The sequence below is a fragment of the Lepisma saccharinum genome, chromosome 6, assembly GCF_977018435.1.
Source record: "Lepisma saccharinum chromosome 6, izLepSacc3.1, whole genome shotgun sequence".
NCBI classification, from domain to species: domain Eukaryota; kingdom Metazoa; phylum Arthropoda; class Insecta; order Zygentoma; family Lepismatidae; genus Lepisma; species Lepisma saccharinum.
In genome coordinates, this window is record NC_139234.1 from 21,499,422 (window position 1) to 21,787,779 (window position 288,358).

The 288,358-nt window shown below is 38.9% G+C and overlaps 3 protein-coding genes across 4 annotated transcripts in view; 1 reads left to right on the forward strand and 2 right to left on the reverse strand.

Annotated features, from left to right (window-relative positions):
- Positions 1 to 20,811: 20,811 nt before the first annotated feature.
- Ndf (Nucleosome-destabilizing factor) lies at positions 20,812 to 206,667 on the reverse strand. Its single transcript, XM_083123641.1, has 13 exons — positions 206,586 to 206,667; positions 206,444 to 206,480; positions 184,663 to 184,748; positions 143,928 to 144,057; positions 142,167 to 142,262; positions 135,726 to 135,815; positions 112,571 to 112,774; positions 98,209 to 98,382; positions 36,671 to 36,781; positions 33,723 to 33,824; positions 30,267 to 30,429; positions 26,970 to 27,149; positions 20,812 to 22,236 (listed from the first exon to the last, which is right to left on the reverse strand). The coding sequence occupies exons 1-13, from the start codon at positions 206,615 to 206,617 to the stop codon at positions 22,037 to 22,039; spliced, it is 1,605 nt and encodes a 534-aa protein (XP_082979767.1). The 5' UTR covers positions 206,618 to 206,667; the 3' UTR covers positions 20,812 to 22,036.
- Positions 89,496 to 98,145, forward strand: LOC145988618 (uncharacterized). Its single transcript, XM_083123639.1, has 5 exons — positions 89,496 to 89,647; positions 92,025 to 93,971; positions 94,487 to 94,619; positions 95,573 to 95,713; positions 96,375 to 98,145. The coding sequence occupies exons 2-5, from the start codon at positions 92,071 to 92,073 to the stop codon at positions 97,176 to 97,178; spliced, it is 2,979 nt and encodes a 992-aa protein (XP_082979765.1). The 5' UTR covers positions 89,496 to 89,647; positions 92,025 to 92,070; the 3' UTR covers positions 97,179 to 98,145.
- A 69,376-nt stretch (positions 206,668 to 276,043) lies between the features above and the next one.
- The window catches only part of POSH (SH3 domain containing ring finger posh), a 162,631-nt gene continuing 150,316 nt past the window's right edge, over positions 276,044 to 288,358 (reverse strand). For both annotated transcript variants that reach the window (XM_083123643.1, XM_083123642.1), the window contains 2 exons: positions 282,030 to 282,182; positions 276,044 to 280,983 (listed from right to left, as the gene is read on the reverse strand). In XM_083123643.1, coding sequence (XP_082979769.1) covers positions 280,815 to 280,983; positions 282,030 to 282,182 — 322 coding nt within the window. In that variant the 3' untranslated portion in view covers positions 276,044 to 280,814. The remainder of the gene's footprint in view (positions 280,984 to 282,029; positions 282,183 to 288,358) is intronic.

The following is a 288,358-nucleotide window of genomic DNA, read 5'->3' on the forward strand; positions in this document are numbered from 1 at the left end:
GAGCTCCTACCCTGATCGTCTTCGTGCTGTGAGGGAAGCAAGCGGCGGACATACTAACTTTCAATTTTGTTTTTGTAACCACATTTGTCGTAGTAAATATTTTGTATTACCATAATTTCTTAATTGTTGTTAGATTTTACTGTGGACCCCTAGCAAAAGGTTATTTCCCACCCTGTATTATGTATTTCTATTAGTATTTTGTATTTTGAAGGTTGTAATGTTGTCTCACTCTCCTTAAGCTTATATGTAATATTTCTGTACATTTACTATGCTATTATATAAACAGAAAAGATGCTGGTCCAGTTGAATTATAATTAGAAAACTCTGTAATAATACTTCACATGAAACGCCAATGTTCCCAATTGGGAACACTCCAGTTTACAAATAGAGAAAATAAAAAATAACAATTTTTTTGAATAATTCTCTTTAATGTACACCAAAGAGACAAACATTACTGAAAAACTGATTTATTTCAAATCCAAAGACAATTCGGCGTGTAAAAGGTTAATATGTAAATATTATACATTGAGTGCATGCTTTGTACCTCTCTATGCATGTTTGTTGAGCGAAAAAACAACATGTTAATAGTAAGCTAAGCATGACTTGTACGTCAAGTTCTAAAAATATGAAGGTATGTGTAAAAATAATTTTAAAATTTACTGTAATATTTCTCCGAGAAGATCATTCAACAATAAAGCACGAATTGAAGGCAACACACTTAAATAATTGACAAGGGAAAAAAATCCGTGACCAGGACTCGAACTTGTATTACAAAACACACCGAAAGGTGGTGCCGCTAACCACTGCAGGAAATTGCCGTCTGAAGATTGTCCCGCCTGGTAGATCGGAAATCCTGGTCACAAATTCTCCAACAACCTCACCAAGCAACTACGATGCTTAATTTCCATATTTGCATAGAGATTGGTAAGCTCTGCCAAACAAAGCAAGTCTCCTTCTGTACCAATTTAACATTTTTATGAATCATATCTTGTATAATCTGACAGTGAAGTTGCGAGTGTGGAACTTCGATAGCTGATGAGGCAGCCATGTTGCTTCGCAACTTCCAGTTAGGCTGGTAACTGCAAGAAGGACTAGCAGTAAAGATAATCGCCACCCTGTATATTGAAAAACCGAAATTTTCACACACTTCCAGTTACGTGCTAACATGAACCTCAACTGAACATTGAAAAACCGGCCCTTAACATGACTGCTTAACCAACGTTTATGTATATAATAATAATAATAATTATTATTATTATTACAAAAAAAACAACATGGACAGTGTGTTTGGACTTGGTGCCATCTGAACGTTTTCATAATAATTGTATTCGCTTCATCATGAAGCCTGAAAAAGATTAACTTGATAGAAACGTGTTAAATATTATAATTTGTGTGTTGCTGGTAATAAGACATATATGATAGAAGATGGCCGGGGCAAGCAATCTTCCATCAAAGAGGCTCCGAGTGGAGACCATGACCCACGTTTTCACCATTGATATGGACTAGTGGAGAACTTTGCTGAGAGCAGTCAAAATTCGTAAACACACCACTTTTGAAACTTGGAAAATGTATCCTAAATGAACACATTTCGGCAATCCAGTACCACTGAAAGTGTTGTAGTATATTTACCATGGACAAACTTATCTTGTCTATTCTTGCAAAAGAGCAGTCCAGTTTCAGTGATCCACAGCCTGATAAGAGTGTCGAGAAACAGAGGCGAGGTGTCCGGTCATCGGGAGATGCGGTGATGACAAAGCAAAATATTAAAAATATTGCTTTTTAAATATTTTAGGGAAGGAGAAAAAATAAATCAGAATATTCGCATATTTGAGCGAAATTAGTCAAGTAACACCATTAAACAGCTAGAAATTCGCAAGATATTCGCTAAGTTTAGAGCATCGAAAGGAGAGCCCAGTTCTACACCCCCCCCCCCAGGCCCGTAGCTAGAGGGGCGCAACTGCCCGCCCGCCCCTCCTGAGAGCTTGCTTTGCCCCCCGCGTGAAAAATACAGAACATATTAATACCTGGAATTCTCACTAATCTTTACAATTATATCATGTGTTAGCAACAGAACAAAGACACTTATTGATTTTGTGATTTATTAAGGTGTATGGGATTCCTTACAATGTCGTATCAGGATTGGGGGGGGGGGGATTCCCTTCCAGATTCAGACTTCGGGAAATGATTTCGCAATTTTCAGTATCTAGAACAGTTGCCATATTTTGAGTAGTCTTGTATTAAAGGTGCCTAATGTGTTCCGATGTTTTCTTGGGTGTGTTGCTATGAACTTGAAACTGCTTAAATTTTTGTTTCCCAAGCCTACCTTTTGGTAATAGTGATTCATGAGGTAGAGAGATGGAGTGGATATTTGATTTTTGTTACTTACCGTTGCTTTTCTGCCACTTTTAGCTAATCGCAACAATGAGTGATGACGTGAAATTGATGAAGAGACAATCATAAACAGTGCCGCAACCACAGTGGGTATTGCCCCCCCCCCCCCCCGACCTTGGACGGAAGTCCATTCTAGGGGAAGCAAACACTGAAATACAAAAACAAGACTTGGAGAATCTAAGAATAGCAGGACAATTGGATACTCATGATGGAATTAGTTTTTACGTGTTCGTTGCATTTTATTTCCAGACGGCCAAAGGCAGTTGAAGGGGCACATACGTAGGCAATTGCCACCCCCTCGATTTCAAATTTTGTATAAATAAAAATACATTTTGTAAAATTTTCTTGCTCGCACTTGTCACGGACGCAATGGCAGGTGCCACTTGCCAAGGACGACGTGACTTCCGATCGGACGTAAGTTTGAAGTTTGTATACCCAAATATACTGTAGACAAATGAGGCACAGGCGAAGAAAAACGCACAACCACTGATCGGTCGCACGGCAGCTGCTTAACTGGACGCGACGAACGTCTCGACGCTACTGTCAACTCAACCTCTTTCACAGCGGGCGCGGCTCTGCTCGTCTTACCTACCTGCGAGACTTACTATGGCCGTTACGCGCGCTTATTCACGCATGAGGGTTGACCTTAGCTTTATGTAAGACGCAATTCATCTGCGTAATATATATATGTATGTTCATATAACTATAACTGTGTGTTATTTCACTCTCCACTATAGATATCCTTTCAGTAACACACACACAGAGAGCTGCAAATTATGGTAATCCTAGCCTGCCTCAATCTTCCAAATACCTTATGTTCTAATTTCACCTCGGCTAAAACTCAGACGGCTAAATGGGATACTCTGACCCCTCTCAGGTACGGGCTTGGTGAATAAAGCATTGAGAACTTAAGGGTGTTGTTGGTGAATCATAAAATAAATGAACGACTCTTCTCAAATTTTAAGATTGGCAACTGCATCTTCTGGGAGGTTACTTTGACCTTTCTTTTCATTCATTTTTATCCAGGAGATGGTTTATTTCCAATACATACGAAAGCTTACATTACACTCAAGTTACAATTTACAGTCCATGAATATCCTTAAATTTAAAAGAAATACAGAATCCCCTGTTCGTTAATATTCGATTCGATGAATCCAGAATTCTAATTTGCTGCATGTCTTCACGGGGAAAAAAATCCAAATATGTATATGTGCAGGGAATAGTTACGTGTGTATGTGTGTCGCTAGGAGGAAGCCGTACCAGGGAAGAGAACCCTGTCGTTTTTGCAACCGTAGACGAAGCTTACGGCCTACCATTCAGTAGCAGACAAAAACTTTCGTACGTGCCCCTTCCTACAGTATTGCGACCAAAATGTGTCACGAGTATCGATGTTAATACGGGCAGGATTTAAGCAGAATAGAATCTACGTGCTCCACTGAGTACTTGGGATCGAGAAACGTTAATAGGCAGAGCTTGCATCAAGATACACGCCAATGATGACATGTCCATTGAAAAACGAGACTTATTGCATTCCATGTCTAGTTTTGCTTCCTTGCCCAAATAAGTCTACGATGAATAAATTTTGAAGAAGGCCAAAATAAAGTTCGAAGATCTGAAATTCTATCATTTATCCGTAAGAATGAGAATATATGGGTCAACAGTGACAAATACATGTCCAATAGGCAGGCGTCATTAACCTCAAAGGATTTCGGCCGATCCTAACCTGTCGTCCCATAACATTATAAATTTCGAAGTATAAATTGTGCTTGGCGAAATACAGGTATCTTTATTCCCAAGTGTCATTAGATGTTCATATCGTAGAGCCGACGCTGATGGAATGCGTGCAAACTAAGCTCCGCATTTACTTATATACCTTTCCAATCGATGCTCACTTGTTAAGCATTACGTAATTTGCACAGCGCGACTTGCGACATTTCCAAAAACTAAATACTCATCAATGTCTATATTCACAATCTCAATATCCAAGTTGAATTAATTTCCACGTTGCAGCAAAACCAAATAAAATTGTATAAGGGGAATGATTCATCTCTGTTAATAAGGACTAAACTCTAATCATTCCCCGTTGCAATTTGAACCTTATTGAATACATTAAACTTAAAAGAATAGATTCGATCTTCCCATTGTTGTTAAACGAAATCTATGTCAATCTAAATCATAAACATTTTTCTGCCGTGAAAGAACACAGATTTACATATCCAATATTAAAGATTCGGTCAGAAAATTAACATATATATTATTACATTAGGCTGCGTTTACACTTATTGTTACAATAAAGAAAATATTAGTGGATTATATAAGTCTAGTAATAATCTTTCTATTTATCAAAAATTATGAAATGTGAAATATTAATAATCAAATAATAAGAACCAACTAATATAAAATATCCAAGAATAATTAACGGCACATGGATATGAGCCGTGAGGTTCATATCACACTCTCTTCTAAGTTCAGAGCCATAGCTATGAGGTGGCGGGAGTCGGCCCTGGGAGCCAAATGATCTATATGGAGAAAAAAAAGTGTAGATAATATGTAACCATTATTATTTAAAATTTTCTTGCATAACACAACACAATGGTGTTGTTGGATTCTCTTTAGATTCCTTTGTGCATAAAAATCTTACATACTGGAAATTAGAGGGAATCATTATGAAGCGTGATTTATAAATGGCTCCCTTAATCAGTTCTGCAGAGAGGCCCAAAGCTGTTGGTACATATTAATCGTCTATTAACATTATCGACCTGTAATTATCAAGTAGATAAAGTCCCTATTAGTCTATTTATGTTAAAATTTATATTCTTTGGCAATCTGGAAAGGTCATTATCGAAATACTGCTATTTGATTGCAGATTTCTTTTTTTTTTTTTTTTTGTTTGTTGCAATTTCTGTTACTTATCTCTTTGGGGGAAGGGGGCAAGTGCCTCTGTGTACCCTGCTATATCTGACAATGCGACACAATATATTAAAAATTTGCCCCCTCTAGGATTGACTTCGCCCCCCCCCCCCTACAAAGAATTCCTGGCTACGGGCCTGCCCTCTCCCCCCCTGCCCACGCGTCCCACTGCGTACAATGGTGTCAGGCGGGCCAGCTCATTGCAGCAGGTCTGCGAATCCAAGGTTCTTAGACTGCTTTTCCCCACTTTTGAAGATCTGGTCATGAGAGACCTTTTTTTTCAGCCTCCTTGTTTACAAACACGGCAGGGTTTCTGTGACATCAAGATGAAACTTCTCTTCTCAGAATGTCCAGCACTGTAAAGCATGCAACGCTCTTGTTTTTTTAAGAGAAAAAAACATATTGAAGAGCATCGCAACGCAACTTACACAGAATACATGATGAAAGTAATGGTGCATAGAAAAAAATATAAGTAAGCAAAAGCATAAATTTCCCTAAGGTTAGAGCTAGAAAGAACTGAAAAAAGGCAGTTCTGGATCCATTCTATTTTCTTCATAGTATTTCTTCTTTTAATTTTTTTGGATCCTGCGGTTCAAATATCGATTCTTTTGGGGAAAAAATGTTCTCGGTTTACAAAACACGAAGTACTTCCTGCTGTTTTGTGTTTACTATGCTTACAAAAAACAAGATTGATCAAGATTTTTGTTCTCGAGGTGATAGACATACTTACTCAAACAGAACTTTTTCCCTAACATATCTTACTTTCACACCAGGGATGGCCAAAAATATCAGGATTCCGTAAAATCTAAAAATCCCGATTCAAAAATTCTACTACCTACCCGGATTTCGGAAGCAATCCGAATTTCGGTGAGAGAAGATTAACATTTAAAAATAATAAAAAAAAAAAGAATAGATTTAGCCATCTCCACTTCACACCTCATGTACGAACACTATTATCATCATTATCAATGTAGGAATGCCCCATCCCCTTCCCGGGTTCAAAGATTGACCGTGACGTTTGGTAAGTCTTGCGATGACTACGTAAAAACCTCACGCTTCGCCACTGTCGAGAAATCAGTTTTACAATATCCATGTGGTTCCCAGGCTTATGACTCAGAGTGCATATTTTGACAGAAAAGTACACCAAGTGACAGAACACAAGGAAAGTTTTAATACAGTTTCAGGAATTGTATGCTGGTGTGAAGATAAGGAGTGCAGTTTCTCGTAAATGGGAAGAGGAGCCCATCAACATATGGAATGTCCTACTTAGAAATGATGGGAGATCTTGCTAAGATTGATCTGAGAATTTAGAGAGGGAGTTAGGATGCCAAATTTATCATCCATTTGAGCAATGATACCATGCTGCTTTGCATATGACAAACTGAATTATATGACGCTGCCTACTATACCCGCGAGGCCGAAACACACCCTCTCAATAAAGACGATATTATTATTATTACTACTACAGTTGGGAGCTGAGAAGACTGGGAGGCTGAGGAATGCGAAACTGACCTGCCTGTTGTCGCCGTGTGCAGCCAGCTTGTCTTCCTTTCAGGGTGACAGCGGCATAAATAAAAAAGGCATGATAGTTAAAACGCATTGCAAATGAATGGAACATATTACATAGTAACATGTGAAAGCAATACTAATAATGTAATAAAACTTCACAAATCAAATCAATCTGCTTCCAACATGACTAAGAAAGTAAGGGTGTGTGTGTGTGCTTTTTGCATATTTCCTAGCTTCTTGTTAATGCTTCTTTCCTGGACATGGATCAATTAATTTTAACTTATGCAGGGTAGTACATTTTCTCCCTCGTTTGTATTTACATTTTGGCAAGTAGCATCGCTTTTTTGCAACTTTCGGATTATGGAACATGAAGTTGAAGTTGTATTGTCTCGGCCCCAGTGATTCATCCACCAACTATGCCCTAACACCCCACACAATTTTTATAGGACAAATTTATGGTCATTTTGGCTCTAAGTATACCTTTTCACACCCATAAACACAAACTTACACCCCTCAAATAAAAAAAATCTGAATAAACCTTTGCTCAACCCCCGAGCTGGCTTTCCCGCTTTTCGTTGCATGTTAATTCTATTGATAGTTAACCTTCAACGACCCTGTTTATTAGATATAGTCTGCTCTATACATATACATTTACTTATACACACACGCCAGAACATTCATTTGATTTTTAAAACAAATTTATTTCAGAAAACACGGAAGAAGTGTGAATTCGTATGCCGTTGCTGGTCTTTGAGATGTCCCGTGGCTGACATCATCCATGGAGGTTCACGAATGGTTCCGAACGCCAGACTGCACCTCACACTGTAAGTCCCGATTCCATTATCAGATTCTCACCCTTTCCTACAGGGACTTCTGCATGTCTGGCAACACTGAAAAATTGAACACCAAGTCGAAGCTTCCCTCCCCACACTTCCTCCCAGTTCACCCCGCACTCGCAGTCTTCTCAGCTCCCAACTGTACACACCTAGATGATTCAAACTGAATTAATGCAAGGTTTTTCAGTTGAACTCAGCTCCACCAACACTTTAGACCGAATTCCTGTTGACCAAACAACTGAAGAAAGTATGAACAAAGATACCGAGACACCAGGAGGGGCAAAGGGGTTTAGTTTGAATGAAGGTCCAGTGACCAAGTACTACCTTCCAGCTGAGTACATAAGCATGTATCTGAAGCAGCTGAGACACATGTTAGGTTGAAACAGATGTGAAGTCCATCGATCTCATGGAGGCTGGCTGAATCCTATGTCTCCTGATGAAGCTAACTTGGTTAGTCTGTCCACTGGCAGCATGTGGATCCATGAGATGTAGCCAAGGATCATCTGAGGCCTCGAAGTCAGAGAGGAAGCTTACCAGACATTTAAGTGAATGCCAAAAACGTGAAGACCTTCTGCAATGTCTGCACAAAGAAAATACAAAGGTCAAATGCAGAAGAAGTGGTTCTAAAGGCAGACTCCTAGTCATAGAATACTAGTAACTGAACATGAAAGAGGCCTTCTATAGATCGACCACAAGGAAAAAAACCTTGGGACGAAAAGTCCCCATGCAGCTTTCCCTTCTTCCCTCCACCTCGGGCCATAAGGAAGCACATGGTCCACTCTTCCCCTCCCCTTCTCGCGGGAGTATGGTGCACAGGAGTCGCAGGTCTGCGTAGGTTGTGGTTCCACTATACCACCACTGTCATGGGCTCTGGCCAGTGGCAGCGATTAGGGAGAGGGGACGATTGTCCCCCCCCCCCTATTCCTCCTGCACTATGCTAAATCTTATCAAAAAGGGAAATATACTGTCTTTGCACCCCCAGTTTTGGCACCTTGTCCCCCCCTCTGGTTTTGGAACCCAATCACCACCACTGGCTCTGGCAAATGTTGATGGTTCACTTAGCAAGACAAACAAGGCTGCATTTTCAAGAGAGCTCAAAGAGAATGTTGCCTTAGTTGAATCTATTCCAGCATCTTCAACTTTCATCACTGATGGGATGAAGCTTGTGCAAAAAATGAAGCGAAACAACAAAACTTTTGCACAGCTTTGTTGGCTTTGAACAGGACCCTCCTACAGAGTGAAAGGTAGATGTCTTCGATGTCTACTGCCAGCCTTCAATCAAAGGTGTTGAAAGATTGAAGAGGGGCGCAGGAACAATGCCCAATTATAGCAGAAATGCAGGAGGACACCCACCACATCCAGCAGTGGAAAAAAATAAATATTGTACAGTTCTCTCAATAAGATCAGCCTCATTAAGTTCCTAGAAGAAGAGTGGAAATCCCTGTGATGGAGAAAGATGCTGAATACCCAGGATCTGTACGTGATCTTTGAGGTCCACACAAGAGGAGCTGACACTAGACTGTTCCTACATGCCTTCCATGCTGCAAATTCTGGGTCATACGCAATCGTGATTGCACCTGAAGATATCGATGTCATGGTTCTTTGTCTAGGGTTCCAAAAGAAGATCCCCTGTCCTATTTACTAGATGTTTGAGTCTCAGAATTGAACACATTTTGTTGACATCAACAAGCTAGCAATTCAATCGGACAAACCATGTGCGACAGTTTAATTGGCTTATATGCCTTCAAAGAGTGTGGCACTGTCTTTTCTGGTTGTGGGAAGCTCATAGCTCTGAGATTTCCTACTAGGAAATCTTTAGTCAGCTTGGCCAGTCATGAGAGGTCAGTGAAGAAGTCTCTCAGAAGATTGAGCAGTTTACCTCCTGCATGTACGCAACATACAACACTGGCGAGGTAAATGAACTGTGCTATCACCTACTCTGTACCAACATGGAAGAGGTTGAATCCAGCAACTGCCACCATGCAGAGACTGTCATTTCATACATGTTCTATGAGCTAACTACCAGGCAGGAATATGGATGGATGAATGGTGAAGATGAAAACCTTATCATTAAGTGGATGCTTTCCCCATCTGCACCTGGGGGGTTTTGAAACTGTTAGCAATTATCATGCAATTGTGTGTGTTCCTGCCTGTTCAATGGACTGAAGTGCACATAAAAAGGCAAGTTACAAACATGCAATAACCAGAAACAGCAGGAAGATGAAGGATCTGATTTTCAAATCGAGAACTCGGACGATGAGGTATCAGAGCAGAATGATGGTTGATTGTAACGATCCTGAGAGATCATTCTCATTAGTAACGTTAATGTTTATTTACTTGGTGTATATGTAACCATTGTTATTATGTTCAAAGTTATTTACTTGTTCAATGTTACATGTGTTAATACCTGCTTTGATAATTGTGTTTATCAGCAGTAATTTATCATTATTATTCTGTTAATAAGACCCTGCGTGGTTGCAAAGAATATGTATCATTTATCTTATAATTAACGTTTAGCACACGTTTAATATTATAATATGTATTTATCGTTTGTGGCTTGAGCACGTAGTTCAATAGTCTGCTGTAGAGATTGCCTTGCCTGCTCTAGCACGGTTGCAAGTAGTTGGCGTGAACGGCGCTACTTGAACCGAGGCTATATAACCAGCCGCGGAGCAGATTTTCTTCAGTTGGCTTTCAGGTCGGCTCACGATAAGAACACTCTTACCAACTGACCTGGAAGAAAGGTGCACTCCGCTCTTGCGAGAGGCCAAGCACCCTAGAGAAGTTGCCCTCTGCCTGCGGGCGAGAGAAACCACACTCTGCCTTCCAGCGAGAGAGGTTGAACTCTGCCTTTGGCAAGAGAACCCACTCCACTTTCGAGTGAGAGGAGCTGCTCCACTTGCTGCGAGAGGTTTCCTCTCCCTATGAACCTGCGGCACCCCGCCAGGGTAGTGTGGCGTTGGGTTTCTAGGCAACCGCCCAGAAGGTAAAATTACAGGTCAGGTGAAATACTACGGTTATCGTGAGGGTGACCCTAATAGATGCCCCTTTGTTCCCCGAAAGCCAACAGTTCCCTGTAAAACCCTGCAGCTATAGAAGTCGGCGCTAGTAAAGGACTGCACTTCCTGAAGTTTGTTGGAGCTAAGGATACGACCCCAGAGAGCAGCAGCAGCATTGTATCTGTTCCCAGTTTACGGCAGTTTGCAGAAGCCATCCCCCCCCCCCCATTGTGTGGCAATATATTGGCCAGTGAGTGTAATATCCTACATGGGCGTGTGCTAAACTTACAACATTTACAGTTGCCTAAGTGTATCCAGCTACATTCATTAAACTTTCTCTAACGTTGGACAGTGTACTTATTCCTGAACCCTGAGTGAAATAGTCTCATACCACCGCTGGAGAAAAGGTTAGCATAATGGGTAAAACTCTGCAGAGCGTGTGGTGCTACTGATTGGTCGTGGCCAAGTTAGTAGACTCGCACCCCGCTGACGTGCTCATGTAGGTGTAGTAGGCACCCTTTCCTGAGCAGGACGTTGCATGATTTTTATAACGTTTTGCTGCAGTGCTTGTTCTAATTTGATTTTTAATAATAAGCATCTGAACTTACAATACTGTCAAGGCTAACCATTAACAATTTAATGTTTTGTACCTTTCATGTTGATCATCATTTCCTTATTGAACCCCAACGTGTTTTCAGGAAGTCTACTAGGCCCAAAACTAATGACTGTAACGATTTAGTTGCAACTATTGCATTCCACATTACAATATGCAATCAACTTTTGCTAAACGAAGGTAATGTAGAATATTTTTATTGCTTACGTTGCTTTGGTACTTTCTAAAATGTAGCCATTGTAATCAGTCCAAGAGGTTATCATATCAGAAAATTTCTCTCATTCCTAGAACTTGCCACCTCAGGTGGTACCAATAAGTTAAATTTTGAACCCAAGCTCATGGACTAGTTCAGAAATTGTATCATTAACAATCTTAACTTGGTACGAGCCAAATGGTATTAAGTTTCTATACAAACGCACTACTTGGCTCGTCTCGATCTAAAAATAATCCTTGGGCGCACACATGATATTCGTTTCATCAAAGGTGCTAATCACGAAATGCTACAAATTTGACAGCTTGAATGGACGAGGAAATCCTACACTGTGTGAAAATGCAGTCTTAATGGCAGAACAGACAAACATTTCTTCTGGAACAGGTTTGACACTCAAACTACGGTCTGCAGGTACTTTATGTGGTTCACTTTTATGGGCAGATTAAAGGGGGTGGAGGGGGTATCTGCCCCCACAGAGACCATTGAGGGGACCTTGCCAAGAACCTATTTTATTCTTTTCATATATTTATAAATAATTTACACCAGGGTGCGAAATCGCTGAAGACTGGTGGAGGAAGGAAAAATCTTAACTTGCATGCAAGCACACACAAATGTGGCTATAAAACCCCACAGACAACTGGGAGAAGGAAGTATTTGTTCTTATTCTTGAAAAGTAATTTCCCATGGCACTAAAAACACCTTGTACATCAAAACTTTTATCCTAGTCCTTGTCATACTCTTCTGCATGTCCTAAATGGGAAACATCATGAGATCAACAGGGACTAGATCTGGGAAATAAGGGGCATCAGTATTTTCAACAATCTCTTTTGTAGCCTGAATCTGCTTAACAATGACTGCCTTGCGACATGTGGTATTGCTGTTGCCCACCTCTCTCTACTGGAGTCTAACCCTTCCTAAATCTTCAAGTAGCATGCATCTAGTTGATTCCCTTCTGTAATCATCTTTACTGTCACATGTCTGTCAGTTTCGACAAGTATTTTCTCTTTGTGGTGATTTTCATCATTCATTTGAGGTTGATAGACATCTTGTTCTTAGATTGTCAGAAACATCTTTACGATCATCCTGGAAGCATGAACACTATTAAAAAATACTAGATCTTGACATGGTGTCATTCCCCTACACAGTTTTTAACGTATCATTTCTGTTGCCATTTTCCCTTTTTTGACTTTACAGCAAAACTTTATGTTCACATGTTGTTCCATTTAAACAAACAAAAACAAGTTGGATTAGGAAAAAAAACAGCTCTGATGTCACCAAACAATGCTACTATTCCCCTAAGTATTTCAGGTACTCAATGTGTTGCACAACCAATGTTACTCTGTCAACCTCAAAACTTGGTAAATAACCTAAATTCGGACACTTTATTGTTACACCTTGTATATTCACAGCTGACGTTCCACATCAATAGTTGGTATGGAAGGGCAGACACAGATCCTTCTCTAACAATGTCTCTGAAATTATCATCATTGTCCACTAGACCAGAAAGAGTAAAGCTAGAAAACTGTGTGAAACACAGAAGTCGCTACAATCAAAGTCATTATGGCAAATATAACCTTTTCACTCTTCTAATCTGTACCAACAGAAATGAACCTATGAATGTTTTAATCAGATGGTCCCACTCGCAAAAATATTAAGTTTTTACTCTTTTACTTCCATATATTCATAGCACAACTGTAAATCTAAAGTCTGGTTTATAAAAAGCAGAAAAGGTGTTGTATGGAAGAATGTGTTATCGAAACCGAAAATAAACATCCAATTAATGTAAAGATTATATATTGTTAAACAAGCAAGTGAAGAAGAAAATGAACAACATTAAAGTAATACCCAGTGAGAACTTAGTGAACACAGGCTACTAGTAGGAGAAGTGAGTAGATGCATGGCCGTATTTAGAGGGGGGGTTTCTAGGGTTCAAACCCCCCCCGAAACTTCTGACATGTTGGATTAATGGATGTTGAGAAACCAAAATCTGTAACAAATTTTCAATTTTTTTTCGAAGCATCACAAAAATACAAGGAGACAATGTTGAAACGATCGAGCTAGAATTTTCATACATTTGGAAGTCTGAAAGTTGAGTGAAACAGGATTTGTTCTCGGAATTGCAGCCCACCGGCAATCCCTCCATTATCACTTCTGCAGTCATCTTTCCAGTATTGTTCCTGCGTCACAAGGAATATACACTGAAGATTCCTTTATGATTGTCCCAAAATTCCCTTTCCAGCTTTTAAATTCCCCGTCCGATAAAGTCGAAAATAAATCCCCCTTGATAGGAGTTCAAACCTAGTACCTCCAGATTCGTAGCACATTACGTTCGCTATTGAGGTTACAATCCATGCACTAGGCTAAGCTTTTAAAGAGAATAACTGCTTCCACACTTTTCAAAATTCCAAAAAATTAATTTTAAAGTCAAACAACAAAAACTTTATGACTAAAATTTCCATCTAACTTTTTAAAGTTTTTTCTTGAAGGTATCTAAAGTTTAATGACGAAGTAAAATAATTGTGCATTTCAGTACACACTGTATGAAACGTAAAAAAAACAAAAAGAAACTTATGATGGATATTCACTCATCTGCTGGATTGAGTAAGCCCCCTCAAGGATATAACTATAATATAATAGTAATTATTATTAGTATTATTATTATGAAATTTTAATTATTATTGTACAATTATGATTATTATTTCTATTATTCAAATTTCTGGCGACGCCCTGGGAACAATTATGAATGAACCCCCCCGAAAATTTTTCATGCCTACGGCCATGAGTAGATGGAAAATAAAAGATAGAACGGAGGAACAATAGAGAAGGATAAGAGTGTGGAAATTGAAGGATAAGATGATAGAAGAGAAATATCAAGAAATATTGAGAACAAAAGTGCCAAGAAATGAAACCAAAGGAGTAGAAACAGAATGGACAAGATTTAAAACATAATTGGTAGAGGCTGCCGAAAAGGGAAGGTCAAGCAAGAAAAGAAAGAAGAAAGAAATACCATGGTGGAATGAAAGAACTAGCGAGGCAGTGTAAAACAAAAATGAGCATTTAGAAAATGGTTTAAATGTAAATCACAAAATGTACGAAAAGAGTACTTAGAAAAGAAGAAAAAGGCAAGAACAGTAGTAAAGGAGGAAAGAAGAAAGTGGATGGAAGAATGGGCCAAACTGCTAGAAGAAGATGTAGATGGGAACAAGAAAGTATTGTATGGATTAGTGAGAGAAAGGAGAAGAGAAAGAGGAGACAGCTGTAAGCTAAGGGATAACAGGGGAAACATTGTAGAAGAGGATGAAGAAATAAGGAGAATGTGGAGAAAACATTTGAGCCACTGCTGAAATGAACATGAAGTGAAGGAAAAAATGAATCTCGCATGGAAATAAGTGGATGAAGAGAGGTAGAGCACCTGGAGTAGACGAAGTGCCAGTGGAAATGATACTAGGAGCAGGAGTGATTGGTGTGCAGTGGCTGTACAGTGTTGAAAACAGTGCCAAGAGATTGGACAAAGGGACTTATAGCTCCCATGTTCAAGAAGGGTGACAGAAAGGAATGTAAAAACTACAGAGGAATAACACTAATGTGCCACTCTGCATAGGTGTATCAGAAAATATTAGAGAAGGGAAGTGACAGAGCTGAAAATGATAAAGGAACAGTATGGATTTAGAAAAAGCAGATAGATCAACACTAGATCTGATATTCACCGTAAGGCAAATGCAGGAAAAGCACTATGAGCAGTGCTCGAAAAATGTTTTCAAAGCGGTGCCAATTCTGAAAATCAGGCACCAGGAAACCACCGACTAGCAATAGTGCACACTACAGATGTTTCAAAAGTCACGCAACCCAAACTTTGAAAAGTATATCATGAAAACTTAAGAGATATTTACACCTGGTTCTCTGCACTAAACTGATCGTGTAGGCTATCACTGGGTTAATAAATTTATTTTAGCATTTATCCAAATAAAAGCAATTACATTATTTGAAAAAAACAAACAAAAAACTGTTAATTTGAAGAGAACATCTGAGAATTAATTTTCAACAATAAATACCAACTCTTAACAATTTGTGGGATCATTTGTTGATGTTTGACTTGTCGTAATACAGTTGTTTTGTGAGGTACAGCAGAAGCAGGGTACTTTTCTATGAAAACTTCTTGTACCTGAGTAAGAATTAGTAGTAAAATATTCTTCAGCAAAGCATACACGCTGCTCCAATGTATACGCTATGCTGAATCAATTAAAAAAAAAAAAAAAAACATTCACAGTAGCGGCGAAAGTGAGCTAAAGAGAATTCAGGATAACCAGGGGCAGTCTAGAATTCTCTCAAGGGTTCAATTTCGACACAAAATCTTGATTGATGATTTTTCATGTAAATGCATGGCCAATACTTAGGCACATGTTACTTGCCATCTACGGAGATATGTCCCAAAAATGTCACTTTTTCACTCAAACCATAAATTCGTCAGTCAAAAATCCATCAAATATTGCACATGACCAATATTGGTCGTAAATGCTAGATTGGCATGGTATCAGTCATCAGACATCTAATTATGACCCTTTGATAATTTCTTAGATATTTTTCTGTCAAAAGTTCATTTCTGGAAAAATTTTAACCCTGCCTTCCGCCAGTTATTAATTTATCTAATTTTTTGTATGGCGTAAACTGATAAATTTATGCAATGAAAAATATCTCAATGGATGAGGCTTTATAATGCAGAAAACCCGGTGTAAATATCTCTTACGGTTTTCAAGACATACATTTTCAAAGTTTGGGTTGTGCGACTTTTGAGACATTCTTTATAAGAAGGTGAGCATCAAGGTATTCAAAACACCGCTAAATCATTTGAGAAAGCAGGAAATGGGGGACAAAGAGTAAGAAATTGTTACTGAATCTATGGAATGTTCACAACATTGATAAAAAAAAAATTGCTAACTTACGCTGCACTGCAATTTGAACTTAGAATCTTCAAAATTTCGTACATAATACAGCAAAAGATCACAGTCGCCAGGCTGAAATTTTTAGTCGCCATGGCAACCTGGCGACCGGGATTTTTCGAGCCCTGACTATGAGTATGGAAATGATTTGATTATGGCATTCCTAGATATAGAAAAGGCATATGATAGCATGGACAGAACAACAATTTGGAAGGCTCCGAGAGAGAAAGGGTTCGAGGAAGAAACAGTGTGTAGAGTGCAGAGCACATACAAGGTGAACCAGAGCTGTGTGAAGACATCAGTGGGAAGAACAGTGGTTCAGTATATGTAATGGACTAAAACAGGGAAGTACTCTTTCCCCACTGCTCATCATAATTACAATGGATGCAATTAACGAAGAGGTGGGGAAGAGATGAAGGCCCTGTTGCTCACTGATGATTTAGTAATATGGGCAAACAGGGAATAAGAAGTACAGAGAGAGCTTGATAGCTGGTGTTACCCTGCCCCCGTGTATTTATTCCTTATTCAAATATTTATTAATATGTTAATTAATTAGGTAATTACGTGTATAAAAATACCCATATGTGACCTCGCGCCTCTTAAGATGTTTCTTGGAGTAACGCGAGTCTACCTTGTGACAAGCGTACTCCCGATGTAATCCATGAAATGTAAAGCATTCAGTTACAAACAATAGAGATTTCCAATATCAAAGTTAGAGTTTTGGCCCGATAATTAGAGAAATGAACGTTCGGATACGACTTGTATATATTTAAACTTATGTAAATTAAACTTTAGAAAATATCCTAAAATTTCTATTTTTAATTTCACAGTTACTGGATAAGGTAATTTATTCCCCTGATCAAAAAGGTTTCATAAAGGTTATCCGTTGTCTATTGTAGTTAAATATAATTATGTTGGCTTGTTGTAACCCACGTGCATTGTCGTACAAACAAAGATACCCCTAGACAAATCAGAACCGAGTACAAAGTGCACCGAACCTCGAGTGCGGAGGTAAAGTGTGGGGGCCAGAAGAGTAACATTGGAATGAGGAAATCAGAAGAGCAGGAATGAAATTCAGTGCAGAAAAGAGTGAGGTGCTAATAACCAGAAACGGAGCCAGAAATGAACCAAAAATAAAGATGGGCATGGATTAGTTGAGTGTAGTGGAGAGCTTCAAATATCTAGGAAGCATAATTGAGAGAAGTGGAAGAATAGATGAGGAGGTAAACAGAAGAGGACAAATTGGCGGTGTACTATATCAAAGTGTTCGAATATTAATATGGAACAGGGATGTACCTATGAAATGCAAGAAGGTAATATATAACGCATACTATGTGCCAATAATTACGTACGGAGCAGAGACTTGGACAATATCAGAGAGACAAAAGAAAGATGCAGGCAGTGGAGATGAAATTTTTAAGGAGTATATTGGGGAAGACTAGAATGGATAGAATAAGGAATGAGGAGATCCAACAGATAGTGGGTGTGGTGAAACTTCAGGACAGAATACATCAGGCACAGATGAGATGGTTCGGATGCACAAAGACTACCAGTAAGAGCTTACAATGCACAAGGAGTGGGAATAGGGCCAAGGGGGAGACCAAGATGTCGGTGGAAAGAGCAGATAGCAGAGTGTGTTAGAAGAGAAAAATGAAGAAAGAACCAGTGAACCCCCCTACAAGGCAAGAATTTGAAAAAGTCTTAAAAGTCCAAAGAAACAATGAAGCTCCAGGAATAGATGACATACCAGCAAAGCTATGGAAAGATGGAGGGATCAAACTCAGAGACACACTATTTCAATTGATAACAGAAGTATGGAATCAAGAGGAAATGCTTGATTGGCAGAGAAGCATAATTTGTCCAATATACAAAAAGGGGGACAAATTGGAATGTAGGAACTATAGGGGTATTTCACTCTCATGCAATCATATAAAATATTCACATCAATAATAAAAAGCAGATTGGAACCATATGCAGAAACAATCATAGGCTGGTTTTAGGAAAGGTCGCTCCACCGTTGACCAGATATTTACAGTAAAACAAATATTGGAGAAGTGTTGAGAAGGAAACACAGATGTTTTTCAAATCTTCATTGATAGAACTGACAATGAAGAGTACCTTTGCCTCTGTATCCATCCAAGCAGAATTGAGAGACTTCTTTGAAGTAAAGGAAGGACTGAAGCAAGGAGATGGACTGGCCCTACTCATTTTCAACCTGGTGTTGGAATACGTTATCAGGCAGCTATGAATTGATACCAGAGGCACTCTATAATACAAATCTACACAAATAGTTGGATATGCAGATGATATTAACATCATGGGTAGATTACTATGAGTAAAGGAAGTCTTTAAGGACCTGAATGAGGAAGGCAAGAAAGTTGGACTAAAAATAAACAAGAACAAGAAAGATATTAACCCAGTCAAGGAAAACAAGAAACTGTAAACAGAACATGGTAATAGAAAACTTTAACATCGAAATGACCAACAACTTCTCATACCTAGGTACACACCTGAATGAAAAAATGAAGAAATAGCAGAAATACATTCATATTCAAACAGCAATTAAGGCCTATTTCTCGATATTACCTTTAATCAGATATAGAGATGTCAATTGGAGAGCTCATTCATAGTATTGTAGTATATGGATGTGAAGAATGGACTCTTATTGAACAAGCTGCTAACAAACTTGACTCATTTCAGCATAAAATCCTCAGAAGGATCTTTGGCCCTATTCAATCACAAGGAGTGTGGAGAATTAGATATAACGACAAAATTTACAAACTTTATATACGAAAGAATAAAAAGACTAAACTGGGCTAGCCATGTAGCTAGAATGGATGAGCACCGGATCCCGAAGAAGATGTTAGGAGTAAACATGGGAGGAAGACCTGCAGGAAGACCAAGGATCAGGTGGGAGGATAGTATCCAGGATGCAGACTCCATTCTTCACATCAGAAACTAGAGAAGAGTAGCCCAACACAGGACATTCTGGAGGAAGAAAGTTGGGGAGGCCTTGACCAGAAAATGAGCCGAAGCACCATAGGTAACAGGTTGGAGAAGAGGACAAGATTGGAATACCGTGGAAAGACAGGAGTGGTGGAAGATCAGGCAAAAAATGGAGAGGCTTGACTTCTATGCCGACCCAGCTAGAGTCAGAAAACGGCAAAAGATGATGATGATAATGTAAAGATAAGTGTTAAATCATTTATGGATGTTATATTCAGTTTCATTCAAATTATACTGTTCCAAATGTGACGTAAGTGAAAACTATCACCAAATCTTTGGTCACACAATTAAAACTGACATATTCAACTTGGGTGAAAGATGCTTGTGATAATTCATTGAAACATTGAGCACATTAATGATTACGAGTCAATAAAGAGAAACAAAAGTGCTCATAAATAATAATATTTGTAAGGTGACTGTCTGCACAGACCATTTGCAAAGATTCCATTCAAATAATTATAACCTTACTTGCATGAAATGTAAACTTATTATAGGCTAATTTCGACTTCACCTACAGTTTAAAGGGGGATCCGAACATCTGTGCAATGTGCCACCATTGGGTTTCAAATCCAGAACAACCCGATTACAATGTGACAATGTTATCACAACCATCAAAGTATATTACAGTCCGGCAGAATTGGGCCTCCCCCATGGCGCAGTGGTAGCGTCATTGCCTTGTAATCAAGGGGTCCCGGGTTCGATACCCGGTGGAGGTCCAGTCCCGATTAGCCTTACTGTGCATAAAGTGGACTTAAAACAGCAACTCAAACCAAACCAGTACGGCAGAATTAACTTGAGAGAAATGGCTGCTCTGTGAGTGATGCAACTGCGCTTGAATTGGCTAGAGCGGGGGACTTCCGCTGTAACAGGCCAACGGAAACACTAATGTTCGGGCGTGCGAAATGTTACCAACTGTTGAAAGGACTCACGTGCAGTGACTGGTGACACAAACGTGTTTTCAAATTACGGATAAAAGGTAAAGAATAAACTGTTTATCCATTGATTGTGGAAGAGAATACTTATAATGCTTATAATTTTCTTAGCATGTCCTCTTAATACAGTGATATTTCCATTACACAATGTAATTATTTTTCAAATCTCCCGTTGTCAGCTGATTGCCCGTGATTCGCGTGGGAGTCAAGCATTCGCTGTAGGTTGGTACTCCAGCAGCGGCACCGGCAGCCATTTGTCTCAAGTTAATTCTGCTGGACTGTATGTACCAATCAGATTTAAATGACATACACCAGCAGAAATTACTTGTAATACATGTCAGAAACTAAGAAGCTCAAAATGAAATATTAAATACCATGTTTACACTTGTATTCTTCAGTGGAATGTCACTTCCAAATTTTAAAAATAAATTCAATTGAAACACATATACAGAGTAAAATAAAGTACCAACACCCAAAAGTTGTTTAATGTGCTTGTATTTTATTTTCTTTCAACAATTATAATTTTCTTGTTTCTTTTCTTTTTAAAAAAGTAAGATACTACAGGAAAGTTTTGAACATTAAAAAGTTAAATCCAAAAGTAAGCCAATATAATTGATACTTAAGAAAACATAATTTTTCTTACAGAATAGATTGTAAGCATCTCTCTTCTTTTTTTTTTATTACAGATGGATGATAAACTCATGCTATAAACTGCAAGGTTGAAATTTCACCACATAATGTCACACACACATACAAGCAAAGTAAAAAAAAGTCAAAAAGTAATGACACTGCTGTTGGCTAATGAATATTAGCAAAAAATATACTCAATTGTAAACCAATTACTGTTAGATGAAGACTAACAGTGTTCCCAGCAGGAAAAGTAACAAATTTTGATGGTCCCTTATATCTAGATACCTAGCATTAAGAAGCAGCCTGAAATACTTCTTGCATTTACTGATTCAACACTAACATGTAAAGATAGCTATTTACTGTTTTCAACATATGAATAGAAGAACTGGAGTTAGAAGTTATGGCCAGAAAACTTTTTTTTAAAGAAAAGAAGGTCACATTCTATTTTTTTGTTCAGACATGGATAAACAAATCAAATAATCATGACTAAAAAAAACCTTGACTCTTACACTAACAAGCACATGCTAATGAAATGTACTAACTGCTATTGTTTAATTAAAATACAAAGAAAGATAATCACATTGTCTCAAGAATTGAAGCAATGTTAGTGCTTATTCCTTCTGCTGGTTTTGTAAGTATGAATCAAATATACTTGAACAAGATTATTCATTCAACAATAAAAACAAAGGTCTGGTATTACAGTCTGACCTGCTTGCTTCCTATAAAATATTTTTTCTTTACACATTCTTCATCAACATACACTTCACAAAAAAGGGAAACTTAAGTTGACTGTGTGTGTGTTTCTACAAGAATCAGATTGATAATTAAAAAAAAGGGGGGGAAAAGGTTGTGCTACAACAAAACATGTTCCTTCTCACATGTTTTAGTAACTTTTCTCGGATGTTCAATTTATCTTTGCATAACCACACACGTTCTTTGATATTAAGTCACTTATTCGTTTATCTTTGCACTGTTGATTTCTTATTTTCTTTTAAAATTTTCACTTGTACACCAATCAGGTACATTAAAAAAAAAGCAGCACAGCAATCGTCTTAGCACTTATCAAAATCTGGCACGAATGTACACTGCAGACACGTCGTGTTCTCCGTAGCCTAACCTCTTCGCATGCTTGAACACTTCATTTGCTGAAGCTGTCAATGGTAGGGGCTGCTCTAACTGCTCACCCATTCCTAGTGACAACTTGAGGTCCTTTTGCATGTGTTGTAAAGGTAAGTGTGTTGGGAAATTACCTTCAATGATTGCTGGAAAAAAATAAACAAGCCATTCAAATAAATAATACAAATTGCTTTGACACATGCAAACCTGCAACAATGTAAAAAAAAAAGTACCCGAGGTGGATTAAAAAATATGTTTATTATATTTGTTTATGATATTTTATTAAAGGTGAAAACCTGATTGATAGAGACCTGGGTTTGAATCCCAGGGTTGGCAATTTCAGGTGAAAATTTCACCAACAATGTCCCAGCAGACTGCTTGAGGTGGTGGTGGGATTGGGCAAAGACAGCTTGAACATGGTGCTGATCACGTTGAGATCAAAAATGTGTGGGGCCATACCACCATACCCACTAGGCTTCATGCCACAGTTCAAGGCAAAGGGGATAGTTTTTTTTTTTTTTTTGCTCCATGTTACCCATAGTTTGTTAACTTGGTGGGAACCTATTACTTGCTATGGTCCACTGTCTTCATTATTTGATGCAGGTTGTCTTGCATGAATGATTTCTTTGCAATTGTCTGATAGGAGTTTATTTCTCTTTCATTGATTGGTTATAACTCCTGTCAAGACGATCGGCAAGGAAGGTTTGATGCAATACAATATAGGCTCAAGGCACCTCAGGCAATAAAGGTAGAGGACATTTGAAATTACCAAGTTCCAACCAAGTGGAACCAGCAACGTGGTACAGTGGTTTTCATGTAATTTGTAACTGTGTGTTTTGCACAACACAATTTTATTTGTACAAGGATCCTACACAAACACTGCATGTACTTTCCATGCACTTTCCAGAACCCTCAATACACAGTACATCACTATCTTCAATTTATTTTACAATGGCCTCCTTCCTCTCATATGCATATCAGCATATTGGTAATATTACTGATAATTTTACCAATCTGATATGTAAATAGCCTGCAACTTGTGCAAAATTCACGCCCTTGTGGTCCCCCAATAGACCAAAGGGAATGAAAAAATGGCATGCAAACTTTAGTTTGAAAACACACACACTCTTGGCTAAAAAATAATAATGTATAAGAGCAACAGTGTTGGCAGCTTACGGAACAATATCTGGAATTTTGATTTAAGCATTGGCCCTATGGATGCTGGATGGATCCAACTTGGAGGAAAGCATGACAAAATACCACTCTTCTGTCCCAAGACCATGACCAAACTTTGAGAAAAAAATGGAACTTACAAAGTTTTCGCATGATTTCCAAAAAATTCAAACTCTGTGTCCTTACCTTTGCATCCCCCCTGAACTATTAATTGTCGCACGTTACTCTTTACTCATTATTACATGTGAAATTTAAATTTTAAAAATGCAGTGGTTGAGAAGCTACAGCCCTTTTCTAATATTTATCCCATGGTAAAAAAAAAGGGGTAGAAAAGACTTTTTCAAATGCCCCTTGTTAACTATTATAATAGTAACAACGGATATCTTGTTTTGTAATTCGAGTATGTAATACCTTTAGAGGTATACTAATGAACAAAAAAGACAAATGAAATATCGTGTGTAGTCGTCAAGAATATAAGAGGCAAACAGGAAAGAGAGGACAATCAAAGAGAGAGGCATCAGGTAACTAAGGTGGGTGTGGAACAAGTTCAAAGCCACACTCCTGCATGGCAATAGAGGAGACATGAGCTGGGGCATTATCAGTATAGAGCAATACAGTAATCCCCACTAAAGCTACAGCTTCACAGTCAATCAATCCAAAAAATGGCTGCCATCACCTTCCCAGCAGATGCTACTACCTTCGCCTTCTTTGGTGTGTGACAACTGTAGTGTTTCCATTGCTTGCTTTTTCTTTGTACTTGGGCTGAAAGTGGTGAGCCCATGTCTCATCCACGGCTACCAATCGTGATAAAAAGCCATTGGGATCAGCCTCAAATATCTGTAAATTTTGTTTGGATATTTTTACTACAGTGCCTTGAATACATAGTGTGGAAAACGACCAAAGAAACTGGTTCCCGAGATGGATGACAACATAGCTTAGTTAGTTTTTGGAATATATTGTGTACATTTGTTTGTCTTGAAAACCAGTAAGTGAATTGATGGAAACAGTTATATTTGTGGAGTGATTTGCAGTCACGAAATGGCATTAATTTGGTAAGTAAAATAAAATAAATAAATAGCATGCATAACACAAGAAGCAACATCGCAATGTGATTCCGGATTGTGTACTAGAGTTTATTTTTCTATGTTATTAGAATATAAATAGTATTCTGAGATATATTTCATACAGAGTGAGGCGACAAACCACAAGTGTCGCTTGGAAGCCAGCAGGCGGTAATCAATGTTGCCTTTCGAACTGTAGGAACACAGGCTCTGACTGCACAGTTTCCTCAAGGAGATTTTAGACCAAAGCAGTACACGACAAATGATACGGGGATTTCACACCAAAGCGACATGGGTCCTTCGGTCCAAGGCACCTTTCAGACCGAAGCAACATGCGACACATGTTGCTTGGAAACGAGCCAATCAAGAGCAATATTTCACACCGTAGCAGCATAATGGGCAGCACACGCCAGCGTTCTGTTGGAGAAATCCACAAGCTACAAATGTCGCATGCCGCTTATCTCTTAGGTGCGCAATCTCCCTAAAGCAAGACACTCATCGCATCACGCATGCACGAACAACAGACCACAGCAACATGTTGCAAGCCATTGAGGTATTGCTCAGTTTGAGTGACACATGCAGCTTATCGTCTTACCTAGATCTCTTGTTCGCACAATTAGCAGCAAACGCCTGCAGACTGAAGGCACCATGTCGCTTGTCACTTCATTGGGAACTCCCCTGTGGCGCATTACTTTGGTCTGAGTACCCTTCCTTTAATGAGCTTTCCGACCGAAGTAACAAGCAGCACGCGAATACGACACATGAACGTGTCGCTTGCTGAACGGTTTGCTGTTTGCTAAATCCTCATGCGTAATGAATGCTATTTTACTGTCTGGAAGTGTCTGTGTCATTAGATATTACACACATCAGTGTGAACATCCCATGTTGCTTGTCCCATTGGTCTGAAAGTTTCCTTACACTCATGTCGATGGTACTAAGGGAGTTAGTGAGTTTCCCATTGTCAATTCATGCAATCATCATCGCAACGATTAGTTTGAAGCGGAAGTAAATACCAAAAATACAAATGCTTCAGTGTGTAATTCTTTAAAAGAAATGATGATGATAATAATAATGAACCTAATACACACACAAAAATTTAGTTACCAAGAGCATTCCACGAATATATTTTCTCCCGTATTATTAATGAAAGTCAGGATAACATGAGGTTGTCGACTGTCTAGAACGTCCGTTAGTATCTCCATGACCACTGTACCAAATACCATAGCAATTATCACATTCATAGAAATGCTTCATGTAAAAGAATCAGATGTTGCAACGAAAACTCCATTTACTTCCATTATAAGAAGAATACCACGTTCCGTTGAAGACATAAGCGCCTCTAGCAGATCATAATGCAGAGGAACCGTGCAGTTTTTCACACAACGTATTCAAAGCGCTGTAGTTTTACTCTTTGTCGGTTTTACATAACTATTGACAATCTGGAGCCACAACATGATGAGACCTTTTATATGTCAAGAACCTTATTGAGAATGTACTCAACATGTTTTGGAAGATCTTCAGTTTCAGCACTTGATGTGGTAGTGAGACGCCATTGTGAATTTTATGCTGGATGCTAAAGTGACAGGTTACCTGGCACAGGAGTCATCTTCAAGCTTGTTCATGCTAAGTTTAAATTCAGCTACCAGTGCTTATCTGTTGTCTATGAAGGAGCACCCCAGTGTAGCCAGCATGCCTTAATTTCATTTGTTGTTATCCTATTTTAGTTTTGTGAAGGTATTGCATCGTAGCTCGGTTGGCAATTCTCTCCACTTTCATAAACAGGTTGCACTTGAACCTATTTGATTACTTGGAAAACAAAAAGTCAACTGATTGGAGATGTAGCTGATGGTACATTCATATAAAGAATGAACGATAAGATGTTAAAATGTAATTTGATCTGTATTTAAATTTTCACTTAATGTGCTCCATTCTGGGCTGTACGTTACTAAAGTCCTTCATATTTGGAAAGTAATAATCAGTGAACGGATTTATATGTAAATACATATTTATGTATGAAGCTGAAATCAGTTATATTTTGTATTACCTTTGCGCATCATGGCACGTAGACTAAATTCATTCCATATTTCATTTTCCATATTTGTACATATATTAGATATTGCCTCATATGTATTTCACATATTTTAGTTATTTTTACATATTATTCCCATATTTGAGAACATTTGTCAACATATACTCCATGTACCTTCCAACTGTTTGTTTTTCCTATTGTAAAACTTTTGAAATTCCTGTTTATTTACTACTGTTGTCAACAATAGAGGGTGAGGGCTCCAGCATCAGCTCGTGGTTGTTACAAATGTAAATTTGGCAACATTGGAAGAGCGTCTCAAGTCGAGAAGCCCACTGCTAACCCCACCCTTGCTATGAGTTGCATGCCCAACAGCAGTGCCAGAAGCAATGATTCTGTGGCATATGTATGGGATTCCCTTGTGGTTTCTCCTCAAGACAGTGATGATAATTGTTTCAATGCAGAGACTGCATTTAATCAATTTTAAGTTCATAACTCCAAATTTTGGTGAAAATAACTAAATATTTTTACTACATATAAATTCAATCCCGGGTAATGATACTTTCTCTCTATGGCTACATTCATAAAACTTAACCAATAATAAATACCACAAACATACCTTGTCCTTTTTCTAATATGGTTGGGCAGGCAAGAGAAGTTAATTCCAAGATCTCCAAGACATCTTTTTGTTGAAGGCCAGCACGATCAGCAAGAGCCATCCCTTCAGCCAAACCAGCCAGCATCACTCCAGCCATTAACTGAAGAACCAAGTTCATCTTTGAACCACTGCCTACTTCACCTGAAATATGAAGGTTTGACACTTAAGAAGTCATCATAAATACTCAGTGATATGGAGAAATGCAGGCAAGATAGAAAAACACTGACAGGGGATTTCTTTTATTGGTAGCGATATTCTGAGTGTACTGATCTGAAATAAAATATCATAAATTTATGTGAGCAGAAATATATACTGGTTGTTTTTTCTTTTGTAACTAATATTTTGCAATAATGTATTCCTCTTCCAATAACTGCTATGAACTTTATTTTTCTTGTAGACTGTACAGACACATTCATAGTCTTGTACATACATAGTACAAATTACCAACAGCTTAGAAGAGTTTTTCTCTTTTTGGCACAACAGTAAACTCTCAGGTTCATTGTATTTAACAATCTCTTAACATATCATGGATTCAGATTCAACTGAAAGTACTCGTATCTTACAGCTTGTGCTAGGAAATACATTTTATTCACTATTAATATTAAGTTTAACAAGCTTCTTGTTCATGTCACAAACCAAATGGTGTTGAAAAAGAAACCAAATCCAGGATACATGAAACATACTGATTACATAAACACAATATGCAATTAGCTATATTGGTTTCTTTCAATCAACTCCATTGGGGCCTGTAACATGAACCAGAAATCTATTAAGATCTAAAGTGTTGTTTTTAATATTTAAGAAGGATAAAATGATAATTAACTTTTAAAATAAAATATAATTAATATTAATTAAGACTTCTTTGCTTCTTCAATGGCTGAAATTATTTCCTCTTATTTTTAAAAAATGTTTATAATTATAATCAATGACCTTTGTTTGCTCACTTACAAGAAGGACACTAGGAAAGTTTTGAGACAGACTGTGTTATGGTTCATTGAAGAGAGCACTTTCGTATACGACAAAATGGGTTAAATGAGACCCAGAGCACTAATTGATTGCAAAAGACTTTTGGGGACCTTGCTCCTGATAATTTTTCAGTGGTTTTGAGGATTTAAAAGAAGTTGAAACTCACTGGAAGACGAGGAGAGTAGTAGACATCCGGCGACCGCAGTGACTGTGCAAAACATTGCACTGTGGAAAAAAGGGTTTGCGCAAAAAAAACATGGTCCACCCACATAGCCAACATAACTTTAAGTTCCTGGTACGCACAGAGGTTAAAGTTATGATTCATCCACCTTACAGTCCTAACCTGATCCCATGTGATTCTTTTCTGTTACCTACAGTAAAAAATTGCATGCGCGGAAGATTGTTCTGCAGCCCTGAAGAAGCTGTTCAGAATGTGAACTTACATCACTCGTTGAAAATAAGTGGAAATCCTGTTTTCAAAAATGATTTACAAGAATGTAAAAGTGCATAGAATGTCGTGGCAAGTACTTTAAGAAAATACAGTAATGAAAATTAGTTTAACTAACTAACTAATTCTCTAGCCTTCTTAGACCCGAAGGTTCATGGCTGCAGCAACACAGGCCTTCCATCTGTCCCTATCTTGAGCAAGATCTATATACTCTTTTCCATCAATACAGATTTCCTTTAGGTCCATCTCAACATTATCCCTCCATCTTCGTCTTGGCCTTCCTACAGGTCCCTTACCATCAGGTTTCCCAACAAGAATCCTGTGAACTCCTCTTTCCTCTCCCATTCGTGCCACATGGCCTGCCCACCTAAGTCTTCTTGATTTAATTATTCTAATAATATCTGGACATGAATATAAATTATGTAGTACTAAATTATGTAACCTTCTCCACTCACCTGTCTCCTCATCCCTTTTAGGTCCAAAGATTTTCGTAAGGATCTTATTTTCAAATACTCTCAATTTATGTTCCTCTTTCAATGTAAGGGACCAAGTTTCGCATCCATATAATAATACAAGAAAATTTCTATTTTGTATATTTTAACTTTAGTTTCTTAGATATTAAACGAGAAGACAAAAGTTTATGAAGAGAAAAGTAACATGCATTTCCTGAATTAAGCCTGCTTTTTATTTCCTCTTTAATATAATTTTCATTTATTAGTATTATTCATAAGTACTTGAATTTGGAAACTGGTGCAAACGAGTTGTTATCAATAATTAATTTTGATTATTATCTAACACTTGGTTTCGGCCTGTAAGCATATATTTACTTTTCTCTTTGCTAACTTCCAAACATCTCTCTTTAGCTGCTTTGAAAAATATTTTAGCATTATTCTTAATTGTATTTATATCATCCCTCAATAAGTCTACATCATCTGCATATGCTAACAACTGAGTCACACAGTATAATTTTAGCCCTTCGTTAGTTTCTTTTACCTTCCTAACAGCATATTCTAAGGCAAAATTAAAGAGCAATGGAGATAATGCATCTTCTTGTTTTAATCCATCATGAATTAATTGTAAATTTGTCACACACATTAATAGTCACATGAATTTTACTTTCTCCTTCACTGGTGCATACTTTTATCATATTAACAAGCTTCTTGGAGAAAAACGAAATATGCTAGAAGGTTGAAACGTTACGTTTAGTTTATGTTTTTAATAAAACAAATTACTGCCTTGGTCAGCATATTTAGTTTTTCATAATCATGGAAACAAGGCTTAATGGTGTTATAAGCTTCTTAGGTATTCCAAACTCGACTAATATATTATATAATTTCTCTCTTCTGACCGCATCATATGCTTTTTTGAAATCAATGAATATATGGACACTGATTATATTCCCCCTTTTTCTCAAGTGTCTGTCCGATGTGAAAAATTTGATCTGTTATGTTTAAATCCACATTGATAATCACCTATAATTTCATTAGCATATGGGGTTAGTCTTGTTAAAAGAATGTTAGATAATATTTTATATGTTGTTGAGAGAAGAGAAATTCCACGGTAATTATTGCAGTTCACTTTATCACCTTTTTTAAATGTACTGTAATGAATTAATTATTATGTGTCTCAAAACTTTCGTAGTGACCCTTGTACCAGTTCTTGATCTATATTTCAGATATCATCTATGTGCTCCTTCAATTTCTTCCAAATCGATCCTTTGGCTACCTTAAGATGAATGTGGCTACATGGGACATTTATAAAGTTTTAAAATTTTGATACTACACCACTGACTTAATTGAATTACTATGCAAGTTTAATGATCAAAGACCAAAAAACAAACTTACCTAAATAAAATGAATTCTTCCCCATTGCCTGGAAGCAAGTTTGACATTCATCAAACAACGTCCGGTCACCAGCAGCTAGAATAACTAAAGTACCCTCTTCAGCCTGAGTTTTGCTTCCTTGCACCTGCGCTTCCAGATATCTTCCTCCTTTTGTGATTATAGCCTGGTGGGGAAAACAGTTTCTAATTATTTCTTTCATATTACAGAATGGGTCACGAAAAAGTAGCCCCAGACTGAAACAACATGCATTACAACAGTTAATAATAGCTTTTTTTTAAAGGTTTGGTAACACACTTGCCAAAAGAAGTGCTGAAAATGGTTCCCATCTAAATGAACAATAAACTTTGGCATGGGCTACTGCGGAGCCAGGCTGCTTATACAATGCCTACCCTGTGACCCTGTGCATATGTATATATATTAACAACTGCTTTCCTTACATTGCATACAACACATTTTAATGTGGGTCACTACTTGATGAACTGCTCTCCTACCTTTGTTACTCCTATGGCTGGTTTCATCACTGGTAGATACCTATTGTCAAATACAGTGAATGCTCTACACAGTCACTAAATTTTATGAAGATATTGTGCACTGAAATTTACTTACTTTACATTTCACAGCAAACATACTGTTAAGTATGAATACATACTATTCATAATCACTGTTCTTACATCCTACATCAGACTTCTGAAGTGATTTTTAAGCTGGAAGCTATGGCAAGTGGAAGAATAACCCGAGTAATTTGGACAAAATTTTTCTTGTTCCTGCCATTCCTGAAGCACATGCATTTTCCACATTAAGTGGCTAACAATCTCTAGCATTTTACCAAACAGAAGAATATGATGCAAGTGATTATTTTGGGATTTACAATGTGTAGAATTGAATGAAGAAGAAATGCACTGAAGTCATGTTACACAGAAAATCTACATTGTAACAATACAAAATGGGTATTTTGTAACAATGTGACACTACTATATTAGTCCAACAGCTACATTTCAACCAACTGCCCCCAGGTTCGATACCCGGTGGAGGCACTTAGTGGTTCGGATCCCACTTTAAACTGTAGGTCCAGTCCCGATTAGCCTTACTGTGCATAAAGTGGACTTACAAAACACCAATTCAATCAACCAACTACCAAAACAGTCAGTGTGAAAACAAAATGAAACAGAATGCTATGTGAGGAGTGGCACGATGGGTGGAAAAGACCCAACAAGAAATCAAAGTGGCACAAAATTCTTATACCAGTGGTTCAAGAATTAGAACGTGTGTCAGAATGTGGTGATAAGGGAGACACACCTGCACAAAGACTTCATTTTGTTTTGGCATTGGTCCAACCTACCAACTTTCGAGGCTTAAGCCTTAATGATATCAAACCACTTTATTCCCTTCGTCGATTTGGAAGGTTGTTTTTAAGACCATGTTTAGAACCTGTTACTTAAAAATTCCACCTTTCTCTTCAGACATCATGGGGTAATTGTTTTTTACTGGCACATAATTAGTGAATATGTTAATGTGTGTGTGACACGTACAATTGCTGGTTTTGAAAGGGTCAAGTGCATGTATAATGAAATTGAATGTGGAAAGCAATCAATACCCTATGCATGTTCCTTACAAACACAATGGTTATTTATGGAGTACTTATATTTTTTATAGTTTTATGTATGCACCAGTGGCGTAGCATGGACATTTCGTGTGGGAACGCCAAGTCCGAAGGAAGAGTCGGCCCTTTCTTGCTTAATAATTTACTTATGGTATTAGTCGCCACAGGTATTATTTGCCGGAAGTAAGCTGGGCTTTCAATAAAACATCATCATTGCATGTTTTAGCTAGAAAATTAGATGCCTCACTATGCCACAGATGTTTTGAACTCTGGTGTTCTATACCTTTTTTATATCTTTCTGCATGACGCGTCATTAAAAAAATACCTGAATCACAAGCGCCTCTGCACAACAGTAGATGTCATTGTTGTGGGCGATCCAACTACTGATTGATTTGGTTTATTTTACTTCGCTTTTCTACCACTTTTGGTTAATTGCGAATATGAATATGAGTGATGATATTGATGAAGGGACACTCACAAAGAACACCCGTGCTCACGCCGGGATTCGAACCAGGGACCTCTGTCGTCTCGGCGCACTGTGAAAAGCAGAGTGGATGATCCAAATATCGTACACTCTACTGACGTAACAGTGCCGATTAGTAATTCAGACCACTGTTTATTACATCTTGAGAATGCTGATAAACATTTTAAAATAATTTTCTCCAGAGACCATTCGATGTTAAGAGTTTTCAAATGAATGCTAAACATTTCCATTCACGCAATATTAAGTAGTTAGATAATAACGAAAAAATACAATTAAAAAATAATATTTTTGCAGGTTAAGTGGAGAGCAGCAACAGGCTGAATATCTATCACGATGACTTCACCCACTTATTTGACAAAAACTGTGTTGATCTTTTAGTTTCTAATGCACATCGCTGTTCGTGCGATAAATTATACAATGCAGTGGCCATTAAGAAGCAGTATATTTGAGATTGGTAAAGTTACGTCAGTCAATATTGCGTATTGTAGCATCACACAACACGAGTTGCATGAGAGCGAAGAACCAGGTAGGAATGCTACCGCTGTCGTCTGCTTCAGAAGGCAGGAAGGGTCGCATGAACCAATCACGGTAGACCTCTCGTACGCCAGCGTAAGAGAGCCCATTTACGCGCGTGCTGTAGAAATGGAAGCTTTCCCTCCATAAAGGCAGCAAGGAATATAGGAGTCCCGTATGCCAAACCTGCTCGGCGTCCGGCCGGGAAAGGCATTGAAAAGAAATGCTAGAACGAGTGTTGAGAGTGGAGCGTTGCAAGCGGATCGCGAAAAATAGCCATTATAATGCCATGAAGATCAAACATATATGAAATTAGTCACGTTTTACTTTATAATCACAGCATTTAAGCATTTTTGAAATTTTAAATCTGGGAACGCCGGGCGTACTATAACGCTACGCCACTGGTATGCACAAGAAAGTCGGGTCACTGATGGAGGTTAAATACTAAAATAAACAAATACATGGACAATGCTAAAAATATACAATTGACTGGTAAATGGAAAGAAAAAAAATCCTGGAACACCATCACTGTATTAAAAATTAATTGTTCTTTTACTGCATGTTCAAGCAAGTTTTTCATGAAAACAAAAGAAAAATTTCAAAATTATGTAACATTTTCTTTATACCACAAAGTTTTGGTATCAAAGCAAGTTTCTTGACTGATCAACATGACATGTTTCTTCATATCTTTATACTCTTTTCTGCTTTTATAGGCAAAACATGAATAATTTGTTCCATTCCAAACACATATACATTCAAAATACACACACTGTGAAAGGGCCTGCATTATACATGGAGTAGGATATATCCTACATATACATTATCAGAAATTGTGAACTTTTAAATAGCCCATACATACCTCAGCTATATCCTGAGATGTCTCTGCATCTACACCAGTCATTTCCACATAGCCTTTTCCTGACATGGCTTCTTGAAGAACACCACAATTGCCATAAACAAGCTGAAACCAATTAAATACATGAATTCATCCGATTGCACAAGCACATATATCCATTTTAAAAATTGATACAGATTGGAAAATGGTCATACCAAAAAATAAAAAGTCTACATATATTGTTTCCAATTATAGCAGAATGTATTTCCAATTTCACAAACAATACAACTTTCTAGATGAAAAATTGTATATAGGTACATTTATATACAGAAAAAAATGGACACACATTTCACGGACAATTCATACCACCCAGAAGCAGAAACATATACAGGGTGTCATTTTAATGGTGCCCACGGACCACAGAAACGTACAGAGGACATTCAGACAAACACCTTTTCTCACTAAGATTTTCCTCGTTGGTGCATAGTTTCGGCATTACAGTCGTTCAAAAAAGCCCGTTTTGCCACCTGAATGCTGGCAACCACACACAACATTTCATAGCATCTGTGACATCATATCCTGCGACGACACAGTGCACGGCAGTGTTCCAAGGAACACACAAATTTTGGAGAAAATGACATAAGATCTGTAAAACAGGATCGCGTCCAGTAGACCGAACATCTAGCCTACCAACCAGAAGACTAGTAGTCATCCCAGGGGAAGGGGGAAGTGAACCAAGGATACAAAAAATGGTATAAAAACAACGTATTCAAAATGAAATGGCAATATCGGATTTTGTCACTTAGCCTACATGTCAAATATAATCATCAACAATACATTTTATTGACTTACAGTTTACATCTGGCTGTTTACGCCCAGCTACATGTCAAATATTTGTTGCAAGTTTGATGTATATCCATTTGTCCTGATATATGCGTTGCAGTATTGTGGCGCTGATAGCGGAAGTATCCGAGGTTTATGTTGTTACATTATGGCTAAAACACACACAACCTAATCATGAATCAGCAGGGAATATACTGCCATATTCACAGTAATGTTGCAAACTATTACATGTGTATCCGGTGCGTAGATAAACACAGTCGTTGGAGAGCTTGTTTTACTACTCCTTATATTACTTTATTTTCAACCATTTTTGCCCCTTGCCACATATTGCCATGAATATGCATTACATTACGTGTTACTTACCTTTGGAATTTTGAGTTCTTTCATTTCTATTTTGTCAACTGTTCAGTGTGTCACAGACAACGAGTATCAGAAGGACCAAGTGGATAGACTAAATTGTAGATGCCAACTTGGCAACATGTAAGCTGAGACAAAATTTCGATATTATCGTTTCCATTTAAATTACTTTTTTCTACTATTTTTCGTATAGTTTGTTCACTCCCTGTTGGGTCACAGAACGTGTTTTATCGCTTTGTTTTACGGTACATAATGTGGCTGATTGTAGCCATGTCGTTTTTTCACAGAATATGCATGTTCCTGGCAACCCTGGAACGCATCCCTTCACGACAGGAAATTACATCTCAAATGCAATCAAATGTTGGGTTGGGTTGGAAGCATTCAGGCAGCAAAACGGGCTTCTCTGAACGACTGTTAGAGCCGAAACTACGCACTAATGAGAAAAGGTGTTTGTCTGGATGTCCTATGTACGTTTCCGTTGTCCGTGGGTGCGATTAAAATGACACCCTGTATATACTTTAAATATGGCACTTAGAAAAACATGAAGAAATAAATACATGTACTTTAGGGCATTATTTGGGTTACAATCTTTGCAATAAGACATTTGAAGTATAGTGATTGTTTAGGAGGAGAGTTGAAAAGGGGGAGGTCACCAAATTTGTAATATGGTAAGTGTCAAAGTTCAGTGAAAGGTCTTAGATGGTATTGCATTTCAGCAAATTTGATCAACATTGGAGATGTAGTCTTAATACCTAGCTTCGAAAACTGTGGAATATATACTTGGCGTGGCTGATTGAGTAGTGGAGATTTTCTACTTCTCTATGTTAAATTAATGACTTTGATTAAAAAAACAAACTCTGTGTGCCTTAATTGGGAACTCAACTCAGGACCTCTGCTATTTGCAGTGGGATATGCAAATTACTGCTAAAAAAAGACTAGCTTTTTTGTGTAGACAACTACAGAGCATTCCCTGACATTCGCTAAGAGACTCTGCGGCAAGCGGCCCGGCGTCAGCGATTGTCTTTCCCGGTGAACGGGGTCCGCGATAGTTGCACACTACAGTCTGTTTTTCTTGCTCTCCCTGCTTTCGCTCTCTTTCCCTTTCTGTTGACGTTGCAGACTGACGCCAGTATAATCCTCCCTCAGAAGTTGTGTCGTGTCGGTGTGTTGAAGATTGTGGCTTAATATGACACCAAAAAAGTTTACATTACAACAAAGGATTTATCTTGTCGAGTGTTACTTCGGAAAGAGGAATTGTGGAGAAGGGCGACGATGTTTTGCAATGAAATTTCCTGGTGCTCCTGTTCCACATAGGACCACTATATTAAACCTCGTAAAAAAGTTTAGAGTAACAGGGTCAGTTCTGAATAAAAGTGGAAAAAGTATACAAAGACAAGTTTGACAAGTTAAAAGAGAGTATTGTACAAGCAATCGGGAGAATTACAGTAGACAAACTTGCACGTGTAAATACCAATTTCCTTCAAAGATGCCAGGAATGTGTTGCAGCAGAGGGACATCATTTTCAACACCTTCTGTAGTCAAGGTTAATACACAATATGAAAACTGTAATTTTAATAGCAGACTCTAGCGACTGTCGCAGACCCGTTCACCAGGAAAGACAAGGGCTGATGCCAGGCCGCTTGCTGCCGAGTCTTGAAGCGAATGTCAGGGAATGCTCTGTAGATAGATACCGATATGAATTTTAAATATGAAATTTACTTTTATATCCCACTAAATACAGTACACTACAACATGCATGTTGCACTACTTACATCTTTGGCTGCTTTTGGGTCTGCTACACATGAGAATGTTATGTCTGCTGCTTGAACGACATCAGATGGAGTCATCCCTTGCTCTGCCCCTGCTCTTACAAAATCTCTGCACTGAAATAAAAAAAAGTTGCTCATTAGCAATTAAAATATTAGCAAATTATACCGACATTAAATTTACACAGACAATACCTTGTACATGCTTCTATAGTAGCTGATGTCACCTTGTAATCAAGGGTTTCCAAGTTCACTGGCGTACATAGGGAGGGGTTGATGGAGAATAACCAATGCCAACATTTTGAGAAAATAAGAATTTTCAAATCAAAACTGTAAAGTACTCTCGAAAAACGAAAGTGGTAAATGCAAATGCCCCTCAAAATTACCTCAGATTACCTCATCTACATAAGGGTCTTTGAACCACTTTAAAAACGAAGCTTAAAAATGATACTTATGAAACATTATGGCATTTTAAGCCATGCATTGTATGAGGCCACAGTCAGAAATCATAAAACACTTATATAAACAAAGTTGAATACAGATGGTATAGCAAAGAAATTTACGCCCTTTTAATGAAAGGGTTTGAAGGTGATGTAGATACTTATGATCTTTTATTTAGAGTTTTCATTGCTTTTCTTCTGAACTATGTTGCCTTCTGCCTATTTAGGCTAATCATGATTATGAGGAGGAAGGGTTTTACCCAGAATTTTCATTCTAGAGGGATGGAAGATCAATTTTGGGGAAATGTACTTCTTGATCAAAGTTTATGTTTTTGATCACTGTAAGTAAAGTCGGAGCTTGATCTAAAGTTTAAAGTGAGATATAAATAGAGTTGGAAGTGGTCGAAAAAAAAAACAGGAATTTTTTTCCCCAGCCTTTTTTTGGGCTTTTTTCACAAAAGTGTTTCAAATCAATGAAAATACAGGAGTTGGCAGTATTTTTGCTGTTCCATGTAAAATAGACACTCATTTCTAAACATAAAATACAATTTACAATATGAAATTTGTAGCTAGACATAAACAGTGTTTTGAAAAAGCTGGCTTTTTTTGAATGGGCTGTTCTTTCCGAGTGTTATCTTCATATTTTGGTGGGCTTATTAAATATATCAATGTAGAATAAACATATTCACATAACTAGAGTAGTTTAGTATGTATTTTTAATAGAAGCTGATAGTATATATATATATATATATATATATATATATATATATATATATATATATATATATATATATATATATATATATATATATATATATATATATATGAATGATATGATTTTCAATGATTGAATTTGTTATACAAACATGTCCATGAAGCAAAAAATAAAATACTGCTTTACCTTTTAAAAATCTAACATCAAATCTCCCTACATTAAATTTTGTGTTCAGTAAAATATATTTATATTCTGGCTTTCCAGTACATCACGTAAAATTTGGTTAAATGGCCACTAAACCTGGTCATGGAGCAACTATAATTCGGCCGCCGTACAAACCGGTGTGCAATCACAGCACAGAACGGTTACTTTGACAAAATCCTGTTTCCCTAATGGCTGCTTTGTGGAGGGGAATTTTAACATTGTCGGCTCTTGCAAAAGCAGTGGGCCTAATTGGCTGTTTGACGGGGAGTTTCTTTGCAGTTAAACGGGGCAACACAGGGTCACTGGCATAAAGGTGGTCTCCGTGCCGGTTCCTGGCCCGGCGGAACTATAGTGCTTGCTGCTTGTTGCAGTGGTTCTCAAAGAGACCACAGCCCAGTAAATTTATTTCTTATAAGTCAATGCCCTGAACCCAACAATTTCACTCATAAACACATTTCTGATCTTTAAAGTTTATGTGGACATTAATATGCAACCTTAATTAATATTAATATATCACCTATGGCACAATCATAGTTCAATGTATAGACTTGCTGTCAACCCCTGGGTGCAACGAACCTTTTGCAACCTGACGGTTAAAAAACACTGGCACTACAACTGAAGCAGAAACAAATAAGACTGAGCTCAAATGAAAAAAAATATCTATTTAAGAAATCTGGACTGGACCTACAGTTTGAAATGAGATTCGAGCTCTCTGCCTCCACTAAGGATTGTACCTCAGGCCCCTTCTTGTTACAAGGCAACAGCATTACTTTTTTCCACTCCAGATGCCCATTAATTTCTTAAAAGGAACCTTCTAACAAAAAGCTGGCCTCTTTTCAACAACAGTACTTGCAATTGTTCTCTGCGATTTACAGGCTAATGATATCTTAATGTCTGATGAAGTAGCTAACAATCTTGTTAAGTTTAGAGAACATTCAGACTGAAGCAGCACATGACAGTGGGGAGGTGTCACATTGAAGTAACAAGTGACATGGGCCTCTTCAGTCTCTAAGCAAGTATCCACCACACAGGCACAAACAAGACCGAGGTGATATGATGCATGTCACTGAAGGAGCTTATTATTTATAAATTACAATCATTACAAATATTACTATTGTTGATAAAAAAAATAATAACCAATTACTGCATGAGTGTCTCATATATTTTACCATTCACTAAAACTCACAAAATCCATCATATTTTTCTATTAATGCTTTTCTGTTTGTAGAAGTGCAGTTGTTTACTAATACAATAATTACCATCATTACCAACCAATTGTACACTGGCGCTGGCATAAGTGTCTCGAATGAGACGCATTCAAAGATGACACCTGTTATGTCCACCAAGTGCATTTTGCCTTCTACTTACATTACATTTATGTTTTTATGAGCAAAAGTAATACAGAAATATTGGGAACATTCTAGGAAACAATGAACTTTATTTTCAAACTTGAAAAATCTAAAAAATAGAGGTGGTGAACCTCTAACCTCCCCCCAACCTTCCCTGCCTCAGTAAGCTAGGGTTAAAATTGGTTTGAGTTGGTGTTTTAAGTCCACTTTATGCACAGTAAGGCTAATTGGGACTGAACCTACAGTTTTAAAGTGGGATCCGAACCACCACTTGTACCTCCACCGGGGATCGAACCCGGGACCCCTTCATTGCAAGGCAATGATGCTACCACTGCACCATGGGGGAGGCCCTAAAAAAAGCTAGGGTTAAAATTGTATCTGAACCACTATGCAATGTGTGTCCACTGGGATTAGCCAATATCTGTCTCTTGGCTGCTACATCATGTACATTTTTTTACCTAGTTGTAAAATATGTCATTACAAACCTGTAAACTCATAACAGTAACTTCAAGTGAAAAGGTTAGCTGCAATTGGTAAAAAGCCAAAATTTCAGTTTTTTTTAAAAAAGCGGGGTTTATCGAAAAAAAAAACCAACAAAAAAACGTCCATTCAAAAAAGCCGGCTTTCTTCCAACTCTAGATATAAATAACCTATGGTGCAACAGCCTGAGAGGGTCTGGGCCTACCTACCAAATATCTGCCTCACTCCCATCTGTTGAGATGGAAGATCAGCCACAACCAGTTACAGGGTGATGTGTGGTCAACATGATGAACCACCAATCGTTCTTGTAAGTTTCCTCGACCAGGTTATCTTACTCATACATAGCTCCCCAATTTCCTCATGATGGTGGGTGGTAACCGGTCCCATATACAGGCAAAAATTTCTCAGAAAAATTGTTACACTTCACCCAGGAGACTCGAACCTGCACGCGTCTCATAGCCCGGGTCCAACCCCTGATGCCTTAGACCACATGGCCACATTGTAGGACTTAAAAGTGAGTTATAAACCACTGTACATGTACTGGGAGCAGGATATGCAAATGATTATTGTAGTCTTAATTTAAAAGTAGTTCAAAGGAGAAAATTGCAGCCGCGGGGACACTTTGTCCCCCCCCCCCCCCCCGAGTTCTTTACTGCTTTAATTTGAAAATTTGATTTCCTCAAAATTTCAGAATGGCTGTAGCCCCATCAGCTCCCCCACTGCATATGCCAGTGTCCACAGGGTATCCAACCAAAGGGCCCCTTTTTTACAAGATGACTGGGTAACCACTTCACTACTGTGGAGGTCTGGGATGTATGAATGATGAATAGGCCTAGATGAAACCTTTTGAAGGAAAAAGTAAACACACCCAAAAGAAATACCAAACCCATGTCAGGACTCGAACCCAGGAACTTGAGTGGAAAGTAGACCACTCAATGTACCAAGGCAGCTTCTAATATAGCATTTCTGTTCTGAGTTACCAGGAATTAACCGGTTTTATTAGAATCTCCCCTTACTTAGTCACAACATGAAGGGTCTCCCCCTACCACATGTTATGATTCTACATCTGTGGTTAATCTTAGCACATGTGAGAGAATTTAATTACATTGCTACAATATTAATTTTAGCATGGTAGTCAGACGCGTTACCGACTGAGCCACCGGTTCAAATCTGGGAACTTTTCTAACGTTGGAAGTGGCCCCGGCGTCCACCCAGCGTCGAATAACATGGGTACCTGGGGGAAACCCTGGGTGGTAAAGGCGGTCAGGGGCGTGATGCTGATCACATCACCCCCACTCACGACCCGATCAAGAAAGTATGGGGCATTACCCCCACACCCCCTATACGCCTTCATGGCGTTGTGCTAAGAACAGGGGAGCACTTTACCTTTACCTTTTTACAATATTCATTTTAACACATACAGCTTATAATTAATTAGTGTATGAAATATTTTGCATTAATTGCATAATCAAGTCAACAATTAATCTTTCATTATATTACTTGGAAGGATTTTGAAAATGAAATATTTATGGTTTATTTATAATAGATGGTCACATATAATCGAATTACAGTTATTTTCTTCGCAACCTAAGAACTTCTCAGAATTTATGCAACAAAATATACTGGAATTGGCAATAATTAATTGTGTGTAGTCTCAAAAAGTGAAAATTCAGACTTATTTTGATAATTTTTCAAAAGATGAAAATACCCATAACGAAGAACAATTATGTTAATAGCTGCACATTGATATATAGCCTACAATGAGAATGTTTAAAATGGTAATAAAAATAATAATTATTAATCCGTTTATAAATATAATCATTAACATATGAAAGAGTTAGTACTATCATTAACGGTCTATAGCTATTAAAATTTTACTATCCTTGGGCTGCTGAAAGTTGAACCCTTCCCTATTATTTCTTTGTATACGGCCATGTTTGCATGAATAATAATAATACTATCGTCTTTATTAGAGCAGGCGTGTTTCGGCCTCGAAGGCTGCTCTTACTACAATATGAATACACACTCCCTGACCTTCCCCAAATACAAACAAATAGAGCCCCTTAGCGAATTGTTTAAATGTGTTTTCTGTTCTGTTAAATAATTTTAAACTCTGTATGCGTGTGTGTATATTATATTATTTATGTGAATATCATATTTTCCAACTCCACTGAAATCGATATATTACTACACATTTAGATACAGTTTAAATTATTTTTACAAAATACGGCTTTGCTAAGTTGGTTTTGTGTGGAAGTTTCATTCAACGATACTCGGCCAGAAAACGCAGAGATAGCCTAGAAGGTTCAGAGAAAACGTCAATACCGGAGTCCCGGCTCTGTTCAACTCTGCCATCTGGTGGCAGTGTCACATATTAAACCCAAGGTTATATTGCGGTTCTGACGAGTTTGGCACGACGCCAATGCATTTCCCCTACTCTTCAGCTACTTCAGCTGATCCACGAAGTCCAATGAAGGAAACGACTTCACCCGCTTTACCTTCTCCCCATTCCCTCCCCCTAGCACGTTTGAAGCAAAACAAGAAAACGTGATACAGGACATTAAAACTAGCTAAAATGCCGCCTGGGTCAAGAGCACTAGGAACTCAAAAAATTCTGGGGGATTGCATACCCATATATTTCACATACAAATTCTTCACTATGTATACAGAAAACGCGAAGCACAAAGGCAGTGTTGCCAAGTTGGCCCTTTTGGGGCCAGAACTGGCCCTTTTGAGTACGTACTCAGCCCCAAAATTCTGCAAAAGCCCCAAGGGGCTTTTTAGCCCTACAGAGAGAAATCTTGCTACAAATCTAGCCCTTTCAGTAATGAAATGTTTTTTGGTATTTCAGTAAACTGTAAAGAAGAATTCACTTAACCGACCCTCCTCTGCATCTGCAAGCTCGTCCTGCGACCCCTCCTGGGGAGCAGGTAGCAAGTGCACATTGTCACTTTATCCCCTTGTTTCTGGTTTTGGTATGCTGTGTAGCCCGAGGCGAATTACGGATAACGTCTATTCCAGAAAATGCGAATCTTTGTTCAGTTGCATTGCATCTGGTCCTTGAAAGTTCACAGAAGTGCGGTGCGGAATCGTCGAATCTTTCGTAACAGTAGGCTCGCCCAGAGACTAGTTCATGCGTGCGGCCGTGTGTGTGTGTGTGCGTGAGTGTACGTGTGCATATATATGAAGGAGGAATATGCCGAAAATGTGTAATGCTTTTGTGTAATCTACTGCACCACAATTTACGGGGGAAATAAATTATTTAAGTTAACAAAATTTAATTTACTTGAGCGTATGCCCTTCATCTTGACAGTTGATTAGTTGTGGTTCTTGAGTTTCAGAAATTTTGCACCAAAACACCCAAAAATTAAGAACCAGATTTTTTTTTTCAGTGCGCAGCCGCACCTTTGTAAATCTAGCCCCTTTGATGTGAATTTTAGCTCCATTTTGGGTGCGATTTAGCCCGTTTTTCTCTCATGCTGTTGGCAACACTGCAGGCAGTTTGCTTAGAAAGCGTGACAGCTTTACGACATTTCCGAGAAATCGCAGCTCGCATCGAAACCAAGCCACGCGAAATGCCCCTGAGCTAGCAATGACCTAGGACCAAGAAGTACTGTGTGCATTTGGGTGCTTAAAATAGAAAAAATCGGAATAAAGAAAATCGAATATGCGAAACTGTCAGTTCTAGTGACTATGTAAATTATGTACACCGATTCAGTGTAACCCCCTTCCACGTAACATTCTAAGCAATAAGGAATGAGGTTCGCACACGAAACAGGTAGGAATATTCAAATCAATCACTCATAAAGTCTACCCAGAGTTATGCTTGTGTAACACACTGTGAAAACGCATTGCGCTTAATTTCATATTTCTGCTTTTTGTATGTAAATGACACCAGAGGCGGTAATTCGCGGGAGACACTTTTGCCCCCGCAGTATGGCCTCTTAATGCTAATCCTTGTCTACCAAAAGAAAGTATACAACCCAGAAGTGTCCGTGACTGTACAACGATAAAATTGCCGCAGTTATGGAATCATTGAAACACATGTGATAATTCTTATGATATATGATATGCCTTTTGGAAGGCAAGCCAGGGGATGGTTCGTCAAGGGTCGCTAACGAAAATATGTTCCTGACTGTACAGAAATAAAACATTTTTAGTTTATTTCCCAGGCTGGGAACGAATTTAGAAATGTAGCATTTCTGATAACTATCACTGATAAAAAAATAAATAAATAAATAAAACATCATTTGTAAGCACGGTTTTAATTACACTGACAGAAGAAACCCCGAATTTGTGTGCACGCCTACGGCCATGACCTTGAACACTTCCGCCAGAGTAGAAGTTGAGGTTACAGCGCTGTAGTTGAGGCGAACTCTTGCATACCTACCCCACCCATATTTAGACTGACAGATGGGCCAGTGCTGCTCAGATCAGAAGTAAGAACGGAAAAGGTTTAAATCTAAACGACAAAATTTGCCTGTTTAAATAACATACGCGCACCTAGGAGAGGTAATTGTGGGGATCATATCCAGTGGCGTGCCCAGGGTTTTTGGAGGCGGTGTTACGTGTACTTTTCTTAGTAATACTGCGCCAAAAGGGGGGATTATGCCTCCACCCCCCTTTGGAAACGTCACTGTAGGAAGGTGGGGTGAAGGGCAAAGGTGAGAAGGCAGAGATAAGATTGGGAGGTCATAAAACCTCAGATAACGCCACTTCTTGGTTTTAACAAAACCCCATCGACTTCCAATGGGATAGTTGCAACGCGACCGTACGTCCTTGCAAAGCTGTTTTGTTTTTACGTTATGCATGTAGGTTACTACCACGAGTCGACATTATCACAAGCGAAGCTGGCACGTATCGCGGGTCGAGCCTTGTGTCATGTATGCGACACTGAAAGTTGTTTGTTGTCCTTTATGAAAAACAAAGCTGGTGTCGCGCGTTTATACTCGAGGTGGCGTTCAAATCGGGAGTTTGGGTGCACACAAGGGAAGACGAGATATTTATTTCTCGAGGTGCTTCACTTTGTCCAAAGTGCTAAAATTGATAGTGTGACTGAAGGTCGTGCACTATCCTGCAGAAATACGCAGTTTCTTTCGGCAGATCAAGGTTCTATCTGCGGCAATGTACATGTTATCATCCTACGAATTTCGTTCCACAGCATTTAGAGGTTATTACGGCAAACAATTTTTCTTAACGTTTTCTACGCTGAGAACCTCAAAAAAAGGCATTTTACATTGAATGTCCGCAATAATACTGTACAAGATCACAGTTGCCCCTAGGTGATTTAACTTTGCGACATCAATATAAACAGGCAACCACGCTACTGATTTCACCAAGTCGCATGATAAAGAAGAGTCTGAAAGAAAACAACAGTCTCATCGCGGGATGTAAGAGGTGATCGATCATCTTGAACCTGTCAAATGTCAACCTGTCTTCCACATAGTACACCTTGGACTGTATTATGTAGACTTACGAGGCTATGGCGTCTGGAATCACATCCAGCATAATCTTCTGTGGGTCTCGTATTGTGCGTGTGATCGTCTTTTCATCAATTTCATCTAATCACGTTTCATCCTCATAGTTGCGAGTAGCCAAAAAGTGGCAGAAAAGCGAAGAAAATCATTCACGTCTGTCTCGGTATAGTGAAGTTCAAAGGTACGTGAGCACATTCATTTTAACTTTACATTCTATATACTTACATAGGGTATTGGTAATGTTAGGGAGGGTGGATTCGGCCTTGTACACGGGTTTGTTTCATTTCTAGAACCCTATATCACACACAAGTCGATGAATATGGTTATGAACAATTCGAGCATACCTATCATTTAATGAGTGCACATATCGAGATAAAAGTACGGTGGGAAGATCTTACACTTCAGATCTTGGCGTTGCGTATGCATTGAAAACATCAACGGTTTGGAGATCCTAGTACATAGGTAGAAACTTGATACTTTCGGAAGCGTAAGAAGAAAAACACATACACTAGTTACGTGTGGTTACGCAAGATGAAACTTTCTCAGATACAAGAACATTGTTGTAACAGGTCAGGCCCCTGCCCAACTTACCTTTATTTTTACGCTACGTGGGTGCATACGTCGAGTGCCCATGGGGAACAGTCTAACAAGCACGGTTTCCCGGGTCGTTAACCTCTCTCATAAGGAGCTGTAACTTTTTCATCATTTTAAAGGTGCACATACACGGTGGCGAGGGAATGTTCTGCCGTTGGAAAGAGGTTTGTTCACATGTTACTACGAACACAGAGTGATGTTTTTGAAGACATAAATAAAACTTGCGACATACACATGACGGTACAGCCAAACTCAAAGATGATGTGAAATTGTCCATTTACTCTCTTTTTCCTAACAGCTCTAAGAAATGTAATACAAAAACTCCAATAACCAGAAGACAACCTTTGTTCCAACCAGGGTTGTTAAAGAGCCAGGAATTTGAGGAGGTGCTCTGATCACAATCACGCTCACGCAGGTTACCATTTATTAGAGGCTGGGCAAACTCCAGAGTCGCTCCTTGCAGACACATTGATGGAGAAATTCCCAACCACCCACCCAGAGAATCGAACCTGGGTCTCCCGCATGACGGTCAAACGGCCCTACCGATTTGACCAACGCGGACGCACAAACAATTGTGTGTAAAGAATGCAGAAGCAAAGATAACAAAACAGACTTGAACAATTTGCCATTTTGTTCACCGTCGATTATACTTAGTGTCGGTTTCGTATAAATTGAAACATCACCAAAAAGAACTCTTCACGAAAATAGTTTGCGCATTAAATCATATGTGGAATGTACGGGTGCAATTCGTAGATTTTGTATTTGAATTTTTGTTATATCGCTTTCCCGCCGCTCTTGGCTAATAGCGACGCTGAGGATGAGTGGAAAAGTAGTTGAACTTCATGAAGGAACACTCCTCAAGACACACGCATGCACAGGCCGGGACTCGATCATGAATAAATACATCACTCACAATGCTAGACCACCGAAACGGCGTTTCGTATATTCTTCAGAACCCCCAAAGTATCACCCTCAGTAGAGCTTATGCAATCCATAAAAATAAGGGAGTAAAAAAATAATGAAAGATTGGCGAAGAAAGAATTTGAAGTTCCTCAATGTTACCTGCAGCAGGTACCGAACAAATCCAATTGAAATTAAACTTTGGAACTTTAAGCGAGCCCCCCCCCCCCCCAAGAGAAGCCGTAAAATACATCTTCAACGTACAGTCACCGGCAATAAGAACAGGGCACCTACATCCTGAAATACTCGCTTCACTGCATGACATGTGTGTTGCGTAACTCTACTGAACTTGCCACTGAAAATTTGCTATTCAAATCCGGTCATCGCTGTAGAGTTTGACAACATGCATAACGCTTTGCAAGGAAGAGAGAATTTCAGGATCTGTGATCCATCTTTATTGTCGGTCACTACATTGTAGGACATACGTAAAAAGATAGGAATCTATTCCAAAACTCAAAGAGAAGATTGTTAATCCGCTACTGCCTTAACAGAAAAAAAAAGCGTTCTCCCACAATGTATACCCCTACAAAAATGCTTGGGGAAAACCTATGCTATAATAAATGTTCTTATTACCAATAGTCCCACTTCCCGTTCAAGTAGGCGGGGGAAAAAAACAAAACATCCTTTGTTCCGTACGATTCATGCTAAGGAGATACTGTGGTACTTAGGCGGATACCACTTTAAACTGCAGGTTCAGTCCCGATTAGGCTGTGTGCAAAAATTTGACTTAAAAACCTCGTCTCACTATTACAATCACAATTAAAATCCGGTAACATAACTGCCTTAGTGGTAGAGTGCCTTGAACGATCGTTTCACTATCTTGCAACCCAAGGTTCCGGGACCGAATCCTGACCTCGGCGTTCCTTTGCGAGCGTCCCTTCAGCAAATCCACCTAACCAGTCATATTTTGTCGCGATTAGACTTAGGAGGAAGAAAAGTTACGTACAAGATGATAAGGTAAATACAATACAAATCTGGCAATGGAGCCTTTTACCCCGCGACGGGAACTTGGGCTGGGTTCCAAACAATTAAATTCGTACTGAATTGGTTACGAAGGCGGCATTCGGAAGGACGATCTCTGACGTCAACAAAGACGGAAAACAACACCACGTGCCAACTTTTAGAATGCGACAAAGTCTGTGCGGAAGGCGCAGAGAGATATTTTCATCTCATCGCCCACTAACATGCTTCACAATGAAAGGACCAAGGGAAAGACGCCGAAGATGCGTCAAACGTAATTAATACAGTTACTAATGTGGGAAAAGAGTAGTTCCTGTGTGGACAAAAACGGCGTCACAAATATTTCCCCTTCCCGTTGAAGGTTCGGGCTGCTGTATCTTCGAATTCAAGCTGAAAGGATTTATAAATGCAATGCAGAATGTGGCTGGAGTTAATATACCTCGTTTGGGTTTAATTTCATGTCTAACCATATATGTTTCAGCACGATGCGATGGCATCTATAGTAGGGATGGCCAAACGGATCCGGATCCAAAAGTTACGGATCAGGATCCGGATCCGAATCCGAGAGTTTCGTATCTCAATTCCGATTATAATATTACCACACCTTAAAAGGTATTATGGTCTTAGATTACAAATAATTTTTTCATTAGTTAGTCCTTCAAGATTTTTTTCGAGTGTTGTTCCTAAAAGACTTTGCTACGCATCTGCTAACACACTCGTGCACAAAAATGTCAGAGGTGATTTTGTAAATGCCATTGAAACGAATATGTATTCATTCGAATGTATTGGAAATGGAAACACACATAAATGTGAGACATTCCATTCAGGATGAAACCTTTAACACATTTAGAAAGATAGAAATGTTATACAAAAATTATACAATTGTTCTACAGTTACAGTTTTACAAATTAAAATAAAACATTATAATATATACAGTGTTATATAATTACAAAGTGTAAGACTAACAAGGGAGGTTATCTAAGTGTCCCCCTTCGATTTCCATAACTTGGCAGGTGTATAAAGGGACCCAAAGGAAGAAATATGTGTTTTTTTGCCGAAGCAAAAAAAAAACTTTTAGGGGCAAACCCTCTCAAATATCAAAATGAGGACAAATTTAAGTGGGCATTTGACCCCTGTGTCCCCCTCCGATTTTCATGAAACTTCACAGGTGTATAGAGAGGTCCAAAGGAAGAAATGCGTGTTTATTTGTTTCGGCTAAAAAACTGTTTTTGGGGGCAAAACCCGCCTCAAATGTCAAGATGAGGACAAATTGACGTGGGGATTTGCCCCCTGTGTCCCGCTCCGATTTCCATGAAATTTGGCAGGTGTATAGAGGGGCCCCATTCCCCCTGTTTCTTCCTATGCCATATTTACGTGTTTTTGGGGTCAGATCACAACTTCAATTTCTCCTCATTTTGACATTTGAGGGTGAGGTGGTTTGCCCCCCCCCCAAACAGTTTTTTTTTTTTTTTTTTTTTAGCTGAAACACAAAAACACGTACTTCTTCCTTTGGACCGTCCATACACCTGCCAAATTTCATGGAAATCGGAGCGGCACACAGGGGTCAGATCCCCGCGTCAATTTGTCTTCATCTTGACATTTGAGAGGGGTTTTGCCCCTAAAACAGTTTTTTAGGCGAAACAAAATATACGTATTTCTTCCTTTGGGCCCCTCTATACACCTACCAAGTTTCATGGAAATCAGAGGGGGAGACTTAGACCTCCTTGTAAGTGTATTAATTACAAATCGCGGACGCGCGCACACACACTATATACGAGTATATATATATATATATATATCGTGTGTGTGTATATATTAGCAGGTAACAATATGTTATAAACACATTCTTACTTTCCAAAGAAGCGCTCATGAGGGATGCCAAAACTGATCCGGATTCGAAAAATTTTAGGATCCGGAACCAACCGGACCCGGATTTCGGATCCGCGAGGATCCGGATCTGGCTATCCCTAATCTATAGTCCGTGAAAGTTAGCAGATACTATCGACGCAAGTGCGCATGCGCTAAATGGACGAGTCCAATGTCAAATTAGAGGTGACGGCTGAAGGAACGGATACGGGAACCAGGTTCCATGAAAATCTTTTCTGCTGAAACAACATTGAAGTTTCACTCAGAGTAACATTGCAGGCAAAATACGCTAAGAGGAGATGTTACGAGTTGCAACGGCAATCACAAACACAACACAGCAAGCGATAACAAACAAAATAAACTAAAACATATGAACGAAATATTGATCCAAAACCTAGTGTTCTTTCGCGCATGCCTCCTCTTTCACTTGTAGATTCGTCTTCTCGAACTGGTCTCGTCTTTCGGCGGTCGGATATTATGTGAGGTGCTGCGATTGAACCTGGCTCGGATTTAGGGGATGGCGGATAAAATTTTATTCGCATATATTCTCAGAGGGAAGAAGTTTTCTTTCCCTGGTTAGGAACTAAACTAATTTGGAAAACAGAGAACGGGCACGGGCCAACTTCCCCCTTTCAATTAAAAGACCTTTGAACTAAGCAAACTCTCCACAATCCATTTGTAATGATCTGAGTACAGCCTTCCTAATCTTTGTTGCTGGAAAGCAGCCACGGACTTGTCCAAGAGACTGCAAACATGAAACATTTGTAGCAACTGTTTAAGAATTCCTGATGCCCTTCTAATGTTCCGCAGGGGCACTTTTAGAACCATGCAAATCTCTCGAAATGCTTGCCAAGGTATAAAGTTCAAGGTTTCTGCATGTTCATTCTTAAGGGGGAGCGAGCCGCACGCAAACTCAAAACCCAAAAAAAACATATGAACATACTGACGCAAGGGAACATTAGATAATGAACAGACCGCCACCTCTGACGTGTTGCAAGGTTAAATTTATCTCCTCTTTGCTTGCAAGGCACACAACTGAAGGACAAAATGAAAGCAATTCTTGAAAAGTTTCTTTCTTCAAGATGTGCAGCTAATGTTGTTTTGAATGAAGTTCCTTACATTCAAACTTACTCACACCGTGCCTCATCTACCTCATTGCCTCCTTCATATAACGTAGTTGCAAAAATGTTTATTTTCTTCTATTTCTTATATTTTTCAATTATATAAATTTATAATATTTCATTTTATGCACTTGTAAACAAATAGCATTAACTGTATATTAATTCATGTAGGGCAAAAAACTGTTTTTATACTTACATAAAGTAAAGTAAATTGTAAGTGTAACCCTACGTTAATAATAATAATAATATACTAATAAAAACACAGGAACAATTATGCATACAATCTCCCCAGCATTTAGGATAGGAATTTGCCAATATTTCCGCTTCAGGTGCTGTCAGGTATGGGAAGGGCCCTGGGCATATCTTTATATTATATCATAAATAGGGGGTGATCATTCGCAATTAACACGGATAGGACCAAAATTAAGAAGTAATTGTAAAATAATCCACCCACTCATCCCTGTGAGTAAAGGCGACGGAACGTGAAGCTGATTTGATTACACTACTTGCACTCTAACTGAGATCGTGAATGTGCGGAACTGAATGAATGCACATCTTACTTCCTCCCCAAATTTTGAAAAGTACTTTTTGAAACCAAGTTAAAATTACGACTTCTGCCATATCAACGTCACGGAAAGTAACTTAGATTTTACCAAATTTCTCACACTGAATGAATAAATGATTTATTTTACTTCGCGTTTCTGCCACTTTTGGTTAATTGCAAAGATGAGGATGAATGGTGATAAAGATGAAGAGAAAATTACGAAACACATATGGACATAACTCATAACATATGGTTATACTGGCTGAGAGTCCAGACGCCAGAGCCTCGTTCGAGACTGCAAAATGCAGTCCAGCGTGTACTACGTGCGTGAAGGAATGGCATTGGGGTGTCTTCAAAAATGGAATCGCATTAATTAGTATAGACTGAGACACACTGATCATAACGGTAAATTCCAGTTCATACATTTGACAAGAAAGGTCGAATCTAATGTGAAATTACTTCGTTCCTTGCTCCATTATCTTCGAATAGCAAACTGATATTTCAATGTTGGATCAGAGATATCTGTTCGTTTGCTACAGAGGGGAGGGGAAGCGTGTTTCAAGAACACAGACCACACGAAGCAAACATGCGGAACATGGAAACGTGCAGCTTCTTAGAATGAAGCCTCGGTACAGCTGGACTTTTCACGTCGTGAACTAAATTCTTGCAGATTCCATGTTTGATTCCCACTACCAATATTTCCTTCATAATTCCCAGAATTCTCAGTAGAGCCAACCAGGTTTTACTTATTTGACTGAAACAAATTAGTAGGTGAAATGGGCGACTCTGGGCCTGTCCTTTGACCTACTTTTGAAATGACTTACGACATTTTACTATAAGGCTGTCTCCCCTTATGATGTTTTTCTGTAAGGCGTATGTTCTAGCAACGCCCATTGACCTACTTTTGAAATGACTTACGACATTTTACTATAAGGCTGTCTCCCCTTATGATGTTTTTCTGTAAGGCGTATGTTCTAGCAACGCCCATTGACCTACTTTTGAAATGACTTACGATATTTTACTATAAGGCTGTCTCCCCTTATGATGTTTTTCTGTAAGGCGTATGTTCTAGCAACGCCCATTGACCTACTTTTGAAATGACTTACGACATTTTACTATAAGGCTGTCTCCCCTTATGATGTTTTTCTGTAAGGCGTATGTTCTAGCAACGCCCATTGACCTACTTTTTATTTTACGACGTTTTACGCACTAAACTAACCTACAATGAGAGAAAAAATGGAGAGAAGAAGCTCTGGCATCACTTTTTAAGCTATTTTTTATCCTATTTCAAATGTAGCTCTTATGCTACCTCACTTTTTGACCTACATTTGAAATGACTTACGACATTTTCCTATAAGGCTGCCTCCCTCTTACTGTAAGGCTGCCCTCAGTGTAATCTACTACAACCTGCTAATAGGCTTTTGCTCTCAGCGTAATCTGTTTTACGCACTAAACTAACCTACAATGAGAGAAAATTAGACAGAAGAAAAGCTCTGGCATCAGTTTTTAAGCTATTTTTTACCTTCTGCAAATGTAGCTCTTATGCTACCTCGCCTTTTGACCTACATTTGAAATGACTTACGACATTTTCCTATAAGGCTGCCTCCCTCTTACTGTAAGGCTGCCCTCAGTGTAATCTACTACAACCTACTAATAGGCTTTTGCTCTCAGCGTAATCTGTTTTACGCACTAAACTAACCTACAATGAGAGAAAATTAGACAGAAGAAAAGCTCTGGCATCAGTTTTTAAGCTATTTTTTTACCTCCTAGTCTTATGTTAACATCGTCCTTTGACCTATATTTGATATGACTTACGACATTTTCCTATAAGGCTGCCTCCCTCTTACTGTAAGGCAGCCCTCAGTGTAATCTACTACAACCTGCTAATAGGCTTCTGCTCTCAGCGTAATCTGTTTTACGGGCTAAACTAACCTACAATGAGAGAAAATTAGACAGAAGAAAAGCTCTGGCATCAGTTTTTAAGCTATTTTTTAGCTTCTGCAAATTTTGCTTTTATGCTACCTCGCTTTTTTGAGCTACATTTGAAATGACTTACGAAATTAAACAAAAATATGTTCACTCGAATATGGAGTAGGTTGCGAGAATGAACAGGAAATTACATTGTGTTGGTTTCGAAATACCGTCCTCTTATCTCTAATGAAATTCTAAAGCCTTTTTATTACATTGAAATACCTGTAATGCGAAAGGAATTTCCCCGTGCTATCAACATTGATGCAATAACAAAAATTCAACAATATGTAGACCTTGGGATGACGGAAATATATATAGTAATGTCAGTTAGCAGCATAGATACCAGTAATGCAAGTCCTCTTATCTCTAATGAAATTCTAAAGCTTTTTTATTACATTGAAATACCTGTAATGCGAAAGGGGATTTCGCGTGCTATCAACGTAGGCCTTGGGATGACGGAAGTATATATAGTGACGTCAGTTAGCAGCATAGATACCAGTGATACAATACGATACATTATTCAAAATGATGTGGCTGAAATGTAGGGGAAGAATCTTCTAGAACATTTCTGCAGTATTTTCCAAAAGTAAGTAACTTTGTTTCTTAGCTTGCATGAGTTGGCTTTGATTTATAAGTATGGCTTTGCTTTTGTGAGTTGATTTTTGAAACTAGCCAAACAGATATAAGAGATTGTAGAAGGAAGGTATAACTTCTTGAAAACCAAATAGCTCTTATGTATTGTGGAAGAAAATATACTCACAAAACATGCAAAAAGAGAGAGAATATAGAAGATGTTTCATGTCTCTCTCTGCTTTTATATATTTGAAGCATGCATCTTGGTAGCTGGAATATCTTTTTTTGTTCCGTGTGCCGTTGTTGGTAGGTAGGAAATATGTGTGGGGGGCATATTTAAAAAAAAATAAATGTGTTAAATTGTTAGAGGAAAGCAAGAAAAAAAATAGAGGAGAGTTGCATGTTTTTGATATCTAGTGGAAGTACTGATTGATTTGATGTTTTAAGTCCACTTTATGCACAGTAAGACTAATCGGGACTGGACCTACAGTTTTAAGAACTACTTGTGTGGGTATCGAACCCTTGATTACAAGGCAACGACGCTACCGCTGCGCCATCGCAAAGGCTAGTGGAAGTACATAGTTATTCGAATCTTATTTATTTAAAATATTTAGTTTTTATGCACGCTTATTGATATTAAACCTCAAATTAAATAAAATCTGACAACTATATCCAATTATACTTATGGCTACAGAACGAGCATTCGCAAAAAAGTGGCTTGAGATTTTTTTTACCACGTAAACAAAATGGCCGACATGCCGAATATGAACAGGCTATATAGATTTGAGAGAGAGATGGATAGGAAAAAAAAGTTAATTAAAATTTAATTTCATGATTGCAACACACGGAACTTAATGATTGATTTATTGATTTAGTTTATTTTACTTCGCGTTTTGTATCTTTTGGCTAATTTGCGAAGATTGGGGGTGAGTGATGAAATGGATGAATAGACATTCACAAACAACCAAGCCCGACCGGGATTTGAACCCGGGACCCTTGGCGTCGCAGTGCGATGTGCTAACCACTCGGCCACAGGGTTGGGCAAACACGGACATACATAAAAATTAAATGTTTGGTGCTGATCACATCACATATTACCAACTATGTATTGGACTTCCCATATGCACAGATATGAATTTATTTTTGCTTGTTGTAGTGCAAATATGTCGTCTGGGGCCTCCTCCATGGTGCTGTGGTAGGTAGGTTTGTATTCAAGGGTTCGATACTCGCTGGAGGCACAAGTGGTTCTTGAAACTGTAGGTCTAACCCCGATTAGCCTTACTGCACATAAAGTGGACTTAAAAAAATACCAACTCAAATGTTGTCCGGTTTGGATGACCTAGACCTACAGTCTAAAATATCATGGTATTATTATTCCTGCAATTATTTGCAATCTTGGCCAGAGAGAAAGGAGGAGGAGAAAAAATAATATTTTGTTTCAATATCGAGCTTATATTTAAATTTATACATGTGCGCATGCGCGCAGGGGGTAAATTTTATTTTTTGATCGGGGTGGGTTGTAAGGTGAGTGAACATGTAGGAAAAGTACTGGTATATTAATTGATTCATTGATTTAGTTTATTTTACTTCGCGTTTTGTACTTTTTGGCTAATTTGCGAAGATTGGGGATGAGTGATGAAATGGATGAATAGATATTCACAAACAACCATGCTCGACCGGGATTCGAACCCGGGGACTTTTGGCGTCGCAGCGCGATGTGCTAACCACTCGGCCACAGGGTTGGGCAAGTACTGATATATACATAGATCAAAGTTACATGGTTCTAGGTCCCATAGGAGCCAAGAAAATCAACGTCTTGGAAAACGTCTTAAGACAAATATCTTAATCTTTAAGAAAGTCGACTTCCGGTCTGTCAAGATGTTACTTCCGGTCTGTCAAGAAAATTTTCTTAAGACAATTATCTTAAGACGTTTTCTAAGACATTGATTTTCTCGGCTCCTAATTGAGCTAGGATGATGATTGTGGGTTTGTTGGATAGGTTTTGATGATAACTACTCAACTACAAGCAAGCGCTCCCCCCTTTTTTTTTCCTCTCCCCCCCTCAATTTGTTTAAAAAATTCGATTTGATCCTAAAAAACACTCTACATCCTATTAGAGTGCTTTGGATGTGTTTTAGATTAAAAAAAATTGTAATAAGTTTTAGAAAAACTATTTTTGCTCGATGAAGGCAATATATTTTAAAACTGCTCTGTGACCCTCTCGTTCTTCACGTCGTGGATGAAGGACTTCTCTGCGACCAGGATGACGCTGCACAGAGTATCGGCAGGCAGCGCGTCGTGGAACTCGCAGACGACCTTGATGTTGGTGCGATCGTTGACTACCACCTGCTTCCTTTTTGTGGTGTTGATGACGAACATCGGCCTGCGGATTTTGAATTCGCTGGGGGTGTAGTACATGTCGACGTTTCCCTCGGTCACGCGTTTGTAAGCCGTGTAAGCTTCGTAAAGTTTGAGGTAATCGTCTTTGGTTATGTCCAGGTTGTAATTTTCGCGCGGGAACACTTCGTTCCTGCCATTCTTCAGATAAACGTTCTTGATCTTGCAGTCGTCGAATTTACTGGAATCTTTTTCCTGATTGTTATCGCGCCCGGTCTGAAAGAGCACCACGACGAAATCTGGCATGTCGAACTGTATGTTGTTGAACTGAGTCGTCACGTCGAATTCCATGTGACTTCCCGACGCCATCTTCTGCACGCACTGGTAACCGTGAAAGTGAATCGGCACCTGCGGACTTTTCAAGATCTCCGCTTTGTACTTGAGGGCGTAGTTCGTTTCGTATTCCACGATCGGCATTCTCAATTCCATGCTCCGGATGACGCACTTGGCTGCTTCGGGTAATGTGTTGGCTATTGGCGTACCGTCGGCGTTCAAGTTGGTGTATCGCATCAGTGCGTCGTTGTCGTTGGCCGCCCTTCGAAAGGTGACGCGCAGTCCTCCCTTCCACATGATCTGCTTGTAGTCGGAGAAGAATCCCGGCAGCAGACGCATGGGAAAGAGCACCGTGTGACTTCTCGTCGATATTTTGGTCCCCGCTTCGAATCCTCCCGCTTGATAGTATGCCGCGTCCGTTTTGGATAATTTCAATGTTCCCACTGCCGTCGACGTGATGCCTGGATAATCTATTCTGTCGATGACGGTGTTGTGTTTCCTCACCTCCACCTGCGAGAACAGGTGAGGCACGAAGTTGTCCACGAGTTTCAAATTCGCATTGGGCGGAAACGCTTCTCCCCTTTCCTTCTTCACCACGTCGAATTGAAGGTAGAGGTCTGCTCTGTGAGGATGAACGAACCCATCCCCTACGTCCACGTCGTATTCGATCTCCCTGTTCGCTTCGTTGAGATTGGCAAACGTGCGACGGTTGGGAGGGAAAGATTGCAATTCGTAACTTTCGATTTGCTCCATTTTTTTTTTCACTATGTGTGTTATTTATTATATGTTGATCTCCACGATGGCAGTGGTCGTTGCACCTGCGAAATCCACCACCTCTCCTTTCTCGTTCGTCACCACCAACTCTATGTCGTCTATGCGGTTGCGACATACTGGAAAATAGATCGGCGAAGAAGGTGTGTAGATGATCGGTTCCATGAACTCGGAACTGGGTTTGAACGTGGCGATGATTCCCGTCTGCTTGTGACTTCCTAACAATCCGTCCGAGGATTTCGTGATCATGCCTTCCGCCACGTTGCAGTGAACGTTCAGAGTTTCGATGGCTAGAAATTTAGGAATATTGACTGCCGTGTGCTTGATGCCAGCTTCGAGTTTGGTGTTGTTCTCGAAACCTAGAAGTTCTCCTATGGTGCCCAGGTCCACGGTCTCCGTCGCGGATAGGATTTCCACTCTGTGCGTGACCGAATTTTGAGAAAGGTACGTGCCTTTGGGTAACTGAGCTTGCAAAGTGGAAAGATTGTATTGACCTGGCGTGACGACGATGTGTTCGCTTCCGACGCTAATTTTGTTGTTGTGCTGCGTGACGTTAGGTATGAGGTACATGCTGTAGAATGCACGCAGAGCCACGGATTTAGGATAGACGATGTCGTCGTGCAGCGTGAGTTTCAAGATTGAAGATTCGCTCGTGAGATGGAACACGCCCATCGTGTTTAAGGTTCCACAATGCTTTCTGAAAATGTTCCACCGACGGGTTATTTATTTTAGACATGTATGCGAGAACGGAAAGGCATAGGTGGCCGCAGTTAACATCGGTGAAACCCTGGATGCGTTTGTCATTGTAGTAGAGGTTGGCAACACTGAGATACTTCACCAACCTGGCAGGTGGTGTGCCACCGAACGAATCGAAAACAAATGCATTGTTATCGTCAATTTTGAGGTAGCATATCCAATGTGTACCAGGATTTTTGTAACTGTCCAGGTTGACCACGCCATACTCCTTTTTCTTCACAGCAGAGGGTAGAGAATCGGACATGAAAACACCCCTGAAGTTTTTTATTCCCAACAGTTCGATCAGAGATTCAATATCGAAGTTGGACAGGGCTTCTTCTTTTTTTTATATTTCTTCAAAGCATCGAGGTTGCTTTTTTGTTTTTTGGTTATACCTTTCCCCTTCTTCTCCATAGCCAGGTTGTGACGTTTCTGTTCTTCCAACTCGGCCTTGTTCTTCTTTGAGTCGATGACGGTTTTCGCGATGGCGGCACTTCCGCCGGCCAAACTTCCAACGGCCCCCAATGCTGCCAGGATGGCTGGGATGCTGAATATGAAACCTCCGATTTTTTGCTGTTTCCGCGAACGCTGCAACCGTCTCAATTGAGGTGTGCTGAGAAGTAATTTCATTCCGTGTCCTTTCGTCAAGCAAGAACGTTTCCTCTCGCGTTGTTTCTTGGTGAGTAACCCATCGAGGGCACCTAGATTTTTTAGATTGGAGTATGGTATCTGGTACACGACACCCTTGGGCTTCATGTTTTTTTTTTCACGGTATGTTATTTATATATAAATGTTCTGAGATTTTTTTGTGTAATTTTTTTTACGGTATGTTATTTATATATATGTATGTTCCGAGATTTTTTTTTGTTTCGTGCAATTTTTTTTTCAAGGATATACTCCGCGCAGCGTTGTTAAACAAATTCTATTACGTGCTTTGTTTTTTTACCAAGAAGTTCCTTTGTCCCCTTGTACACGATTCGAGTTTTGTTCTCGATTAAAATAGATAGCTTCTCGTCGGATAACATGTTAGCGTATCGATCCGGTAAAAATAGACTATTGTGCGTTGAGCAACAGACGCACCCTGGGACCATACTGGGTAGAAACAATTGAACCGGAAGTTATCGTGTAAGGTTTGTCGACTTCCAATTCCTGAATTTTTACATACTCTACTGACAAATTTAGCATTTGTTTTAATGCTTGGAGGTCACTCATTTTTTCAGTCGTTATATTGAAGAGAAATTTTCAGTGTTAGAGAAATTTAATTTTTTTTCACAATGTGTGTTATTTATATATACACCGAAGATTATTTTTTTTTCGCGATGTGTGTTATTTTATATATATTTTTTTTTCACGAGATTTTTGTATCGAAGATTTTTTTTTGTCTGTGTTAGAGGAAGAAAGTTTGTGCTTCGGAAAACGCGATGATGTGCGTGATGATATCTTCCGTCTCTTGTTTCGACTTATGCCAATCATCTGAGAAACGTCTTCTCCCCTGCCTCGCCTCGTGCAGTTCATCTAACCTATTGTTTAATTTTTCCCCTGCGACCGAAAAAAGAGTGTCGAGATCGCCGCACCTCATGCCGCTAATTTCCCGAAGATAATCCTTGACAACCATTTCACAAGGGGTGCGAAATTCCGGCGTTGATCTGGCTATGATCAAAAGTTTTCTTATATCCTCACAATCTCCGTTTACTGCATGTTTGAATATTTTACACAGCAGTTCGTGTGGCAAGTCGGTTATACCAGACATGATGTTTTTTTTTTACTGTATGTTATTTATATACCCCACCCAAGTTTTTGTTTTGTGTTCATGGCTATGGTGGTGCCCAGTGCCGCAACTCTTTCTCCCAGCGATGCGTCTCTGCTAACGAATCTTTCGAAAGCTGCGTGCTCTAACTTTCTGTCTGCTTCGTGACGTGCATCCAGATCGGTGCGAGTGGTGTTGTAAGCGATGTCGTGATCTTTGCACGCGGCATCCAACGGATTCACACCCTTGTCTCCTCTCTCCAATCTTTTTTCGAGTTTGGTACCCGGTCCACAGTACTGGTAGCCAGGTAAATGCATCTCGAAAGGTAACTTGTTGATGATGTCGTTTACGAGTCCCTTTCCTTCGGCCACGTTCCAGAATCTCGGAGGCAGCGTGTTGATAATTTTGATGAGGTAACCTATGCCCTTGTCGTCGTTCACGATGAAGTTGGAAAGTTTGGCGCTGATCATGTCCACGATGCCAACCTTCTCGTTGTAGAAATTACGATTGCCTGCATTCTCCTCTCCTGCAATAACCAACAATCGGTCTATGAGCTTGCGCACGTCGTCCACCCACACAAACTCTTTGGGCAGGGTGTTGTAGAGTTTGACGCCGCTGCCTGTTTTGACCTGGTTCCAAATCGGTTTGATGAGATTTCTGTACTTCTCACCGCTGCTCGATTTCACCCTATTCTGCGAGGCGTCGTTGTTCTGGTACAAGGCATCCGTCATAATCAAAATTTCCTTGTAACTTTGGTAATCTTCGTCGGTGTAATCTTTCGGCTGCTTTTTGGCAACGAGTTCCCACAGTCCCACCGTACCCGGATACCTATTCCAACTATCCTTCTCGCCTAAATTAACCTTAATGTCGTTGCCTTCGAAGGTCACCTTCGATTTTCCAATCTTCCAAACCACACCGCCGCCTTCGTTGCTCTCCATGCTCGGATACAATCCGAACACTTCATCCTTGTCGAATTTCCCCGTGCTCAGGTAGTCTCGTGCCAAAGGTCCCAACTCAATCTTATCCAAAGACGAGGACGTGCTACCTATGGCTCGATGTCGTGCCGGTACGTCCTTCAGTTCGAACGGCGTCGAAGGAATGCTCGAAATAGGCGTGGGTACGGTGTAACTTTTAGCTGCAAGTGGTACGAGTTCGTTGATCAAATTTTTATTTTGTTCCGTGACGCCTTTAATTTCTTTACCTAGATCGCTGATGGCGTCGATCACAGGTTGATCTTGACGTTTCTTCTCTTCGTAGAATCCGCGATTCTCGGATTTCCAACCTTTGAAGCGTTTCGCGAGGTAATCGCGAAGCTTGAGATTTTCGTCTTCGATTTTTCGTTTCGTCATAACGTTATTTATACACGTCGTTTCTTACAACGTTGCAACGTTTAGAAAGTCGTTGATTTTGTTTCTGTATTTTCCCTCGTTGGGTTTCCTCGTCATGTCGATCGTCGCGAATCCGAAATCGTCACTGTTCCAACAGTGGGAGCAGCAGCGTTCCGAAAATTGATTGTAGTTCATGTCTCCGCCTACGTAGTCATCGTACGCGTGCTTGAGGTTGGTGTGATCTTGACGAAACAAACATATGAAATTAGCATTGTCGCGTACTAACTGTTTTGGAATTTTGGAAAACGTTTGAGCTAGAAAGAAGCAATCCATTCCTTTGTGACGACCTTGCGTGAAAAAGTTGCGAATTTCATTTTGATTTTCCAGGATGACATCGTCTAACACAACTGAATTTTCACGACAATCATCGAGAGGTTTTATTTCCGAAGAGAACATTGCAATGTCCAGACCATCGTACAGTTTCATCAGTTGCTGGTATTTGGATTGCTCCAAACTTTTCGAGAACACGTACAGGTTCCTGTTCTTCCAATCTAACCAATTCGGTGCGAGGAGAAAATTGTCCACGAGCAGTGTCGTTTTCCCACACCCCGAAGGACCTACGATCAGGCAGCGGATGCTGTCGGGGAGCAACTCGCCGTTCCTTTTCTTCTTTCGATTTTCCGAATCAGGTAGACGTTTCACGACATTCCACGCACTCATAGAATCACTTCGTTTGAATCGATCCAACTCGTGTCCGGAAGTCCCAGCCATTTCACCAAAAGTTTGTCGCCTCTCTTACGCAAAACTTTTTCGATAAGGTACGTGTCGGGGTATTTTGTTTTAGAGAGTTCCTCCTCGTAGAAGCGCCCCAATAAAATTTCACCACCACCGTCCTTTATTATATACGTGTGACGGTTTCCGGGTAGAACTCGAACCACGGTAAAAAGTTCCGTGCTCCAGTTTCGTGTGAAACCCCTGTCGAACGTTCGCTTCAATTTACTGACCCTCACCTGGTCTCCAATTTTGTATTTAGGTTTTTTTGTCGTGGGAGTGTACTTTGGACAGTAAACTGTAGAAATTAATCGCTGCTCATCGGACTTGGTAACGTCAGCTGGCTTCATGCCTATCGTTCTGTGTACCGTATCATTATAGGTATCGACGAGTTCCGGCAGAATGTCGACCCATTTGTAATTTCCCCGAAGCGTGAATCGTTTCCACATGTGTGTTTTCAAGGTTCGATTAAATCTTTCCACGATGCTGGCTTTGATGTGACTGAAGGTCGAATAATGTCGAATGTCATGTTTTTGAATAAACTTTTGGAATACGGCATTGTAAAATTCTTTACCGTTGTCTGTTTGCAAAAACCGTGGTAGTCTGCCGCTTTTGCGAAAAATTGTCTTGAATGCTTCCGTGACGCACGTTCCCGTTTTCGCCTTCAAAGGTAGAGCCCATGCGAATTTCGAAAATGTGTCTATGACTGTGAGGAGGTACTTGTTGCCCTTGTTCAATTTATGTACGTTTTTTAGATTGCCGCTGCTCATCTCCACGAGGTCACTTTGCCAGAGGTCATCGATGCTCTTGGTTACCACCGCCAAACGTTGGTAGTTGCGGCGTGCAGGTTTATGCAATTCTTCGACGATGGCTTGCCTAGACATTTTTTAGAGATTACGTTTGAAGAGAAGCACAAGCGTGATGGGATTCAAAGAGGGTGGCACTTCGCTCGTGTTTTGAATGATCAGCTTATCGCCGGCACTCACGTCAAAAACGGTGAGATCTTCGTCTTCGTGTATTTCATATATGTTGCGCGTTTCGTTCCAACGTGCCAGAGGAATGTTTCCTGCTTTCTGGACACCACGATTCGATATCAAGGTCATGGTAGGAACGCTAGCTTTTCTGCCGTGAGACCAGTACGAAAATTCATTTATCTGAATTGTGCCATCGAGGAGAAACTTGTAGTACGGATGATAAGGATGTAACATGTACAGTTTGTTACCTTCGACGAACGTGGTGATTCTTTGTTGATTGGGTACGCTGTTGATTTCGATGGCTTGCAGAGAATGCAGTTTAGCGAATTTAGTATCGACGCTAACGAGGTTGCTGTGAAGCTGTCCCAGTGTATTTTGTACGGGCAACAAATGTTCGACGATGGTATCCGTTACTGTAGAAAATGACGGTTTGATTTTCACTTCCACGTTCAACTGCTTGAAGTTTTCGTTGAGTTCTTGCAACTTGGCACCGAAAGAGGCCAGCGTCGATTCCTGCGTGGATTCCAGCACTCCAACTTGATCTCTGATGTTGACGACAATACTCTGAAGGTTCTCGACTTGATTCAATTTCGAACTTTTCTCGGTAAGATCGTTCACGATGCTTCGCATCTCGGTAAACTGCGTGTGAAGGTCGGCGACGCTCTGCGAAGTGGGCAGCGTCGACACCAGCGAAGCAAGTTCGTCTCGAATCTGTTCCACGTTCGCCGTTTCCGTTTCCAGTCGTTTCAGCATACGTGATATGTTCCTTTTCAAAGCATGTAATTCTTTGGAGGTGGGGAGATTGGCCACCCTACTCTCGAGATCGCTCAACGAACTTTTGATGTCGCTCGATTCGGATAGTGCCGTCACCGCCGTTTTCAATTTTTCCAAATCTTCGCTCGAAGGTACGCTCGTCCGTAACGATTCCAAATCACCCTGTATGTTGTCGAGTACGTGATGAAAATGAGCAAGATTGGATTCGACGTTCAAATTTTCTAAATATTCGATCTTCTGCTGAACCGTGATTAACGTGTCCTGAATGCTCGTCAACGCGCTCGCTTCAGCGTGAATATTTTTAATTTCTTCGTTGATCAACTCCAGAGACGCCTGAAGCGTAGCGATGGTGGTTTGAATGTGTTCGAAATCTTGATAAGCCTCCAATTGAATTTTTATGTTCGCAACGCTTTTGCCGATGACCTGCAGTTCGTCTGACGATGGTAGGTTCGTCATTGTATCTTCCAAAGTCTGTAACTTGGATTTAATTTCTTCCAACGTGCTGGCAAATTCTTCTTGTAATTTGGAAACGACGACGTGCAAGCGTTCTACATCAATATCCTTCACGACGGTTTGAAGTTCAGAGAAATTCTTTTCGATTGCAGAAGTTCGTTCTTCGATTTCGAGTTTCAATTTTTCCAAATCTTCATTTTTCGATTGAAATTGCTGTAATTTGGCCAAATCATTTTGAAGCGAATCCACGCTCAACTGTATATTTTGAACGCTGTCGTAAGAAGGTACGTCGACATAATTTTTTATGAGCGTTTTCAGTTCGGAATCGATTTTCAGAATGGGGTCGAGACATTGCGTTTGGAGCGTAGCGATTTCCGACTCTAAACTTTTGTTTAAGGTCTCCTGCAAAGCGATCAAATCGCTCCTCAACTTTTTAATTCGGACGTCCAACATGAGAATCTCTTCTGCGTGGTCTACACGCTTAGTGTGGCCGAAAATGTCGTTAGGCATTTTTGGTTAATGGTTATTTATAATAGGATAGACAATACGTAATTCTACGAAGAGAGGAATGAGTTTATCGTAATCTCCTAGGAGTTGAACGTAAAGATAATCTCCTGCAGAAACATCGTACGTAATGTTAGAAAGCATCTTGTCGTGCTTGATTCGAAAAATGTTCTTGCCGGTAGATATTTTGATTTCGCCTACGTTTTCCGGATTCACGGTGATTTGAAGTTTCCCACCGATCGGAATTTCGTAAAAATGTAAATTGTTGTTGAAGACGTAAAACATCTTGCCCACATCATCATCCAATTTCGTCCAAATACTGTTGAGATGAACAATCAGTAGACCATTGAGTTTAGTTAACATGGAAGGTAGATCTGTCGTTGTGAGGTGTAGTCTCCATGTTGGTTTGTTTTCGAAAAACAAAGAGATTCATGCTGGTTATTTAAGAAAAAAATTGAGAACATATCTAATATAAACAACACCACAAATAGTAACTTCATCTATGGTAGATCATTTATGGTTTTGGGGGCTAATATAAATAACACCACAAATAGTAACTTCATCCATGGTAGATTATTTATGCTTGGGGGTCTAATATAAATAACACCACAAGTAGTAACTTCATCTATGGTAGATCATTTATGGTTTTGGGGTCTAATATAAATAATACCACAAAAAAAATGAGTGCAATTTAGTAACTTCATCTTTTTTTTCTTAGCAAAAAAAATGGAGAAGAAGGAAGCGAAACGTGCATGTGACTACTGTGGGAAATATATATCTATTTCAAACTTGAGTAGACATCTAAAGAATGTGCATGGGGAAGGATCAAGTAAGAGAGAGCTCGATGTTGACGATCAAGCGCCACGAAAAAAGCAGAAGAGTGCCGGCGAAAATATTAGAAATATTTTAACCAAGGAGACTTTCCAATCTAAAGAAACATCTGATCTAAACAACTTTTTTTATTCGGTCAAAAGCAAGTTAAGTTCGTCTATCACCAAAGCTTTGTTGCAATGCTCGTTGAAAATCCACCTCATCGTTTCCGTCATTTACGAAAACGTAAAAAAAGAGCGAGAAACTTTCCATCATTACACTGGTGTAAAGAGCCTCCACGCCGCCGATGTCGATGAGCTGGATGCTATTTGCAACCAGATGTTTGACGCTTTGTTGAACAAGCACGAGACTTTCCAACAACGTGGATCGGGTTGGACACTTTGTGGTTCGCCTCACACTTTAACTTTGAAGGTGGCACGATACAACCCGATGGGAGTATCCAGCTACATCGATTTGCCTCTGGAAATAGCTGGTAAGAAAGCTATTATCAACATTCAAAATGAGGATAATAGATGTTTTTTGTGGTGCATCATTGCCGATCATCACCTAGTCAATGATCACAAATATCGTTTATACCACTACAACAAGCCAGAATATCTCTCAGAATTTGAAAAACCTATGGCCGGTATTAATTACCCTGTAAATCTACGAGACATTAGTAAATTTGAGGCACAGTACAAGACAGATAAAAACGAAAGTATAGCAGTACATATCTTCGGATTAGACAAAAACAACACTATCTACGTTCTCAGACATAGCAACATTAAAAGTAATCGTGTCATCAGATTACTTCTGATCGAAGATGATGATAATTATCATTATTGTCTAATTCAGAATCTTCCAAAATTAATAAGAAGTCAAATTACCACACATCAACATAAAATTCAAGTATGCGACAGATGCTTGAGTATATTCTACGGTCGAGGAAAAAAGAATGCTGATGAAGAACTCCAAGATCATCATGAAATGTGTAGTAAATATCCGGCTGCGGCTATCGAAATGCCTTCTCGAGACATGAAATTTTCCAACTACAAGGCGCTACTTTGGCATCCCGTGGTGATATGCGCCGACTTTGAAAGTTTCCAACTTCCACTCGCCATCTGCGAACCGAATCCCAGCATATCGAGCACCACCGAAATTCTACATCACGAAGCCTGCGCTTTTGGATTGATGGTCAACAACACAGGCAATGTTATTTTACATCGTGGCAATGATGCTCCACAAAAATTCGTTCAAACCTTGAAACAGATGGCCATACAATTCGCTCCTCTACTAAGAGAAGACAAACCAATGGAGCCTCTTACCCAGGAAGAGATGGAAGCATACAACCTTGCCTCTCAGTGTGATGTGTGCGAATGTAACTTCACCCTCGAAAATGTCAAAGTTCGCCACCACAATCATCACACGGGAAAATATGTGGCCCCCTTGTGTAACGACTGTAATATACAAATCAAGAAACCGACTTTTATTCCTGTATTCATTCACAATTTGGAGGGCTACGACGCCAAAATCTTCATAAAGGAGATGGGATGCGACGCTCAACCCATTAGCGTCATAGCTCGCACCAACGAGAAATTCATTTCATTCAGCAAGATGGTGGACGTTGGAAATGGCAATCACATAGAAATTCGCTTCTTGGACTCCTACAACTTTCTGTCTTCGAGTTTGGCGACACTTGTGTCTCAACTCACCGACAATGATTTGGTTGCCACCAGGAAATGTTTTGGCGACCAACATTTAGCACTGTTGAGACGCAAGGGTGTTTACCCCTACGAATACATGACAGATGCTTCCAAATTCTCAGAAACATCGTTACCACCGAGAGAAGCATTCTACAGTCGTCTTAGCGACACCTGTTGCACTGAAGAGGACTACCATCATGCTCAGCTTGTCTGGTCTACATTCTCTTGTCAAACTATGGCCGACTATCACGATCTGTATCTGAAACTGGATGTTACGCTATTGAGCGACCGTTTTCATCTCCATCGCTCGAGAGGAATGGCAGCATATGGTTTGGACCCCGTTTTCAGCTACACCACACCGGGTTATTCTTGGCAGGCGATGTTAAAATCCACAAAGGTGAAGATAGAACTCATCAAGGACGTCAATCAACTTTTGTTTGTCGAAGAGGCAAAACGTGGTGGAATCGTCCAGTGTCCCCTTCGATACGTCAAGGCCAACAATCCATATGTTGCCGATTTCGATGCAGGGAAACCGACAAACTTCTTGGCATACTGGGACATGAACAACCTGTATGGTTATGCCATGTCCGAGTCTCTGCCCATCGGAGAATACAAATGGATGAAGGAGCAGGAACTTCAAGATTGTTTGGAATGGAGCGAAGATCATGAAAATGGATGTTTTCTGAAAGTAGATTTGGAATATCCTGCATCGCTTCATCGAGAACACCATGGATTTGCGATGGCACCTGTGATTGAATCGGCTCCGGAGAAGAAGCTGATGCTCACCTTCAAGAGCAAAAAGAATTACGTGGTGCATTATCGTCTCCTACAATTCTACCTCCAGCATGGATTGATTTTGAAGCATGTGCACTCGGGATTGAAGTTTAAACAGACCAGGTGGCTAGCACCCTATATCGACGGCAACACTCAACATCGAGCATCAGCTTCTTCTTCCGCAGACAAAGACCTATACAAATTGATGAACAACAGCATCTACGGCAAGAGCATGGAAGATGCCAGGAAAAGAAGAAATATCAACTTGGTCTCCGACCCGAAGAAAATAAACAAGCTCGTCGCTCAGCCCACGTACAAGAACTTCACGATACTGAGCGACACATTGGTATTGATCGAACGTGCTCTCAGGAACATAACATTCGACAAACCAATCGCCGTGGGAGTCGCGATCCTCGAGTTGTCGAAGCTGGCCATGTACAAGTTTCACTACGATATCATGAAACCACGCTATGGAGAGGCGATCGAGGTGGCATACACAGACACGGACAGCTTCGTGTACAACATCCGCACCGATGATTTATACAATGATCTCAAAAGCATGAGCCAACATTTCGATTTCTCCAATTATCCGAAAGATCACGCTCTCTTCGACGACAGCCAGAAAATGACGATCGGGAAGATGAAGGATGAAGTCAACGGCCACATCATCACAGAGTTTGCTGGTCTTCGAGCGAAAATGTACGCCATCAAAGTTCAGGATGAGACCGAAATAAAAAAGGCAAAGGGGGTGGGGCGCTCAAGCACAAACAAACTAACCGTAGAAGATTACAAGTCGTGCTTGTTCGACAAAAAAATCAAACGCGTGACCGAACATCGGATCACGAGCACCATCGACCAGTTGCGTACATCCGCGATCAACAAAGTGGCGCTTGATCCCCACGACACCAAATTAAGGCTACTGGACTGCAACATCCACACCCGAGAATGGGGATACCATGACGAGGAAGAAACCTGCTCGCACCATTAGACTTCTTCATCAAAAAAGTACGTATTATTTCTTGCACCACTTTTTTTTTTAAAAAAAAAAACAATCATTCACACTTATTTTTGCATTCACACTTTTTTTTATATTTTTCTATTATTTTTTTAAAAAAAAAACAATCATTCACACTAATTTTTGCATTCTCACTTTTTTATATTTTTCTATCATATTATGTTCACTATTTTGAGGATATTTTTTTATTTCTTTCAGATGCTGCACCCCCTACGGAAACTTTTTTAGTTCTTACACTTTCCATTCTTAACCAAAAATTTTTCTTCTCTTCAATCATAAAACACACACATTACACACGGAGGTCCTCTGTAGGGAGTCATGGGGGAGTTCAAAAAAAAAAAAAACCCATGAAACTCTACAAAGGCATGGCTTTGTTAGCCGTGGCCATTAGAACTGTGTTGGGCACCACGCACCCCTGGCGGGATATTTTCTTTTTTTGGGGGCCAGGGATTTCCTTAACAAAAATAAATTTTGATTATCACACACACACACACATTGTAGAAGATCACACCTGAGAGTTTTAAAAACAAAACATCGTGGCAGATTACGCTGAGAGTGCAAGGTCGTGGTAGATTACACTGAGGAACCTTACAGTAAGAGGAGGCAGCCTTATAGGAAAATGTCGTAAGTCATTTCAAATGTAGGTCAAAGGACGATGTTAACATAAGAGTAGGAGGTAAAAAAATAGCTTAAAAACTGATGCCAGAGCTTTTCTTCTGTCTAATTTTCTCTCATTGTAGGTTAGTTTAGTGCGTAAAACAGATTACGCTGAGAGCAGAAGTTTATTAGCAGGTTGTAGTAGATTACACTGAGGACAGCCTTACAGTAAAAGGGAGACAGCCTTATAGGAAAATGTCGTAAGTCATTTCAAATGTAGGTCAAAAGGCGAGGTAGCATAAAAACAAAATTTACAGAAGGTAAAAAATAGCTTAAAAACTGATGCCAGAGCTTTTCTTCTGTCTAATTTTCTCTCATTGTAGGTTAGTTTAGTGCGTAAAACAGATTACGCTGAGAGCAAAAGCCTATTAGCAGGTTGTAGTAGATTACACTGAGGGGGGCCTTACAATAAAAAAAGGCAGCCTTATAGGAAAATGTCGTAAGTCATTTCAAATGTAGGTCAAAAGGCGAGGTAACATAAGAGCAAAATTTGCAGAAGGTAAAAAATAGCTTAAAAACTGATGGCAGAGCTTTTCTTCTGTCTAATTTTTTCTCATTGTAGGTTAGTTTAGTGCGTAAAACAGATTACGCTGAGAGCAAAAGCCTATTAGTAGGTTGTAGTAGATTACACTGAGGGCAGCCTTACAATAAAAAAGAGGCAGCCTTATAGGAAAATATCGTAAGTCATTTCAAATGTAGGTCAAAAAGCGAGGTAGCATAAGAGCAAAATTTGCAGAAGGTAAAAAATAGCTTAAAAACTGATGCCAGAGCTTTTCTTCTGTCTAATTTTTTCTCATTGTAGGTTAGTTTAGTGCGTAAAACAGATTACGCTGAGAGCAAAAGCCTATTAGTAGGTTGTAGTAGATTACACTGAGGGCAGCCTTACAATAAAAAAGAGGCAGCCTTATAGGAAAATATCGTAAGTCATTTCAAATGTAGGTCAAAAAGCGAGGTAGCATAAGAGCAAAATTTGCAGAAGGTAAAAAATAGCTTAAAAACTGATGCCAGAGCTTTTCTTCTGTCTAATTTTCTCTCATTGTAGGTTAGTTTAGTGCGTAAAACAGATTACGCTGAGAGCAAAAGCCTATTAGCAGGTTGTAGTAGATTACACTGAGGGCAGCCTTACAGTAAGAGGGAGGCAGCCTTATAGGAAAATGTCGTAAGTCATTTCAAATGTAGGTCAAAAGGCGAGGTAGCATAAGAGCTACATTTGCAGAAGGTAAAAAATAGCTTAAAAACTGATGCCAGAGCTTTTCTTCTGTCTAATTTTCTCTCATTGTAGGTTAGTTTAGTGCGTAAAACAGATTACGCTGAGAGCAAAAGCCTATTAGTAGGTTGTAGTAGATTACACTGAGGGCAGCCTTACAGTAAGAGGGAGGCAGCCTTATAGGAAAATGTCGTAAGTCATTTCAAATGTAGGTCAAAAAGTGAGGTAGCATAAGAGCTACATTTGAAATAGGATAAAAAATAGCTTAAAAAGTGATGCCAGAGCTTCTTCTCTCCATTTTTTCTCTCATTGTAGGTTAGTTTAGTGCGTAAAACGTCGTAAAATAAAAAGTAGGTCAATGGGCGTTGCTAGAACATACGCCTTACAGAAAAACATCATAAGGGGAGACAGCCTTATAGTAAAATGTCGTAAGTCATTTCAAAAGTAGGTCAATGGGCGTTGCTAGAACATACGCCTTACAGAAAAACATCATAAGGGGAGACAGCCTTATAGTAAAATATCGTAAGTCATTTCAAAAGTAGGTCAATGGGCGTTGCTAGAACATACGCCTTACAGAAAAACATCATAAGGGGAGACAGCCTTATAGTAAAATGTCGTAAGTCATTTCAAAAGTAGGTCAATGGGCGTTGCTAGAACATACGCCTTACAGAAAAACATCATAAGGGGAGACAGCCTTATAGTAAAATGTCGTAAGTCATTTCAAAAGTAGGTCAAAGGACAGGCCCAGAGTCGCCCATTTCACCTACTCAAATTCTCTGCCGTTCCTGGTATATATAGAATAAATTTCGGACCTCTCTGTAATGCTTGAACATACTAATGAATATATTTTTAATGCAAGTACACCATATGAACAAAAATAAAACATTTTCCAAAGAATCATCTCCAACGTGGAAATTAATTGGAGAAAAAAGAGAATGAGTTTTCATTCTCTAATCACGTAATAATTACAATAATAATAAATTGAATTTTTCCCAGTGTTCTAAGTTTTTGAATGTGTTGATAAAATTTCCTGACATTTTCTCTAAAACAATTTTCCAGGATCTCCCAAGTCAGTGGGAACCCAGCTAGAATAATATCACTGCTGTTTGTATTGCTAAACTTGTTACATAATCACAGTCGATTGCGGGTTGTTAATGGAAATAGCAACGAAAATTCTATGCTTTCAGCTTGTGCGTGCGTGCGTGACAGCCTGACATGCAATTGTACATTTAGTTGCATTGTATTATCAATAAACGAACATGGCTGGTATTTCTAGGAACCGAAACTTGTCGTCCTGAAGGTTTGTTTATACTTTGGTAATTGTTTCCTCTTCCGGGAAAACTTTCTTCTTTATCAAGGTGCCCTTGAATCATTAACACCTTCCTGCTAATACAGTCCTCATTGTCCATGCTCCGTCGCTTCACAATGCCTCCAAATGACTCCTTTAGTAGGCTACTGGTTGTGGCAGGGAAGGAAATCTATATCCACAATGGAACCAAACGAACAGAACATTTTCACATCAATTCGATTCCAATCTGTATTTTATCCAACAGCTAGCGCAAGATATACCAATACTGTAGACGTGCTCAAGTTCGTCACCGTAGTTCCCGCGCTCTAGCCCCGTCCTGGGCGTTCTTTGCTATTCGCGATTACAATTACCACCTGAGCCTGAGGATAGTACGTAATAGCAGCGTGTTGTCATGGTTCGTATGGAAGAAACGTTTAAATTACGCGACATTTTTAAATATTACGCATCTGCACCTCAGGTTGTAACTGGGACTTTCGGAAATAATTTGAAAATAACGCAATTGAAACTGGCATGCACTTGAAAAGCTGTGACAGGAGAAAATTGCGAACATGTTGCAATCTTCCTCCAAAGAGGCGGGCAAGTTCAATAATAATATAATGACCAGGCTATCCTCACCGAAAAAGGATTTCGTATTGAATAAAACAGCAACATTAGCATGTCCATCTTATTTTTCTGGTTACATTTAAGACTCAAACTATTTTCATCATCTCACTTAACCGACTTGCACCTCTTTCAAATTTCAAACATATATAATACATGGATGTATTGGGCAAAAGGCTTCATGACATATAAGTTCTATTTATAAAGTTTTTACAAATTTCATTTTCTTCATTCCACGGGGTGGAAACACATGAAAACCTTTCATTTGTTCTGACCCATAAAATGATTTAGAGCGAAAAAACAACTGAACAGTAGACCTTACTCTTTCGCACATTCCCCATGCTTTAAACGACTTCAACACAACGTATCCCACATAGAGTAGTTCCTAAAAATCCCACCAGATGGCATATCGGTCAATTTTAATCGCGAATAGTGGAACCACAGGCAAAAATACTGTGCAGACCCGCGACTCCTGTGCCCCTATTTCCGCGAGGCGGGGAGGGGCAAGGTGAACCACGCTTCCTTATGGTTCGAACGGATCTGAGGGAAAGGTGCACGAAGGATTTTAGCCAAAGGTTCTTTTGTTTGTGGTCGCTCTACGTCTACAGTGTCTCCTCATCAATTTCATCTAATCATCCTCATCGTCGCAATTAGCCCAAAGTGGGAAAAGCGACGCTAAATAACAACTTACAAGTAACGCAACACGAACCAGATAATCCTAGATTCTAATCCTGCGTAAGGCATTAATTCATCCCTATCGTTGCAATTACAATCATGCATAATAACAAACACAATTAAGCAAGTGCATAAACTGCAGATCACCTTGGTATTGACATAATGGTATGGATATAAAACACGGAACATTAAAACTTTCTACACTGCAGGGGCTCCCTGATGGCGTAATGGAAACGCCGTCGCCTTATAATCAAAGGATCCCGGGTTCGATACCCGGTGGAGGCACAGTGGTTCAGATCCCACTTTAGACTGTAGGTTCGTTCTCGATTAGCCTATCTGTCCACAAGTTGGACTTTAAAACTGCAACTCCCAGACACTCACTCGTATCACGTTCCATATTTCATAAGCTACCGAATCAGTTTAATATCTGAAACCCTAAGTGTATCTTGAGCTCCTAGTCATATCATCAACACACAAAAATTGCATACAAGTAATGTTATTGTCAAACTGATATATTTTTATTCTTACTGCTTTGTTTTGTATAACGCTATTTAGTATATAGTTTTAGCGGCGTTTCTTTCTAGTTTAAAATGACTACTACTGTACTGGATATTCCAAGAAATGGCGATAAGGCGTCAGGGTAGGAGGAGCCTTATCGCCATGGCAAACATGCAAGGAGGCATAACAAAGGCAGCCTCTGGTCTATGAACTGCTGTGCAGTGGGGCACAATCTCCTTGGCTCGGACAAACAGATACGCTTGCGCGTGCAGCTGAAGGTTAGTTCAAGGATTCAGATAGACCAGAACGTGACTGCATTTGGATCTTTCACCTTGGTATTTCCTAAGGCCCTATTTCTAGGTGGTAAGGCGTTGCAAAAACAGAACCACGTTGCGTAGCTCCCATCTCAATACGAAAGGATATTGTTAATGACTCTTAATAAGGATGAACTGATGGTCAGTGGTAGACGTGAGCTGGTGTCAAATATCCCTTAAATAAACACTTGATAACCAAGTGGCGCTGACGACTGAATACTTTCAACGCTGAATGGTACGCGTTTTCACTGTGAGGTTCTGTGCAGTTTGCATTACGGTGCGTAATATGATGTAAGGAACATATTTGACGACGGTTAATGATGTTCTAGTTCTCCAACAGGTGAAAGGAATATCGGCAAAGCACTGAACTTGATTTCCTGAAGTCAAAGTCGCGCGGTAGTTGATACAAACCCAGTTTCCTTACTTCAAGATCGGACGAGACCTTTTCTCTCGGTCTTAATTCCGTCCTGACGAAGTAGAAACCGCCCTTAAAACCTATACTGAATTTCATGAAACAATCAATCAGAATTGAGGAGCGTTCTACACGTTCAACTGTTTATTTTTAATATTACTTTCACACACAAAGTTTTTACTGAGAGGAGTTTGCTGAATTTTCTGTTGACGCCGGTGTAGATACCAAATTGTTTCTAGCGCAATAGTTTTTGCGTGTGTAATTCACTTATTTACACAGCATATTGGTACAAACGATGCAATTCAACAGTTGGCCTGCGAATCACAGCAAGTTATTTCTACCTTGTTACATATATCAGTGGGCAGAATGGCTCTACTGTAGGAAATTTGGTTTGAACTTGGCAAGTTGTCAGTAAGCTGTTGCCAAATATGTTCTTGAGGAGCCAGACCTAGTTCTTTTCAACTCGCACTAGCTCCAAAATTCAAGAACTACTACAAAGATGTCGCTGTAACTCCGCAAGAGGTCAACTTACAGCCCCTAGTTTATCTGTCGGGTTATCGACCAGGTGAGTTCAAGTCTTACTTCCTAGTTTATCTGTTTTAATGTAAACACATCACATTTCAATATCAATAGATTAACGGCAGAGAACTAAACGAGCCACAAATCTTCGTATGAGAATCAGAGGAACGTAACTCCAAAAACTGCGCTTCTTCTTTTTGTTTTGTTTAAATGAACTCCTCTGAAGAGCAGTGTTGCCAAGTTGGCCCTTTTGGGGCCAGAACTGGCCCTTTTGAGTACGTACTCAGCCCCAAAATTCAGCAAAAGCCCCAAGGGGCTTTTTAGCCCTACAGAGAGAAATCTTGCTACAAATCTAGCCCTTTCAGTAATGAAATGTTTTTTGGTATTTTCAGTAAACTCATATTTTCAGCCTAATAAGAAACATTGCAACACTGCAAAGAAGAATTCACTTAACCGACCCTCCTCTGTACCTGCAAGCTCGTCCTGCGACCCCTCCTGGGGAGCAGCAAGTGCACATTGTCACTTTATCCCCTTGTGTCTGGTTTTGGTATGCTGTGTAGTGCGATACGGATAGCGTCGATTCCAGGAAATTCTGTTCAGTTGCCTTGAAAGTTCACAGAAATGCGGTGCGGAATCGACGAATCGTTCGTAACAGTGAGGTTCGACCAGAGTCTATACTGCAGGAGGCCTTAGAAAGAGCTCTTCGCGGGCTAACAGCAGACGTCGCTCGCACACTGTTGCCGATATTCTTGTGCCGTCTGCTCCTCAGCAGAACAAACAGGCCGAGGTAGCAAGAGACAGAGGTCATTCACCCTTCCAGAAGGGTGGAGCGAGCTAGCTATGGCAACCGGGCTCGCTCATTCGCGGATGTGATTGGTTCTCGCAGACACACCTCATATTGTCGTCTGCTGCAAGCCAGCGAAGCGATCTTTTTAAGGCCTCATGGAGTATAGTTCGTGCGTGCTTGAGTTTCAGAAATTTTGCACCAAAACACCCAAGAATTAAGAACCAGATTTTTTTTCAGTACGCAGCCGCACCTTTGTAAATCTAGCCCCTTCGATGTGAATTTTAGCTCCATTTTGGGTGCGATTTAGCCCGTTTGTCTCTCGTGCTGTTGGCAACACTGCTGAAGAGTTCTTCCTTTGGAGTCAGATCGACGTATCTCCACTTGAAATCCTTAGAAGTCAAGTGGAGTCACGTTTCTCCAATTTACTGACTCCTTTTAACACATTGAATGAATCCCAGGGTATTTAAATTGGCAATAACTCAGAAACCCGGGCATTTTGTGGTGATTTTTAACAATGTGAAACAATTTATTTTTTGGTCTTACTATACATGTGTTATACATCAAAATAAAGGCAATCTCTTTGCCTACACGATAAAAAAGAAACAATTAGAATCTGTGTATTCTTGCGTGTGCTAGAGATGTTCAACATAGTCCTTGTTTTTCATAATGAAAAAAATCTGTACTTCTAATACTAACAGTGGCGGGGATTGGGTTCCAAAACTAGGGGGAGCAAGAGCAATTTACTTTTCTTTGGTACATAAGGTATAGCATAGAACGGGGACAAAGTGGCAAAAAAGGGGGGGTCACCCTCGCCCCCCCATAATCGCCGCCACTAACCCTTAGTATGAAACACAGGCGGTGTGCAAGTACAAGTAAATAACTCATTACAAGTAAATAAATAAGTGTTTCATTTCCTTCGATATTTCAAGTAAACTCATTGGTTTAGTGCATGGGTGCCTATAGGAGTTTTCTCACGGGGGAGGGGGGCTCTTCGTAACTCCAAACATTCAAGTGATATTGCCCGTACTATGCACGTGCATGGGACACTCGGCATATTCAGGATGCTCGTGCATAGCACGAGCATGGGATTCAATGTGTTAAGGACTAAACATATTCCTAAGAATACATTTCTTCCTGTCCAGTAAATTTGATAAATTGGGGTTACATCCTTCTGGTTCTCACGCGACGACATATAAATTTTCATGCATTAGGATGCTCACACACTGGAAACGCTAATAGAGTGAAAATGCGAACTTTCTTTGGCACATGTACTTGCATAAATTAAAAAAAGGGGGAGGTGTGATGCTCATTCGAAGAATATCTTAATACTTAATAAATGTAGCTGGCTGGGTCTTTATGCCGTGTTCGCCCTAATTTAAGATTGTGATTCCATGTAGAGCACAGAAGCAAGTTACTACAACGCTGCAAACCTAGCTCCTTGAAGCTCTTTTAGGCGTGGTTTAGCTATTTTTAATGCTCCTGATTGGCAACATAGAACGGCAATAGCAGTTCATGCTATCCCACTGCCGCTTTGTGCCACATATCGTCGATGTAGTCCGTTGGCTGTGGGATGTGGAAGGTGCAAATGTAAGTTAACGACGTGTTGTTCTTTTTTTTAAAAATAAGAAAAACTAACATCTCATTTAGAGTCACGTGGCTCACTTTCTATTTCGCAAACTACATGCTTATTTTCAACTACCTGTTCGCCAGGTTTTGCTGGAACCTGCCGAGCCAGGCTTAATTTACCGAATATTGCACCATGAGGAGGAAAAGAGTATTCACTTTATGCACTTTCGCAAGATACCAAGGCCACACAGTGTGACGGACTACATCATTATCCTTGAATTTTGATTATCGGTTTCACTGTCAAGCAATATTCGTTACGAACATTGTACTTCTTACAGTGGCTTTGTGCAGCACACGAAATAAATAGAAAATACGAGTTAGGTAAATTACTGCACTGGCCACTCGGGTGAATGGTTGATCTCTGACGAAAACTAAAATCCAATACACAGAGAATCACAAGTACTAGGTTGGCGTAAACACATTATGCCACTTGGTACACAAGCATGTAGGTGAAAATGAATAAATTGTATTATCGACATTACCAGTTGAGAGATTCATGAAAACGAACGCTGAAGGTCTCAAAGTAAAACCTAATGCCCCTAAAATGATGAAATAAACTAAATTGCAGAGTGCATGGAACATGAGTCTTTTTATTTGATTTGATTTATTTAATAGTATTTTCTGCCACATTAAGATGAGGATGATTGATGACATGATGAAATTGATGATATTCGCAAAGAACACCCATGCCCAGGCCGGGATTCGAACCCGGGACCCCTGGCGGCGTAGCGCGCGGTGATAACCACTCCGCCACGGAGGTCGACCTTTTCTGTTCAAGAGCTGTATGTTCTACAGATTAAACATATTAGGCAAAGGCTGATCGTGACTTACATTTATGTCACTGTCCCTTTTAACGTAGACTGTGCGACCGATGTACGCCATCATACTTGCATTTTCAGAATCGTCTACGTATTTCGATGAGTCTGTTTCTCAAGCTCGACAGGTACAATTTAAAAACATCACCGTTATATTAACTCTTACGTTAACTGACAATTTACTTTTCTGTGTAAATTATTTACTTCTCTCGTGTGTTTGAAATCGGCACTATCTCTCTCCAAATTACCGTCATCTCAACAGACATTACGAGGAAATCCAAATCGCATAAATGGAAAAAAACAAGTCGTCAATTTGCCAGCATTTCATAATCAAAACAAAAGAATGATGAGATCAAAGGCCACTATCTAATCACAATCTCTTAGATCCAGAGCAGTAAACAGAGGATAAAAAAGAACTTAAGTGCAACTCGACGAGATAAAGCCAAACCTATATGGCAATGTGACCTTTGTTACGAACGCGTTTTACAGATAAGCTTCTAACTCTTGTTTACTTTTTCTTGGGCACAAGTCTGTAATTGTTTAAGCGCAGGCAATATCCACAAATCAAATAACAAAAGTACAATTCAGAATCAAAATTGAACTACATTGTATACGTATTAATGTGAATTACAAACACTTTTCATGCTCTTTCGATCATTAAAATCCGACATTTCGACATCATTATCATCAGAACTGCATGGCAACACCCTATTCCTAGCGTAGGAAGGAGAACGTTATCGCAGGATGTACATGGACATCTGTGGGTTGTTGATATTACTGCGGAAGGCGCGCATAGCTTGCTAGGAAGATTCCTAACTCGAAAAGCCGACCTTCGTGGCGGATTGGTTAGCTCAGCTACGCCAGGGATCCTGCATTCCAATCCCGGCCTGGGGATGGTTGTTCCTTGCGAGTGTACCTTCATCATGTCACTGATCCTCATCGTTGCGATTAGTCAAAAATGGCAGAAAGCGACTCTGAACAACAAAATCAAAAAGCAAACAAAAAAAAAAAAAAAGGAAGTAGGCAGAAACATGTACAAAATTACTTGTAGGTTTCGGTTCAGTTTTTCTCTAGGCGTTCGGTTGTTTATTGTCGCTCGCTTTTTTCCTCCACGTTACTCGTGGAACAATGTTCTTTTACCAACAGGTGATTACTACTTAACTCCTTTCTCAGTATGCGTTCCACTTGCAGCCGTCACCCCTATTATGCCAGAGGACTAGTCCAGTTAGCGCATGCGCACTTGCATCAATGGTTGCCATTAAGGAAGAACCTGCTTCTCCGTCTGCGTTCCACTTACAGGCGTCATCCCTATTTTGCCAGTGGATTCGTCCAGTTAGCGCATGCGTACATGAGTCTAGTCATGACTCGTGACTAGCGCATAGTAAGTGTAAATGCATTCCCTACAAATTCATGTAAAGTGTGTGTCTTCATCTAGAATGGTTCGGTTTAATAAAAGGTTGGACGTATCCGTTCATTTGTAATAACCCGGTGAAATAACCATTTCCCTAGTCCTGAATCTCATTTACATAGGTGCACCTGCGTATATTCCCGCAATATGTTGCTCCGAAGCATATTTTCATGTAGGAAACAGATGCATCTCTAAATCTGAATCATGAGATGAAGACTGAATGAAACTATGAGAATGTATAGAACGTGATACACAATCTGAATGAAGACAGACACACCACTTGCGTAACGTACTAAATAACAAATGGGCTACAATCCGAGCCTCACATAGCCTTGAAAAGGGGGTCTGGAAAGTAGCCAGGCCGGCGCTGCACATTGGCTGCCCAGGCTTCAAGTCTTAGCGGCTGCAACTTCGAGATTAAAACGAAGTTAAGCTACGGGTTCAGTGATTTCTTAAAAACAAATCGCGGATACAAGAAAAAAAAAATAAAGTTGCAAGTAGCTATTCCATTCCAGTAGCCATCGACCTTGAAACTATAACATACCTAATTTTTTTAGCGAGCGCCGTTACGGTCTTGCATTAATTTATTTTTACGCAGTTTAGATATTTTCATTAAAACCTCCCAATAAAAGTTCAATCACAAACTGTCATTAAAACAAATGACTAAGGTGTGTGAGATTTCTGACTAAAGCGACAAACTAAAAGTGTCACTTGGAAACGAACCTTAAGACAGAAATGCAAACCTTCGCATAGAAGCGACACGACAAACTACACGTGTTGTTTGCCCGTCGCTCGGACTGGGCAGTTTTCTCAATAGCGGGCATCGTGTCGTTTCGGTGTGAAAGCTAGCTATAAGGCGAAGAGGTACAGTTTCCTTAACTGACCGCGAGGAGTTAACCAAGAGGGAGATGAAGCCTGGAAGCTAGAATTTTACACGGGTACTTGTGAAAGGAAACTTTTTTAAGGTACTCTGTGAACATAAAATAGAACAGGCTGTTACAAAAAATGTAAAAACATTGTTATGAGTAGAGACACAGTTGAAAAGCGAACGCTTCCATTCTCCGTAACGAATACATGGAAGTCGAAACACATTCATTCACGACATTTTTAGTAACTGTCCGATTTAATAATCTACCCACAATTTCTATTACAAGTGGAACATGAGGGGAAATGTATACCCTAGAACCCACTATTCCAATTTTTCTAATACTTGCGAGAAATAAATGTGCACCTCATGCAAAACTGAACCTCTTCCACCGTATTCTATTAAAAATCGTAGTCCATTTTTATTAAAATGGAAATCTTTCCATTATTTCACGAAAACTGATATTTCTGAGCCCATCTTAATATTAGGCTTCAATACCGAAAATGATTAACGTTCCATGGCAACTTGCTCCTCACAGAGATTAATTTTTTTGCGCCTGAAGAAAAGTTTCACGTAATTCTTTTTAGAACTTCACGATGTTAGCGTTATGTAGCTACTTGTCTTCACTCGATTGATTGATTTGTTGTTTTAAGCCCACTTTATGCACAGTAAGGCTAATCGAGACTGGACCTACAGTTTAAAGTGGAATCCGAACCACTATGTGCCTCCACCGGGAACTGATCCCGGGATCCCTGGATTACAATGCGACGACGCTACCACTGCGTCATCTGGGAGGCCATTTGTCTTCACTCGAGTGAACAGTTTTAAAAAGGGCAATTTCACCGCATAACCATAGGATTAAGTAAGCAGTACATTTTTAAAAGCCCAACTACAAATAAAAATAACATTTCTGCTCCTAGTGTAATGCCTATGGCTCGTAGCCATAAATTAACGTTTTAGAAAACGTACAAGTATTTCAAGAGGAAAACTGTTGAACTTTCTGTTCCGGTTATCACAATGATTCTCGGCAAGGAAAACATGTAACAAGTGCCCAACGACAACCCCCCCCCATTCTTTCCTCCATAGCAAATCGATTAGTTTCCTGCTTTCCATGTTCTGTCAATCGCACAATGGCCGAAGGCACGGAATTTTCACATTGAGTAACAAAGTTCAGATTTCCGCTATTCTCTGCATTCAGGTCAGTTAGCGCTTCCTCAATATGATATTACGGTGAAGTTACACATATTACCTTGAAGTGTTATTAGTTCTTTGTGAGGTTAGTTAACGTACAACTGATATTCTTCCAAATGTTAGGTCATGAACGCCTACACACTGTCATTTGTCATCGAAATCATTGATATAAATATATATACACACAAGTGCACGCGAGTAGGTGCATATAAATACCGCCCGGTCATAGAAATGTTCATATATCTATGAGACGTTGCTACGTTCGAAACTATGGAACAGAGGTCACACGAAAATGAACACTGCATTAATATTTCAGGGTCATTCGGTGTAATTTCACTTGAAACCCACATCACAGTCGGAAGTTGTTACGATAATTCATGCGTTTCTGTGTATCTAAGGACAGTGGAAACTTATCGGACTGTAATTTACTGCGCTAACTCTGTAATTTGATCAACCACCGAAGTGAGAATGAAAGAACTCTTGATTTCTCCACTCACCGCAGTGGTTAGTTTACAGCTGACTCGGCATGCATTTAACTCTTTCAGCATTCCACGAAATAAGAGAGGCGTGTGGAATATTTGAGCACGCAATTTCCGCTCATTGATCACTTATCTGAAACATTAACTCCACTCGCTGATGGTAACTTTGAAAGTAGCAAAAAGTTAGTACCTAACTGATCTGAATCAGACACTTGGCTTTAATTATTTTCTTCAAACAGTTGACAAACCAGTGCACTCGCTAATACGGATGACACAAAGACAAGTTGAGGCAAGAATGAGATCAGATCTCTTAAAATCGAGTCGAGACTTACTATAGAGGTTTCGGCAAACTATGTTATTTACCGAGGCGGAGTGGTTAGCACAGCGCGCTATGATGCTAGGGGTCCTGGGCTCGAATCCCGCTCTTGATATGGGTGTCCTTTGCGAGTGTCCCTTCAATTTCATATCCTCACAGTCGCGATTAGCCAAAAGTGGAAGAAGAGCGACGTAAAATAACGTAATTCAATTAATCAAAACCGAAATTACTTGTTTACACAACTTATTCAGCCACACCAAGCGATTTTCTAGATTATTTTATTTACAGGTATATCATACACTTTGTTTATTGCAATTGCAAAGTTAATCCCCTGATGATAACAGGGAAACTGAAGTTTGAAGAAGAAAAAGAAACATTATAAAGACAAGATGTTTTAAATGACCTCGCACGAACACAAGTGTCTATAAATCGAGACAGGATCGAGGCTATGACAAGTCTCGTCCGGACTCTATACTATCCCCCAATTAAAACTGAAGAACTTTCGTTTTAAGGGTTGTAGACACAACCCTTCCTAGGAGAGGGATATGTAATCGAATAGTATGCCAATTAACGAAGGTTACTTGCCAAGTACACCCTTCACACGCCCACAATAAAAACACCTCTTTCGTCACTCCCCTACCCACGTAGCTTTCGCTCGCCCTCAACGTAACTACTTGCTCCGCCTCAATGAGAAAGTTTTTAATAATTCGGTTAGTTTAAACTCACTTCAACGAGCACTCCTCTACGCTACGAGGACCGCCAACGCTTCACTGAAGACTCGCACAGTGGGAAAAACTTTCGAGATTAAGTCGGCGGTTATTGGAGCAGGTGAACATCTTCACCATCACGAGGTTTACACAATTCTCACGCTCCATTGTTCTGACCTGAATGGAAGAAAGCCATTTCCCGGATTTGCACCGCAAGCAACTGTCGCACAAGCACATTCAGCGGTTAGTTGGGAGTTTTTCACTACTCCTCCTTTTGGATTGCGATGGACTTTAGCTTTCAACGATATCATGTAACAACCAGGAATTTAATGTCTCGCAAAGACAATGGCATTCAGAAGAAAGTAACAAGTGTGAAAAAGGAAGAAAGTCTCCCATGAATATGGTAAATTACTAGTTACTGTGGGCAAGGATCTACTACGGCTATAGTTTGAGATTCTTTTTTATTTATTTATTTAAGACCACTTCATGCACAGACAGGCTAATCGGGACTGAATCCGAACCCGGGAACCTTCAATAAAAAGATGACACTTCCACTACACCATCGGGGAGGCCTACCACGACTATAGTTGGCGACTGAAAAAAACTGTACAGCTGCATGACCGGCAAGAATAGTTGGAACTGTCCATCGTCACTTCCCTCCGAACATTTTACGCTAGTCCAGGGAAGAGGACCTTTTTCTAAAGGCCCCCAAATATCAATCTTCCTTCCATGTAGTTCACCCTGGACTGACTTTTGCAAAGAAGCGAGGTTTTGGCGCCTGGACCTACAACCAGGATAATTCTCCGTATGAGGATTGTGTTGTGTCATCCATGTGTGTTTGTGACTGTCCATTCATCCATCTCATCGTATCAAGATTCATCTCCATCGTCGCGACTAGCCAAAACGGGAAGAAAAGCGACGTGAAATTCAGCAAACCAATCAATCGATGGTTAGTTCGGATCATTCCAGCATTCCGTTGATCAGAAAGATCAGCGTCGTCTGTTGATTTAGTGCAAAGTTAATGACGAACAAACGATGCTCAATAAAATTTAAGAAATATTTAAAATACCCCCCCTTCTCAAAGAATACCCAAATCGAAGGAAAATATAACTAACAGCAATATAATTGTACGGCTTTGAGATCAAGTGGGGAGTGGAGATGTATCAACATTGTAGGCCAAATTGAGTGTGAGTATAGCGGAACGAGACTCCAATAATTCTAAGATGAGAACGAATCAATGCTTAAGATATCCTCTGCGAGAGCACCAGTGCAATTGCAAAAAAGACAAGTGAATGTATATCGCGAATGGCAATTTACTGATGACTGTACAACAGAAAGGAACGTAAGATCAACATAGCAACACTGTTGCAATCATTTCACTATGGGAAATCGACAATATTATGGGGAGCAATAAACCGAAACGGAACACAAAGAGCAACATTTCTCATCATTAACAAACTCCTTTCGCGAAAGGCCATAAATCATTCACTTGCACAGTTTAAAGAGGAATTTACAAGAAAAGATCGTTTCTTGGTAACAGGGTGACCCATTGAATATCTCAACCAATCGAAGGAACGGAAAATACAGGATTGTCACAAAATGTTTGGCAGTAATTCAATCATGTACAATACAGGTGATTGATTCCTGAAGTATTCATCAAATCATGACAAAGAGAATTTTCTTTAACATGTAACAAAAATTGTCTGGCATTCCTAAACCTTAAAATCCGACCATATCACCCACCCGACAAGTCACACGCTCTACCGACTAGACCACCGCGACTTCATAAGCTTCTTGGCTCTCCGACTATTCAATATTGAAATATATCAATAATTCGTAAGTAATTGTATGTAACAGTTTATTATCGTTAATGGTAATGCGTAGCATTTTATTTGAATAGTGATCGTACACTAATATATTGTAGGTATTTAAAAGTACGACATCGTTTGATGGACTCGAAAATCTCTGCAATGTTCAAATTTATCGCTTTTCTTTCTCTTGCGCTGTGCCGATTCAGCTAGGCATCAGGTAAAGCTTGCACAAGGAATGTGTTTGGCAACAGCAAGCAGACCTCACAAGCTCACGGCGTTTCAAAGGAACTTGTCCTAGAATGCAAGTTTTACTATGTCAGGGTAGCCAGTCTAGAGACAAGAATAAATAAATAAATGCTCCTATAGCCCTAATACACATTTTTATGCATTAAAAACTCGTTTATGCGAATCTGATGGGACCCTAACTACGTTACGTTCAGTACCAGAGCCTCAGAGCCTTTACCCCCAGTTTGTTTCAGGAACATGGTATAGTGGAACCACGAGCAAAATAACTTGATCAGAACCGCGGCTCCTGGGCACCCTTCCCCGCGAGTAGGGGAGGGGGATAGTGGACAATGCTTCCTTATGGCTCGATGTGGAGGGAAGAAGGGAAAGCTGCGCGGGGACTTCTCGTCCCAAGATTTTTCCTTGTGGTCGATATATAACTGTTAACATCGTCGCCTTGTACTCAAGGGATCCCGGGTTCGATACCGGTGGAGGCACAGTGTTTCGGATCCCACTTTAAACTGTAGGCCCAGTCCCGATTAATCTATCTACATAAAGTGGACTTATAACTCACACTCAAACATGCCACCCTAATAAAAACAAACCCGCCATAACTAGATATTGTCCGATTCCAAATTAACATCAAAAGATGACTCGACTTACAGAAGGATATTTGATCGTACTACTTTGGTTTCAATCAAATTTCCGATTCGTACTTCGCAATGAGAAATGTATTCTCGAACACTGCAAGGGCTAAACGTGTGACGACACGAAGGGAACCGAACCGGACCGACCATTGACGGAAACCGGCGAATTCTGAGCATTATTGATTACTACACAACTGCAAGAGAATTTTCGCGACTTCCTACGTTTCGCCCACTCGCGTTACCCTATCCGATAAGCGCGCGCGCGCGCGCACACACACACACACACATACATGCATCAAACGACTGGCAGCTTGAAAATTAAAAAGGATTCAGCAAAATATGAACTGAAGCCAACTGTAGACGGAGTCGGCAATTTTTATGCACAACTTTGTATCATTTGCATGAAGATATGCAGTGCACAAGGTGTGTCAAATTCACGCACGTGACTCCCTTCTTCCCCTACGTTGGGATGGAAGTTCATAATGGAATAAATAAAGTGTCTTAAAAATAACAAATTCCAAAACTTTCACCAATATTGCTACGTTTAAAATCTAGAAAGGTTAGGAAGGGGAAGGGGAAGGGGGAGGTGTAATTTGTAATGATGCAATTTCTTCCTTCCGTCGCCCCAAGACGCATTTAACTTTACATTGGCCCACCTTGAGGCGCAAAATGTTTTCGGACAGTTTTTCTTCACTTTACGTTGCTTTTTACACACTTTTGGCCAATGGCGACGATGATGATGAAATGGGTGAAGAGACGCTCACACAGTAATATCCATAACTAGGACAGGATTCGAACCTGGAACGGTTGGTAGCGAGATCGTGATGCGACCGCTCAATGCGTCTAATACTACAGCAAAAAAATCTCACGGGGACTGGGAATACTGCAGTTCTGGCCAGCTGTGACAAAGGCTTCGCAGTACTTCCTAGTGGAAGCTTTTTAGCAGCCTGCACTATGGCGACTGCCAAACAGTGCAAGAACGCAAGGTGGGGGTGAAGGGGCTTCTAACTGGTCCAAATACCCTGTAAAGGAATAAATACTGAATAATGTCTATCGTGGACGCCAGAACACTGGGTAAATGCAGTGAATCGCAAGATACGAGTGTCATTTCCTCGAAAGGACGAAACACTCTCCCTACACACTTCCGAAAATGAGTAAGACCAGAGCTTTGATACATTTTGGAATCAAATGAGACCCTTGGAGATTTCACACCGAAGTGACGACACGCGACACATGCCGCTTGTCGTTTCAGTGTGTAACGTCCCATATTCTGCGCAAGAAGAATGGCGATTCAATCCATGAAGCAGTGACAGCGATAAGCGCACTCCCCGCCCCTACCGAAGGGGGGTGGGGTTGCTGGGGACTCTGTGTTAAAGGGGAACCCTCAAACGTTTTGTTCCCTTCCGCAGTCTTTGTCCTACCCATCGATAATTACATATTTAAGAGCCATTGATTTGTTAAATAATGGAGTTCTTAAGTTATTAAAATCGATTTATGTAGGTTGCGAAGAGTATGGCAGGAATGTCATACAAAATGCCAGGAAGTGTGTGCACAAATATTTTCTGCTGCATATTCATTACCGCATATGCACCATTTATGGCGCTCGTAGCCAGTGGGGCAGACTTTGTTTCTTTGTCACTTGAAATGAACGATGCTATTTTTTTTTGGGGGGGGGGGTGATCGACGAACCTGTTGGGACCCTCTTCCGACGCCCGAACTCCTTAGTTAATTCAGAACACTATAGATCGACCACAAGGAAAAAAACCTTGGGACGAAAAGTCCCGGCGCAGCTTTCCCTTCTTCCCTCCACCTCGGGCCATAAGGAAGCATTGTCAACTCTCCCCCTCCCCTACTCGCGGGGGTACGGTGCACAGGTCTGCGCAGGTTGTTTTGCTCGTGGTTCCACTATACTTGCCCACTTTTTCTAACGCCTACGCCCAAGTGAGCGGTCAAGCTGGCGAGCCCCTGCCGTTTTGGTTTACCTCACTGAGAACCAAAGGGTCGCGGCGCTTTTAATTTTCATCTAATAATTTGCTGTACAGTTGATACAACGCTGAGTAACGGATTTCTATTCGATGCAAACGTGAAAAACGTGCAGGTATAAGATTCCATGTGCGGGGCAAGCATCGGGGACTTCGCACAGCTTTCCCCAAATAAGCGTGACCTTGTGGAACGGGGCATTGCATTGCGTTCATTAAACTCCAACAGATATCAATCAACACGGTGCAGCACTTCTGAAAGAGAGAATTCGACATTCGGACAGTTTTTTAACATCGCTCTGGTGGGAATTTATATATAAAATTGAGCTGAGTCAATGCCGATGTATCGGTATCGGCCGATACCAGTGTATCTGCATGAGAAAGTATCGGTTATAACTTATTTACCGTTACCGCCGGATACTTTTCCGGTATTTTGGCCTCTCACCTGCTCCGCAAAAGCGCCTCTCTACACTTTCGGAGAGTAATTATCCTCGCAATTACGCAAATTCGAATTTTTCTTTAGGGTTCGCGTGAAAAAAATAATTTTGTTATGACAACATATAATTTAATATTCTAATGTATTTTTTGATTATTTTAAAGCAAAAATCTATCTTGGTTAATTGATACATTGGGCATTGATGGGAGGTCATAACCCTAGCCCCCCCCCCCCCGTTCCAGTAAAAAAAGAACGTCACAGGCAGGAGAAGATGGCAAAATGAGGGCTGACTACTAAAGAAAAGTATTCATAAACCCCCTTTCGAAAATCCTGGCCACGCCACTGGTATTTTGAAGTCCATATGCACATATAGGCTAATCGGGACTGGACCTACACTTTAAAGTAGGTCCAGAACCACATTTTACAATGTGTCTTCACCGGAGATCGAACCCGGGACCATTTGATTACAAGGTGTCGACGTTACCACTATGGCATCGGGGAGGCCTGCGTGATAATTCAGTTTAGGTTTCTTCTTATTGGCAAACGCAAATTTTCTATTTCCACAATATTTCCCTGAACAAATATTTCGGCTTTTAACATCAATTTCTCCCCCCGAAATACTGCTGCCATGCCGTAATCGCACCTGGCTACTCCCTTCCTATTTCCTAAAGATGTAAATGTGTACCGAACCGGGGCAGTGCATGTTTACCCGGTGAAGGTCGCCTGCCTACATATTTATTCACTTTTCTACCGTGAATTTTTTTTTCATCTTCTTCCACGTCTGTAGGAATAAAAACAGAAACATCCGAGAAGAATTCCAGTTCCGATCGTCATTGTGCGATTTCCGGTTTACACCTACCTACTAGCTCCCTTATTCCGACAAACATCAACAGCTGGGGCAGGCTCACTGCCGCCTGCCTACCTACTCTGCCGTAATGAACTTACCCAATCTGATACGCTGGCCAACAGCTGCCATTTTCCTTCAACCAGCAAGCACGGCCAACTCGACTTGGCTCGGCGCTGCAGCGAATCAGTTGCTCGGAGGCTATATTCCTTGGCTCGGAGGTGCCGATTGTGATGACGATTTTCGCTGTGTTCTTCCGAGTTTTGAATATTTCAGTTCTCACCGTAATGTTGAATGAAAGCGTACATTTTACACCTCTTCTCTGAAAGCAACGAATTAGTATATTGTGCACAGAATAGACGATGAGATCAAGGTAAGCAAAATTGCGCCGCTACGATGACGCTTATCTAGCTACAGCTGTTAATTGTTTATTATGTTCGAATGGTCTAAACTCTTATTTACAGAAATCGTACACAAAGATTTTAGCTTACTTATGCACGATTGTTGAACGTACAATAAGCCGGACGAAATTCTCGGAAACAAGTGTTACAAAAGAGGATGCTCAAGCTTTCCATTATACATATTTTAAATATTTCTTTAAGTTAGTTCAATGACTGTGATGACAGCAATCTTGTTTATATATATATCGTCCTGTGATAATCCTGAAAAACAATTAGCTTGAAGAACGGAAATATTTACCGTGTATTATTATTAAAGAAAGAGTACCTAAGATTTACTTCCTAAATAGAAGAATGTAATATGACTAAATCTAAGTACAAGGGGAACAAAGTTATCCGACAATTCTTACCCTTAACTAAATAAGATAATGTGCTGGAATGAGATTAAAAATCTGTTAATGAAAGAAAGCTACATGATCAATTCTCTCGCCTGTGATACGTGGATGTATTATTACATTTCAAGTACAGCTTGTTTTATAAACAGTGTTGTCTATATTACGTGGTTAGGTTAACTGAAATGCATGTATCAAATCGTGGATATGCATTGTAAGATTTCAGGTAAGTGTTCCTTGTTGGATACTATTATATTTTACCAATTTTCACCTTTTGGGCACTTTTTATGGAGAGGGATTAAGGTATTTCCCATACTTTCAGCAGTCTTTTATTTTGGAACTAGCTTACAAGAAATATCTTACAGAAGCAATGTGCATTCAAAGTACCATAATCTGTGTGAATCCTGCACTGATCACATCTGGACCTACAACTTTAAAGCTGATTTGAATCATTAGGCTATCAGGGAGTCACAGGAAAGTGAACAATCGTTTAAGACATTGATTGCAAAGGCTAAGCACTGTTAAAATTAAACTATTGCAGAAGTGAATAGGGGGAAAAAAATGGTTTAGGGGAAAATGTAGACAGAACCTATTGCAATCTAGTACGTAAAACGTGCGGTTTGCTAAGAATTGCAGTTATTTGCTGGAAATTAACTCACATGCACCCAAGATTACATTGCCATATTTATAGTGTTTTTTTTCTGTGTTTAACCCCCCCTGCCCAATAAAACTTCTGGCATGTCGGATTAATGGAAGTTCAGAATCCAAAATTTATAATACATTTTCAAAAATTTAGTTTCACAAAAATACAACAGGGAGACAATCCTGAAATGATCGAGCTAGAAGTTTCAAACATTTTGAATTTGAGCGAAACTGGTTTAATTCTCAGAATCGCAGCCCACCAGCGACCCCTTCATTTTCACTTCTGCTGTCCACTTTCCAGTGCTGTTCCTGGATCAGACTGAAAATACCTTGCGATTGTCCCAAAATTCCCGTTTCAACTTTTAAATTCCCTGTTTGATAAGGGTTTAAATCCCCCTTTATCAGAGTTCAAACCTAGGATATCCAGCTTTGTATCGCGTTACATTCAATATCCTTCACCCAGCGGTCGATATAGTTCATATTTAACCTATATGTGGTCCTATAAAACACATACTTGTACAGTGCATAGTGGTTGTATATAATGCTGTTTGGTAAGCATAGGAACAATATGAGTGTCGGAAAGTGAGATTGAACTGGTCCTTAGAACCCCCCGAATTGATAGTTTTTTGCAAGTTACAAAATAGCAGAACATTTGTTAGTTTTATTGTTAATAACTGAAATAAAATCCAGTTAGTTAGTATTTGAACAGAATAACCAAAGAAAAACAGCATTAGATCGAAAATTTGAGGCTACAATACAGGCACCAGGTTATGTTTAACCATTTAATCCAAAGAATAACTGGTGTCCACAGTTTTCAAAATTCCAAAAATTAAGTTTTATGAGAATGGTCAAACAAACTTTATCACTAAAATTTTATAACCGCATTCCAGTACACACGGCATGAAACGTAAAAAAAATAAACAAATAAAAACAGTTGTGCTGCATATTCACACTTGTGATGGATAGAGTAGAAAAGTCTCCTCAAGGATATAAGGACAGCAATAATAACACGTTTGGAATAAATTAGTTTATTATGAAATTTTAATCATTATTTATTATTATTTCAATTATTCAAATTTCTTGCGATGCCCATGGGAACAATTGAGTGAACCCCCGGAACAATTGAGTGAACCCCCCGAAAAATTTTCCCGTCTATGGCCATACAAGATTATGTTTTACTATGTATGAAAGACTTTTACTAGTGCAAGGCTAGCAGAAAATTTATTCAAATGAAATTTCCTCAAAGGACATCATTATTATGCGATGATCGAGACAAACCGTGTGGTGATGCTTAATCTTATTTTTCTCTCTTTTGCAGGTAACATCAGCCTTCATCTCATTCTGATAATGATCAACTACAAAAGATGAGGAAACGCCATGTGAGCAGGGATGAAAATACCTGTCTCATGACTCTCACAACTACCTCTTCATTTCCCCCCCATCTCCCATCCTTCCTTCTTTTTCTGATATTTTCAACTCAGGTAACGGCACTAGTTCCATCCACGCTAGACATGACACAAGATGCAGCTTCAAGTTTTTCACCTGCTTCCTTTTCTTCGCACCATCACACAAGGCACTCTGGATTATCTTCCCACGGTTCATGCCCACAACACTGCCAATGTTCACATCATTCTTTTCATGTAAGAATGTCATGTCGTGGCAGAACTTTGGATGGTGTTAGATTACCCACAGAAACGGAACACCTGGACTTTGAAAGTGTTCCGACAACAAATTTGGATTCTTCAGTTTTTCAAAATCTCAGTTCCCTTAAGCATTTGTCGTGGAAGAAAAGTTCAATTATTGTTATACATCCAAACACATTCAGCAGGCTGAAAAATTTGGAATATCTTGACCTAAGCAACAACCAGTTAGTAAGTCTTCATGAAACCATCTTCCACCACTTAATATCTCTGCGAGAGTTGCACTTAGCAAATAATAAATTAAGTGAGCTTCCAGAAGATATTTTCCAAGGACTTCAGAACCTTCAAGTCCTTTCTCTTCGCAATAACATCTTCCATTCACTCCCATTCCAAATATTTGGTCCATTACGATACCTTGAGTCTTTAGATTTATCACACAATCACCTGACACATATCCCACACAAGTTTTTCAAACCAAACGAGCGTTTGGTTACGTTATTTCTGCATCAAAATGCAATAGCCAATCTCACTTCACAAGTGTTTTCTGATCTGAATGACCTAGAATCACTTGATTTATCTAGTAATTTACTGTCTGAAATGCCAAGTGATGTTTTTTCCCATTTGCATAATCTTAAGTATCTCAATTTGGGGAACAATTCAATTCAAACATTTTCCAAAAGTTCATTTGTCACAATGAAAACCTTGGAGTTCCTCAATATTAGTGCAAATCCTTTGCAAAACCTGCCACGTAACTTGCTGCATCCATGCACTGAATTACAAATTCTACTTATGGACACAACAAATCTCCAGATAATAAGAGATTACGACTTACGAGGCCTGAAAAAATTGGAAACTTTTGTAGCTAGGAACAATTACTACCTCAGGCAGATTGAAAAATACGTATTTGCTCACACACCTCAATTAAAGATCATAGACATTAGCAACAATAATTTGTCCAGCCTTCCAATATCAGTTTCAGATCTTTCATTTTTACAGCAGCTTCAACTTCAAAACAACCCTTGGCTATGTGATTGCAATATGCTGTGGTTTGCTGAATGGTATAGTAAAACCAATGCTTCTTTGTCCAATAAGATAAAATGCAATTCTGATGATGGCAACAGTGGTGATATGATTCCCATGCTGCAGGGACTGAATTGTACAGAAGTTAGTTTGGTTAATCAAACACTCAATGTAACAATCAGACTTGGTTCAAGTGCCTTGTTAGAATGCAACTTTTCTGGTAACCCTTCCCCATCTTTAACATGGGTCACTCCCAGCCAGTTAACTTTTCACTGGTCTTCTGATGACAGCTCATCATCTTTATTTGCTAATCATCCAAGAGTCCATTACTCAAATCTCAGTTCCGTCTATCCAAGTTTTTCTAGAATACAGCTGCTGCAAAATGGAAACCTTTATATTGATGAAGTGCTTCGTTCAGACTGTGGGCGCTACACCTGCTTTGCTTCTAATGCTCTTTCCAACCTAACTACCCATTTGATTCTCAGTATAGATCCTATCACCATATACGAAATAAAGATTATGAGCATTGTTGTGGGAATTGCAGCATGCCTTGCCTTTATGCTAATATCAGCAGTGGCAATACTTATAGAAAAATTGTTGTACAGGTAAGATAATGATATTCAAAAACTATTTATCATTTCTTAATATATGATAATATCAACGGTCTGTGCAGACAGGTACACAGAGTAAATTCAGTTTAATTTATTTTCAACTCATCCCTTTTCGGCCATTTATGTGTAATATTCTAAAAAATATCACGTTAACAAAAATTGTGCTCAAATCCATAAACTAAGTATGAAAGTATAAATTTACAAATTCTCTTGTCATACCTACAAGTACAGTCACAGACACTTCTGCGTTATAGCAATACCATTGAAAATCAATATTGTAGTTACTTGACAGAAGTTTCGTGAGTACTAGATCAACTAATAGTTAGGACTGAAAACAAGCACAAGAGATAGACACTTCTTTAGTGGTATAGTGATTGTTCACAACACACATTTATTTTCCATGAGCTAAAATTAGATACTGATTTCTTGTTTTTTTTCTTTCAAAGATGGATAAAGGTTGTGAAATTGTACATCAACAACAAATATTTTTATTGTCATCTCTTTTACAGGTGTGGCTGGACATGTTGTTGTAGGCGAGACAAAATATCTCCTAGGGCTAAGCAGATTTACCAAATGCTTGATAACATTGAACATTATAAATCACAGCAACTTGAACGTCTACGTGAAAACTACACCCAACAGGTAACTATGAAATAACAATTCACTATGTACAGATGGCAATTATTTTCAGTTCACGTAATTTCAAATCAATTATTGCTATTTGGAAATCTAATTAGATCAGATGACATGACCTCTTAGGAGTTTGTGCAACATAAAACATTACTGCATTATCACTTAAAATTATGCAGTTTAGAAAATCCACTGTTAAAGAATTCAGATTTATCTAGGCACATGTTTTGCTTGACAATATGTCATACTCAGTGCTCGAAAAATCTTCTTCAGAGCTAGGCACCAGGAAACCACCTACTAGTAATTGTGGATACTATAAGAAGCTGAACCAGCCCCTGTGGCAGAGTGGTTAGCACATTGCGCTACAACACAAGGGGTCCCGGTTTCTTTGTGAGTGTCCATTCATCACCATCTTTGCAAATTAGCCAAAAGTGGCACAAAAAGCGAAGTAAAATAAAGCACATCAATCAGTCTACAAGCTGAGCATCACCGTATTCAAAACATCGCTAAATTATGTGAGAAAGCGGGAAATGGGGGGTTGGGGGACAAAGAGTAAGAAATAGTTACTGATTCTATAGAATGTTCACAATGTTGATAAAAAAATAATTTGCTAACTTACGCTGTACTGCAATTTGAACTTAGAATCTTGAAAGTTTCATACACAGAAACTTAAAAAACGGCAATATTACAGCAAAAGATCACAGTCTTCAAGCTGAAATTTTTAGTCGCCATTGCGACCGGGATTTTTCGAGCCCTGGTCATACTTTGTTCCTTCTTGATGACAAATTAAAAAAAAAAAAATGTCCAGAAAGGAGATTGATGTTGATATTAAACATCTTTTCTTAAAAGTGAAGGGTTCATGGAAGCCTGTTTCATTAGCATATGAAAATGCTACAGTTCTTTCAGACTTATTTCACAATGCATGCTTTTCTACTGTAATCATGATTTTTTTATTATTATTACAGGTACAGCGTATCAGGGATAACTGTACACAACAAGTTGAATGGATAAGAGATAGTTACCAAAATCAAGTGAAACACATAAAAGAAATCAGAGATTATGGAACTCAGCAAATAACACAAATAAGGGATCAATATTATGATCAGGTACAAATCACTATTCTTCATTAAATTGTTTGTTCCTTTCATTTCTCCCTAACAGAATTAAATTCATTTGTTGAAATGTCCATCGACATTTGTATGTTTTAAAATACTTCCCTTGGGAGGTAAAATTATGTAATTATCTGGTTCAGAAGGAAATAGTTTGTAAGTTTTCTTTATGTATGCAATGAAAAAATGTTTTAAATTTCAAAGACAAATACAGTATGTAACACTTAAAATCTCTGAAGATATCTTCACTGTCACACTTTCTAGTAATTTAAAATTACATTGTGCCAGCTAAACAACAATAAATAATTAATGTAGTTCTACTAGCTAGAAACTTACTGCTCCTACATTAAGACATGCACACACAAGAAAAACTGCAATGAAGATGTGTATGTCAAAATGCAGAGGAAATAAATTTCTAGCCAATAAAAATAAACTGCTACTATTTAAGACATCTAGTTTGGTCCAGTAACAATTAGCTCAAGCATTATCATTTATTCAACCACGGTACGTAACAATTATACAAAAAAAATATTCCTGCCAAACTGTGGATAATTTTTCATTTGTCCTGTTGTAATCCAGGACATAATAATAATAATTTGACAAATTTGCATTTGATCATTGATACTGATGCTTATAATTGCTATTTTTTTTTTTCCAGGTGAAGAGAGTTCGAGACTATTCAGCTAGTCAGATTAACTGGGTGAGAGAGAATTACATTTTTCAACGAAATAGGGTTAGAAAGTTTGGTGCTCATCAACTTGTGCGCTTCCGTGAAACCTACAAATATCAACAACAAACACTGAACAAAATACTGGAGAATTTGCCAAGCTTCTATCTTGAAAACTGCCGAACAGGAACATGCGGGAGAACAGATTCATTAATATTTGATGCTGACGTTATGGGAATTGAAGTATACATAAAAAAAACAATGCAGAACATTACCCGTGGTTTGGAAGACCTATCTGATGATTCACAGAGTCATATCGGTTCAGTGTATTACACACCAACAGAAACGTCTCTTGAGAGTCCACGTGTGTCACCCACCAGAAGAATTGGATTGGAAAGCCAAGTTCCAGCTATTGATAACCAATTGGAACTGTTGAAAGAGGAAGAGGAGAGTGAACCACTTAATTCTCCCTACTATTCTGCGAAGCCTTCAAAAAGCCAGGCATCCAAAAGTGCAAAATCCAAAGATGCTGTGAAGTATGTCCCTGTTACCATAAAAACTCCACTAGCAAGAAGTTCTTCAGACAGTTTACTGGCAAAGGAAAGTGGTGTACCGAAGATACATGCAAAGGATTCACACCAAAGTCATGCTAAAGTGTATGTGGTGATACCAGATCAAGAAAGTGCACCGATAGGGTTCAGTTCCTTAACAAACGTACATAGTAACAGTGATCAACATATTGTAGTTGAGATGGGCACAGTTGGTAAAGAAGAGCTATGTGAAACTGCACTCTAGTGCCAATTCCAGTTAGGCTTCATAATATGTTACAGCTGTGATAGACCTAGTGTGTTGTTTGTGCACGAATGAATGCAGTGATGGCCTGTATTGAAACGTGTGAAGTTGTGTGGTAGCCAAACTGAATTCATGTAATTATAGCTGTGATAAACTATCAGTATACTATTTGTGCTATTTACGAGTGAGACTTGATTCATATGGAAATAACTGTGCTATATTTATTTTAGCCCACTGTGGGTGTGGGCACATCATCAAGACTACTTTGTGCTGTGGATTCTAGAGGTAGATCAGGTAGGAAAATTATTTTGTGGGCATTCTGTAGAATTAGGGGAGGACACAGGTATTCTAAACAGGGCAAACAATTAGAAAGCCCTCCTAAGGTATAACTGCACACTTTTTGAAATATATTAGAAGTGCACAATAAACAAGTGCAGTACTGTAGATTATAATTCCAACAAAAATATATCTTTTTTTTTTTTGTTTTGTTTTGTTATAAAGTAAGTGTGAGTCATCGAAGTGTTATCTTCTACAAAATGACATTTGATGTTTCTAGAAGATAGTTGCATGTATACTCAATTCAAGTTCATGATCAGCAAAGTCATTCTTGTCTGCTGATCCAACTTGTAGTCCAAAAAGCTACATGTATTACCTACTGAACTGCAACTCTGGAATTTAAAGCACAGGAGCCAAAGAGGTTAAGTTTAACAATTATGATTATTGTTAAGCTTGAACAATATTGCTCATTGTGCGTGTATGAAAGAATGAGTCTGAATATTTTGATGAAAAGAATTAACTGAGTGAGATATATATTTATAGAAAACTATGTTAAATCAGTATTTTCATTGTATCGAGGGGAGTGTTAAACAAAAGAATAAAAACAGCCATGTACATATATGAAATATAATTATACACATTATTTCAACAAAACGATACTGTTGGGAAAATATACACCTACAAACTTTAACAATGTTTAATTATTTGGTAGAATAGCACAAAATTTCACATGCAAACAGAAGGGACCGGTACTTACCCTTTCCGGTGTCCTATTCCATACTATCACCGAGTGCCCCGAGTTCAAGAGATTTTTCACAATACCAGATCCCATTATTCCAAGTCCTAGGAACCCAAATTTTAAAGGTGACGGCAGAATATTTTTTTGTCGCAAGGTCTGTGAAACACTTGCCACATCTAGTGGTGGAGTATCCTGATTTGAAAGAAAGAGAAATGATAATTAGAAACTGGAAATAATTGTTATAATGGCACAAAATGTACTAGTATTATTACTATTATTATACGAACAGGCCTAAATATCCAGCGAATGGCCGATTCACATATGTACCAACACCACATGACTGTAATTAACATTATCCCTTTGAAACAACATGATTTCAGTTTGTTTTGTTCATTTATATACATGTGAAGGTATAATGTGTGACACATCACTCAAATTATGATACAACATGTGTATTGGATGTGACAAAGGCTGGTTTGATTTTTTAGTATTATTTTAATTTTTCAACAAACCCAGCTGGTTCAAATCCGGAAACTTTTCTAACGTTGGAAGCGGCCCCAGCGCCCACCCAGCATCGAATGACATGGGGTACCTGGGGGGTAAAGGCGGTCAGGGGCGTGATGCTGATCACATCACCCCCACTCGTGACCGGATCAAGAAAGTGTGGGGCGTTACCCCCACACCCCCTATACGCCTTCATGGCGTGGTGCTAAGCACAGGGGAGCACTTTACCTTTTTTCCCCTCCAAAATGCATGGAAATGCTCTTAAAAGATTGTAAAGATGCCATCATAGATTTAAAGTTTCTATTTTGTGTGGAGGTGCTAGAGGTTTCACAGGAAGTACAATGTTGACATTCCATCGCTATAGGTACAATGAGAAGACAAAAGAGTACTTGCTCCAGAAATCCCTTTTCTGGAGCTCCTGTGACCCCCACACTAAGCTAGAGTGAATGTAGCACTGCTATACTTCATACCTGTAGTAATGTTAAAGTCCCCTTGAAAAGTTTCAATTTATCATGATAAAAATAATTAAAATGGATCAGCACAAAAATATTTCTGAAAAAATTTATTTTTAAAACTTGCTTCTCCCCAATACATTTTTTATGATGAACTATCAAACCATTATCAACTTTGCATGGTTGTAGGACCCTAACCACATCTTAGATCTCTTGCATTCACTTCGGGGCTCACAAGGGCACTCCAAATAGTATTTCTATTGCAAAATTTAAATTTTCTAATTGGGATTTCCCACAAAAGTGCCATTCTTTTGGGAAAATAGCTCCAATGCCTATGGTAAATAGATTTGTTTGTGTGTGTGTGTGCAGCAATGTACATTGGAAAAGTATATGCTTGAAAACCTTCCACCTCGAGAGGCTATCATCTGCCAAAGGTTCCAAAGTAGCTGAGCGCATGTGATTAATAATATTAATTAAATTTCAAGTAACAATCATTTGTATATCTATGAGGTGCATTTCAAAAGAAAGTGCTGATTGTTTATAGAAAGTGACTTGTAACAGTGAACAGATCGCCCATGCACAACATCAACTAGTCCATTGGTGACCCAGCAATCATATTTTCGCTAATTAGCTGTCTGTTATTGTGTGTGTTAGAACGTGTTAAAATGGCTGGGTGTTTACACCCCGCCAGTTGAGAAGCACAGTCTGTGATTCAATTTCTTAACACCAAAGGTCACGATTCTGCCTAAATTCACTCCGAATTGTGTGAAGTGTATGATCAGAGTGTAATGAATGAAGGAAAAGTACAGCAATGGTGTTTTAATACACATGCACCAAAGGCGAAAAAGTTGAAACAAACTCCACCTGCAAGAAAAGTCATGCCAACTGTGTTCTGGGACCAACAAGGTGTGTTTTTGGTGGTTTTCATTGAGCTGGGGATAACAATCACATCGCAGGTGTCCTGTGAAACTATCAAAACTTGGACGTGTTATACAAAACCAGCAATGTGGAATACTGCACTCAGAAACTGTTCTTATCCATGACAATGGTAGACCACACAACGCTGCCCTCAGTCTCCAAACAATTAAGAGGTTCGAATGGAAACTTTTTGATCACTCCCCGTGTAGTCCGGACCTTGCACCTAGTGACTTATCACATCTTCCTGCACCTCAACGATAAGAAGAAACGGGTGTGTTGAAAATGGCAGTGTTGTATTGTCTGAATAACCAGGCAGTGAACTTCTACACAGAGGGTATATAAAAAAGCTTGTACTATGGAACCAATATTGCTTCGAAAATAATGGTGACTATGTTGAGAAATGAAGTGGATATGTATGCGTTTGTAAGCACTAATACAGTGTTGCTACACTTCTTTCCTTTGATATAATCGATCGGCCCTTATTTTTTAAATGCTCCTCATACTTGTTTTTTTTATAAAAAAAAACACCACCCATGTGCAATAGTTCAAAATGTAGCTCTAGTAAAGCTTAAAGGTAACAAAACATGTTGCATGTATAAATTGCGAATTTAAAGAAGGCTTTACTAAGTTGTCAGGATACTTGCACTTCGTAGAATGGTTCTGAGGGGCACAATTTGACATTGTTCTTATTTTATTTTCTGTGACTTTGGCTAATTGCAGCTATGAGGATGAATCATGATTACATTAGGTTGATCATGCACAGTCCAGGAACTGAACCTGGAACCTTTGGTAGACAATTGCTCACCATGCTCTGTAGGAAGCATGTTACTGTTGGACGATTTACCTTTCATCTTTTTTTATGTGAGATCACTTATGAGAAGTTTACAAGATTTAATGCTCTCTCATAGACATGCTGATCGAGTTTACCTTATATTGGGTTGAGTCTTTACTTGGTTTGCTTATCACTGTATTTTAGTAGACCCGATGGTGGGTGCAACCATCTTACGACTTTTTCAGTGTTGTAGTAAATGTGAAAAAGGGAAATGCAAAGACAAGTTTTTAACTTTTACATGTGGTAGATTTTCCACAGTTTGCAAGGTTCTATAACTTCCTGGAACATTAGAAAAACTTAGTTTGCAAGATTCTATAACTTCCTGAAACATTGTGAAAAACTTATGACTCTACTAAGAACCCAACCAAGTTCTGTTGGCAATATTTTTTGAGTGTACCACATTTTGGTGCACATGAGCCACATGCTGCTTTTAAAACAGCTCCGTTTGGGGGAAAAGTAAAAGAAGTCTCTTTTCAATTCCACTCTAGAATAAACAGAAATACCAAGAAATAATAGCAAGGTTGCAAATTCATAATCTCATACCTGCCACTAAAATGCTACCGTATCAGAGGGTTCAGGTGAATTAACATTCTCTATCATTGTGTTCACTCTTCAGTGTAAAGTCTAGTTACAAACAGTAAGCAGTGTTAGTACACAAGATGTTTGTTACAATGTACAATAAGCTGCTTTAAAAATTAATATGATTTTTAGTAATCTTGAATAACCAATCATATTGAATTTCTGGGCCTAGTTGTATGAAAAAATTCTCTGCATAGCCTATCTTGAATTGAACTTAAAATAATATGACAGATAAAGTAACAATGTACATTCTCAAGTTATCTAATTATATGCAAAGATGAGTCTGAACTAAATTGATTATTTGTAGTGACACAAAAAAACTCAGGTTTTATGTCATCGCTAACAATAGGCCTGGCTACTTCACTTCTGCATAATTGTAAGGTAAAGTTTCTGTGCATATTAGCACCATGCCATGAGAGCACATTTAGGGCATGTGGGGGTAGGGTCCCACACATTATCGATCTCTGCCATTTTTTTTTTTGGAGGTGATGTGATCAGCATCATGCTCTGGCTGCCTTTACCACCTAGACCACAATTTCTACCTTCTAAAATTTACCTTCATGTAAGCTGTTGCACTACAGATGCATGCTTCACCATTCTGGAATTCGACAGTTTTGCACCAGCCTGCACAACTGGTGAAGACAGTGTATTAAATGGTATTGCCAGCTTTGTAACGCATGATTGTTTATATCCATTCTGCAGGTACATGGTAAGGGATATCATGCCAATTTTCTTGACAAAGAGCAATAAGATTGATGTGGACATTTATCATCAATGTCTTAAATAGCATTCTGTACCTTCACTTGCACGTAAAATGTACCAAAATATGCTTATTAATGAAAGCATGCATCTGTATTGTTCTACCAGAGCAGGTAGAAAAGCTCTTTAATTTCATCTTCACTGTTGTTGCAAAAAAATCCAATTTATATTTGTAGCATACATGGTGGATGACTAGTTTATGCATAACTAGTTTAATCTTGGTGGACAACACTAGCAATGCAGAATCATGTCCTCAGATGTAAGCTTCATGTGCCCAATTACTGACCAGTCACATGAACCATACTTTTGCTGTGAAATTTTCCTTTCAACTATACATTTTGATGCAGGTGCTAACAGTAGTAGCATAAACTACAAATTCTTTCAGAAGTCACTTTCAGGACAAAACCATATTTATGATTTTTATTCAATTGTATAGCAGAAATTGTGCACATGTTAACTTCATCTGCAAACAAACTTCTGGGTCAAAAATGTTGCAAACCACAATCAAATGTCACTCATAGGTTATACACTTTTCACCCATAAAATCACTCATGGTTGATCCAGAAAATTTTAAGGGGAGAAGGGGGTTCAGTAACTAAAAAAAATGAATCTGGAATGAAATTTTAGGTGGCAAAATGGAGTAAAATAATTTTCTGAACTATTTTCTCCAAAGAAATGAAGTTCAACCTCCCCTTCATTTTCAGTTCACCGATGAAATTACTATTCCCAAACCCATTTTTACTTAATCCAAGGCTGAATCTTAAGGCCCTGATGGCTGCCAAAGATCCAATCGAGCCTTAATGCATTTCAGCTGTACAAACAACATAATATTGTTTCGCATCTACTTGCACCTTCAAAATCTGCTCCTACACAACCATTCACCAATAGCCCTCTCTTGGCTAATTACAACAACGAGAATGTGCGATATGTTTAAACAGATGGAAAGGATACACACAAAGCACCCATGCCAGGGTTTGAACCCGGAAACTTCAGTGGTGAGATTGAAAGTCCACCACTTAAGGTGTCGTGCTTGGACACCAACCCTGCACTTTAGTAGATGCATTTGTGTATATTTATTTCCTTTATGTTGCTGCTTCTCAAAAGAGGTTGCACAGGGACACTAGCAGATATCAACATTTCCTTCTGTGCATTAAAATATAACATTAGGCTTAAAATATGCACCCTAGTTTGAAACCGGAACATCTGATTTTTTAATAATTATATTTTAAAAAATCTAGGTTTGATTATAAGTTAGCTGCTGGTTTACTAGTGCATGTAACCAGAACTATACAACTTCATACCTTGTATGATCAAGTGATCATTGTAGCAGCAGCAATTTAGTGAAAATTTATCAAGATAAAAGGAAATTGCTCCTGTACCCTGGCTGCATAGAAAAAACAGGACATTACTCAAACACCAAGCCAAAGAAACTGTAATAGTCATACTCTGTTTTTCATATTCTTAGGGTTGCCAGACGTATATACGGGATTGTCCCCTTTTTTAAAGAAATATCCCAGAAAATGTTCTCGGGATGCCCATTTGTCCCGTATTTAGCTAAAGAAATAACAAATTCAAATTTCAAAAACCTTTTATACAACAAGAAATTAATAACAATTTATAACTAACCTAATTGGATACCAATTACCATTTACCACTCAATCCTCATATTAACATTGACGTAGAACTGCTCATTGTCAGTATGTCGAATAACAAGCATTGGAAAAAAGGTTCTAAAGGACACCAAGAGTTCTCAAATATTAATATATTTTGTCAAAATGTTAAAAATTAGGGATTAACAATGCTTTAAACAGCAATTGATTTTGTAACGTTTAAAAATGTTATAAAAAATAAATGTAACTATATCCGTGTCTATATAATCTGTATGTCCTGTTTTTTTAATTTAAAAATCTGGCAACCCTATATATTCTTGACAAGAGTATGGCCAGTCAAGACCTGCATCTTGTAAAATTATAAAGAAAATATAGTACTTGCAATTTTAAAAGTCCTGACAGTTGCAATGCGATAATATCCCCCATTTATGCATTGTATATTTAAAAAAAAAAAAACATTCCAAAAATATACATAAGTACAACATGTATTCTCCTAGGTGTTTACCAAACTACAGAATTGAAGATTTGAAGTGTCCAAAATAAAAATCAACAAGAAACCTCAAATAGTACCATCAGCAGTAAAAAGGTAACTTGAATAAGTCGAAACACTATTTTTTTGAAGAGGATTACTTTTCAACTCCAAAGATGAGCTATCTTGTTTAGGAAAGACTACACAACATTGTATCACATGACAAATTGGAACGAACCTCTTCATATATTTCTCATTTATATGGTATTTAAATAAGTTATTTGCCAACAGTCAAGAAAAACGCATTTTGGGTTTGAAACAATAGATGAAAAAGAACCAGGCTGGGACAGTTTTCTTTAGTTTTGAATTACATTTAGGACAATTATATCAACAAGGCATTAGCTATTTCCTGATATTTTTCCTACTCTACGGTAGATTAGTATTATTGGTACAGTAATGAACAGAAGTGGTTAAATACTTCAAATATAAACATTAAGAAAAGTGAATTCTCAATTTTAATCCATGCTTACAGCCAGACAAGTTTAACTCCTAAATTGGCACACTGTATATCAAGTAATGATCTTTACTGCAAGTGATAAAAACAAGGAGACACTCAAAACAAATCACAGGCAATGGATACCCCTTTCCTAACAATGATTGCTCTGTTTGATATTACATTCCTCTTTTTGTATTTTGCCCTGTTTGGCTAGCTAATTGTGATTAGGATGAGTAAATGAAATTGATGAAAAAGGGCATTCTCTGTGCAGAACGCCCTTACTTATGCTGGGATTCAAACCTGTGAACTCTGATGGCGAGATTGAAAGTTGAACACTGAATGTCAGTTAGGTACATTCCTCTATTTATATTATTCTGCCATTTACATTCATTCTTGTTGGAGTTGTTACCCTGAATGATCATTATAGTACGTTAGACTGGACTGTTTTAACAAATAGTAAAATAACTATTGTTGAACACAGAATGTCAGTTAGGTACATTCCTCTATTTAAATTATTCTGACATAAGTACTAAAAAAAAAAAGTCTGCTTGCACGCAAACCCAAATATGCCAATACTAGAATCAATGCCAGCTGGCACACAGGTTCAGTGGTGTTGGTAGTATTTCTTCCCACCGCTATTTATGCATGTCATGAGGTGATGTATTTTTCATATGTGATTTTGAGAATATTGTGTAACTCAGGTGTAGCTCTGAACATTCAAGTTTACATTGCTGCATTACATTTCAGGTGTGTCATGACTAATTGCATTGGAGATAAGGCCATATGATGTAATACAGAGTGCAGGAGTGGAAAGGTATTACACTCAATGTGGGAATTTTTTCTTTTAAAAAAATCTCAAAAAGAAAAAAAAACAAATATTTCCTCGAAAAGTGGTATACAGTGGTAGATTCATGGGCAAAAAGAGTACCTGAAGCAGCTCACTGATTTTCAACAAGACTGTGATTATAGGTGCATAACAGTACCACATCTCAAAATTTTTATGTTCACTTTGGTTCATTAGAGGGAGAGGAGTGGCATGATGGAAACAAGTTTGGAGCAAAATTTCGTTCCCATGAGTTCCTGGTCTATTTCAACTTTCTACAATAAATAGTTCTTCGATTTTTGTAGAAAATGACTGAACATCAGAAAAAGAAAGGCCTGTCTGCTAAAGATTATGGTATACTTGGTCGATACAAAGTTCACTAATTTACATCTGAGGTCCAACCCAATTTTGCCCATGACTACAATGTAGCTGCTTTTTTAAAAATTCTTCACAAATGAGTAGCTTAATGGTTCATTCTTGAAACAAATGTGCTACATCCTGATGAAGAAAGAAGGGAAATATTTAACAAATGTGTACAAAAGAAGTGATATACAAGACACTATTAACAAAACAACCTGAACTAACATAAGGAGAGAAGGTATGATTATGCAAATGGAATATTGGTTGCTGTTACACTCTTCAAAATGAAAATTCACTACTTTGCAAATTATTTCAACACAGAGCAAATAAGAAGTGTATTTTTTTAAGTGTCTGCAAAGTATTTAGTAATTATAAACTTATTTTTCTGAATAACTGATGTAACATTACAGGAGAGGTCCAAATATACAGACATATAAATGAAAACAATATTACATTTACATAAAACTTTATTAAACCTGCAAAAGTTTTACATAACTTTCTGTAAAAATGTTGGAATAGAGATGACCACTTTTTTACATGTGAAAACAAGACTTCTACAACAACCAAAATGCATCTCCAAAGTACTAGACTATCAAAGCATGGAATGTCCGACATGACGGGTTTCCTTAAATCTTGACATAAAGAATCTTGACGTTTCTACTAATTTGTGGGGTGTTTTTAAATATGGATGCTGTTTCATCGTGGAGGGCTATCCTAATTTAAGGTTTTCCTGGATAAATTTCCCAAATTTCTAGGTTACTCATTCCCATTCATTTGGAGATTTTTGCAGAAGTGATTTTAAAAGATCCCTATCATAGAAACATTTTAAAAACTTCTATTCTACTTTAGGATGTACATTTATTGATCATCACAAAAAGTAAACTGGCCTGCTCTGGAAACATACATCAATCTAGATGTGAATTTTTAAACCCAACTGAAGTCTTCCTCAGGGGTTGGAAATGACTAAGCTTTATAAATTTAGGTTAATTGGTTATAAAAATAGGTTAAAACTCTCAAATCTGACATTAGGTAGGTTACTCCTTCCCTGCTCCCTATGAAGAAGTACAAGTATTCGAAAATTCAGATTGTAGTCTAGTTATGCATCTAGACAATAGTTATTTTACTATTTGTTACAACAGACCCTTCAAACATACTACAATGATCATTCAGGGTGACTACTCTAACAAGAACGAATATTTGCAGTTATATCTACATTTACTTCTTCATATAATAATAATAATCACTCATAATACTTATTATATTACTAATAATAATTCATTCATTCATTGTTTTCTGCCTAATTGGCAGGTTTTTCCCTGCAATCTCCAGCTTTCCCTATTCTCCACCTTGTACCACTATTATTGTGAGACCGTGCAGTGTGGTCTAAGGTGCAAGCTTTGGTCTCCCTACTCTCCCCTGGAGAGAAGCGTAACAATTTTTCTCCTGAGATTTAGGCCTATGTATGGGACCAGTTGCTACCCACCATCGTAAGGAAAATGGGGAGCTACGGATAAGTAATGGAAACCTACAACAATGACTGGAGGTTCGTTGTGCTGATCACACGTCACCCTTAATTAGTTGGATAATCTTTCCACCTCGGGTGGGAATGAGGCCGGCAGTCAGTAGGTAGGCCCTGTTCCCAACGGGCTGTTGCACCATGGCTTCTTATTATTATTTTACTTGGTTGGTGTAAAAGGACCCATCCCAATTTCCAGATACAAGCCTGAAGGGATATTTTCACTGACTGACTAGTTAATTCCACAGAGTGGCATGTTTGTGGATAATTTGTCCAGTGTCTGTGGAGTGTGCGAGACTAAAAATATATGGCACTGACTGAATCCACTGCCTCATGTAAACCACCTATCTTACTACAGAATGCTCAGGAAATGTTCGACAAACACTCTACTGAGTAAACGTCACAACGAAAAATTGTTTAGCTTGTCATAACTGTAAACTCCAGGAAAATAACTCTACTGAGTAACCACATGTGAAGGGATGGTAAGATATTAATAAACCACAATATTAAACCTACAATTGAAAGTACAATGTATCCATGACAATGAAGACATATTTCTGTATTTATATTTCTACAATGGTCAGAGTTACATTGCAAAGCCTTTTGAGGAAGATATATGTATATGGAAGCCATCACAGTTGGTTGAAGAAAAAAAAAAAAAAAAAAAAAACTTTAGTAATGCTGTTGAGAGTAAGATCCCTTAGTGCGGTTGGAAACCCAAGTATTTGCAGTTATTAACAATAAGAATTTGAAGCTTTTTATCCTCAGTTCTTGCTTTTGCATTTTGGTTGCTATTACTACTAAACTCAGTTATTTACAAAATAGTAGAAAATCATGAATACATTGAATGGGAAGGCAATAAATAGAATAAGTCTACACACTGAAGATGCAGCAAATATGCAAAACAAGATATCTTGCTGGTCTCCTATTTCCTTCTCATCCTATCATGTTAGCACAAGGGTAGAAACTAGGGAGATTTCACACCAATGTGACAAGTGGCATGCAACATGTTGCCTGGCACTTGAAAGTAAACCTTAAAGCAAATGCAACATTTCATATTTGTCACTCGGATGGACCTTTAGCCACTGCCATGGCAGCTGCTTTCGGAATTTTTACTCCTTTCGAAAAACTGCTAACATTCCAAAAACTGAAAAATTACATATGCTTACAATTCCTTCTAGAGCATTCACATGAATCTTCGTGTGGCTTACTTTCGCTGGTGCTTAGATATTATCAATAGTTTAATAAGACTTAAATAGCCATGAAATTATTGAGAATATCTAGGCAACAGAGAAAGCAAACCACACAAAAATTCATGTGAATGTTCTAGAAGGAATTCTAAGCATATGTAATTTTTCAGATTTTGGAATATCATAACCATTTTTTGAAACTAGAGAAAAATTCACCTTGACATTGACCAAGGTCCAGTTGATCCTTAAAATACACTTGCTAGCTATTGAAGTAAATGGACACTGCTCGAAATTAATAAAGAAAAATTAACTATGAAAACATTTTTATCAGGTTGTCTATTAAAATAACAAATCCCAAATTCTTGACTTTTCATAACTTTTCTTGACCTTATTTTCTCTTTTTGCTAGCATTTATTTAATGGCCCCCTACTTAGGTGGTTTCAAAATAAACAAAATTTATATTTTTATGCAAGGAATTGAATTGTTGTTTTAAGTCCATTTTATGCACAGAAAGGCTAATCGAGACTGGACATACAGTTTAAAGTTAGATCCGAACCAAGGACGTATTTAGGGGGGTTCAGGGGGTCAGGCCCCCCAAAATATTTACTAATTACAAAAATTAAATAATGGACATAATGAAAATATACTTGTTCTTTAATAGTGTTGTTTATTTCCGCTAAACTTATTGCAAAGCAAGGACTATATTGTAATCAAACTACTTTGAATGACAGTGGCAAAATAGATTTATGCAAGATTTAATACTACTTACAACATAACATTCATAAAATTACACCAGGAACTTTACTTTTTGTCAACTGGATCTACAAATCTTTTTTAATATATATTTTATAAATATGCAATTCATTATCTATTTGATATTAATTTTCTTGTCAGGGCAATTTTTTTTGTACAAACTTGGTTGACCTTAACTACACGTGCTACTATATCACTATTCTTTTACCGTCCTTTTACCTATTCATGTAATAAAAATATAACATTAATTAATTTGAATATTTCAATTAATTTAATATAATAATTAATTTTGTTTATTATTATTATAATACACTATACACATGAGAAGCTTGGTACACATTTCCTGAATGTTGTTTGTAAACAATGAAGCATATCTATAGTTTATGATATCTTGTTGATAATGAATCAACAAATCTTTCCCAGTACGTAATATATCCAAGAAACAAATCTGGTCGATCTCTGAGCTCCCTAAATGGCAGCTCCCTCTAGGATTTTCTCAGGCCAAAAACACTCATTTCAATTAATTCTTACAAAAAATTGTTCCTTAATCCTTGGCGACATTTTGTACCTCATAACTATCACGCTCACACTATCAAGATACATATATGGACTAGACATGTGTATATATTTTACAAATGGACTGATGCGAAACTTTTGCCACTACCGATATACTACACATCAAATGATTGATTTATTTCAATTTGCATTTCTGCCACTTTTCTCCGCTAATCGCAAAGATGAGTGGATATAATGAAATTGATGAAGGAACACTCAGAAAGAACACACATGCCCTGGAGGCCGGCGATATTCTATATATCCTATGTGAAATTACAAATGTTGGAAGAAGTCCCTGGACATTTACTTATTTCGGGAGGGGGGGGGGGGAGAGAGATAGTGCTTGATTACATGCTCACTTTATGAAATCAGTTTATGTTCATTACACCTTAATATTTCACTTAAAAATTAATGAATTGTAAATACGAACTAACGACAAGATATTGTAGTATTGGATTGATAAAATTATTGGAAACTTTTCCAATTCCATTTCTTAACCTCTACTGGATAGAAGCCTCTCTCACCTTTAATCCTTGCAGGTTTTCATGCTTGCACTTTTCAATCAGGTACTGCACGAAATAATTTATAGAACGGAAACTATTTACCATAGATAGTTGAGGTTGATTGTTTTTCCTCAAAGGTTGTGCTCTTGTGAATAGGGAAATGGCAGTTTTCTATTCAGTTACAGAAGATAAATTCTTGTTTAAAAAACCTTTGTGGCCCCCACAATAAACCAATGTGAATAAAAAAATCAAAATGTAGTACTCTTAGGGTCCTTCAACCATGTCAAGTTTAATCAATAATAGTAGATAATAAGACTTCTCCAATGACTTAGCGGTAACGTCCTCAAATTGTAATCAAGGGGTCCTGGGTTCTATACCTGGTGGAGGCACATTGTGGTTCGGATCCAACTTTAAACTATAAGTCCAGTCCCGATTAGCCTATCTGTGCATAAAGTTAACTTAAATCAAATTAAAAATAGTAGATAAAGATAATTAATTGGAATATGCAATGCTAAAAAAGCTAAGTAACATAATCTAGAAGTTAGATAAATTTCATTTTACTGTAGGTACAGTGAATAGATTTATACATCCTAATGTCGCAAACCTTTTTCCTCAAACAGGGCAGAAGACATAAGTTTAAAGATATTTTGTGTTTTTAAACATCTTTGTGAATTAAAAAAAAAAGAATCCAGAAAATCTAGTGATGTTTTATGGTATAAAATTCAAGTCACTGCTTGAACCAATAGCCTACTTATGAATATAGCAATATTCCTTTGTTTCTATATAAATTAATTATTTTTATAATAAACTATGGAACAATTTTCAACTACACTTAGATTGTAGATACATAGTGATCCTACACTTCAGATTAGGGGATTCCCAAAGAGTAGGTCTCTCGAGTTCTTTTAATTGCCTCTATATGGATGGGAATATCAATATTCCCTAGCCTTCCCACCCAAAATTTTTACTCTCTATGACAAATACGTAGTTCTCAAGCTGGGAATATTTAAAAATATTTCTGTGCATTTGTAAATCCCATGCTTTAGAAGTCTTAAGAAAACAATAAGATCAACTTTTGACAAACTTCCAATACCCATATTGCATTAAAATTCGAGCATGTCATACCTTTGAATGCATATGAGAAAAATAAAAACCGTGAAATATAATCTCTTGTTTTCAAGAAATAACATATTAATTGTTATGTGGTGCTGGGACAGGTGTAATTCCAGTCATCCTCAAGACACTTACCGCAGCTGGGAATACTTTATTGCATATTTTTTCATATTAACCTTGAAAACGTTAACTGTTGTATTATTCTGTGGTAATATGACAAATGGCTATGTAGAGTTCCTATCTTTTAAAGAATGACAACCCCTCACAACTTTACAGATGTAAAGTGCATGTTTTTCCATCAGATCCACTGTTGCAACATATTACTGTTCAATTAGATAACAGCTGACCTCATATATGGATACAATTGAATCAGCTAATGTTATCTATCTGATATGTGAAGATAATACAAATAAAAAATGGCCATAGTACTTCCTTTTACCTTCTATTTTAATTATTTTATGTCACTTTCTACCTCTCAATTTATCGTGGCTATGAGGATGAATTAACAAATTAGATGAAGAAACACGCATGATGAAAACATCCATGCCATAATCAGGATAAGAACGGACTCCTGTCTTTGTAGCATGTTATGCTACCCATTCTGCCATGCAGGCTTTCATGACTGCTATATTTCCACGTCTCTTTTTTCTACCAGAAATATTAATAGATTGGGAAAAAAAAGTATCTTCATAGATTATATTTTCGAGTTTTGCTCTGCAAATGTACATTCAAGCTATTGATCAGATCAACGTACCTATGATTTCAAATCTTTGTTGTACAGTTGCACCTAATGTAAACAGATTACTTTCATAAATATGAAGCTTACATATCAACCATAATATGGACATAAATAATTCTAAAAATCAGGACATCGCATGCATGGACTACAAAATGACATTTTCCCTTCTTTATATTATATTTGAATAGTGATTGAAGAACTGAACTTACCGGTCTAATTATACTTGTTGGTCGATCAAGGAAATTGGACACAACATCTCCTTTACGAGGCGTGTGGTTCATTTGGTTAGGTAGTGGGGAAGGAGTTCGTATCATCTTGAACGGCTCATCAAACGAATTGTTGCGAGCTTTCTTGCTGGGAGCTGATGAAGTGCTACTGCTCTCGGAATTCCTCCTTTTGGGGGTTGTTTTCTCCTGTGCACAGAACAAGAACAACAAAATTAATAACAAATTTAAAATATACAGTGATTCTAGTGTTAATGTCATGAATAATCAAAGTTAAGAGTTGTGTAGCGTGACCAAACACACACATTCAAAAAAAGAGGACAGAGGATGGAGAAAAAGGAGGACACCGCAAAAAAAATCGCAACACATTTGCCATTATTACTCTTAACTCTAGAAAACCCGAGAGAGGTGGAAAAAAAGGGGGGGGCTGTCAGACCCACCACCTCTTCATAAAGTCGGGAAATTTTCGGGATGGGAAATGTTCAAAATTTCCCGAAACTGAAAATCTCGAATTCTACATCATTTTTAACTTAAGAAGCGATTGTTTTTGCATTTCTGGAATAAAAACAAACAATTTCCGATAAGTTCCAGACACTTGCAATGCAGAAAACGTCGAGAATTAACAACTTTTTAAAATGATCATTCGATATTTCCAAACTGCTCAGGATCCCGAAAAGTCGGGAAGTCATTTCCCGAAGTCGGGATCGGGATGGGAAATTTTCTTCCCGATCCTGGTACTGACTTTTCGGGATCCCACACACCCCTACTCATAAAGGAAATGCAGAGACTGTATAACAGTATAAATCTCTTATGATACTGATGCCATGTTTGAATAAAGTGATGGTAGATCAGCTCTCAGATGCTCAGCGAGCATTGCTTGAATATTTAACGTGCTCCAAGCGATGTAAAACATCCAAGCTTTTGATGTGAAATGACAAATGATGATCCTTATTCATGGATACATTCTCTGTGCAGCATATGCCGATGCAGTATACTTTTTCCAAAAAAGGAGGACATTTACGGATTTCTAAAAAAATACTCCTGGATGCCGGTTAAACAACTAAAAAGGAGGACACGTGCGGATAAATGAGAATGGTCACCCTAGTAGTGTGACTGGTAAACTCTGCAGAAATCCCTCCATTATAAAAACTCGCTATGAAGCATAGCACTCTTGATTTTTGTCACAAGATGCAAAATGTGTATAGTCTGGTATCCATTAGGTCTCAGACTACTATTCTTATGTACATAAACCTAATAGAATGTCTGAATTTTTATTTTGGATCCTTTACATGTATGAACAAGGAACATTCATGTTATTAGAGAATTTGACAATGGATAACTACTAGAGTTGAGCTGATACAGATGCTGTTGTGTTGGTATCGAAAGGTTGGAATTTTGTACGAATAGTGGCCAACATTTCTCCGGTCTCTTGGTCACTAAATGCTGTGTGACACTTAAGAGTCTAATTATCATTGAAATTATGCACAATCTGAAGTTTCCATCATTTACTTTGTACAAAAACTAATTTGTGATTACACAACATGTATTTTAATATTCTGTAATTCTTAAATATCCTGAAGCAAAACTCTGATAAATTGGCACTAATATCAATGAATGTCTTGCACAACTTTTAACCCTTCGACATTGGCCGTGACACCAAAAATGTCACACCCAGATATTGTCGCTAATGCCGGTTGTGACACCTGTGTCACAAGGAGTGTGACTTTGGGAAGACCCTGTGTATCAGATAATTCTCTGAGCTACATGTTTTGTGTCTCACTTGAGACTTGATGCATGTCAGTATCAATTAGTAAAGTTTAATTTCATTCTCTCTATATTTGGGGGGAGAGATGGGCAGTTTCCCACCGGAAAGAAAATAATGATTGTTACATATTTCTCTGAAAGTATCGGCTGCAAGTGCGCAATTTTTGCCACGAGAATGGAACACACATCAGGCAATACACAGGTACCTGTTGGAACAATCTCGTCCCAGTATTGCCTATGTGGGGGCAAACGGGGTTCAAATTGCATAAAAATATTTCTAAAAAAGCTTTGTCGTCTTCTTCTGCCTGATAAAATGAAAATTAGGTATCTCCGGCCAAAGGCTCATAGCCTAGTAAAGGGAGGTTATTTAAGTCTCTTACCGCAAGAGCGTCGGCCACCCCGTCATGCAACAGGTCCTTGCAAATTGACTTACAGGAAGTCCGTAACAGAAACCGCTTGTTTTGTAATGTTTCCACTTTTTACAATTACAGTTACAATTACAATTGAAATACGCACGTACCTTGTGGCAAGGATGCTGGAAAAGGTGTCTTCCCAAATACAAACATTTCTGGCACCTTATTTCTGACATCTAATCTTAGATTAGACATCGCTACTTTATCCTCAGTTGTCGCGAGAGCCGGCAGCTTATCGGGGAGAGTTTGTCAGCCGCGAGAGGTTGCTTCATACTGCACGAATGTGACACCTGTCGGCAGTGATGCCAAACGTAGGGACATGTCCCTACGCATAGGTACTTTTCACTATATTTCGCCCATGTAGGGACGTAGGGACAGATTTTGCCAAATGAGGGAAAACGTAGGGACTTTTTTCAATATTGGAAAATAACATTTTATTGTGCAAAGGTGCAAAGCCTACTCGCCAGTCAGTTGCACTTTCTTCGCACTCGGTTTGGAATGAATGGATTAGTTTATCTGGATACTTTAGCAAGGAGGACAAAAAAACAAAAAAAAAACAACTAACACATCTCCATCAGAATTTTGGAACATGTTACAGGTTACCAAGAACTTTCGACAAGTTCTTTTTTGAAAACATTTCCACTCTCGCGAAAATAGTGCTAACATTGCCACATTCTAACGTGGACACGGAAAAAATATTTTCAATGTTAAGTGATACAAAAACATTTTCAACATCTTTTATAACACAGGAGGTTAGTGAGCATCATTATTATTACTTTTAAATATCATTTTACGCTTTCGGTTTGCTTTATGTGCCGGGATGTTGTCTTCCCTTTCTGTCAACTGAGGATAAAGTAGCAATGTCTAATCTAAGATTAGATGTCACAAATAAGGTGCCAGAAATATTTGTAGGAGGACACCTTTTCCAGTATCCTTGCGACAAGGTGCGTGCTTATTTCAATTGTAACTGTAATTGTGAAATGTGGAAACATTACAAAACAAGCGGTTTCTGTTATGGACTTCCCGTAACGCAATTTGCCGGGACCTGTTGCATGACGGGGCCGCAGATGCTCTCGCAGTAAAAGATTTAAATAGCCTCCCTGTACATACTGAAGAAAACGAGGTATCATTTCTAACTGTAACGTTCATAGTATCCGAAATATTTTTAAATAAACGGATTTTTGAATTTGCCACCAAACAAATCAGCACAGATTTTTACAACAAAATATTTTATTTATCCAACACTATCAGCAGTAATTGAAGTGAGCAATTCTTAGCACAAGTATGGTACACATATCAGGTAATATTGGGGTAATGTATTGAACCCTCACCTCCTGGCATTGTCTGCATCGGGGACAGACAATTTCAAATTTCATAAAAAAAAATATGATTTTTACTTTCTTTTTCTTTTATTTGGTAAAGGAAAATTAGAATATTTTGACTATGGAGTTGTAGCATAATCCTTGCTGAACAAAACTAAGATTTTTTTCTAAGATTGAAAATATTATTCAAATTTTGGCGAATCTCAAATTTCGCGCTTGAAAAAGCTCCTGGCATTTAAGCAAAAACAGGGAAATCAGCCCTGGCATCTAAGGGTTAATTGTTACAATTTTCAAGCATTGGCATGAGCAGTAATTGGTAAGTGTCAACACTGGCTTGGCACTCTTAATTAGGTTAATATTTCCTTGGCTAATCAATTTGACTTTCACTTCACTGAGTTTTATTTATACAATTTCTAAGAGAACCACAAAGTTTATATGGGATTCTAACCCAAAGCTCAAGCTTTGTGGTGCCAGACAAATTGTTCTGGGGTCATGTTGACCAAAGAAAAACACTTTTCAGAATACACACTAAAGTAAGAGTGACAAATTGTTTTTAATAAATGGTTGCATGGTATTTTATAGGGATGGACCAATACGAAATGTTTGCTGATAAAGTACAGATACAAAAATTAAATGACACCAATAACTGGTATTCTACCGATCCAATAAAAAAATTGAATATGTTCCTTGAAGATCATGAATGGTTCATTAACATCCTCAATTAATGTATGGAACCACTTGCCTGCAAATGAGTTTTGCTTCAAAAAGAAAACTCTGGAATTTTAAATATATGTTCATATATTTTTTAGTAACAAAATGGGAACATTTTGCACATATTGCTATCAAAATTATCAGTAATTTTACAGGTATCAGTCAAGGTATGCTTGTGTTATGTGCCATATTTTGTACTTTTTTATTTCATGGTACTCTGCCTCTTTAGGCTTAACACAATGATCAGAAACTAATGAATTGACACTAGCAAAGGAACCTTGTCCATCTTAGGACTCGAACGAACCTGGAACCATGAGATCAGCCACAGGCTGAACTTCGCCATTGAATAAAGAATTTCTAATTCTAATATGAAAATCACTAGTCTCAGCCATCAATGTCCTTGAATTGATTGATTTGATTTATTTCACTTCGCCTTTCTGCTACTTTTGACTAATCATGAGGATGAGGGATGATATGATGAAATTGATGAAGGGACACTCACAAATACGCCCATGTCCAGGCTGAGATTCGAACCTGAAACCTCTGGCATCATAGCACTCCATGCTAACCACTTTGCACGGCGGCCCGAGGACCTTGAACACAGAAATGCATGTATATTTCCCACATACACTAGCTCATCTGAATTTTTGGCTTTTGCACCTCATTTTGATGATTTAATTTTTCAGCTTTTACATGTAAATGTTATGTAAAGGTAGCTACGTGGAATCTGAAGATCAGTCCAATTTGAAACCATTATCTTCGATATTTTGTTTGCTGGGACTTACTCTTGCGATTTATAAAATGAATAAGCAAAATTTTCAAGAATTTAGCCAGAGAATGACCACAAACAAAGAACCTTAGCCCAAAATCATTCACAAACCTTCCCTTTCAACCTTTCAACTCCCTGGATGGAGTGGCTCTCAGGATTCACCAGCCTTTAATAAAGAGAACCTGGGGATCAAGGTGGCTGGAGTACGGTGCTGATCACATCACCTACACAAATGGCTGACATTGGGAATGTGGGCCCTACATCAACATTGAGTTCACAGCATGATGAATGTTCAGGATGTAATTTTACATTAAGAATTCTTGCCTTCAGAGGCAAGAATGTTATTTGGCTACGCAGGAACTCTGCTCCATAATTATAGTGCTGGAAAACATGGCTGAATTAAAACAAACATTGAATGAATTTTGCAGTGTAATTACATCTGTAATGCAAGCAAGTAAGAAAGTTTGTTGTCTTCCCTATGAACTGCATTTATTGATCTCAATTTTTCAATCTATTTTAACATAGCATTGTTGTATTTGAATTTAATGGATAACTACACAACAGATGAGAGAACAAGCGAGCAAGCAAAAAAAATGCAATTTACAATTTGTATTTTGAACAGTTTTCTTATTTTACCTCACTTTTCTGCTTCTTTAGGTTTTGAGCAATGTTACTATTCTGCTTCTTTAGGTTTTGAGCAATGTTACTAAAGAGTTGAACACAACCCTTACCATCACTATATACTTAAAATGGTAACAATACTTTGTCCTGGCTAACTGTGGAGCAGGCAAACGAAAACAAGTCTCTGCGCAAGTAGTGACGCGAGACTGTAAGAGGAACGGAATTGCGTGGAGTGGGGGAAAGCGACTGCAGTTACCAGCTTTCCTAGCAGCGTGTACTGCTTCGTTCTGGTCACTCGATTTCCTTTGCTTCTCTGATGCTATGCATGGCCTTGCTCCACAGTTAGCTAGGACAGGGTATAGGTCCACACATTTATGGTTAAAAAAGGCCAATATTTTGGTAGAAAAACTGGGCACATTTTGGGACAAAAGCCATACATAAAATGAGATTTTGGGGTAAAAGTGGTGATCATTTAAAAACGACACAAGATTTCAAAAAAAAAGGTCAGATAATTTTTTACATGGGGTTGGCAACACTGATGATGTTGTGCATGCCCTAGTGTTCTGTGCTTGAAACAGAGATAGAATCGTCAGAGTGGGGTTGCGTACGTGCGAGTAGCAGTAAGATGAAATGGCTGCCGTAATACAAAATCCAGCCAAATGTGAAGTGAGATCTGTCATACAATTTCTGAACGTCAAAGGACAGAATGCAGCTGACATTCATCGGGAATTGTGTGCCACTTATGGATGAGTGAAGGGGAGGTCAGGCAATGGTGCAGAGAGTTTCCAGAAGGGGATTCAAATGTCCATGACGATGAGCGTATCGAAAGGCCTAGTGTTCAGACCGACGATCTGGTGGAACGCGTTATCGAGAAAGCGTCCCCATCGCCGGTTCACAATATCAGAAGTGTCTGCGAAAACAGTGCATCGAATTGTGACTGACAACCTGGGTATCGCAAACTGTGCATGAGGTGGGTACCAAAAATGCTGACAGACGCTCACAAAAAGCAAAGGACAGCTGAACATGATTTTCTGGCCCGCTGGGGGGAGGAGGATGGGGATGACCTCTTTTCGCACAGATACATCCACTAAGCTTTCTGAAACCTTTGAAAATATGCAAACTAACTGGCCTCCCCACCCCCTTTAGGGTGTTTTGTCGAAAGTTGTGCACAGCAGTGAGCGAAATTTGCTACTATGAATCATCGAGAAGTGTGAAGAAGAGTAAAGAGACTGGTGGAATTATCCTCGCGATCAACCCCTAAAGAGAGCAGTATATGTAACGGGACAGTCTGAGTCATTGCTTAAAGAACTGAAAGGAGAGAAAAGAGATTTACAAACCCCTGACGAGAAATTGTCAACTCCTGGTAAACTGAGATGTGCTCGACAGAACAAGATTGTCATTGACGACATGGATAAGTGTATACTGCGAAGGAAAATCCACGGACTGTATGTAGTGAAAAGAGAAGTTCCTACAATACTGAAACTTTTAGCTACTGCTAAGGAAGAAATTAATTATTGGAGCGGGCGGGGGGGGGGGGGGGGAGAGAAACATTACGGAAAATTATGAAACATATAGGCTTTAAATTTTATAAACGTAGAAACTCTCCCTTAGCTCGGGTTGAACGAAGCAACAAGATATCTTCGTGCGATCAACAGATTCCGCAATTAATATATTCCAGGCCAAAACAACTTCTGGCGATTACCATAACAAAATGAATTCCGAGAACTTTGAGAAGTGGTTGGAACAGAAACTTATTCCGAATCTCCCACCTAGATCTGTCATTGTTATGAATTGTCAATTCAAACCAATACAGCCCCAAACACAAAAAGTAAGAAACTAGAGATTCAAGAATGGTTATTAAAAAATAACTTCACTTTCGATATCGAACAAAGTCAGAATTGTTGCGGAAAGTAAAAAATAATCTTCCTGATCCAGTATATCGAGCTGATACAATTTTGAAAACCCAGGGCCACAACGTCCTTCGACTTTCACCATATCACTGTAACTTGTACCTGACCGAGTACATATGGAGCACCATAAAGCATAGAGTTGCCTCACGAAACGTAAGTTCAAATTTGAGAGAAATAAGGACTCTTACCGAAAGTGCAATTGACAAGTGTGTCAGTGCAGGAATGGGAATGTATGTGCCAACATGCCATTCGTTTGGAAAAAGAATATCAGAGAAGAATTCTCGAAGATGAAGTTCAAACTTTGATTATAAACCTGGAATCGGGTTCCGAAAGCAGCGATGTAAATAGCGACAGTGAAAGCGAAAGTTCAAATTTGGACCTCTCTGGCAAAGACACCTTATAATCTGTCTCCAGGCCAACCGGAGGCAAGAACCCAAAAGTAAGTTGCTTTTTTTTTTAAAAAAAATATATAGTTTACATAATTTAAAATATTAACCTTATGCATTTATATTATTGATATCCTTCTGAGAGACAGCTGGCGTTTTTAACTTTAGTGCCCCCCCCCCCTCCCTCTCTCTTATGCTATGTTATTTGAATTACCACATCTAGAAACGAAACTTAATATTCGGTCTGCATATTTGTTTACTTGCAAACCTTTCATGGCACACGCCCACTTCTAGATTTGGCAACACAGAGGGAAAACACTTGTTTCTGCAATCCCTTCCCTTGCCCCAGTGTTCCCGAGCTCCCCTCCTAAACATTCGACACTAGCGCCACTTGTTTCTGGCCAAGGTTTCAAATAGGTTGGTGGATCTATAGTGAAGGGGGATGAAACTTGGATATTGTATGCCACTGGGGAGTCGAAGCAGCAGTCAATGCAATGGCGGCACTCTGGTTCTCCTAAAGCGAAGAAATTCAAACAAACACCATCACTTTACAACTAACTAACTAACTAACTAACTAACTCTCTAGCCTTCTTAAACCCGAAGGTTCATGGCTGCAGCAACACAGGCCTTCCATCTGTCCCTATCTTGAGCAAGATCTATATACTCTTTTCCATCCCTACCGATTTCCCTTAGATCCATCTCGACGTTGTCCCTCCGTCTTCGTCTTGGCGTTCCTACTGGTCTCTTACCATCAGGTTTCCCAACAAGAATCCTGTAAACTCCTCTTTCCTCTCCCATTCGTGCCACATGGCCTGCCCACCTAAGTCTTCTTGATTTAATTATTCTAATAATGTCTGGACATGAATACAAATTATGTAGTTCTAAATTATGTAACCTTCTCCACTCACCTGTCTCCTCATCCCTTTTAGGTCCAAAGATTTTCCTAAGGATCCTATTTCCAAATACTCTCAACTTATGTTCCTCTTTCAATGTAAGGGACCAAGTTTCACATCCATATAATACTACAGGCAAAATTACGGTTTTGTATATTTTAACTTTTAGTTTCTTAGATATTAAACGAGAAGACAAAAGTTTATGAAGAGAGAAGTAACATGCATTTCCTGAATTAAGCCTACTTCACAAAATCATGGCAACCGTGTTTTGGGACCAAAAGGGTGTGACTTTTGTGGAATTCTTGGAACCAGGACGAACAATTACAGCAGAGGTGTATTGTGAAACACTGAATAATCTGCGACATGCCATCCAAAATCAGCGGATAGGAATGCTACTATCTGATTTTTTTTTGATCCATGACAACGCCCACCCACACACAGCTGCTCATACTGTTGAGACAATTGAAAGATTTTGATGGGAACTATTCAATCATCCCCCTTACAGCCCCGACCTTGCCCCCAGCGATTTCTTTCTTTTTCTTCACCTGAAAAAGTGGCTTGCATCGAAGCATTTTAACGACAGTGATGTTCTCAAGACATCAGTTCTGGACTGGATGCACTCTCAGGTGACAGACTTTTACGCAGAGGGTATACAGAAGCTTGTGCCACGCTATCAGAAATGTCTGCACGTTAATGGTGACTACGTCAAAAAATAGCCAAGGTATGTACTTCCTTTTTGATAGCATTGTTATATAGTTTTTCCTTCTCAAATATTTACAGCAGAACTAATCAATTTTCTGTTAATTAAATAACGGACAGGATTTTTTAGAAAGTGCCACGTCAGTAATTGAACTAAATTTTGTGTTTAAGAGCTTATTTCGCATTTTGGAGTTCATTTTTGAAATGACAAAACATGCTAGGAAAATGCACCCCATACCTTTAAGAAATATGAACATGTTATTTCACATTTATTAGAGTTTCTGTCAAAAATGAAATGTGCATGCCCCTAGTGATAACAAATAAAAGAGAACCACAAATTTGATTGCCAGGGCAGGTCACTTAAAGGGGAAATTTTTCTGACCTAGTCCCTACATAAATCAGCTTTGGGGTTTGTCCAGCCTCCAAGAAATAAGCACTGTGTGTACAGGTGGCCAGAGGGTGGTGCTGATCACATTGCATACAAAAAATGACCAAAATTGTCAATACGTTTGGCTGTCACTTCTCCCCCCCCCCCCACTAACTTATCTTCACAGGATAACTTTACCTAATTGCTGACAAACATGCAAGGATCTAACTTACATGCATTCTACTCTTTACTAGGGCTGTCGATTTAATCAGCTAATCAAACTAAGGAAAGGATTAATTTTAAATGTCAATTAGCCAATCAAATGTGTTGAATCAATTCAATTAACATGTAACGTGAGGTGGTGGGAACATAATTGTTCTGAGAGTTCTGTGCAGAGCAAAACCTGCACACCATTTGGTGAGGCACCCTTTAGCTAGTGTTTCTTGCATAACTTTACCATCCAAAGACCATGATATACAACATCAACAATTCATGAATTAATAGAAAGAATTACTGTATTATTACATCTACAAAAAATTACATTAGTTGGCTTTATACAAAGTTCTGAACACTGTTCAAAAGAGACTAAAATTAATCGACTGATTAAATGCATCCAGTTAACAGATCAAAATTGTTAGTCCATTCACAATGTGGCTTATTAAAGATGGAAGCAACAAACAAACTGCACATAATGACACATTATCTGTAAAATTACAATTTTGATATTCTTATTAATATAATGAAAAATAATTCAGCTTGTTCTTGGAATGAGGTTAAATGGAAAAATCTTTAATGTAAAATGTAATTATGTACCTTGTACAAATTACCAAATTAAATTACCTGTAACAAATAAAAAACTAAAAGAATGCTAAATGTTACATCCGAGCCACACCTTGTAGGATAAAACACTTTATAATTCATATTTTCACTACATCATCTTCAGCAATTTATTTCCAAATATAATTTTTAATACTTAAATCATAAGCATTCTCAATATGATAACATAAAAAATGATTCCAAACTCATAACTCTATTTACCAAATATTACATAGCAGTGTTTGTTCGTTTTATTAACTTGTTCAGAATGCACCAAGTTAATCACGTCCAATTACATTAAGTGTATGCTGAAGAGATCTATTATGTACAGTAAAGGCAAGTTACCTTTAGAGGTTCACGTGTTAGTTCCATCGAAAAAATGTCCTTTGGATTACATTATAAACATTCATTTACACAGTAGGGTACAATGTATACCACATTCTCATTGCAAAGCACATTTTTCACTCTTTCCATCGTGTACTTCCATTTCAGTAAAATGCCAGATGAACCAAGTTACATCACATTTGCGATGCAATAATTATAAGAAATAATAAACAAGAAATTATAATCATGCATTTCAACTTCCAGGTACTGGACCTCAAACTCAGGCTTCATGTGTGTGTTGCAGCATTATGCATTAGTTTTGAATATCCAATAAATTTTCATAATAAATCACAAATTCCTGTCTGGATATTTTCAGATTCATGCAGTTGTAACAGAAGAATTAGTTGTTTCTTTCTCCAACATGGTAGCATTCTGCATTTTCATTGAGAGTACAGCATTTATCTTCTTCGGGTCTTCATTAGTAAGCACAATCTCCATTTCATATGCATTATTATTATTTCCTCAGAATAAAAAAAAATCTTGTAAACTCCTACATGAATATATTTGTGTTAAAAACCAGAAGCCCATGTTACTACTACATTCTAAGCCATACTACTAACTAATCGAAATAAAAAAAAACAAAAACAAAGAGCCCATCCTACAAGGAAAATAAATATTAAACATTCCACAACTGAATTAAGTAGCTACCCAAGAAACAGCATTAAAATTTCCTACCTTAAACAGAATGTATTTGCTGTCAACATTGGATCTAATTTTAGTTTAAATGATTTGATCGATTTGGTTTATTTTACTTCCCTTTTCTGACACTTTTGGCTAATCACGAAGATGAGGATGAAAGATGATATGATGAAATTTGATAAATGGGCAATGGCAATGGCTGAGGTAAACCTATAGTTTGAAGTGGGATCCGAACCACCATGTGCCTCCACCGGGTATCGAACCCGGTACCCCTCGACTACAAGGCGACGACGCTACCACTGCACCATCGGGGAGGCCCACAGGGAACTTAACTTACATTATGCGCATCAATATTCTAAATTTGCAGGCCTTCCAGATGGCACAGTGGTAACGTCGTCGCCTTGCAAGAAAGCCAGGTTCGATATCTGGTGGAGGAACATAATGACTAAGTTCTAGGTCAAGTTTTATTTAACCTATTTGTGAATAGAGTAGACTTAAAAAGAATCCGAAAAAAATCCAAATTAAATTCGCAAACTGAAATGGACCCTGTACAGTGGGATGCCTAAGTATTACCAAGCAAATTGTTGTGTGTGATGAGAGAGCTTTGGGAATTGAAGCAAAACTCCTAACAAATTACCAACATACGTTAAAATTCAGTCCATAAAAAAGTGTACGATGTAAGAGAAAAAGTTCATGAAAATAGTCGAGGACAATTTGACTACCAATACTTGGGCATCCTACTGTACCTAATAAGTCCACACTGGCTTGAAACAACTTTCCATTACAGTTGTTTTATGATGCTTTTCTAAATCTTGGGTTAACCATTAGCAGACGGAGCCTCACACGTCTGTATTCCCCTTGAAGCCGACACCATTTCAAGCCCATGTTTTTCATACTTGCCCCGAAGTAAAAAACACGTAGCTCGAGAACTAATTATATCGTAGAGATGAAATTAGTATAATTTTCTTTCTCAAAGACATGGATTTTAGCGGAGGTAAAATTTATACATAACAATATTACATAATTCCAATAATTAGTGTTAAAGGAAGAAGAAAATTGAAATGTTTTCAAAAAAAAATATGTCCCCTCAATAGACTGAAGTGAATGAAAAATGTAGAATGTAGGTAGAGATGGTAAATTCCTACAACAATGCCAAGTTTCGTTGAAATCAGATACTTCTTTGAGTAAAAAAAAAAACAGTAACACTATAAAGAGCAGCAGTGTTGCCAGCTTCAGGACAATGTACAGAATTTCGCTTCTAGCATTGGCCCTATGGAAGCTACATGGACCAAATTTGGACAAAATCACGACAAAAGACCATGCTATGAGGATATGTAAAGCTTGTGCAGGCTGGAACTTTTAAAAAAAAAAACTGAAATTAAGGAGTTCGGAAATTTTGCATAATTAAGGAAAATTTCAAACTTTGGGCCTTTGCCTGTTTCCACCCTGAACCCTTAATTGTCGAATTTTACTTAAAATGTTGCTTTTTAGTCATTCTTACATTTACAAATTATTTTTTTCAAAAAGATGCAGTGGCCTTTTATCTTCAACGTATTGCATAGTAACAAATGGGAAACAAAGGGCTTTTTCAAATGGTGCTTGTTAATAATAGTGGCAATGGATATATAGTTTGAGAAGACAGAACTGAAATATAGTGTACAGTTTTCAAGAAATGGCATGTTAATAGCTGCTGTGCGCTACCACATGGTCCAGGCAAATTTAGAAAATTGAGCCTTTGCCCACACATTCCCCCTGAATCCTTAATTGTCAGATGTTGCTTAAAATGTTGCTTTTTACTCATTCTTGCTTGTATAATTTAATTCTTTCAAAAAGGCACCATAGTTATAGAATTTTTTATAAATCTATCCCATAATAATACAGGAGTAACGAAGGGAAAATCAGGACTTTTTCCAAACTTTACTTGTTAATAATAGTAACAATGTATATATTGTTTTGTAATTTAAGTATGTCATACTTTCATATGTATTTATTTATTTATTTTATTTATTTCGTCTTCTTTTACATGGCGAAGTTAAGGCTGTGGAGCCTTTTCTTCCACTTGACCATGTTTACAAAAAAAAATTGAATATGAAATAATTAAAATATTGAAAAAAAAGGAAGAAAAGAAATATATAAAAAATTACAGAGAAATAAAAAATACAAAGAGAAATTACATATAAGAAAGGTAATCTAACCTATAGATACGGGCACACACACTCACACACACACATACATATTTTTGCCCTTACACACGTACAAGCAAATACATAACACAACACTTACTTAAGCACAGTCCAATATTACACATACTTAAAACACAGTCCAAAACGGTATACTTTGACGATAATTCATCTTAACTATTACTCTAATTCATTTTAGTGCCTTACGTCCTTCTATCATTCTCTGCACCCGCCATATTATTAGGGAAATCAAACATTTAATTTTCATTGTATAATATGTGTAACTTTAACAATTTTTTGAACGTCACAATTGAGGAAGAGGCATGAATTTCAGGTGGCAACTTGTTCCAAAGGCCTGCTGAGGTAACAGTAAAAGAATTTGCATAAAAGTTGGATTTGTGGAGTGGAATGGACAGCAGAGACCTTTCGCGCGATCTGGTGTTGTGGCTGTGAAAGTCGGAAAGATGTTGAAATCGGTTATAGAGATATTGCGGGTCTTTTATTTGGAGGATTTTGTACAGTAAAATTAACTTATGAAAATTACGTTTATCGCTTAATTTAAGCCACTCGACCTTCGCAAAGTACGATGTCAAATGGTCTGAATATTTTAGGTCGAAAACGAAACGAATGCAGGCATTTTGAATTCGCTGCAGTCGTTTAGCTTGCTCGTGATTGACATCCAAGAAAGCTATGTCGCAATAGTCAACAATGGGAAATACAAGAGACTGGACCAGTTTAATTTTTATGCGTTCAGGGAGGAAGTTTTTGAGCCGATAGAGTGAATGCAATGCACCGAAAGCTCTTCTAGATACAGAGTTAACTTGCTCTGCCCAGGTGAGATGTTGGTTGAGTATCACACCCAGATTCTTAACAGTAGTGGAGAAGGGCAGATGAATGTCATTTATGTTGAGTCTAGGGAGGCTAGATTTATCTATTTTGCTCAAAATTCTAGGGGAACCTACAAGAATACACTGGGTTTTAGTCGGGTTTAGATGTAAGCCATGGTGTGCAGACCAAGTACTTATTTGTTTAAGGTCATTGTTCACAATTTCTATTGCATGCAGTATTTCTTGCGGGGGGAAAGAGAAATATAACTGAAAATCGTCGGCATAGATATGGTATTTACAGCCGTTAAGCACCGTCGGGAGGTCGTTTATATACAGGGCAAATAAGAGGGGGCCGAGTACAGTGCCTTGAGGGACACCACATGGAATGTTTTTCCACGACGATTTTCCATATAGGTCAACGACACATTGTCGACGTTCTTGTAGATAGGAGCAGAACCAATTAACCGCGGAGTCGGAAAAATTGAAAATCGATGATAATTTAGCGAGTAGAATTTCATGATCAATTGTCTGAAAAGCTTTTGTAAAGTCTAGAAGTACCAGAATCGTAAGTTGTTTATTGTCCATGGCTAGCCTCATGTCATCGGTTACATTGACAAGAGCCGTGCAAGTGCTGTGGTTACTTCGAAAGCCAGACTGAAGAGGATCTATTAAATTATTTCGCGTTAGAAAGTCCCGGGTTTGATCGCTGACGAGATGCTCTAGGGCTTTAGACAAGGCTGGGAGGATGCTGATTGGTCGGTAATCGTTGACGTTTATTATGTTGTTTGTTTTAGGTATGGGGCGTACCAGGGCGAGTTTCCAAGACGAGGGAAATGCGCCGGTAATTAAAGAAAAATTAAAAATATGAGTGATAGGAGCAAGTACGTGGTAGAGAATTTTTTTAATCATTAGGATAGAAATTTCATCTACTCCTACGGCCGATGACTTTATCTTCTGTAACGATTTCCTGACCTGTTCCGGCGAAAAATAAGAAAAACAAAATTTTGGAGCAGTTGTGGAGCGTGTTTCAATGTTACGAATCGTTTCGCGTTTCACATTATCATCGACGATCGGAAGATCACAAAAGTGATCGTTCAATACTTCCGGTGGAAATTTATTCACGGATTCGTGGTTTCTCCGTTTCCCAACTCCCAGTATTTTCAATTTTTTCCAGAGGACGTCAGGTTTGCTTTCGTATGTTAGTAGTTCAGACGCGAATCGACGCTTTGATTTTCGTACTTCCTGGGTGCAACGGTTCCTCAGAATTCTGTAATTTTCAAAGATGGATGTGTTATAATCACCGACCTTGATTGCCTTCCTATATTTGGTGTACGCTTTGTCACGCATCGCCATAAGCCGGTGCAACTCGTCCGTCAGCCAGGGAGCAGGGGGACGCGAAACACGCTTCTTCCTGACTGGAGCATGTTTATTGTACAATTGGAGGATAAAGGTATTTAACAATAAGACTTGCTCATCCACTGTAGGTAACGTACTGATTAAATGCCATGGTACACGGGCAGCGTCTTCATTTAGGCGGGCTTCGTTAATGTTTTTGAAGTCTCTATATGAAACTTGTTTTGCTTTGTATTTAGGAATGCGAAGATAATAGGACACGTAAATTAAATCGTGGTAGGAAATTCCAGGCACTGGTATTTGGCCATGGCGCGTTACACGATTTTCGTCAGAAACCAAGATGACGTCAAGCCACGAGTCGGAAGTGGCCGTGTGGTGGGTTGGATTTAAATGGCAAATGGAAAGATTTAAAGCAGAGAACGTATCACGGAATTCTATAACCTTTTCTTTTTTGCTACATAGGTCGGTATTCATATCTCCCAGAACGATCGTGTGTGAATATTTTGGTAGAAAGTTTGCAACGTCGTTCTCGAAGTTATCAAGGCGAGTGCAAGGTGGACGATAGACTACCGCCAGGAGGAGTTTTTGTTGACAGATACTGATTTCGAGGATTATATATTCCGATGAACCTTCATAGGCATCGGGCGACTTTGAGAGAATTTTGGCAGGGACGTCCTCGCGCAAATAAATTGCCACTCCCCCTCCCCTCTTTCCGATTCTGTCTTTCCTAAATAAACGAAATCCCGGAAGATGCACCAGATCGTCCGAAAGACTCTCCTTCAACCATGTTTCCGAGACCAGTAAGGCATGTACGTCTTTGTTTATTTGAATTATATTTTCTACTTCTAGGAAATGAGCGAGAATACTTTGCGCGTTGATATGAATTACGTTAAAGCTGCCGGGTGTAAGATTCAGCTGCGGCCCAGAATATGGATAAACCGTTTCCGTTTGTAGCGCTGCAGTTGAGTAGGAAAGGCCATTGTTGCTGTTTGTTGGAGAGTTACAAATGTTGCAAAGTTGGTTGAAAAAGTTTGACGTCGGCGTTGCCGAATTTACAGTACACAAATCGTCTCTATCAGCCATAATATTGCTTACGGTTTTTAGAAGTGCTGACAAATGGATGGAAAGCACTCATTTTAAACGAGATTACATATATAATTAGTTTAAAAAAGATTTGACTTACCATAAAAGTAGCGTTGATGAAAGGCAGGTGCAGTGAACACAGAAATAACACACTTCCATTAGATTTAAATTTAAAGACACTCAAATGGACGGAACGTATGCACAAGGAAGAAAAATTGATACGCAAAGAAAAAATAGTTTCACACGCTTGTACACAATAAAAACACATAACACACAACACACACACAATTGCATTATTTAAACATACACTCATGAATCCTTATTGCAAATTTACTTTTCATCCCGCATTTATTTCATGTTGTCAAGTGCCGCTAGTGTTGTGACGGATACTTTTCGGCCAGTCGGTAAGAGGATGATAATTCTTCCATCTTGAGTCCACACGTTCCGTTGGCCGTGGCGGTCTTTTGCCTTCCGCAACACATCTTGTCGCACGGACGTCAGGGATTCGGTAATAAGCAGCTTTGTCCCTTTCAGAGATTTCTTCCGCCTCCAAACTTCGTCCCTGGCGCGGTAGCTGGTCAGACGAAATATGATAGGCCTCCTTCCTTCACGGACGGCATCGGCGGCGGTTCTTCTTTGAGGGCCAAGGCGGTGAGATCTTTCGATGTGCTCCAGGGTGATGTGTTGTAGGTTTAGATTCCGGTGGAGAACGTCAAGTACCAGGGAGTCTGTATTTTCGTTTGATCTTTCAGGAATTCCATGCAGGAGGAGGCAGTTTCTCCGAGAGTACATTTCAAGGTCGTCGATTCTGATGGCATTTTCCTCCGTTTCCTTCCTTAAAATCTGCAGGTCGGACCTCACAACTTTGAATGTGTCTTCAACCTCCTCCTTGAATTTCTTGAAGGAAGCGCAGAGATCTTGCAACGGTGTAACGGCGCTGCTGTCCACGCTGTTAGGGGCTGGCTGCTGCTCGACGATCTCTTGTAGGCGGCTCTCGAAGTCCCGTAGCATCGACTCCACACCGTCTACCCGAGTTGAAACTGTATTGATAGATGGCTTCGACATTGTAATCTTTGATTATTCAATTCCTGGTATCACAACACTTCACGACGCTTATGCAAATAGTTGCAATTTGCCGGCGGGTGGAATATATAAAGTTCTAGATATAAATATCTCAATGAGCCAGGCTAAATTCGGGAGAAATTGCGGAGCTCCAACTACGCGTAGACCATACGGTCCGCCATCTTGTTCTCTTGTATACTTAAGACCATCTGGACACTAAGGGTTGTATGAATGATGAGCTGGATGATCCACACACAATGCCACTCATGACTTACCTGGAGTTTGAATCTTGAATCTTTAGCTTTGTAGCACAGAAGCACTCAATAAACCTTCTATCCAACATGAATACTACCAGCAATTCCTCCCCATATATATTACTAACAACTAGAGCTGCAATGGAAGGTAACCTAGTTGAGTTCATAATGCCAAATAATTTGCAGGGTGTAGCAGCAAAGAGACAGTTATTGGCAATTGCTTCTACGTAGTTCCTAATTTGATTTTCTCATACATGTGTATGTGCCTATCCAATGACATTGTAGTAAAACTGTTGTCTTGTAATCAAGGGATACCAGGTTTGATCCTCAGTGGAGACACATTGCATAGTGAGATCCATTCAAAACTGTAGGTCCAGTCCTGATTACCTTATCTGAGAATAAACTTCCATATGTTTGTGAATCTTGTAATTTAAAGGTTGGTGTCATGGGCTACAAAACCAATGTTAATATCGAAATGTTAGAGGTTTCAGGAACATAAAAACCTTACTATTCATAAGTGTGCAGAAGAAACCTTTACGGAATGCACATATACACCCCATTTAATACTTAACATCAGTATCCTACTACATGGGACATCAAGGTTTAATTTAGCGAACCTCCTTGAAGGCAGAAAGTGATGCTTTCACCATGTAATCACAGGGTTCCAGGTTATAAATAATGGTGGCACAGTGGTTCATATCCAACTTTAAAATGTACATCCAGTCACAATTAGCATGTGAGAGAAAGATTTTAAAAAGGGACCTTTATGCCATTTGCGGCCAGTTTATTTCAGTTTCGTGGATGTTCCAAATATGTGACACTACCAAAGGATGTTCTAACATGGAATGATAATTCAGGGCATCTCTCTTATAAATAAAGCCATGTAAACTGAACTGGGTGCACATAAAAGCTCTTTAAAATGGTCCGTGTGACAATGGTTTCATCTGTAATACACTTGTTATGCATCAAGATAAGTAACATCTTATCCCACTTTTTTATTTCTAGAGAGTGCATTTTGTTGGGATGCCCAAAATATGAATTGGTCAGAAGAGGAAGAGAGGGCATGAAAGAGATTGTGTGTTTATGACCTTCCTAATATTCCAACATTTTCTTTGAAAATTGAGACATTTACATTTTTATGGTTAAGCTGATGGATTGTGGGTTGTTAGTTATAAAGCAGAAATGGCATTTTTCACTCTTTCGTAACCAGTCAAGTTTGCAAACAACATCAGTGGTGATACATGGAGGTCATTCCTCCTTTTCATGTCATGTCAGAAGCAAGAAAATGCTTACTTAAAACATGAACTATTGTTTTGAACATTCTAGCACCAAATAAAATTAAATTCCATGGTGCAGCAGCCTTTCAGGGAAACAGACATACAGATTGCTTTTCACTGGATATTGCACCATCAGTATCAATTCCCATTCCTGGTTTTATCTGTACATAATGCTTCTGGTAGCTATGTATTGTTGACGTGAAAATTAGCGATGGACCAACTACTACCAATATAAAAATTAAAATATACGAATATTCTGATGATTGGATGTAATGTTACATATTGTAGAGATATGGAGATTACGAATACGAGAGAACCTCAAGAGAATATTTTCGCTTGTTTATTTCCTGGAATTGTCCGACCAGCGGGCGATCCCAAGAATGCGCTAACTTTGTAACTTCCGTGAAGCATCGACTGAAAGGCAAACGTGTGGATCTAAACAAGATCCATCGTGTTCGAAAGGTTTAACAACATTTCGAAGCCTAAGATTATAAAAGGGAGCTCACTCCCGGAGCTCGCTCTCATATGGATTATAACTCTCACTTGAACTACACTTATCATCGAACGCTCATTTGAATTACTTTTATCATCGATGCCATGAGTCTCTGATTACACTTTATTCTACGACGCATTACAACTACAGACTACGATGACGGAACACGAAGTTACGGGTGCCTAGCATGCAACGAGTCGCGAGGGATCGCTCGGTTTGGTGAGCCAAGGGTCGCAGGATAGAACCTTGGCACCAGTCACAATTCGGTCTGCAAGAAGCATCTGGACAAGAACATCACATACCTACCAGGTATGAACAAGCGTAAATAACCTTTACATTCAACTTTCCATATCTCTTCCGTCCTAATCGGAGCAGGTTCAGCTAACAGGTACACTTAAGCTCTACCTAAAATGTATCATTGAAACATCCCTGTGACCTCAGATCCCAGGTAAGATGGGATTACAACAATATATTCCATGCAGAATCTGAATGATATGTTCAGTTCCTTATTTAAAAAAATTAACCAGGTGACCAAAATGGGCTTTTGAAAAGGAACTGAGTATTTAGAAATTTACTTTAAAAATAGGAACATATTAATTATACCTCTGTATACATAAATATAGGGGCTCCCATGTAGCCAAGTGGTTAACACTCTTGCCTTTGGTGCGAGCGGTCCTGGGTTTGATTCCCAGTGGGAGCCTTCTACATTTCGACGTTGACCCAGCACCGTGAGGACAATTGGGAAGCAACTTGAAAAGAAGTAGCGGACTCTTGTTACGTAACCAGAAAACAGTGGTGATGGGATCTGATGCGCTGACCACATGTCACCCAATGAAAAAAGCCACTCTGGCAGGCCCTGGCCCTTCGAGGGCTGTTGCGCCACAGAGTTTTATACATAACTATAATGGTGCAACTTGAGATATATCAGATCTGCAAACTTACCAATGTGCTTAAATCAGCTGATACTGATAAGAAAACCAAACCAATTAATATAACACATCCCAGTGAACAAAAAACACTAAAATAAAAAAGATTACTTCAAGATGGTACCTTCTTGATATACGGATGATACTGCCAAGACATATGCATCAACTGCAAAAACTACTTAATTTTCAAAATAATAACTGCAGAACCAACCTTTTATATATACATTAGCAATGCAGACTGGCAAATTAAGTTAAACTAGTTCCTTACCTGGTCATCAATGTCTGGTTCCTCACATTCCTCGACATCATTATCTATTGTGTAAGTAGTAGGGGAAGAGGTAGCAGATTCTTCACTCTTTTTGTTGATGCTCAACTCTTCAAATGCCCTTGGAAGCACAGTGCTCAGCACTTCAAAAAGCATTTCTTTCGTTGATTGACGTTTTCTCCTTGGACTCTTCTGTGCTTCGGCATTTCCTTTCTTTGAAGGAGTAGCCTTTGTTTTCTTTCCTTTCTTTTCTTTATTCTGTACTTCAAAAGTAACCTGTTTGGTAACATTCCCTCCTCTTTTCTTGAGAATCTCATTATCCTTACTTTTTCCCTCACTGGTAGCCTGTTCAGAATTCGTTACTGAGGAATCAACTCTCGCTTTCTTCAACAAACTTGCTCTCGAACGCGTAAGGTAACGATATGTTGTTACTTTTGCCGTGCCCTAATAAGAAATACCCAATAAGCTATTAATAGCTTTCTTTCATTTTTTTTTTTTTTAAAGCCTTCCATATGATGGTCCTCAGATAAGATGATTGTCATGTCAAAGATGTGCAATAACATGGCTCAAGTAAGGATGTGTAATGCATCGCATTATTGTTCCTGAACCAATGGTACTGCACATGCTGAATGCAGACATAAATATTGCATAATGCTGCAATTAACAATAAATCTTTGCAGACTGTCCATGCAAACTCATGATCTTTTTTATCTATTTGTAGAATCTACTCTATACTAGAGGTGACAACAATTAATTTGAACATAATTTTCAAACTTTGATACATTATGACTGTATGGAAATAATTCCGTGTTCCCACATTGTTCATACTATTGTGACCAATTACATTCAAGCCACTTCATGAAGAATATAAAAAAAAGCACCATTCTTCACCAGAAACCATCACTAAACTTCAGACACCAGATAACACATCCCACTTGGAACTCTGTTAGTCTGAAAGATCACAGACAACAAGTGGGAATGTAGACCCACCGCAAAACTCCCAACAGGCAGGACACCACACCCTTCAGTGATAACAAAATGCCACCAGAAGAGTGTAAAGAAAGCAGCGAGACAATATCACCTGTCCCAGATACATTAACCTACTTAGTGAAGACAAGAACCAGCAAAACTAACAGATCACAATAACAAGAAACACACAGAAACACTGAACTTTTTCCATACACTTAATTTTACACGATGTAGCATTATAAATGTAAGAAGTACATTCTTTATTCAATAAAAAACATGATTCAAATTTAGGTAGGCATCCTCGACAAAGATGTTAAGATGTGCTTATTTTTGTGCACAAGAGCAGAATCAGAAAAACTTCAAGACTTTTGATAAATTCTAATATTTACAAGTTGTTTGAAAATCTTCACTCACATTTTTGAAATGTTCAATCAAGTGCATTTGAAACTTACTTTTAAAGACAAAAGTCTACAGTAATAGCAAATATTCATTAAGTGCTTGTATGTGTTAGAAAATCACTATCTGATTACTTTATTATTTGAAATTTTGTTGTATTATATGAAAAATATGAGATCCATTTCATCATATTTCAATGGGACCGGAACTTAAAGGTAACATTTTGATTTATGAAGAAAAGTTTACTTGCGTGCATAGATACTTTCAGCACAACACGTTTGATATGCTACAGATGCTAAACTTAATTTGAAATAAAATAAAACAAACTGCATACAAAAAGGAATTCAAAATCACTACTTACTTTCTTCACTCTAGGTTTGTCTTTCTTCTCACTCCCACCCTCTTTCAATTTGTTGAACTCAGCATCCTGGTCATTCATCTCGCTCAAACGCTGTTGGAAGAGGAGAGAGAAAACTTTTTCAAGTAGAGAAATATCAGGCTGCTAATATGTAATGTCTAGCATACAAAGGTTTCATACAAACATCAATTATCATCACAGTTCCCATGCATTTGGGGGGAGGGGGATCACTATATATAGTTTTATCATACTGATTAACCATGCTTGTTACTCACATGAATAAATTTAAATGAAGTTGTTGAAAATAAACAATGAAAAAAAAAATGAATAATTACAATTCTAAAATAAGATGGTTTAGTCGGTAGAGTATCTGACTACCATGCAGAAGACTCAGGTCTGATTCCCGGGATGGGTGCTTCGGGGCTCATTCAGCCTCAAATCAATGCATAACCGAGGGCAATCCTGGAGGGGGGGGGTAAAGGTGATCAGAGCATGGTGCTGATCACACCTTCAAAATGGTCGACATCAAGAATGTGTGGAGCCCTACCCCCACATTCCCCAATAGCATGGTGCTCTATGCACAATAAACTTTACCTTAACAGGATTTCCAAATCAGTGGGATCCTGATCTTTTAATTTTTTAGGACAAGAAAAAGCACTACCAAATCTAGGCATATCAGCACATCTGTAAAACTGACAATAATTTTATGGCTTCATTATTTATATGAATAGTTTAATCATGTAAGTCATGGGATTTTGAATTATTGAAGTCACGCTACATCAGTTTTATAAAATACTTCAGTTTCTTTTTTTCTAAGAGAACACCTACGAGAGTAATAACTTGATTAGGAGTGTTCTTCGTAACGAGGACGGATTTCCACCTTCAAAATTCTCTACATGTTTTGTAGAATAGAATCTCAACTTGCCCAGTAATGTGTATATGCTATTTTCCATTACTTGAATGTAAAATGTTGATAAAATTTTTGATGCAAAAGTGCAAGAATGATAGCAACATCTGCTAAAAAGGCACCACTGCCCCCAATTTTCTTCATTCAAAATCCAGGTGCCTGGCTTACATGAGGTTTCTTGAGTAAATATGGTACATTACAAAAGAAAGATGCAAAACTAAAGTGAGAATCATAGAACTTAAGACCTTCTGTAAACAAAAGCACGTGTATCATAACAGTGTTGCCAACTTATGACAATAAAATTATCTACGTAGCCTACAAGATGCAGAGACGTTTTATTTGTCAACGGACGCGTTATAGCAATGTTTCTCTTAAGGAGGCCCTATCACTTGTTGAGAGTTAATTTGATACGTAACTTAAAAAGAACAATTAAATATACAACTTGGCTGCTCGGTGGCTGAGTGCAAATAGAGACGATTACCCAAATGTGGAAGATAAAGTCTTAAATGTAAAAAATAAAGAACAAAATGTATATTTTATCATGTGCGTCCGGAAGGGGGGGCAAGGGGGCTATGGCCCCCCTGGAAAATGAAATCCAACCAAAATTATATATTTTTTACATACAATTTAGTTTCAGCCACAATAATGTGTGTTAATTATTGCCCTTGGGGAAAATGTGCCTTGTTTGCCCTCCCCCCTGGAAAAAATACCTTCCTTGCCCCTCCCTGGAAAAAATCCTACGGACGTCCATGATCTTATCCCCTACCGGATGTGACAGTTCAGTACCAAATGATTCTTCTTCTGTCGTCTTATGCTAAAATTAACCTTTGCTAGGGAATTCGATGACACATTCAGATAAATGACGTTTTTAAAACAGCTTTTTATTGATTAAATTCATTGGGGTTTGAAAGTATGATTTATTATTACTATTGCACATAAGTAAGCTGATAGATTTAATTTGATTAACTAAGTTCTTGAATCGTATTCATCGTCTCGGTAACTAATGACATAAAGTGCGTGTCACAGTGTGGGTGATCTACACCTCAATGTCACACATTACAACATGCTCCAGAGTTTTCTTCAACGTCTCTAAAGTTATGCTATCCCAAAACACTCGTATGCCCTTTTCAGCTCTATCTAAAATTCTGGGTTAAGCAGCAAAAACGCCGAGGGAGACTAAAACGGCATCTCAATGAAGCATTGTCACTGGAAAGAAAAGTGGGGGAAGAGGACGGTAAGAGGCAGTCACATTTTATTGCACCCTACATATAAAATGCATATTTGCAGGGTTTTTATTTTTTTAAAAAAAAATTACCATGTTTTTCTTCTTTCTAGAGCGAAGGTGTTCATTTTCAATCAACCTCCACCCATACTCCTCTCGCGTCTTGTCCTCATCTCAATCTCACGGTCTGCCATTGCCCTCCCTCACCCCCACAAGTCTTACAGAGTGTGAGGGTGTTTATGAGGTCTGCAGTCATGAGGGTCGCAATCGATGGTGCACACCTCTGCTATGGTCAGCGCATCTGTGTCCCTTCACCCCACAGCACCCTCACTGACATCGTGAAATCAAATTATCATGTGCCGACATTTGCCACACCACTTCAGTTTCTTCACCGACTTAGTGCGAAGATATTGGGGTTGGCAACAACCTAATAGCGGATTTCTTCCGCCGCATATAGTCCGTTTTAAAAAAGCTTGCCAATGCTAGAAAAATATGTAAATTATCCCGAAATATGAATTTTAAAATAGCTTTTCATTAAAGGTTTCTGCTTATAATAATAATACGTGATGATTGAATAAATTACAACTGATCACGTGAGCGGCAAGAAAGTAGCGCCAGTTTCAAATATGGCGACTTCCATGCGTGCAGGAAGGTCTCCGTGTTCTCCGAGTTTCTTTCAGAAACATCGGCAAGGACAGCCGTTGAAAAGTGGCGAGAAGCAGATTGTTCTGAACGTTTATGCAACATTCTGTCGGTGGCATCCTGAAAAAACAGTGAAGGAGGTGGTGAAGTTGGTGTCCGAGTGCAGTGGTGTGTCAGTGTCTTCTGTTTTCGGTGCGTTGAAAGAACGGAAAACGACCGGTGAAATTGTGACTCCCGGGAAGAAACACAACGTTGTTGCTCGTGTGAACAAGTACACAGATTTTGAAATAAGCGCAATACGGCGCAAAGTGCATTCCTATTTTTTTAATCAAGAACTACCCACCGTGCGGAAGGTATTGGCGGATGTTAATAACGATGAGGATCTCCCCAATTTTAGCGCGTCCACGTTAAAGCGCCTCTTGTTGGACGTTGGGTTCGTTTATGGGAAGCGAAGTCGGCAGACAGCACTCATCGACAGGGACGATATTGTTTTTTGGCGACGAAAATACCTCCGGTCCATAAGGGAACTGCGAAAGCAAGGTAAGGACATTTATTACTTGGATGAGACGTGGGTAAACGCAGGACACACTGTGAGCAAGGCGTGGCACGATAGCACTGTCACCTCCAGGAAGAAAGCTTTTCTCGAAGGACTGTCAACCGGAATGAAGCAACCGTCAGGAAAAGGCAAGAGGCTCATCATTGTTCATGTTGGAAGTGGAAGTGGGTTCGTGGACGGTGCACAGCTAATTTTTGTGTCAAAGACTACAGGTGACTACCACGAAGAAATGAACGGTGATGTTTTTGAGGAGTGGTTTTCATCTGTTCTGCCAAAACTTGACCCGAACAGTGTTATTGTGCTGGATAATGCTCCCTGTCACAGTGTGAAATGTGAAAAGTTGCCAACCACTGCTTGGAAGAAGGCTGACATATTAGCTTGGCTGAGCGAAAAAGGCCTTGTACTTCCAGCTGACGTGCTCAAGGCGGAACTTTTGGATCACGTTTCGCGTATGAAGCCAAGCTATGACAAATACGTTGTCGACGAAATGGCGAAGAGAGCCGGGCACACCGTGTTGCGTCTACCACCTTACCATTGCAACCTGAATCCCATTGAAATGATATGGGCTCAGGTCAAAGGGTGCGTTGCGCGCAACAACAAGACCTTCAAGTTGGACGAGGTCAAGAGACTGACTGAGATTGTCATGTCTCAGATTTCGGTGCGTAACTGGGCGGACGCAGTGCGGCATGTCATTGAAACCGAAGAGCGGAAATTGTGGGAAGTGGACAACCTGACAGACGATTTAAATTTGGAAAGATTCATTATCCAAGTTAATGACGGAGAAAGTGAATCGGAAGATAGTTGTGATGAAGATCTGACAGGCATCGAACCTCTCCCATAGGATTAAAGTAAGTAAATATTTTTCCCTTGCATAAATAATGTGAGTTCTTATTGTCGCTTTTTTTTTCAGTGCTCAAGAAAGAGAAATGAATGGAGATAAACAATCTATTTTTTATGTTTCGGCTTATCTTTGTCTAGTTTCTGCTAAAACTGGCGGGACATTGTTGGACAAAGGAGAGAAACAATTCTCTGCATGTCAACAATGTTGGGCAATAGCTTGGTGGAAGGGGTAGCAAGGAAAAGAAAAGGCTTGAATTTACTGAATCGACTCTCGCTCTCTTAGTTTTACTTTGGCCCCGTCATACTGAGAGAAAAGGGAGGGAGGAGGGACCCGTTAACCCAGTTTAAGATAAATGAATTTTTTGAAGTCGAAAATATGTTCATACCTGTACTTCAAGCTTCAACAAGAACACGTATTTAATCACACTTCGAAAATTTATTTTGCTTCAATGTGTAGGGATGTCATAAAACATAGGAATACGTTTTCTTTTCATGTAACGTATTCGGGTGAAATGCGAGTGAACAACAGCATACGATGACCGCGCCATCCATGAACAGCTGACGCGGAGTGATACGTTACTCGAAGTGAGACGGTTGTTTACAGAGGGTCGGAAGGTTCGTGATTCTCAGTATACAGAATACATTGTCGTAAGCTTCCAAACATACAGTGTGTTCCATTCAAATCTCCCTAATTTCAACTAATTACTGTGACCGAAGGACGATGAATTGTGAAATAACTAACACCAAATGAAAGGCCAGATCTTCAAGTTTTGCTTTCATGATTTTAAGTTGCCCGTTTGCTCACTACGCAGCACCAAGGTCGCATAAATAAAAATGGCGACTGTTCAACAATGCACACAGGCAGCGGTGTGGTATGGTGCGACAAAATCTGTGATTGCAACGCAACAACATTTCAGAGAGTGTATGGAGGAGTTGCACCTGATGCTAAATCAATTAGGCTGTGGTTTAGTAAGTTTCTAACAACCGGCAGTGTCCTAAAACAATCTGGTTAAGCTCACCGTCCTGTGTCAGAGGAAAAGGTGGAAGAAATTCAAGCAGGGTTTCAGAGAAGCCAGAGTAAATCCATCTGCCAGGCAATTCAATGTGCCTCAAACAACTGCATCGAGTTCTGCACAAGCGGCTTCAGTTGTATCTGTGTAAAGTGCAGATTGTGCAACAATTGAAGCCAGATGATAAGCCGCGTCGCAAAGCATTTGGTATGGAAATAATGCAGCGTATTGACATGAATCCTCACATCCTTGACAACGTCTTGTTTTCAGACGAAGCAACATTTCACGTGTCTGGGATTGTCAACCGGCATAACGTACGGATCTGGGGATCTGAAAACCCACATGTGTACAGAGAACATGTACGCGATAGCCCAAAATTGAATGTTTCGTGCGGTCTAATGAAGGACAGGATCATCGGTACGTATGTTTTCAATGAAGGTACAGTAACAGGCCCTGTGTACTTGGACATGTTGGAACAGTTTGTGTACCCCCAAGTAGTTACTCTACACCCGGACATCATCTTCCAACAAGATGGGGCTCCCCCACACTGGAGTCTGATGTTCGGAGGTCCCTCAATTCGACATTTCCTAATTGTTGGATTGGACGTGATGGACCGATACGGTGGCCGTCACGTTCACCTGACCTCTCTCCGCTGGACTTCTTCCTCTCGGTTTACATCAAGGATCGTTTGTTTGCAACTCGTGAATCACATCCCAGAGTAACGAACCTGCATACGTGATACGATTGCAATAGTAACAGGGGACATGTTGGAGAGAGCATCACAAGAAGTTGAATACAGACTGGATATTGTTCGTGCTACCAATGAGGCACATGTGGAGGTGTACTAGTGTGTGGAAAATAAAATTTATGAGTTTTTCTTAAATTCTCTGAAATTTCATTGCTCTATCACTCATACTTTCTTTTCTACGATTAATTGAAATTAGGGAGATTTGAACGAAATGCCCGGTACAACATTGTTATCAAGGTTATGGCCCTGAATGTACAGAGCCAGCTAACAGCAGTGATACTATTCTTTGTACCATCCATGCCATTTTGCAAGCTTTGGCTGTCAAAGCTGTTGCACCACAGAGCTTAGTTTTACGTTTTACACAATTAAAATTCTTATAATACAATGTGTCCAACACTCATGCAAGCATATGATTTTGAACTCATTCAATCAATAACTTCATGAATGAAATTCTATAACATGCACTTTCTTTACTTTATAAACGAGTGTGATGCGAAAAAATAATAATAATAAACCTACCTTCTTTGCTTTAGCCTGTTTTGCATCCTTGTCATTGACAACAGAATCCCTCAGTTTGTTGAATTCAGCATCTTGGTCATTATTTTCGGTAAAATTCTGTAAGGATGAAATAAACAGATTGTTTATAATAAAAAAAAACAGGAGCACTTATATATCTTTTCTGACATTTGTAACATCTCAATATAAGCATATGTTTCCACATACTTGGAGAATTACAAAATTGGATCAATCTCCCACACATATAATACATCAATTGTAAGTGAAAGAGCCCAATACATACTAAAAATTACAACTGTACGAAGACAGCTGTGAGGTCAAATATATGCAATGGTAAATTCTAATAGCCACTTACTATCCGTGACAAAAATATTGAGCCCTCTGTTTGAGTGCTTGTAAAATTGTACTCCGTGGGAGGAAAAAAAAAGTCAAATATACCTCATTGGAAAGCTACAAGTGTCTGCTTTTAGACAAAAGTAAGACAAAGTAATTTTAACTCTGTTTTCTATTGAGAAAAAAATGTTTGTAAAAGTGTAGTTTTTCCTGAATTTTTTACATAAGTCGAAGTATTAGGATGAACATACCAATAATAATAATTTGAATAATAATAATGTTAATAAAAATAATGTCACTATAACATTATTATTATTATTGATTTGCTTTATTTTACTTTCCTTCTTGTGCCACTTTTGGCTAATTTGCAAAGATGAGGATGAGTGATGAATGGATACTCGCAAACATCCATGCAAAAACCGGGATTCCAACCCAGGACCAACATTATTATTACTATTAGTAGTGGTAGTATCAAAGACGTTATTATCCTCGTAAATTACGCAAAAAGGGGGTAGATGTTTGTGCTAAAGCATTTGTGTTCAAACAAACGATTTTAATTATTTTCTTAACATGTTCAATTTCACATTAATAACGGAAAACAAGCACATAAACTATTTTTGAAAGACAGAAAATGATTGATAAATGCATTACAAGTATAATTATTTTTTACACTAACATAACTTTCATGCACGTGTATGTTTCACATATATGCAACGTGGAGCGACGTGGACACTAAATTGTGTATGTATTCAAAGTTTCTTTAATAAATATTATATACAGCATATATTATTTAAATACATTACACAAACAATTCATCCATCTCTCAATAAACCAACAATAACAATTACATAAATTGTCTCTCAAATGTGCATGATCCCTTTCCTCAAAACAATTGTTCATGCATTTAAAAGAAAATCAATTAACACAAGTCTTGTTTCTCTGTTTGGTGATTTACAATGCAGTACAGCGAACAGACACAAATTGCAAGTGAAGCGAGCAAGAAAATTTTTATTTGCATAAAATTTGAATTCTGGGCAGTAATTGCCCCCCTTGAACTCATTTCCGAGCAAGGTTGGGGGTTGCGCCACTGTGTATGGGTTGAATTTGACTGGACCTACAGCTTAAATATCCATATTCAAAAATCTAATCTGACTATTACACCACAAAATGTACTTTGTAACTTTTTCCTTGAAATTATCAGTATTACTATTGCTGTTGATGAATATTTTTCTGATGGGAAAGCTGGTGTAGGGCTTAAAGTAGCGTATATGGAAGCACTTCATTGCAATCTCCCTCTTTCCCCCTGGAGCTGCATTCAACAAATTGTTCTAATAGGTTGGCCGGATGAACAAAAAAAAAAAAAAATTACAACAGGGAAATAGGTTTCCAGACAGTACTACGAAAATACATTTAAAAACAAACATTACTTACTTCACCATTGGTTTTTATGTAATCTTCGATGGCAGTTATTGCCTCTTTGAAGGTTGAAGACTTGTTTGAATTCATGAATTCCTCTTTATGGGTCAAGTAAGGTTTCAACTTTGCCTCTTCTACCCAACCACTGCAACAGAAAGACAGATTAACTCAGTACCTCATGTGAAGAAACATTATCTACACACACAAAATAAGAAAATGGAAACATCAGAAACAATATTTTAAAAATCAGCCAAATTTGTAATTATGCATTTGCTACTTGGTCAGAATTTCCTGATATAACTGGAAATGAATGATGCTGTGTGGATTAACCTTTAAATGCTGGCTGGTCCCTTATCATTTCTACAGATGAACTATTTCATTTCGGTTTTCTTTCTTATGTGCAGTCATGGACACTTCTGGGCTGTAACGATTCCATTGGAAGTTAAATGGAATTGTTATAACCCAGAAGTGTCCGTGACTGTACACTTGTATTTCAATGCAATACGAATGTTGCAAGTTTGTCGAAAACTGTTTGTTTCATAGAAAACTATTTGAATTTAAAAGGATGGACTTTCCAAGTATGAGGTTACATGGATAGAGAAAGGGGGGGGGGGGGGTGAGGTAGCTGTCTGATTTATTCTGACCGGCTTGGCAAGGACTCTCAGAGGAACTAAAATTCTAACATCACATTTTCAAACAAATGCAATTAGATTAAGTTGGGCTTGTAGGTCGTATTGATTTGCCAAATAAGTCAGACAAAAATAATAATTTTATCTTCACCATTTAAACAAACCAAACCAACCTAAATCCTCTATTAGAAGAAACTTTCCTTCAATATTTTTTTTTTCTTCTTGCACATCATTGCACATACCTGAAAACCTCCTGTCAAGAGAGAGTTTACAGGACAAAAGTCCCATCTGCTAAGAGACAAGTCAGAAATGCTACACAAAACCAAAAATTTCTCTCTTCACTCAAGATTCCTACTCTCCCTCAATTGGTAAATTTACATATTAAAACAATTTCTTAACTTCAATTTTAAAGCAAAAATAAATGAAAAATTAAGTGGTGCTAGGAAGTGTATTACAAACCTTCCTTCAAGACAGGATTTGGAAGAAATCCCATCGAAAGCAGGTAAAAGAAGAAACTGGCCAGTTTTGGTCATGTAACGAATTTAACAATTTGTAGAGATTTAATATTTAGAATATATCTGACAGACAGTGGGGGTGGTGAAGCTTCAGGACAGGATAGATCAGGCACAGATGAGATGGTTCGGACACATGAATGGATGCAGAAAGACAACCAGTAAGAGCTTACAATGCACAAGGAGTGGGAATAAGGCCAAGGGGGAGACCAAGATGTCGGTGGAAAGGACAGATAGCGGAAAGTGTTAGAAGAGGACAAGATTGGAAAACCATGGAAAGAGAGGAGTGGTGGAAGACCAGGAAAAAAATGTAGAGGCTTGACTTCTATACCGACCCAGCCAGAGGCAGGAAATGGCAAAGGATGGTGATGAATATATCAAAAAGTTTCAGGAGTGCAAAAAACATATAACTTCAATGTCGGAGTCATGATTTACCTAAATGTCCAAAATATAGTCACTTTTCACATGTTTTCATAAATACTGTAATCATTTCCGTGTTCTCCAACACATCACAAGACATGCACATTCCTCTGCAGTTGGGAAATACAATTGAAGGAGAGTTTGTTTCAAGTCCACTTTATACACAGAAAGGCTAATCGGGACTAGACCTGAATCACTATATGCCTCCATCGGGTATCGAACCTGGGATCCATTGATGACCCTACCAATGTGCCATTGGGGAGACACAACTGAAGGAGATTGCATTTCAAAAGGCAGGAAAATCAGAAATGGGAGAGATGAGAATGTGTTAACATGGACCTCTTGTATGAGCCGATTCATAACCAAATCATAGAAATGCATTTACTTAATAACAATCAACATGAAGATAACGGTTTCCTATGTTTAATGTTTCTCCAAAAGTTTAATATGAGTGCTAGGAAGTGCAGGGTTGCTAGGATTTTTTGATAATAAAATTCCCTGACATTTCCAGTCCAAAAATGAAATTTTTCCAGACATGTTTATCATGATTTTTTATTTTGAACCTTGTGTTTTTCAATTAAATATATAATCCGTTAATTATTATGCATATTCACTTTCACAATTTCTATTTTAGCAAATTTCATTCTACACATACAAGAACACATGAAAATTTGAAGATTAAAATGTAAAAATTACAATCGGCATGAAATGCATCTATCCCTCAGGTTAAGGTAACAGAGGTACATTATTTCATCACAGATCACTACAATAAAAAAAAACAGCAAAAGTTCATAAACCATACACAATTTTTTTATTTTCTGGCAGATTTATAGTGTCGTAGAAAATGCTGTTTTCTTTGCTTACATTTATAAGTACACAGCTTCTGGAGAATTTCTTGTTCCATATAGGAATTCTATAGGAAATTCCAACAAGACCAAGATCTATATAATAATAGATGATAACCTCATCTTCACCAACCTTTCCGATAATTATGACCATATTGTCAATCTACTTTAGTTATCAATCAGATATCTGGACTACAAGTTTTACTTAGATATTCTTTCTAATATCTAGTATTATAAAAGTGAAATTTTTTTACAAGAATTCGAAGGAAAGAAACTAGTTTCTAAACTTTTTTTGGGGGGGTGGAGGGAGTGGAATCGTAAGAATCAAATCCAGAAGTGAAAGTGAACTGCTTGTTCATTTTGCAACTTTTTTTCTTGCAGACTCCAAAATGCACATAAATTCCAGACGATCTGCAAAATTCCCTGACATTTCAGTTTTCCAGATTTTCCAGACATGTAGCAACCCTGAAGTGCTTTCAAACACTGGAAACGGCTGAGGGGGTAGCTTCGAAGCTTGGAGAAACTAATTAGCACAGTTAAAGCTTCTGACTGTATTAGTTACCAGATAAATTATCAATTGAAATGTAGCCTGTGTGAGCATGCAAGACTGGAAAGGGGGTTCATGCCCGAGACAAGATGTTACATGATCAGGTGTTTAAAGCATCTGGGGGACTTAATTTTCATGCTTAAGGGGAAGAGTGACAGTTTCACACCAGATGAGCATTAATTTCAATATCGTCAGAATGGGCAATGCTATTAAAAAACATCAGCTGGACAAGAGAGTATGAATTTCTCTCCATGTTGCAAGTGGAACCGGTTTATTAAGATGATTATTAAGCTAGACACGATGTTTGAACAAGTATTAGCAGAATCTCATGTATTCCTTATGGGAAATCAATCAACTTCAAGTTATGGCTAATCAAATTAGTTTTGACTTTTCGGATGACCAAGAAATTGTTCATGGCCGTTTTTCGTCCATGTACTTTTTTACACCATTGCATTTTGACATTCTCGAGAGAACAAATAAAATAAAGCTTAATGCATATCTCCTTGGCCCCTAACAGCCATCCTGGCAGTGATGTCATACCTGATGCAGATAAAAGAGCTAAATTTCACATTAAATGGAGCTCAAGTTGTCTTTCAAGGAGCTAGATTTACGAAGGCTGGACAAAATGCCTCCTAGGGTAAATGTAGGTTTCAAAGAAGGGGGGGGGGTGCTGTTATTAGCCTTAAATTTTAAGTGATGACAATTTATTCTTAGTTTTGACAGTGTAGATATGCCGGCATCACCCATATAAATAATCCACTGATGGTTGTATGAAATCGAAATAAAGTATTCCTGGATAAAAATATCATGTCATCTTCACGTTAGCCATGGCGCTATATAAAAGTAGCTTGGGAGGTAAAGTGATGCAGCCAATGTAACAATATCACTTCAGGTACAAAATGTATACTCATGGCAAAGTTGGATTGTGCAGGCCGGAGCCAGTAATGGCATCATAGTGAGGCAAGGGGGGCAGGCACCCCAGTTCACAGCCAAACAAGTGCACGAAAGAGCCAGATCTGGCTCCGAAATAGATAAGTTGGCAAAAGTGCTCTGTAGCTGCTGCGGTGGAAAGAACCTTGCGGAAACCCATCCTACATGCCCTTAAGAGCTCCAAACCTGACCAGTCTAACAGAACAACGAAAGCATTTAGTGACGAATTACCTCTTCGCAGCCCTGCACATGAAATAGGTAGCAGCAGCAGTCTGTAAATGAATGGCTGATTGCCAAGAATCATACTGGAGTATATGGAAGGGGAAAATCATTCTCCAGAAAACTAAGTAAGTAATCACTAAGAGACTGAAGTATGTGTTAACAGACATAATAATAAATCGAACCGTGCAAAAAATGCCTGTGCACCACGATAAAATTTAACAATCGGAACTTGGCCCAACATGAAAAACTTGACACTCCCACTTACTTTAGCAAAACAAATCACGTGACTTTTCCACATTAACCCATCAGGTCCCAGTGATCTCATATGAGATCACCTAACAAAACTGACGTTTTAGTAAATATTTTGCAATATTTTTTTATAAATGCTCTTTCATATCTTTTTCAAAGGTCCATGAATTGTGTATAATGTAAATATAATTTACTAGTTTCTACTAAGACAATGATTTTTAGTGTTCAAAAATTTAATTCTATTGAGTTTCACAGAAGGGTTACCGAGAATTTTTGTTATTCATTGTTAATGTGGTATACTGACGTATTTCTGCTTTTATTTTATCATCAGTAGTTTGAAGTATATATAAAGCAATTTTGGTCATTCTATATTAAAAACATCCTAGATATTTCCTCGCCAAGAAAACGGTGATCTCATATGAGATCACTGGGACTTCGACATTTCGGAACTGGCAACAATGATGTTTGGTTTATGATACTCCGCAGTTGTTTTCGTCGAACGATTAGCAACACGTACTGCTGCGTTTATGTACACAGCCAGCTGTTGCATTTATTGTTGGTGATTGTTCGAAGAACAATGTCGTGTTTTTTGCACATACAAGCATGTACAATTGACGAAATAAGGGCTATCCTAAGTGATCTTAGTGAAAAACGAATCAGTTAGTGATACCGAAGTTGTCGTTCTTCCGCCGGACAAAGTAGATTGTCTTACTGATGAAGATGAAGGTGACGATGATGAGATTGGTGCAGCTAATGTCAGTGAGGTGCCAGGGCCACTAGAAGTGTGTTATACCCATTCTGTTAACAGAGATCATGCTGGTACGTGCAATGAAGAAGAGGAAGTCAATGAAGATGGTTCTAATGCAGTTTTAGGGGATCCAGTTCAATAATTATACCTAGATGGCTCAACTGTTGAAAATGACGCAGTGCAAGTGAAGAAGAGGAAATGCGTTGACACCCTAACCTGTGCGAAGTGGAGGAAGTGCAGCCCCAATTATAATGATTTGCCACGTAAATCTGATATTGCATCACAGAAGGAGGCTGCATTAGTATCTCAGTGTAAGAATTTGTCTCCTGTAGAAATGTTTGAACTTTTTTTTTCTCCTGACTTGTTTGATCATATCGTACGTGAGACTGTCAAATATGCAACAACGTTTAAAAATGATACCGGTTTTGAGTGTAGTGTAGAAGAAATGAATGTCTTCTTTGGCATTTTGTTATTTACAGGCTACCATAAGCTCCCAAACTTGAAACATTATTGGAGTGAGAAAGAAGACTTAGGCATTCCGTTGATTAGGGAAAGCATGACTCATAATCGTTTTCAGAAATTGAAATCTGTTGTGCACTTCAATGATAACAGCAAACTAAGTGAAGAGACAAATAAAAGAAATGATGACAGACTGACAAATCAAAAAACTGTTGACAAATCTTTTAAAATACGTCCCCTGCAAGACATACTGAACCAAAATTTCATGCAGTTCGGTGTCTTTCAGGCTAAATTGTCCATAGACGAAATGATTATAAAATATTTTGGGCACAACACGCTGAACCAATTTATAAAAGGAAAACCTGTGCGTTTTGGATACAAATTGTGGGCAATATGTGGTTCAAATGGGTACTGCTATAACTTTGAACTTTACCAAGGACGAAGAGAGAATTATGATAAAACTCCTCTTGGACCAAGTGTTGTGGAGTCACTCTTGCTTACTACCATTGATGAACCAGAAGGGTATGAAGTCTATTTTGATAATTTCTTTACAACATTTCCACTTCTGATTGAGTTAAAAGAAATAGGATTCCGAGCAAGTGGTACAGTTAGGGAGCAACAGATGCACAAGTGCCCAATTACAAATGTTAAGGATATGAAGAAGATGAAACGTGGGGATTTTGATTATCGTTTCGACAAGAACAATGACATTTTGGTTGTCAGGTGGAATGACAACAGTCCAGTTACTGTTGCCACAAACTTTGATACAGTGGAACCACTTGGTAATGTAGTTCGATATTCCAGGAAAGAGAAGCAAAGGATTACTGTGCGCCAGCCAAAACTAATCCGGAGTTACAACAAGGGAATGGGAGGGGTGGACCTCCATGACTGGTTGTGTGCAAAACATGCAGTAAGTGTTCGAGGGAAAAAAATGGTACTGGCCTCTTGTGATTAGAGCTCTGGATATGGCAGTGGTAAACAGCTGGCTTATATATAGAACTGTTAACAAAAAAGAAATTTCGCTTTTGGAATTTCGCAGGCAAGTGACATTGGCTCTTATAAAGCAACACCGCCCAATCGCTCTGTCATCAAGAGTCACTTCCAGGCTGGTTTCTCTAGCAGAAATACGCTTCGACAAGAAGGACCATTTGCTGACGAGAAGAGATCAACAACGACAATGCCAGAGGCAAGGTTGTTCTGGACGACCTCGTACTTATTGCATGAAGTGTAATGTTACCCTATGCGTGGAATGCAATGTGCCATATCATACCAAGTTGTAGACGTTTCAGTGAAGCTGGAAAATTTCTTTGATATTATTTCTAAAATGAATCTAATGTGTTAATTTACTTTGTCATAGATATACTGTATTGTATGACTTGTATTATTTTAAGACTTCAAATTACATCAAATATTGGGTAGATGAGGTATGAAAAATAACATTATAATATTCTTTTGTTACTATTTCAATTATTAATACCATAAATGTGCTACTAATTTGAATAAAATAAAAACAATAAAATTCTAAAATGCATAAAATAAAATTAATCTAAGTTGTCCTTTTGTAACAGCGCGCATACTCACACACACGCGCGAACGCACGCACACACACACCCCTACACGTGCGCACACACATACCCACACACTGTATATTATGCATAAAAATAAAATGTCAATATATATATATTGTGTTACATTTTCTATTTCTCATGTTTAACTTTAACCCCCGAAGTCCCAGTGATCTCATATGAGATCACCTACTCCCTAGGGAATAACGCATGGCAAACAAAAAATTTTGATTAGGTAGCTCATATTCCATCTTCAGAAGTATATATACGAAAATAAATTAAAATCCAAGCAAAAAAAGTTCTCTGGGACTTCATGGGTTAAATACTAATCTTAAGAGTTTTGCGTTTAGCACCATGCCCGTAGTGTCTAAGAAGTTGTGCTTTGGGCTCCGCCTAACGGACGTACACATGTTCGAGTCTCCTGGGAGGGAAGTGTAACAATTTTTCTCTTGATTTCGTCATGTGTATTGGACCGGTAGCCGTCCACCATCGTGAGGAAATTGTGGAGCTGCGAATGAATAGCGCAATCTGGCCATAGAAACCTACTACAATGACTCGGGGTTCATCGCACCGACCACACGTCATCCTTTAGATGATCTCCCACATCAGCAAGTGGGAGTGAGGCAGGCCGCCAGTCAGTAGGTAGGCCCTATCCCTCACAGGCTGTTGTACCAAGGGTTATTATTTAATATTAAAGAGTTCAGCATGGAGTACGGTAGCTCAGTTGTTAGAGCATCAGATCTGGGTTCGAGTCCCAGGACAGGTGATATGGACCAGGAAATTTTCCAGTTGTTTCCCAGCTTCTGAGTGGCTCTGAGGCCACCCAGCCTTGTATCAATCAGTACCTGGGGGCAACAGAGAAAAGGCTGCCAGGAATGATGCTGATCACACCATCCATTCCAACTATGGCCGAGAGCAAGAATATCACCCCATATGCCTTCATGGCATGTGTGCACATGCACAGATGTGCCTTTATCTAAGAGTCAGCTGCATGTGTTATTCAATGCACTGTTGAACATAAGCAATTTATATACATTATCAGGAAGCTACTTCTGACAAGTACAAATCCCCTTAATATGTAACAACTTTTTCACTCAAGCTGCTTCGTTATCCCCAGATTCAAAGGAATCTCTTGCTTTTTTTAAAATGGAGGTTCCAGGTCAGCAGGAAGCCTACATGAGTATATTCGACCTGAAATATTCTTCTGAAACTGAACAAAAATAATCAATTTTTGGAACTGATGGTGAGTAGTGACGAAAAGGTTGGAGAAAACTATCATTGGTTCAAGCAGGTGAACCACTAAAATACACTTCCAAGCTAAACATTCATTCACAGATCATGTTCTGTGTCATGTAGGATTCTCTCCGATGAGCTGCTCCCCAAAAATTAGACAATCAATTTGAACGTGTACTGTGGCCAGTTGTAGAATTGCCATCAAAACATCCAGCAGAAGAGACCAGGGCTTGTGGATAAGAAGGGTGCTGTGTTCCACTAAGACAATGCAAGACCACATGCTTCTTTGGTCACTTATAGAAAATTGAACAAGTTAAGTTGGAACATCTAATCACACTCACCATATTCACCGGATAGTGCACCATCCAACTTTAACTTGTTCCGGTCTTTACAGAACTCTTTGAATGGAAAACATTCCTTGACTCCGAACCCTGACTTCTTTGCCTCCAAGCCAGCAAAATTGTACGGTAAGGGTATTTTGAAGTTCATAAGAATGGACCGAGATCATCGAGAAGAGTGGGCAATACTTTGCGGATTATCGATTTTTATACAATATTGGTTCTCTTTTGTACTATGAAAATGCTCGCAACTTTCCAGACAACCCTACATTTGTACACTGAACCATTACCATAAAGGATGTAAACAGTCATCACGTGTGTTTACAACATGCTAGTTTGATAAAAATATGGCAATAGGCATGATCTCACATAATGAATTGTGGGGGAAGATTCAAATTGAATACCATCCAATGAAGTGTATATTATCATCAACCCACTGTGAGGCACATGGCGTGTAGGTGTCCTTCATCAATATTATATGCTTGGTGTACAGTTGTCCTCCCTCTCAACGAAATACTTAACAAGAAAAATATCAATGCATCGAAACACAGAGCACACAGCAGATGTTATGTGGAAGTGGGTTTGTGAGGAAGAGGAAGACACGTAGCTACGTATTAGTGTCGAAAGTGACCATGGAACTGCTTTGGTGTTACATATTTTGGCATGTGGAGGACAACTGTGCACCAAAGTAACGTCATTTTCAAAGAGCAGCAGAAGTTTGTAGCTGATCTGAGGAGGACTAAGAAAGAACATTTTGCATGAATGATCACTACAATTCACAGTGTATTTCATATATTATAAAGACAGTTAAACGGTTTGAGGACAGGTGTAACATGCAGAAAATGATGCATGTAATTGAGGGTTAAAAAAGTTAATAGATGGATTTTTGTGATAAGATATTTTTATATCTTTACTTTGAATGATTTGGTTCAAATTTACTTCACATTTCAGGCACTTTTGGCTAATCGCGAAGATGAGGATGAAGGATAAGATGAAACTGATGAAAGGACACTCACAAAGAACACCCACGCCCCAGGCTGGGATTTTAACCTAGGACGTTTGACATCACTGTGTGCTCTGCCATGGAGTAAAATAAAGCAATTCAATCAATCAATCAACCATCTCTTGGGGGAGTGTGATGCTTTCTGATGTCCCCAATTCTGCATGGGTGTAGTAGCTAGGTGCCTGGACGATCTGATACTACTGTTGTTCAAGATAGACTACTTTGTTGGGTTAACAGTTTCATACATCGGAGACACATTTCTTCATTTTTACAGAAGGAACTACTTACAGAAATGAGTTTCTTTAAGGTTTTCAACATTAGTCTAGGTATTTTCTTTCATCGTGGTATCTATTTGACCGGGAAATCATGTCAGTGTTTCCAAGCCCCCCCTTTTTTTAACTATGCTTGCCTAACCTAACCAAACCTAACCTTATCGGAATGGTTCGTGGCGCTATCCGTCAGCTACCCGTGCATAATGTACAATTTGCACATGTGACGAACACGATAGTAGGTATTTTTCGTTAAAGAAGGTTGGAAACACTGATATTCGAAAACAAAAGAAGCGATATCGAACCGTTACGTGTGTTCGATAGCACTTAGAAAAATGTGTTATTTTGGTAGAAAAAGTGTTTGTTTTGGTGTAAAAAGCATAATGGCACCTTGAACTATGTTCCGCAATACACAATTGGTAAGTACGAACCATGCGAAACACAAAATATCAGATTTTAATGTGTCTCCGATCTATGAAACTGGTACCCTTTGTTGATAGTGGCAAAATCAGAGAATAATATTTGTAACAGACAATATATAATCGATTATAATAATGTACTTTTTGTCTCGAATGGAAGATGTCCTTGTTCTTTTATTTACATAATTTGGCAACCCTACATATATATATATAACAAATATTTATTAATTCTTCCTTCAACAAATATTATTTCAAGTTGGCAGCACTGCTGTGGATGAATGTGTAATAATTACGTTATTTGTGTCTGTATTTAACCTCAATTACTCTTGAAATTTATTTGAAGAAGCTGTAGTTTAAAATATATTACATAAATTCATCATATCAGATTGAAATATTAATCAATCATCGAAGAAGCTGTAGTTTCAAATACATTAAATAAATTCATCATATCAGATTGAAATATTAATCAATCATCGAAGAAGCTGTAGTTTCAAATACATTAAATAAATTCATCATATCAGATTGAAATATTAATCAATCATCGAAGAAGATGTAGTTTCAAATACATTAAATAAATTCATCATATCAGATTGAAATATTAATCAATCATCAACATTGCATCAAAAACACAAATAAGATAAAATCATTCAGATTAATTCCACAAACTGATCCATATCTTGGAAATGTATTAATTTACGAGACGCAAAACCTAGTCATGTAATTCGAAACTGTCAAGCATTTCAACAACCATGTGACAAATATGGCAGGGCTTTGTTCTTGCATAACATTTAATATATTCTGCTTTTGCATTTAGTTTACTATATTTTATGTTCCGATTTCACTCTCCAGCTTGATTGCAAGGAGAATTGGTGTTGACATGTAAACATCACGTCAATTTTGCTTTCCCTACGTCCCTCGCGTTCAATCGTCATAAAACCATCTTATATTCCATTGGTCTCTCCAAATTTAGCATGCAACAAGTTATTCGATAACACTTCAAAAGTTAATGCTAATATCATTGCATGTACTTGACATTAATTTAATCAGTTTGATACAATACGTTCGACGTTAATTTAATCAGTTAATTATCCAAAAATCCAGATGCCTTCCACAAATTCTCACTACTTCGGCGACCACCAACAGACAAGCACGCGGGAATTAGGGGGACTACCACAGTTGCCAACCTCTCGATAAGAAAAGAGCTGGCTGATAGCTCTTGCATGGTGGAATAATGTGCCAGGCAGCTAGAGCGAAAGAGTCCATTATATTGCGCAAGGTGGAGGCAGTGACGCCGCCAAAAAACAATTTGTGGGGAGGTAGGCCCGTGTACCCAGAATTTTTTTTGAGGGGTGGGATCCGAAAATTGGAACAAAGAGAAGATCCGAAATACTGTTGAATTGATTGAGTTACGTTGTTTTACGTCGCTTTTGTTCCACTTTTGGCTAATCGCGACTATGAGGATAAGTAATATGATAAAACGGATGAATGAACACTCACAAGGGACATCAATGCCCAGACTGGGATTCGAATGATGGGACCCATGACGTCGTAGCGCGCTGTAATAACCACTTCGCCACGGTGATCGGTGAAATGCTGCTTGAGTATTGTGACTATCAATGTTATAGTACTTGTATTGCATTCATTTATGCAAGGACGAAATCAAAATTCTTGTACAATCAGAAAAATCGTCAATGTTATTTTCGTGGTTTCTTTTTGGTATAGTTCGAGGGGAGGCGTGCATGCTCCCTGGGCACGGGCCTGAGTGGACGGGTTTATTTTCTGGGGGGTACGCTACGAATATACGAATATTTATGTACAAATATGACCTTCCTGTCACTATACTCTGTCCCGGCTATCTCGGGAGAAAACGAACGAAAACAAGTCTGCGACGCGAGACGGCTCCACCAATGAGCACATAGGAGGGAACGGGACTGCTTGGAGAGGGGGCGACTGCAGTTACCAGCCTTCAGTGCAGCGTGTACTGCTTCCCACTCGATTTCCCCTCCTTCTTTGCCGTTATGTGTCTTGCTGCAGATATAGCCGGAACAGAGTATAATGCACAAGCTTATATGCGTAACTGGGGGGGGGGGGGTCAAGGGGGCACTCGCCAAGTCAAAACCTTCAAATTAAAATTGATTAGTACATCCCGGCAAATGGAATCTTGCAGGCCCACGAGGCTCTGGCGCCTGGACCCACGGCCAGTATAATCCTCTGTGGGGCTTACGTTGTGTGCTGTCCACATGTGTTTGTGATTAGTCCCTTCATCTATACCATCTTATCACCATTTACCCTTATTTTCGCAATTAGCCAAAAGTGAATGGTGATAAGATGAAGGGATAAACACATATGGACAGTACACAAGCCGCGTAGAGGATTATATTGGCCATGGATTCAGACGCCAGAGCCTCGCTAGTCTGCAAACATGCAGTCCAGGGCATACTACGTGGAAGTGAGGTTGACATTTGGGCGCCTGTAGAAAAGTCTACTCTTACACCCCTAATCAAATCAATCAATCATTAAGATTGTGGACATAAAAATTATTTGGCACCCAACAACCTCCTTTTAATTTTAAGCTTGCAACCGAACAAAGACGGAACACACACAGTGCTAATATTAGAACGAATAAGCAAGGGTTGGCATCGCTGATACAGTGTTGCAAGGTGGCCATGCATTCAGAAAAAATGTTTATTCATTCACTGCCTATTCAAATGAACAACATTGATGAAAGAGCTGTGTTGTCATTACTCATTCTATTCTCTTATACTGATATCAAATTCACCTTCCCTCCGCCCCCTCTGAAATAATACGTATCTTGAACTTCTGTGTTGCGCAATACGCGGGAATGCTTTGTGTAACGCTGCTGCTTGCAGGGCAACGAGTATTGCTAACTACCCTATTTTTGGCTCCAAAACTGGCTGCTTTTCCCTTACAAGTTCACAACTGGTTTATATTGAAGAGGAGCAATTACCAGTTGTTGGCTCAAAAGTGGCGGACGGGCGGACGACCCTAGGCAGCTCTCTTCTTCCTAAGAAAAATGAAAACGTGAACTTACAATTACCCCGAAATACGCGTTTTACAGGTGACGCGTCCCTCGCCCTTCCACTAACAGAAACCAATGCTCCAAATACAGAATCTTCTACCAGGCAAATTAAGTATGGTAACGTTCCATACCCTGTCCCAGCTAACTGTGGAGCAAGGCCGCGAATAGCGTCAGAGAAGCGCGGGGAATCTATAACTTCACAAGTTTAAAAACAAGACGCTGCAATCCATTGTTTGCGCACCTGAAACATTTCCCCACTCCATTGTCTGCGGCGACTTTGGTTTGCAGTGTTGCAGCCTGGAGGGAGCGGAATTGTCTGAGAATTTTCAACGAAATTTGAATGTGAAAGGCATGAATTAGTATCCCATCACCTACGTACCTATTGATTACGCTAAATTCTAAATACATTTTGATAGTTTCCCTTTAAACCTTAAATGAATTAAGTTATATTAATGATATTTCTTACCAGCATAAGAAATGTATGAAATAAAACGATAGAAAAATGAAAAATATATAAAGGATAGAACTGAGCTCATCTTCTAAATGTTTTCCAGTTCTCCTTCTTCAGTTTCACTCTCCCACTCATCCGAGTCTGTGTCTACCGATGAATCTGTGTCAGTGTCTGAATCGGCTTCACCAAGTCTAATTATCAGTTCATCTACACGCTCGTCCATAAGTGCATCTCTTTCAAAGTAAGAATCTTGCAGCCAAGAGTAAAGAGCATGAACATTTCAATGCTTTAGAAAAGAACACAGGCAAGCGTGTTATCAGATTGCCTTCTCGTAGTGATTGTTGTACGATAAACGAATGAACCACCACCCCACTCAGTCGGTTTAAAAAAACAAAACAAAAAACAGGCCACTGCTCGATGTCGCATTCAGAAAATGAAGTCATTCGCCCTGTAGTTTCTCTTCGTTATAAACCTTAACGCACGTGTGTAATACTACAGTTTACGATCGGCGCACCGCACGCATTTTTAAAGGTCGGATTAAATAAAATGAACCACTGATATAATAGGAGCCTACATGCGCCGTCACGCTAAACAGTGAAAATCGTTTGTCATATTTATTTTAGCTTAATTTTGCTGAGTTGGCACCAATGGTATTCTCAACGCCAGACCAGTGAGTAGAAGAGTGGTGGGGAGGATGACGTAATAGGAAGTGTTCGGCAGCGATCTGCGCATATCGGGACTTGACTTGTCAGGCTATAGTGGCCAGAGCTAAGCATTGCACGCTGCTCGAAAGCTGGTAACGGCAGTCGCATTCCCCCTCCACTCAGTACCGCTCCCTCTCGCTTGTTCATTGGTGGAGCCGTCTCGCGTCACTACTTGAGCTGACTTGTTTTCGTTCGCCTGCTCCAGAGATACTTTGGACAGAGTGTACTGTCTACCGGTATTTCTATCCAATCAACAGTTTCCTTCCTTCGTATATAATGAGGGCGTAGAGAGAATCCTGAGAAGGGGGAGGGGCTGAAAAAAACATTGGATTCTCAACAATTATTACTTTACAGTAACACATTTGGCACTACAGTAGTGCACATTTAGTTTTATATGTAGGTATGATGATTTCTGAAAACGCTTGGTTGGTGTGCCAAAAGTGTTGATAAGACCTTATAACCTCCCAATTGCATCAAACACAGATCGACGAGTATGCCAAAGAACGGGGAAAATAGAATACAGACAAGATAAATGGCGAGGAAGAGCGCTACCTTGGGTCAGTTATGTGTGTGTGTGTGTCAATGACAGACTATTACAGGAATGGATATATATATGGGTTATGATGAAAAGCAAGAAGAAAGCACAAAGATGATAAAAGAGAAATCGCCGCATGAACACACAAAAATGGCCAAAATATAGCACTCGTTAGTAAAACAAATCTCCCACTACGAAATTTCTGGACACACTGCAATATTTGCTTCTCAAAATAAGAATCAACGGCGTTAAGCGTTAGATCAGGAGAACATGGAGGCCGTTTCAGCATATATGTCCATGTGGAAATTTCACATTTAGAAATTCTCAAAATAATAATAATAAAGGCACGCTGCAGAACAAAATTTGGAGAACTGCGTGCGGAGATACAGATATTCGCCACAGTCTGAGTTAGTAGAGACTACTTGACACAGGTGCGCATGCGCTAGTTGGACGAGCCCAGTGGCAAAATAGGGGTGGATGGAAAGATTTGATAAAACAACATTGAAGTTTCACACATGGTAACGTCGCCAGCAAACTACATAATAGGGGTTGTTGCGAGTTATAAAAGCTATCGCAAATCGAAAAAGAATGCATACATGGCTTATTCTATAATAAATGAATTCCCTACAAGAGTAACGCTGCTCCTTTTTCTTGTATTAACTCACACTTTTTTTTAAAACTGTGTCTTCTAAGTTCTCTCTGGTGTAGGGGTAAAGGGGAAAGGCTGGTCCATTTGAGGATTTTAGGGGTAGCAGGAAGCCTTCCGCTGCGGTAAGTGTGCTTGTGGAAGTGCGTGGTTGTTGATTTGTGTCATGGCCGCGTGCACCAACGCCGATTATTTCGAAGTTCAGATGAACGAGATCAATTTTAATCCACTCTAAATGAACTTGGTTTAAAGATTTGCATTGCACCAACGAAAAACGACGTTCAGGAGATTCCGTTCAACTGATCCGAGATTAATTTGTAAGGCTATACCTGATTGGTTGGCTAAAACAAATGACAATCAAGAACCCCATAGAGTAATGTGTTATATTATAGTATCAACATGTAGGAGAAGATAATTCGGGCTGCAAACTTCTCTGAATTTGAGAGATGTACTAATCAACCTAGTCAATATTTACAAGGATGTAGTGGAGTGTAAAAAAATAATAATATTAAAAAAGAACTGACGGTACAACACAAAAGGAGGAGAAAACATGGAACCTTCTTCTATGGGACTTTAATGCCTTACGAAATGCATTCGATTTTGAGAGAACAGCGTATTTACGCTGAACCTCACCCGCTCAATATAGATATATTATTATTATTTCTATTAGGTATTACTGTACTGTGGTAAGTATTTGAATTTTTCATTTCTTAATTCTTATATATTTATATTGTCGTGTCGTGTAAATAGCCAGTAACATGTATTTTCGTAAGTTTATACAATCATATTTCCAACACCATGTAGAAATATTGTAAACATTGCTCTGTTCTAATTTACCTTGCACGTAATATATGACATTTATATATGTTTTGTGTTCTGGGATGGAAACTACAGTATTTAGAAACATTACGACTTTGCACCACAGAACCACAAATTATTATTATTATTTTGGCAGTTTTTAGTTTACATAGTTCTCGAATTATCACCATTGTACATCCAACATCTCTAGCGTTTGCACGCCCTCGATATCACTTTTCGCTCTTTTTATATTAAAAAAACTGCCTGCAGTCGAAGCGTCAGAATCGTGAACCAGGATCACACACCAAAACGGTCGCGAATGGCCGATCAGAAGATAAACTCGTTTTGATGTTCCTAGATCGCGATCAAGTGTTGAACCGTCTTCGTGCAATGGAATTTTCCAGTGATCCTTTCCCGATCCAAGTTTAAAATTTGATCTTCGTTCGTGCACACGGCCATCAGTCACACAAGCACGAAGCGTATGACTGCAGCTACAGGTTGTTCCTTTTATGCAGGGTACAGAATATTTGTGTATTGCTTATCCTGTACATATTTTAGCCTGTATTTCACAGAAGTTCAAAGAAAATATACGGCAACGACTTGCGTCGCTGCACCTGTTGTAACATCGCCAGCATGCGTTTCTGTCTCAGGGTGTACTTCCCCAACCCTAATAGTGGAGTCGCCTTTCGCTATGTCACTTCACTTCAGTCGATGATCTTCTCGTGAGTGGTCAGCTGTACCTGCCTTCCCCTTCTGCGTGTAGATTCCACTTCTCGAGCTAGCCTCGTCTTCCGCGGTCGAGGTTTTAGCGAATCGACCAACACACAGGCCCAGATTTCCCAATAGGCCCGGGCCTAGAACAGCACTTTGGTAGGGGCGGCACGATTGTTTGTTTTAAATTTATAAGGAGTACCTAATTCTCGGATTGCCTCTTTTTTTCTCCGGACACACGAATGGAATGACAATGTAGTTGTATTGTAAATTAAGTTAACGAAGAATATTTAAGAGAGAAAGGCTAGCAGGGCTCGGAACTAGTTTACTAATTTGTTGTTTTAATTACCGACGTTGTTCGTTTCGATGTACAGTATTGTGCTGAGTCGGGTCGGCGATTGCGGCAAGAACGTGGAGCCTGCCGCTTGCTTTTGAAAGACAACACCGGTTTGGATGTTCCAGGAACGCCGTTCCTTGGTACTACCGGCATTGGCCGCATATCAAAAGCATGTGATTCGCGTTGAATTGTTGAGAATTAAACTGTCGGCGCAAGCACTATTAAAGGGGTTTCGCATTGTACTATTCTGTTAGTTGCTCGAGAATATTATTCAAGAAGTAGGTGCTGTGTCGCATCTCGCGTGTGCCAAGTGTCCGACGTGCGTTTGTTGGGGTAAGTTTAAAACGTTATTACGTTTTAAAACGTCAGTAAATAAAGTATAAATAAAAGTCTTCTCTGCAAAACAAGGTAAATGTAAATGTTAAAATGTAATATATAATTTATGTCATATCGCTTTGTTATATTTTTTGTATGTAACTATCATTTAATTAGTACTGCATGCCGTTAATAGTAAAAATAGTAATACAGAAAATAATGATTTTTTTTCATTCTTGATAAACGGTATGGGGGGGCGGGAGAGCTTGTTTGGCCTAGGGGCGGCAAAGAGGTAAATCCGGCCCTGCATACGCATACCGGAACAGTTATAATTAACTGTGATTGGTTAATTGGGGTGGCTACGTATGGAAGAGAGACGAACGCTGCACACTCTGATTTTACTTTACGAAGTTCTCAACCTCAAGTCACCTTCCTATCTCCTCTCTCGCTTCCAATTTCTTCACGAATTTCACGATCGCGGCACCAGATCACGAAGCTCATCTCTCTCTATCCCCGTCCACAGATCAAACCTCTTCTCCAACTCTTTCTCCGTATCAGCTGTGGATTCAGTTACCAGAAAGCACTAGAACAGTAAGCTCCGTCGCTTCCTTTAGCAGACGGGTTCACCACTCTCTTCAGAGTAGTCGTTAGATCTTCCCCGGTCAAGCAGACTAAAGGGCATATGCAAGTGCATGGAATTCTTAAAATACCTTGTAATTACTTATATACAATTTTAAATTTTGCATCCCATATGTCTGTGTGTGTGTCGACCTATGTGAAATGACAATGTACTTTGTGTTTAATATAATAATGTATAATTTTATATGTATGGTTGAGTGGAAGAAAAGGCTTTGTACGGCCTTAACTCTGCCATTTAAAACAAGGAGTTAATAAATAAATCATTCTTCCGACACCTTAAAGCAATAGGTATAGTAGGTGGATGAAAAAATATTGTGGTTCCATCGAAAAAGAATGCATACATGGCTTATTGTACAATAAATGAATCCCCTTCAAGAGTAACGCTGCTCCTTTTTCTTGTATTAACTCCCACTTTTCTTTAAAACTGTGTCTTTTAAGTTCACCAGGAATGTAATCCAATTTTCATATGAAAATTGATGAAGCCTCATGTCGTAGTCTGAAAATTCCATAAATGTAGACGTGATTCTCAATTTCGCTTTAAAAACAATTTTGAAGTTTATATTTTGTGTATCAAAATTTGAGCTATGTTAATATATAGCTGTAAATCTAGATCATGATTCCTCTCTTTCACTTCATTTGAACACATTTCAAAACTAGACAAATTTGTGTATCAAAATTCCCCACCACTGCCTTATAAATATCATTTGGGAGTGTAATTAGGTTACACACCCCCTCTCGCATTCTAGTTACAGTTCTGGTATGAAAAAACCGTTATTGTATACATCAAGTAACCACTATTGATAAAATCTTATTTGAAAATGTCTACAGTTCACAAACTTATGTGAAAAGCTTAACTTTGTATCATAATTACAAGGGTCTCCAAGGAAAGGAAGACTATCGAGTTCGTTGGTTTTTCTGTGCAGATGAGCACTCTATATCGACATGTGTGGCATTCTCCAGCTGTACGAGGTGTGTTCAAAAAGTACCGAGACTGAATTACGTGTAAAATATTTTTATTATACGCCGCTGCAAACTTTTAATCCTCCTTAAAGTATTCTCTCCCGGTACGTATGCCAGCTGATCTTCCATTGGTTGAAACGTTTTACAATGAAATAACTTAAATATATTTTTAGGTATTCACGTCATAGAATCCCTTTCCTTCCAGAGCAAGCTTCAAATGAGAAACAAATCAAAACTTGAAGTAGGGTACGAGCCTGTTGAGTCATAAAAACATCTGGGCAGAGAGAGCTGTATGGGCTGCTTTGTTTTGGTTCTTTAGTCAGGAGGTGGGGGGAACAGACTTTCAGCAGACATGTCGCAGGTTCTAATCTTAGGTTAGTATATTTTTTGGCATAACACACGTGTCGATCGATCTCTTTAGTAACCTCACGCACTACCACCATCCACTTGCACGATACCATTGTTCCACAATATCTATTTAATCTTAGTTTCTGCTCGTTGACGGCTCCCCAGACAGTTGATCGCCGTCAACTGAGCAGTTTTACGGATTTAAGCACAATTTCATCCCTCCATTCCGACATGCTGTCGGTCCTAGTTTTGCCGTGAGGGGACATCAGAAATGGTGTCCATAATTTATGAAATTTCTTGTATTGATGCTGGGTACTGCCAAAGGACTTTGTTATTCTTGCTCTCCTCTCACTTCGTTCCTACTAGGGATGGTAAAATCCGGATAATAATTTTTCCGAATTGCGGACATTCCCATATCCGAATTGCCCGGATATCCGAATGAGTGCATTATCCGGACAGTTTTTATTGCTTATCTGTTTTTACGAACTATCAACATATTCTTTTATGCGTCATATTACGTATTTCACAGTACGGATTTTCTACAAATCCTTCATGAAATCTGTTCTATACGGATATTCAGCTTATCCGGATATACGAAATATCAGTTACATCCGAATCGGATAATTTGAAATCCGGATTCCTACAACGATGCCTTTACCTCCTCGGCAGCTAAAGAAGTGGATAGGTGGGAATTAACCGAGGGGAGTTCCCCCTCACTAAGTCAAAGTATGCCTGGTACCAAAACTAAATTTTCATTCTTGCCAGGAAAGTATGCCTCTCTCCATACTAGTTCCTTGGAACAAGTATCTGTTTATGCTGTCAATGACAGCGTTATTGTTGACAACATATTAATCTTTATGAACTTTAAAAATTTTGTTACAGTTGCTGAAACTAGTTATGTATTAAAATATGTCATTTTCATATTATATCCTTGAACAAAAAGGCGACGTTGATAAACTCTTGATTATTAAATTATGGGCATATCAGCACATTAGCTATTTGCACCAGTCACTACATACCGGAACAAGCCTCTGAACCAAAGGAAAGTCGACGACAGGGAATCACAAAAGAATAAAACTGATCCATTTTTTTAAAGCTTCTACTGCGACAAATACAATAATTATATTTTCCTACGGAGATTAAAATCTCCAAACCTTAGTTAAAAGCGCAACTTCAGTAGCTGCGGGACCAAACGCCAGAGCCTCGTTCGCCTACAAGCATATAATTACCGAGAGGGGCGACGTTAATGAACAGTCCTTAATCTAAAGAGATTCAAATAACTGTTGATTTAAACTAAATATTGGTTCTGTAAGACCAGCTAAATTGCTGTAAAATAAGAATATTAATACTAATCAAAGTCTAGCCGGCAGTAGAATGCCTGAAAAATACTTGTCGGATATGAATTATTCAACATGTAGTCGTATGTTGTGCCACTTTTCTAACTATATAATAGCAGCAACGACGGTAGTAATAGTAATAATGCGTGAATTTACCCCCCCCCCCCCTTTTCCAATTTTACATAGCATGAATCAACAGCTAATCACCTATAAGGAAGAACAGCGACAGTGTTCGAACCTGGGACTTATCCTTCTTAGCTCGTTATGCTGACCAATCCGTCATGGATGCTATCCAAGTCTCGAACTCGGAACTTCCTAAGGCAACGAGGCGCCTCTGTATGTCATTTTCAGGTCTATTACCTTTCACACGTCGCATCTCGACAGTTTCGTTAACCGCAACAACAGAGATGACCGAGATACAGTAAATAACATCTTTTGATTACGTACTTACGTCATTTCACTTGGACATATAAGCTGTGGGTTACAGATAAGACCACCTGGAGAGATAACGGATTATTTATTGATTGTAAATTTGGCCAGAAGTGTCGGTTCCTGCATACGAGAATATGGCCAATGTCATAATCAAACCAAACGATATCAGCACTTCAATCAACATTAGATTCCTTGCCTTCAAAGGGACGAAAATAGTAAGTATAGTCTAGTTTCACCAATAACGTCCCAGAGATATCGTGTTCAACTTTCAACGCGATGTAGTACGATTATTTTCGGACCACCACCAGCCAGCTGCGCCAGTCTACTTACAGCATAGAACTTGAGCAAGATAGGTGCTAAGATGACGTCAACGGTTCATTTGTTGATTGGAGGCTTCGGGAGTTACAACTCGCTCCCCAAGCTGCATATGCACAACAGCCAGGGACGTTATGAAAAGAACATCACTCTACCTCTTGGAATCTTACCCTTGAGAACGAGATAGATCTTCATGAACAACTGCTCACTTCATGCATCTAATTACAAGTCTCACACGAGTTCAGAAATTATGAAATGAAATCGAGCGACACCACCTTCTTACACGGGCTGAATTAAACAGGGTTTTTAAAGGTCCAGGAATTTTAAATAAATTCAATTCCGGTCCAGAAGAGAAAATCAGCTAGCGTAAATGGGTTCTGGACCGTAAGGAACCTTTTTATCTGTAAAGTATTTCAATTCGGTCCAGGGACCGTTTTCCCGATCAATTTAAATACGGTCCAGGAACCTTTTTTCCGAATCAGATTAAATAGGGTCCAAGTTCCGTATTGAAATGCCTGTACGCCAGAGTAAACGTTCCAACTATATTTGGGGGAGGGGCAATTTACTCACCTAAAATCAGAGATAGATTACAGTGCTTTTCATATTGTATTTTATATTTACGTTGACTTTTGCCCATTTAGGTTAATCGTAACGACGAGCATGGATGGTTAGATGAAGGGACACTCACAAAAGAAACGCCAATAACCAGTCAGTCCAAAAGGCAATGTGAACCTTCGGTGGCGAGATAACGAGTCAATTACCAAATACGCTCGGTCACCGAGGCGGCACAGTGTCTTTGCTGTGCTGTGCAACGCCAAGGAGAGTAATGCAGCATGTGTTTTTTTTTTATCATTACTACATATGAGTAGGGACGTGAAGTTTTAGTTTTATTTCCCCCTGAATTTCGATATTATTTTTTACTGCAATTCGGTGTTATTTTTACATGCATTTTTACTGTTCTTTCTATGCTTCTGGAAAATTGAGACAAATTGTAGATTTAATGTAAAAAAAAATCATTTAAGGCTTACCTTTGTGAGAAATGACCAAATTTCTTCCATTTGGAAAACTATTTCATCTCATCGGCCAGTAAATATGAAATGTTTATTGAATGATATCACCCAAATCTTTGAAAATAGTCCTACATATCACTTTCCTCAATTCCAAGAAAATCCTTCTGCAACTTCAAAATATCGTTTTGTGTCCCGAAACACAAGTACTTCTCCCTGAAAATTTTCCCGTTCCTAATAAATTTCCCTTCTGGGAAGATCCCCCGAGCGAATTTTATTTCAGGAAGAGTTTAAACACTGTCAGTCATGTCTGTGCCAAACTGCACTAAATAAAGCGTGACAATTTCTATTGAATCGAGCTTTCGCCATCTAGACTAGAAACGACAGATCAAATAGCACTTCAGGTAGTTCTTTTTGAACAAAAGAAGTGTTATCCCTAGTTTATTTTGCATATTCTGCGGCGTTTTTCGCGTTACAGTGCAAAATTCGGTGTTATTCTGAAAAATGGCACAATTCGCGTTATTTCGCGATTCCGAAACACCGAAAACTTGCCTCCTTAACTTAACCAAATAAATTTTTAGACTCTTTATTGTGCTTTTCTTAACTTTTCCGTGTTATCATCAAAACGAAAACTTTACGTCCCTACATATGAATGGTAAATTACGTGTAGCAAACATAATGGTACTTATTCATAATAGAAAATTTAGGGCGATTATTGAAACGAGGATTTCACACCTCTTTTCGCGAAATGAGGCATTCTGTTGTCACGTGTCCAGCAAGTGGGTTAACAACTTTGCGTACGATAAAACACCCATTCTGTAAATGCGATTGTGGGCACATGCTGGAAAATACGAAACACGTTTTCAGTACACAAATACTTATCACAGCCCGCAAAGCAGTCGTAGTTAAGTTAGAGAATACGTTGTTCGATAGCATAGGCGCAGACTCCATGGGGCTTGGGGGGGCTCGAGCCCCCCCATGTTAACGACTTGGGGCAGAACCCCCCCCCCAATAATTTTGCTTAAGAGGATCTAATGTATTATTTTGCTTCTCTTGTAAAGTTTACTCTGAATTGTGCCACATGAACTTAACTTTAAATACATATTTGAAATGTTCTAGACCATCAACTTTGGGGGGCTGAGACCGCTAAATCATCAACTTTGGGGGGCTATGACCTGAGACAGCAAAACACTAAGTATATAATTATTATTTACTATTATACATATATTAATCAGAGACATAATGAATTTAGCCAACGACTTGTTAAAAACTGTTTTTGATGTGAATGAGAAGGCTGGCCCTACTGGACTGCGACCACTTTGCCCTCGTCGGTGGACGTTGTGAGCCTCCAGTATGCAACAGATCTTAAGGAACTATGAAAACCTTCTCAATTTCTTGGAGAAAGTTTCTGAAGAAGATTCTACTGACGAAGCATCCAAATGTGCTGATACCTGGAGACAATGCTTCACTTCAATACAGTTTTCTTTCTCTCCCTCTACTGCCATGTGATGGGTCCAATAGAAGAGGTAAACTGTAAGATTCAGTTTCCACGCATTGGTGCTACGGAAGTGGAATCAAAACTAAAATACTTGACTGACATCTTTCAAGAAAAGCGAATGGGTTTTGAACAGATCTGGCAGAAATGCACAGAGGGCAAACCCAGCCTCGTTGATGAGCCAGAATTGCCCCGGCAAACGTCACGTCCCTAAGATACTTGAAAATCCTGATGCTGCTAAAACTCACAAGTTCTAAACTCCAAAACAGAATTAGAAATCAATATACACTGACGTCTGTGATACAGCAAAATCATGTGTTAAACAAGGACATGAATCTACAGGACTACAAAAAGTAACAGCCGTAGAGATAACAGTTGGGCTGAAAAGTTCGTAGGCTAACATAGTAAAAAATATTTTTTTGACAAACTTCGATTTTATTATTCAATATAGTTGCCTTCGAGGGCGATACAACGATTATAGCGGTCATACAATTTTTCGATGCCATTTTTATAGTACGATTTCTCTTTAGCCTCAAAATAGGCCTCAGTTTCAGCGATTACCTCTTCATCAGTGCTAAATTTCTTTCCAGCGAGCATTCTTTTAAGGTCTGCAAACAGGAAAAAGTCACTGGGGGCCAGATCTGGAGAATATGGTGGATGGGGAAGCAATTCGTAGTCTAATTCATATAATTTTGCCATAGTTTTCATTGATTTGTGACACGGTGCATTGTCGATTGTGAGCACGCGCGGCACCCATTTTGCACACAGCTTTCGCATGTTCAAATATTCATGCACAATATGTCCAACACGTTCCTTTGATATTTTTCAAGTCTCAGCTATCTCGATCAACTTCACTTTACGATCATTTAAAATCATTTTGTGGACTTTTTGATGTTTTCGTCGGTAACAGCCTCTTTGGGGCGTCCACTGCGTGCATCGTCTTCGATGCTCATTTCGCCTCGTTTAAATTTAGCAAACCACTTCTCAACGGTTGATTTTCCTGGTGCAGAGTCCGAATAATGTTTATCAAGCCAAGCCTTGGCTTCAACAGTATTTTTGTTCGCCAAAAAGCAATGCTTTATTAACACACGAAATTCTTTTTTATCCATTTTTTCACAATAACAAAAGCTGCTTCACTCACAATGCTATATCTCACGAACTAATTATCCGGCAGCTGTGAAATTTATACACGTATCTTTTGAAGGTTAGTACTAAGTAAACATCACATGGATTTAATTCTAGTAACGCCATCTATGAGTCAGCCTACGAACTTTTCAGCCCAGCTGTTAGAATGCATCTCAGCTGTGAACAGTTGCACAACAAACTTTCAGCAAACGCGAGAATTATTTCGCCAAGTTTTGGATGCCGATAGGTTCTCCTTACACATGTCCATGCTTGGTGATATCGCCAAACAGAAGAAAGTGGTTCTAACTACCATGTGTAACATAAGGAAGTTTCTTTTGGAAGACAGCACCATCCAGGAGCTTCTGCCTGAAGTTGCCAAATTCATGATGATCCTCCGCACTGTGCCAGTGACTACAGCCACAGCCGAAAGTTCATTCAGTGCTATTCGCCTACTAAAGACATGTTTGAGATCTACAATGGGACAGAAGAGACTAAGCAGCTTAGCAGTACTCCACATATATCAAACTGTGTTTGATAATTTGGACCTGAGACCGTTCGTTAATGAGTTCATAAAAAAATAACCCAGTGCGTAGAGCAACTTTTGCTTTATTTTTAAATCATGTTCATATTTTTTGTTGTGTATGTCACTTTATATATTAGTGTACATGCTATTTTTCTATTATTGCAAAATTCAATTTAAAAAGTAAAATATTGTAGCAAGACCAAACAAGTAAATCTATTTTCCTGCGATTTGTGTTACCATTTATGTAAATAATTAAATAAAACTGTTAAATATTGTAAATATTCGTTATTTATGGGTACGTCAACACTAAGGTTATTATCAACCCGTGACATGTCTGTGCGGACATTAAAACACACACATGCCCTCGCCGGGACTCGAACCTGAGACCTCTGGATCAAAGCGAGTTGAGCCGACCACAAAACACGCTCGGCTACCGAGGCATAAAACTGTTAGGTTGGTCTCGTAATGTAAATACATACTTTTCAATAAAAATGTTAATTATCTAAAAAAACAAATGAGCAGACACAAAAGACATTTGAAACATTTTCTAAACGTTTTTCATGTTACATTTCATTTGCATGAGGAATATAGCAGCTGCTTAAAAACTGTTATACGAAGACGTAATTTTTTTTAAAAAAAAATGGAGGGAGTGAGTCTGTTATTCATCCATTTATTTCAGTGATCAGAGGCCACCCCCCCCCCTCCCCAATAATTTTGACAAGTCGGCGCCCCTGTTCGATAGAACATCTGACGTGTTCGCACGTCTAATCAATATTTCCATACAGGATATTTGAATGTAAACAGATCATCCACATTTTCCTTGCGCGCATATGGAATGCATTTTGTTACCAGTGGAAGCATTGTTACATGCCTTATTGATGATCCCTGAATAAATTTCACACTTTATACACTCCTGTTCAGATAAAGTCGCACATACTGCAAATGTCCAAGCCTACAAAGTGTGTCACTTTGTGCGAACAGGAGTGTACCTTTCCCTTCTGAAAAATCACTGACACAATCGAACAGGCCAAGATGTATAAAGTGCAGATCCGGAGCTAGTAACACGTAAAACCTCACGCTACTAATAACTGTGATGTACATCATAGAACCTGTAGTTTTGCATGGATATGAAACCGGATCGCTTGCACTAAAAAGGACCGTTAAAAGTTTCGTTAAAACAAAATCTTATAAGATATTTGGACCTAAAAGCAACAATGAAACATCAAACAATAAAATCTAAATGAAACAACAGGAAAGGAGGGGGCTGCCCTTCCAACTTAAAAAAGACTAAAAAAAAAATAACACATGATTAAGTTCAGTTACTATATTTTTGTTATGAAGTCATACCGCAAATCTTGACGTTTGCCATGATGGCATGTGCGGTAGTTGTGCCGCAAAAGCGGGTCTTAGACGATTTGATTGATGTGTACACTTTGAATAAAGAAAATCGTAAAATGAGGCATCAAAAGAACTTTTAAATTTAATTTTTCTAAAATTACTGAAGCTTACTATTGTACCGTAACTTTTTTAAAAGTAATACGAGTATTGTATCAATAAAAAAATAATTAAATGCAAAATGCAATAATCGTACTGTTTTGCTTCTTTTAAAACTGACAACCAATATAAAGCGAGGAAATTTAACATTTTCAAATCTAAAAGGCCTAAAACTCAGTGTTTTTAAGTTGTTGTTTTTTTCATTTCCGGGGGAAGGCCTCCGAACCCCTTATAATCTAGGGGATATTCAATAACCCTCAGGTACATTACATGCTTCACCCAGTCTGCCCCCCCCCCCCCCCAAGCAAGAGCTCAAACTCCGCCCATGGGTCAAGAGTGGACTGATGATGTCCTGGGTAGGGAGAGGTGAACGACATATGTTGTTGGGGCAAGAGATTTTGTGTTTTAGGCATGTCAGAGTCTACTTAATGTGTGTAGTTACATTTATGTAGCGAGTAGCGAGCAAACATTTGGCAAATGTAGTTGTAGCAAAGCTACATTTTGGAAGAGTAGCTAAATGTAGCGTTGTGATCCCTGGCCAGCTACAGCTACAAATTTTGTAGTTAGCTACCACTGCATTTACAGGCTAAGTTATGTCCAGATGTTAAGTTATTTGTAATATTTTTTAACGTATTCTCTACATATATTTTACAGTATTATATATGATTTTTTGATGTTGTGGTCTTTTTCAAAAGGCTCATTTGTAAATGGGGGCCTGCAACTAACTCTCTTAAATCCATGCCTCATCTATTTAGAAGAAACAGTTAAAAACTGTTTTCAGATAAAGGAAGGGATAGCGGTAGGAGGAAGGAAAATATGTTGTATACGATGACATGGCTTGTTGGCAGAAAATGAAAGGACCATAAATGCCATGCTAACAGAAATTAATACCCACCGTGAACAGTCTGGGATGAAAATACATGTTAAGACGAAAGCAATGGTGATCAGAAGAAAACCAAAAGGCAAAAGTGAGTATCAGAGGTAAGAAAATCGAACAAGTAGACAGCCAGGATTTTTTCCATGGAGGGGCAAGGAAAGCCTTTCTTTCCAGGGGGATCAAACAAGGCACATTTTCCGCAATAGTAGTGTTGTTCCCGCAAAAAAACATTGCTTAAATTTGAATTTATCATGTTCGTGCAATAATTAATACGTATTATTGTGGCTGAAATGAAATTATGTGTGAAGTATATAATTCTTAGTAGACTTTAATTTTCCAGGGGGGAAGCCACGGCCTGCCCTCCTCCCCCTTCCGGACGCCCATGTAGACAGCTTTAAATATCTTGGATGCATCATAAGCAGTGATATGAAATGCAGTCGAGAAATAAAATCAAGAATAGTAATGACGAAGCAAGCCTTCAATAGAAAGAAAAATATTTTCTGTGGATCTATGAACAAAGAACTGAGGAAAAGACTAATGATATGCTTTGTATTGAGTGCAACTCCAATGGTGCAGAAACAAGTGATACAAAGAGACTGGATGCTCTAGAAATGTGGTTGTGGAGATAAATGGGACGGGTGAATTAACAGAAAAAGTGAGAAAGAGTGCTAGAAAGAGAGATCAATGTTGGAAATAATCATGAAGAGAAAAAGAAAATGGTTGTGGTCACTGGATGAGAAGAAACTGCATCCTAAGGGATAATATAGAAGGAATGGTCAAGGAAAAGAAAATCCAGGGAAGAAGATACCAAATGATTGATATCAAAATAAATGGGTCCTATGCTGCTACAAAGTGATGGGCTGAAGATTGAGCAGCACGGAGGTTGCAAGGAAAGACCTGCCCATGGTAGAAAACAAAGACTGAACGAAATCCATGCCTTGAACTATCCTTATTACTTCTTGTCCTTTTTATGCAACTCCCTTTCAGGAAGATCCTGGTTTTCTCGACCAACATATGTTAAACAAAAATCATCCATGCGCCACAATTTATACAAGTAGCATTAGATCCATAAAAACTGACGACTGTGAAAACATCAATATTACGTTCAATTGAGCATCCCATGAAAAGGTTCTAAAAAGGTAAAACTATTCCTTGTGCATTCATTCAGGAGATGCGGTCCACATATTTTCCCACCTTGGCCATATTGGAGGTAATATGACACACCACCACCAACACACATTGATTAGAAGCTGGGTGAGCACCAGAGCCAGTATGTGCAGGGGCATTGTCAGAAATATTCCCACCTGAGATCACCTATCTTGGGAAGTTAACCCAGGACTTCTGTGTGGCTGTAAGACACCTTACATACTGTAGCACCATGGCTGTCTCCTCCCTATGGTTTATTCACTTTGCCATATAAGGTCTCTACAATTTTAGTTTGTCACTACAACGCATGCAACAACTAGAGTATTGTGTAATACAGGGTGGCCCAAACAAAACTATACCCAACACGATACTTAGACAACAAAATAGTTGAACTGGCTGCATGAATTCTGATGCATTCAACATTTCAATTACCACTTTTACTGATCAATTAACTAGACCAGGTTTTATTTAAATTATTCCTATCATCAACTCTGTATGGTCGCTACAGATTTACCTATAATATATCCTTTTACAACATTTGAGGAACCAAGTGTCTTGTAGATGTGCAAGCAACCTCAGTCCTATATTATGATAATTTAAAAGGCTGAAATTGAGAAATATTAATTTACTGCACATTGCACAGTACTTTGAAAGGTACTGGTAAATATACTTTCCTGAACTATTTGACATTAAGCCTTTGTGTTCAGACTTGACAGTGATTTCTTCCACGTGACCCACTACCTACTTCACTTGTTTCTAATCCTACAAACGTTTCTCTGCTTCCATAACATGAAGAATCGCACATATTTTCTAACATTATTCCTCACATTTAAGTTTTCAATTTTCTTCTGTATTAATATGTTGGAATATCGTTTCCATATATAATATATAGTTTCATATTGTAAAAGAGAATGTTAATTTTTCAGAAGAGTTTCCTTTTCGTCTAAAGGGACCTGTAGTAAAGTAGACTACTCTCTGCTGGTGCTCAAGAACTATGTTGCCATATTAATAACTTCTGAACTTAGAAATGAGGTCACATAACTGTCAGAGAAGTGTACAAGATTATTATACAGAAATATTTAATTAAGTTTATGTTATTTCTAGTTTAAAGGCAAGAAGTTCATGTTGTAAGAAAATCTACACCACTGCTAGGCTGGAGGTTTCATCATCATCATCGTTAGGGCCTCCCTGAAGGCACAGTGGTAGCATCCTCTCCTTGCAATCAAGGAGCCTTGGGTTCAATACCCAGTGGAGGCACATAGTGGTTAGGATATCACACTGTAGGTCCAGTCCCAATTAGCCTTACTGTGCATAAAGTGGACTTAAAACACCAAATCAATCAATCATCATTATTCTCATATTCTTTCACAAGAAGACTAAATTAATGGACTGTTTCTGGAACATTGTAAGTAAATATCCAACAAATCCTAAAAGCAGCTAAATTTATTGCAGGAGAAAATTATAATTTTCCCCACAAAAAATTATATTCAGTTAGTGCTAATGGCAGAGCAGTGGGAAATATACCCATATGAATGAATTATTCATTATGTAACTTAATTTATATTAAGTAATAAGGACTACTTTTGGCATGTACTTACTTTGTTCTCAAGCTTTCACCACATCATGTGGTTTCCTCAGGACATAGGACAAGTATAGTAAAGATTAAGACATTGGAAGGTAAGTTTAAAGGTTAGAAAAGGTTAAACAGATAAAAAGACGATAAAAGGTAAAAGACAAAACAGTGCCCTGTCACTCCTTCCTACTCCCAACTCTGACTTGCCAGTGTTCATAGTCTTTTTATCTTTTTAACCTTTAAACTTACCTTCCAATGTCTTAATCTTTACTATACTTGTCCTATCTCCTGAGGAAGCCACATGATGTGGTGAAAGCTTGAGAACAAAGTAAGTACATGCCAAAACTGGTCTGTATTACTCAGCGAAATGATGGCATGTGGTGTAAGTTATGTCTTATTTCATTTATATTGTCTTTCTAATTTTTGTTACTGATAATAATGCTCACCTATCTCACTCCCGCCTTCCCATAAAGAGAGCAGATTTCTTTGCAAATATGTGCATTTCCTTAATCATTCAACTTTTCTGAATATGCCAAACATTGTGGTTTGTATAAACATGTTTCTGCATTAACTATAAATCTAAATGATGGAAGAACTCATCTCAGCATAAAATGGAATTCCACTTTCGAGTGCCTATGCACACATCATGTAACACAAGCTTATTTTACACAAAAGGAAACTAGACTAGAAATTCAAAAAACATCTCTCTTCTACAGACTTCCCACATAATATAATGACCTCCCACGGACTAAAAAACAGTTTGTAATTCGTGGTAACCGAAATTCGCGTTAACCGATACAAATCTCTATAAGATATAATACAATTCCTGCCAGGACCAACATTTTGTTCATGTTAACCGAGTGTTCGTCGTAAGCGAGTTTGTGTTAACGAGGGTTTACTGTACTAAAAAATCTTTTTTTCTAAAATGATCCTGCAACCAATCATTTTAAAATTGGTTCTTTGACATGGAATGACCCAGGGCGGACATTCTCCTCGAAACCGTGAGAGCTGTGATCGATGACTGCCCTCAGAGACTTAGGGCGTGTGTGAAGGCCAGAGCTGGCCATTTCGAACAGTGATTGGTGCTCTGTGTTGAAAGGCCTTTGTAACATCCAAATATTACTACATTACTTTGCTCACTGTGCCTGTAGTTCATTATTAACTTTGTAACAGAATTTATGATATGACTAGGTATAGGCTTATTTTCCTCCTCCCTTGTTGTTTCATGAATTTTAAATTTATTTGCTAGCATAACTTACATATTTAAATTTCCTGACATGGTCTTTTTTAGCAGGTTCGCCATTAATCAAAAATATGGTCAATGCAAAAGCACAATATTATTTTCAACTGAAATGTTTGGCAATGGACTATATAATTAATTTATTTGACCTCCATCAAACTTAAAATACTTTGTGTGAAGTCTATTTTAACTCTCCTTGCTGGCCACTATTATCGCTTTACCTGTGGTGTTAAGTTAAATTAGTCACAAAAAAAAAATATATATATATATAATCTGATGTACGCAAAACACAAGCCCTAAACTTGACCTGCCTCAAGTAGCAACGAAAGCATTTATAACTTCACAAGTTTAAAAACAAGATGCTGCAGCGACATTGGATCGCAGTGTTGCAACCTGGAGGGAGCGGAATGATCTGAGGATTTTCAACGAAATTTGTATTTGCTTTTTCCTGGGCTGTTTCCTACCTGTCGGAAAACAGAAATTCAGCTCACCTTTCGCCAACGACTCTTTTCCTTCTTTTAAAACTTGCCCTCCCCGATGGCGCAGTGCTAGTCTTGTCGCCTTGTTCGATTCCCGGTGGAGGCACATAGTGGTTTGGATCCCACTTTAAACTGTAGGTCCAGTCTCGATTAGACTTACTGTGCATAAAGTTGACTTAAAACAACAAATCAATCCAATCCAATTCTTTTAAAACTTGAGAAACCATCCATTTAGATACTATGGCGGCGCTTGTGGACTCGACAACATTATACTTAAGTTTATGTAACTCCTTCTGATTTCGCAAATATGTTGTAAAATTGTAAACAATTTATCTGGCCTGTCCTCTAAGGGGCTTTCCAGAGCAGATTGTGGATTTCGTTGGACCCGGCATGATTAGATTTTTGCATTTAAAAAATATGCAGTCAAGAGTAAAGAGCAAGAACATTTCAATGCTTTAGAAAAGAACACACGCAAGCATGTTATCAGCAGGTTGCCTTCTCGTAGGGATTGTTGTACGATAAACAAAAGAACCCCACCCCACTCTGCTTTAAAAAAAAAAAAAACTACAGGCCACTGCTCGGTCGCATTCAGAAAATGAAGTAATTCGCCCAGTAGTTTCTCTTCCTTATAAACCTTAACAAGCGTGCGTAATACTACAGTTTATGATCTGTGCACCCCACGCATTTTCAAAGACGGGATTAAATCAAATGAACCACTGATATGAGCCGGCATCGTCAATCTACACAGTAAAAATTGTTTGTCATATTTTTTTTAAGCTTAATTTTGCTGATGGCACCACTCGTACTCTCAAGGACAGACTAGTACACAGAAGAGTGGTGGGGAGGATGACATAATAGGAAGTGCTCCGCAGTGCTCGGCAGCGATCTGCGCATATCGGAACTTAACTTGTCAGGCTATAGTGACGTAACACCCCTTCGCACCCCACACACATGAAGTAGATGGTAGCAGTCTCTATCCAACACAAGAGTAAACAAATGACTGATCGCAAATAAAAAACAATGTGAGAGTATGGAAAGGAAAATCATTCTGCAGTCAAAATGCAGTAAGTATTCACTAAGAGCCTTAAGTATATGTTAATAGACAAAAATTGAACCATGCAAAAAATGCATCTACCATGATTAATTTAGAAGTAAACAATTAGAACTGGGGTGACTGCTCCTGCTGCCAGTCTAGTATAGCATTTGAGCAAAATCGGTCAGTGAGTTTCAAGATGTTGGACTCTAAACCTATCGAAACATATAACTGAAAATATATTTGGTATGCCTGATGAATACAAAAGAGAATTTCGAAATTAATATCTTAAAATTGGGATGAGATTAGGGGGAAGAACCTCCGAGCTATCAAGCCCACATCACTGGTGCTTGGTATCCTAGTCCCGTCCCTCCAGCCGAGAGGAAGTCATCTTAAAGAGGCTCCGAATAAGACACAGCTGTCTCACATCGCCATTTGCTGCAAGGACTGGACCCTCCATTGTTCAACATTGTTTTAAGTGTTCGGCACATTCTTCTCGAATGTACCGATTTTAAATACCTTAGACAGGGTTTTAACCTTCCCAACGATTGGGAGGAGAAGACAGTGTTTTAGCCAATGTTTTTAGCTTTTTGAGAACAGCAGGACACTTCCACTGTTTCTGAGGTATTTTTTAACTATGCTTCAGTTTTTTAATGTGTTGTGTTTGTCATATGCAGGTCCTTTTACAACCTGCATTTTTAACCTTTCCTACGGGGCTTTTTACACCACTTCTTAATTTTGAGGTATGGGTTTTAGATATCTTTCCCGCATATACTGAAGCGTGCAAAATGGTCATACGTGCCGATGTACCGAAACATTTTAGATCAATCAATCCTAAGAAACTTCTGCATAAAGTTCAGTACTTCAAGAGATCACAACTATTAAAAAATTAACTCACTTTGTAGACTCTACTTTAAGGTACAGAGTAATTAGCCAAGTTATAAGGATTTAACGGCAATCAGGGTGGCTACAAACAAGCAGAAATGAAATTCCCGGACTGTTCCAGGACAAAATTTACATTTTCCCCTGACAAATATGAACTAAATAAACTAAGTAAAATAAATTACTAGTGATATTCTTATTTTATTTATACCTAATCGGTAGGGATCTTAATTTCTAGTAATTTTATTCTAATTTGGTGCCATTCTCTCCCCCCCCCCCCATTCATATTTTCATTTTAGTGCATATCTGGGGAATATATCTAAATTTATACTTTCATGGTGTTTTTAAAGTACTGTTTCAAATTTTACGTCTCATACCTTGGAAGTTATTTTGGGAAAGTTATTTTCATACTGGCTACAAAGAAGCAGAAATAAAATTCCCCGACTTTTCCAGGTTTTCCAGAACAAAATTTACATTTTTCCCTGACAATTATAAACCAAGTCCATGTTCTTGCATATGGAAATAATAAAGTCATACAGATTCAGGTATATATTGTATTAAGTACACATATTAGCTTCCAAGAAATTTACTTCATTTCCCTATGATTTGCATTCAAACTGCAAATTGTGAATTTTGAAAATTATTACAATTCACAAGCTAGGAAGGGATTATGGGATTTTTTGATATGCAGCCAGTTTTCAGTAAAATATTTTATTATTTTTAAAATTATGACTAAATGAGATTAGAGTGAAGTGTGATTGGTGAAAAAAGACATTTTGTAATTTATCACTAATTTAGCAATCTCCTTAGCCTTTCTCGTTACTATTATGTTGATATTTCCACTGAGCTTGGAACCCTCTGCTTGCAAGAACCATGAGTGCAGACATATTTTTTGATGCATAAACATACTTTTCTTTTATCTATGAAGCAATTTATCTATGGAGCAAACAACTTAGCTCTTGCACATAAGCGAAACAATTGATTCCTACAAAACAAAGTGTCATATTTCCTTCATTATCAATGGGATGTCTCCTTCAGTACAAACATACACAGTAGATCCAAGTGAAATACTGTGAAACTGACTACACGCAGTCATACCATCATTGCTGGCAAAAAGGGTATGCAGGGATGTATTAAAAATTTAATGCAAGCAATTTATAGAAGAATCTACTTCATTGTACAGGTGCCTCATTTAGCTAATCAAATATTAAAACAGGAACATGCTATTGATAACAGCTTCCAAAAGTTTATACATAAGGGGCATCCAGAAAAAGTTCCAATGGCATCTATTCGCGACGGTAGTGGTTGGAGTGTGACACGCATATGTAGGTAGGAAAAAGTGGCTGTAATGTGGTGGAGTCGCAGTGCAACTGTTTTAGGTTAAAGATGACAACTCTCAAACAGTCTCCCAACGACTGTGAGGTACGTGTGGTAATCAGATTGTTGCACGTTCAGATTCCGGCATATAGCCACCAGCAATTGTGCGAGATGTACAGGCCGGACATTGTGAGCGATAGTATGGTCAGACGATGGTGTAGACAATTCATGGAAGGCCTTTCCAATGTGCATGACCCCATACACCTGAGAACATGTGGGCTCTTTTGCATCACATCATGAGAGATCTTGGCCCACAGTCCCGGCTTTGCATGTACAGACTTTCATCCTTTTGTTCAGCTGAAGAGGTTTCTGGCAGGACAAGGTTTTGACAGTTACACTGTAGTACATATAGTTCCAGTTTGTGCTGTGAGACATGTATGCCATGGCATACAAAATTTAGTGCCATGCTACGACAACTGCTAGAACAACGGTAGTGATTATCCGAAATTTAGGTTAGGAGTTACTCTAACTAATGCAATAAATTACTACTGACATTCTTCTTTATTTATGCCTAATCGGTAGGGACTTTCATTTTTCGTTATCTTTGACGTTTTTCTTTTTTACTATTCGATGTTGTTTTTTCCCAAAATGCAAATTTTCATTTTAGGTCATTTTCTGGAAAATATGCCTAAAATTATACCTTCATCGTATTTTTAAACTACTGTTTTCAATTGTAGGTCACATGGCCTATGCATGTTCATGAGAGTTTGACTGGAAGTTATTTTCCATACCCCATGAAAGAACTCAAAATTCCAAATTTAAGCAACAAAATTTTTGCACCCTTCAGTATATACAGAGCATAACAGAGCCTTGTATATCCAAGTTTGTCTGGTGTGGTACCACATTTCATTGAACAAACGTTTTGAGTTTGTTTGTGCATGCAATTTTTATTTCTACCATTTTTCGTATCGTTTGTTTACTTCCTGTTAGGTTACAGAACGTGTTTTCTCGTTTTGTTTTACGGTACATAATGTGACTGATTGTAGCTATATCATTTTTCACAGAATATGTGTGTTCCTGGCAACCGTGGAACGCATCGCTTCACGACGGGATATGACGTCACAAATGCAATCAAATGTTGTGTGTGGTTGCCAGCATTCAGGTGGCAAAATGGGCTTTTTTGGGCGACTGTAGTGCTGAAACTACGCACCAACGAGAAAAATGTTACTGAGAAAAGTTGTTTGTTTTGATGTCCTCTGTACGTTTCCATGGTTCGTGGGCGCCATTAAAATGACACCCTGTATAATTTCCTTTACAAAGGTAAGAACTCTTTGAGCCACAAAAATGGTCACATCAACTATATACTTCAATGAATCACTTAGGTTCTTCATGAAATACTTGCCATTTTATATCAAATACTCTGTCAGTAAATTTTATATTGGTACTAATGAATATCGGTTGAAGAAATTATAGCTACATACAGTGTCAATGCTTTTCTACTCACCACTTTCGGTTTCTTTCTGTCTGGTTTCATTTTCTCCACCTTCTTCAGCCATTTTGCAGTAAAGTTTCAGACATTGTTTCACTAAGCAGAACGACAACACACGAATTAAAATGGCACCCTGAGACTGACCTAAGGCCTAAGGCAGTTGATTGTTCTATTTTCTACCACTCCAAAATCATCCATCTTGCCCAAGTTGTTGCTAACCATTGTAACACAATTCACTACAAGGAGTCAAACCTGTAACTTTGAAATTTCTTCCCTTACTTTTATCGTACATTTTTCACATGAAAGAATTGAAAGGAAAATACAACAAAATGAAAATTTCATTGACTCAGGGGTTGAATTTAAAAATCTGTAATGTATTTAAGAAATATTTATTTAGGTATTCAAACGCTGAACTGTCAACACTGTGTACGGTATGTGCTCCCTGGAAGGAGGGCGAGAGGTCAGTTTGACATTTTCCAGATGGCAGTGTCCCTTCCCTAAAGCTGACCGAGGCCTTGTCAAGGGAGCTGGTGTTTCCAGGAAATGGCCATGCTGAACATTCCACCCTCCTTCTTTGACACTTTGGTTGCAGTTTATAGAACGGTCCATTGGACTGTTCCACTTTTCTGCTTGGGGGGTGTTCGTCAAAATTTGGGAGGGTGTTGGGGGGGATTAGGGGGTGTGGATAAATCACTGGTGCCATGCATGCGATTTTTGCTGCATGTTGTAGTGAGAAATGTCTAAGTTCAACATTAGTCGGACTGCGATATCCGACAAAAAACGTATGCATCAATGTAGCCTAAAATGCATGCTGCAACACGACATTCTACAAATTACAGGGTTGCATAGCGGCCTTATTTGTTTCCATGTTCCTTCAGAATGTCCGAAATAAAATGCTGTACTACGACAACTATCGGACGGTGTTACACTGTTATCACGCTTGCAGAAAATCAAGGTGCCTGCTGATTGGAACTTACATTCTGGATGCCCCTCGTATAAATCAGTAGATGAAATGTGAAAATTTAGCACGGCTGGCAGAGAAACCTCAATTACTGAAGAAAGTGATATGCTTTTAGGACTGAATGATTTGTGTAATTATAATATTTACATATTTATTATTAGTATTTTATTTCATACCATTGCACATGAACTTGACTCCATCTCTCACGAGTTTAAACAGACAGGACATAGGGGGGGTGTTAAATGCAATACGAATGTTGTAGAAAACTTGAGGTTGGGAGCATGCGTTTGTCAAATTTTTATAACGTTTACCAATGCAGATTTCTGTTTCACCTTTTTGTGATACTATTCAACATATATCTTAATTTGTTGGATTCTACTTGATATCGAAGAATAGTTCAATGTTGTAAACGCTTGTGCAAAACCAGTATTAAGCCAAGGGGAAGGAAAAAAACCTTTGTAGGGATTGCTACATTAAATAATGTTAAGTGAGCCAGAAGAGTAATAAAATCCCTGCAGCATATTTGCAGTGGTGCAGAAGGCACCGGTTATGCATGTGATTTCTGTTGGATGTTCCATGTGACAAATGTCGTAAACGATAACAAATGTCATACTGGAACATCCACAAAACATCTGATTCATAAGAGCGCAATGCATGCAATTTTTGTCGGATATCGCAGAATGACAAATATCGAACTGCTACATTCGACAAAAATAGCATGCTTAAACAGAGCCAAAAAGTTTGTTCAATGAAATGTGGTACCACAGCAGACAAACTCTGATCTACAATGCTCTGTATATGCATGCCATTTTCGTCAGATGTTGCAGTCCGAAGACACCCAAAAACAATCAATTCCATAAGAGTGCCATGCATGCAGGTAATTTGTGTGGTATGTTGTAGTGAGACATTTTGTTGAAGTTCAGTATTAGTCTGATGGCGATATCCGACAAAAATCATATGCATCAATTGAGCCTAAAATGTTCATCTGACAAATGATATACCATGACATTCGACAAATTACAGGGTTGCATAGTGCCCTTATTTGTTTCCACGTTCCTTCAGAATGTCAGACAAAATGGCGTACTACGACGTCTGACAACTATCAGACCCTGCCACAGTGGTATGCTCCCCCCTTCCATTTGTTGACAGTCCTGTCCTCTTACTACTACCATACAGACAAGAAAATATAATTCAATGCATATTCTACGTAATATTTACAGGCTTATCATTTTTTCTGTCCCTCTGGAAATTTCTCTCTCCCCCTCCCCACCTCCCATCGCTAGATTCTGGCACTGTAATTGTATTGTGCATAAAAGAGACCTAAAAGTTGATGCTCAGACATAGCAACAAAATTTTCTGTTCCAATGCAGTGCTTCATAATGACATCTTTCAAAGCAAACGCATAAAAAAAAGCCAATCAAGTCAAAATTCCCTGACTTTTTTTGACCTCTTAAATTCCCTGACTTTTCCTGGTTTTCCAGGTCTGTCGCCATGCTGGGCAATGTACAAGTCAAATAGGACAATGAACATCCTATGTTTGGTATCAATGATCAAATATCGTACATGGAACTAGAACCTTGTTTTGTTCATCTAGCATCAGGGGCAGCACCTTGGGTTGGCCACCCAGGCCTACTTACAGGCCCTCCCTGTCAAAATGCAATAGGCAAATTTCGTGATAAAAATAAAATGAAAGTACATAGATAAATGATGAATATGACGGGAGACGTTACAGGATTTAAACACAGGATCTCTACTTTCGGAGCACACTCTAGTAACCCTGAATCATCTGAACCTAAAATTTAAAACACTTGCAATGCAACATCTGAATTTGTATAATTTGTCTCTACTACAATTATTGGCTAATGAATCTGTTTGGATTTTAAAAAAAGATCTTATTGTTTAATGTGGCCCACTCAAACCAGAAAGAATTACACCACCACTGTCTGGCATCCTCTACAGTTGCGAAAATACAATCTCGTAATAGGAGCTGGAGAAGAATGGTTGTGTTCGCTAGAGGAACAGGAATGTGAAGTTGGTTAGACACCTTGCAAGCCAGTGTAATAGCTTTGCAGATATAGTTCGTTCACTTTGGGTCTCATGCTTCCTAATCACAGCCCTGAACATGCATACAAATTATAGAATATAATACTTACTAGTTATTGGAACCGAAGAAATATATCCAATGGCAATTCAGTTTCTTGTTAGGCTTCTTCCCCACATCCTTTTCTGGGTTGGCCACCTGTAAAAATAAAGAGGAAACTACTATGAACCACTATGAATAATTAATAACTGAATTTTTTAGCAATAGTATTAGTTGTATTGCAAAGGTCCACTGAAACTTGTGTGTGCATGTGTTTACACTCTATGATCACTTTCTTGGATTGTAAGACACAATGAATGCCTTCAACAAGCTTTGTTCATTCCAAATTTCCCCAACACACGGTATTTGTGAAAAAATTAAGCAAAAATGAAGCAAGTCACTAGAGTCATTTTCACGTTCAGAAGACACAATGGGCTCTTATGGGCAATGCTTTTCTTATGGGAAATACGAGCGCGCTGTTGTGAAATTTCTGGATTTACAAATTTAGCTTAAGTAAAATGGGTACCTGCAGTTTTGCAGGAAATTTTGTAGAGAATACGATGGTGAACACAAAAAACTGGTTAACTTGATTACATAATTTTAGATAAATTAAAAATGCAAATTTTCCGTGAAAACACAATTTTTACATTGTTTTCATTCCTAACGTTGAAACATGCCGTAAAATTGAAGCATTCATTATTAAAAAAATTGACACTGTTTTTAATTGTTATAGGTGACGGTGGTACTCAGAATTTATCAATACTTTAAAGCATATTTGCATTAAAAAATATTCAAATAAAGTATGTGGAGATTTTTTATATTCGTGCAGTAGAAAATGTCGTCGCTGGCCATTTTTTGTTCTGTAATTCCAAGTAAACACTTCCAGCCACAAAGTTGTGGAGAAAATAATGAAATTATTTTTTATAACCACTCAAAGGTTCCCAGAAATATTACTTCCATGCATTTGGAGTTTCTTTTTAACCAGAACCGCGCACGAAGTAAGGAGATGTTGTCTGGCCATCTTGAGCTGGCTCACTGCAGCATTTCGGCTAATCACCATCAAGTTTTCGAGTTGTTATTTTATTTCCATTCAGTAAAAATATGAACTTCAAGCAGTTTGTTATAATAGAATTGAAATTACTTAAATTTAATAATTGACAATTATTTCCAATGCTGCTGTTGTGAGCAACATTAGTGCTGTCGCAAATACACGTTTTTGTTTACATTACGGTCGACATTAATACTGAAATGAAGATCACCTTTCAGTTTCCAACATACACATAAATTCATAGACACCATATTAACCTTTGAAAGGCTTTCCAACACGTGACAAAATATGGGGCTTCAAGATAGAAATATGACATGCCTTGCTTGAGTCATTCACTTCTTATCAGTTCACGTGGGCCATAACTCATTTGTTTGTTTTGGTTGCAACTTGAATCTAACCCATGTGCCAGGTTCCCCTTACTTGAGTGAGAGATCTGCTTTGGTCTGTTTAGACTTTTTTCCTCTCTCGAAAAAGTGTTTTCAGTTGTGTGAGCGCTCAGTGATTTTTACTTTTTTAAGTGATTTCTGAAGTGTTGAAGTGTCATATTCGTGTGATCGCAATGGATCACAGTAAAAAGGGTAACTAACGTTCACAGTATAATATTAATATTTACATATAATTATCATTATATATACAAAATACGTAAAACCTTCATTGTGAAGGAAGGTCATTATTTCCCGGCGACATGAGCTAGCGCTGTATTGGCAACACTGTGCGGTTTCTCCATAAGCGCCGTTGTGTCTTCTGAACATGAAAACGACTCTAGTAGTCTTCAGTTTCCTTCACATACTTTCATCGATGCCTACTAAAAGTTGATTGGAATTTAATGTAGTGGCTAAAGCAAACATGCATGCTTCATGCTATGTTTGTTTTCAACATTGCACCCCCTCAGCATCCCGAAATGATTCATCCTGGCCCCCCCGCTAAATTAAACATAAGAAATACATTAATATTTAATCTGGTTTTTCACCACATTATTACTATAGCACTTAGCTTGCTTAAATCTAAGGTTGAAGTGCCATATACTCAATTTCTGATTAAGATAATTGTTGGATATTACAAATTTGACAGTTTTTATGACTTTAAGTTATGATTTTGTATTTGCTGTTATGGACTGACATGTTTTAGTGTGTGTGTAGAGAGAGGGGCAGGGGAACATCATTAAACCGGCTCATGTTTTCTGCAAAGGACAAGTGATGTTTCACCACCTCCACATGGCAGCTATTAACATGTCATTTTTTCTTCAAAACTACACATGCTATTTCACATCTGTCTTCTTCTTAATTTGTATACATATGAAGGCATGAAATCTCAATCAATATTTTACGTTTACACAGAATAATGAAAACGAAATAACATGTTTTCAACATGCGACAATTAGTGTTTCGGTGGGAAACATCCAATTTTAAAAATTTCCCAAAAATTAGTTTTCTAAAAATTCTGCATATTTGCATTATTTTAAAAAAATTGGGGTATGGACATTACATATTGTTCTTTTGTTGCGCTTCCCTACAAGTTTGGTCCATCCAGCATCCATAGGGTCAATTCTAGAAGCAATTTTTGGGAAAACTTTCTCCATAAGCTGGCCACTGGCTTTGCTTACGCATCACCATTACCCCTCCCCCTCCCCTAAACAAGCATCAGTTTATTCTCCATGCAACTTTGCATGGTTGTAGGAATGAATGTACCACTGCTACATACTACATTCACGTTGGTCTCTTCAACTTTCATTATTGGGTGGTAAATTGTATAAATTTCACTTCTGCTAAAAGCCCAGTCATTCTGAAAAAATAAATGATTTCATCGCTCTACGACAATTAGTTCTTGATGCAGGATTAATTAATTTATTTTTTGTACTTTGTGGCAAGTTTGAAAAGCTTGTGTCTGAAAAGTTCTCATCTGCTGGAGGTTAAATCCCTTTATCAAAACTTGACAAAATGTACAGCACCATACAAAAAATACAAATAACTGAGTAGATTTCAGAGTAAATCTCTCAGTCTCTATAAATAGTCTCAGATTCTGTAAACAGTTGCTTAGTCTAAGTGCCTCACACACCTGCAGCCAAACTCCTACTACACGCACAGTAACTGGAGGTAGAACTGTCAGATAGCTGCGCTGATACAACAATTTCAAAGTATGATAGTTATCTCCGATATAATATCTTAATTTGACTATTTTGAACAATTTTGTCTCATGCAGAGTCACTTGATTGCAAAAATCAAGATGAATAATTAGATCAGTTATAAGATCTTCAATCGAACATTCAAAACAAACATTTAAAGCCTCTGTGCTTTAAATTAACAGCAAATGCAGTTGTCTCCTTTAAAACACCACCCGAGAATGTGAATGTTGCTATATTTGAGGGTCAAAAATTATCTAACGTTCTTTTTTTCCTCATACAGATTGAAAAACCCTTTCCAAAAAAAAAAATGTCCAAATTGAATGATTCTTTTGTCCAAGCAGTGATTCCCCTAAGAATCTGATTTCTTGAATCTGTGTTTAACACAGCCCTCAATGTGATGTAACCTTTAAAGATAAATAGAAACCTCATCAAACAGAATTTATGAGCAAAGTTCAATATCTAAGACTATCACTAAATATCAAATATCTCTGCACTAGAAAAAAACCTGGAATATTGGTAAAATAATCAGGATACACTAAAGTACGAATCTAATTGTAATGATATCTTTCCTACCATTCTGAGAGATTTCATCCATTGAAGACCAAATAATTGAATGCAGACTTACATACTGCTTGAGTGAAATTGTGTTGGTTGGTCATTTGCAAGCAACACGTGTCTTATTGTAATTTCACTGAAACCCACTGTCATATGAGTCAACGTTAGCTGCTACTACTGTAGTAACCATGCAGAGTCACTTTGTTAGTCACCAAGTCTGACAAGCTAGCTCATATCAAACTGATGATAAAAAATACAGCAAACGACTGAAGTTATACTGGCTGTCATACGAACTCATGGGTTCAAAAAAAAAAAGTGTTCAATTGTGTTTGGCTGACATAATTAACTTTCATGTTCCAAGATGCGAAACACTGGTAACAAGTGAGAATATTACCCCATGTTGCCAACAAGGAGGAGTTGCAAGAGAGCCCTGATATAGTAGGCCTTTATGAACGCATAGGAAATTAGCAGTCGAAGGACCCTGGCTCACTGTATTTTCTTTTAAAGTACAAATACAGCAAAAAACAAAGGTAGGATAATGCTTGCCATTGCTGAAGGTAAGATTGCCACCAAATCCAGTGTGTACACCTTCGAAGATGATTGGCAGATAGAAATAGCTTTCAAGGTGTGCTGCCAGCATAAACAAATTCCAACTTTACTCACTATAGCTCTTTTCCAGTTTTACGGCAGGTACTCTATATGCTGGCAAGGGACGTGGGGAGAGGGGAAGCGACCAATCCAGCACGATAAGAAACGCAGCAGCCTGTAGAACAAGGTGCACATAGTAGTTCCTCCCCTTGTCGTAGTCGTAACACTCTGCGCCACTGCTGTTGTTTAGTTGGCCTGCTGCATATTCCCCGCTCCCCGCTTCCCTTGCCAGCATATAGAGCACCCGATGTAAGAGTAGAAAAGACCTATAGTAGTGCGACTCCTTGGCTATGTCACCCAGTTGCTCAGTGCCACATGACAATGCAAGCCAAGCAGGACTCTAAATGCACCTGAGTGGACTGGAACGGCGTGAATATCTGGAACCTTTCCATTCTGTCTTATCAGGAATGGCAACGGATCATTCCAGTTCATTTATTCTTTTCTCTTCTTAGATATTTCACTAGTTTCCTTTTCAGTGTGAACTAAATTGTTAATACTCTCTTACAGTAAATATTAAAGCATTCATATATGCTACCCCTATACATGGAAATGTGTTGACGTGAAATGGGTTTAACAGAGTATGAACGGCTATGTTGCCTAAAACCTAGACAAGCAGGAAGCGCTGGAACTGGAGCCAGCACACCATCTGAGTTATTCGAATCGTTTCGGCTAATATTAGTCAAATTAGTCGCATGACTAATTTCAGTCGAAACTGAACAAGACTCATTGAAATTCCAAATGAACCATCAACTACTGGAGTAGAGGGCTTATTGTTAAGAAGTGAAGCAGGTAAGTATTTGTTGGAAAGGTCAGTGACTAGAAAATTCCATTACATATTACGTGCCAAGAAAGGGAAGGCTGCCCCTGCTGTGGCATCAGCCCCTTTACTCTAGAGGGTGGGAGTTTCTTGGAATTCACAGGCCAGTGACCACCCCTAGGTATCATGGTTGCTGCAAGAAAGACATAGCAATATTTAAATCGGAAAACTATCCACCTCTGACCTTCAGATGTAGTAGAGATTTTATATTAAAAGCATTGTACTGTAATAAAAATATTCTTAACTTAAAAAACCTGGTCTAATATAAGAATATACACTGGTATACAAAATTAAGAGAATAAACACCTGTTTGCGAATATCTCCCAAAACTGGGAAGTCTGAAATCATCAAAGCATGCACCAGCGCTGGTATCGACTAGAGCATTGTACGCGGACTTAGAGGTGGCACTGCGACACTGGTAGGGTGGTGTTCCGCGCATACGTCATTTGGACTTTGTTCATATACATCAGCGAGAAGCAGACTGCTAGTGATCAAATTTTTGTACCAGTGGAGAAGCAGTTCAGTAGAATGAGTACCCACGAACGTTTAGAGGATGGCATGAGATGGAGAATCATTGGGCGATTAGAATCAGGGCAATCTCAAGTTCAGGTTGCACGTGAGTTAAATGTAACGCCTAATGTCGTCTGCAATTTTTGGAAACAGTTTCAGAGACAGGATCCATATCTCCACGGCCTTGTCAAGGGCCAATGAGGATCGGTATTTGGCACTGTCCACCAGGCGCCAGAGGATGGCAACAGCAACACAGCTCGCTCGTGAGCTCTGTGCTGCCACTGGGACCTCAATTTCCAAGGTTATTGCTTCCAGAAAGCTCCAAGAGCGAGAGCCGTATGCCAGACAAACCGCTGTTTGCATCCCCCTCACCCCTGCCCACAGAACAACGCATCACGCTTGGTGCAGAGAAAATCAGCCGTTGACACAACGTCAGTGGGCCCATGTCCACTTTACTGACGAGTCGCGATTCAACCTCGACACTGATTCGCCACAGACCATGATCTGGAGAGAACCTGGGATCTGATACCATGCCACCAACATCAGGGAAACGAATCACTATGGTGGCGGAGGTATGGGCCAGCATCATGTTGGATGGCCGCACACCACTCCATGTGTTTCACAGAGGCACCTTGACTGTACAGAGGTATCGAGAGGAGATCTTAGAGCCATATGTGTGACTTTTCAGGGGCGCAGTTGGCCTCAGTTAATTTTCAATGCACATCCACATAGGGCTCTCCTGGTTGGAGATTTTCTGGAAAGTGAGGATATTCGGTGGATGGATTGGCCAGCCCGATCTCTAGACCTGAACCCGATTGAACATGTCTGGGATGCACTTGAGAGGGCCATTGCAGGTTGCTGACTGCCTCCAATGACCATCCACGAGCTTCGAACTGATTTGGAGCAGGAGTGGGTGCAGCTGCCACAGGAACTTCACACCAGTCTTGTGAACAGTATGCCTACTCGCTGTGCCACCTGTGTGTCTGTTAGAGGTGACCATACCCCCTATTAGCCTCACTTTCGGTGCCATTTTGCAACGGCAGTGTTGGACATTCCTGCTCTCATGGGGATTACTCACGGTCATATGTGGGTACATTCATTGTTGTATGGTGTGTATTGCTGTAGGCCATTTCTCTGTATCCATACCAAATTGCATTACATTCTGTCCATTAGTTTTGGAGAAATTCAAAAACATGTGTTTCTTCTCTTAATTTTGTACACCATTGTAGTTTAAAAGCCACAAGCTCCTCTTGCAAGGTAAGAAAAAATTAATTTAATGAAAAATGAACACTATGTTCATGTGGCAAATACCATAATTTACCCTGTGCAGTACGATTTCAGACTTGCTGCAGTCACTATATTATGTTGATTTTCACTTTTTTTCCCCGGGGTACAAATCTACCAGCAACATCGGTGGCTGAGCATGCTGAGTGGTCCATTCACATTCTCGCCAATGACGCCTGCTGGTTTGAATCCTGGGCTGGACACTGGCATTCCTTTGTACGTTTCCACTCATCAATTTTCTGTAATCACAATTCATAAGCCCATTGTCCCGTTTAGCCTAAAGAGGCATAAAAGAGATGTAAAATATGGGAAATAATAAAGATAGAGGATATGTCACTGCAGAAACTTGTGACTAATAATTCTCAGGTATGTATTTACCACGTTGTACTAAGAGTTCAATCAAGATGAGTAACGTTGTTTCAGATTGTTCCCTTACTTGATATCGAGTGAACTCCACAAAATAACCATATTTACATTCTGACGTTTCTTGTATAGGAAGTAATCATTACTTGAAGAGGTTGTGTTGAAGCTCCCTACTCTTTCAATTTGTATTTTTGTTATATATCGTCGCTTTTCTGCTACTTTTGGGTAATCACAGTGATGAGGATGAGTGATGTTTATGAAACTGATCAATGGACACTCACAAAGAACACCCACGTCCAACCCCGTACTCAAGGGGGTGAGGAAATGGGGCCATTCCCCCCTCCAACTATGAAATGTTTCAATGTGAGGCTGTAAAAACCAACAAAAATAACATTCACGATTATTTCAGATTTTGCAAGAAATTAGATTTCCATAAATTAATGGATTGTTCATGGAGAGAGACAGGCATAGTATTTTGCATAATCATTATACCCGGTTTTTCCAGTCCAAAAAATGGTTTAGAACCTTTCATCTCTTAATCGTCACCTTGGCACGTCAGATAATGAAACCAATTATGATGATCATTGGACAGAGGGGATTAAATTTATTTAAAGTCCATATATGCAACACACTAGTAAATTTTCAGCTGCAATAGCTCAGTCGTTAGGGCATCTGACTATCATACAAGAGACCCAGGAATTGATCCCCAAGGGGGAACCGGGATTTTTTCCCACCTGTTCAAGTGGCTCCCCCACCCACCCAGCATCCTATAAAGTGATACCGGGAGGAAACTGGCAGGTACCAGGTATCAGGGGCATAGTGCTGATCGGACATGATCAAGAAAGTGTGGGGCCCTAACTCCACACCCCCTACGTTGCGTGGTGCAAAGCACAAGGGAGCACCTTACTTTTTACTTTTCTAGTAAATTTTCTCAGGTGTAATATTTAGACTATAATGCACAAATGAATAACAACTAATGTTTTACTTCTCTTTTTAATGCCAGAAAAATGTTTGCTAACTGTCACAAAGAAATGATGTGCGTCGATTTAGACTATTAAATTTTAACGTATTCATGAGTATCCTAATTTTACACCAAACGCAGTTTACATAGTAATATATAGCTTTTAAGTGGCCGGAACGATTGTTTTAAAAAAAAAGCTGCATAATAATGGCTGCACCCCAGTAAAATTTCGGCATAAAATCTGACAAATATGTGGTGAAAAACGTCGGTAGTGGCAACACTGCCATTGTTGGTTAAGAAAATTAAAGGACATTTGAAAACATTATTAATTTAATTTACGGAACACAGTACCATTATAATAGTTCTAAGAATTGAATGTAAACAATAAGCAACAAGCTGTACGACCTGCGTACGCAACTGTGTTGCTACTCTTTGTCGGGTCAGGAGTGTCTACCAGTGCAGTACTTTATAACTGTATGTCTAGTTGCAATACTACCATCAGGTTAGGCGTTACATCTGATATTCCAACAGCATCTCGTATCTTCTCTTTGTTCGACCTTTTAGGATCTAACCCCCCCCCCCAAAAAAAAACACACACACACACGTTCACAAAAATCCTGTGAACGAGCTTAAACCATCACTTTGTAATCAAAGGGTCACTGGTTCTATTCTCTACAGGCCCATATGTTTATAATATTATGTGGGAGTTTGTATCTTAGAACTACAGATTCAGTCCCATTAAGCCTGGCTCAACATAACTTACAATGACTAGTTACTCGATGAGCCCACCACTAATTTGAATCCGGGACATCATAGTGCACTGTGCTAACTAGTCTGCCACAGAAGTCGCTAAATCTATGTTTGAAAATAACACATTCTTACAAGAGACCTGCATACTTTAGAAGATATAGAGGTCTAAATGTGTCACCAAAATACCAAATATCACTCGCCAACAACATGATAGAGAATGCAGGTTTGGGTAGAACACTTTGGTGCCAGTTTTAAGTGAGAATTACAATTCACACAAGTATCAAATATTGATCCTCCTCCTTACATAGTGTTTTCATATTATGCAAATCTGTTTCACCTAAATACTAGTACGATATTTAGAGAAAAAGGTAAATAATATGAAGATGGTACACTGGAAAGTAAGCTCAGTCTCACTGAAGTATCTACATAGTGTCATAAAAAGTAGTGCAATGTATTATGTAAATTCTACTCCTGTGCAAACCTGCAATTTACACCTTGCTAAGTGATATGTGGTATTTGGTGACAACATTGATAATGTTCTAAATTTGATGAGAATGCATGAACTTCTGTATATTCTAAAGTATGGAACACTGATTTAAGTTTCGGGTATAATTCATTTTGTTCCAAATATAGATCTGAAATGTACAAATACAGCCATTCATGATTGATACATTTTGTAAGAAAAATTAAACTCTTTCTGAGGTGGCAACACTGTTAGCCATAATTTTTCGTGCCCATAAATCTGCCCCCATGGTATCATGAAGAGTACGGATCCTTCCTGAAAAACGTGAATACCAAATTTTTAAATTGGGCTTTTAGTCACTGTCGCAGTTTTGTTGCGATGTTTCAGAATCTTTTTTATGTCACAGGCATGCATTTGTTTCTTTAAAAGAAAATATCAAAGCACAATCAGTTATCCACAACGCTATTCAAAGTGCAAAGGAAAAGTTTGTTCTTTCTTTTATTCTGAATTATTCATTATACAAGGTGCATGCAATAAATAACCAGAAAAGTAGTATAAAAAATCTAAAATATGACTGATTGTTACATGTTTGTTAATTTGTGAAGGCATCTGTAAGCTATTCATTGCTGGGGCTGGAACACCTGCCTCGTGCATGGGACGCTGGGAAACAGGTTACACAAGATGGCTGCACCCTTACAGGAGTGCTCCAAGCTGGAGCAGCAAAGTGTCATGAGACTTTCGTTGACTGAAGGCGTGAAACCGATAGAATTTCATCGCCGCATGAGGGTTCAGTACGGTGACAACTGCATGAGTCGATCACAAGTGTACAAGTGGGATAAGTTCAAACAGGGAACCAGTGTTGAAGATTCTCCACATCGAGGTCGGTCTGTCAAAGTGTCATGAGACTTTCGTTGACTGAAGGCGTGAAACCGATAGAATTTCATCGCCGCATGAGGGTTCAGTACGGTGACAACTGCATGAGTCGATCACAAGTGTACAAGTGGGATAAGTTCAAACAGGGAACCAGTGTTGAAGATTCTCCACATCGAGGTCGGTCTGTCACTGCAGTCACAGAAAGCAACATTGCTCAAGTGGAGGACTTGATACGAGAGAACTGGAGGATTAGTGTCAGCGAAATTGCTTCCCAGATGGAAATAAGTGTGTGCGAGCTGGGTTCCGAAACGTTTGACACTGGAAATGAGGGAGAGACATGTTGATGTGTGCAGGGAGCTTTTGCACCATTATGAAGCTGATGGTGAGGCATTTCTTCATTGTATTGTCACTGGAGATGAAAGTTGGGTACATTTCTATGAACCAGATCTTAAGAGGACAACAATGGAATGGCGACATCCCTTGTCTCCCAGACTGAAGAAGGTGCGTGCTCAACGGAGTGTCGGAAAGGTTAACTTTATTTTGGGACCACAAGGGGGCAATTCTTGAACATTACATACCCAGAGGTCATAATGTAAACAGTACCTCCTACTAAAACCTTTTGCGTGAAAAACTGAAACCAGCCATTCTGCAGATGGTCTGGTGTCCACTGGTGTGATTTTGCTCTATGACAATGCGAAACCACACACTGCTAATGTACCATCGAGGACCTAAAGTTTGAGTGCTTACTCCACCCTCCACATTCACATGAACTTGCACCTTCCGATTGCCACCCCTTTGGCCCACTGAAAGATGCACTAAGTAGATCGAGGTTCCAGAATGACGACGAAGTCCAGTCTGTTGTGCATGAGTGTTTACACATGAGTCCAAAAGATATTTTCCTGTGGAATCAGTGCCCTTATCAAGCGCTGGAATAAGTGCATTGAACTGGGGGGGACTATGTTGAAACATAGTACTGTAGTTCTTTTGGTGCTTATAATAAATATTTGTTACAACATGTTTCCGGTTATATATTGAATGAGCCTTTTATTTAGCTTTGTCTCTCCTACAAATAATAATATTTCAGTAGAAAATTTACCTTTTGGGTTTTGACCAATAATTCAGAACCTTGCAAACAGTGGCATCGCCAGAAATTTTTTCTCAGGGTGAGCTCTGGTTTGGTCATGGCCAGGTCCCACCCAAGTAATTTTTCAAGATGGATGTTTCATATGGGTGCCCCCTTCCCCTATCAACGTTGTACTTACTGGAGCATTCTTGTTCAAATAAATTCATACTTATGATACAATTATTACACATATTTTGAATGCAATTTTTATTATTGTTAAAAAGTTCAACATACAAATTTTCTGTATTTTTTTAAAAGCATAATACAAAAATAAATCAAAATATGCTTTCATCAGTAAAGAAAAGCTTATCTATGCTTTTACAACACAGATAAAGATTTCATATTTTGGATGCGTGCAACTTACTATCATATATAAGCATAAAATCAAAATTTATTATTTACTTACGTATAGTGAGTATATACTTGTCAAAGACAATCCTTCTTCAGGTCAAGAAGTCGGCTTTACGGAAATCCACAAAGCTTTGTCATTTAGAAAGGATATGTTTCTACATGGACAGGTTGAATGCTAGGATAACAAATGACCAAAACAGGACTATTCCCACCTTTTAAAATCCCTTAAAACTCATATAAAAACTGTTAAAACCCGTGTTACTATACGATCACAATTCACATGTTGGCTGGAACTGGTATTATAAATGACGAAGCTTTGTGGATTTCCGAAAAGCCGACTTCTTGACCTGAAGAAGGGGGCAGTTGGCACCGAAACATTGTCTTTGACAAGTATATACTCACTGTACGTAAGTAAATAACAAATTTTGATTTTATGCTTATAGATGAAGACTGTAAACGAACAACGAAATGATGGGAAAGTCATTTTCAACTGATAACATTTCAAGAAGATTTAATTCACCAAAACTTATTTAGTCACAGTTACTTCTGGAATAGTAAACAGAATTCTAGAATAGCCATTTTAATCAAATTTATTCAATATTTATTTCTTATTTTTGTAGGTTCTCATTGTTTTTATATATGTTAAAAGTTTAAATTGATCATTTTGACACCCTCAGAAGACAGCTCCGAGCGCAGCTGCTCCGATTGCTCCACCCAATGGCACAGTTAAAATTTCAGACAATGTAGGCAGTGTTTTTAGGATGATGGAAATGCGAATCGAAGTTTCGGCAATATCACTGCGAAGAGTTTCAAACAGCAGAATTACTGATACGTCTCTTTGGATCGTGTCTTCTGAATCACTCTCAACTTCAACTGGTGACATACCTTCAAATTCCTCTACACTAGCATCAGAATGACTTTTATGGATGGCATTATCAAGTTAAGACTTTTTACTATCTTGTCTATACTAATCGGATATACGTACTAACTAATTTACCCAACATGTTAAGTCCTCTTTATCTTCTTGCACTATACGAGAGGTGGTCACTTAAAATAAATTTAGGGCGGAGGGGGACAAGGTTGGCATAAACAACATTTTACATATGTTAAGTATATACAGGGTGTTGAAAATACCTGTTACGATGCTTGGGGGTGATTCGACAAGTAAAAACTGCCATGTGAAAAAATGTCGAAATTGGCAACGTTTGCGAGTGACAGGCATGCGAAAATTGCCTAACACCATGTTTAAAGCACAATAATTCAAGAAGGAAGAAAGATATCAATGTCGGATTAAAATAATACAAATAAAGTTGTACCTGACGAATACAATGGTGCAGCAATTGAGGCCCAGAGTAAATTGTGCAAGGGTACTCTCAAAGAAAGTGGGGAATCCCCTGATGGAAAATACAGGAAATTTACTACTATTTTCTACATAATGTTGAGATCGGAATGTAGCCAGTAAAAAATGATGAAGTATGTCCACATGTCCCACTACTGCTGGGACAACGTCCTACACTCGGGAAATAGGAAAATAACTGCAAATCTCCTGTTGCACATGCTTCACATTGCAGTACGAAGAAGAAAATAAACCATTTGTCGCATGTCCCACTACTGCTGGGACACTATCCCAAATGGAAAAAATACGGGAAAACCAGGAGAAAAGCCTTCAAACCCTTTGTTACCACACTACTTTACAGTACAAAAAACAAGTTAAACAATGGCCACATGTCGTCAGGCTGTACATACTACAAGAGAGCTCCCCAAAGAAAGCGGGTAATCCTCGAAGGAATGAAGATTGAGAATGGCGAGAAAATGCACACAATGGCATGTAACATTTCCAGGCACAGCACATCATACACGAGCCTTTTAATTTCTCCCTACATAAAGAAATCCAGTGGTGTGAGGTCAGGGGATCGAGGTGGCCACGGTAAAGGTCCACCCCTGCCAATCCAATGATCGCCGAAAATATTGTTGAATAAGGCCTTGGCTCCCCGGTCGAAATGCACAGGGGCGCCGTCGTGTTGAAACCAGATACGTTGTCTACCTGCCAGTGGCACGTTTTCCAAAAGTTCAGGTAATACGTCACGTAGAAACACCCAATAATTCCCAACACACAAAGTAGAGGGCAAAATGTATGGGCCTATCAAGTGGTCACCTACTATGCAACACCACACATTCACTGCAAACTTATGTTGATGATGGCATGGTGCACAATGATTGCATGCGGATTGTACATATCCCAGACGTGGCTGTTGTGGATATTGAACATGCCGTCCCTGGTGAACATTGCCTCATCAGTCCATAAAACTACTGTTGGGAAATCTGGAATGGCAAGAGTTTGTTGCACGTACCATTGGCAGAAATCCATGCACAGGGGAAAGTCCGTGGGCAGTATGTGGTGCACGTTATGCAATTTGTATGGGTGCAATCCTCCTCCTGAAGAACGTGGAACACATTGCAATGGTGGGTATGTCGCATACGAGCAATGACACGTGTGCTGGTGCCAGGACGGTCTCGTATCAGGTGCAACACGTCCTCTTCAAATTGCACAGTGCGGGGTCTTCGACAATCCCAACTACGGGGTAGTAGAGATCCAGTTTCACGCAGTCGAGCATAAAGTCTTTGAAAGACTGAATGTGCTGGTAACAGTCTATCAGGAAAACATTTGTGATACGAACGCCGTGCTTCACGGCTGTTTCGGTTTGCCTCTCCATAAACGAGATGCATACCAGCAAGCTCGTGGGTAGAGTACTCTGCCATTGTCCTGTTTGAGAACTGACCTGCAACAGGGGACACTTTCCCAAGTGACAGATCACAACTACCGTGATTAGCATGCACGTAATGTCACATAGGTGTCCACGCAGTTGTTGCAAACCGAGAAAGAACACTGGAATACACACTCTACGTACAAAACTTCTTGGCGCAATTCAACCACACACACATGCCAGACTAAACTCCACACTGAGACATGCAGAACAGACAGGAAGTACAACGGTCAACTATACTCTCTACGTAGTATCCTCCAATGCTAATATGTAACAGGTAACCTACACTCCAAGTGCCTCTAGTGGGGCTTTCTGTATTACTTAGCTCAAATCAGTCTCAGCGTAATCTGACGGCATAGCATCACTTTCGGGTGAATTTCCTATTTCCTGAGTGTGGGACGGTGTCCCAGCAGTAGTGGGACATATGGACATACGTCATCATTTTTTACTGTCTACATTACGATCTCAACATTATGTAGAAAATAGTAGTAATTTCCTGTGGTTTCCATCAGGGAATTCCCCATTTTTTTTAGTCTCCTTCCGCAATTACACTGGGCCTCAATTGCTGCACCATTGAAATCGTCAGGTACGACTTTCTTTGTATTCTTTTAATCAGGCATTGACATCTTTCTTCCTTCTTGAGTTATTGTGCTTTAAACATGGTATAAGGCGATTTTCGAATGCCTGTCACTCGCAAACGGTGCAGATTTCGACATTTTTTCACATGGCATTTTTTCCTTGTTTTTACTTGTTGAATCACATACCAAGCATTGTAACAGGTATTTTGCAACACCCTGTATAATATTTGTCCCTCTGAGTAAGTTGGGGGGGGGGGCAGAAAATGCCCTGCCTCCCCGAATTTGGTGCCTATGACTATACCAGACTAATCAAAATGTCATTTTCACATAGGCACAGTCAGAAAAGAGTATTGATTTACACACAAATTTTCTCCAAATAAAAGAAAAAATAAGCAAGTGTAATACGTAAATGCACACCACCATGCAACGAACTACGGTAAGTGCTCGCGCGCACTATGAATGAAACGTTGCGAATGAACCACACAGGTGTTACAATTGATTTGTTCAATTGGAAATTATGCCCAACAAAGGAAAACAAATTATCAAAAGCACCCAATTTATCGTGTCTTTAGGTCTAATAGCCCGCTGCTCCAAGAAACACGAGAACAAAACAACAATCGTCAAGAATGAAAACCGATTGACGAAGAGCACAGCACTACGGCATCTCCTAACCAGGGAATGACGTTTTGCTTACATGTTTATATTTCACACTTTAATGAAAGGAAACCAACTGAGATGGAGAATCTAGAAAAGTTCTTAATTTTTGAAGTGAAACGGTTATGTTAGTCAATTGGTAAGCCCGCTTTGTGTGTTTTATAATTCTTTACTAGCTTGTTCCTTTGTTATCTAAATAATATATATCATGTATTTATTCTATTTGGGTGGGCTTCCAAACTTTGCTCATACCACCATGTGAAAAGTACACAGTGACATATATGGAGCTGTTCGTGTCATTTGTTTATCTTGAAAAGTGTATCATTTTCTGACCATGGAAGATAAGTTGTGGGCAGTTTTTATTAAATCCTTTGCATATGTTGCAGACTATGGAGGATACTTTTATTGATGCTGAACTGTTAATAACTCTACTGCATCATGATGCTTTAATGAGACAAAAACCTAAAATAAGTGCAGGCAATTTGTTATCTTCTTCGTAAACTGTCTTTATTCTTAAAAGCCAAATAATAAAAATCCAATAACTATTCACCATTGACGTTTGCCAGAAATATTTATATTTGGGAGGACACCTTTTCCAGCATCCTTGTGACAAGGTGCGTGCTTATTTCAATTGTAATTGTAACTGTGAAAAGTGGAAACATTACAAAACAAGCTGTTTCTGTTACGGACTTCCTGTAACACAATTTGCCGGGACCTGTTGCATGAAGGCGCAGCTAAGCGGCAGACACGCTCGCGGTAAACAACTGAAATAACCTCCCTGTACAATTTCTAGGGCATAGTTTTAAGATTTTACTGCAAATTTTGCCAGTTTCTAGTGCAAATAAATCCAACCCCTAGTGATCACCAAGACTCTGAAGCAAGTAATATCACATGTAAACCCAAATCGAACCACATAAAAAACTTATATGTACCATTATTAGTTCAGAATTATGTAATTGGAACCATATTTACTATCTCTACATAGTCAGTTTGTCTATTATAATGTTGATTCATAGTTTCTGTCATCGAGTTACATGCAATGATCTAAATTTCTCAGGAGAGCAGTTTTGACTTGTAAAGGAACCTGTCATAATGTTGGCCACCTCAGCTGAAGCTCAAGTGGTAACAATTTTGGTCATAGAAATATTTAGAACAGTCAAGTAAACTTTGGAGTAGCGTTCAGGGTGCTGTAACCATCATTAGAGCCACTGTCTAAGTAAATCTTTCACTTCATAGTTTGAAAGAACCAAATGGTGTATGAATATTTTTTGTGCCTCACTTATATACCAATTTGCATGAATTTTATAATTTTGCTTATACATGTAAATTCAATCACTGGAAATATGCGATATCAGCACACATAATTTTTGTATATTCTTCTTTCTTTTTCAAATAGAGTACATTTTGGACATTACCACAAGAAAAATACTAATAAAGATAACACTAAGACTCATCGTTATTTCTCAATGTTAGCGTGAGTGATTTCACTTATAAAACATCGACAACGTGTGAATTATAATAGCATAAGTACTTAATAAAAAAACTGCTCAGGAAAATAGCCTAATTTTCTAGTCTCAACAGCTGGTAAGATTAATTGTGCCCTTTTTGTGTGTGACAAATAGCATAAGCCACGATTTCTCAATAACATACGAACATTTTTGAACCTTTGAACTGAATGAAAGTAATTAATACAGATAGCGTTACATGTCTACAAGATGAATTGAGCCATGTCGTACTGATTAAGTTTCTACATATTGAATATTGATAGCCCCCCTGTTTCATGATGTAATATTACACACAACATAAGGCTAGTTTTGTGAAAAACAATTCCATGATACAATATATTGCAATCAGTGCCGGATCTACAAATCTTGACCCCCCCCCTGAAAAATATTACCAAAGGATAGCCAGTGTGGATCTGGAGGGTGCGGAAATTTACCCTCTACCCCAAAGGAACCTGCTACAGCTCTAACCTAATTTATATCGCTAACTCTTGTTCTTGTCACAAAGTTCTAAGTCTACTTCTGAAGATGTGACACACAGTTACGAAAATTTGAAGTTTTTCTGCATTCGGTGTGTTTCATCTCTCATCTTTCACTTATATAAATATTACACATATATAATGTCTGTGTGTCTAATTCTTGATCTCATGTTGACAAACTCACATACGAGGGCCTACAGGGTGATTCAAAAGTTTACATACATACACCTTGCAACCCTGAAATGTGGGTATCCCTAAATGCTTCTCTTATGCAAGAATATGACGATGTTCGGATATATTCTTCAACAATAAACACTCTTTCCTGTGTAGAATATGGCATTTTAAAAACACACACAGGACGTCAGCATAAGTAGACACAATCTGGAATGCCGTTCGCTGCAAACAGCAACCACCTAAGGCACAGAAAACATAACAATTGATACACGTTCTTCTGTACCCACATTTCAGGGTTGCAAGGTGTATGTAATTTATTGCATATGTTCGAGAATAACCAACTTTCTCCCTTGTCTTTAAAAGTGCCCTAGTGTGATAGCCTGAGGTGAAACACATCTGTTAGTGACACGTGACAGCAACAGTGTTGCCAGTGTCCTGCGTAATATTGTGAAAACATCGATTTTTGGAACAGCCCATTTATTCCCTTCTGCAATGTTTTTGAAACTTCGTCAAAGTTATTTTTCTGTCAAATTCATTAGATGGCCATCCAAATTGTTCGTTGGTATTGTGAAATGTTGCAATAATTTACCTCAGTGAGTTCTGTGCATCAATATACACGATTTGCAAATATTTTTTTTCCGCCTTTGGCAACACTTTGCTTATTTGTTATTAAAATATGCATGTTCTTACATATGTTTGTCTCTCTAAATTTTCCCAATATACAGGGCATTCTCTTGGCAGAAAGCGTTTCTTCTCATTCCGTTATACGGTCGTAAACACCGGGTTGCGTGACTTTTCGGACACTCTGTAGTTAAATTAATACATTTACGAACAAGGAGATTCGAATATCGTGTTCGAGCTTACGGCCGCCTCAATTCCTGCACCGCATCCCCAGCTGTTCTCTCACTTGCTCTGGGCCAGCATAGTCTGTCCTGTGCGCAGAGGCATGAAAACGTCTCCGCAGTTAATGAGCGAGGAGGTGGTAGCCATAGACAACCAGCCGTGCCCATTTTCAGCTGGCACGACACGAGAGCTTTCACATTGTGTTGACATAGTTGCAAACTGCACAGAGAAGTGGCTATTCCTGACCAATTTGTAATACTTATTGGAGAAGTAATTCGCGAGAAAGATACTTTCCTGCATACTTGGCAAGAACGAACATAATATCTTTACCAAATGTATATAACCATTTAGATAGATGCATCTAAAGAGCCATCCAGACTTTTTTGTTATAGATTTCTTCCTTAAAAGATATATCCCTTGCTCTCACGCACACAGCAACTCATGTGTTGCAACTAACGTTGACAATATTGAAGACATTTTCTGTACAAAAGAATTGCCTAAATATCAAAAGGAATTCGCATCACCAGGGGATTTTTTACTTTAATATTTGTAAAAAATCACACAGAAAATCTATCTGTATAAGAATTTCAATTGGAGATATAATTCAATTTCTTGCATTGAATTCTAAAAATTGTAGTTCATTTAGGAGATAATCAAATTTCAGTTGTTAGTAACACCGATTGTTGATGAACAGTCTGCCGTGCTGGGGTTGCAAATTATAAACAAAGCAAGAATGCCGTGATCAACTCTGTGTCTCTAATTGTTCAGTGTTTTTCTTTTTAGTGAAGTGAAAGTGACCGATGGTGGGTGAAAGGAAGGGTAGTTAGTAAAGATGAGTCAATTTAAACATCAATTCTATTTAAAAATATCAAAAAAATGGTAAAGGTGACAGGTGTCGAAATTTTAATAGTCTCATTTATTTCCTAGAAACTCTAGCCGACCTCCGCACAGCATGCTACAACGCCAGGGATTGTGGGTTCGAATCTCGGCCTGGATATCGGTGTTCTTTGCGAGTGTTTACTCATCCTTATCTTCACGATTAGCCAAAAGTACTACAAATGCAAAGTAAAATAAACCAATCTTAGGAACTCTGAATTTTTGTCTGCAATTTTAGTAAACAAAGCTCCATTAAAATTACCTCTTTCATTAGATTTCTAACACATATGCTAGCGAAAATTTTTCGATTTCTTGATCACGCTGGCACTACCCATCATACTAGCTGCCAGCCACCACTGATATGAACCGTCTACTATGTCAACGGCTGAGGGGCCCCTAAAGGCTTACTTGTCTCAGGGCCCCCCGCACTGCGGGGTTTTGCGGCTTGTAGATCCGGCATTGATTGCAATTACTTATTGACTTCAGTGATTTTGATGGGCGATTAAAACAATTATATTTATTCAAAAAAACAATATAACTTTTCAACTATGTTTATGCCATGATAGATCCAAGGCATTTGGCACAGTACACACAACTTCTCAAACTACTGGCCTTCCATCTACAAACTACATTCGTGAAACCACTAATCTTGAGAGCACAAAAAAAACCTATCAGAAAGATGTGTGGGTATCGAATTCTGAAAACATGTCCTGAATATGAAGGCAATGGACATTTTCCTCTACAAACTACATTCGTGAAAACACTAATCTTGACAGCACAAAAAAAAAACTATCAGAAAGATGTATGGGTATCAAATTCTGAAAACATGCCCTGAATATGAGGGAAATGGACATTTTCCACCCAAATTCAGCTAAAAAATATCAAAACACTGCAATCAAGAGCTGGGCATGCAAACACCATAAAACTGAGATGAATCACAAACTTCTCCTGTCTCATCACAATCTCTAATTTCAAAAAATCTCCACATGTCTATGTATAGTTTTAGAACACCTTTTGGCCAAGTTGTGGGAAAAAAAAATCTGTAAGAATTTAGAGCAGTACTGAATCAATAACACATGTCCCTCATGTCGACTCTTACTAAATTCAGTACTAAATTTCTTCCTGGCCATTGTTCGACACCGGATTCCATTCACAAAACACTTGCAAAAGTCCATCCTCCTGCATATGTTAAATATCCAAACTCCTCAAGAGAGACATAGACTGGCTGACCATATATTTCTACATAAAAATAGTGAATGGCAACATCACAAGTGACCGCCTTCTTCAGGAAATTCACTTTCGTATGCCTGCCCGCTCAACAAGAAGCACTCAACTTTTTGCTTCTCAGAAGCCGAGATTGTGCCTCATCCAGCGCCCTCTGTTCCATAGACTGTCCAGTGAATATAATAATCTAGGAAGCCAAATAGACATTTTTGAAAATCTGTACTGCTTTAGAAGAAAGTTAACTACAAGTATGTAAGTCTCTTAACCACATGTCATTATTGTAGGTTATTATTTTTGTCCCCATGTTCTATAAAATCGTTCCAATGTAAAACGGCTAACGCTGTATTTGGAATCTTCTATTAAATAAATAAATATCTGGAATATAATGCAGTCAGCTGAAGAAAAAACTGTGGAGAGTAAGACTTAAAAATCTTGATGAATGAACCGATTTCTATCTTGATAAACTAAGTGCAATAGTAATAACATGTGTATCTTTATTTTTTAAAAGCCAGGTTGATTTTCTGGGCTAAACTAGATTACATACAGACCTTGATGAAAATAAGATGGTGAGAATACCGTAACTGTGGGACAAGAATTAACTTCAAACAATATATACAAAACTTCTGATTACTTTTTAAAAAGTTATAATCTTTTACTGCATGTAGAACTAGTGACTGTAGTTTCAAACATAAAATTGCGCCAAAGGGCCAAGTGTCATACACAAAAACTTACAAGTTCAGTACACACACTCTTACGGCCAGGGAGGCATAACAACATACATGAAAAACATTTTGTTTTGTTGCATTAATAGAAACAACGTAAATACTAAGCTGATATGCATGTAATTCGAAGTAACAAATGACAGTAAGACCTCGCAACAAATTCACTTACCCGACCAGGCCATGGCGAGAAACCTCTCATTTTCGCCCTGAAAATAAAGAAAAAAGCAATGAGTACTCCTTCTCTTCTTGAGAACAAAAAATTGACTCTTACAGTAATTTCTTGGCAGGAAAAATTATATATTTACACTTACCACACAAGATCTCCGACCTTACACACGTCCATGATCTCGGTTTACTGTGGAACAGGAATCATGGGAAACGCGTCCTTTTCCTCCCATGAGGAGTATCGTAAAAGTTATGTATATTATATCATGTTAAAACTACATTGCAAAGCAGAAAAGAAAAATTAAGTGTTGTACTATTAATCATACATCTCTTTATTTTTAAAAAGACATTTTCTACAATTTTTAAAATCAACAATTGTGCGTATATAATTCAAATACAAAAACACGAAATTGCGAGTAATTTTGACGAATGGTTCGCCACATGATGTCGCCACCATCCAGTGAGAATTTAGAAACAAAGTTGCAAACTGCATGAATTTCTTTAGCATTTAGAAAAAAATGTTGACCATTTTGAAACATCCAACCTACATGCTCATGTCAACGTGAATAAAAAGATAAGAATTCATAATGAAAATTTTCTTAGTTTATGAGTAGCAAGATTGTTAAAATACGAACACGAACGGCACTCAGCGATATATATTAAGTTAGCCTGAAAGAAACCAGCCTGAACGTTCCGCGCACATGAATATAGCACCCGAAAGAGAATCCAAAATACACCAGATGGGAAGTTGACTACCGTTAAAGGTTGCCGAACGTAAGTTCCATGCATACATATATTTCGAAGAAATATCCACTGCTTAGTACCAGGAGAACAGGAGTGCAAAAGAGATGTACATTATCGAAATTACACCAGATGGCAAGTTACGTACCGTTAACGGTTGCGAAACTTCGAGGCGAAGTTTAGTATCAGGAGAACAGGAGTGCAAAAGAGATGTTCAGTACATTGCTTCCGATGTTTTTTCTCTTCCGCACTTAGAATAAAATTTCACTTTATAGATATTAAGTTTCTACGCTGATCGTGTTGACCGGGAACATTCTATTAAGGTTCAGTCCCGATTAGAAGCCCCTAGCCAGGACGTCAGTGACGTAGAAAAAAACGGTGAATGTAATCCTTTTTTGTTTCCGCCTTCCCACTATATTTCTGGACATTCACTGATTTATATTTCAGCAATCAATTAAGGTTTACGTTGAAGTTTAAGGTAATTTATTTTTAATAATAATATTATTATTAAACACATTTTGATACCATGCCAAAGAACTGGCTTCGATACTTGGTGGAGCATGCGTTATTCGTATAATCGTCTGAAATAATTGTAACGTTAATAATTTTAAATTTCGTAACTCTAACTAACTCTCTAGCCTTCTTAAACCCGAAGGTTCATGGCTGCAGCAACACAGGCCTTCCATCTGTCCCTATCTTGTGCAAGATCTATATACTCTTTTCCATCCCTACCGATTTCCCTTAGGTCCATCTCGACGTTGTCCCTCCATCTTCGTCTTGGCCTTCCTACTGGTCTCTTACCATCAGGTTAATCTTTTATATTAATATAAGATAATTCTTAATGTTTATTTTCCAGGAATATATTGTATCTTCCCCCTCCCCGTATCGGATCTACAATAACCAGAAAATCTACACACTGATATTACACTTTTCAAGAAGCAGTTTTTACAGTTTTAACATAACAAAATATAAGATGAATATTTTAAAATAAAAAAATCCACCAGTTTCCTCTGGCTATTGACCTCCCCGATGTTGCATTGGCAGCGTCGTCGCCATGTAATCAAGGGGTCCCGTGTTCGATACCCGGTGGAGGCACAAGTGGTTTGGGTAAAACTTTAAACTGTAGGTCCAGTCCCGATTAGCCTTACTGTGCATAAAGTGGACTTAAAACACACAATCAATCAATATCAATCCTCTCTGGCTATGGTCCTGTATCCTCTAATTGGTCGATATGTTCAAGTTATAGTCTATGAAATTAAATTAAGGTTTAAATATGAAATACTTCTCGAAGGAGGGGGAGCGACGACCCACTCGCACCCTCCCATGGTGCCGCACTTCACTAAAACTTGGAGTCGATTTCCACTGTTTAGTACCAGGAGAGCAGGAGTGCAAAAGAGATTTACAGGACAGTGCTTCCGAAGTAGTTTTCCATTTGCCCAGTAGAGGTCAAGTTCCCTCCCTTACACTAGCGTCACCTTTTGGCTAAGAAAGAAACTACTTTCTCAATCTCCGTCTGGTCTTGACCTGAAAATATTCTTCTCGTCTGCTATTCGAATTATGAAATCAAATTAAATGCGATATATAAAATTTCAAATGGAATATCACTGTATAGATATAAAGTTAGCGCAGATGGGATTGATAATAACATATATTATAATCCCGGTGGAGGCACACATCACACAGTGGATCGGATTCCACTTAAAACTGTAGGTACAATCCCGATTAGCTTTTTGCACATAGTGGACTTAAAACAGCCTATCTCTTCATAATGCAATGAAACTTCACTGTATTGACCTAAAGTGACTCAAGGCATATCAGACTACAACGCTTTGCCATTAAAAAATTCCTCTCATCTATCAACCCCCCCCCTCAGAGAACGCCGAACAAATGAAGAAAAGTACCGAAAATCGGATTTCAAGGCCAGCCTATTTCTAAAGTAAGCCTTCAAATTGGCTCAAATGTATTTACGGTCGTAATACTTATGTAGTACTACATTCTTGTTGCTATGAAAAACAGAGCTGCCTGAATCTACTATTTTAAATGGAATTCCAAAATCGGCACTTTGTGCATCACCTCAGGCTGAACGAACAACATTTGACGCGAAAAACCGATTTAAAAGGCCCGCCTATTTCTAAAGTAGGCCGTCGAATTCCCCGAAATGTAGTTACCGTCACTATACTTATGTAGCACAACAACCTCCTTCCTATCAAATACTTAGCTGCCTCAATTTACTCCCATAAAGTAAGTTCAAAACCCTTCAGGCTGAGCATGTACTTAGGCTGTGTTCAACACACGAGAAACGGAGACCCGATTTCAAGGCCGGCTTATCTCCTCCTGATGCAATGAAACTTCACTGTATTGGCCTAAGGTGACTCAAGGCATGTCAAACTACAACGCTTTGCAATCAAATAATTTCTCTCATCTATCAACCCCCCCTCAGAGCACGACGGACAAATGAAGAAATGTGCCGAAAATCGGATTTCAAGGCCAGCCTATTTCTAAAGTAAGCCTTCAAATTCGCTCAAATATATTTACGGTCGTAATACTTATGTAGTACAACATCCCTGTTGCTATGAAAAACAGAGCTGCCTCGATATACCATTTAAAATGGAATTCCAAAATCGGCACTTTGTGCATCTCATCAGCCCGAACGAACAACATTTGACGCGAAAACCCGATTTAAGGGCCCGCCTATTTCTAAAGTAGGCCGTCGAATTCCCCGAAATGTAGTTACCGTCACTATACTTATGTAGCACAACAACCTCCTTCCTATCAAATTCTTTGCTGCCCCAATCTACCCTCATAAAGTAATTTCAAAACCCTTCAGGCTGAGCATGTAGTCAGGCTGTGCGCAACACACAAGAAGCGGAGACCCGATTTCAAGGCCAGCTTATGTCTTCATGATGCAATGAAACTTCACTGTATTGGCCTAAGGTGACTCAAGGCATGTCAAACTACAACGCTTTGCAATCAAATAATTTCTCTCATCTATCAACCCCCCCTCAGAGCACGCCGGACAAATGAAGAAATGTGCCGAAAATCGGATTTCAAGGCCAGCCTATTTCTAAAGTAAGCCTTCAAATTCGCTCAAATATATTTACGGTCGTAATACTTATGTAGTACAACATCCCTGTTGCTATGAAAAACAGAGCTGCCTTGATATACCATTTAAAATGGAATTCCAAAATCGGCACTTTGTGCATCGCATCAGCCCGAACGAACAACATTTGACGCGAAAACCCGATTTAAGGGCCCGCCTATTTCTAAAGTAGGCCGTCGAATTCCCCGAAATGTAGTTACCGTCACTATACTTATGTAGCACAACAACTTCCTTCCTATCAAATACTTAGCTGCCTCAATTTACCCCCATAAAGTAAGTTCAAAACCCTTCAGGCTGAGCATGTACTTAGGCTGTGCTCAACACACGAGAAGCGGAGAGCCGATTTCAAGGCCAGCTTATCTCTTCATGATGCAACGAAACTTCACTGTATTGGCCTAAGGTGACTCAAGGCATGTCAAACTACAACGCTTTGCAATCAAATAATTTCTCTCATCTATCAACCCCCCTTCAGAGCACGCCGGACAAATGAAGAAATGTGCCGAAAATCGGATTTCAAGGCCAGCCTATTTCTAAAGTAAGGCTTCAAATTCGCTCAAATATATTTACGGTCGTAATACTTATGTAGTACAACATCCCTGTTGCTATGAAAAACAGAGCTGCCTCGATATACCATTTAAAATGGAATTCCAAAATCGGCACTTTGTGCATCGCATCAGCCCGTACGAACAACATTTGACGCGAAAACCCGATTTAAGGGCCCGCCTATTTCTAAAGTAGGCCGTCGAATTCCCCGAAATGTAGTTACCGTCACTATACCTATGTAGCACAACAACCTCCTTCCTATCAAATACTTAGCTGCCCCAATCTACCCTCATAAAGTAATTTCAAAACCCTTCAGGCTGAGCATGTAGTCAGGCTGTGCGCAACACACAAGAAGCGGAGACCCGATTTCAAGGCCAGCTTATCTCTTCATGATGCAACGAAACTTCACTGTATTGGCCTAAGGTGACTCAAGGCATGTCAAAGTACAACGCTTTGCAATCAAATAATTTCTCTCATCTATCAACCCCCCCTCAGAGCACGCCGGACATATGATGAAATGTGCCGAAAATCGGATTTCAAGGCCAGCCTATTTCTAAAGTAATCCTTCAAATTCGCTCAAATATATTTACGGTCGTAATACTTATGTAGTACAACATCCCTGTTGCTATGAAAAACAGAGCTGCCTCGATATACCATTTAAAATGGAATTCCAAAATCGGCACTTTGTGCATCGCATCAGCCCGAACGAACAACATTTGACGCGAAAACCCGATTTAAGGGCCCGCCTATTTCTAAAGTAGGCCGTCGAATTCCCCGAAATGTAGTTACCGTCACTATACCTATGTAGCACAACAACCTCCTTCCTATCAAATACTTAGCTGCCCCAATCTACCCTCATAAAGTAATTTCAAAACCCTTCAGGCTGAGCATGTAGTCAGGCTGTGCGCAACACACAAGAAGCGGAGACCCGATTTCAAGGCCAGCTTATGTCTTCATGATGCAACGAAACTTCACTGTATTGGCCTAAGGTGACTCAAGGCATGTCAAAGTACAACGCTTTGCAATCAAATAATTTCTCTCATCTATCAACCCCCCCTCAGAGCACGCCGGACATATGAAGAAATGTGCCGAAAATCGGATTTCAAGGCCAGCCTATTTCTAAAGTAAGCCTTCAAATTCGCTCAAATATATTTACGGTCGTAATACTTATGTAGTACAACATCCCTGTTGCTATGAAAAACAGAGCTGCCTTGATATACCATTTAAAATGGAATTCCAAAATCGGCACTTTGTGCATCGCATCAGCCCGAACGAACAACATTTGACGCGAAAACCCGATTTAAGGGCCCGCCTATTTCTAAAGTAGGCCGTCGAATTCCCCGAAATGTAGTTACCGTCACTATACTTATGTAGCACAACAACTTCCTTCCTATCAAATACTTAGCTGCCTCAATTTACCCCCATAAAGTAAGTTCAAAACCCTTCAGGCTGAGCATGTACTTAGGCTGTGCTCAACACACGAGAAGCGGAGAGCCGATTTCAAGGCCAGCTTATCTCTTCATGATGCAACGAAACTTCACTGTATTGGCCTAAGGTGACTCAAGGCATGTCAAACTACAACGCTTTGCAATCAAATAATTTCTCTCATCTATCAACCCCCCTTCAGAGCACGCCGGACAAATGAAGAAATGTGCCGAAAATCGGATTTCAAGGCCAGCCTATTTCTAAAGTAAGGCTTCAAATTCGCTCAAATATATTTACGGTCGTAATACTTATGTAGTACAACATCCCTGTTGCTATGAAAAACAGAGCTGCCTCGATATACCATTTAAAATGGAATTCCAAAATCGGCACTTTGTGCATCTCATCAGCCCGTACGAACAACATTTGACGCCAAAACCCGATTTAAGGGCCCGCCTATTTCCGACCGACCAGATGGGTTCTGGCACTTGGGTTGCTAGGGGAGGGAGTGGGGGTGTGAACCGGAAAGGTTTCCTTTGACCGCGAGAAAATATGTTGACAGGTGGCGTCAGGCAACAAGTTGTTTCATTCCTTCTCGAGTTTCTTTTTCGCTTGGACATCCATTTTGTGGAAAGGAATGACAAAAGGCGTGCTAGCAAATAACGTAGATCAGAACTTTCAAGGGTAATTAATGTCCTGCGGCAGTTATCTAATTTTTAATGGAAGGGCCAAACATATTTCTAAATAAAATAGTAAGAATCAAAATAAGCCAACACATATTATTACTTTGTTTCAACACATTGTCTTGTATCTCGCTTGTATTGATTGATTTTTATTTTACTTCTCTTTTCTGCTACTTTTTGACTTATTGCGAAGATGAGGATGAGTGACAATACGACAAAGACTAAGTATGATCGATTTCGATCGATTTTGTGTTTTAAGTCCACTTTATGCACAGTAAGGCTAATCGGGACTAGATCTACAGTTTAAGGTGGAATCCGAACCACTTGTGCCTCCACCGGGTATCGAACCCGGGACCCCCTTATTACAAGGCGACGACGCTCCCACTGCGCCATCGGGGAGACCCCAAAGACTAAGTATGCCCAGGCCATCCACAGAATACTTGTCGACGGAACAAGCAAACCTATGCTACCCTACAGACGTGTAATTGGAAATGCCAAAATGTATCTAACAATAGCTATATCAATTTTTACACATGTCACAATCAGGTCTATTTACGATTTAGGATTTCTCAACTTAGGAACTATGAAAATTCCAATGAAAACGGTGCCATCTCAGGAACTGATCTTTACCAGTTGGAATATTTAATGGAAATGTCTTCTGAACCAAAGGAAATCCTTCTAATTCCCTCGCGGTAGAACGAATTCTTCACCGTTAAATATGAAAATTAAAGCGTCATAACTCCAATATCAGTGTACTCTGAAATATTTCAAATTTGGTTTACGATTTTTTTCGAGGTTCTCTTCAAGTCATAAGCAAAAACGTGGGCGATTTTCCACAGAGTCGCTTCATGTACTAGCACATCCGAATGTCGGAATTATGCTGCGGATGCCATAAACTCTGTGGTAAAATACTTAAAATTTGGATCCTTTTTCGAAAGAAAAGGGCCTCTAGTTAGTATGGTTTCGAAGTAAAATACCGACAGACGAATACATTATTTATGTAAGGCTTAGTACAGAAGCTTAAAATATTGCATGTGTTGTTTTCTCTGTTGTTCTTCTTAATTCTAACTTATCCAATTCACTGCCTATCTAGAAAAAAATATCCTGAGCGCCTTGCACTGTTACGCGGAAAATGTGAAGATGCATGAAGGCAAATCCTTTATGAAAGCGGGAGTAGGGGATGCAGATGCAGACACGTATTTTTATCGCCTGTGTTAAAATATACCGAGTCAGTGGCCTGCTCCAGATATTCGAATATACTTTCTTTTTTTCCAGTCATCACTCATTTTGCCATCTCTTCCTGACATTCACGTTCTTGTTTTTAGAAATACTGTGCACAAGGCACGGAGTCATGAACCTCCCAATGCCCCCTTGGGCATGTCCACTATACCGAGTATTACTGTTATCTAAACTATCCCCATAATAACAATAAATAAAGCTTTTCTGCGCACGTATGTATTGGACCAACATATTTATAAAAGACAGAGCGACGTTGAAATTATCATCTCGACCCACTTGACACCCCAGCCTTTACAGGCTTTTAAGGCTGAATTCAATGAAATGCTGTTTTCTCCAAGCGGCGCGCCATATGTTCCTTCTACGAGCAAAATATCTGCAATATAATCAATATATTTTGGAACAGGCTTTTTCATAAATAATAGAATTATCTCGGCTCTTAAAACAGTAGAATTTATTAATGATAGGATATCATATGCAGTTTTACAGGGTAGGTGGTGTAAAATTATTTTAATAAACATACATGCACCAACGGAAGATAAAGATGGTAATACTAAAGATGATTTTTATGCAGAGTTAGAACAGGTCTTTGATAAATTTTCTCAGTATGATATGAAAATTCTGTTAGGTGACTGTAATGCACAGATTGGTAAAGAAGAGACATTTAAACCCACGATTGGTAAAGAAAGTCTTCATGAATTAAGTAATGATAATGGTATAAGATTGATTACTTTTGCAACCTCAAAGAATTTAATTGTGAAAAGTACCACTTTTAAACATAAAGATATCCATAAATATACCTGGTCTTCTCCAGATGGTAAAACTCATAATCAGATAGATCATATTCTCATTGATAAGAGAAGGCATACTAGTATAATTGACGTTCGTACACATAGAGGTGCTGACTGTGCCAGTGACTATTATTTAGTAATTGCTAAATTAAGAGAAAGACTCTCAGTGATAAATCATAAGCAACAAAATCTAAAAGTTATAAAATTTGAAACAGGAAAGTTTGCTGATGAAAGAATTAACAAAGATTACCAAATTAAACTGTCAAATAGATTTGATGTTTTGCAGGATTTAAATGATGATGAAAATATAAATGAAACAGACGTAAATAAGAATTGGGAGCACATACGTAATGTAATAGAATCAGCAGCTAAAGAAAGTATAGGATACCATAAACCAAGAAAAAGTAAGCCATGGTTTGATAATGAATGTCATAATCTAATAGAAATAAGAAATCAGGCTAGACTTAGGTGGTTAAATAACTCTGATGATACAAATCTAAACAATTATAATAGAATAAAGCGAGAAGTTAACCGCATGTTTAGAAGTAAAAAAAGAGATTACTTGAAAAACAAAATTAACGAAATTGAAACAAACAGCAAGAATAGAAATATCAGAGATTTATATAAAGGTGTAAATGAGTTTAGAAAGGGGTGGCAACCTAAAGTAAACTTGATAAAAGATAAAGACGGTGATTTTATAGTTGACCCAAGCGATATTCTAAATAGATGGAAGAACTACTTCAACGACCTTTTAAATGTCCATGTAGGAGATAAATCAGAAGTAAATGAAGTACACACAGCAGAACCTTTAGTTCCAGAACGTAACTTGACTGAAGTTAAAGATGCTATTAAAAGGCTAAAGAATAACAAAGCACCTGGCATTGATTTAATACCAGCTGAGTTAATTAAATATGGTGGAAATTCATTAATATGTCAAATTCATAAATTAATTTGTTTAATATGGAATAAAGAAGAAATCCCTCAACAGTGGAAAGAATCCATAATTGTTCCTGTGTTTAAAAAAGGTGATAAAATGAACTGCAGTAATTACCGTGGAATTTCTCTACTCTCAACAACATACAAAATATTGTCTAACATTCTTTTAACAAGACTAACCCCATATGCTAATGAAATTATAGGTGATTATCAATTAGGATTTAAACGTAACCGATGAACTACAGATCAAATTTTTCACATCAGACAGACACTTGAAAAAAAGTGGGAATATAATCATCAGATATTCATTGATTTCAAAAAGGCATATGATTCGGTCAAAAGAGATAAATTATATAATATATTAGTAGAGTTTGGAATACCTAAGAAGCTTGTTAGTATGATAAAACTATGCACCAGTGAAACAGAAAGTAAAATTCGTGTGGGTATTAATATGTCTGACAAATTTACAATTCATGATGGGTTAAAACAAGGAGATGCATTATCTCCATTGCTCTTTCATTTTGCCTTAGAATATGCTGTTAGGAAGGTAAAAGAAACTAAAGAAGGACTAAAATTAAATGGTGTGACTCAGTTGTTAGCATATGCAGATGATGTAGACTTACTGGGGGATGATGTGAATACAATTAAGACTAATGCTAAAATATTTTTCAAAACTGCTAAAGAGATAGGTTTGGAAGTTAACAAAGAGAAAACTAAATATATGCTTACAGGCCGAAACCAAGTGTTAGGTAATAATCAAAATCTAATTATTGATAACAACTCGTTTGAACCAGTTTCCAAATTCAAATACTTAGGAGTAATATTAACAAATGAAAATTGTATTAAAGAGAAAATGAAAAGTAGGCTTAATTCAGGAAATGCATGTTACTTCTCTCTTCATAAACTTTTGTCTTCTCGTTTAATATCTAAGAAACTAAAAGTTAAAATGTACAAAACAGTAATTTTGCCTGTAGTGTTATATGGGTGTGAAACTTGGTCCCTTACATTGAAAGAGGAACATAAATTGAGAGTATTTGAAAATAAGATCCTTAGGAAAATCTTTGGACCTAAAAGGGATGAGGAGACAGGTGAGTGGAGAAGGTTACATAATTTAGAACTACATAATTTGTACTCATGTCCAGATATTATTAGAATAATTAAATCAAGATGACTTAGGTGGGCAGGCCATGTGGCACGAATGGGAGAGGAAAGAGGAGTTTACAGGATTCTTGTTGGGAAACCAGATGGTAAGAGACCTGTAGGAAGGCCAAGACGAAGATGGAGGGACAACGTTGAGATGGACCTAAAGGAAATCGGTAGGGATGGAAAAGAGTATATAGATCTTGCTCAAGATAGGGACAGATGGAAGGCCTGTGTTGCTGCAGCCATGAACCTTCGGGTTTAGGAAGGCTAGAGAGTTAGTTAGTCATGGTTTGTATTGTTCCCCCCCAGAAAATACAGGAAATCATTGACATTAAACTGCAAATTGCGGCCAGCGAAACAAAATTAAACATTCACCTGAGGAGGGACAGCGCCAGGGTTGGGCAAGGGTGGGCACTGGGCAAGTGCCCGATTGCCCACCTAAACAAATTCAAGAAGACAGTATTTGGGAAGATACGAGAGCTTCAATAAAAAAAGTATATTTTTATCTTAACTCCGTGCATATTTTTCTTGTGAATATTGTCGATACTAGAAAGGCCCAGAGAACATTATTCTGTTAGAAATTTCATTGTCCTTGTATTTACATTAGTTTACTGGGTAAGATAACGAAAATCGTTGGAAAATATGGAAATGGATAATGCCTTAATTTATAATTAACCTTATCCCATCTTTAAAATTTGAAACATAAGACTTGTGATCCAGTTAACACTGCCATGGCTTAGCGAAAGTGAATGTTTCCGAAGTGGGAGTACAAAATCAAACATACAGGATTTGATTAAAATTACCCTAAACACAACCAAACAAACAAATAAAAAAACATCTTTGCATTATTTCCATATGCTATGAAAAGAAACTTCGATTCATGACAAAGCATCTTCAACCTAGCGTTTTAGGTAATGGGTGACTTAATTTCCCTCATTTGATAATTGTCAGGAATTGAAACATTTCCAAGACTTTCAAAGAGCTATGAACAGAAAAAACTCGGTTTCCAAGAAAGTAAGCTGTGAAAAAGGGAAGAAATGCTATGTTACATAGCTACAATGATTATTTTCTTGTCTAAATTACTTTCTATATTACAGGCCAAAAAGTATTTTTTAAAAATATATACGTAGTTTTCTCAATAGCTATATTTCAAGTAAATCATATTGAGCATCTACTTTCCTGCATCTGCCTGGTCAACATTTGCTGAAACGAGTGTTAAGTTCTCTCGTAACATTGATTTTTCGATATTCATTTTACCCAACTCCCTTTATTTTTACCATTTCTCAGTGACATTTTGTCTGAAGGTTCGCGTCTTTATGCTACAGAAGTTCAATTCACAATGAAAAAATAAATTGCACCTTCAGTGAAATGTGGTTCCCTCTGGAAATAACGTCGAAAGATCTTTAGAAGGTGGACGGATATCACACCGGAAAATGTGGTACCCCCTGCAAAACCAATTTCGAGAGAGGTTATTAAGGGTAACAAACTCCACCTATGGAAATATGGTCCCTCAAAGGAATTAAAATCGGAAGTGGACCTACAGCTTAAAGTGGGATCCGAACCACTATGTGCCTCCACTGGGTATCGAACACAGGACTCCTTGGTTGGAAGGTGACTATGCTACCACCGTGCCATCGGGGAGGGCAGGAAGACCTTAAATGGAAGAATGAATATCCCCCCTATGAAATATTGCTCCCCTAACGAAACACCGGTCATTAGCTCTACCCCTTTCCTTCCGGGCCAATCAGAAACGTTTCCTGAGTTGAGAAAAATCCACTTCAACGATTCCATCAGAAAAGAGAAGTTCTTGAGTTGGGAACTTCTGTCAGAGTTTCTCAGTCGGCACTTCTGAGTTGGGACATCACCGTCAGAGTCATGTTTGGGAAACGCGGGGCACTTATATTTGGGGGGGGGGGGGAATGAAATACATACACTTTCCACAACTCGTAAAATTCTACACTGGAACCAACATGATTATCAGCATTATTATTCGTCCCACCCCCACCCAACACTCCCGGTCATCAAAGCTAACATTGGATTTCCTTGTAACCATCGATGAAATTTTGGCATTGTTTAAAGAACATTGAGACAAAAAAATCCTTAGATATTTTTTCCACTTGACGCCATATTTCGGTTTTACTAGTCATCGTAAAACAATATTTAATCGTCTGCGTATGTATACAGATACTACAGAATAGACATTTCTTTCATAGAGCACTAAAGACGTCACTACTCTATGGAAATGGGATCATGCTAGCAGAGAAGCCGACAGGATGAAAAACTTGAAATTAACCTTTTCGCTCAATTCATGCATTGTACGTGGGTGAATCAAATATAAACGGGAATTTATTTCTTACTTGCAGGGAAAGTGTGGTGGAGTCCTGTGGCCTTGAGGTGATGATAGTGGGTGTATCTGGAGTCTGTTCCTTCCCTGCAGTCCTTGTCAACTTTTAACATCAGTCAGTAGCACGATGAGTGGGCAGGAGGTACACCCGTCCATTGCGCAACACATCATTATCAAATTTCTTACAAACGAAGGGGTAAAACCAAGTGAAATTTTGACCAGACTTCGAGCACAGTTTGGTGAGTCCACCCTTTCAAAGATCCGTATGTATGAATGGCACAACATGTTTTTGGGAGGACGGGAAACTGTGGAAAATGAAAGACATCAACGGCGGCCAAGGAAAAGCATCACTCAAGAAAACATTCAGGCTGTTCAGGACTTGATTGAAGGTGACCGTCGCTTGGCAGTCAGTGAAATTTCATCTGCAGCGGGCATAAGTTATGGTAGTGCTCACACGATCATTCATGAGAACTTGGGCTACAGAAAAATCGCTTCGAGGTGGGTCCCACGCCTCCTCACTGAGGAGCAGAAAAAGGTTCGACTGGAAATCTCTCAAAGGCTCCTGGTTCGTTATGAGAGAGAAGGGGATGAATTTTTGCACCGTCTTGTCACCTGTGATGAAACTTGGGTCCACCACTATACCGCGTTTGGTAGAACCTGCCCCGTTTCCCGCGCTAGGGAGCGCTCGACAGTTTCGGTGCCAATGAGAAACGAGGAAAAAATCGTCTGCTGGGCAGCGAGGAGCGAATGGAAGCCAGAAGAGAGGCGCTTACGTAGGCGCTGTTCCGACGTTGCGTATTTTAATTGGCTGCCTGGCTTTGACTTTCCACAGCACGGAGAAAAGCCAGCGATCGCCTAGCGCGGGAACCGGGACAAGTTGTAACAAACGCGGTATACACAACAGAGTCAAAACAGGTCAGCTAGGAGTGGCGGAAAAAAGAAGAGGCTGGGCTTGTCAATGCCAAAAGCCACGCATCAACTGGGAAGATTCTTGCCACAGTTTTTTGGGATTTCAGAGGTGTCATTTTTATTGATTATCTTAATGAAAGAAGAACAGTAAATGCTGCTTACTATTGTCAACTCCTGGAAAGTGTTAATGCTGCTTAACGGACCAAACGACGTGGTACACCCATCAGAAGTGTTCTGCTGCTTCATGACAATGCTAGACCTCACACAGCTGGTGCAACACGTGACAAACTGGACGAAATTCATTGGACACCACTTGAACATCCTCCATACAGTCCAGACGTATCCCCTTGTGATTATCACTTGTTTGGATCCCTGAAAGAAGCACTCGGAGGTAAGCGTTTTCAGGATGACGCAGAAGTGGAAGAGTTCGTGTGCAACTGGCTGCACACACGTCCGAGAACTTTCTGGGACAAAGGGATTGCCAAACTCCCTATCCGCTGTCAAAAGTGAATTTCAGTTCAAGGGAGCTATGTAGAAAAGTAATTACTTTGTTTTGTATTTGTATTTTGTTTCAATAAATTATGAAAAATAAATTCCCGTTTATATTTGATTCACCCTAGTAGTTTAACGTATTTAATACCTCTCCATCAAAGACTCGTTATATTATATTCTGAGACATTCACATTCTGACGGTGCTCCCTCGCTGTCTGTCCGTAACGTACTAAAGATTTTGTTCATCATCGTCAGAAATAATGATAGTGACAGCCATTTACGTGATGAATACCGGATAAAAATGTTTTCTGGGGATCGATCACAATGAAGATAACCTTATTCAGAAAAATTATATATCCTGTGAAAGTTTGTCAGCGATTCAGAGCGACACCCTGTGTAAGTGTGTAAGTATCCAGATGGTATGGAAAATGTGTTCATGTGTGCCCTTTAAATCTTTACACACTTGTATTATGAAAGCATGAAGATTTCAAACGGCGGTGTGATTGTAGAGGTAATTTCTATAAGGAACACAAATACAATTAAGAGAAAAGCACCCAGTTTATATTTCATATTAATCAGTGGCGTATGCTGAGTCCTAAGACCTGGGCTAGCTCACTATGACACCTGGTCCTAGGCTATGGAGGAGGGGAAAAGACTAGGCTCATTTTTTACGTCTTCAAGTAAGCCACGTTGCCATCCTACGGGCAGTCAGGTTGCAAACTTATAAAAATTCAGGTTGCCAACTTTTAAGAATTCAGGTTGCCAACTTCAAAGACTTCAGGTTGCCAATTCCTAAGAATTCAGATTGCCAACTTCAGAATCGCCATTATCTTCTTCTTCAAATCAGGTTAATTCACTGTTTCTAATCGATTTTTCTTCAGCATTTTACACTCTAGGCTTCGCAGATAGCCTAGCTAGCCTGAAATATACGCTCCTGATATTAATATATAGCTCTCGTCTTTTTGTGTAGCCAAGTTTTCAATCACGTCCTCGAATTCGAATGTTAACACCAACATCACTTTATAATCCGTCGATAATGCTGTGAGTGAAGTGGGTATTTTTTAAAACTACATTTAGTCCGGAAATATGTAAAGGCAAAGTTCGCGTGGTCATTGCACCGTGCCACCGCGAAGGTACTAGAATGATGCGGAGGGAATGTTACACAATCCACATATTCTACATATCGACCATTTCTTTGGGAACTGAGGTGATGTGATTACCACGCTTCGGTCACCTTTACTCATACGTTGTCCCCAGATGCCCATTTATTTCAGGCTGGATGAACCCATAGGCAGCTTTTTAAAGAGTGTTGCATTTCAACAACTGCAGGGTGTGAGCGACTTAACACTGTGCCTGTAAACAGACAGACGAGGATGAAGAAACAAAGTTAATTTCCCGCAGCATCACGGAAACTCCAAAGGTCCGCACTGGTACCATATCAGGTGGGCATAAAGAACTATTCGAACCGCCTGATATAGGTTTATATCAATTTATCATGGCAAGTCAATCTGCGTACATCTGGGTAGAAAATAACGCGAGACTGAGAAATCGAGTTTTTACGGATTTGAACGCGGAATTTTTTTAAATATCCGTCTGAGATCGTCCTAAAGAACTTTATACTTTAAAAAGCTGCGGGGTATCTGTCCACTCAACACTAAGTCTGTGAAAAGACTCACGCAGGCGCTGATACTAAGAATCAACTTCTTTAGCAATGCAAATTTGGCGTGTTTCTACCCAATTTATATAATCTCGAACCCCTGTCTAGCAAGTTATGAAGACAAAATCTTTCTCAGGTTACAATAAAATATACAGTTTATAAATTAGTAAGCTTTGACAAAAGTCTCTGATACACCTTTCTTAGTTAAGAAATATTTGTACATCAATAAGTATATATTAAACCTTCCGTCACCAGTTTCATACATAAAGATTAGTACGTTAACATCTTTCTAATTTTAAATCGGCGTTCATTCATTTACGTCATTATATTAAGTATATTGGAACAATCAAATCTACTCTTTTGGTCATAACATATCTTTTAGTTTACAACTTTTAAACTTTGCACCTTATATATTTTCTCTTTCTAATTGATCTATGAAATTTGTCAAATAAAGCAGGGGCGTAACAAGGGACAAACCCGGAAAACATCCGTTTAGATCAGCTAGAGTGCCACACACGTAAATTTGCCGTTGCGTAGAAACGAATTTTCGTTTCGTCTCCCTCTCTCTTAGCATCACGTGTTCTACCCTGCTCGAAAACCTTCGCTATTGTTGCCATATTGTCATTCCATTCCTGGATACACTCGCGCAAACTTCATTGAAAACAATTGAACAGTGCTCCAGCTCGCGGTTCCCACCGGTCAGCAGGGACGGCAATGTGGCAATATAGCACGGCGTAGTCGTTGCTTCTTTTATGCAGTGCATGTTCATTGGCTAGCTAGTAACTAGTGTTGCCAACTGTAATAATGAAGCACTATTTCTGTCACGGAAGGGGAAAGCAGGTAAAGTGGCGGTGAGTTTTGTTGGATTGGAAGCACCATATTTTTATTTTATACTAAGTATTTGACCGGTTTGACGTTGTGTGCGTGTATTGTGTGTGTGTATGTAAAAGTGTGTGTTTGCTAATGAACGTTAAATTCCATAATGCCTCAAGTTCTGTCGAAGTTGAAATCAAAAACCTTGCATAGCCAAGCTCGGGAAATTCTAAGCAATTCAACTCTGGCTCCGGCAGGTGTTCTTGTAGAAATTGCATAGAGGAGGCTGTCATTTTTGCTGCTTAATGCGATACATATTGTTTTCTGTGTTAAAATTGCCATGCTTTGATGGGTGACCAAGTTCATAGCAGGGCCGGCGGAAGGGGAGGGCGAACCGAGCGGCAAAATTTGAAGAGAAGAAAAAATAAGCCTATTGAAAACTGTGATCGAGCGAGATATTCTTTTGCGCTGAATAGTATTGAAATAGCATAAGAAGTCTCATTATTTATTTTATATTTGATGTTTTAGTTAGGAATATATTGATTTTCAATTTTCCGTTGCTGCGTAATGACCGGGGGGGGGGGGGGTCGAAATAGAGCGGCATCTACTGCCACCTCCCAGGGAGGCAAAATGACTAGCGCCGGCCCTGGTTCATAACAAAAGAAAAAGCCGCGCAGCTTATCATCTAGTGGCAGTATATGTACTTGTTATTGTTGTCGAAGCCGGCATCCTTTGTAAATGTACAACAAAGGCAACCGACTGTCGCAGATCTCAGAGAGGAAATAATAATACTGTTTGAGGAGGAGTGTTATGGTGCAATTGTAGCGGTTTAACACGTTGGCATGTTATTATCTGCCGTTGCAGTTCCATACCAGTGTATACGGGTTTTGGGAGTGAAAAGTTAGAACGCCACCAGTGCATTAATGCAATGAAAAATAGTATATACGTATATATATTTTTTATTTTGTTTGGAATCACTCAAATAAGGAATCGTATGAAGAAGTCTTCTTTGCAGAATTTTTGGTAATTGTACTTATGTGTTAGTTCATATTTTGCGAATTTTTAGTCCATATGTATGTAGCTACATACAAAGCCACTTGTTAGTACATATTAATCCTAGTCCTGGTATAATGCATGACGTTTAAAACTCAACGTTAGATAGACCTGAATTCTCTAATTTTATTGTTGTACGTAACAGCTGTGCATCGGCGCACCGCAGCGATTTTTCTATCTGCTCCATTAGCAACACTGCTTCTTTAGTTCTGTCGCGCATTGCACGGCAGAATTATCTGCGCTGGACTCTACTCAGTCTCTCCCGCCTGGCACTCATGCACCCAACTAACTGAACCATCGTTGATCCAGTTCTTAAATACATCTTGATTAATTTCGAACAAGATAAGTTCCTTTTCGAACCCGCGACTGTTATCGGCGCTGTTAGAGGATTCTTACGTATAGTGTGGATATGAGGCTTCGATGGAAGCCGCACGCAATAGCCTACTGTTTGAAACGACAATGAATTGACTTGAGTTGGCAAAATCTGCTAATGGAAGAGATTTGATGAAGTGAAAAGAATATTGCGGATTTGTTTCACATAAAGGAGTATGAACATAAACTTCTTTCGCTTCGATCACTGCCTCGATTCTCTCCCTGATGAAGCACGAGCAGGTCCTCTGAAACTTCCTTTGTTTCAACTCCGCGAATGCTGCCTCAATATCGGCCTGGGGTGCCCGGACTTGAAATTTTGAAATTACACCTATATTTCACACATACGTCAAAAAGGGGGACGGGTAAAAATTTAAAGCGCAAGCAAGTGGATTCCAAATCTTAAAAAAGAGAAGAAATTAGGATCGCTATTTTTGGTTGTTTTGGTTGATTTTACTTCGCTTCTTGTGCCAGTTTTGGCTAAATTGCGATGAGGACGAGTGATGATATGCTGATATTGACTGATAAATGGACACTCACAAACATCCATGCCCAGGCCAGGATTCGAACCCAGGACCCCTGGCGTCGTAGCGCGATGTGCTAACCACTCCGCCACGAGGGCCGGCGAATGTTATTTTTGCATTACGTATTTGATTTCTTATTTAAATACCCCATACGGAAGGGCGTCTGGAGGATTGGGAGTGGGACGTTCTTGTCCTTCATGAACTGGTTTGAATATTTTCTGGAACACAATAACTTCAAAATTAATCAGCGATTTGGAGAAAAAGGCATTTCTTCTACTCTGGGAAAAGTGCCTCTGTTGGAAAAAATCACGTCCACTTTCATAAGCGAAGTTGGTGGGGAAGCAGAACGAGACAAAGTGGTCATGTACTTAGATACAGAATGTATGGAAGCAGGATCGTTCAGCAAGTCATTCACATATTTTAACTATGTGCGTACAAAGCCACCTGTATATGTAGCATATACGACTGGTTAGTGCATTACAATTCATCGGTTTGTTGTGCATTGTAATAAATTTATTGAGTTTAACTAACTAACTAACTAAAAATCCATTATTGTCCTAATTATTTGTTTGTCCAAATATTTAATAAAAGATAAGATGTCCCTAATTTGCTAATGGACGTGATTATCATGGCATTTTTAAAAATCGAGTGCCGATATCTGTGGCAAAGAAGTTAGCACAGTGAGCTAGGACGCCAGGCATATCTGGTTCGATTTGTTGATTGATTGAGTTGGTGTTTTAAGTCCACTTTATGCACAGTAAGGCTAATTGGGACTGGACCTACAGTTTAAAGTGGGATCCGAACCACTATGTGCCTCCACCGAGTATCGAACCCGGGACCCCTTGATTACAAGGCGATGACGCTACCACTGCGCCATAGGGGAGGCCTATATTGGGTCCGAATCCCGGCCTGGGCTTAGGTGTTTTTGTAAGTGTCCCTTCATCAATTTCTTTGTGCACAGCACGTCCAGGTTTTAATCCCGGCCTGTTCATGGTTAATCTTTATTGTGATTGCAATTTCATCATATCGTCACTGATCCTCATCTTCGCGTTTAGCCAAAAGTGGCTGAAAAACAAGTAAAATAAACCAAATTACTCAATCATTCAATTTCATTACATCGTCGTTAGAGGGTGAATTTATATACACTAAATGAGGCCAAACCATGCATTAAAACAAGCGTATGGACTTAAAATATGCACTACAAATTATAAAAGCGTGTCCCAAGAATTGCGTATAATGGTCTGTATATATTTTATGACATTTCCAATTACTTGCTTTCATTTATTACCAGTAGAACGAGAGAAGTCGAAAATACCTCCCACCCGACCCCAACCCACCAGCTTCCCAATGGTTGTCGGCACTGTCAACGGCCAGTGTCTCCAAGGACCTACCATCCTCTCCCCTGCCCTACTTAAGTTTCCTGTCCCCCCCGTTCTTTTGTGAATGCAGAAGTGAAAGGCAATATTTTAAACTGTTACAGGGGACCCCACTAAAGAAGACGGAAGCAGCAAACAGCAGAATCGATGTGTTTTGTGATTTCTTTATATTATAAGAAAAACATGGTTTGCGAACGACCCCAATAATAGTGTAAACAAAATTTGAGAGATTGAAACATTTTTCGCAAATGCACACACGTTTTTCATACAGAGTACACACTGGCGTACGCAGAGGGGGAGCTGAATGTGCTGCAGACTCCGAAATTTTGAGAAAATGAACATTTTCTAATATAACCAGCAAAGTACTCTGAAGAAACCATCACACTATGGTCTCTTAATACTAGGTCATGTCTACCAAGACAAAGGTTCTCTTTCGCACACACGCCCCTTTATTGACACCCAATGGTCGCCACTGTCCCCGGTTACCATTTTTGAGAGTGGAAACTTCTAAATATAGGAAATATCTTATTGTGTGTGCCACCCCTATTAGAAAGTAGCTATAAACTCTCCACCTTCACACCTTCAGCCCGTCCCGAAAGAAATCCTGTGTACGCCAGTGATTACACACAACATTACATAAGCAGCGAAAATACACACATTTCGTGTAAATACACACACGCAACGCTGTACTGAAGTCAAATTGAGCGGAAACTTCAACTTGAACTTTGTGCGGATTCTGCTGAGGCTCCCTGTATAGATCTACTACCGCATTTGAAACCCTGGCATGGAAGCAAAGGAAGGGTCTATATTTTGGCAAAATAAACTTTATTGTTGTCTCTATTCTTCCATTTTGGGTAAGAGGCGGAAGAGGAGCAGATGGATCGACCCTCTAGCAACGCCACTGAGTCGATACAGAGTCGAAACAAGTCTCGTTTTCATTTGGGTCTCTCTCTCCCTTAGCCGGCCTATATGGCGGAGTGGTTAGCACGCGCTACGAAGCTTAGCCTGGGCATGGGTGTTTTTTGTGAGTGTCACTTCATCAATTTCATCATATCATCTCTAATTGTTATCTTCGTGAAGCAAGGTATAATGAATGGTAAGGGAGAAGACTTCGGTAAAAAAAAGAAGAAGAAGAAGAAGACGAGACGAGACTCAGACTTTGTGAAATTTCAGAAACATTACCTAAACGAAATTTGCTTTACTTTGCGACTTCTCCAGCGATTTAAAACGAATATCTCGTTGTTTATATGTCATATTTTATTTTAAATATTTACAATTGTAATATATTATAGTGGGAATTGTGACCCTGTGTTGCGCGATTGCATATCTTTTAAAGTTAAAATTCCTATTTTCAAGAGTTCGTAACGTCACGACGAGGCGTCAAATGAAACAAGTTTATTTAGCAGTTTGTGTTAAATGATCTCTCTCTACACGATATGTTACAACTTGGGGCATCTCGGAGGGCCGTTCGCAGTATATGTCAGACTAAATACATTTTTCGAGACGAGACAGAGGCTTGCTCTTCGATACCGAGAACGAGGTAGGTATATGCATGACTATGTATGCCGAGACTATAACCTGGATTCTGAGGAGTGCCTCTAATAAATTTTATAACAATGTCCATAATTATTGGAACTACTAAAGTATTTTCCTTGCTTAGAAAGTTTTCTTATTTTTATACTCATTTCCACACAGTCATATTTACATAATATTCCACTTCCCCAGTTGTGATTTGTTGCCAAGTTCAAAGCATACCAACAATACATCTGTGTTTCGGTTTTCAGTAGCGGTTCCTGGGCTAAATGCATATACGTCTTCAACCTGGGCTTACATGAGGCGACGCCTAAGTTATGTGGCCCTATTGACAGCAGCAGATAAAGCTCTCATACTTACCACATTAGAGTCCCATACCATAACTGGACTTCATGGCACGGTGCTGTATGCACGGGAAACTTTACTTTTTTTTTTTTTTTTTTTTTTTTTTTTTATCTTACCTCGGCTTATCGACAATTTCAGTCTGAAAATTTGGATCAACGTTCGAGAGTAGAAATACGAGGGTTGGGGCATGGCAACTTTCTTTCCCGTGAGAATGCAAGACCGGCACAACAATTCGAAATATACAAATGGAAGAGGACAGTGTATGAAACTGAACAATGTATGAAAAATGAAGTTCATGTGTACCAAGGGTTTTGGTAGGGAAGATCATTAAAACAAGTATTCTTCTATACATGCGTGTATTTGTTTGTTTGTTTGTTTGTTTGAGTTGGTGTTTTAAGTCCACTTTATGCACAGTAAGGCTAATCGGGACTGGACCTACAGTTTAAAGTGGGATCCGAACCACTTGTGCCTCCACCGGGTATCGAACCCGGGACCCCTTGATTACAAGGCAATGACGACATGCGTGTATTCGTCACAAGGCTACATTAGTTGTACAAAAAGAAATAAAAAAAAATTGGGAGACAGAGTCATAACAACTACAATATGTGTTGTGAAGCTCTGGGGTACTACTTTGAGGATTCATGGAGCACTTTGTGCACGTATTTCGTTTTATATATTTTACAGATAATGTTACACATTTACGGTTTTAACGAAGGGGAATAATAATAGTCTTAAAAATACCTAAAGTTTTACTGTTAAAGAACATTTTTATTGATATTTAATGACTAAATAATCGTATGAAAGTAACAATAATCTCAGATAAATTTCAACATGAATTAGCAACTTGCTTATTATGTTATGCAGTAGTAACTTCCATTAATTCTTGTCAACAATAAATCCGACACTTTTTTGGAAACAAACAGCCACGCATCCAGTGAAAGTACATAGTGTTTCGGATCCCTGTTTAAACTGTAAGTACAGTCCTGATTATCCTTTTTGTGATGAAAGGGACTTAAAAATAACCTCAAAGAAAGAAACAAATAGTCACGCTTGTGCAATCACAAATAAGTTTTTGGTGTTAATCAAGGGGAAGATCCGGTTTGGCACCCCGTGCAGTTGTCCAGGTCGCCAGGCCCTTTTGCCGCCCTTGAATATCTGGCTGAGTTTTGCACAAAAATTGACAGAAAATTCTGTATAGGATTTCATATGCATTAAAAATGGCAGAATATGCATTACAGCCATTCCACAGAATGTGAGCCTGGATTGTCACGACAGTAACAGCGCTTTCAAGGTTTCTCTGTTGGTCACCACTTCAAAGGGAAATTGGTAAAAACACAATCGAGACTGATGACCGTTAGTAGTACATGATTTGCTTGATTACTTTTTATCATCATCCATTTATGAAGAGAAAATTATGTTTTATACACAGTTACGGTCTTGTCATCTAGCCTTACTTTTATTTCTGTGAAATGGCACATTAACGACATTCCTGCCTTAGCCTATCTGTGATTAATAGTGGACCTAAATAAAAACGCAGACAGAAGTCGCCGGTTTTTAGCGAATAGTAGATGGAACGTTCATGGGTGAGACGGTTGTGGTACCGTTAAAGGTAACATTCCAGCACAGGGGTGCACCCTCCCACACACACACATCAAGGCCAATGGCGCGTCCCCCCCTCCCCGATCATATAATAATCCCAACAAAGTGTTCAGTTACAACAGAGTGTCTACTAACATCCTATTACTGAAAGCCGCTTTTATTTATGCTTTACTGAGCATTTGACTTGATCTGCCCCCCGTAAATCTTCCGTTTCTTCATATAACTGATTGAATGTGGTGCATCTAGTACAGCAGTTAAAGTAACTGAATTACTTAACAAATATATCCTCATTCACTCCTCCCCCAGCCACATCTCAGATATTGCAGCATGTTACCATGTGTAATCTGTTACGTGTTGAATTTTTTTAATATTAATTTATAGAAAAATCCCTCTCCCTCATTTTGATGGCACGGTAGGCGCCATTACTCCGCCCCCTCCCTCGACTTCGTGGTCAAGCTCGTGCCAGAATCAGCAGAGTAGCTGAGCGTAAAATGGGAAAACTTTGAGGAGAGCCGCCACGACTATTTGTTCTGAACAACGGATACATATTATTGCATTGCGGGTTCGAGACCTGTTGAAAACACTTTTTGGTTCCATTCCTAACTTAATTTGTAGGTCCAGTCCCGAAACCCTGTGTGCGCATAAAGTTGACTTATCAGGAAACTGAAACTCCAACATTATGTATATGGCCGGATCCTGTGTCAGAGTGGTTAGCACATCGCGCTACGACGCCAAGGATCCCGGGTTCGAATCCCAGTCAGGCTTGGTTGTTTGTGAATGTCCATTCATCAATTTCATCATTTCATCACTCATCCCCATCTTCGCAAATTAGTCAAGAGGCACAAGACGCCAAGTAAAATAAACTAAATCAATCAATCAATAAATCAATCAATTTTGTATATGAAGTCATCCATAACCATCTTATCTCTCCCTGATGGCGTAGTGATAACACTGTTGCCTTGAATCTAAGAGGTTGGTCTCGATGCTCGGTGGAAGCGCATATTTGTTCGGATCCCACTTTAAATTGTAAGGTAAGTCTCGATTAGCCTATCTGCGCATAAACGTCAGATCACATAAATTTTGAAATTCTGAACAACTTTCTTAGCTAAATGACAACAATCTTCCTGAATTCGAGACGCAAGGCTCTCAACTCTAGCGTCCTGGTGGTCGAAGAACTTCCGCAACCATGTATTGTAAGCCACTCAATGGAAAGGAGACGCACATTCCAGGAGTGTAGTCACGGCCGGGGGTAAAGAGAAGACTGTAAAGTAATTGAGAAGGCCGTAATGTCAACCTCCCATCCGAGCCCTAGACAGGTAGGGACAATGAGACGTCGATAGGTTTTGACCCTCCACGTGTGTGAAAAGTTGCAGCTATTGTGCGAAGACAAAGTTGTCCGGGGTTTAACAGGATTTATGTATTTGGAGACCCTGGGCTATAACAATACATCGAGCTTTGAAGAGGAGAGCGTCAAGGGCAAAATTAAGCGCATAAGACAGACGAAAATCACTCTTTAACAAGTGGGAGCACGATAGATCCTGCGAGGCAAGGGGTGACCTAACAAGGCACCCAAATGTAAACCTCCCTTCCACGTAGTTCACCCTGGAGTGTATTTTGCAGACTAACGAGGTTCTGGCATCCAGACTAGCCGATAGGAAAATCGTCTGTGGGGCTTGTATTTCTGATCGTCCCTTCATCCACTTCATCCTAACACCTTTCATCCTAATAATCACGATTAGCCAAAAGGGGCAGAAAGGCGATGTAAAACAAATCAATGGCAGTTACTGCATATGGATTATAATTAAAGTGACAAGAGTGAGGAGAGTCCACTCAATAGTGTACGAGGATTCACTCTTGCGTTTTAACCAGAGTCGCAGGTTCAGTCCCCAGTAGAATCATACTACATAGTATTTCCGATCCCCTTTTAAAATGTCAGATTAGTCCTGATTACCGCAGCAGAAAACGAAGTGAATGTTAAAAGAGGTATGAAAATTGTGTACGATCTCTAATGCGAATCATCTATTAATGTAGAAACTACAAGAGAAAGGAATTTTCCAAACAAATATAAGATTGATTGATTGATTTGTTGTTTTAAGTCCACTTTATGCACAGTAAGGCTAATCGGGACTGGACCTACAGTTTAAAGTGGGATCCGAACCACTTGTGCCTCCACCGGGTATCGAACCCGGGACCCCTTGATTACAAGGCGACGACGCTACCACTGCGCCATCGGGGAGGCTCAAACAAACAAATATACAAAAGTGGACAATTTGCCATTTATAACCAATGATACAAAAATATCTGGAATTTTAAAATGTTTCCCCACGAGCACCAAAAAGGAGAAAATTCCAGTTATAATTATTGGAACAGGTAAATTACGGTGCCGTGCCATGAAAACACATTTATGGGGTAGGGCCTCATACATTCTCGATGTCTATTTTGGACCTAATGTGTTCACCATCACGCTACAATCTATCCCAGACTGAGTGAACATCATGTATGCACGGACAAGGTCTGAAAAATTACGAACTTTCATCACCCACCCCGTGAATAGAACCCAGGCCTCCCACGTGGAAGTCAGACACACTACCGACTAAATGACAGTGGGTCCCATAAGTTAGAAACAGTACATAACGTTTACAAAAAAATCCAGCCACCTCAACATTTTCAACCGGAGCAAGGGTGTTTGATAAAAGAGGAGAGATTTTTTAATATATATTTTTAACGAAGTTCGAGTTTACAGTTGAAGAGTCATCTTGGAAAACATCTCCCCATCCCAAATCTTCATGCATGAATTTTGAAAAATATTTCAAATGTCATTCATAAATTTTGCTTCTGTGAAACTAGTACAATATACATTATTGGCAAACATATTTACACACTTCTTTTAATAAAGAGGGCTGACAAAGGCAAGAAAAAAAAGAGTCACAACCACACATGAGGTTCTCAAGAACTTAAGATAAGTACGTATATATGAAGGAACACTAAAACAGGGAAGATAGGTGAAACACTGAATTTCATAGCAAGGGAGTTGTTGTCCTACATAAGAGTAATTCCATGCCAAATCAACACAGATATGTGCAATTTTTAACCTGACCATCTCCGATTTTCATGAAATTTGGGGAGTTCAAACTATGCATAGAACTTAGTAACTATGAAAATTTTTAGTTTCGTGCGTCTTGTAATTGTTAAATTATTCAAGGTCAAAATTTGCAGAAATTGCCTTTTTTGAGCCCGCTTAGCTATACTAAATGTGCTGTAACTCCGCCACTATTTTGCCTAGGAAGCTCAAATAAAGCTTATTGTACAGGGAATTGAACAAGCTTTCCAGTGATATATAACAAGCCTACCTTTGGATAAAAATATAATTTTGTCACGTGACCTTCACTTTTGACCTTGAATATCTCAAAACATGTCATCATCAAAAATCGTGAAAAAAATATATTTGGTCCCTCATACCATACTCTAAAACATACCAAAAAATCATTTTGGGACAGCAATGGGATCAGAAGATACAAAATAATATGTGTAACTATGTGACTGATAAAAGCCCCATTACATGAACTATGAAGAGTCAAATGTCCCTTAACACTCCCTACAAAATGTGAATGAGTTATCCTGGGTATAATTGGTCATGAAAGAAATAGGTTAGGCACAGGGAGATCCCTAGCCGTGTGTGTCAAGCGCAGGTCCGGCATATTGTTGACCGCCATATTGAATTCAAGGCAAAAATTTCAAAGGAAAGGGGGTGATGTGATATATCAAATGAGGCTAGAATTTCATGAGAAATGAAGTGACGAAGGATTTTCCAACGTATCTTACGCCAGCAAAAAGTTATTACTGCATGCTTGTAACTATTTTCTCCTTTTCGAGTTGTTAAAAACAAAGCATTGGAATGCTCCTAACGTGTTAGGAACTCATCGAGATCACGCTGACATCTTGGGAGAGAAAGAAGTATACGCACCATTGCATATGATTTTAATCAGCGACGTTCACCAAATAGTTGAATAGTAAAGAATATTGGGAAAAGTATCTCAAACAATTATGTGGCACTTCCTTTGGAATGAAAAGTTCTTCAGTGACGAGGCTAATTTTTATGTTCACGCTGAAGTTAATAAAAATAATATGCAATACCTGTGATTTGCTCAGTCGAATGGTTGTTGCTGGTAAGCTAATTATGTGGTATAATGTATGGCGAACGGAAATGGTTGGTCCATATTCAACAATGGAACCTTAAATGGTGAGGGCTTCTTGGATTTGTTAAGTGAACATTTTTTTCACCCTTGCTTACGGGATATGGTACTTTTCGAGAGTTTTGAAACAGGACAGAGTGTGACCACACTATGTGGACATTTTTTGCAATTTCTTCATGGTAATTTTCTAGGTAGATTGATGGGCACACGGGGATCTATTAAAAGGCCTGCACATTCCCCAGATCTAACATCTTAGGAGAACATTTACCTTCAGAAACATTTGAAGAGAATGGTGCATGCACTAAAAGTCCCTGATATTGACCATCTGAGAGAAGGCATAGTTGCTGCTTGCGATGTTGTTGCACATGCTACATTGCCAAATGTTCTATGCGAGTGTGAGAGACGTCAACAAGTGTGCTCACAGGAACATTGACAACATTATAATGTGCATATATCGTAAGTGAAAGATATGTGTTTAACTTTGCTGGCGTAAGATACGTTGGAAAATCCTTCGTCACTTCATTTCTCATGAAATTCTAGCCTCATTTGATATATCACATCACCCCCTTTCCTTTGAAATTTTTGCCTTGAATTCAATATGGCGGTCAACAATATGCCGGACCTGCGCTTGACACACACGGCTAAGGATCTCCCTGTGCCTAACCTATTTCTTTCATGACCAATTATACCCAGGATAACTCATTCACATTTTGTAGGGAGTGTTAAGGGACATTTGACTCTTCATAGTTCATGTAATGGGGCTTTTATCAGTCACATAGTTACACATATTATTTTGTATCTTCTGATCCCATTGCTGTCCCAAAATGATTTTTTGGTATGTTTTAGAGTATGGTATGAGGGACCAAATATATTTTTTTCACGATTTTTGGTTATGACATGTTTTGAGATATTCAAGGTCAAAAGTGAAGGTCACGTGACAAAATTATATTTTTATCCAAAGGTAGGCTTGTTATATATCACTGGAAAGCTTGTTCAATTCCCTGTACAATAAGCTTTATTTGAGCTTCCTAGGCAAAACAGGGGCGGAGTTACAGCAGATTTAGTATAGCTAAGCGGGCTCAAAAAGGGCAATTTATGCTAACTTTGACCTTGAATAATTTAACAATTACAAGACGCACGAAACTAAAAATTTTTATACTTACTAAGTTCCATGCATAGTTTAAACTCCCCAAATTTCATGAAAATCGGAGCTGGTCAGGTCAAAGGCTGTGTTGATTTGGCATGGAATGACTCATAAGTATCTTGACCGTAAGTACATTTCACTGAATTTGAGAGCCTCGTTTAGAAATAGGCCGGTCTTTTGAATCCGTTTTTCGCTTCAAGTGTTCCTCGTTCGGGCCGACGCAACGTTCAAATTCAAGGCGCTGTAGTTCAAAGTGACGACTTTGGAGCTCGATATGAGGGGGTAGATAGGTGATTCTATAGGTTTCTCTCAGGTTGTCCTGTTGTGCGACATGCGTACATTGACGATAGGTTCATTTTAGGAAATTGTATCCCGTAATTTGAAAATAGACCGGCCTTGAATTCGGCTTTTCGGTACGTATCTTCAGGATTTCGGTTGGTCAAGAATGCCGTTCTCAAGAAGAATGGTTGTTCTGACAACTACTTCAGTGTAGGACGAGCATCAAAGTTTAATCGGAAGAGAACAGAAACACTGTGTGAGCTATACCGATTTTATAATAATTATTATCTTTTTATTTCATTTATGTTTGTGATGTATCATACATATCATACATACTTTAAAGAATATTAGTAATAGTGCTAATAATAATAATAATAATATTGACATTAATGTAATAATTAGACCTAACCGATTTTTAAGGGGGTGGTATACTGACCCTCTTCGGATGTCCCCTTTTCGGGCCAAGATGTTATCCGCACCTTAGCTACCAGGCCATGTACATCGGGTTCGAATACTGTTATTATTTGTTAGTGTCACCACCAATTTCATGAAATGACATGATCAATCATCCTCATCTACGCGATTAACCAATGGGAAGAGATAAGGAAAGGCTAATAAAACAAATTAAATCAATCATGCCCACCTAATAACTGTAGGAGTTATGGAGTTATTGTTTATTGATTTCCTTTATTTTACTTCGCTTATTGTGCCACTTTTGGCCAATTTACGAAGATGGGGATGAAAATTTGCAATTAAAATCCACTCATCGTCGTAGAGTTAGGAGACACACAAAACACCTATATGGGAGGTAGGTATGTGATACAATGGTATCCTTATGTATAGTGCTGTTGTTCGATTTATGGCCGATAATGATTTATATGAAATGTTGCGCCTCATATGTTTCCAAAAGGGCGAACTGTGATTTTCCTTGTGCCCCTGTAGGCCAGGCCACCCTACAATTCTTGGAATTCTTTTGGCAGTGGAGTACCCACCCGAGAGGTGCGATGGTATTGGTGAAGTCATAAAGCATATATAAGTCACAATACACTTTTTTGATATTTATACTGGATTGCAGTACTATTTCTCAACGCGTTTTTAAGTCAGGACCCATCTTCAAGGATATTACACTTCATGGGACCCATAAGCATAGCCGCCAGCAGAATTAGTTGTAGGATTGTGCACCCAGTTTATAAGTACATTTTTGGCAACATCGAGTACTTTAAAAAGCCTCCTTTTAAGCTTGCTTTAAAAAGCTGTAGTGCACGTAAACTAAAAAAGAGCGCCAATTCCCTATAAACTCTTGAAACACCCGCAATCTATTTGTTCATAGGCGATTAGCTCTGTAATCCAAGCAGTCCATTACCTTCTCAATCTGAAAGTCTCATGACTATGCGTCATCAACTGGAGGCGAGATAGCCGCCATGTGTGATTTGCTTCTTCGGAATCAATGTTGGACATTTTTAGTGAATATGGAATTGTAATGCAAATTTAGGAACTGTAATCGTTTACATGACGTGTAAATATGCTTAAATGTGCAAGAGGTATGGTGTATAAGTGTTGTGTGCTAAATTACAAAGGCAATTATGATGAAAAAGGTAAGAGTAACGTTAACATTTCTTCAAGATGTTGCTGAAAATGAGAAATGTTTAGGGCAATTCCATGTGATTCGGTCCCTACGAAAAGATACAAGTTAAGTAACAAAGGTTTTATACTCATAAATAAATAAGAGTAACAGTTCATGATGTAAACATTTCATGTGCACGGAATAGGCATCTAATATACTCTTAAATGTGGTCATGTTTTATCTCTTGTCAACATTTTTTTTAGAAATATCAAATAATTTACCCTGAATTACAACTATCCAAGAATATATTACTTATGTTTCAAATACAAATGTTTTCACACAGAAAGCATATTGTTACCTAGCTACGTTAATATGAACTACAAATGTATTACATTTTATAAAAGTGTTTCATATGAACTGCTTTTTATTTTTTGTCTTTGTAAAGCTTCAATGTTCGTAACTTTTATTATTAAATCAGTGATAATGTTTATTGTTTCATAATTTATTAACATTCTTCACGATGTTATTAACAGAATGTTAATCAGTGTAAGGAAATATTACAAATGTTTATATCCCAAGTGAACGCTAAGATCGAAATATTAATCTGCTTTTTTTCAATGAAACTCTTAAGTTATTGACACAGATCTTAAGCCTGCATCACACGGAACTGGATTTCCAGCAGGTTTGCCCTAGTTGGCGCTGGACTGGCTACCAATTTGCTAGTTTTCGCCTCACACGATACTTATCAGCGTACTTGTCGATAGACTTTTGTTCCCATACGAGGGAAGTTGTAATGGCGGCCGCGTGAGATGTAAACAATGTATCACTTCACATTTTTAAAAGCCGATAACTATTCAGCCGAGAGGAATAACGTTTCGTATAAAACATTATTAGGTACAAAACAATGGCGCTGCTTAAATACATACTTTACAACGTTTACTGTACACGTATAGAAAAATATTTTAGTTGTTTCAAATGTAAACACCGTGCACTCAGCATAGATGGTGTAACTCAACGCGCCTTTCATGCTGTATACGTTATGCATTGCTGGAGTAATACTCGGAAACCACAGACAAAGCGCTCCTTTGCACACTCACAGATTATCTTCACATGGTGAAACTTTGCGCTGATTGGCTGTTCCACAGATTCCAGTCGAGGAAAGCAAGTAGCAATTAGAACATGTCCTATTCCTCCAAACCAGTCAAGCAGTCAGCCAGGCGGCCATGATTGCTAGAGTTGACGAGCTGTATCTTTGCGGGTGACCTTGGCTACTCCGCGTAGTGTGTGGTGTGAGAGAGATACGTTTATGTAGTTGCCACCTACTCGCCCGTTGGGTGGTCGACAGCAAGGACACAACGCAAGGATAGCTCCTCCACTTTGCTAGTGCGCAGCCGGGCTTGGGCAGAGTTCACCCGCAAAGATACAGCTCGTCAACTCTACCTAGAAAGTTAGTTCAGCGCAAACAAGGGCATTCCAACTAGACATCCAGTTCCGTGTGATAGGGGCTTTACTAACGACAACGAAAAGATTCAATTTGTATATTATCTTTCGTTCAATAAAGTCAATAGGATTGAAATTACAATATGACAAATGAATTTGGGTTTACTCTTTATTCACAGAAATGTAACATTGCCCTTGTACTAATTTGTTTCGCTTTTGCTGCAAGGATATAGAAATTAAGCTTTTGTATTGAGATTGTATAGCTAAGCAGAATATCTGCATATTTTACATACAAAAGTTCATACAAAAGTGGTTACGAGTTTTACTGCAGCTGACAAATATTCCCGATAATATTTTTGAAAGATATACAATTTTTAAATTTTTCCGCCAGGAAGTTTCTAACGGTTATCAACTCTTTCTTTGTGCTATGGTAGAAATTTTTGTGGTGGCCTGAATGAAAATTTTGATGTAAATATTCAGTATTATACATTTTTCTTCTAAATTCGTCGGGAGGGTAAATGTCAAAATTTAACTTCATAAAAGAAATAAATATACCTTAATTATCTACTGTAAAATTACGACAAGGGGTTTACAGCGTTAAGACTATCGCCTCCAGATGATGACGTCTTGACTGAGCGCTGTGCTGCGCTGTTCTTGACTGAACCTCAAGATGGTCATCAGCAGTCTCGATAGCAATGTGAAATAAAGACAGTTGACACCTCTCGTCCAACTAATATACACATACAAACAAGCGGTCGCAAATATCAAGCAATAGCTTAGGTCGACATGAATGTGCAGTGGCGCACTATGCTAAACACTTCAACAAACGGATAGTGTCTTTGCCCCCTCCCCCCGGCCCCCTCTCAGCTCTCGCACCTTGCCCACCCAGTTTAGGAACCCAATCGCCGCTACAGTGCACGTGGCACACAGATAATTAAGAACTCATGATGCGACCGAAAAGAAAACGATGCATATTCTATTCCCTTGACTCAGCGATGCTGGTTAAAAGCAATGGTGGACTGCGAATAACAAAAACGTAGAGCTTAATTTACACGGGTTGAAATAAAATTGTTAAAACAATGTATCTGATTTATATAAATGTAATAGGTACTTCATAAGTATAATGACCGTAATAACATTTTGTGGAATTCGACGCCCTGCTTTAGAAATTAGCACAATCTCTTTTGCACTCCTGTTCTTCTGGTAGTAAACGGTGGATATCACTTCGAAATTTTAGAAGTGCGGTACAAAGGGAGGGTGCGAGTGGGTTGTCGCTCCCCTTCCTTCGAGAAGTATATTTGATATGTAAACTTTAATTTAGTTTCATAGAATATAACTTGAACATATTGATTAATAAGACTTTCTGGTTATTGTAGAGTAGATCCGAAACGAGGAGGGAGAAGATAGAATTCATTCCCGGAAAATAAATAGTAAGAGTTATCTTATTTTCATAGACAAGTTACGAAATGAAATTCTTTCAATAACAATTAAGCGTGGAAATTGTATTTTTTTTAAAAAAATATTAACTTTATAATTTTTCACAAGATTATACGAATAACGCTTGATTCACCAAGTCTTAAAGCCGGTTCTTTGGCACGGTATGAAAACGCGTTTAATAATAATAATAATTTCCGCAAAAAGATAATTTTATGTATATTTCTGTAATTTGATATTTGATTCAATGAAGAGATAAGCTGGCCTTGAAATCGGCTCTCCGCTTCTCGTGTGTTGCGCACAGCCTAAGTACATGCTTAGCCCGAAGGATTTTGAACTTTCTTTAAAGGGGTAGATTGGGGCAGCAAAGTATTTGATAGAATGAGGTTGTAGTACTATATAAGTATAATTACAGTAAGTATATTTCGGGGAATTCGAAGGCCTATTTTAGAAATAGGCGGGCCCTTTAAATCGGTTTCTCGCGTCAAATGTTGCTCGTTCGGGCTGCACAACCTATCTTGCACTCCTGTTCTCCTGGTAGTAAACTGTGGTCACTTCGAAATTTTAGAAGTGCGGTACCAAGGGAGGGTGCGAGTGGGTTGTTGCTCCCCTTCCCTCGAGAAGTATATTTGACATGTAAACTTTAATTTAGTTTCATAAAGTATAACTTGAACATATTGATTAATAAGATTTTCTCGTTAGTGTAGAGTAGATCCGAAACGAGGAGGCAGAAGATAGAATTCATTCCCGGAAAAGAAATAGTAAGAGTTACCTTATTTTCATAAACAAGTTACGAAATTAAATTCTTTCAATAACAATTAAGCGTGGAAAATGTATTTTTTTTTAAAAAAAATATTAACTTTATAATTTCTCACAAGATTATACAAATAACGCTTGATTCACCAAATCTTAAAGCCGGTTCTTTGGCACGGTATGTAAATCCGTTTAATAATAATAATAATTTCCCCCTAAAAATAATTGTATGTATATTTCTGTGATTTGGTATGTGATTCAATGAATGCAATGAAACTTCACCTTAGGCCAATACAGTGAAGTTTCGTTGCATCATGAAGACATAAGCTGGCCTTGAAATCGGGTCTCCGCTTCTTGTGTGTTGCGCACAGCCTGACTACATGCTCAGCCTGAAGGGTTTTGAAATTACTTTATGAGGGTAGATTGGGGCAGCTAAGTATTTCATAGGAAGGAGGTTGTTGTGCTACATAAGTATAGTGACGGTAACTACATTTCGGGGAATTCGACGGCCTACTTTAGAAATAGGCGGGCCCTTAAATCGGGTTTTCGCGTCAAATGTTGTTCGTTCGGGCTGATGCGATGCACAAAGTGCCGAATTTGGAATTCCATTTTAAATGGTATATCGAGGCAGCTCTGTTTTTCATAGCAACAGGGATGTTGTACTACATAAGTATTACGACCGTAAATATATTTGAGCGAATTTGAAGGCTTACTTTAGAAATAGTCTGGCCTTGAAATCCGATTTTCGGCACTTTTCTTCATTTGTCCAGCGTGCTCTGAGGGGGGGTTGATAGATGAGAGAAATTATTTGATTGCAAAGCGTTGTAGTCTGACATGCCTTGAGTCACCCTAGGCCAATACAGTGAAGTTTCATTGCATCATGAAGACATAAGCTGGCCTTGAAATCGGGTCTCCGCTTCTTGTGTGTTGCGCACAGCCTGACTACATGCTCAGCCTGAAGGGTTTTGAAATTACTTTATGAGGGTAGATTGGGGCAGCAAATAATTTGATAGGAAGGAGGTTGTTGTGCTACATAAGTATAGTGACGGTAACTACATTTCGGGGAATTCGACGGCCTACTTTAGAAATAGGCGGGCCCTTAAATCGGGTTTTGGCGTCAAATGTTGTTCGTTCGGGCTGATGCGATGCACAAAGTGCCGATTTTGGAATTCCATTTTAAATGGTATATCGAGGCAGCTCTGTTTTTCATAGCAACAGGGATGTTGTACTACATAAGTATTACGAAAGTAAATATATTTGAGCGAATTTGAAGGCTTACTTTAGAAATAGGCTGGCCTTGAAATCCGATTTTCGGCACATTTCTTCATTTGTCCGGCCTGCTCTGAGGGGGGGTTGATAGATGAGAGAAATTATTTGATTGCAAAGCGTTGTAGTTTGACATGCCTTGAGTCACCTTAGGCCAATACAGTGAAGTTTCATTGCATCATGAAGACATAAGCTGGCCTTGAAATCGGGTCTCCGCTTCTTGTGTGTTGCGCACAGCCTGACTACATGCTCAGCCTGAAGGGTTTTGAAATTACTTTATGAGGGTAGATTGGGGCAGCAAAGAATTTGATAGGAAGGAGGTTGTTGTGCTACATAAGTATAGTGACGGTAACTACATTTCGGGGAATTCGACGGCCTACTTTAGAAATAGGCGGGCCCTTAAATCGGGTTTTGGCGTCAAATGTTGTTCGTTCGGGCTGATGCGATGCACAAAGTGCCGAATTTGGAATTCTATTTTAAATGGTATATCGAGGCAGCTCTGTTTTTCATAGCAACAGGGATGTTGTACTACATAAGTATTACAACCGTAAATATATTTGAGCGAATTTGAAGGCTTACTTTAGAAATAGGCTGGCCTTGAAATCCGATTTTCGGCACATTTCTTCATTTGTCCGGCCTGCTCTGAGCGGGGGTTGATAGATGAGAGAAATTATTTGATTGCAAAGCGTTGTAGTTTGACATGCCTTGAGTCACCTTAGGCCAATAAAGTGAAGTTTCATTGCATCATGAAGACATAAGCTGGCCTTGAAATCGGGTCTCCGCTTCTTGTGTGTTGCGCACAGCCTGACTACATGCTCAGCCTGAAGGGTTTTGAAATTACTTTATGAGGGTAGATTGGGGCAGCTAAGTATTTCATAGGAAGGAGGTTGTTGTGCTACATAAGTATAGTGACGGTAACTACATTTCGGGGAATTCGCCGGCCTACTTTAGAAATAGGCGGGCCCTTAAATCGGGTTTTCGCGTCAAATGTTGTTCGTTCGGGCTGATGCGATGCACAAAGTGCCGAATTTGGAATTCCATTTTAAATGGTATATCGAGGCAGCTCTGTTTTTCATAGCAACAGGGATGTTGTACTACATAAGTATTACGACCGTAAATATATTTGAGCGAATTTGAAGGCTTACTTTAGAAATAGGCTGGCCTTGAAATCCGATTTTCGGCACTTTTCTTCATTTGTCCAGCGTGCTCTGAGGGGGGGGTTGATAGATGAGAGAAATTATTTGATTGCAAAGCGTTGTAGTCTGACATGCCTTGAGTCACCCTAGGCCAATACAGTGAAGTTTCATTGCATCATGAAGACATAAGCTGGCCTTGAAATCGGGTCTCCGCTTCTTGTGTGTTGCGCACAGCCTGACTACATGCTCAGCCTGAAGGGTTTTGAAATTACTTTATGAGGGTAGATTGGGGCAGCAAAGAATTTGATAGGAAGGAGGTTGTTGTGCTACATAAGTATAGTGACGGTAACTACATTTCGGGGAATTCGACGGCCTACTTTAGAAATAGGCGGGCCCTTAAATCGGGTTTTGGCGTCAAATGTTGTTCGTTCGGGCTGATGCGATGCACAAAGTGCCGATTTTGGAATTCCATTTTAAATGGTATATCAAGGCAGCTCTGTTTTTCATAGCAACAGGGATGTTGTACTACATAAGTATTACGACCGTAAATATATTTGAGCGAATTTGAAGGCTTACTTTAGAAATAGGCTGGCCTTGAAATCCGATTTTCGGCACATTTCTTCATTTGTCCGGCCTGCTCTGAGGGGGGGTTGATAGATGAGAGAAATTATTTGATTGCAAAGCGTTGTAGTTTGACATGCCTTGAGTCACCTTAGGCCAATAAAGTGAAGTTTCATTGCATCATGAAGACATAAGCTGGCCTTGAAATCGGGTCTCCGCTTCTTGTGTGTAGCGCACAGCCTGACTACATGCTCAGCCTGAAGGGTTTTGAAATTACTTTATGAGGGTAGATTGGGGCAGCAAAGAATTTGATAGGAAGGAGGTTGTTGTGCTACATAAGTATAGTGACGGTAACTACATTTCGGGGAATTCGACGGCCTACTTTAGAAATAGGCGGGCCCTTAAATCGGGTTTTGGCGTCAAATGTTGTTCGTTCGGGCTGATGCGATGCACAAAGTGCCGAATTTGGAATTCCATTTTAAATGGTATATCGAGGCAGCTCTGTTTTTCATAGCAACAGGGATGTTGTACTACATAAGTATTACAACCGTAAATATATTTGAGCGAATTTGAAGGCTTACTTTAGAAATAGGCTGGCCTTGAAATCCGATTTTCGGCACATTTCTTCATTTGTCCGGCCTGCTCTGAGGGGGGGTTGATAGATGAGAGAAATTATTTGATTGCAAAGCGTTGTAGTTTGACATGCCTTGAGTCACCTTAGGCCAATAAAGTGAAGTTTCATTGCATCATGAAGACATAAGCTGGCCTTGAAATCGGGTCTCCGCTTCTTGTGTGTTGCGCACAGCCTGACTACATGCTCAGCCTGAAGGGTTTTGAAATTACTTTATGAGGGTAGATTGGGGCAGCTAAGTATTTGATAGGAAGGAGGTTGTTGTGCTACATAAGGATAGTGACGGTAACTACATTTCGGGGAATTCGACGGCCTACTTTAGAAATAGGCGGGCCCTTAAATCGGGTTTTCGCGTCAAATGTTGTTCGTTCGGGCTGATGCGATGCACAAAGTGCCGAATTTGGAATTCCATTTTAAATGGTATATCGAGGCAGCTCTGTTTTTCATAGCAACAGGGATGTTGTACTACATAAGTATTACGACCGTAAATATATTTGAGCGAATTTGAAGGCTTACTTTAGAAATAGTCTGGCCTTGAAATCCGATTTTCGGCACTTTTCTTCATTTGTCCAGCGTGCTCTGAGGGGGGGTTCATAGATGAGAGAAATTATTTGATTGCAAAGCGTTGTAGTCTGACATGCCTTGAGTCACCCTAGGCCAATACAGTGAAGTTTCATTGCATCATGAAGACATAAGCTGGCCTTGAAATCGGGTCTCCGCTTCTTGTGTGTTGCGCACAGCCTGACTACATGCTCAGCCTGAAGGGTTTTGAAATTACTTTATGAGGGTAGATTGGGGCAGCTAAGTATTTGATAGGAAGGAGGTTGTTGTGCTACATAAGGATAGTGACGGTAACTACATTTCGGGGAATTCGACGGCCTACTTTAGAAATAGGCGGGCCCTTAAATCGGGTTTTCGCGTCAAATGTTGTTCGTTCGGGCTGATGCGATGCACAAAGTGCCGAATTTGGAATTCCATTTTAAATGGTATATCGAGGCAGCTCTGTTTTTCATAGCAACAGGGATGTTGTACTACATAAGTATTACAACCGTAAATATATTTGAGCGAATTTGAAGGCTTAATTTAGAAATAGGCTGGCCTTGAAATCCGATTTTCGGCACATTTCTTCATTTGTCCGGCCTGCTATGAGGGGGGGTTGATAGATGAGATAAATTATTTGATTGCAAGGCGTTGTAGATTGGGTGTCCGGTAAAAATGGCAAAGGAAAAAATGGCAACGGAAAAAATGGCCAAGTAAAAATGGCAAACGGAAAAAATGGCAAAGGTAAAAATGGCAAACGGAAAAAATGGCAAAAGTAAAAATGGCAAACGGAAAAAATGGCCAAAGTGAAAATGGCAAGTTTTCTTCTTTGGCAGTTGTCCTCTCTCAGGTGCAGAATGATCGCTTTCACTGCTTCATTTTCTTGCTGGATGCACCTGATTAGCTTCCACAATAAAGCCTACAGTCTTTACTCTGTAGGATGTTTGAATTTGAATTGCATTACTCCATATAAACCATACACATTGGTATTTGGAGGGTTCAGTACAGTTCAGATAAAAAATATAGTTACAAAATTTCTATAATTTACAATTTACTCTATAATATTCGTTATTAACTAATAGGTTTTTTTTTAAAATTTGTTTTTGAAACTTGTCATATTTCCTGCTTTAATATCATTTGGTAGGTTATTGAATATTTTAATTGCCATATGTTCGGGTTCCTCTTGAACTAATGTTAAACGTTGACTGCCAAGGCCAGATTGTCTGAATGACATAGTGGGGCCAAGTAAAAAAAATGTGAAAATGGATCAAGTTGGTGTCATTAGATCTGTGAAGCACAAGAAATTTCAAAACAATCCAAAATACCGTTGAAAATTCAATTTAAATTTGAGACCCAGTTTTGGGTATCGTGGCCTGGAGAAGAGAATTTTGATCAGAAGGCCATGAGACCCATTTCTGTGACCCACTTTTTTTTGTAAATGACTTCGTTTCTTCAAATAACGAAATTCAATCACTTGAACTATCAAGCTCGTCCAGTGTTGCACGCATATTTTCTGTTGCTTGTTCATACATCGTCAACAGAACATACTACAACAGAAGTGCTTCTTCCATAAAATATTGCACGAAATGCAATCTACACGTTCAAACACACTGAATATAGTATTAATTTCTTCTTCTTCCTTTATTTTTCTCCTTCTTTGTTTAATTCTTTCCTGAAATACAACAAATTTCAAACAACGAGGAATTTTTAATGTGGCCTGTTGTATTGAAAATCAACAAAATAAAGTCATCATAAATAATCACAGAGCACTAGGCTTATTACTACAATGTTACGGTTATTTGTACGCCATTGTTGTAATCGCCTGTTGCTATCTAGTAGTGTTGCTCACGGGACGGGACATGTCCCGTCTCGTCTCGTTTTCGAGACGAGACACGAGACGGGACAAGCCTTTTGAAATTCGAGACGGGACGAGACGGAATGCCTTTCTCGTCTCGTTTTCGAGACGAGACACGAGACGGGACGGGACGGCTTTTGAAAAGTCTCGTCTCGTCTCGAATGTCTCGAAAAAATATCGCGGCCTGAAGTAATTGCTGAGGTGAGACACACAAGTGGGTATCACGGTTTCATGAATGACGATACTTGAGACCCATTTTTGGGTCTCATGGCAGTCAACGTGTTGTGAAGTATGGCTTTAGAAGCTCATTATTTCGGGTGTTATATGTATATTCTATTGAACTTCGTAGCGCAATATTTTTTCTCGCATATAATGACATTTCATATGAAGGGAGGGTTAATATTTTGAATTTCTTAAGCCTTCACAGCATCATATTCAGAATAATGATTATGGTCATAGGAACACACAGGATTTTTTTTCAATAATTTTGTTTTTAGAATTCCTCGACACTTGAAATTGTTCCTCCACCTTATAACATTCTTCAGATCAGACTCTTGTAGAAAGAAGAGCTTATCTCCAGCTTTCCCAGATTTAACAATTTTCATTTGAAAAAAGTAAACAAGTTCGTCCCTCTTAGTGGGGGGGTAGGGTTTGATAAGGGCTGACTTGAAGTCCTACTGTGTGACTGGTCAGCAGGTGCGCGCAAAGCATAAACTTGTTTTCAGTCAAGATGAAAACCCATTCAATGCTGCACTCCTCTTAAGTTACATCAATCACACATGTTTCAAATTATTTACAAAGGTTAACTTTTATTAGTATGTGATTCTATAGCGGCAGTAACTCCTGCCAAAAGAAATAAAGAAATAAACGGCATTATTTTTGGAAACAGCAAATAAAATGTTTCCATTCAAAGACAAATTAATGTTAAAAGACGTTAAATTATATTAAATTTTAATTTCAAACTGTGAAATGCAAGACACATAATTTCTCAATTTTCACGTAAAATCGTAATAGGTAGCCTATATTGTATTTGCCATTTTTATTCTTGCCATTTCTACCGTTGCCATTATTTCCGTTGCCATTTTTTCCTTTTGCCATTTTTTCCCTTTGCCATTTTTTCCGCTTGCCATTTTCACTTTGCCATTTTTTCCGTTGCCATTTTTTCCTTTGCCATTTTTACCTAAATTCGTAGATTGACATGCCTTGAGTCACCTTAGGCCAATACAGTGAAGTTTCATTGCATCATGAAGACATAAGCTGGCCTTGAAATCGGGTCTCCGCTTCTTGTGTGTTGCGCACAGCCTGACTACATGCTCAGCCTGAAGGGTTTTGAAATTACTTTATGAGGGTAGATTGGGGCAGCAAAGAATTTGATAGGAAGGAGGTTGTTGTGCTACATAAGTATAGTGACGGTAACTACATTTCGGGGAATTCGACGGCCTACTTTAGAAATAGGCGGGCCCTTAAATCGGGTTTTGGCGTCAAATGTTGTTCGTTCGGGCTGATGCGATGCACAAAGTGCCGAATTTGGAATTCCATTTTAAATGGTATATCGAGGCAGCTCTGTTTTTCATAGCAACAGGGATGTTGTACTACATAAGTATTACAACCGTAAATATATTTGAGCGAATTTGAAGGCTTACTTTAGAAATAGGCTGGCCTTGAAATCCGATTTTCGGCACATTTCTTCATTTGTCCGGCCTGCTCTGAGGGGGGGTTGATAGATGAGAGAAATTATTTGATTGCAAAGCGTTGTAGTTTGACATGCCTTGAGTCACCTTAGGCCAATAAAGTGAAGTTTCATTGCATCATGAAGACATAAGCTGGCCTTGAAATCGGGTCTCCGCTTCTTGTGTGTTGCGCACAGCCTGACTACATGCTCAGCCTGAAGGGTTTTGAAATTACTTTATGAGGGTAGATTGGGGCAGCTAAGTATTTGATAGGAAGGAGGTTGTTGTGCTACATAAGGATAGTGACGGTAACTACATTTCGGGGAATTCGACGGCCTACTTTAGAAATAGGCGGGCCCTTAAATCGGGTTTTGGCGTCAAATGTTGTTCGTTCGGGCTGATGCGATGCACAAAGTGCCGATTTTGGAATTCCATTTTAAATGGTATATCGAGGCAGCTCTGTTTTTCATAGCAACAGGGATGTTGTACTACATAAGTATTACGAAAGTAAATATATTTGAGCGAATTTGAAGGCTTACTTTAGAAATAGGCTGGCCTTGAAATCCGATTTTCGGCACATTTCTTCATTTGTCCGGCCTGCTCTGAGGGGGGGTTGATAGATGAGAGAAATTATTTGATTGCAAAGCGTTGTAGTTTGACATGCCTTGAGTCACCTTAGGCCAATACAGTGAAGTTTCATTGCATCATGAAGACATAAGCTGGCCTTGAAATCGGGTCTCCGCTTCTTGTGTGTTGCGCACAGCCTGACTACATGCTCAGCCTGAAGGGTTTTGAAATTACTTTATGAGGGTAGATTGGGGCAGCAAAGAATTTGATAGGAAGGAGGTTGTTGTGCTACATAAGTATAGTGACGGTAACTACATTTCGGGGAATTCGACGGCCTACTTTAGAAATAGGCGGGCCCTTAAATCGGGTTTTGGCGTCAAATGTTGTTCGTTCGGGCTGATGCGATGCACAAAGTGCCGAATTTGGAATTCCATTTTAAATGGTATATCGAGGCAGCTCTGTTTTTCATAGCAACAGGGATGTTGTACTACATAAGTATTACAACCGTAAATATATTTGAGCGAATTTGAAGGCTTACTTTAGAAATAGGCTGGCCTTGAAATCCGATTTTCGGCACATTTCTTCATTTGTCCGGCCTGCTCTGAGCGGGGGTTGATAGATGAGAGAAATTATTTGATTGCAAAGCGTTGTAGTTTGACATGCCTTGAGTCACCTTAGGCCAATAAAGTGAAGTTTCATTGCATCATGAAGACATAAGCTGGCCTTGAAATCGGGTCTCCGCTTCTTGTGTGTTGCGCACAGCCTGACTACATGCTCAGCCTGAAGGGTTTTGAAATTACTTTATGAGGGTAGATTGGGGCAGCTAAGTATTTCATAGGAAGGAGGTTGTTGTGCTACATAAGTATAGTGACGGTAACTACATTTCGGGGAATTCGCCGGCCTACTTTAGAAATAGGCGGGCCCTTAAATCGGGTTTTCGCGTCAAATGTTGTTCGTTCGGGCTGATGCGATGCACAAAGTGCCGAATTTGGAATTCCATTTTAAATGGTATATCGAGGCAGCTCTGTTTTTCATAGCAACAGGGATGTTGTACTACATAAGTATTACGACCGTAAATATATTTGAGCGAATTTGAAGGCTTACTTTAGAAATAGGCTGGCCTTGAAATCCGATTTTCGGCACTTTTCTTCATTTGTCCAGCGTGCTCTGAGGGGGGGTTGATAGATGAGAGAAATTATTTGATTGCAAAGCGTTGTAGTCTGACATGCCTTGAGTCACCCTAGGCCAATACAGTGAAGTTTCATTGCATCATGAAGACATAAGCTGGCCTTGAAATCGGGTCTCCGCTTCTTGTGTGTTGCGCACAGCCTGACTACATGCTCAGCCTGAAGGGTTTTGAAATTACTTTATGAGGGTAGATTGGGGCAGCAAAGAATTTGATAGGAAGGAGGTTGTTGTGCTACATAAGTATAGTGACGGTAACTACATTTCGGGGAATTCGACGGCCTACTTTAGAAATAGGCGGGCCCTTAAATCGGGTTTTGGCGTCAAATGTTGTTCGTTCGGGCTGATGCGATGCACAAAGTGCCGATTTTGGAATTCCATTTTAAATGGTATATCAAGGCAGCTCTGTTTTTCATAGCAACAGGGATGTTGTACTACATAAGTATTACGACCGTAAATATATTTGAGCGAATTTGAAGGCTTACTTTAGAAATAGGCTGGCCTTGAAATCCGATTTTCGGCACATTTCTTCATTTGTCCGGCGTGCTCTGAGGGGGGGTTGATAGATGAGAGAAATTATTTGATTGCAAAGCGTTGTAGTTTGACATGCCTTGAGTCACCTTAGGCCAATAAAGTGAAGTTTCATTGCATCATGAAGACATAAGCTGGCCTTGAAATCGGGTCTCCGCTTCTTGTGTGTAGCGCACAGCCTGACTACATGCTCAGCCTGAAGGGTTTTGAAATTACTTTATGAGGGTAGATTGGGGCAGCAAAGAATTTGATAGGAAGGAGGTTGTTGTGCTACATAAGTATAGTGACGGTAACTACATTTCGGGGAATTCGACGGCCTACTTTAGAAATAGGCGGGCCCTTAAATCGGGTTTTGGCGTCAAATGTTGTTCGTTCGGGCTGATGCGATGCACAAAGTGCCGAATTTGGAATAACATTTTAAATGGTATATCGAGGCAGCTCTGTTTTTCATAGCAACAGGGATGTTGTACTACATAAGTATTACAACCGTAAATATATTTGAGCGAATTTGAAGGCTTACTTTAGAAATAGGCTGGCCTTGAAATCCGATTTTCGGCACATTTCTTCATTTGTCCGGCCTGCTCTGAGGGGGGGTTGATAGATGAGAGAAATTATTTGATTGCAAAGCGTTGTAGTTTGACATGCCTTGAGTCACCTTAGGCCAATAAAGTGAAGTTTCATTGCATCATGAAGACATAAGCTGGCCTTGAAATCGGGTCTCCGCTTCTTGTGTGTTGCGCACAGCCTGACTACATGCTCAGCCTGAAGGGTTTTGAAATTACTTTATGAGGGTAGATTGGGGCAGCTAAGTATTTGATAGGAAGGAGGTTGTTGTGCTACATAAGGATAGTGACGGTAACTACATTTCGGGGAATTCGACGGCCTACTTTAGAAATAGGCGGGCCCTTAAATCGGGTTTTCGCGTCAAATGTTGTTCGTTCGGGCTGATGCGATGCACAAAGTGCCGAATTTGGAATTCCATTTTAAATGGTATATCGAGGCAGCTCTGTTTTTCATAGCAACAGGGATGTTGTACTACATAAGTATTACGACCGTAAATATATTTGAGCGAATTTGAAGGCTTACTTTAGAAATAGTCTGGCCTTGAAATCCGATTTTCGGCACTTTTCTTCATTTGTCCAGCGTGCTCGGAGGGGGGGTTGATAGATGAGAGAAATTATTTGATTGCAAAGCGTTGTAGTCTGACATGCCTTGAGTCACCCTAGGCCAATACAGTGAAGTTTCATTGCATCATGAAGACATAAGCTGGCCTTGAAATCGGGTCTCCGCTTCTTGTGTGTTGCGCACAGCCTGACTACATGCTCAGCCTGAAGGGTTTTGAAATTACTTTATGAGGGTAGATTGGGGCAGCTAAGTATTTGATAGGAAGGAGGTTGTTGTGCTACATAAGGATAGTGACGGTAACTACATTTCGGGGAATTCGACGGCCTACTTTAGAAATAGGCGGGCCCTTAAATCGGGTTTTCGCGTCAAATGTTGTTCGTTCGGGCTGATGCGATGCACAAAGTGCCGAATTTGGAATTCCATTTTAAATGGTATATCGAGGCAGCTCTGTTTTTCATAGCAACAGGGATGTTGTACTACATAAGTATTACGACCGTAAATATATTTGAGCGAATTTGAAGGCTTAATTTAGAAATAGGCTGGCCTTGAAATCCGATTTTCGGCACATTTCTTCATTTGTCCGGCCTGCTATGAGGGGGGGTTGATAGATGAGATAAATTATTTGATTGCAAGGCGTTGTAGATTGACATGCCTTGAGTCACCTTAGGCCAATACAGTGAAGTTTCATTGCATCATGAAGACATAAGCTGGCCTTGAAATCGGGTCTCCGCTTCTTGTGTGTTGCGCACAGCCTGACTACATGCTCAGCCTGAAGGGTTTTGAAATTACTTTATGAGGGTAGATTGGGGCAGCAAAGAATTTGATAGGAAGGAGGTTGTTGTGCTACATAAGTATAGTGACGGTAACTACATTTCGGGGAATTCGACGGCCTACTTTAGAAATAGGCGGGCCCTTAAATCGGGTTTTGGCGTCAAATGTTGTTCGTTCGGGCTGATGCGATGCACAAAGTGCCGAATTTGGAATTCCATTTTAAATGGTATATCGAGGCAGCTCTGTTTTTCATAGCAACAGGGATGTTGTACTACATAAGTATTACAACCGTAAATATATTTGAGCGAATTTGAAGGCTTACTTTAGAAATAGGCTGGCCTTGAAATCCGATTTTCGGCACATTTCTTCATTTGTCCGGCCTGCTCTGAGGGGGGGTTGATAGATGAGAGAAATTATTTGATTGCAAAGCGTTGTAGTTTGACATGCCTTGAGTCACCTTAGGCCAATAAAGTGAAGTTTCATTGCATCATGAAGACATAAGCTGGCCTTGAAATCGGGTCTCCGCTTCTTGTGTGTTGCGCACAGCCTGACTACATGCTCAGCCTGAAGGGTTTTGAAATTACTTTATGAGGGTAGATTGGGGCAGCTAAGTATTTGATAGGAAGGAGGTTGTTGTGCTACATAAGGATAGTGACGGTTACTACATTTCGGGGAATTCGACGGCCTACTTTAGAAATAGGCGGGCCCTTAAATCGGGTTTTCGCGTCAAATGTTGTTCGTTCGGGCTGATGCGATGCACAAAGTGCCGATTTTGGAATTCCATTTTAAATGGTATATCGAGGCAGCTCTGTTTTTCATAGCAACAGGGATGTTGTACTACATAAGTATTACAACCGTAAATATATTTGAGCGAATTTGAAGGCTTACTTTAGAAATAGGCTGGCCTTGAAATCCGATTTTCGGCACATTTCTTCATTTGTCCGGCCTGCTCTGAGCGGGGGTTGATAGATGAGAGAAATTATTTGATTGCAAAGCGTTGTAGTTTGACATGCCTTGAGTCACCTTAGGCCAATAAAGTGAAGTTTCATTGCATCATGAAGACATAAGCTGGCCTTGAAATCGGGTCTCCGCTTCTTGTGTGTTGCGCACAGCCTGACTACATGCTCAGCCTGAAGGGTTTTGAAATTACTTTATGAGGGTAGATTGGGGCAGCTAAGTATTTCATAGGAAGGAGGTTGTTGTGCTACATAAGTATAGTGACGGTAACTACATTTCGGGGAATTCGCCGGCCTACTTTAGAAATAGGCGGGCCCTTAAATCGGGTTTTCGCGTCAAATGTTGTTCGTTCGGGCTGATGCGATGCACAAAGTGCCGAATTTGGAATTCCATTTTAAATGGTATATCGAGGCAGCTCTGTTTTTCATAGCAACAGGGATGTTGTACTACATAAGTATTACGACCGTAAATATATTTGAGCGAATTTGAAGGCTTACTTTAGAAATAGGCTGGCCTTGAAATCCGATTTTCGGCACTTTTCTTCATTTGTCCAGCGTGCTCTGAGGGGGGGTTGATAGATGAGAGAAATTATTTGATTGCAAAGCGTTGTAGTCTGACATGCCTTGAGTCACCCTAGGCCAATACAGTGAAGTTTCATTGCATCATGAAGACATAAGCTGGCCTTGAAATCGGGTCTCCGCTTCTTGTGTGTTGCGCACAGCCTGACTACATGCTCATCCTGAAGGGTTTTGAAATTACTTTATGAGGGTAGATTGGGGCAGCAAAGAATTTGATAGGAAGGAGGTTGTTGTGCTACATAAGTATAGTGACGGTAACTACATTTCGGGGAATTCGACGGCCTACTTTAGAAATAGGCGGGCCCTTAAATCGGGTTTTGGCGTCAAATGTTGTTCGTTCGGGCTGATGCGATGCACAAAGTGCTGATTTTGGAATTCCATTTTAAATGGTATATCAAGGCAGCTCTGTTTTTCATAGCAACAGGGATGTTGTACTACATAAGTATTACGACCGTAAATATATTTGAGCGAATTTGAAGGCTTACTTTAGAAATAGGCTGGCCTTGAAATCCGATTTTCGGCACATTTCTTCATTTGTCCGGCCTGCTCTGAGCGGGGGTTGATAGATGAGAGAAATTATTTGATTGCAAAGCGTTGTAGTTTGACATGCCTTGAGTCACCTTAGGCCAATAAAGTGAAGTTTCATTGCATCATGAAGACATAAGCTGGCCTTGAAATCGGGTCTCCGCTTCTTGTGTGTAGCGCACAGCCTGACTACATGCTCAGCCTGAAGGGTTTTGAAATTACTTTATGAGGGTAGATTGGGGCAGCAAAGAATTTGATAGGAAGGAGGTTGTTGTGCTACATAAGTATAGTGACGGTAACTACATTTCGGGGAATTCGACGGCCTACTTTAGAAATAGGCGGGCCCTTAAATCGGGTTTTGGCGTCAAATGTTGTTCGTTCGGGCTGATGCGATGCACAAAGTGCCGAATTTGGAATTCCATTTTAAATGGTATATCGAGGCAGCTCTGTTTTTCATAGCAACAGGGATGTTGTACTACATAAGTATTACAACCGTAAATATATTTGAGCGAATTTGAAGGCTTACTTTAGAAATAAGCTGGCCTTGAAATCCGATTTTCGGCACATTTCTTCATTTGTCCGGCCTGCTCTGAGGGGGGGTTGATAGATGAGAGAAATTATTTGATTGCAAAGCGTTGTAGTTTGACATGCCTTGAGTCACCTTAGGCCAATAAAGTGAAGTTTCATTGCATCATGAAGACATAAGCTGGCCTTGAAATCGGGTCTCCGCTTCTTGTGTGTTGCGCACAGCCTGACTACATGCTCAGCCTGAAGGGTTTTGAAATTACTTTATGAGGGTAGATTGGGGCAGCTAAGTATTTGATAGGAAGGAGGTTGTTGTGCTACATAAGTATAGTGACGGTAACTACATTTCGGGGAATTCGACGGCCTACTTTAGAAATAGGCGGGCCCTTAAATCGGGTTTTGGCGTCAAATGTTGTTCGTTCGGGCTGATGCGATGCACAAAGTGCCGATTTTGGAATTCCATTTTAAATGGTATATCAAGGCAGCTCTGTTTTTCATAGCAACAGGGATGTTGTACTACATAAGTATTACGACCGTAAATATATTTGAGCGAATTTGAAGGCTTACTTTAGAAATAGGCTGGCCTTGAAATCCGATTTTCGGCACATTTCTTCATTTGTCCGGCCTGCTCTGAGGGGGGGTTGATAGATGAGAGAAATTATTTGATTGCAAAGCGTTGTAGTTTGACATGCCTTGAGTCACCTTAGGCCAATAAAGTGAAGTTTCATTGCATCATGAAGACATAAGCTGGCCTTGAAATCGGGTCTCCGCTTCTTGTGTGTAGCGCACAGCCTGACTACATGCTCAGCCTGAAGGGTTTTGAAATTACTTTATGAGGGTAGATTGGGGCAGCAAAGAATTTGATAGGAAGGAGGTTGTTGTGCTACATAAGTATAGTGACGGTAACTACATTTCGGGGAATTCGACGGCCTACTTTAGAAATAGGCGGGCCCTTAAATCGGGTTTTGGCGTCAAATGTTGTTCGTTCGGGCTGATGCGATGCACAAAGTGCCGAATTTGGAATTCCATTTTAAATGGTATATCGAGGCAGCTCTGTTTTTCATAGCAACAGGGATGTTGTACTACATAAGTATTACAACCGTAAATATATTTGAGCGAATTTGAAGGCTTACTTTAGAAATAGGCTGGCCTTGAAATCCGATTTTCGGCACATTTCTTCATTTGTCCGGCCTGCTCTGAGGGGGGGTTGATAGATGAGAGAAATTATTTGATTGCAAAGCGTTGTAGTTTGACATGCCTTGAGTCACCTTAGGCCAATAAAGTGAAGTTTCATTGCATCATGAAGACATAAGCTGGCCTTGAAATCGGGTCTCCGCTTCTTGTGTGTTGCGCACAGCCTGACTACATGCTCAGCCTGAAGGGTTTTGAAATTACTTTATGAGGGTAGATTGGGGCAGCTAAGTATTTGATAGGAAGGAGGTTGTTGTGCTACATAAGGATAGTGACGGTAACTACATTTCGGGGAATTCGACGGCCTACTTTAGAAATAGGCGGGCCCTTAAATCGGGTTTTCGCGTCAAATGTTGTTCGTTCGGGCTGATGCGATGCACAAAGTGCCGAATTTGGAATTCCATTTTAAATGGTATATCGAGGCAGCTCTGTTTTTCATAGCAACAGGGATGTTGTACTACATAAGTATTACGACCGTAAATATATTTGAGCGAATTTGAAGGCTTACTTTAGAAATAGTCTGGCCTTGAAATCCGATTTTCGGCACTTTTCTTCATTTGTCCAGCGTGCTCTGAGGGGGGGTTGATAGATGAGAGAAATTATTTGATTGCAAAGCGTTGTAGTCTGACATGCCTTGAGTCACCCTAGGCCAATACAGTGAAGTTTCATTGCATCATGAAGACATAAGCTGGCCTTGAAATCGGGTCTCCGCTTCTTGTGTGTTGCGCACAGCCTGACTACATGCTCAGCCTGAAGGGTTTTGAAATTACTTTATGAGGGTAGATTGGGGCAGCTAAGTATTTGATAGGAAGGAGGTTGTTGTGCTACATAAGGATAGTGACGGTAACTACATTTCGGGGAATTCGACGGCCTACTTTAGAAATAGGCGGGCCCTTAAATCGGGTTTTCGCGTCAAATGTTGTTCGTTCGGGCTGATGCGATGCACAAAGTGCCGAATTTGGAATTCCATTTTAAATGGTATATCGAGGCAGCTCTGTTTTTCATAGCAACAGGGATGTTGTACTACATAAGTATTACAACCGTAAATATATTTGAGCGAATTTGAAGGCTTAATTTAGAAATAGGCTGGCCTTGAAATCCGATTTTCGGCACATTTCTTCATTTGTCCGGCCTGCTATGAGGGGGGGTTGATAGATGAGATAAATTATTTGATTGCAAGGCGTTGTAGATTGACATGCCTTGAGTCACCTTAGGCCAATACAGTGAAGTTTCATTGCATCATGAAGACATAAGCTGGCCTTGAAATCGGGTCTCCGCTTCTTGTGTGTTGCGCACAGCCTGACTACATGCTCAGCCTGAAGGGTTTTGAAATTACTTTATGAGGGTAGATTGGGGCAGCAAAGAATTTGATAGGAAGGAGGTTGTTGTGCTACATAAGTATAGTGACGGTAACTACATTTCGGGGAATTCGACGGCCTACTTTAGAAATAGGCGGGCCCTTAAATCGGGTTTTGGCGTCAAATGTTGTTCGTTCGGGCTGATGCGATGCACAAAGTGCCGAATTTGGAATTCCATTTTAAATGGTATATCGAGGCAGCTCTGTTTTTCATAGCAACAGGGATGTTGTACTACATAAGTATTACAACCGTAAATATATTTGAGCGAATTTGAAGGCTTACTTTAGAAATAGGCTGGCCTTGAAATCCGATTTTCGGCACATTTCTTCATTTGTCCGGCCTGCTCTGAGGGGGGGTTGATAGATGAGAGAAATTATTTGATTGCAAAGCGTTGTAGTTTGACATGCCTTGAGTCACCTTAGGCCAATAAAGTGAAGTTTCATTGCATCATGAAGACATAAGCTGGCCTTGAAATCGGGTCTCCGCTTCTTGTGTGTTGCGCACAGCCTGACTACATGCTCAGCCTGAAGGGTTTTGAAATTACTTTATGAGGGTAGATTGGGGCAGCTAAGTATTTGATAGGAAGGAGGTTGTTGTGCTACATAAGGATAGTGACGGTAACTACATTTCGGGGAATTCGACGGCCTACTTTAGAAATAGGCGGGCCCTTAAATCGGGTTTTCGCGTCAAATGTTGTTCGTTCGGGCTGATGCGATGCACAAAGTGCCGATTTTGGAATTCCATTTTAAATGGTATATCGAGGCAGCTCTGTTTTTCATAGCAACAGGGATGTTGTACTACATAAGTATTACAACCGTAAATATATTTGAGCGAATTTGAAGGCTTACTTTAGAAATAGGCTGGCCTTGAAATCCGATTTTCGGCACATTTCTTCATTTGTCCGGCCTGCTCTGAGCGGGGGTTGATAGATGAGAGAAATTATTTGATTGCAAAGCGTTGTAGTTTGACATGCCTTGAGTCACCTTAGGCCAATAAAGTGAAGTTTCATTGCATCATGAAGACATAAGCTGGCCTTGAAATCGGGTCTCCGCTTCTTGTGTGTTGCGCACAGCCTGACTACATGCTCAGCCTGAAGGGTTTTGAAATTACTTTATGAGGGTAGATTGGGGCAGCTAAGTATTTCATAGGAAGGAGGTTGTTGTGCTACATAAGTATAGTGACGGTAACTACATTTCGGGGAATTCGCCGGCCTACTTTAGAAATAGGCGGGCCCTTAAATCGGGTTTTCGCGTCAAATGTTGTTCGTTCGGGCTGATGCGATGCACAAAGTGCCGAATTTGGAATTCCATTTTAAATGGTATATCGAGGCAGCTCTGTTTTTCATAGCAACAGGGATGTTGTACTACATAAGTATTACGACCGTAAATATATTTGAGCGAATTTGAAGGCTTACTTTAGAAATAGGCTGGCCTTGAAATCCGATTTTCGGCACTTTTCTTCATTTGTCCAGCGTGCTCTGAGGGGGGGTTGATAGATGAGAGAAATTATTTGATTGCAAAGCGTTGTAGTCTGACATGCCTTGAGTCACCCTAGGCCAATACAGTGAAGTTTCATTGCATCATGAAGACATAAGCTGGCCTTGAAATCGGGTCTCCGCTTCTTGTGTGTTGCGCACAGCCTGACTACATGCTCAGCCTGAAGGGTTTTGAAATTACTTTATGAGGGTAGATTGGGGCAGCAAAGAATTTGATAGGAAGGAGGTTGTTGTGCTACATAAGTATAGTGACGGTAACTACATTTCGGGGAATTCGACGGCCTACTTTAGAAATAGGCGGGCCCTTAAATCGGGTTTTGGCGTCAAATGTTGTTCGTTCGGGCTGATGCGATGCACAAAGTGCCGATTTTGGAATTCCATTTTAAATGGTATATCAAGGCAGCTCTGTTTTTCATAGCAACAGGGATGTTGTACTACATAAGTATTACGACCGTAAATATATTTGAGCGAATTTGAAGGCTTACTTTAGAAATAGGCTGGCCTTGAAATCCGATTTTCGGCACATTTCTTCATTTGTCCGGCCTGCTCTGAGGGGGGGTTGATAGATGAGAGAAATTATTTGATTGCAAAGCGTTGTAGTTTGACATGCCTTGAGTCACCTTAGGCCAATAAAGTGAAGTTTCATTGCATCATGAAGACATAAGCTGGCCTTGAAATCGGGTCTCCGCTTCTTGTGTGTAGCGCACAGCCTGACTACATGCTCAGCCTGAAGGGTTTTGAAATTACTTTATGAGGGTAGATTGGGGCAGCAAAGAATTTGATAGGAAGGAGGTTGTTGTGCTACATAAGTATAGTGACGGTAAATACATTTCGGGGAATTCGACGGCCTACTTTAGAAATAGGCGGGCCCTTAAATCGGGTTTTGGCGTCAAATGTTGTTCGTTCGGGCTGATGCGATGCACAAAGTGCCGAATTTGGAATTCCATTTTAAATGGTATATCGAGGCAGCTCTGTTTTTCATAGCAACAGGGATGTTGTACTACATAAGTATTACAACCGTAAATATATTTGAGCGAATTTGAAGGCTTACTTTAGAAATAGGCTGGCCTTGAAATCCGATTTTCGGCACATTTCTTCATTTGTCCGGCCTGCTCTGAGGGGGGGTTGATAGATGAGAGAAATTATTTGATTGCAAAGCGTTGTAGTTTGACATGCCTTGAGTCACCTTAGGCCAATAAAGTGAAGTTTCATTGCATCATGAAGACATAAGCTGGCCTTGAAATCGGGTCTCCGCTTCTTGTGTGTTGCGCACAGCCTGACTACATGCTCAGCCTGAAGGGTTTTGAAATTACTTTATGAGGGTAGATTGGGGCAGCTAAGTATTTCATAGGAAGGAGGTTGTTGTGCTACATAAGGATAGTGACGGTAACTACATTTCGGGGAATTCGACGGCCTACTTTAGAAATAGGCGGGCCCTTAAATCGGGTTTTCGCGTCAAATGTTGTTCGTTCGGGCTGATGCGATGCACAAAGTGCCGAATTTGGAATTCCATTTTAAATGGTATATCGAGGCAGCTCTGTTTTTCATAGCAACAGGGATGTTGTACTACATAAGTATTACGACCGTAAATATATTTGAGCGAATTTGAAGGCTTACTTTAGAAATAGTCTGGCCTTGAAATCCGATTTTCGGCACTTTTCTTCATTTGTCCAGCGTGCTCTGAGGGGGGGTTGATAGATGAGAGAAATTATTTGATTGCAAAGCGTTGTAGTCTGACATGCCTTGAGTCACCCTAGGCCAATACAGTGAAGTTTCATTGCATCATGAAGACATAAGCTGGCCTTGAAATCGGGTCTCCGCTTCTTGTGTGTTGCGCACAGCCTGACTACATGCTCAGCCTGAAGGGTTTTGAAATTACTTTATGAGGGTAGATTGGGGCAGCTAAGTATTTGATAGGAAGGAGGTTGTTGTGCTACATAAGGATAGTGACGGTAACTACATTTCGGGGAATTCGACGGCCTACTTTAGAAATAGGCGGGCCCTTAAATCGGGTTTTCGCGTCAAATGTTGTTCGTTCGGGCTGATGCGATGCACAAAGTGCCGAATTTGGAATTCCATTTTAAATGGTATATCGAGGCAGCTCTGTTTTTCATAGCAACAGGGATGTTGTACTACATAAGTATTACAACCGTAAATATATTTGAGCGAATTTGAAGGCTTAATTTAGAAATAGGCTGGCCTTGAAATCCGATTTTCGGCACATTTCTTCATTTGTCCGGCCTGCTATGAGGGGGGGTTGATAGATGAGATAAATTATTTGATTGCAAGGCGTTGTAGATTGACATGCCTTGAGTCACCTTAGGCCAATACAGTGAAGTTTCATTGCATCATGAAGACATAAGCTGGCCTTGAAATCGGGTCTCCGCTTCTTGTGTGTTGCGCACAGCCTGACTACATGCTCAGCCTGAAGGGTTTTGAAATTACTTTATGAGGGTAGATTGGGGCAGCAAAGAATTTGATAGGAAGGAGGTTGTTGTGCTACATAAGTATAGTGACGGTAACTACATTTCGGGGAATTCGACGGCCTACTTTAGAAATAGGCGGGCCCTTAAATCGGGTTTTGGCGTCAAATGTTGTTCGTTCGGGCTGATGCGATGCACAAAGTGCCGAATTTGGAATTCCATTTTAAATTGTATATCGAGGCAGCTCTGTTTTTCATAGCAACAGGGATGTTGTACTACATAAGTATTACAACCGTAAATATATTTGAGCGAATTTGAAGGCTTACTTTAGAAATAGGCTGGCCTTGAAATCCGATTTTCGGCACATTTCTTCATTTGTCCGGCCTGCTCTGAGGGGGGGTTGATAGATGAGAGAAATTATTTGATTGCAAAGCGTTGTAGTTTGACATGCCTTGAGTCACCTTAGGCCAATAAAGTGAAGTTTCATTGCATCATGAAGACATAAGCTGGCCTTGAAATCGGGTCTCCGCTTCTTGTGTGTTGCGCACAGCCTGACTACATGCTCAGCCTGAAGGGTTTTGAAATTACTTTATGAGGGTAGATTGGGGCAGCTAAGTATTTGATAGGAAGGAGGTTGTTGTGCTACATAAGGATAGTGACGGTAACTACATTTCGGGGAATTCGACGGCCTACTTTAGAAATAGGCGGGCCCTTAAATCGGGTTTTCGCGTCAAATGTTGTTCGTTCGGGCTGATGCGATGCACAAAGTGCCGATTTTGGAATTCCATTTTAAATGGTATATCGAGGCAGCTCTGTTTTTCATAGCAACAGGGATGTTGTACTACATAAGTATTACGACCGTAAATATATTTGAGCGAATTTGAAGGCTTACTTTAGAAATAGTCTGGCCTTGAAATCCGATTTTCGGCACTTTTCTTCATTTGTCCAGCGTGCTCTGAGGGGGGGTTGATAGATGAGAGAAATTATTTGATTGCAAAGCGTTGTAGTCTGACATGCCTTGAGTCACCCTAGGCCAATACAGTGAAGTTTCATTGCATCATGAAGACATAAGCTGGCCTTGAAATCGGGTCTCCGCTTCTTGTGTGTTGCGCACAGCCTGACTACATGCTCAGCCTGAAGGGTTTTGAAATTACTTTATGAGGGTAGATTGGGGCAGCAAAGAATTTGATAGGAAGGAGGTTGTTGTGCTACATAAGTATAGTGACGGTAACTACATTTCGGGGAATTCGACGGCCTACTTTAGAAATAGGCGGGCCCTTAAATCGGGTTTTGGCGTCAAATGTTGTTCGTTCGGGCTGATGCGATGCACAAAGTGCCGAATTTGGAATTCCATTTTAAATGGTATATCGAGGCAGCTCTGTTTTTCATAGCAACAGGGATGTTGTACTACATAAGTATTACGACCGTAAATATATTTGAGCGAATTTGAAGGCTTACTTTAGAAATAGGCTGGCCTTGAAATCCGATTTTCGGCACATTTCTTCATTTGTCCGGCCTGCTCTGAGGGGGGGTTGATAGATGAGAGAAATTATTTGATTGCAAAGCGTTGTAGTTTGACATGCCTTGAGTCACCTTAGGCCAATACAGTGAAGTTTCATTGCATCATGAAGACATAAGCTGGCCTTGAAATCGGGTCTCCGCTTCTTGTGTGTTGCGCACAGCCTGACTACATGCTCAGCCTGAAGGGTTTTGAAATTACTTTATGAGGGTAGATTGGGGCAGCAAAGAATTTGATAGGAAGGAGGTTGTTGTGCTACATAAGTATAGTGACGGTAACTACATTTCGGGGAATTCGACGGCCTACTTTAGAAATAGGCGGGCCCTTAAATCGGGTTTTGGCGTCAAATGTTGTTCGTTCGGGCTGATGCGATGCACAAAGTGCCGAATTTGGAATTCCATTTTAAATGGTATATCGAGGCAGCTCTGTTTTTCATAGCAACAGGGATGTTGTACTACATAAGTATTACAACCGTAAATATATTTGAGCGAATTTGAAGGCTTACTTTAGAAATAGGCTGGCCTTGAAATCCGATTTTCGGCACATTTCTTCATTTGTCCGGCCTGCTCTGAGGGGGGGTTGATAGATGAGAGAAATTATTTGATTGCAAAGCGTTGTAGTTTGACATGCCTTGAGTCACCTTAGGCCAATAAAGTGAAGTTTCATTGCATCATGAAGACATAAGCTGGCCTTGAAATCGGGTCTCCGCTTCTTGTGTGTTGCGCACAGCCTGACTACATGCTCAGCCTGAAGGGTTTTGAAATTACTTTATGAGGGTAGATTGGGGCAGCTAAGTATTTCATAGGAAGGAGGTTGTTGTGCTACATAAGTATAGTGACGGTAACTACATTTCGGGGAATTCGACGGCCTACTTTAGAAATAGGCGGGCCCTTAAATCGGGTTTTGGCGTCAAATGTTGTTCGTTCGGGCTGATGCGATGCACAAAGTGCCGATTTTGGAATTCCATTTTAAATGGTATATCGAGGCAGCTCTGTTTTTCATAGCAACAGGGATGTTGTACTACATAAGTATTACGACCGTAAATATATTTGAGCGAATTTGAAGGCTTACTTTAGAAATAGGCTGGCCTTGAAATCCGATTTTCGGCACTTTTCTTCATTTGTCCGGCGTGCTCTGAGGGGGGGTTGATAGATGAGAGAAATTATTTGATTGCAAAGCGTTGTTGTTTGACATGCCTTGAGTCACCTTAGGCCAATACTGTGAAGTTTCATTGCATCATGAAGACATAAGCTGGCCTTGAAATCGGGTCTCCGCTTCTTGTGTGTTGCGCACAGCCTGACTACATGCTCAGCCTGAAGGGTTTTGAAATTACTTTATGAGGGTAGATTGGGGCAGCAAAGAATTTGATAGGAAGGAGGTTGTTGTGCTACATAAGTATAGTGACGGTAACTACATTTCGGGGAATTCGACGGCCTACTTTAGAAATAGGCGGGCCCTTAAATCGGGTTTTCGCGTCAAATGTTGTTCGTTCGGGCTGATGCGATGCACAAAGTGCCGATTTTGGAATTCCATTTTAAATGGTATATCGAGGCAGCTCTGTTTTTCATAGCAACAGGGATGTTATACTACATAAGTATTACGACCGTAAATATATTTGAGCGAATTTGAAGGCTTACTTTAGAAATAGGCTGGCCTTGAAATCCGATTTTCGGCACATTTCTTCATTTGTCCGGCGTGCTCTGAGGGGGGGTTGATAGATGAGAGAAATTATTTGATTGCAAAGCGTTGTAGTCTGACATGCCTTGAGTCACCCTAGGCCAATACAGTGAAGTTTCATTGCATCATGAAGACATAAGCTGGCCTTGAAATCGGGTCTCCTCTTCTTGTGTGTTGCGCACAGCCTGACTACATGCTCAGCCTGAAGGGTTTTGAAATTACTTTATGAGGGTAGATTGGGGCAGCAAAGAATTTGATAGGAAGGAGGTTGTTGTGCTACATAAGTATAGTGACGGTAACTACATTTCGGGGAATTCGACGGCCTACTTTAGAAATAGGCGGGCCCTTAAATTGGGTTTTCGCGTCAAATGTTGTTCGTTCGGGCTGATGCGATGCACAAAGTGCCGATTTTGGAATTCCATTTTAAATGGTATATTGAGGCAGCACTGTTTAATAGCAACAGGGATGTTGTACTACATAAGTATTACGACCGTAAATATATTTGAGCGAATTTGAAGGCTTACTTTAGAAATAGGCTGGCCTTGAAATCCGATTTTCGTCACATTTCTTCATTTATTCGGCGATCTCTGAGGGGTGGTTGATAGATGAGAGGAATTATTTGATGGCAATGCGTTGTAATCTGACATGCTTTGAGTAACCTTATGTCAATACAGTGAAGTTTCATTGCATTATGAAGAGATAGGCTGTTTTAAGTCCACTATGTGCAAAAGGCTAATCGGGATTGGACCTACAGTTTTAAGTGGAATCCGATGCACTGTGTGATATGTGCCTCCACCGGGATCATAATATATGTTCTTATCAATCCCATCTGCGGTAACTTTATATCTATACAGTAAAATCTCATTTCAAATTTTATATGTCGCATTTAATTTGATTTCATAATTCGAATAGCAGACGAGAAGAATATTTTCAGGTCAAGACCAGACGGTGATTGAGAAAGTAGTTTCTTTCGTAGTCAAAAGGTGACGCTAGTGTAAGGGAGGGAACTTGACCTCTACCGGGCAAATGGAAAACTACTACGGAAGCACTGTCCTGTAAATCTCTTTTGCCCTCCTGCTCTCCTGGTACTAAACAGTGGAAATCGACTCCAAGTTTTAGTGAAGTGCGGCACCATGGGAGGGTGCGAGTGGGTTGTCGCTCCCCCTCCTTCGAGAAGTATATTTGATATGTAAACCTTAATTTAATTTCATAGACTATAACTTGAACATATCGACTAATTAGAGGATACAGGACCATAGCCAGAGAAGATTGATTTTGTGTTTTAAGTCCCTTTTATGCACAGTAAGGTTAATCGGGACTGGACCTACAGTTTAAAGTTTGACCCGAACAACTTGTGCCTCCACCGGGTATCGAACACGGGACCCCTTGATTACATGGCAACGACGCAGCCACTGCACCATCGGGGAGGCCAATGGCAAGAGAGGAAACTCGTGGTAGTTTTTATTTTAAAATATTCATCTTATATTTTGTTATGTGAAAACTGTAAAAACTGCTTCTTGAAAAGTGTAATATGAGTGTGTAGATTTTCTTGTTATTGTAGATCCGATACGGGGAGGGGGAAGATACAATATATTCCTGGAAAATAAACACTAAGAATTATCTTATATTAATATAAAAAATTACGAAATTTAAAATTATTAACGTTACAATTATTTCAGACGATTATACGAATAACGCATGCTCCACCAAGTATCGAAGCCAGTTCTTTGGCATGGTATCAAAATGCGTTTAATAATAATATTATTATTCAAAATAATTTACCTTAAACTTCAACGTAAACCTTAATTGATGGCTGAAATATAAATCAGTGAATGTCGAGATATATAGTGGGAAGGCGGAAACATTTCATGTAAGAGCAAAACAAAAGTTTCGACACAAAAAAGGATTACATTCACCGTTTTTTTCTACTTCACTGACTTTTTCTAACATTTTGCACTTACATCCCTGGTAACCTTTATATCATACACCCTGCACCCTGATACAGCGGGAAGTTAGCTACGCTACGCTACCTTCCCGTTTTTGGTGACTAAGGAAGGACAATGTGTGGCTAGCTTCACTGAGGGATGCGCAGATCAGGCTGGCGCTTCAGGCTAACTTCACGGACATCACTCAGCGTCTATTTTAAGTGACTTGTACTAACGTGCCATGGGAAGGGTGTCATAACTCCGCTTTGGCCCAGTTCTATATATATATATATATATATATATAAACTTTAGATGAAGGAAAACAGAAGGCCGACTACTAAAAAATACCCATCTAATGAAGAAGATTTGTATCTTCGAATACACGCGACCCCCTTTACGTAATAGAACATTCGTCTGGAGTGTGGTTCTGAGAGTAAACTTTACCTGATTCCATCGTCCCACACACACTTTGAACATATCCAAGAATACAGGTCAATGTGGTATAATAGTCATGGATAATTTTCACGGTAATACTCATGGATCCCACTGTACAATGTAACCCTATAAACCCCCCCCCCTTCTTGCACCTATGGGGGCACACAGTGTTTCGGATCCCACCTTAAACTATAAGTTCAGTCCCGATTAGCCTTTTCTGTGTAACACTATTAAGCCATGCTTCCATGTTAATAAAACATTAAAATACTAGTGTGAATATTCGTCTGAAGAAGATCCTGTTAGAGGGTGGAAACGTTACTTTTTAGTGTATATATTTTCTATACAATAAATTCTGCCTTGGTCAGTATTTTTATGTTTTACTTTTCTGTGTGTGGACTTATAACCGAACTCAAACAAACTCAAGGCTCGAACCCCACGCCTCGCCCCTAAGGCGCTGGCCATAACTACTAGTAGAATACAAACCTAACTCAAGATTACAATTTTTAGCAGATTCGTTACCTTACTAAACTAAACATCTTTGCGACCTTGCGATATCTACTTCCAAGGGCCCTTAGCTTGGAACCACGGGCGTCGCCAGAAGTTTTGTAGGAGGAGGTGAATGATAAATAATAGTAGAAATAATAACAATAACTATTACAAACTAATTTTATTCCAAATCTATTCTTTTTTCCTTGAAGAGGTTTCTATACTCGTACTCGGTCGTTCAAGAAAAAAAAAACTTTAGAATTTAGGTGAGACTTTACTCATAAAATTGATGTAATGTGTCCTCTCGCACAAACTCTAATTTTTGGATTGATTTTATTTTTATAGCGTCGTTTTTTGGTTAATCGCGACGATGAGAATGAGTGATGATATGATGAAACTGATGAGGGACACTCGCAAAGAAGACCCACAACCAGGCCGGGATAGAACCCGGATCCACAGGCGTCACAATCGTAGAGAGCCTTGTGCTCCAATTTTTTAAACTTTGAAATCTGTGACACCATTTATTCCTTGCATTAAATGGTAGTTATGATATGAAAGCATAACGGTTTTTCCCCATGGTCAGCTTTTTACGAGTATTTTGGTTCTTCTGTTCGAGGTTAATTTTAACTTCGTGCGAAAATTCCTATTCCCATCTATCTTGTAATTTTAGTATTTAATGGATCGAAATTCAAAAGGCTGTGCGTGGTAAATATGTAAGCAAATGGTAAGTACTGCTGATATTGGATATGCAGATCTTGCTCATTTTCTACCAAGGGAGAATGGACATTTTCACTAAATTTTACTTGTAACAATTTTTAAAACCACACCCTAGAAAAATGACCCCTGGAAGTTATCGCGTTACTCTGCATTCAATTAATGTCTGTGTTGGCAAAACTGTTGGTTTTGATTGATTTCCCGACTTTTCGGTATTTCGGGATAGTCCAAAGTATCGTGTTTAAAAGGTTAATAGACCTTTTCAGCATTGTAAGTACCTCAAGCTTCTTGGAATGGCAGTTAAAAATAAATACATAAATAATCGAGGAGGAATTAGTTTGCAGAATTCGAGATTTTCAGTGTCTGGAAAATTTCCCGTTGGAATATTTCTCGTCAAGATAAAAAAAAGATATATCCCGTCCACAATATTTTTAACTGAGAAACATCACATTTCTTCATTTGTAGTTGGCAACAATGCAATAAATGCAGTTCAAACAGTGCCGCTCATGCGGTACTTTCTTTCAGTGAGTGTTTTGAATTTTCATGGGTATCCAATCGTAGTCGTAATATTAGCTCTAGTTTTTATATTTCATTTCTGATATTAATGAGTGAGCACTCGTTTGACGTTGGCGGAATGTGTACAGAACCACACGAGGGATGCATCGTGAAAATTCTTGTGAAAATGAAATTGACTTGATAATAAGAAATGAAATTTATGTAAGGATTGTTTTATTGCCTAACATAATTTTCTACAATAATTAAAACATTGTTGTATTGTCAATAAAAAGAAATTGCGATGACTGGTTATACGGATGGTACATATTAGGTAATAATTTATTTTAAAAAGTGCAGTCCCACTTTCACTTTTAGGATGACAATTTGCTGATATGGTGTAAATAAATGTCAGTAATTGGTCATTTTAAATTTTGACCACGACTAATTTTCACCCTTGAATGACAATTGCAAGTACAAAGTCTTAAAAATATTTCAGACAAGGCAGGCTTGCCAATTAACCCTCCCGGAAAACTTTTGTTATCGTGAGAAACGTAAACACAAAACCCTCGTAAATTTTACTACTAATTTTTTTATAAATTACTTAATTATTAACTTATAATTTTTATGTTTGGTGCTATTAGTTTATATTCTTATCATTTGGAAACATATATTTTGATATTTTTTTTATAAATAATGAGCGTAAAATAACTTTTTCGGAGCGAATTGACAATATAGAGAAAGTCTCCAATTTTGTTAATTTTCGGTATACTAACTAATTTTGGCCTCCTAATCACGAATCTGTTGTAAAAGACCGGGGGTCACGTCTGGAAATTTGAAAAAAAGCTGATTGAATTTTTTTTATATAGGTGCATATGCATAGTTTTACGAACGAAAATGTAATCTCCTGTCATTGTTTCCAACCACGCCTTTGTTTTACAAGAAAATGATTTATGATGTTCAATTTTAGTACGTGCCCAATTTTTTCGATCAATTTAGGGGTGAAATGAATGCTAATGGAACCTAACCTAACAGGTCTAACCTAACCTCGTGTGAATGGTTCGTGGGGCTACCCGTGGATGGTTTTTGGGGCTAACGTCAATGGTTTGTGGGGGTGGCCGCGGTGGCTCAGTCGGTAATGCGTCTGACTACCATGCTAAAGGTCCCGGGTTCGATCCCCGGCCGGTTCAAATCCGGGAACTTTTCTAATGGTGGAAGCGGCCCCGGCGCCTACCCAGCGTCGAATAACATGGGTACCTGGGGTAAAGGCAGTCAGGGGCGTGATGCTGATCACATCACCCCCACTCACGACCGGATCAAGAAAGTGTGGGGCGTTACCCCCACACCCCCTATACGCCTTCATGCGTGGTGCTATGCACAGGGGAACACTTTACTTTACTTTACTTTACTTTACCCATGGTAGATTCGTGATTAGGAGACCAAAATTGGTTTGTATACCGAAAATTAACAAAATTGGAGACTTTCTCTATATTGTCAATTCTTACCACTTTTTCTTATGAGTGTTGCGAAAAAATGAAAAAAATAGGGTTTTTGATTTTTTAAAAAAGAAGAAGGAACCTTTTTGTTTCATAGTTAAATGTCATAAAACGTGTTTAATATCTTGTGATACTAATCCAAAATCAATTTTACAAATAGAAATCAGTTAGATGCAAACTTGAATTACAGTTTCAAAATTTAGAATTTGGAAAATGCCATGCTTTTAGGTGGTGAAGGAACCTTCGCAGGGCTAGGATGAATATTCAGTGTGATTATGGGTATGATTCGGCTAGTCATTTTCTAATCATAACATTTTGTCATTCTTCAACTTTATCTGTCCCAGGGTCGATACTAGGTGGGAGACATAGCGGTTAGGATGTCACTTTGAACTGTAGGTCCAGTCCCGATTAGCTTTTCTGTACAAAAAGTGGACTTAAAAATCTGCCATGATTTTCTGTTCTGTTTCTGTTATTTTGATCAAATTGATTCAATTTTGTATTCACAGTAGCTAACAGGTCACAGCTGATAAGATATGTATTCCAGAACATTTTCATCTAAAAGGTTTGGAGGCTGTAAAGAAATCTCCTGGAATTTTATTCCTTAAAGTTGGCAAGCCTGTTTGTGGGACATACATACCAAATAAAACATCGAAAAACCTGAATTAGATAATTCAGGTAATTCACTGTTTTCTTACTTGGACAAGACACATCAATGGACTGTGCAGAAAAGCATTCTATATATTCATGAATTTATATAGGCCTCAAAATTATTGAGCTGAAAAGGTTAAAATCAAGCCTGATGATCTCTTATTGTGGTCACTATTTGATAACTGAGACTGTTGTTTATGGTCAGTCAGAGATATGAGGAAAATTCAGGTGATACACAATTCTTGTATTTGATTTGCACTGAACATGACAAAACATGAGCATTTCCTTTTGCATTTGAACACAAACAAAATACTAACAATGGCCAGAAGAAGACACCTACACCATATCACTTTCATACACAAAATTCTTAAAGTAAATAAACCAGATTATCTATTCAAAAACTTAAATCAGGCACTCAACTGTACTCTCACTCCACACGAGAGCACAATGAACTTTATATACATTGTTGTCATTCTCGGTACATGCAGTTTCAAGCTGAAATAAATTGCACACAACAATAACTAATCAATGAGCACCACATCATCTTAAATCTGAAACGAAATCCTTCTTCTACAACCTTAGTGACAGTGAAGTTCGACCAGTCACAAATATAGGAGTGCATTGTGAAAGAAGGAGAATACATGCATATGCTGAACATATTTTATTCAGCAGGCCACATGGAACAAAGGAAAACATAAATTTCCGTTGCAACGCAGCAATGTATGGTGTCCACACAAAATAAAACATTTTCATCCATCTACACGTGACATTGAAGTTCGACCACTGTTAGAGGGGATCCTGTTTACCATGGTGTGACGCCGCCCCGTCGGCGAATAACTGTGGCAATGCGTCGGGGCATGCTGTGGACGAGTCGTTCAAGGTATTCCACATCGATGCGGTGCCATTCCTCCTGCAGGCAGGCGATAAGAGCAGCCACTGTCGTGGGTCCCCTCTGTTGCACACGTCGCTTAAGAACATGCCACACATTCTCAATGGGCGAGAGGTCGGGACGCGATGGTGGCCATGGCAGAGTTCGCACGTGATGGCGAGTCAACCATTCTCTTGTCAGCCGCGCTGTATGAGGCCTGGCATTGTCGTGTTGAAAGATGAGATGCCGCCTGTGGAACAGGTGCCTTCGCACTGTGGGAAGATGCCGCTCCAGTATGCGTGTATAGGCGTGTGCATTCACAATGCCCTCACAGACGTGTAGTGGGCCAACCCCAGATGCCGTCATGCATCCCCATACCATCACTGACGCAGGTTTCTGTACCCGACATGCATAACATTTTGCTTCATTCTGTTCCTCCTTCTGACAAATGACTGTTTTCCGTATTTTCCCGTACACAACATTGAAAATGGATTCGTCCGTCCACAAAACCCTGTTCCACTACCGAAATGTCCATCCCCGGTACATTCGTGCCCACCGTAGTCGATTGCCTTTGTTCAACATGGAAAGGAAGGGTTTACGTTTCGCCTTGTACACTCGGTAACCGCATCGCTATGGGTAACGGCGAATGGTTCTGGTTGACACTTCAATGTGAAAGCGTTCTCGAGTCCACAGTCGTAATTCGGCCACAGAAACATGATTGTTGGTCTGGATATAGCACCTAAATATCCGTAGGTCACGCACGCTCAGCAGGCGTTTTCGACCGGGGGCCTTACCTGGCTCTGTAGTACCCGTGGTGGTGTTTGATGATGCAGTGGACGGTTGACTTGGGTAAGTTCAGTTGGCGCCCTATTTCCCGTTCACTGAGTCCATCCCGTTGCAACTCCACCACTCTTCTCCTCACGGTGTTGTCAATAGGTTTGCCCCTGGCCATGGTGATGATGCACTACGGTTCCTCGGTGCACAGCACGTGCTTATATACGGTGGACTCCCTTATCGTGTCCGTGACGTCATGCTTCCGTCGAATGCGCCACTATCTGGAATTTTCTGTATGGGTCTGGTGCCTGGTTGAAGTTCAATGTCACGCGTATAGTTCCCCCGTTTTCGTTCTTTACGTGACCTTGGGTGCAACATGCTGGGATCACGATTCTTGCCTGCTCACACGCCTCCTCTTACACACAAGCGTCACTTCTGCGGGTCACCCATTCCACCGCCTATGCCTCTGTGCATTTAATCACGTATTCCTTTCTGGTCGAACTTCATTGTCACCAAGGTTGTAGGTAAGCAGTACAAGTTCTTGAAGCACACAAGAGTAAAATTACAACACACAATGGATTGAGGTTAAAGATTTATTGAATTCAAGTTGCATTGAATTATTTCCTCTTAAGGTGAGGTGTGACAATTTCACACCAAGCATGCATTTATTTAAATATCGTCGGAATGGGCAGTGCTAATGAAGAAAATCCATGCATAATTTGAGAGTATGAATTTCTGCCCATGTTGCAAGTGGAAGTGGTTTTTAAAGTTTATTATTAAGCTAGATACAGTGTTTAAAAAATATGATTAATAAGTATTTACAGAATCCCATGTATTCCTTATGGGGAGAGAACTTCAAATTCAAGTTACGGTTAAACAAATGGGAGTTTCGACTCTTTCTAGCGCAAATATCATCATCCTCTACCTGATCATATGTTTTTTTCCGTCATCGGACGTATGATATCCCCAAGAAAACGAATAAAATAATTCTCCCATAAGCATAATGCATTTCTACTTGCCTCCTATGGTCATCCTGGCAGTGTTGCCAAACCTGATGTGCATAAAAGAGCTAAATTTCACCTTAAATTGCGCTAAAGTTCAAGGTGAGATTTACGAAGGCTGGATAAAGTGCCTCCCATGGTAATTTTAGTTGTCAAGGGGGATGGGGGTAACTTTAAAGTGTTGACAATCTATTCTTAGTTTTCACCGTCTAGATCTGACGGCATCACCCATCTCAATAATCCACCGATGGTTGTATGAATCGAAAATAAGGGATTACCGGATAACAATCTTGTCATCTTCACCTCAGCCAAGGCGCTATATAAAAGTAGCTGGGGAGGTAAGAGGGGGTAGGACGATGCAGCCAATATAATATCATCACGTGTCATGCAAAATGTAGGTATACGCGTGAGGAAAGTTGGTCTATGTGGGCCGGGGCTAATGATGACATCGTATTGGGGCAAGGGGCCTCCGAGAGAAGGACCTAGGGGAAATTGTCCCTCTCCCCCTTAAGTATTTCTCTTCTTGCACATTTGAACAAACACACATGCATTTATATGCATGCATATAACGATTAAGTTATATACAAAACTTCCTAATCATGTTTATAGTTTTTATTTCTATTTTGATTTAACAATTATCCAAATATTTCTTGTTTTGTCCTTTTATCATATTTATTTTTTCTTATTTTAATTTTATAATTGTATACTTATTATGTTTGTGGGAAATATATGTTTGATTGATTGATTTTATTTCATTTTTCTTCCACTTTGGGTTAATTGCGAATATGAGGATGAGTGATATGATGAAATTGATGAAGGGACAAGCACAAAGAACACCCATGCCTAGGCTGGGATTTGAACCTGGGACCTCTGCTAACCACTCCGCAGGGGAAATATATGTAAACTGTATTCTGACTAGTGTTAGGTGGGAGAACAGAATATGCTGAATATAGAAGTTTTTCAAATCATTGCTGTAATTCTTGTCTATAATTGTATTAATATTTTATTTGTGTATTTGGATTTCCTCCATTAAAATCATTACTGTAATCCTTGTCTAAAATTGTATTAATATTTTATTGCTGTATGTATTGTTATATGACGATTTTATACCTATGGACATGGGTCAACGGAAATAAAGAATATGAATATATATTATTGTATGTATGCTACTACAGTAGATTAATAAAAATAAATATTAATCTTCCGGTTGTGCAGAAATTGTATATATTATATATGCGATATTAATACATTATGCACAGTACTCAAAGTAAGGGGGGAGGGTGGCTAGCTACCAAAACTTTTTTAAATCATCCTTTCTGCTGTATCATTTCACCATGTTAAACCATAGCAGTATCCGTGGTATATATTAGGAATACCGGAAGTATCTCAGATTACTTTAAAATTCGGCACACTCACTAATTTAGGCCTTGTAATTACGAATCTGCAGTTACAAATTGGCGGTCACGTCTAGAAATGGCAAAATAAACTTGTCAATTACCGCCATGCAATAACATGGAAAAGCATGTGAGAAAATGATGTATTACGTAAAATTGAAAACTATGTTTACCCCACGAACCAGTCACATAAGGTTAGGTTAGGCAAGCATATTAAAAGTTAAGGGTGATCGTAAACATAGTTTTGAAACTCTAATCATTGGAAAAATAGTTGTTTTCTTCATAAATCAAGGGTGTTTACTCCGTTCACGGACCCACTTTTTTCAACTTATTTCGCAATTTCTAGACTTGAGCGCCAATTTTTAACTGCAGATTCGTGATTACGAGGTCAAAATTAGTTACTATGCCGAATTTGAAAGCAATTGAAGATACTTTCGGTATTCTGTATTTGCTCCTTATTTGTGCGCAGAAAACAAAATATAATTTACAATATTGTTTTGCACACACATGCACATTCAAATTTGCCTTCTGGCATTTGAAACCAAATACTTTGTCCCAGGAATCTCTGGAGCGAGCGAACTAAAGCAAGTGTCTGTGCAGGTAGTGACTTGAGGTGTTTCAACAATGAACAAGTGTGAGGGAACAGGATTGTATGGAGGGTGAAGAGCGACTGCACGCAGTTACCAGCCTTTGCAGCAGCATGTACTGCTTCGCTCTGCCCACTCGCTTTCGTCCCTTCTCTACCATTACGCACGGCCTACTCCAGAGATTCCTGGGATAGAGTATACCACTTATTATGCTAAGCAATTCGGTGGCATATGCATGCCAATGTTATTAAAAAAAAAAAAGCCAGGATGAGAAACAAACACTTAATGCCATTATAGTTTTTCTTTATTGTGTCATTTGTCTACAGATTTAATAATCTGCACCGCATTCATGAAGGACTATGTATAAGAGTGTACATTATTATATCAGAATATATCACAATGACTTGTAGAAATACTTCACAAGTGTTACCAAGATCAATCCATAGATTAGTTTGGTAAACAATTTTTCAGAAAAATAAATAAAACTACAAGATACACAGAGAACTATTACATGTGCAAGTAAACAATGTATAATTACAGTTGGTAGTTCATTTTTAAAATTGTTAAACACCATTACTTCTTAGTTCCATTAAAATGTATTAACGTGCATGGCACTATGACTTCCTTTCACATTCTACGTTAAATACATCCAAATAGGTATTCATTTGATATGTAAATATATACACACACGCATACATGCACACACAAAAGTTTTCAACTCTTCTTTCCCGTTTTCAACAGAGAAAAAAAATATTTCCCTGTAACGCCTGGCAGCCATTATATTAGGCATCACTTCTCTGAAGTGAAAACACTCATTTTTTTTTTGTTTAATTCTCTTGTTCATAATTCATTAGGCACAGATACAATAACAGTTTGGATGGCATTTCTGTTCCTTATGGTACAATTTTTTTTTGCTGTTATCAATGGCAAGTAAATCACATTGAGGCTGCTAATAGCACCAATACAACTGTTGTTGCATAATGACATCTTGATGGCTCTGAACACTGGCCATATCAGTGGAAAAAAAAACAAAAAACTTGTGAGATCTCCAGTGTATTTTCACCTTTGGTCATCAGTTAAAAATAAATATTGCGAAACGCTTACTTCTATAAGCATATGCGCTGTGATGATGCAATCAAGGTTACCATTGGAAGCAAGCAATTAGCAACTTGTGCTGTGGGTAACAAACATGATTAAAAAGTTTATGAAGAGAGAGTCAGTCCCAAGTACATTTCCCATTGGCTTTCTTATACATACTAATGTACATACATTATATACAGATACATACACACACACACACCTTACAATATATATTTTACAATTTTACATGTGTAAGTTAATTTCCTTCCTGCAATGAACCTATTGACACAAAAAATGCCATATTCAGTGGCGTGCCTAGGATTTTGGAAAGGAGGGGGATTACATATACCTTTTTTAGTAGTCTGTCCTTATTTTGCCATTTTTTCCATCTTTTACATTCTTTTTAGGAGTACTGCATCAAATAGGCAGGGGTTGACCCCCAACACCCCCCTTTGGGCATGCCACTGGCTGTATTAACTGCACGATTATAACTTTACTTAATACTTGATAATTTTGCACATGCAACACATGAACATATTAAAGTGATTCACTGTAAAATGCTGGTTTCAGTCCAAGGTTTAAAGAATTAACTTATGCTCCATTCAATACGCTAAGAAAATTATAACAATTAAAAAGTCTGTTCATGATACTCTGAGAACATAGAAGACTTATTTCTCATAAACCCTATTATTATGTAGGATGTTAAATTTTCAGCAAGTTCACTGGTTCATCAGACTGGACTGCGAGCTCAAATGTGTACTGTTAAACCAAGTGTAAGAAAACTAAAATAGGATTGAATGATTCACTGATTTGTCATAGGAATATTTATGTATCTGGTAGAAATGGTACATTTATCTCTGCATACATGTATATATACATAATTTTTCAGGAATAATTATTACAAAATAATCATGCAAAGCAAGTTTCCTCTTGTTATAGTACCTATGACAGTACAGACTGCAAATTTTGAGTCTCATATGATAAACTATGGTATTTGAGGCTTACAAGATGATTCTTGCCATGTCAAGCCCTGTTCTTTGGTGCTCTGCCTGAAGATAGGGAAATCACTGTCAGTGACATTGGTCCAGCTTCTTTCGAAAGCATTCTCAAGTGGATCTCAAATTTCAAAATAGAAATAAGAAGTGTTGATGAAGCATATTGGGTTATCTATGGTGTGCAGAAGTATAGCTTGGCCCCTCTAGTAAGGCTGTGCAAGGAATACATCCTAAAGGCTATAAAGCCCAATACAGCCCTCTGTGTCTATGAATTTGGAGATCTTATAGATGATTCTTCCTTGAAGAAAGAAGCTTTATGGGTGGTCAAGTGTAACCCACAACAGGTTTTCACAGATCCCAGTTTTAACTCAATAAAACAACGGACATTATCTATGCTTCTTGACATGGATTATTTGAATGTGAGAAATAAGGCGGAGATATTTACAGCTGTTGTCAAATGGGCTAAACATGAATGTGTTAAAAAAAATGTAGAACCTAATGGAGAAAAGCAAAGAAAAGTTGTAGGTGATGACATTGTAAACAATATTTGGTTTCTTTCAATAACTCCTGAAGATTTTGCAAGTACTGTTGGAGATTCAGATTTCTTGACAACCAAAGAGAAGTTAATATTGTACAATAGTCTATTATGCCCCAAAAAGTTCAGTGCAAATTAAATATTTAGCAATGTCACAAAGCCCAGAAACTGGCCCCACAAAATAGTGGATTGGTCTTCATGTTTGGGAACTCAATCTGGTGCATGGTTAGATACATTTTCTGGTAACCAACCACTAGATTTCCAACCACAGTGCTTCGTGGCATTACGATATCTATGAGTAACAACAGTTCTCTTCCAGAGCATTGTCACAGGACAGTGTCTCAACCACCAAAATAATCTGATATAGCTTTGTCTTTGCATCACCTAACAGGCCACATTATGTTGAAAACAAGCAAAATTACTGTAAATGTTGAACTAAAAACAATGGTTTTCCTTCCATAAAATAATTACATGGTCTCAAATTGAAATTTATCATGCAACTTGTGAGAACAAAGTTGTTGAAAAATTATGACTCAACTCTGGTCTGAATAGGAACTTACTTAACCAAGTTTTGTTATCCTTTTCTCTACGACTTCTCAAGGAATTATGTACCTAAAACACACAGAATTTATATAAAGTATCTCATGTACAATTTTATCTAAAATCCATTCGAAGATAGTTCATTCCATGCACAGAGGCAAAACCCGAACTAGATCTATAGTTTATCCCCAGATTAAAAATAAAGGTGTTCTGCATTGCTTACAAAAATGATTTTAACAGATTTCAGTAACAAGTAGTCACTAGTATTTTACCACTGTTTCTTAGTTTAACGCGTAAGCTGGTGTACTTCAAAGTGTTTAGGAAAATTGCGGTGGTAGCAAAAGACAAAGTGGCTGCACAGGATGTTTCTCAACATATCCAAAAAGCACCTTTGTGAGGCTCTATCCAGTATGGAAAAACAAGAAAATATAAGTGAAGACCAAAACTTCATATTTTTCGAAGTAATGTTACGTCTGTGCTGTTATATGGGTCTGGGATATGGAAGGTAACGAAAACGATCACCTCTAAACTACAAACGTTCATCAATCGCTGCCTGAGAAAATTTTTGAATATTTTTTTTGGCCAGAAGTGATTCAAAACTAAAAACTTTGTAGAAAGACTGGAGAAACAGATAAAATGGCGAAAATGGAGTTGGATAGGGCAAACGTTGAGGAAGGAAATTGAGGCTGTCGAGAATTAACATGTAGGTGAGAGTTGCTCACGTTTCAGCAGAGAATTAACTTGGTTGGCTCTTTTATACAAACAATTTGCATTAGGGAGTTACTCATACAATTCACATATTGTAACTCTTGCTTGGGATGTGGGGAAGAAGGGAAGAACAAGCATTGTCAACACAAAAAATTAAGCACCAAATCTCTCTCTCTCACACACACATTACTTCATTTGCACTAAACAAAGAAAACAATATAACAGGAATTAAAATTAATTCTGAACTATTTTTAACATTTATACATATATAAGTGGAGCAGCTTGAACCAAAGTCTATGAATTAAGAACAACTTTTTACACCCAGCATAGCAAGATTTCTTAGAACTGAATCATTCACAATTATGCGATATTTCTGTGGCCACGAGGCAAATATTCAGCCCTTGAACAATTTCATCAAATGAAAGTGATGTAATCAATGTAATGTATCATAAAATTAACAAAACTACACTATACATTAAAATAAGTTCATGTATGATATGATTCACATTTTCAAATTATTTTTCTCACAGCAGAATTCTCCTTCTCGCACACACAAATAAGTCTGAAGGAGAGTATGGCACAAGATTTCATTTTCACTTATCAAAAAATATATACGTGTCTTAAAAAACATTCACCACCTATCCCATTTTTACTTTTAACATTCCTTCAATTATACGAAGAAAGAATCATGCAAAATCAAACAATGAATAGATTTTAAAGAGAAATTGAAAGCACATTAAAACAACCACCAGTCAAAACAACATATGATCATATTAACGGTATCGTGAAATGGAGAAGAGTCATGTATTATTTTCGCAAATGTAATCTAGGATGATACATTTTTTGTTTATAATTCTGTCACCAGACCAATAGTCTTTTAGTATTTATTTTTCTTTTCACAACAGTACTTATTTTGATCACTAGTTCACTCCTTTGCATCAACTTGATACTTTGAGATTCCATCATGGACATATAGATGGGAAACTATATGAAGGTTGGGCATGCTAAACAGAAAAAAAAAAGTAAATGTGCAAATATTATTTGCATCTACATCACAGGTGCTGTTGACCACTTGTAAAGGAGTTACTTGTAACATGTGGGAGACAGCCCTCGCGCGCTTCCAAAGTCCTGATCCAACAACCTTCAGTTAAATGCAACTTTCCAACATCCAGACTGTTCCCACTTTAGGTAAATCTCAGCAACTCTCCACAAAGCTTGCCGGAAAAAGGCCAGTTTTTCCTGTTCTCTGTAGAGTACCCTTGTACCATCCATCATCCCTTTTCTTGTGTACATAGATTATATCACCGACTTTCAATTCCAGTTCATATTCACTGTTTGGTGGATAAGGCACAATGCATCGAAATCTGCAAAAGGAAGAATTATTTATGTACTATAAAATTATAAGAAAATGAAATAAAAGAATAGTTATTAGCAGGATAACATTTGAATAGAGATAGTTTGGTCGATAGGAAATTTGTTTTATCAAACTTTTCAGGTCACTGGTGCAGGTGCATCATCAGAAAAAGGCATAAGAGTGTCAATCAGCACAATCAAGGTGTGGGTGCCACAGTGGAAGGTTCCATCTGTGCTTTGGTTACGAGAATTTAAATGAGTTACTTGTGCTCGGTGGATGCTAAAAAGGTACCCACACTGAACTTTATTTAACTCCATCAACATTGTTGCATAATAATCATGCAAATATTTCAATACGCCCTACAGCTGCTGAGAGATATGAGTGTTCATCTTTTGATACTTTTAGCCTGGGCACCTGCATTAAGTTTAGAAGTAAAACGCACTATGATCAGATGATTACTACTGAATCTTTTTATGTGAAAATACTGAAAGGAATCGCTACTACAGTGTCATGTATTCTAACAAAATTTGCTGAAACCTTGCTAATCCACTCTGAAAATGATCCATGGCCTACAAACAGGTAGTTTTGTACTAATCCACCCTTTTGTCCACAATTATCACAGTATCCAAGTAATGAGAGTATTGAAAATTCAATGAAGTAGAGAAAACTTTGTGATGGCATTGTGGTAAAAATAAAAAGGTTGTTTTAAATACACAGGTAGAGTACCTGGAACTGGATTTTCATTGTGTTCTCACCCAGAATTGAATTCGCAAACTCTTGATTAAACGTTTCAATGCAGCATATTACCTAGGGATGGGTGTTTTGTTCTGAATTCTTCATGATTTGAATCTGGGATTTGGCATCTGAATCCCAGAACCAGGATTCAGTATCCGAACTCCAGACCCTGGATTCAGTATCAGATATCCAAATTCCACAATGATTCTGATCCACCCATCCCTACTATCAACCACTATATTGTCTAGATTCATGGCACCATGATGAAGAGTATTGTATTCATACCTACAATTCCACAATGCATGCTGTAATATATATTACCTTTCTTTAACTGGTGGAACTAACTGTTTGGGTTTTCGGTTTGATTCCCCTCCACTGCCTGCATCGAGCGACATGGACTTCCGATGGCTGGTGCTGCCTGCGTTCCCACTACTGCCGGAAGCTGTATTCTCACCTGCACTTGAAGGACTTGACCTGTGATATCAAAGAGAAGCAAAAGTAATATATACCATAAATTAAGAGACAATTTCATGAAATTCGTATTGAAAAAAGTAGACAATATACGTGTCTAACTGAATTGCAACAATGAGGATGAAAGCTGGACTAATGAAATAAAAGCATAAAGGATTCATTGTGTCTTATCTGTCAAAATTGAAAGCTAACACCCTTGGCTAGAATTGTGTCATCTTGTCCAACATTTAAGTTTAGTTCTTGCACAGTCATGGACACTTCAGGATTGCAACATTCCTATTGAAAAGGAGTGTAGTAGTTACAACCAAGAAATGACTGACTGTACATGCATGTCATGTGAATTTGTGTAAGTAATTTTTTATATAGTTTGTGCTTGTTGAAAAATTATTCACAGAACATAAACTTATATTCATTGAACCGGGAAAAAAAGTGTAGGCCGATGAGGAATTTTATGCAAAGTTCTGTTTAGGTGTAAAATTTAAAATTTGATACTACAGTATCATGTACTCTAACACAATTTCCTGAAACCTTGCTAAATCCACTCTGAAAATGATCTTATGACCTACAAACAGGTTCTACTAAACCACCCTTTTGTCCTCATGTAGTTTTTTAATGTTTTTTTTACACAATTTGTGATGTATTTTTTGTACTGAAATCTGATGATAAAAAAATTAAAACACACAAACACAAAATAAAACTACAGTTTCTAAGTTTCCATGATTTACCATTATTTCAAGAGGATCAATGCATTTCTAACACTGCAATATATAACAGGAATATTTAAAAATGTAAATTAATATGAACATACTAGACTATATAAAAGTTCAAAAGTGGAAATGCAGCAAAATATAGCGAAGAATGCCTATCATTAACATCATGAAAATTACATTAGTAAACTTTTGGGTTAATAGTAATCATATTTATATATACATATCCATTACATCAATTAGCATTGCCCTTATTTGCTTTAAGTAACTTGAATCTTTAACTTTTAAGATTAGAAGTGAAAATACATAATAAACTGAGCAATTCAAATCAAACAGCTATTATGAATCATGCAGTCACATCATTCCTTTTTTTTTGCTAGCAATAAGCATTATCTAATGCAACAATAACAACATTTCTACATAGGGAGTTGTTCCAGAAAGTAAAGTCATGTTTTACAACACTGTTGCATGCAATAGCAGTCAAGTTCAACGTGAACGCGTGAGAAAGCACAATTTTGTATGTAAGCAGGTGAATAACTATACTAGCAGTTTGTGATTTATCTGTTAGGCTCAAAGTTTGAAAACAGTGAATGAGGAGAGGAAATAAAAGGCCAGAATGCTTTGGGGCTTAAATTAGAGCCACAATCTATTCTGGCATATTAAAAATAATGTGAAATTTGTATCCTGATTCTGAAAGAAAATGACCACAATGTGTTCCGGCATTAGAGAAATACCATATTGTATAGTTATACTCATCTCCATTTATGGTAAGATTCTAGGTTGATGTACTACCCTAATCTAACCTAACATAAGCCTTGTCTCCAATCACTGAGCTGCTACAGGATAAGACCCCGATGCATTTGGATATTTTCGTAAGGCCAGGACACATTGTGGTAATTTTCTTTAAAAGCTGCAACACAAATTTAACATAATGGCAATTTCTTTAAAAGCAGCCAGGACATGAAATTTCTTGTTATAGCTGTTTCTCTTAAAGTCACAATGCATTCTGGTCATAAACAATGTTTTGGTTTCACTTATTTTTCGTCGCTTTTCTGCCACTTTTGGCTAACTATGAAGATGAGGATGATTAGGGACGTGAAGTTTTAGTTTTATTTCCTCTCAAATTTCAATGTTATTTTTTACTGCAATTCGGTGTCGTTTCTCACAGTTTAGGGCAAAATTCAGTGTTATTAATTTAAAATTGGTGTAATTTTTACATGCATTTTTACTGTTCCTTCTATGCTTAAGATTTTCACATTGTGTTGGTTCTGGAAAATTGGGACAAATTTTAGTTTTAGTGACAAAAAAAAATAAAAATTATGGTTTACCTTTGTGAGAAATGACCAAATTTCTTCCATTTGGAAAACTATTTCATCTCATCAGCCACTAAATATGAAATGTTTATTGAATGATAACATCTTTGCATACAATCATACATATAATTTCCCTAACCATGCCAAATATTCCCTCTGCGACCTCAAAATACTATTTTGTGTACAACACATACACACGTTTCTCATCCCCCTTTCCAAAACACAACAGGTGGTTCTCCCTGAAAATTTTCCCGTTCCTACGAAACTTCTTTTTGAACAGAAGTGTTGTCTCCAGTTAATATTGCATATTTCGCTGCGTTTTTCACGTTAAAGTGTAATATTTGGTGTTATTCTGAAAAAAATGGCATAATTTTGCTATTTGCGATTCCGAAACACCTGAATACATTTTAAACATTTTTTAGCTTTCCTCAACTTTTCGCTGTTATTGTTAAAACGAAAACTTCACGTCCCTAATGATGATATGAAAAACTGATGAAAGGACACTCAAGGATTAGAACCCAGAGCCCCTGGCAGATAGGCGTTTCCACCTTTGAGCTCAAAACATTAAATCTATGTGCTGCTTAAATATGCTACTTCTGAGAAAGGCAACCGACTACTGTCAAACACTTGCATAAGCAGGAATCTTAGTGCTGTTGAAAAATAATTGCTTACAAAGAATCACAAACATCTTACCATTTCAACAGAAACATGCAGACAGGTATGAGCTGACAGTCTTTCAACAAAAGAACTATGGCAACGATACAGTTCATTGCTATGGTACAGTTCCAACGAAAAATGTTAATAAAAAAATCACTGTGCTCTAGACTTTACCAGATTAATCAAAGTTTTATTATTATTACAAAGGGTATATATACAGGGAGGTTATTTAAGTCTTTTACCGCGAGAGCGTCAGCCGCTCGGCGGCCCCGTAATGCAACAGGTCCTGGCAGATTGCGTAACAGAAACTGCTTGTTTTGTAATGTTTCCACTTTTCACAGTTACAGTTACAATTACAATTGAAATAAGCACGTACCTTACCGCAAGGATGCTGGAAAAGGTGTCCTCCCAAATACAAATATTTCTGGCACCTTATTTCTGACATCTAATCTTAGATTAGACATCGCTACTTTATGCTCAGTTGTGGCGAGAGCGCCAGCAACTTATCGGGGGAGTTGTCAGCTGTAAGAGGGAGCAACATACTGCACGAATGCGACACCTGTCGGCAGTGATGCCAATCGTAGGGACATGTCCCTACGCATAGGGACTTTTTACTATATTTCGCCTGTGTAGGGACGTAAGGACAGATTTTGCCAAATGAGGGAAAACATAGGGACTTTTTTCAATCTTGGACAATAACATTTTATTGTGCAAAGCTTACTCGACAGTCAGTTGCACTTTCTTCGCACTCGGTTTGGAATGAATGGATTAGTTTATCTGGATACTTTAGTGAGGAGAAAATAAAAACCTAACTAACAAATCTCCATCAGAATTTTGGGACATGTTATCGGTTACCAAGAACTTTCAAGGCAAGTTCTTTTTCGAAAACATTTCCACTCTCGCGAAAATAGTGCAAACATTGCCACATTCTAACGTGGAAACGTAAAGAATATTTTCAATGTTAAGTGATACAGAAACAAAAAAGAGAAATAAAATGGGACCAGTTGTTAAAGACTGCAGGAATACAGCATCACCAACCAACATCTATCTCTTCACAGCAGCAGCATGTATGACTTCAAATAACATAATCAACAGTAAACGACTCAACGTTATTCATTAAGGCAAGAATTTACAATACCGGACCCTTCTGTAATTTCTATGCTACGTCTTATACTCACGAAATAATTAGTCGTGATGATTTACTTATCTCAGGTTAACATGTTGGAGTGAGGGGAAACAATTGTTCACTAACGTGTAGAAATTGTAAATAAGCTTTTCAATTCTTGCAATGATTCTCCGTATACAAATATGGTAGCCATATTTGTTGATATGAACAATTGAAATTCGCAATTAATTATGCTGTCTACAGCATTGCCACACTGGCGATTTCATACTTGGAGAGCATGGATCGTGTAAGAATGGCGGAAGAGAACAGTAAAAAAGTTGTTAATGTTGTACAGATTGTTAGGTGGAGTGTGCAGGAGGATGGCTGTAGGCTAATTAATAAACTTATGGATTTCGGTATATTGCCCAAAGAAGGTGCTTACATGTGACAGTGCCAATCACGATGTAGAAGAACATGTGGAATGTGGACTGATTTGATTACAGGTAAGTTTGCCAACAGTGCATCAATCGTAAAATTGCAGGATACGAAAATAGCATCTTCGATGATGAACGTTTGCCGTTCAAGTGATACGAAAATAACATTTTTTAACGGTTCGTAATCCACAATTAGCGGATAGCCCCACTGACCATTCTCGGCAAGGTAAAGTAAGGTAAGGTTAGGTTAGGCAAAGCAAACAGTTAAAATTTGGGGTCGAAAAACCATGCACTGGTTTCAAAGCCCTAAAGAATTGAACTCACAAAATGCTCTGTTCAAGCATAAGTTTGCTTTGCCACATCCCACAGAAAATAATCTGGTGAACTCAAATTGGGTCTCAAGCCCCTTAAGATGATATGTTCAGTTCTCCAAAGACATAACGCAAGTCTCATTGTATTGCAAATTGTGGCACCATCTTGTTGGAACCATGCATAACTGATCCCTGCTTCTGCAAGTTCATTGATGAAATAGATGAGAATTTCATAATACCAATTACAGTTGAGTTGATACTACTTTGAACCAATGGCGATACTCAAGATTCCCACCGATACCAATACCTGAATATTGTTACAATTCAAAGTGTTTCAGAACACGATTTATACATTTTAATATGACTTAACCATTGAATTACAAAATTCATTTCTCGTCAGAACATTGTTGCGAAAGTAATGAAAATTATTCACTTCAAAGAATATCTAGGATATTTAGACTGTAAAATTTTTACGGACTCCGTAAGACACTTTGGTTTTGGAAAAATACTATTGCAGGGTGGCTACTCTAGGATCATGATAAAATTCAAGTATAATTCCCGGTTTTCAAGGCAAATTTTCAAAAAAATGAAGGTCAGAAGCAGATGTTTTCTCTCATTCAACCTTGCGTATTACCGCTTCTCAACACCCACACACTTGCACTAGAGGCGCAACCACGAACTTTTGTCGGAGGGGGGGGGGGGGAGCAAGTATTAGGATAAAATTATTGTACCACTAACAATGACATTATTATGATTGTTATTATTAGTAGTAGTGGTAGTGTCAAAGACGTTATCATCCTCGTAAATTACACAAAAAGGGGGGTAGAACATTTGTGTTGGAACAAACGATTTTAAACATTTTTTTTAAAAAAAGAACATTCAATTTCACATTCATTAATAATGGAAAACAGGTTCACAAACTGTATTTTTCAATGGCAGAAAATACATGATAAATGCATTTCGGATATTATTCTTTTTGTACATCTAACATGTATAACTTTCATGTACAACATATGTTTTACACATATTCAAAATGGAGTGATTTAAAATAAGAAAATAGATGCCAACACTAAATTATGTATGTATTCAAAGTTTCTGTAATACATATATATATATACACAGCATATAGGTATATTATTTATATTCATTACATAATCAATTCATCCACCTCATACCAAATCAACAGCAAAAATTATATAAATTGTCTCTCAAATGTTCATGCTCCTTTTCCTCCAAACAATTGTTCATGCACTTAAGACAAAATCTATTAAGAGAAGTCTTATTTCTCTCTCTGGTAATTTACAATGCATTACAGAAAACAATTATATTGCGAGTGAGGTGAACAAGAATATTTTTAATCAATTTTTTTCTAAACTGAAAACAATATTGACTTAATAGGGTGCAAATAATTTCACGAGGTGCCATGACATTCTCTCTTTTACAACTTTTATCATTTAGATTGTTCGGCGGCCTGGGCCGGCTCCCGCCGCTCTCTACCTACAGCTCTGAACTTGACGAGACTATAAGCAGGCATTGCGAGCAAGAAAATTTTATGAAATGCATTTTTATTTGCATACAATTTGAAATCGAAGGGGATAATTGCCCCTCTGTGCCCTCTGCAGGTGCCCTTGACCATCAATGTTTGCTCCCTT

Bases quoted from the DNA above. Each gene is read 5' to 3' on its own strand.
- LOC145988618 (XM_083123639.1), top strand. From the start codon at position 92,071: ATGAGGAAACGCCATGTGAGCAGGGATGAAAATACCTGTCTCATGACT. The intron at 94,620-95,572 runs GTAACTATGAAA...TTATTATTACAG, and splicing joins GTGAAAACTACACCCAACAG to GTACAGCGTATCAGGGATAA. The intron at 95,714-96,374 runs GTACAAATCACT...TTTTTTTTCCAG, and splicing joins GGGATCAATATTATGATCAG to GTGAAGAGAGTTCGAGACTA.
- Ndf (XM_083123641.1), bottom strand. From the start codon at position 206,617: ATGGACGTGTGTAAGGTCGGAGATCTTGTGTG. The intron at 135,816-142,166 runs GTAGGTTTATTA...CTCTTCCAACAG, and splicing joins AACAGGCTAAAGCAAAGAAG to CGTTTGAGCGAGATGAATGA. The intron at 98,383-112,570 runs GTAAGTTCAGTT...CTTTCAAATCAG, and splicing joins CAACAAGTATAATTAGACCG to GATACTCCACCACTAGATGT.